Below are 210,430 nucleotides of genomic sequence, written 5' to 3' on the forward strand. Positions count from 1 at the left end.
AATAAGAGATAATTTAATCTTAAGATATTATTATAAATATTATTTAAGTGAAAGTATAATCTTTACCTTTTTATTTTTAAGCTTCTTTACTTAATTTTTAATTAAGTAAATCTTATCTTTAATTTTAATTATTTAATTACTTATATTATAAGTAAATTAACTTAAGTAAAGTCTCTTAATTTTCTTATTACTTTTTATAATATTTAAGTTTATCTCTTTTTATTCTCTTAATAATTAATTATTTATTATAAAGAATTATTAATTATTTTTATTAAGCGTAAACTTCTTTAAATAATTACTTAAGATTATTTTATTTAATATAACTTTATTTAACGTTTTAATTTAATAAGCTCTTAAAATAATAATATAATTAATAATTTTAAATAGGTTATTTTATTTTATAATAAGTTTTTTAATTATAAATATATTAATACTTCTTTAAACGTTATAAATAAGAATAAGATTATTTAAATTTAATTAATCTTTATTTCTTTTAATTAATTTAGCTTATAAGTAATTAATTTATTTAATTAACTTTCTCTTAAATTTATATATCTTTTTCTTAGCTTTTATAATATCTTTTACTTTTTATTATAATAAGTATACTTTTACTTTAAAGAGATCTTATTTTAATTTTATTTTATTTTATTTTTTTTAATTAGCCTTTAAGTAAAAAACTTAACTTTTAAAGGTAATATAAGCTTTTATTTATAAATAAAATAAAACGTAAATTTTCTATAAAATACTTAAATAATTATTTTATTTATTAATAATACTCTTATTAAATATTAGTATTATTTTTTAATTAATTCTTTTATTTTAAATATAATTAAAATTAAAGATTAATACTTAGCTTTTATAATTATATTAGCTTTTAAGTTATATTTAAATATTTAAATATTATAAGCTTTAATATTTTTAAGAGCTTCTCTTAAATTATCTTATATTCTTAAGCTATTATTATAAATAATATACTTATAAACTTTAAATAAATTTAATAAGTATTTTATTTAAAAACTTTCTTATTATTAATATATTTACTTTATAAATTAATTTTACTTTAATTTAGCTAATAAAATTATACTTAACTTTAAGTAGATAATTAAAACTATAATTAAATAATAAATATTAGGTATTAATATATATTTTACTTATAGAGGTTTTAAAGGCTATTAGTATTAATATCTCTTATAGCTATTATAATATAAATTACTAGTAAGTTTTATAATATACTATTATTTCTTTAATTATATTTTATATTATTTATTACTAATATTATTACTTAGCTACTTAATAAATTATCTTAGTGCTTTTATAACCTATAATTTTATAAATCTTTTTAATTATTAATTATTAATAGTTTACTTTATTAATTATTAATATTAATTCTTTTATTATTTTATTTAATCTCTTTTAAAGTTAATTATTTTTTATAAAGAATTACTTAGCTTCTTATATTTATTATTCTTAAGATTAATTAGTCTTTTTAAAGTTAAGAGAAATTTTATAATTTAAAGGTATTTTAATAAGTAAACTTTATACTTCTTTAACTTAAATATTAATACGTTTAAATAAAGTTTAATAAAATACTTTCTATTCCCTTTGACTTTTTAATTTATTTAATTTAATAAGCAAAGCTCTTTTCTTAAGAGTTTATTTATAATTTTATTAATAGCTTTAAAAATATATTTAATTATTTTATTAGCCTAAACGCAATATATATATATACTAGTAACTTTATACGCGGTATTACGATCTAGTTACTTTTCAATTCTTATAACTTACTTCTTAAAGCTAATAAGATCTTTAAATAAGTAGTAAATTAATTTAAATAGAGTAATTAAATGCTTTTAAAATACTTATAGTTTTAATTACACGTATTATAAGCTATAGCTTATTATAAGTGTAAATAAGTAATTAAATAACTTAAATAATTTAATTATATAATATAAGCTTATATAAGGTTAATTAAATAATTTAATAAAACATTAATAAAAGATCTTATAAACTTAATTATAAAGGCGAAACTTATTAAATTAAAGACTTATACGTATACCTATTCTCTTATACTAATAACATAGCTACAATTAAATACACTATCTAACTTCCTTTAACTTATAAGTATAAATACCACTACATATTGTAAAATTAAATAATAAAATATATATAATTTATCTAGTAATTAATAAGCTTAATATATTATTAATTACTCTATTAATTTAATAAACTAAAACTTAAAAGTTAATCTTTAAAATAAAGTAAATATTATATAAATAAATTTTAAGCTTTCTTAAAGTATAAATAATAGCTTTATACTTTTATTTTATAGTATTATACTTCTTTTTAGGTTTTATTTATATTTTACTTTTATATCTTATTAAATAATATTTCCCTTTAATAATTTATAATAAAGCGTATTTTTATTTTATATTATTAGTATTAACTATTAATATAATCTCTCTATAGTTCTTTAAGAGATTAAGTATTATAAGAATAAGAGCTTTTATTATTATATTTTTTAGGGTTTTTATTATTATTTATTAAGCTTTACTTTATTTTTATTTTATATTCTTTCTTAATAGTTTAATAATTAAGCTTATTATTTAAGCGTATCTTTTAATTTATATCTTATAATAGTTTATTAGCTCTTAAAAGAACCTTATATTCTTTTAATCTTTATATATCTTTTATTTTAAAATCTTAAGTATTCTTACTTTAATAGGCTTTTATTTATATATTTTATAAATAAATTCTATTATAATAGCTATTTAATAATAAAACTTTAATTTTAATACTAGTATAATATAATCTATTAGCTTAAAGTTTATAAGTACTTTATTAATATTAATTAAATATTTTAACATAAATTTTCTTACTTTCAATAGCGTCTTTTTATTATTATAGGTAATTATAGGTTCTCTTATTATTATATTATTTATAAAAGAGATATATATATTTAATATAAGATTATATAAAATTCTTTTTATAATTCTTAGAAATTAAGCTATTAAGTTTATAGCTTCTTATAATAATATATATAATTATAATAAATCTATTAATATAAAGATTATAATTATATTTTTACTTACTTTTATAAGAGCTATTTAATTATAACTTAAAAGTAAGTTTATAATAAAGAGAATCTTATATATATTAAATCTTTTATTAAATTTATTTACTTTTAATAAGATATAAGTATCTTATATTATAATCTTATTATAATTAATTATTAAGAGAATAAAGTATACTTCTTTATTCTTTTTTTTTATTAAAAAGTAAGGGTTTTAATATAACTTATAGTTTTCTTTTAAATACTTATACTTTATCTTTTTCTTTAATAATTTAATTAATTTAACTTAAAGTTTTAATAATATAAGAATTAGTTTTACTCTTTATATTTTATATTTAATTACCTTAATAACTTAAGAGAGCGTAATAATAGAATTTACTTTATTATAATAAAATAAGTTTTATATAAGAGCTAGCCTTTATAGCGTAGTAGTTAAACGCTATAAAGCTTTACCTTAGCCTAGTAGAGAGCTAGTTTAAACCTAGCTAAAGGTACCCTTAATTTTTCGGCTTAATTACTTAAAAAAGGGGTTAACTCGTACCTAAATACGTGAGTTTTAGGGGTGAAATTAAGCTAAGCTTACCTTAAAAATTAACTAATAAGCTTAAAGCTTTAAGGTAAAGAAAAATTAAGCTAGCACGTATTATAGCTATAATATAATATACTATAAAAAAATTAAGATAATAGGTTAAGAATAAGCGAAAGTAAATAATTAATACCTGTAACTTATACGAGAAGAAATATACCTTATATTATAACGTAGTATAAGGCGGGAAAGGCTTTATAAATACAAGTAGATTTTTCTTTCTTTAAGGGTTTTTCTACTTAAAATATAGGTTAATATACTAGAATAGCTTTAAAAGCTTTAGCGTACTTAAATAAATAAATATAAGAGCTAGTTTATAGTTTTTAAGAATAATCTTAAAAATATAAGCTTTCTTTAATTATAAGAAGTTTTTAACCTTTTTAAGCACTTAATTAAATATCTTTTAGCTTACTTTAAATTCTCTTAATTATTTAAAGAACCTTCTTATAATATATTTTAAGTACTTATTATCTTTTTTAATTTAGTTTTTAACTTATTTTAATTTCTTAGTTTTTTAATTATAATTACCTTTTAAGGTTAATTTATTTAATAGAATATTATCTTTTAATTATATTCTATTAGCTTTTCTCTTATATAGAATATTTACTTAAAAATTAATTACTTATACCTTTTAAAGCTTTTTTATTATTACTTTTATTTACTTACTTTATTTTTAATATACTTTTTTAATTATTAAGATTAATATTTTCTTTTCTTTTTTAATAAATAAAAAAATAAACTTTTCTTTAAGTTTTTCTTTTAATAGCTTATAGAATTTATTTTAAGTATTAACTTTTTTATTAAAGGTTAAAGACACGTAAATAACTCTCTTTTCTCTCTCTTTTAATATTTTTTTTAGTATTATTATATTATTTCTTTTATTATAAATTCTTACCTTTTTAGTCTTTTTAATTAAATTATTAATTAAGATTTTAATAACGTTAAATTTATAATTATAATAATTAACTTATATATTTATATATATAAAACTATAAGATATATTTAATAGTTTAACTTTACTTTTATAAAGTCTTAAATTTAAGAATAAGTTTACCTTATTATTTATAGTTTACGTAATAGTATTAATTACTTATAAATTAATTAATATAAACCCTTTTTCATATATCTTAAATTTATTTTAGCTATTAAAAGCTAAGTAATTTAACGTGTTTTTAATATATTTAACTACTATTAAGTTTATTTTAACTTATATTATAACTATTTAATTATTATTTAACACTTACTTTAACGTATTTAACTTACTTAAATTAAATAAAGCTAACGTTTTATTATATATTTCTTATATTTAATATAATATATATAACGTTTAATTACATTTAACTTTATTTAATACTTTAATATTAGATAAATAATAGTTTTTTACTTATATATTCTCTTATCTTTTTAACGTTTTTTAATTACTAGAATTAAATAATTTAAAAAATTTTAATATTTTTATTATAAGTAAGTAAGTTTTTAATTATATTTTATTAATTATATATAATACTTCTTATATAATTAATTTTATTACTTAAAATATAATACGTATAATATTAAATTTATATTAAATAAGTAACTTTTTACTCTCTTTATTATAATTAAATAATATTTAAATAAGTCTTATAAATAATATACTTAAAATTAATAAAATATAAATAATATTTAACGTAATATATAAATAAATTCAAGTTTATATATTTTTAAAAGAAAGATAAGTTCTTATCTTTTTATATATATATATAATTTTATTAAAGAATAAAATTATAAATATATTCTTTATAAGTATATATATCTTTAAATTTACTTAAAGAGTAAACTTTATATTAATAATATTTTCATATGAGCTATTATTTATTAAGGTATATATAAAAGATACTCTCTTATAATTAAGTTATACTTATAAGTATAATAACTTTTATATATACTTAAAAATCTCTTTAAGCTATAAAATTAAGTTTACTTAAAAGTTAATTTAATAATTAATTTAAGTATATCTTAAAGCCTTTTTATAAGTAATACTTAAAGTTTTACGTTTACGCTTATTAAAGGTATATTATTTTCTTTATTTAAAGTTCTTATTATATTTTCATTATTTTTAATATAAATCTTTATAATTAATATTATATTAAATATTAAAATTACTTAATTTTACTTTAAAGTATTTTTATTTATAAATTTAATAGGTTTCTTTAAAAGAGTTATTAATTTTCTATTATATTACTTAATATTATTAATACTATTAGTGTAATTATTATTTTTATATCTTATTAAAGTTATAAGGCTTAAAAGTAATTAATATAAGTCTTTTGATTAATATTAATCTTTTTAAAGAGTATTTCTTTATATAATTATATTATAATTCTTTTAATTAAATAGTTTTTCTTTAATTACGTTATTTATACTTATTTATTAGCTTTATCTTTAATAAGTTTAATTATTTTTAGCTTAATTTTATTATTTTAAGCTATAATTTTACTCTTTTTATTTTTATTTTGAATATTATTTTAATTATTTTTAAGCTTTATTTACTTATATATATTTACGTTTATTAAAAGATTAACTTTAAATTTAAAATTATAAGCTTAAGTGCTTTTTATTATATATATTTTAAATATTATAATTATTATAATAAATAAGAGTTTAATTAAAGGTAAATTATAAGAATTACTCTTTTTTAATACTTACTTAAATATATTAATTTACTTTAACTTTTTATATAATATTTTAATCTTTTCTTATAATATATTTTATTTCTTTAATAAAGTATCTTTAAAGCGTTTTACTTAATTTAAGTATATATAAACGTATACATTTAAAAATAATTTAACTTAAAGTATAATAAGCCTTTTTATATAGCTTTTAATAATAAGAAATTAAAATAAAAGTTATAATAGTATTATATATTCTTATACTTTAATATTAATTATAAGAATACACGCGTTTACGTTATATTAAGTAAAGTTAAGCATTTAATTATACTTTAAGTAAAGATATTTATTAAGAAAATACCTTATATTATTATAATTAAAGCTCTTACGAATATAGTAAATACAAGTGTATTATGTATTATATTTTGTATTATATTATATTTTCGTGTATTATATTTAAATATAATACATTACATTTAAAAAATACTTATAAATGTATTTTAAGTGAAAAAGACCCTTGTTTTTTAAACTTAGATTTATAAGGCTAATTATAAGGCTTATAAGTAATATTTTTATATAGTTAAGAAGAGCTAAATTAGCTCTTTAAAATAGTCTACTTTTTACTATTGTTAAGTTATTATATTAAAAAGTTATAAGTAATTGAAAACTCGCCCCACTTTACTTACTTTTTATTTTAAGACATAACTTTAAAGGCTAATATCTCGCTTAATATCCACATTTTCAAGTTAATTTTTAAAGATTTAAAATCATGTGATTTTTAGCTTTATTTTAATATATAATATGCTTATATAAGCATTTATTTATAATATTAGATATTTTTTAGCCTTATAATACATTTATAGGTATTCTTATCTTATAATATATTGTAATATATTACATTATAATATAATATAATATAGTATAGTAAAAACTATAAAAAATACAATACATTTAAAGGTCTAATTATAATAATAGTATTAAATCTCTTAACGTTCTTTTATATAAATATAATTAATTTTAAAGTTATTATTAATACTATTATTATTTAATTCTTTATTCTTAAATTAAATATAATTAAATTAAATTAATTTTAATTACTTTAATTAAGCTTATTACTTTTTTAAGATAAGTTTTTTTATTATTACTTAAGTTATTCTTTTAGGTTAATTTACCTTTTAATTTACTTAATTAACGTAATTTTTATTTTTTTAAGTTACTTTATAATTTTATTTATTTAATTAAAAGAAGAATTAATAATAAAGCTAGGTTCTTTACTTTTTCTTTAATTTTTATTTACTTTTTTAATTATAAATTTATTTTAATATAAGCTTTACTTCTTATAATTATTTAAGTTACTCTTAAAAGTACCTTTTATTAATTTATAAATAATTTTTAAGGTATACCTTTAATTTTAAAGTAAGTACTTTAATTTTAATATAATTAAGTTATAATTTATAAGTTTAAGCTTAACTTATATATACTTATTTAACTTACTTTAAAGTATAATATACTTCTTTAAGATAATTTTACTTTATAAATACTCTTTTTTATTTATAAAGCTTATAATTAAATAATTAAGTAAAGCTTTATATAAAATATTTAATTAAAAGATAGATTTTATTTATATAAAAGATTTAACTTTACTTTATAAGCTTTAATAAAGGTATAATTAATAAAAAGTCTTAAAAATCTCTCTTAAATATTAAATATTAAAACTTTTTAACTTATTTATTATAATCTTTATTTAATTTTAATTAATTATATTATATTATAAAAGAAGTTTCTTTTTAACTTTATTTTAATTATTAATAATTATAAGGGTTTTAACGTACGTTTTTTTAAGAGAAGTAATATTATATTTTAATATCTTTATTTACTTTTTCTTTAAAATAATTAAGGTAATTATTTTCTTCTTAAATTTCTTTAAAAAGTTAAAGATATTTTCTTTATTAAAGAGTTTAACTTTAAAGGCTTTTTAAAATATAATTAAAATTTCTTATTTATTTAAAGCTTCTTTAAGAATTTTAATAAATCTCTTAAAGTTAAAGCTTATATTAGTAAATAAAATAAGGTTTTATTAGCTTATAACTTTAAATAAGTTTTTATTATAAATTATAATAGAATTAATTAATCTTAAAACGTTTAACTTTTTAATTATAAGCTTTTTTTTTCTTAAGTTAAATTCTTAAAAAAAGTATTATTAATAAGAATATAAGTTTTTCTTAATAACTTCTTATTAATTAATAATAAATAAATTAATAAAATCTTTTCTTTTAAATTCTTTTTAATTATTTAATTAATTATATTTAAAAGATATTTATATTAGTTTACTTAACTTAAAAATAATCTTTTATATCTCTTTTAAAGATAATTTTATTATAAAAATAATTTTATAAACTAAGATAATAAATATTATAGCGTTATTTGTTATAATTAGCTATAAAATTATAATTATTTAAGATACTATAAGAAATATTATATTCTTTTAATTAATTAATTAATTCTTTCTCTTTTTAATTCTTTTTTAATTAATTTAAGTTTATTTATTTATTTATTTAGGTACCCTAGAGCTATTATAGCTATTCTAGTACTTTTACATGTAGTTTAAGTAGGAAAACCCTTTATATAGAAAGAAGAACCCCCTTACTTTTATTTTAAGTTATCTTTACCTTACTATAACCTATAATTATATAAAGCGTATTTTAGATTATATAGGTTAAAGGTACCTATTAGGTTAACTATTTTTATAGCGGTTTATTAGAGCGTGTATAATAGAGGTTTAAGTTAAGTTTAAGTTAGCCTTAGTATATTAATTAGGTAATTATTTTAGTATTTAAGTGTTTAAGGCTATTATATAGTTTTCTTTAAGCGTTATATTATACCGTATTATTTTAGGCCTAACGTAACGCTATATCTTAAATATTTCTAGTATAATTAATATATTATAGTAAACTTTACTTTATTCTTACTTTTAGAGCTATTTAGCTAGGCTTAATTAATTATTATTAGCTATTTAAGGCTTATTATAACCTTTATAAGAGCTTTAAATTAAGCTATTAATTTTTCTTTCTTTCTTTCTTCTTTAAACCTTTAATTTTTATACGTATAACCTTTTTTTATAGCCTTTAATATTAAGCTAGCTTTATAATAGCTTTTAGCTCTCTTTATAAGCTTATTAAAGCTATACTTATATTAGCTTATTTTTTAGGCGTTTTTTAGGTGAATTTAATTAACGCGCGTTATTTTTTTAGGCTTTTTCTTATCTTATATAACTCTAATAAGCTTTTTTTAATTTAAGGTAAGTTCTTACCTAATACTAGCCTAGTATTAAGCGTCTCTTTCTCTTATTTTATTTATTATTTTTAATTATATATTAGTTTATTTTACTTTATATATTTACTTAACTTTAACCTAGTTTTAATATCTTTTTATTAATATTTTATAAAAGCTTATTATTTTTAAAATAATTATATTTAACGTTACTCTTAAGATATACCTTAATTAATTAATTAACTTTAATTTAATAATAATATTAACTTAACTATAAAAGAATAGCTCTTTTAAGAGTAAAATACTTATATTTACTTAAGAGAAAAAGGCTATTAAGTAAAAGGTTATTATAAGTACCCTTATTTTACTTTAACTTAGCGTTATATTAATATTTATATAGGTTAATACTTAGCGTTAAATTTTATACTTACCTTATATAGCTTAAGTTATTATTAACGTAAAAAAGAGCTAAGCTTATCTTTATTATATTATTTTTAATAAGATTATTTTTATACTTTAACTTTAGCTTAGCTTTACTAACTCTTATAGAATTTAATACTATTACTTACTTTAATTATTAGGTTTATAATTATTCTTACTTAAAGGTAAGTTAAGTCTAATTTAACTTTAACCTATAATCTTATTATTCTTATACGTTAACCTATACTTTATAGGTTTTTATTAATACTAAAACCCATTTAATTTTACCTTAGCTTTAAGATAAGCTTACTAAGCTTATTAATACTTTTAAGCCTTAAGTATATACCTCTATTATACCTTTAACTTTAGCTTTAATTTAGTTTTAATTTTTAGCTTAATTAAAAGCTAATATAATTATTCTTTAAAAACTATATAATAAGCTTAAAGGTAAGGCTATTATTAGCCTAGCTTTAATTACTTATAGTAATAGTAATTAAAAGAAGTTATTAGTTATTATAAAGCGTATTATTAAGTTAATATTAGTTTTAGGTATTACTTAAGAGAAGATAAATAATTTATTATAATAATTACTTATTATTATAAAGAAAGCTATTATAGCTAATAATAGTACTAGCTTATCTTTAATATATCTTTCTTATTATTTTCTTATATTATTATTTATAGCTTTATTAAAGTTAATACTTACTTAAGAATTATAGTTTAAGCGTAAGTAATTTAATAAAGGTATTAAGTAATAAGTAAAGCACTATTAGCTTATCTTTAAGCTTAAATTTATCGTTTAAGAGGGAGAATACTTTAAAGAAGAATAATATAGCCTAGTATTATTAATTAAGTTCTTTTATTATTATACTATTAAGCTAGATTTAACTTTAAGTTATAGTTTATTATTATAATAAATTAGGTTTCTTTTATTTAATTATTTTTTATATATTAAAGTCTAGTATTACCTTAACTTAAATTTAACTTTAGCTTACTCTTAGTATTATTACTAGCTTATATAACCTATCTTTTTATAAGTAATATAATAAGGTAATAATAAAGAAGCTTACTTATATTTAATAGCTATTAAGTTAAGGTTTATACTAGATTAGCGTTTCTTAAGGCCTAGTAAAATTCCTTATAATTCTTAGGCTAGTCTTATAATTAGCTATTATTATATAATAGGTATTTAATAATAACGTAATATACGTTTTTTACGTTTATTTTATATTAATATAAGGGGGACTTTACTTTAAGAACGTGTTACTTATAAAGAAATTTATTAAGACTTATATAATTAATATATAGCTATATTAGGGTTATTATTTCGTGTTTTAATAGGTTTAAGTGTATTCCCTTACTTTACTTAATAGGTTTAAGTTAAGGTATATTCTTTATTCCCTTAACGTTTCTTTTTAAGTAGTAATTTCTAGCCTTATAATACTAATAGTAGAATTTATATTATTAGTTTACTTATAGTACCTTTTACGTGATATTACCTTAGCCTTAAGTTTATAGCTATTATGTAATTTCTTTATTAAGTTTTCTTTATAAGCTATACTTTTATTTAAGTACTCTTACTATAAATATATATATTATATAAATTTAACCTAATATCTTTAAGTCTTTAAGCTATTATTTAAAGCGCCTTTTTATATAATTTAAATAAAGGTCTAGTAATAGAATAGCTACTTTTACCTTAAGCTAGGGGATTAAGGTAGCTTTAAACGCTCTAGTAATAGCCTAAAGGTATTTTAATTATTTATTAGTAAGTTATTACGTAATACCTCTTAGCTTATTATATATTTTTATTAGTTTATAATATACGCTTACTTTATAAGCGATAATAAATTAAATTATTTAATTGTATAAGTGTTTAGCTTCTTTATAAAAGTATCTTTAAGTAAACGCTATAAGAGAGGTAAGAGTAAACTATTATTAGGTTAATTTATCCTTAATCTTTATTTAATATTTATTTTAAGTAAGCTTTTAATTAAGTTACACCCTTAAAAAACGTACTTTTATAATTATTAATAATATCTTTATATTATTAAGGTAAACGCGTATTATTATTAGCGTTTATATACAATTAAAGTATATAAGCTTACTTTTTATTAGGTTATAATGAACTCTAGTATTTATTATTTAATTTACGCACGTATTTTAGGTGGTTTTAAGATATTATTACGTTTAATTTAGTATTTTATTAAAGGCTAGAATATTTATATTATTAATAAAATCTATAATAAGAATACCTAATACTTTTTAAAGTTACTTATAAAGTAAGGTAATATAAAGTAAAAATAATATTAATAAAAGTAATAAATCTTATAAAATACCTATTAGTAATTAATAAACTTAAAATATTTATTTCTTAAAGTATAAGCGGCTTATTCTTAACTTAATTATAGCTTAAATAAACGCGATTATTTAATAGAAGAGCCTTACTTTTAAAAGTATTTAAATAAGTTTAAGGTAGCTAATTATATTAAAGGCGCTACTAATATTTAGTTAAAGGAGTAAGGTAATATTACGTTAGCTTTAAGTTATTTTAATTACTTTTATTATAATTTTAAGCGTAATTTTAATAGACTTATCTCTTTTATTTTCTATTTATAGGTTTAAAAGTATTACTTTTACTTTAATAACCCACGTAATTTATCTTATAATTATAGCTTTTATAACTTTACCTATTACATTTAAAAGTAATATTAGCCTTTAATTACCTATTTACTTATAGTTCTTTAACTTTTTTATTAGCTTTTATAATATAATTACTTTAGAAACTAGGCTAGAAAGTAAATATATTTAAGCGAGCTATTAAAAAGATAAGTAATTACTTTAATAAAAGGTCTTTTATAAGCCTTTAAAAGGCCTATTAGTATCTTATTATCTTTAAGAGCCTTTTAGCTTATTATAAATATTAAAGTTATTTTTATCTTAATAAAGTTAATATAATTTTCTTTTAAAATATAAATAATATTAAGTTAAGAGAAGATTAGGTTTAAAATAATATTAAGATTAGCTATAAACTTAAGAAAGAATTTCTTTATAAGAATATTAGCCTTTCTAGTATACTTTATAGTTAATTACTTTATAGAATTATTTAAGTTACCTTAATATAATAGTAAGAGGTTAGCTTACTTTAAAGGGGTATAGCTTTAAAGTCTCGCTTATCTTTTTAGTTTTTAAAGGCTTTCTTTAACTAATAATACCTTTCTTAAGGCGTTTTATTACGTGCTTCTCCTTTCTTTAACTATAATTTAAGTTTAAGTCTTCTTTATCTTATAGTAAAGTTACTAGTTTAGCTTTATATATCTTTTAATTTAAGCTCTCTTTACTTTACGCGTAGCTATTATTACCTTAATTATACGGTTAATTTACTAGGATTTCCCTTTAAGTTTACTCTTTCTCTTCTTTAAAGTTATTAATTAAGTAATTTCTTATAATTACTTAATAAGCTTATTTCATATATTTATTAATCTCTTAGTAATTTTAAATTAATATTAAAGCTATCTTTAAGTTAAAGTAATATTATAACTTTATAGCTATTAGATTATCTTTTATCTTCTTTTATATATACCTTAATAGTAAGGTATTTAATATAAGCTTTTTCTCTTTAAGGTTAATACTAATTAATTATAGAATATAATTAAATTTAATTATATTAAGCGCGCTTAAGTATATTACTTTAAGGCTTTTTATAGCTTATACTAGATTTATAATATTATTCTTATAGCTATAATATTATTAAATAAATTCCCTATATAGTATAATAAGTATAAGTTACTATTACTCTATTATTTATAAGAGTCTTTTTACTCTATTAAATATTCTATTATAAGCGTTTTATAATAGGTATTTTTAATTAAAATCGCTAATAAAGATACTCTAATTTAAGAGCTTTATTATTTCTAGTTTTATTAATAGTATTTACTAGTTAAGGCTTAATAGCTTTAAATAAAGTGAAAAAATATTAATGCCTTTAAGCGTTATATAGCTTTAATTCTTTTCTTCTTAGGCCTCTTATATATTAAAGCTATATCTTTTATTAATATATATAGTATTTCTTTCTTTATAATATACTAGGTAATATTTACTAAGCTTTAAGCTAAGAGGTTAGCTATACCTTATTATTTTTTATTTTTATATTACTACTAGGTTAATATTAAGGCTATATTATAATACTATATATATAAGTGTATTCTTCTTATTAATATTCTAATAAAGGATTTTTATTATTATTAGGTAAAGGGTTAAATAATTATAATTAATACTTTTATTAAGAGAGTTAAGAGAGTATTAGCTAAGAGATAGCTAATATACTATAGTATTTCGTTTAATTAAAAGTTAATAGTATTATAATAATTATAGCTTTCTAATAAACGCTCTCTCTTCTTTATAAAAGGTTAGTTTTCTATTAAGAATAAGTTACTCTTAGGTCTTAGTTTTAGGTAATATTTATTATTATAATATAACTTAACGAATCTTATTAAGCGTTTTATATATACTTCTTTAACTTTATTCTAATATTCCTTTAATATAAGATAAAGGTAAAACTAGGTTAAATATACTTTAAAGTAAAGAATACACTTTTCTTTAGTATTTAATATAATAATAAGATAGCTTTCTTCTTTATTTTTATATTAAATAATAGTATATTAGCTATACCTTAATATTACCTTATAGTATTTAATAATATAACTTATCTTATAATAATTATAATATTAATATAGGTTAAGGGTTTTATTATAAAGTTTAATATTAAATATCTTAGCCTTATATATAAGTTTAATTTAGTATAGCTTATTTATTTACTTTATCTCTTTAACTTCTAGAATTAAAATCATTTATATTATAATATTACTTTAAGAGTAGTATATTATAACGCGTATAATCTTCGCGTTATTTTCTCTATTAAGATTACCTATAAGGTCTTCTTTTTTAATGTATTAAATAAAGAAGGCCTTTATTATAATACTAAGAATTCTTATATAAATTATTACTTTTAGCTTAAAGGTAGCTTAAGTTTAATTTATATTTTCCTTAAAGAAAAAGGTATTATCTTAAAATATAATAATTATATCTCTACTAAGTAGCCTATATATAGCTATTATTATATCGCTTTTTAAGGCTTAATTTATAGCTTTTACCGTGTCTTTAATAGTTTAATTTTAAAGTGCTTTTATAATTATAATACCTTAAATAATAATTTTATAATACTAATAATTAGAGATAATTAAGGGGAGAGATTCTTAGGTTTACGCTTTAATTAAGCTAACTATAATACTTACCTAGATTCTTTATTAGGTAGTATTATAAAGTGCTTTTTATATTATAGCTATAATTATATTATAAAGTTACGCTTTTATAATTAAGGTATTATTAATAATAACTGTAGCTTTAACGTAATATTATACTACTTTCTAGGTAATATACTTCTTAAATAGTTTCTATATACACTTTAGTAAAGCTATTAAAATAAGACTAGCTAATTTATTATAAATAGCGCGTTTTTTATTATTAAGTCTATCTTAAATCGCGTTTAACTTAAGGTTATATAGTACTTATTTCGTAAACTATTCTTTATTTACGTTTAAGTAGTAGTAGCTTTATATAAGCTCCCTTTCTTCTTTATTTATTACTATTAGTATTATATTCTTTATATTACCCCTATTATAGCCTTAATATAATATTATAATAGGGGGTAATTAAGTGTAAGAAATTCGAATCTTAAGTTATTTTCCGTTTTAAAGGCGATTTTAAGCTAGCGTCGCGGTATAAGAGCGAGAGTAAAAGTTTTTTCAATTAATTTAAGTTATTTTAATAAAAGTCTTTTTTTTAATTATAAGTTTATTAATATTTAAAGGGTAAGTATATTTTTATTTTAATTAAAGACCTTTAAGATAACTCTTTCTTTTTAGCTTAATTATAATAATTTTTATCTTATTATAATTTCTCTTTACTTAATTAAATAATTTAAATTATTTTTATAATTTACTTATAATTTCTTTCTTAGTTTTAATTTATTTTATTATAATTATAGTTCTTTTATATTCTTTTAAACGTAAATATTATTAGACCTTTATATCTATTTAAATTTATTCTTATAATAGTTAAAAAGTACCTTTTATAATAGATTAAATAATTCTTTCTTAATAAAAATATTACCTAAGTAAAACTATTATTTTTATTAGCTTAAACGTAATATATATATATACTAATAACTTTATATATAATATTATAATTTAATTACTTTTTAATTCTTATAACTTACTTTTTAAGGCTAATAAGATTCTTAAATAAGTAATAAATTAATTTAAATAAAGTAATTAAATACTTTTAAAATACTTATAGTTTTAATTACACGTATTATAAGCTATAATTTATTATAAGTGTAAATAAGTAATTAAATAACTTAAATAATTTAGCTATATAGCGTAAGCTTATATAAGGTTAATTAAATAACTTAATAAAACATTAATAAAAGATCTTATAAACTTAATTATAAAGGTAAAACTTATTAAATTAAAGACTTATACGTATACTTATTCTCTTATATTAATAACGTAATTACAATTAAATGTATTATTTAACTTTCTTTAACTTATAAGTATAAATGCTACTATATAATATTTACCTTTTTAAAGAACCTTTAAGTATTCTCTTAAATAGCTTTAATTTAATATACTATTACCTTATTCTTACGTTAATTTTAATTCTATAAGCTTTAAAGGTAATAGTTATTAAATATCTTTATTTTTAGTAAAGAATTAATAGTTCTATTAGCCTTTTCTTTATTATTAGCAGTTAAAGTTAGGTTATTTAATAATATAAGTAATATATTTATTAGCTAAATAATACTATTAAAGTATAATAAAGAGATATTTTAATTCTAGTTTCTTTAAGAGAGTATATTAAGGTATTATACTTATATTTTAAGTTTATAATAAAGGTAAAAGTTAAATAAGAAAAGTATTTTTACTTAATACGCTTATCTTCTTAATATTTTCTTTAATAAGGTAAAGTATTTTAGGTTATTATAATTTATAAGAATAATAAATAATTATATAATACTTTAAAGTTTTATTAATTAAGCTTTTAAGTAAAAGATAATAGTTAAGAGTTTCTTATTATAAATAATATAATTTCTTTTTAAGGTTATAAGCCTTATAAAGTAATATACTATTAGGTAAAGAACCTTATTATTAAATTATAATAAGTATCTTTTAAGAGTATTAATTAAGTAATTTACCTTTATAATTATTTTCTTTATAAGATTTTATTACTTTAAGATTAAGTATAATATAAACGCTTTTTTTAAGAACTTAAAGGTAATATTATACTTCTTAAACCACTTAAATTAAACGTCTTTTTTTAATAACTTTAAGAGTAAGCTTATAAGAGATAAGAAATTTAATATAAAGTTCTAATAAAAGTTTATAAACCCTAAAAATTCTTAAACCTCTCTTTAACGTATAAGGGGTTTTTAATTATATATTACCTTTATCTTCTTTAAGTTAAAATAAATCTCTTTATTTACGCGAATAATAAACCTAAGATATTTTATCTTTTACACGTAAAAAGCGTATTTTTTAATATTTAAATATAGCTTTACTATATAAAGTCTTATTAATACCTTATATACTTTTTATATATAATCTTTTTATAAGTTATTTAAGTAAATTAAAATATTATTTAAATAAGCTATTATAAAATCCTTTAATATTTTTCTTAAGGCGCTATTAATATAATATTAGAACGTTATAAGGGTACCTATTAGCTTAAACGGGTATATTAGTATTAGGATAAACCTAGAATATAAGACAATTAGATAAGAAATTAAAAAAGAACTTTGTTCTTAGGTCTTTTAATAATATAAAATTAAAACTTATTTAAATTATTTAATATTTAAATTAATTCTTTTATACTTATTTACTAAGGGTTTTAGCTTTAATTTATACTTGCTTCTTACGTAATAATACTTATAGAATTTAAACTAAAATTAGTGGGGATTTATACCCTATTTTAAGATATAAGCGAACCTAATTTAGTCTCTCTTTATAGGTAACTTCGTGTACGCGTTATAATTATCCCTCTCTTTTAGTATAATTATCCCTAATTATTATTAATATAAGTAGGCTTTAAAGGTATATTATTCTTATTAAAACCTAATAAAAAAAAGAGTAATAATATTAATCTCTTTAAGTTCTTATAGTTTTATTTTTATTCTTATATTCTAAGACACTATTTTAAGGTCTTATACCTTTATTTTATTAAGTTATACTTATTACTTTTAGTTATTTAATCGTAACGTTTATTCTATTAATACGTGTTACTTTTACTTATTTTCGTTTTTAATAAAGCTTTTAATTAAGGTTTAATACTTTTTAAAGAAGAGTTTAATAGGTTCTTTTCTTTATTTTAATAAGCGTAATTACCTTAAAAGCTAACTAATAAATTTAAGGTAAGGGTAATTATAAGTTTACTTTAATATAAATTTTTAATCTTATCCTTTATTTTTTTATTTTAACCTTATCTCTCTTCTCTTTCTTTCTCTTAATAGCTTTATTTCTTATTATTTAAGTATAAATTCTTTTTCTAGTTTTCGTATATTTTATATTTCTATTATACTTAACTACCACTTAATATTACGTTTATAATTCGTATATATTACCTAACTTATAAACTATAATAATACTTATTAAGCTTAAATTTTAAATATATACTTAATATAATACTTTATTTACATTTTCTTTTAGTATAATAAAGCGCTAATATTATAAGTTATATTTTTAACTTAAAGTTATATTAACGTTATAATTAATTAATTATTTTACTATTAGATTAATAATAGTTTATTTAAGTATATTAAGCTAAAATATATTTTATTATAATTAATAAAACTTTAGCGTAAATTATAAGTATATATTTATTAATTTTAACCTATTTTTAGCTTAAATTTTATTATTATTATTATTATTAGGTTCTTTATATTAACTCTTATTACTTTTAATTACGTTTTGTTTTATCTTTTTAATTATTATATTTAAATATAATTATTTTAATTTATACAATATAGTATATTATTAAAGGCCTTTTTATAATATTTTATCTTAGCTTATAATTTTCGCGATTAAAAGGTAATAAAATATTATTTTTTATTATCTTTAAATTATAATAAAATTATTATAATTATAAAGATTAATATATTTATTTTAATTTAAGTTTATTAATTAAAATTAAAATATTATAATAATAAAGCTTTTATAAAGGTATTCTTTAAGGTATAAAACGCTTTTATTTTCTTTTAATTAAGTTTTATACTTTTTAATTTTCACCTATTTTTACTCTCTTTTAATAAAGCTATTAATAAAGCTATTATATAAGAGTATACTTTAATAAAGCGTTAATAAAAGTTATAAAACTTTAAGAATACTTATATATTATAATAGCTCTTAAGTTTTAACTAAAATATAATAGTTTTAATATAAGTAAAATTTATAAAGATTTCTTTTATTAATAAAATAAACTTTAAGAGTTTTACTTAAAGTTAAAAGAATTTACACTTAAATAATTTCATATATAATCTTACGTTTCTTATTTATTTTAATACTTATATTAAATATTCTTTATATTTCTTTTTTATCTTAAAGAATACTAAGATATTATTAAGATATATAATATAAATAATATTATTTAAGCCTTATAACGCTTAATTTATATAACTTTAAAATATAATAAATATATTAATTAACTTAAAAGATATTATTAAGTATTTAAAATACTTATATTATATTTAAAAAGTAGTTTTTTATTTATTCTTTTCCTTAATTTTAATTTAATAATAAGCTTTCTTAATATTTAATTTTAAGAATATCTTAGCTTCTTATATTTAATTTAATATCTTAATAATTAAAGGGAGTAAATATTAATTTTTAATATTAACTTTATTTAATTTTTAATAGTTTATATAAAGGTAAAGCGTTTTATTCTCTCTTAATATAAATAAAATTAATACTTTTATTAGGCTTTTAAATTATTAAATTTAGCTTATCTTTAGGTTTTTATTTAAATAATCTTATAATATTATTAGCTTCTTTAATAAAAGTAAGTATATAAATTTATATAAAGGTAATTCTTCTTTTATTAGATTAATTATATAATTAATAAAGTAATATAATAATAATTCTCTTACCTTCTTATCTTTAAAAACGTTAATATATTTCTATAAGATTAATAATGAAAGTATTACTTTTAAAAAGAGTTTAATATTATTTTCTTATAATAATATTATCTCTTTTACTTTAAATATAATAAAAACGTATATATAATTTTATACTTCTCTTTTAAACTTATATATTAAGATTATCTTATATTTACTTTTCTTTATATTATATTATTATTATAATAATCTTACGTTTATAATAATATTCTTATTTTTAAGAGCTAATATTTTAAGTAAAAGAAGATTTTTACTTATTTTTAATATTATATAATAAATTTAAGTAAACTCTCTTTATTTCTCTTATAAGTTTATAAGAGCTAAAAGTATCTTTTATACTTTTAGCTTTTATAAATAAATATTATTAAATACTTTAAAGCTTAATAGAATTTTATTTAAGTAACGTAATTTTATATATTATATTAAGGTAATATTAATTAAATTTACTTTAATCTTAGTATTTAAGATTACTTTAATAAGTATTAATTTCTATTCTTAAATTATAGCTTATATTATAAGGCTAGCTTTTACTTAAATATAATTTTTATTAGTTATAAACTAGGTATTATTTATAATTAATTCTCTTTTTTTATAGTATTCTTTTTATTTTCTCTTTTCTTATCTTAAGTTTTTATATTATTAATCTTCTCTCTTTTAAGGTATTTATTTTAAAGATATTTATTATTATTATACTTTTAATAAATAAAATTCTTTTTCTCTTTATTATTAGCTTTCTTTTTATCTTTATTTTAAAATAAGTTTTAACGTAAAAAATGCTTTTAATTAAATTCTAAAAACCTTTTTTAATTACTTTCTCTCTTAAGAAAAGAGTTCTTAAGGTTTCTTTAAAATACCTTAAAAAGCCTTTTATTTAAGTTCTTATTTTAAGGTTACTTATTATTTTACTTATCTTTTATATTATTTTAAAAATAAGTAATAAAAGCTATAATTTTCTTTTAAGTTTCTAGTATACTTAACGTATATATTTTAATATAATTTTAAAGGTAAGAGTAAAGTTTTATAAAGAAGTTAAGTGCTTATTATACCTTTAAAATATAAGAGAAGTACTTTTTTAATAAATTTAAGTATACGTAAAAGTCTTAAGAAAATTAATCTTCTCTTTAATATATACCTTTGAATTATTATATTATAATTATATTTTAATTAATAGAATCTTAAATAAGATTTAAGGTTTATACTTTACATTTTTTTTAATTAATATTTACGTTTAAATTATATATCTTTACTTTTTTAATATATTAATTTTATTAAAAATAATATTTATTTTTTATTTATATAATTATATATAAGATTTAAAAGTAATTCTTCTTAAATTTTCTTAAGATACTCTTAAAAGTATATAAAAGATTATTTAATTAATTATCTCTTTTTCTTTAATTTATATTAAGAGATAACTTAAAGAGATTTTTAATTTAAATCTTTAAACCTTAATTTTCTTTTAAAAAGAAAAAGTCTTATTATTTTAAGAATTTTCTCTTATTATTTAAGAATAAGTTTTAAAGTAACTTTTACTTTTAAGCTTTAAGTTCTTAAATTTATTTAAGTTTATATAAGTACTTCTTTAATTATACCTCTTATATAATTATAATAAAGTACTTAATAAAAGTTAAGAGAGTAAATAAGTTATATATAAGAGATATAATAAATATCTTTTCTTTTAATATATTATTATATAATATATAGCTTTATTTTTAAGTTCTTATTATTTTTTTAAAGGTAATTATATAAAGAAGTTTTAAGAATTATTAAAATAAACCTAAGATATAAAATAATTAAGTAAGAAATTAAAAAAGAACTTTATTCTTAAATCTCTTAATAATATAAGATTAAAACTTATTTAAATTATTTAATATTTAAATTAATTCTTTTATACTTATTTATTAAGGGTATTAGCTTTAATTTATACTCGCTTCTTATATAATAATACTTATAGAATTTAAACTAAAATTAATAGGGATTTATACCCTATTTTAGGATATAAGCAAACCCGATTTAATCCCTCTTTATAGGTAACTTTATATACGCGTTACAATTAGCTACTTAAATAGCTTAAATTTAATTTAAAACGCTATTAAATGCTTCTTCTTTAAGGTAACTTAAAGCCTATAAAATACTAAATATATATTTAACTTTATAAATTACTTAACCTTAAAAAGAAATTATAGTATTTTCTTAATTAATAAAAGTAGGTAATAGTTTTACTTTATAACTTTATTTAAGGTATAATAATTAATATAGAATTATTAGCTTTTACTAGGCTTCTTTATAAGTAAAACTAAGGCTACTATTAATAAGAAACTCGCGTAAATTTAACTCTTATTTATTAGATTTATAACTTATTTTTTAATCTTTAATAAGTGTTTACGTAATATATTATAAAGTAACGCTTATAATAACTTAAGGTTAAATTTATTTAAACGCTTTTTTAATCGTATATAATAGTTTAATTACTTTTAATATAAGGGAAGTTTATTTACTTTTTCTTAATTAAATAAATCCTAAAAATCTTATAGCTTATTAAGAAGCTATAGCGCTTATCTTTACTTTTAATTTACCTTAGCTTCTTATACACGTAAAATTATTATTATTTTATATAAGCTTATAGCTATAAAGTAATACTTTTTCTTCTTTCTTTAAGCCTATTAAATAAGTCTTATAAATATTAATCTTAATATTATTATTATAGGATTTTATATTACTTAATTATTAAATCCCTTAATTATTAGATTACTTATAACGCTTATTATAAGCTATTCTTTAGCTAATTACACGTATATATTATAATATATTATTTAAGGTATCCCTAATATTACGTTTTAAGTAAAACCTAGTATTATATAAGCTATTATTAGAGATTTTTTGCTATTTATATTTATTATAAATTATATTAAATAAAAGATTATAAAGTGTAACTTTTATTATATTACTTTATATTACTTAATTTTTATTATTATACGTATTTATTACTATTACTCTAATAGAATTTACTTAAAGCTTATACGTTATATAAACTTTTTACTTATTATTATATAATAATTATAACTTATATTTACTTAAGCGTTTATAAACTTTAAGAAGTTAATTAACGTAAGAATTAAGAGAGATAATATATTTATTTTTAACTTAATATTCTTTAACTTCTATTTCTTAAATAAAATACTTTTTATTTTATAATTATTATTATATTATAATACTTTTATTAAGAGACTTATTATAAAGGCATATTATTTTTTAATTACTTATTATTCTTATTTAAGCTATTAATTATATCTTTTATTATAACGCCTTTTATATTAAACGTTTATAGCTATTATATAAGTAAAAGAGTATATTTAATTATATAATACTTTATTAATTTATAATAAATACACTTTCTTTTCTTCTTTTATTAATTAATTATCTTCTTTAAAACTTAATAAGCTCTTTTATTTTATTTACTTTTAAGATAATTTTAACTCACGCTTTTTTTAAGTTTAATTTAAAACCTTATCTTTATTATATTTATTATTAACGTGTCTTTATTTATTAATTATTTTATTTTAAAGATAATCTCTTTATTTTACTTATTTTAAAACTTCTCTTTTAATTATAAGAATTTAATATTAATAGCTATATTATAAAGTTAAGCTATTATTATATTATACTTAAAGTATAATATTTTCTTACTTATAATTTCTTTTTATATATACTTATTTAAAGCTTATTATAATTTTATAAGCTTTATAAAATTAACTTATAATATCTCTTTAATAAGTGTAAGCTTATTTTTAAATTAAATAAAAAAGTCTATAAATAACTTATTTTAATACTATTATATTTAATTTAACTTAATAAGTGTAATTTTCTTTTAATAAGAGTTTAAATATATAAATAATAAATATTTTAAAAATTAAAATAAGTTATAGCTCTTTACTTTACTTAATTTAAAAAATAAAGTTATATAACTTTTAACTTTATTAAAGGGATTTTAATAAATAAAAACCTATTAATTATAAGAGCTATTAATAAATTATACGTTTTTAATTAGCTTATATATTATAAGCTTCTTTTAAGCCTTAAATACGTTTTTATTACTATTAAAAGAGGTTTTTATTAAAATTAGTTTTCGTTTTATTAGAGTATTATTATTAATAGGTATTCTTATAATAAGTATAACTTATATTACTTAATTTTATAAGTTATAATATTATTTAAAGAGTTAATAGAGTCTTTTAACTTAAATATTTATAATCTTTTATAATATTATAAAGTTAAATAAAATACTTTTACCTAATATAAAGGTATTAAGTATAAGTAAGTTTTATTTTATATTAAATATTACTTTATTAAGATTATTTATAATAAAGTTTATTTTTTATTAAGAATTAATTATATTATATTATTATAAGTATATATCTTTAAAAAGTAAGAATGAACTTAAGAAGAAAAAGAAAAAGAAAAAAAGGTTTCCCTCTTTTTACCTCTCTTTATATTTTTACTTAACTTATAAATTATTTAGGTTAAGTTTAAGCTACCTTTATATTAGGTTTAACCTAGGCCTAAGCTACTAGCTTAAGCCTATAATATATAAAATCTATTAAGTATAGCCTTCTTTATAAAAGACTTAATTATATTAGGTAAAAATAAATCTTAAAAGTATATAAAAAAGAGGGAATTTATATTAACTAAAACTCTTTACGTAACTTTTATTATAAAGCTTATAATCTTATAAAGGTAAATTAAATAATTAATTATTAACCTATTATTAAGGTAATTAGCTTTCTTTCTTATATTTACTAGGACTTTATTAAATATAAGCCTATATCTTTTAATGGAAAAAGATATATACTTTATATTACTAATATAAAAACACGCTTTTATTAGGTTATTATAACCAGAGCATTGGAAGTAGTGTAGTTTTGTAGTTTTGTAGTTTTTGTAGTTTCGAATATAAAAAATTATATTAAATCTAATAAAATACTTATAGAATTATAAGTTTTACGAATAACTAGCATAAATCTAAAATTATAAGCTTATAATAAAAAACGTGGGTCCTTATATACTATTATAAGCCTAAAACTTCAAAAACTACATTTTATAGTTTTTGTAGTGTAGTGTAGTGTAGTAAGTTTTTAGAAAACTATATAATCTAGTTTTTAAGCTTACAAAAAGCTAAAGGGACCCACTTTTTTAAATAAGCTGATTGGCTATAATATTAGCTATTTTATGTATTTATTATTATAATTCAAGTATTTTATTAGATTTATTATTAATTATTTAAGCTTTTTTAAAAAATGAAAATGTAGTTTTCTTGTCAATGCTCTGATTATAACTAGAGTATTAAAAGTAGTATAGTTTTATAGTTTTTAGTAAATTTTAATGTAATGTAATATAGTATAGTTTTACTATACTATATTACATTTTAAAAATTAGTGTAATATATAATATTAATTAATTTATAAGCTATTATTAGCTAATATAATTAATAAGCTAAAATAAAGCTAAATTTACTTACTAATACTAGTATTAGTAAGTAGGGATTAGCTAGCTTAAATAAGCTAAAAATAGGGATTAGAAAACTAATAAAAATATAAAAATAAGAGAAGGTATAAGGGAAATTTAAGGGATTTATATTAAGTAAGTAAGTATTATTTTATATTATAATTATAATTAAAATTTACTTAATTTAATAAAGGAAAAAAAACCTATTACTTATATATAAATATTTTATAAAAAAAGAGATTTAACTTATTACCCTATAACTTAAATGTAAAAATATTAAATATAAATTTATATAAAATATAAATTTAAATAACTTTTTATATAATTAACTTTAAATATTACTTTTTAAACTTTTATAAAGCTAAAATCTCACTCTTTTATATAAAATAAAAAATAATAATAAAAAAACCCTTTTAATATTAAATTAAGTATTAGAATTATAAATATTTTCCTTCTCTTTTTCTTTTCTTATATTCTTACTAATATTTATATAATTAAACTTAAAAATATTCTTATTTTTATTAGAATTAATTAAAACTTTATTTTAATCTTTTTCTTTCTCTTTTTCTTTCTCTTCTTCTTCTTTTTCTTTTAAATTTCCACTAGAATATAAAAATAAATTATAATATCTCTTATTTTTTACTCTTTTATTCTTATTTTTAACCTAGTTTTTTAATTATAAAATAATTCAAATATTTTTATGTAATAAAGTAGTTCTTCGCTTAGTAATAATATTAATTCCCTAGTTAAAATTCTCTTTTATAGCTCTTAAAGTAGCTAAAATAGCTAAATATTTTTAAGCTATTATGGAAAGAATTAAAAAAGATTTAATGAAATTAACCTACTAAATAAATATATCTTACTATTAAAAGTTAGCTTATAATTATAAATGTATAAATAATATTATAAAAGCTTATAAAAGATTAAAAATATTATATCTTCTTTAAAATTAAGCTTTAAATAACTAGAAATCTTATTTTTTCTAGTTTTTTTAATAGCTTTAATTTTTTACTTGAAAATTAGTTATTAAATAAGCTAGGCTTTTTTAAAGCCTAATATTATTATAAGAAGCTATATTAATTAATTATTATAAATTAACTTTAATTTAAGTATTATTCGTATTTTTAGTTAATTTTTTAGAATTAAAAGAAATTTCTTTTAATTTTATATAAGAAATTACTTTATTTTTAGGGTCTTTTATATATTTATAATAGGTTTTATTATATAATTAATTATTAAGAAATTTAAAATATATATTATATATAATAAATTATAACTTACTCTTTATATTTAGCTTTTAAGTCTTTTAATAGTTAATTAATAGTATTAGAATTAATACTTAATTAATTTTTAATTAATTATAAATTAAGCTTAAAGTTTAATATAATAGTAAACAAATAAAGCTTTTAAAAATTACAATTACTATTAATATTCTTAGAAAAATAGTAATTTAATTTATGTAAGCCTTTTTTTAAAGCTAAAATAAAGACCTTAATTAATAGATTATAAGTATTTAATTATAAAATAGTTAATAATTTAAAATAAAATTATAAATATTATAAATATTATAAAACTTATATTTTTAAGCTAACTTTTTTAATCTTTTAATATATCTTAAAGTAAAGTATAAATTCTTATTAAAAAAAAATATATTAAACTTATAGTATTATAAGATTAGCTTTATAATTATATTATAAGTTAATTAAAAATCTTTAAAATACTTATTAAAGTATTTAAATTAGCCTATTCTTACGTAGTTAAGCTAGTATCTTTAAAAGCTATTAAATTCGTTTTTTTCTATAATATTTTAATAGATTCTACTAATAAAATAGCTGTGTAAAGTATTTTATAGGTTAAATTCTATTTTATTATATTTACTAATATAAGTAAAGTTAATTATTAATACTTATTATAACTTATTAATATTAATAATAATATTTATAAGCTTTTAAAGCTTTAAATAATATTTATAATATAGAATCAATAACTTTCCTAATAGTATTTTTATAAGATTATTATTTTTAGTAATAAATTCTTTATCTTTAGCTTCTTTTAAAGCTTTTAATTATTATAAATAAAGTTATTAGTTATTTTTAATAAGAATAGCTATTCTTTTAACTTTTCTAATAATTTCTATTTATAATTAGCTTAAATTATATAAAATAACTTAAAATAATTAATATAATAAATACCTAGAATTAGATTATTAAATTTTATTCTTTTTTTAGCAGATAAATCGTTAAATTCTTTAGTAGAATAATGTAAAAGTTTACTATTTATATAATCTTTAATATTTTTAGTATTTATTATTTTATTAATAAATGTAAATATTATATCTTTAGCTATTATATTTAAAATATAGGTTATATAATAAATATTTAAAGGCTTTTTATACCTTTTAGAATATAAGTTTAAAAAAGAAGATAAAAAGGTATTATTATTAGAACTATTATCTCTAGTAAAGCTATAATTGAAAAGTTAATAAATTAATATTATTTTATATATAAACTACTAACCTTATAATGTTTTTAGGGTTTATATTATATTCAGTTAATAATTCATTGAAAATTAAATTCATTAAATAGCTGGTATAGCTAGTAGGTAGATGTTTAAATCCTAAATATATAATTAGCTTTTAAATTATAATAATAATAATAATAATATAAATATAAGAATACTTATTAATTAAATAATATTCTAAGTTAAATTAAGGGTTTAACTAATTAGCTATAACCCCTAAATATAATTTAAAATTAATAAAAGTTTAAATATTAAGTTAAATAAATATAAAACCTATTTTATTAACTTAATTTTAAATTTTATTTATTATATTCTTTTTTATATTAGAATGTAATATTTTCATATAAGATATAAGGCCTTTATAGTGAAAAAAGCTAATATTATAATTAAAATAACTTAATATTAGTATAATATATAAGTTATATTATATATATTAATATAACTTACTTATAATAATAACTTAAAAGCTTTTTAAAGCTTTCACTAGTTATAATAATAAAAGATAGGTTATTTTAAAGCATAAATTTAAGAGCTAATATAAGAGTAGTATCCTTAGAAAATCTATTACTACTATTAGTAATAGTATTATTTCTAGGTCTTTTATTACTTCTTAAAAAGCTAGAAAAGCTAGATTCAATTAAAAAGTTAAAAATTAAAGGTAATTCTATAATAATAGAGACTATTTATAAGTATATTAGTAAATTATAAATTTATAATATTATAAATATATAAATTAATAATATAATAAGATATAAAATAATAAAAGAAGTAACTTACTAGTTATTTTATTATTTTCTTTAGCTTTTAATACTATAATAATAGAATATTTTTTCCTATAATATGCTAAACTATTAAAGGACTAAAAACGGCTAGCTAAGCAGGTAAAAGTAAAGTTATAAGCTTATAGCTTAGCTAGCTATAAAAAAAGGTAATTTCTCGTGGTTTTTCTAAATTAAGTACTAAAACCTTGTAAGAAAAAAGGTTATATTAAATAATATATGATTTTATGTAAAATTAATAGCTTTTATTATTTATATAGTCTTTTTTAGTTAAAGTTTACTAAGAAAAGCTTAAATTATTTATAATAATAAAAGGTGTAATTCTAAGAGAGTTTTAATCTATTATAAAGGTAAGTTTTAAATAATAAAAAGTTCTTATAAGATAGCTTAAACTTAAGGCTATTTAATAATAAAGAAGGTTTAAATAAAAGTTAAGTATTTATAGAGTTATAAGAGTAAGAAGATTAATGTAAAAAAGAAAGGTTTTAAAGTTTAAAGTAAAAGCATATAATTAATATATAAAATAAATTTATAATATGAACGGTTTTAAAAACCTTAAAATTTAAGTATTCTTTTAATACTTAAATTACCTCTTAAATATATATATTCGTGTGGAAAATAATAGAATAGTTTTACGAGAAAATATAATTATAATAAAACAGTTAAAAAAGCTAGTATACTTATAATGTATTAAAGGTAATATATTATATAATAATATGCTATTTTACTACTTAAAACATGTATATATAGCTTATAGGAAATCTTTATATCTTAAAACTTTAATTAAATATAACTTCTAGAATACTAGACTTATAATTATATAACTAATACTAAATTAAAGGGCTTTTTAAGGGCTATTAATTAGTTATAAGCTTATAAATTTAATTAAGTATTCGTAAAGATATTAGGAAATAGAAATTATAGCGTTTTTTATTAAAGTAGGGTAAAATGCTATAGCGTTTTACCCTAGTTAACTTACTTTATTAAATACTATAATTATTATCTTTATAATTAATAGGTGAAATTAAGTAGGGTTAATATTTTTAAATAATTAAGATTATAAGCTTTAAAATAATGTTACTCTTATTTTTAAACCTCTTTTTTTTATAACGTTATAATAGTTTTAATATATAAAATAAAAAAAACTTAAGAATAAAGTTTTTAATATTTATATTAATCTTTATATATATAGAATTAATTATATTAAATATATATTTAAGCTTATAAAATACTTTATAATATATAAATTAATAATATATATAATTTTACTTTAATATAAATAATATATATTAATTAAATTAAAAAACATATATAATTATATATAAAATAATTTATATAAATTTTATTAAATATATATTAAATAAAGTTATACGTTTTATATTAATAAGCTATTAAGAAAACTTATATAAAATATAAAAATACTTATTACTTATTTTTATAGATTTATTTTAATTAAATAAATTATAAATAAAAACTAAAAATATTTTAAAATATTATTTACATATAAGTAAGGTAAAAAAAAATATTTTTTAAATTTTTATATTAGTTATATATATTATATATATATAAGTAACATTTAAAAAGCATTTATTTCTTATTAAATACTTAAAATAAATTAAGTTAATATCTTTATTTTTAGAATTCTTTAAACTTTAATATCTTACTTATTTATAAAGGATATTTTTATAGTATTATAATAAGCTAAAATTATAGTATCTTTTGGTTATTTTTATAAGCTTATAAGTCTACTTTTAAAGCCCTTATAATTACACATTACACTACAAATGTAGTTGTAGTGTAGTTAAACTACACTAAAACTACAAAAACTATACTACACTAAAAACTACACTAAAAAACTACATGTAGTGTAGTTTTTTTGTCAATGCTCTGGTATTAATTAAATAAATTATTAACTATAAGTAAAATATTCTAAAAACTTAATTTAAGGCTATTAAACGCTTAATTATAATTTCTTTTAGAAATTAATTAAATAAAAAGAAGTTAATAATTAAAATATATATAAGCTTATTAAAGCTTTAAAAGAAGTAAAAGTACTTTTAAGGTAATAGATTTATTAGGTAAAGTATTTAATTAAAGGAGAATCTTACACGAAAGCTTACTAGGTTATTTAAGGTAATAAAGTAAGTAATATCTTTAATAACTAAAATCTATATACTATTATAGTATATTTAATGTTTATATAAGTGTTTTACACTATTATAGCTATATTAAACCTTAAATAGCGTTAAAATAATACTATTATAGCGTTTCTTAACTTAAAAGTAAGGTAAAAAATCTATGTTAAATAACTTTAAGGCTATAATAATTAAAGCTCTTACAAATATAGTGTGTAGCGGCATTTACGCTTATAAGTTAAAGGAAGTTAAATAGTACATTTAATCCTAGCTATATTATTAATATAAGAGAATAGACTTACGTATAAGTCTTTAATTTAATAAGTTTTGCCTTTATAATTAAGTTTATAAGATCTTTTATTAATATTTTATTAAGTTATTTAATTAGCCTTATATAAGCTTATATTATATAGTTAAATTATTTAAGTTATTTAATTACTTATTTACACTTATAATAGGTTATAGCTTATAATACGTGTAATTAGACTTATAAGTATTTTAAAAGCATTTAATTACTCTATTTAAATAAATTTATTACTTATTTAAGAACCTTATTAGCTTTAAGAAGTAAGTTATAAGAATTAAAAAGTAACTAGATCGCGATACTATATATAGAGTTACTAGTGTATATATGTATTACGTTTAGGCTAATAAAATAGTAAATACAAGTGTATTATATATTGTATCTTATATTGTATTGTATTTTTGTGTATTGTATTTAAATACATTACATTATATAACTAAAATACCTATAAACATATTATAAGTTTAAAAAACCCTTATTTTTTAAACTTAAGATTATAAGGCTAATAATAAGAGTTATAAGGGAAAATTTTATATTATTTAAAAGAGCTAAATTAGGTCTTTAAAATGCTCTACTTCTTATTACTATAAGCTATTATCTTAAAAAGTTATAAGCAATTGAAAATTCGCCCCACTTTACTTACTTTATATTTTAAGATATAACTTTAAAGCTTAATATCTCGCTTAATATCCACATTTAAAGGTTAATATTTGAAGATTTAAAATCACGTGATTTTTAGCTTTATTTTCATATATAATATGCTTATATAAGCATTTATTTCTATTATTAGATATTTTATAGCCTTATAATACATTTATAGGTATTTCTATCTTGTAATGTATTATAATATATTACAATATAATATAATATAATATAGTATAGTAAAAACTACAAAAAATATAATACATTTAGAGGTCTAATAATAATAGTATAGGTAAAGTTTACCTATTATATTAAGCTCTTTATAGTTTTCTTATAGCTTTAATATAATAGTTTAAGAATATTAAAAATAAATTTAAGAAGTTAAGCTTTAAATAACTTTAAGAGAAACTTTATATTTTTCTTTAAAATAATAGAATACTTATTTTACTTTACGTTAATAATATTATTATTATAAAATTAACCCTTTACATTATTAATAAAGTTCTTATAGCTTTAAAAAGATATTTTAAAATTAAACGATTAAGTAATATTAAATAATTTCTTAGCTTAAAATTTAAATATAATAAAGGTAATTATATTATTAAATTTTATTAAATCTTTTACGTTAAAGAATTACTTTAAAAGTTTAATATTAATATAATAGCTATAATAAAGTTATTATAGCTTTTAAACGCGAATATTCCCTTTAATTAAAAGAATCTAAAACTATTATAAATATTACTAACTAGCTTAAACGTATTAAAAGTCTTAATTAGCTTATTATAAATATAAGACTAAGTATTATATATATAATTAATAAGCTTAGTATTATAAACTATAATTTAAAATAAATTTATCTTAGCATTTTAAAGTATCTTTAATAATATCTTTAAGATATATAATTAAACGAAATTATTATAAGTAGCTATAAATATAATATTAATAATTTAAAGCTTTAAGTGTATATAAACGCTTTCTTTATAAACGATAATTATAATTATTATTTTACGGTTAATTACGTTATATTTTTAGCTAAAGGTTCTATTATATAAAAATTAAAAAAGTAAACTATTATTATATTAAGCTTTATAAAGGCTAAATTTATTAATTTAACACTTATAGGTAAAGTTACCCTTAAATTAATAACCTTATTATTAACCTTAATTATTTATAATTATAACCTTTTATTAAGGACTAGCTATACTATACTACTATAAGTATACGTCTTTAAAAAGTAAGAATAAACTTAAGAAGAAAGAGAAAGAGAAAGAAAGGTTTCCCTCTTTTTATCTCTCTTTATATTCTTACTTAACTTATAAATTATTTAAGTTAAGTTTAAGTTACCTTTATATTAGGTTTAACTTAAGCTTAAACTATTAACTTAAGCTTATAATATACCCTCTTACTTACTTAAGCCCTTTTAGTATTTAGTTAATAATTATATAAAGTGTATTATACTCTCTTTTTACCTCTTATATTTATTTATTTTTATTTCTTTATAAGAGTAAGATAAGTTAAGTATAAAATAAATCTTTTATAATATCTTCTTTTTATTCTTTATAACCTTTTATTCTTACCTTTCTCTTAGAATAATTTTAAACTTTATTATACGCGTTTCTTTATAGAATTTATTTATTAAGCTTTAAAATTAATCTCTTTATATTTATATTAATTTAAAAAAAGAAAAATAATAATATAACTAATACTATTAATACTCTTTTACCCTCTTTTACCTTACACTTTAAGCGTTATTTAAGTAACTTTATTATAAAAGGTAACTTTAATAAAAACGAGATTTTTAATAGTAAAAAGCTTATTATCCCTTATACGTAATATTAAAATTAACTTTTAAATACTAGCTATTATAAATACGCCTTTAATTCTAATATAATATATTAACCTTATTATAATACTTATTAATAGTATAATTAAGAGTTATATATTTACGCGGTAAATTCTAAGCTTTACTATTAATAAAAGAAAGTTAAGTGTATTATTATTTATAATAATTATATTACTATTAAAGCTATTAAAAAGAGTATTAACGTTAAGGCTTTTTAGGTTAAGTTCTTACGTAAGTTCTTTTTTATAATAAAAAAATTCTAGTTTATACTTACTTATACTGACGTTAATTTTAATTTAATTTAAATAATTAACTTTCTTATTAAGTTTAATTAAAACTTATTATTTATAGCCTAATAGGCTATTATTCTTAGTATATCTCTTATACTTATTATTTATTATAAAAGTATTATTATTTATTAGAATTCTAGCTATTAAGTAATAATTATAGATTTTTATTATAATTAAGCTAATATTACTTAGGCTTTTAATTAGCTTATTAATAATTAGCGTATTAACTATAAAGAATATATTACGTAAATAGCTTATTTTAAAAGAGTAATTAAATCTATTAACTTATTCTTTATTAGCTATAATTAGTATTTTATTTATACCTTTAATATTACTTTATTAGAATTTTCTTTTATTCTTTTTAACCTTATTACTTACTATTAGCTTCTTAAGTAATTCTTTAATAATTTTAATAAGCTTATTTTAATTAAAAATCTTTCTTTTATTAATTCTATTATACTATTAGCTACCTTTATCTCTTATTTAATTATACTTTTACCTCTTATAACTTAATAGCTAGCTACCTTTACTTCTCGCTTAAATATATCTTTACCTCTTATAATTAAGTAGCTAATTACGCTTATCTTAGAGCTAAAATATCTCTTTAAGGGGAAAGAGTTTAATATTAATTAAAACTAGTATTTTAATAATTCTTTATTAATAAATAAAAGTAAAAATAAGTATAAGAGAAAGGCCTTTAATTATTTTTAAAATACCTTTAATTAAGCTTTATTTTATAGTTTTTTCTCTTATAAAACTAGCTCTTATACTTATAGTATATTATTCTATTAGAGTTTCTTATCACGCGTTAATAGTATTAATATTAATAGTTTTACTTTTATTAATACTACTTTAAGCTTTTAATTTAGTTTTAATTTATACGCTTCTTATTAAAGGTTTACTTACCTATTAAGTATATTAATTCTATTAACTTATTTAATTTAAGCTCTTTCTTATTTACTTAATTTAAGGCTAAGAACTCTAATAGCTTTCTCTTAGTATTACTCTTTTTTACTCTAATAAAAGTTTTTATTACCTCTTATTAATAGTTTATTTTATCTTATATCTTAGCTAATAAGAATTATTTCCCTTTATTATTATTAATTTTTAGTAATTTAAACGCTATATTATATAAACGTCTTATATTTAAGCTAGCTATATATTAGCTCTTTTAATTACGTTAATTACTCGTTAAATAAAGTGTTTTTTTTTTTATATTCTTTAATTATAATATTTATAATTAATTAATTTAAAAAAATTTATTAGCTTCTTATAGTCTCTTTACTTATATAATTTAAGGCTCTTAAACTATATTATTATTTTTATTACTCTTATTTTAACCTATTATAGGCTTTTATTATTCTTTTTTTTTTTTTTTATATAAGTATTACTATAATTATAATAGTTTAAGCGTAATGTAAAGATAATATAAGGCTATTATTTTACCTTACGTTTTTCTATTAGTTTTTAAAACACTTTAATATTATTATCTCTTATACGTTTTTTAATAACTTTTAGATTAATTATATATAATTTATTTATTTTACGTAGGCTTTTTATTTCTTACCTCTTTTTAATATATTCTTTACTATAAGAATTTCCTTTACCTTAAATTCTTTTACTAATTAATTACTTATCTTATTATTCGTTTATATTAACTTAAAGCCTAGTTTAAAGTTTTATAGCTCTTAAAATAAAAGTAAATTATAAGCTATACGTTCTAGAAAATTAACGTAGAATACTAGGTAAATACTACCTAGAATATTTAGCCTTATTATAAGTAGAGTATTAACAAGAAAACTACATTTTTAATTTTCAAAAAAGCTTAAATAATTAATAATAAATCTAATAAAATACTTAAATTATAATAATAAATACATAAATTAGCTAATATTATAACTAATCAGCTAACATAAAAAAGTGGGTCCTTCTAGCTTATTATAAGCTTAAAAACTAGATTATGTAATTTTCTAAAAACACACTATACTATACTACACTATAAAAACTACATTTTGTAGTTTTTGAAGTTTTAAGCTTATAATATTATATAAGGACCCACTTTTTTTATATAAGCTTATAATATAGAATTTATACTAGTTATCCGTAAAACTTATAATTCTATAAGTATTTTATTAGATTTAATATAATTTTTTATATTCGAAACTATAAAAACTATAAAACTATAAAACTACACTACTTCTAATACTCTAATTATAAGTAATATTAGCACGTTTATAACCTTATATTTCGCTATAACCTAATTTAGCTTTTTACTTAGCTAATTTATTTTAATATTTTATAGGTTTAATTAAATATTATTCTTAATCTTAAACTTCTTTATTAAGTACTATTATTTACTTATTAAGTTTTAAACACGTTATTAAGTAAATATAATTATAGCTTAAGCTAAGTTTATTTCTTTTTATAAGTAATTAATAAATATTATTACCCTTCTCTTTATTAAGATCTTTAATTTTTATATATAAAATAGCTTTTAAATTATAGCTATATTAAATTTATATAAGGCTTTATTTAAGCTTATTTTAATTATAGTTAAGTTTTAATTATTTAAAGCTAATTAATAAGCTATAAGATATTTTATTTAATTTAATTACTTAAATAAGATTATAACTTAAAGAATTACTTATACCTTTTAATTTATATATTTTATACTATTATTTATTTATAAGTAATATATTATAAAAAGAAGCTAGGTTATTTTTATAAGTTTATAAAGTATTATTTAAAATTTATTAAGCTAATTTAACCTATAATTCGTAATAATTTATTTTAAAAAGCTATAAAACTATTACTAATATTACCTAAAACGTTTCGCGTATACCTTAGCCTTTATTAATATTATAGCCTTTAATTACACGTATTTAAATAATTAATTTATAATAACTATTAGGTATTTAACGTTTCTCTTCTTATAAGTAAAAAGGTTTATTATAAAGTTAATTAAGATTTATAATTAATACCTATTTATAATTAGAATTAATTATAAAAGTTCTTATTAAAGCTACTTACTCTTATATCCCCTATAATAATAATAGTTATATATAAATTATATAACGTTTTAAAATATCTCTTTTTAGTAATAGTTCTATTAAAGTAACTTAAAGGTACCGTTTTTTTAGGGTAGCTTATTATTAAGAAGTTATATACGCGTTATATAAGTGTTATTATAAGTAGCTTTTACTTTAAGGCTTAAGTATAGCTTTAAAATAATAGTATTTTATATATAAAAAGAGTATAATTTATAATTTATTCTCGTATATTTATCTTTTTAAGAAACTTATGGGTATTCTCTTAAATAGCTTTAATTTAATATATTATTACCTTATTCTTATATTAACTTTAATTTTATAAGCTTTAAAGGTAATAATTATTAAATATCTTTATTCTTAGTAAAAGATTAATAGTTTTATTAGCCTTTTCTTTATTATTAATAATTAAAGTTAAGTTATTTAATAATATAAGTAATATATTTATTAGCTAAATAATACTATTAAAGTATAATAAAAAGGTATTTTAATTTTAATCTCTTTAAGAGAGTACGTTAAAGCGTTACACTTATATCTTAGGTTTATAATAAAGGTAAAAGTTAAATAAGAAAAGTATTTTTACTTAACACGCTTATCTCTTTAATATTTTCTTTAATAAAATAAAGTATTTTAGGTTTTTATAATTTATAAAAATAATAAATAATTATATAATACTTTAAAGTTTTATTAATTAAGCTTTTAAGTAAAAGATAATAGTTAAAAGTTTCTTATTATAAATAATATAATTTCTTTTTAAAGTTATAAGCCTTATAAAGTAATATACTATTAAGTAAAGAACTTTATTATTAAATTATAATAAATATTTTTTAAGAGTATTAATTAAGTAATTTACCTTTATAATTATTTTCTTTATAAAATTCTATTACTTTAAAATTAAGTATAATATAAACGCTTTTTTTAAAGACTTAAAGGTAATATTATACTTCTTTAATTACTTAAATTAAACGCCTTTTTTTAATAACTTTAAGAGTAAACTTATAAGAGATAAGAAATTTAATATAAAGTTTTAATAAAAGTTTATAAACCTTAAAAATTCTTAAATCTCTCTTTAACGTATAAGAGGTTTTTAGTTACGTATTACCTTTATCTTCTTTAAGTTAAGTGTAACGGTGGCTTAGGTTCTAAGGCATAGTAGGTCTGTTTCTTAGGAAGTAAGTTAGGTTAAATGCTATAAAGTAGCTTTTTAAGCAGTATTATAATAAGGCTATTAAGAGTATAACTCTTAATAGTAAAACTATTACTTAGATTAATTAATAGAGAACTAGACTATCTAGCTACGAGAATACCTTCTCCTTAAGTATTTATTTATCTCTTTATTATAAACCCGAATTATTTAGATCGCCTATTAATCCTAATAATCCTGTTTTATTAGATTATTTATATAATTTAATAAGCTATTACGTGATTTAATGTTCTTATTAGTTAATAGCTATACCTACCCTTACTAGTACGGCCTAGCTTCCCGCGTCTCGTGTAGTAACGTTTATAATATAATACCCCTTCTTTATTAGTCTTATTCTTAAGGCTATTAAAATAGGCTAGCTAGAGGCTTAGGTAATTTTCCCTTCTTTATTCTTCTCGTGTATTATTATATCGGTTAATCGTGTCTTAAAACCTTTTATTTAATCCCGTAAACCTTCTTGTAAGATAAATAAGCGAAACGCTCTTCTTAAGTTAATAATTAGAAATTTAATTAATATACTCGCTTATTCCTTTTACCGAGATTAAGGCCTCTAGAATTATAAGGTATTTAACGTAAACTCGTCTCGTTATTATAAGTGTATTCGTTTAAATAGGTCTTACTATAATATAAATTCTCTTAATCTATAGTAATTACGTTATATTAGTACCTAATACTAGAAAGCTAAGTTTAAGTTAAAAGCTATTAAAAAAGAACTTAAAAAGGTAAGCGTTAAGATACGTTACTTATAAAAATAAAAGAAATTATAATTTAAGAAAATAATACGTGTAATTACGCGTAATATTAATAACGTTAAAGAGTTAAAACGTGTGAAACGTAAGAAAGCGAAATAGCTTTAAAAGACTATAGGGGTTCTTTTTACTTCTTTTAAGGATTTAAATTCTATTTTAGTTCGTTTCTTAGATATTAAATTTAATATTAAGTTATTAAACGGTGCTTAGAAGATTAATTGGAATACGTTTCTTAGAAATAAAACTATTTAAGTAACGTTAAGTAATTCGTAAGATTTTTAGCTGGTTTCCAGGTGTTTTTAAAGTTTAAATATCCCTTTTATTTAACGAGATAATAATAATTCTTTATATCTTCCTATACTTTAAGTATCCATTTAACTTTATATTTATTAGTATCTTCTATTATAATATTTATAGTAATTATAGATTTATTTAGTGCTTTCTTTAATAGTAATATATAAAATATAAGATAGATTCTTATTTTATTTAGTAATAATAGTTTATAGTTAGTATTTAAGATTTTTCGTTTAATAAGAAATAGTTTAATCTTCTTTTAGTTAAGTTTATTATTAGGTTACTTAGTTTTAATATTTTTATAAATAAGGTATACTTTATATCTCTCCTTTAGGATTAGCGCTAATAATCTCTTTTTATTCGCGTAATATTTTATTTAGTTCTATAAAAATATCTATTTTTATTATAAGTGTTTTTATATTTCTATTATAATTATTATATACGTTATAGCTACTAGCGCGTTTACATTCTATATCGTATATATCTTAATAATAGGGTTAAATCTATAATTTACCCTAAATAATAATATCTTTATATTATTAATCTTAGAGCTATTATAAGCCTATTATACTAGTAGTAGCTATTTTACTTAATTATTTTATTAGTAGTTAATATAGCTTCGTAAATATTATTCAAGTATTTAGTTTAAGATTTCTATTTGTTTATTTAATTATAAGTAAAATGCTATTAATAAGCTTTATTTAATCTTTATAGTTTTTATAAGGTATTTCTAGAAGTTTAAGGTAAATAATTTATTGCGATTTAATATAAGCTTTATTAGTAATTCGTGCTATATAATAACTATTTTAAAGAATATATACGTTAAGTTCTTAGTATTACTTAATTTCTTATATAGAATATAATAAGCGTATTTTATAAGTTTATTTATAATAACTAAAATACTATTATAAGCTACTTTTATTATAGGCTCTTTTAACTTTAATAGTTTAATAATAAAGTCTATTATAATAGTTTACTATACTCTTTTAGGTAGTAATATTAGTTATAATTCTTCGTATAATACGTGTTACGCTAATTTTACTTTATTACACGTGTTATATTTCTTAATAACTTCTTATATTATTTTTTTGCTTTTTAAGAAGTTATATAATCTTCTTAGCCTATTAATCGTTTTCCTTATACCTTAATATTCGTGTAATAGGTACTTATATATTTTCTTAATAAGCTATTCTTAAAGTATATTAGGAATATACTACTATTTATTATATAAGAAGGTCTTACCTTCCTTAAATAAATACGTTTTTATTTTCTAATTATCTAGGTAATTATTATTCTTAATGTATAATATAATCTATTATATTTATGTTTTATTTAGCTTAACTTATTAGGTTATATTAATTTCTTAGGTGCCTAGTATAAGGTTTTTATTCTTAATAGCGCGTAGTAAGGGTATATTACTTACTTACTTATTTAATTTTAAGTTCTCTCTTTAATTAAGCGTATTTACTCTTTCGTTTTTAGATTCTTTATAATATATAATCTTAAAGTTATAATCTATAAGGGTTTTATACTATTTAATCTATTATTTATTTAAATTCTTTATACTTAAGAATAATATGAGATTCTTATAGTTAATATAGACCTTAATTTAATGCTTTACTCTTATAAGATAGTATCTTTATTCTTTAAAGCACTTAATAATAGCTATAAGTTCTTTATTATAAATCCTATAATTAAGTTTAGGTTTATAGAGTTTCTTTAAGAAGAATATAACTAGGTGTAATTTTCCTTAATTATCTTATTATTTAAGCTATTCGCCTAGTGTAAAGTTTAAGGCGTTTATTTTAAGCTTATAAGGTTTATCTTAATTAAGTGCTTTTAATATAGGTTTTAACGTAACTAAATCTTTTATTTTTTAGAATACTATAGCTTTTAGTTTATTCTATTAAAAGCTAACTTTTTTCTTTATTAGGTTTATAAGAGGTTATAAGATATCTTTATATTCGCTTAAGAATTTATAGTAAAAGTTTATAAATACTATAAATCCTTTAACTTTCTTTAAATTCTTTAATATAAGCTATTTCTTAATAGTTTTAATCTTATTTAAGCTTATTTATATTTCTTTATATATAAGTACGTACCCTAAAAAGTGTATAGTATTTTAGTGGAATTAGTATTTTAAGGCTTTAACTAAGAGTTTATTATCTTATAAAGTTTATAGTACCTTATATATATATTATTTATATTTCTTAAGAGTATTTAAATAAATAAGAATATTATTAAGATATATAACTATAAACACTTTTAGTTATTTCCGTAAGATTATATTAATTATTCTTTAAAAGGTTACTAGTACGTTAATAAGCCTAAAAGGTATTACTAAATATTTGTAGTATTCTTTACTAGTTTAAAATACTATTATTTACTTATAACCTTCTTTTATTCGTATAAGGTTATAGGCTTCTTTTAAGTTAAGTATAATAAACTATTTAGCTTTTTTAACTTTATCTTTAATTTCTATTATAAGCGGTAATAGGTATTAATTCTTAATTATAATCTTATTTAAGTATTAGTAATTAATATATAATTATAGTTTCCCGTTCTTCTTTAATACTTATAGGATTAAGTATTCTATTAGAGACTTTAATAGTCTTATATATTCCTTCTATAATATATTCTTTAAATACTCCTTAAGCGCCTTATTTTACTTAAGGTTTTAAGAATAAATCTTATTAAACGTTAATTTAATACTAGGCTAAAGTTTAATCTTATAGTCCTAGCATAAATACTCTAGTAGTTTTATTTTTAACTCTCTATTAAATAGCTTACTATACTTTAAGTATTTCTTAAGAATCTTTATTATCTTAGCTTTTAGCTCTCTAGCAATTACATATATTCCTAAAGGCCTATTATAGTTTAATTAAGGTGCTCTTTATAAGCTACTCTTAGCTTTATAACTATATTCTAGTAAATTCTATTAAAGTTAACTAATTCTTTAATTAACTTATAGATTACTTACTTATAATTAGGGTATTCTTAATATAATATTATGTTTTAAGATTATTATAATATTTAATATAACCTAGTATTTTATACCTTATATATTAACGAGAAGTTACACTACTTTTATATTAATTACTTCTTAGCTATACTTTACTATAGTTTCTTCTATAATTATAAGTTAATAAAGCTTATCCTTAAGTGTTTAAGGTAATTATAATCTATTAATGAGATTTAATAAGATAAAATTTCCTTATACTCCGCTATTAATTATTACCTAGATTCTTTATTCTATTATAGTTATATTAATTATAAGGTATACTATACTACTAATATTTATAGTATATAAAGACCTATTAGATCTTTATTAAGGAATTAGTTTTAATTGTAATAATAGCTATTATTTTCTAATTTATTAATTCTATTCTTATATCGTTCTCTAGCGTATTATTCTAGGCGCTATTATTAGCGATTATCTTTTAACGTATTATTAGAGCTTTCTTAGTAATTGCTTAACCTATTATTTATGTTAATTAAACTTAAGCTAAGTAAGTTACTTATAGTTATATAGTTCCCTTTATCCCTATATTATAAGGTTATAGTTTAAGTAGTATATACGTTATTCTTAGTATAATATAATTTTTCGTTTAATATCTTAGAATTAGTTTATTGTAATTTTAATTATATTATAAGAGTTATTTTTCTTCCCTTTTATTCTTATAGAAACTATCCGCTATCTTACTTACTATTAAGGTGCGTATAGTAATTATTATTATAATAAAAGGTTTAATTAAGAAGTTTATATTTAATTTTAGGTTTATTTTTCTTAATTAAATAATTCTCTTCTTCTTAGATTTATTCTAGTAAAGATTTACTTTTTAGTAAGGGTATTTAGTATTCCTAAAAGTTATTAGGTATTAATTAGGTTTTAAATTCCTAATCTTTATTTAAACTAATATTATTTATTAATGTAAGGCTTCCTTTATTACTTATTATACTAAGATTTCGCGTAAGTAAGTTTTTTTAGTTTACGGTATAAAGCTTCTTACCTTTAGGAATTAGCTTTTATAGCTTTTTTAAGGCTTTACATTTATTTATAAAGTATTTAGCCTTACTATAATTATAATAAGTCTTCCCCTTTTTCTTATTCGTAGCGTTAAGTTCTATAGGTCTAGCGTAGTACCTATATACTATTAATATTTAACGTGGCTTACTATTATTTAGTTTATTAAACCTAGTATATAATTTAAATTTCCTGTAACTTTTTTTATAATGTTACTTATATAAACGATTATTTACCTTAATAATTATTTTAATAAAGTTATTAAATAACTTAAGATAATCTTCTTAATAAATATTATCCTTTACTTCTTCTTTAAGTTCTTAATAAAAGACTTTTATTTTAGGTTTAGTATTTTAATTAAGTTTTACTATAATACATTTAAATTCCCTAGTATAATAAGCTATAAATTTAGTTTAATTAAGTTAAGTAAGCTATTATATAGCTTCTTTATACTTATTAGGGTTTTTAAATATAGCGAGAAGTTATTCTTTAAAGGTTTTATAATTAAAGAAGATATAAATAACTTTTACTTTAGCTTTAGCGCTATACTTAAGATATACGTGAAGGGTTAGCTTTTATTATTCTATTACTTTTCTAGTTAAGAGATTATTAATATAAAGAATTTATAACTTAAGTGTCGTATAGATTTTTTTATTAACTTATAGGTAAGCTTAAGCTTATATAAGAAAGTTCCTTATATTACTCTTATAACTATTATATAATTTAAGCTTAAGGAATTTTAGTATATTATTATTATTAATAGAGAATATAAGTGTAAGATTTTAAACTATTATAAGTTTCTCTTCTTATACCTTAAGTTTTTCGTAGAGATTATTCTATTAATTAAGAAGCTATTAATTTTACTTCTTAAGCTTAATAATCTTATTATAAAGGTACTTTATTATCTCCTTAGGGTTAATAGTCTTTCCGCTTAAAGTAAATATCTTAAAAGTTATTATTACTTAAAGTTTTAAGGTAACTTATTAAATAGAATTAATTAAAATGTAATAGTAGCTTAGGTTCTAAGGTATAATAGGTTTATTTCTTAGAAAGTAAGTTAAGTTAAATATTATAGAGTAGCTTTTTAAGTAGTATTATAATAAGGCTATTAAGAGTATAACTCTTAATAGTAAAACTATTACTTAAATTAATTAATAAAGAACTAGATTATCTAGCTATAGAAATACCTTCTTCTTAAGTATCCGTTTATCTCTCTATTATAGACCCGAATTATTTGGATCGCCTAATAATTCTAATAATCCCGTCTCGTTAAATCATTTATATAATCTAATAAGCTATCACGTGATCTAATATCCTTGTTAGTTAGCAGCTGTGCCTACCCTTACCAGTGCGGCCCAGCTTCCCGCGTCTCGTGTAGTGACGTTCGTAACATTAAGATAAATCTCTTTACTTATACGAATAATAAATCTAAGATATTTTACCTTTTACACGTAAAAAGTATATTTCTTAATATTTAAGTATAGCTTTACCACGTAAAGTTTTATTAATACCTTATATACTTTTTATATATAATCTTTTTATAAGCTACTTAAGTAAATTAAAATATTATTTAAATAGGCTATTATAAAATTCTTTAATATTTTTCTTAAGGTACTATTAATATAACGTTAAAATATTATAAGGGTACTTATTAGCTTAAATAAGTATATTAGCTATTTAAATAGCTTAAACTTAATTTAAAACGCTATTAAATACTTCTCTTTTAAGATAACTTAAAGCCTATAAAATACTAAACGTATATTTAACTTTATAAATTACCTAGCCTTAAAAAGAGACTATAATATTTTCTGAATTAATAAAAGTAAATAATAGTTTTACTTTATAACTTTATTTAAGGTATAATAATTAATATAAAATTACTAGCTTTTATTAGGCTTTTTTATAAGTAAAATTAAAGCTATTATTAATAAAAAACTCACGTGAATTTAACTTTTATTTATTAGGTTTATAACTTATTTCTTAATCTTTAATAAATATTTACGTAATATATTATAAAGTAATACTTATAATAACTTAAGGTTAAACTCGTTTAAACGCTTCTTTAATTATATATAATAGTTTAATTACCTTTAATATAAGAGAAGTTTATTTGCTTTTTTTTAATTAAATAAATTCTTAAAATTCTATAGCTTATTAAGGAGCTATAGCGCTTATTTTTACTCTTAATTTACCTTAACTTTTTATACACGTAAAACTATTATTATTTTACGTAAGCTTATAGTTATAAGATAATACTTTTTCTTTTTCCTTTAAGCTTATTAAATAAGTTTTATAAATATTAACCTTAATATTATTATTATAGGGTTTTATATCGCTTAATTATTAAATCCCTTAATTATTAGATCGCTTATAACGCTTATTATAAGCTCTCTTTTAACTAATTACACGTATATATTATAACGTATTATTTAAGGTATCTCTAATATTACGTTTTAGGTAAAACCTAGTATTATATAAGCTATTACTAGGAATTTTTAATCGTTTATATTTATTATAAATTATATTAAATAAAAGATTATAAAGTATAACTTTTATTATATTACTTTACGTTACTTAGTTTTTATTATTATACGTATTTATTACTATTACTTTAATAGAATTTACTTAAAGCTTATATATTATATAAACTTTTCGCTTATTATTATATAATAATTATAGCTTATATTTACTTGAGCGTTTATAAACTTTAAGAAGTTAATTAATATAAGAATTAAAAGAGGTAATATATTTATCTTTAACTTAATTTTCTTTAACTTTTATTTCTTGAATAAAATACTTCTTATTTTATAACTATTATTATACTATAATACCTTTATTAAGAAACTTATTATAAAGGCGTATTATTTTTTAATTACTTATTATTCTCGTTTAAGCTATTAATTATATTTTTTATTATAATACCTTTTATATTAAACGTTTATAGCTATTATACGAGTAAAAAGATATATTTAATTATATAATACCCTATTAATTTATAATAAATATACTTTCTTTTCTTCTTTTATTAATTAATTATTTTCTTTAAAATCTAATAAGCTCTTTTCTTTTAATTACCCTTAAGGTAATCTTAACTTATACTCTTTTTAAGTTTAATTTAAAACCTTATTTTTATTACGTTTATTATTAATGTATTTTTATTTATTAGTTATTTTATTTTAAAGGTAATCTCTTTATTTTACTTATTTTAAAACTTCTCTTTTAATTATAAGAATTTAATATTAATAATTATATTATAAAGCTAAGCTATTATTATATTATACTTAAAGCGTAATATTTTTTTTACCTATAATTTCTTTTTATATACGCTTATTTAAGGCTTATTATAATTTTATAAGCTTTATAAAATTAACTTATAATATTTCTTTAATAAGTGTAAGCTTATTCTTAAATTAAATAAAAAAGTCTATAAATAACTTATTTTAATACTATTATATTTAATTTAACTTAATAAGTATAATTTTCTTTTAATAAGAGTTTAAATATATAAATAATAGGTATTTTAAAAACTAAAATAAGTTATAGCTCTTTACCTTATTTAATTTAAAAAATAAAGCTATATAGCTCTTAACTTTATTAAAGAGATTCTAGTGAATAAAGACCTATTAATTATAAGAGCTATTAATAAATTATACGTTTTTAATTAGCTTATATATTATAAGCTTCTTTTAAGCCTTAAATACGTTTTTATTACTATTAAAAGGGGTTTTTATTAGAATTAATTTTTATTTTATTAGAGTATTATTATTAATAGATATTCTTATAGTAAATATAACTTATATTACCTAATTTTATAAGTTATAGTATTATTTAAAGAGTTAATAAAGTCTTTTAACCTAAATATTTATAATCTTTTATAATACTATAAAGTTAAATAAAGTACTTTTACTTAGTATAAAAACGCTAAGTATAAGTAAGTTTTATTTTATATTAAATATTACTTTATTAAGGTTATTTATAATAAAGTTTATTCTTTATTAAGAATTAATTATATTATATTATTATAAGTATATATCTTTAAAAAGTAAAAATAAACTTAAGAAAAAAGAGAAAGAGAAAGAAAGGTTTCTCTCTTTTTACTTCTCTTTATATCTTTACTTAACTCGTAAATTACTTAAGTTAGGTTTAAGCTACCTTTATATTAAGCTTAGCCTAAGCCTAAGCTATTAGCTTAAGCTTATAACACCTTTAATATTATTTACTAATAATTAAAATATAAAGATTATAGCGCTTAATAAAAATAATATAATAAGAACTTATTACATTAATTTATAATATAAATAGATTATTTAAAGAGTTAAAGAAAAATACTTTAATATTATATAAGTAAGTATAAGAGATATATACGCTAATAAACTTATAAAGCTACTTAGCTTAATTAAATACGATTAATGCTACTAATAATTATAGCTTTAATATATTTAAACGAATAATATATTTTATATATAAAACTATAAGTAATAACTATAAAAGAAATAAATAAATTAAAGGAAATAATAACGCGAATACTAGATTTTCATATATATTAAATATTATAGCTTAGCTGAGAGAAGGTATTAAGGGTAGTCACGTAATAAGGGTTTAGCCTCGTATAATGCCTATAGCATTTAGAGTATTAGAAGTAGTGTAGTTTTATAGTTTTTAGTGAATTTTAGTGTAGTATAATATAGTGTAGTTTTACTATACTATATTATATTTTAAAAATTAGTGTAATATATAATATTAATTAATTTATAAGCTATTATTAGCTAATATAATGAATAAGCTAAAATAAAGCTAAATTTACTTATTGATATTAGTATTAATAAGTAAGAATTAGCTAGCTTAAATAAGCTAAAAATAGGGATTAAAAGACTAATAAAAATATAAAAATAAGAGAAAGTATAAGGGAGATTTAAGGGATTTATATTAAATAAGTAAGTATTATTTTATATTATAATTATAATTATAATTTACTTAATTTAATAAAGGAAAAAAATCCTATTATTTATATATAAATATTTTATATAAAAAGAGATTTAACTTATTACCCTATAACTTAAATATAAAAATATTAAATATAAATTTATATAAAATATAAATTTAAATAACTCTTTATATGATAACTTTAAATATTACTTTTTAAACTTTTATAAAGTTAAAATTTCACTCTTTTATATAAAATAAAAAATAATAATAAAAAAACCCTTTTAATATTAAATTAAGTATTAGAATTATAAATATTTTTCTTCTCTTCTTCTTCTTTTATATTCTTATTAATATTTATATAATTAGACTTAAAAATATTCTTATTTTTATTAGAATAAATTAAAACTTTATTCTAATCTTCTTCTTTCTCTTCTTCTTCTTTTTCTTTTAAATCTATTAGAATATAAAAATAAATTATAATATCTCTTATTTTCCACTCTTTTATTCTTATTTTTAACCTAGTTTTTTAATAATAAAATAATTCAAATATTTTTATGTAATAAAGTAGTTCTTCGCTTAGTAATAATATTAATTCCCTAGTTAAAATTCCCTTTTATAACTCTTAAAGTAGCTAAAATAGCTAAATATTTTTAAGCTATTATAAAAAGAATTAGGAAAGATTTAATGGAATTAACCTATTAAATAAATATATCTTACTATTAAAAGTTAGCTTATAAATGTATAAATAATATTATAAAGATAAAAAATACTATATCTTCTTTAAAATTAAGCTTTAAATAACTAGAAATCTTATTTTTTCTAGTTTTTTTAATAGCTTTAGTTTTTTATTTAAAAAATAAGTTATTAAATAAGCTAGGCTTTTTTTAAAGCCTAATATTATTATAAGAAGTTAAATTAATTAATTATTATAAATTAACTTTAATTTAAGTATTATTTATATTTTTAATTGATTTTTTAGAATTAAAAGAAATTTCTTTTAATTTTATATAAGAAATTATTTTATTTTTAAGGTCTTTTATATATTTATAATAGGTTCTATTCTATAATTAATTATTAAGAAATTTAAAATTTATATTATATATAATAAATTATAACTTACTCTTTATATTTAGCTTTTAAGTCTTTTAATAGTTAATTAATAGTATTAAAATTAATACTTAATTGATTTTTAATTTATTATAAATTAAGCTTAAAGTTTAATATAATAGTAAATAAATAAGGCTTTTAAAAATTATAATTACTATTAATATTCTTAGGAAAATAATAATTTAATTTATATAAGCCTTTTTTTAAAGCTAAAATAAAGACTTTAATTAATAGATTATAAGTATTTAATTATAAAATAATTAATAATTTAAAATAAAATTATAAAATTATAAAACTTATATTTTTAAGCTAACTTTTTTAATCTTTTAATATATTTTAAAGTAAAGTATAAATTCTTATTAGAAAAAAATATATTAAACTTATAATATTATAAGATTAGCTTTATAATTATATTATAGGCTAATTAAAAATCTCTAAAATACTTATTAAAGTATTTAAATTAGCCTATTCTTACGTAATTAAGCTAGTATCTTTAAAAGCTATTAAATTCGTTTGTTTTATAATATTTTAATAGGTTCTACTAATAAAATAGCTATGTAAAGCATTTTATAGGTTAAATTCCATCTTATTACGTTTACTAATATAAGTAAAGTTAGTTATTAATACTTATTATAACTTATTAATGTTAATAATAATATTTATAATATAGAATTAATAACTTACCTAATAGTATTTTTCTGAGATTACTATTTCTAGTAATAAATCCTTTATCTTTAGCTTCTTTTAAAGCTTCTAACTATTATAAATAAAGTTATTAGTTATTTTTAATAAGAATAGCTATTCTTTTAACTTTTCTAATAATTCCTATTTTATAATTAGCTTAAATTATATAAAATAACTTAAAATAAGTAATATAAGTTATAATAAATACCTAGAATTAAATTATTAAATTTTATTCTTTTTTTAGCAAATAAATCGTTAAATTCTTTAGTAGAATAATGTACAAATTCGCTATTTATATAATCTTTAATATTTTTAGTATTTATTATTTTATTAATAAATATAAATATTATATCTTTAGTTATTATATTTAAAATATAAGCTATATATTAAATATTTAAAGGCTTTTTATACCTTTTAAAATATAAGTTTAAAAAAGAAGATAAAAAGATATTATTATTAGAACTATTATCTCTAGTAAAGCTATAATTAAAAAGTTAGTAAATTAATATTATTTTATATATAATTATAAACTACTAACCTTATAATTTTTTTAGGGTTTATATTATATTTAGTTAATAATTTATTGAAAATTAAATTAATTAAATAGCTAGTATAGCTATTAGGTAAATATTTAAATCCTTAATATATAATTAGCTTTTAAATTATAATAATAATAATAATAATATAAATATAAGAATACTTATTAATTAAATAATATTCTAAGTTAAATTAACGGTTTAACTAATTAGCTATAACCCCTAAATATAATTTAAAATTAATAAAAGTTTAAATATTAAGTTAAATAAATATAAAACCTATTTTATTAACTTGATTTTAAATTTTATTTATTATATTCTTTTTTATATTAAAATATAATATTTTCATGTGAGATATAAGGCCTTTATAATAAAAAAAGCTAATATTATAACTAAAATAACTTAATATTAGTATAATATATTATATTTAAGTTATATATTAATATAATAATATAAACTTACTTATAATAATAACTTAAAAGCTTTTTAAAGCTTTTACTAGTTATAATAGTAGAAGATAGGTTATTTTAAAGCATAAATTTAAGAGCTAATATAAGAGTAGTATTCTTAGAAAATCTATTATTACTACTAGTAATAGTATTATTTTTAGGTCTTTTATTACTTCTTAAAAAGCTAGAAAAGCTAGATTTAGTTGAAAAGTTAAAAATTAAAGGTAATTCTATAATAGTAGGGACTATTTATTAGTATATTAGTAAATTATAAATTTATAATATTATAAACATATAAATTAATAATATAATAAATATATAAATTAATAATATAATAAGATATAAAATAATAAAAGAAGTAACTTACTAGTTATTTTATTATTTTCTTTAGCTTTTAATACTATAATAGTAGAATGTTTTTTCCTATAATATATTAAACTATTAAAGGATTAAAAACGGCTAGCTAGGCAGGTAAAAGTAAAGTTATAGCTTAATTAGCTGTAAAAAAAGGTGATTTCTCGTGGTTTTTTTAAATTAACTACTAAAACCTTATAAGAAAAAAGGTTATATTAAATAATATATAATTTTATGTGAAATTAATAGCTCTTATTATTTATATAGTCTTTTTTAGTTAAAGTTTACTAAGAAAAGCTTAAATTATTTGTAATAATAAGAGGTGTAATTCTAAGAGAATTTTAATCTATTATAAAGGTAGGTTTTAAATAATAAAAAGTTTTTATAAGATAGCTTAAATTTAATACTATTTAATAATAAAAAAAGTTTAAATAAAAGTTAAGTATTTATAGAGTTATAAGAGTAAGAAGATTAATATAAAAAAGAAAGGTTTTAAACTTTAAAGTAAAAGAATGTAATTAATATATAAAATAAATTTATAATATAAACGGTTTTAAAAAACCTTAAAATTTAGGCATTTTTTAATGCTTAGCTTACCCCTTAAACATATATATTCGTGTGGAAAATAATAGAATAGTTTTACGAGAAATTATAATTATAGTAAAATAATTAAAAAAGCTAGTATACTTATAATGTATTAAAGGCGTTATATTATATAATAATAAATTATTTTATCACCTAAAACATGTATATATAGCTTATAGGAAATCTTTATATTTTAAAAATTTAACCGAATATAACTTCTAGAATACTAGACTTATAATTATATAACTAATATTAAATTAAAGGGCTTTTTAAGAGCTATTAATTGGTTATAAGCTTATAAATTTTAGTTTAGTATTTATAGAGATATTAAGAAATAAAAATTATAGCGTTTTCTATTAAAGTAAGGTAAAATGCTATAGCGTTTTACCTTAATTAACTTACCCTATTAAATACTACGGCTATTATCTTTATAATTAATAGGTGAAATTAAGTGGGGCTAATATTTTTAGATAGCTAAGATTATAAGCTTTAAAATATTACTAGTCTTATTTTTAAACTTCTTTTTTTTATAAAGTTATAATAGTTTTAATATATGCTATAAAAAAAACTTAAGAATAAAGTTTTTAATATTTATATTAATCTTTATATATATAAAATTAATTATATTAAATATATATTTAATCTTATAGAATACTTTATAATACATAAATTAATAATATATATAATTTTACTTTAATATAAATAATATATATTAATTAAATTAAAAAATATATATAATTATATATAAAATAATTTATATAAATTTTATTAAATATATATTAAATAAAGGTATACGTTTTATATTAATAAGCTATTAAAATAACGTATATAAAATATAAAAATACTTATTACTTATTTTTATATATTTATTTTAATTAAATAAAATATAAATAAAAACTAAAAATATTTTAAAATATTATTTACATATAAGTAAGGTAAAAAAAAATATTTTTTAAATTTTTATATTAATTAAATATATTATATATATATAAATAACATTTAAAAAGCATTTATTTCTTATTAAATACTTAAAATAAATTAAGTTAATATCTTTATTTTTTAAACTTTAATATCTTACTTATTAATTAACTTATAAAGGATATTTTTATAGCATTATAATAAGCTAAAATTATAGTATTTTTTAGTTATTTTTATAAGCTTATAAGTCTACTTTTAAAGCCCTTATAATTACATATTACACTATAAATGTAGTTATAGTATAGTTAAACTACACTAAAACTATAAAAACTACACTAAAAAACTACATGTAGTGTAGTTTTTTTGTTAATGCTCTAATAGCATCGTATATTCCCGGCTTATTAGCCTTATTACTAGTAGAAATAAGACAGTTTAATGTAATTACTATTTCGTTAGCTTTACCTTCCTTCACATATTATAACTTAAAATTATACTTTGATTAAATTAAAAGAAAGGAATATAGTAAACTTAAGCTTATAACTTAAGTTTATAAGCTTATTTTAATTTCATTTAAGTGAAAATTAAATGTATTTTAGGTAAAAAGAAATATTTATTAAGAAAAAAGAGAGGGGTTTACTTTTATATTCTTTTAAGCTTATTATTACCTTTTAAAATGCTTATATATAAGAGTAAATAAAGCTAGTTTATAATAACGTAATAAATTATAGTTTTTTAGCTTAAGTATAGTTAAAATATAATATTATTACTATTATTATTAGTTACCCTAGAGCCATTATAAGCTATTCTAGTACTTCTATATATAGTTCGAGTGGGAAAGCCCTTTCTATAGTAAAATATAATATTATTAATTACCCTTTACTAGCTTTTTTTTAGATTTAATTTTTTTAAATAAATTAATATATTATAAATTATTAATTAATTAATATCTTTAACGTATTATAGTATATTTATAATATCTTACGTATTTAATTATAATTCTTTAATTTAAGTATAGCTAGCATATAATATTATTAAATATCTTTTATTTAGTCTCTTCTTTATTTTTTTAATAAGTTAATAATAACTTTAAATACAATTTAATGAAAAGATATATTATATAATATAAAAATTAAATAATATATATAATACATATAATAATTATAAAGCTAAGTATTTTTCTAAGAGCGGTATATACTTCTCTCTTTTATAACTTAATTACAGCTTTTATAATTATTATTTATATATTAATTTGCTATAATACTCGTATTCGTGTAATAACCTACTCTTAAGAAGAAGAACGTGTAGTTAACGCTATATTTAAATGCAGCTACGTTAGCTTAAAGATAATAACGCAAGTACAAAGAGAAAACTAGAAAATAATCACAATCTGCAAGCAAGAAATTTTCATTCGCATTTAGTACGTACAAACGCAACGCGGGAGGCGCTGGTCTTCCCCGGTTGCTCGGCCCCACGCTAGCACGTGAGCACTTACATTTACATTCCTATGTACCGAAATTACTTTACCAGCACATCAATCAGCACGATGCAAGTTGAGCTTAAAGATGGTGGCCATTTCCAAAACGAACCCACGAGCACTGTGGCAGCAAAGGCCACGGATATTGTTTTCTCTGTGGCCTTGCCAATTCATAACTCGCCATTCGAGATGGTCAAGTCACATGATTAATGAACTCATTGACGAGGAGCTGTTGCCAGGCGACCGATTGAGGTCCTTCCATCCTACCCGACCTGGTGAGGTGCTGGATGGCAGATTCAGGACAATCGCAAAACTTGGTTATGGGGGCGGCTCTACCGTTTGGTTAGCAGATAATATTGCGTTGTGAGTCTTGATATTACGCGCACTTGGTTGTTTCTCCTAATCTCTCATCTCAGCAAGGACTCGGCAGATACATCGGCTCCCCGCTATGTCGCTGTCAAGATCGCGGCTCTGGACATAGATGCAGCCTGGGAGGCCGGGATCTCAAAGCTCATAGCCAAAGCTGACCCGTCACACGAAGGACTAAAATTTATTCGAACACACATCGACGAGTTCCAATTAACGGGCGAAAGTGGAACACACTCTTGTCTCGTGTACACTCCTATGAGAGAAACTCTATTCCAGCTCCAACACAGACTACGGGGTCAGAGACTTGCACCGCCTCTCTTCAAGTTTTTCATGTACTGTCTCCTTGAAGCTGTTGACTACCTGCATACTAAATGTCGCCTCATTCATACAGGTAACTGAAGCTCGAAGCTCAGTCCCTCCAGATACCGTGAAGCTAACCACGGCCTGCCAGACATCAAGGACGACAACATTCTTGTGACGATTGAAAGCGAAGCTGTCTTAAAGAAATTTGTCAAACGTCAAATGAAGAACCCGCAGCCGAAGCACGTTCGAATCCAGGATGGCCGTGAAATTTACCTTTCGCAAGGTAACTTTGGGCCCTTGCAAGGCTCTAGACTGCTGCCAAAGCTCGCCGACTTCAATCTCGCCTTTCCCGGACTAGCTGATGGTAACGGCCACCTTTCCGCCATCCAATCCCATCGTTTCCGCGCCCCCGAGGTCATCCTAGGCTGTCCGTGGTCCTATAGTGTCGATATCTGGAACCTTGGCCTCCTTGTAAGATGACATGCACCGAGCCCTCAAGCAGGTACTGACATTTGCAGATGTGGAACCTCATGCAAGATGTTAGTCTGTTCGACCGGCCTGCGGGTGAAGATGGCGAGTACGACGCTCATGTCCACCTGGCCCAAATGGTATCCCTCTTAGGAGAACCAGACGAGGAATTGATCAAGAGGGAGCGCTTCTTTCGTAATTGCCAGCTCGAGAAACCTGTCATTAACTCGCGTGGAAAGGAGTGCAAGACCATGAACGAGTTCTGGGGTGGCCCATTCTTCAATGATGAGAGTAGGTTGGACATCATTCATGAGTTATGACACAGAGACTAACTGCCATTGTCCGTAGATAATATTCTCCGTACAGATCTTGTGGAAAGGAAGATGCTAGCAGATACGATAACAGAACTAGCTGGGGACGAGAAAGATGTATTCCTTGACTTTGCGTCTGGGATGCTCCAATGGTTACCGGAAAAACGCAAGACTGCTAGGGAACTGCTGCAACATCCTGTCTTTAACTCTTTGAACGAAAGTCGTGCCTGGTGGCGAGAGTGATCCGTCACAGCGTATGGAATCTTAACGAAGGAATCGTGACAGGCCCGTCGGAAAACCGTTCTGCTCACGCCACGACTAGAATTCAGGCTGTTTCACCCATGGGGCGTCTATTCATTTCTGGCCGCAACCAGCACTATTTTCCGCCCACCGAAGAAGTATTCAAAAAAACCTTCTTGCCCATTCATAGCTGCAACAGTGTCATCATATTATCGGATAGTGTTTGCCAGGTGTGAGAGCTATGGAAACTGTTTTTTTTCTCTTTTTCTGTATCTCAGAGCTTATGTCTGAGCGTCATCTCACAGACTAGCAGAGTGGCAAAGAACTGTATTGCGAAGATGAACCCTAGGCCCAACGAGAGTCGCTTGGGCAACTATGGGAATCATTACAGGCAATGATTTTGGCAGCCTATTTGTCTCCTCTCCCGGGTTATCGGCACAACATTGACAGCACCTGGATCACAAATCGAGAGCTGATATGCTGGCATAGCGCATCGAGTGTTTGGGCTTGAAAAGACTTCGTGCGTAGAGGGTTCAGTATATGAGGACTTGGAACTGTGTTCACATTCAATCTAATCACTTGCTTTGATGTCGAAGGTCCTTGGTTTCTTCCAAGACCCTTGTGTGTTGCTCGGAAGTCACGCCTCAAGGCGACACGGACCGGCTTGAACGATGCCTAGTTGAGGCCTCAGGCTTCCGGGCCATGGCTCACAGCTGATTGGGATAAATCAGGGTCTTCTGTCTCTAGCCTTGTGTGCAATAACTATCGTCGGGTTCAAGGGTCGGCCCGTGCCGCAATGTTACGTGACTTCTGTGTTACACTTCGGAAGTGAGTGACGAATGATTGAGTGCAAATACGCGCCCGAAGCCTGTTAGGGGGCTTAATTATTGGTCTCAGCACGCAACATATGGTCTCCTTAACGGAATAATGGTCCTTCACTATCTTCTCCTCTTGTTTCATTCCCCCGGCCCCTCCAGAGATTTGCGACATGAAGTCAACTTTGTCAAAGCTGAAGAATATCAAGATTAGGGGAAAAGTGAGAATCCCTTGGGCAGAACGGGATCTCAACGAAAATGTCGACTATCTAGAGGGGGAACATCCTCAACTTGCGAGACAATTAGAAAAGACCCTCTTTGTGAAGTTCCAGTAAGTTCTCCGAAAGACCGTGGCACATGACCCTTGCACCTTGAGTCCAGACACTGGCATATGATATCGCTACACAGAAACGGCGCGGTTGTGTACTTGGATGCAGACAGTCAGCGTGAATACTATTATGATGAGAATGGGCAGGCAGCGTGGCTTGACTAGTCGGGCTGAGTGTATGACTGTTGTAACCCTGGGAGCAAGGCGGCTAGATCAAATTGAATAAGATTTCATTCCTGTTACTATAGTAACCTCTGCCCCTGCTCATGCCGTTCTCTTATAATACAAGGCACATATGTTTATTCACCTTCACCTAGGAATCCGTCAGGATACTTGGCGCGATTACCGACTCCCGATGCAAGTACAAGCGAACCTTGCAAGCATGACAGTGGAAAACGCGCTCTGCAGTTCCATAGTTGGGATAATTTCGCCCACTCTTCTGATCTAAATCCAACAGGATGTCGAGCGGTATGGGTATCTCGGATAGGTCGTCGTAAAAGGATGGGGAAAACTTGGGAGCGATGAGACGGGCACGTGTCTATTTAGGCTTTTTAAAGAGGTGATCGTTACGAGCTGTCTTTTCTCCATGTGTCTATCGAGAAAGAAAAGATAATAATAGAGGCCCCAGGCTAAGAAGAAGGAGAATGAAGTCAAAATAGTGCCAACCTGTGTGGCAAACCAGTCGTAGGGTTGATTGTTTCAGATAGAAGTGAATGGATGGAAACTAAGTTACAAAATCTCTCAAGATAGAAAAGCTCTGCTCTCCATTTCAACTTGGCTTCCGTTTTCATTCCCATCTGTGGAGAATAGGGATTCGGTAACCGCGACTTCCTCCATGAATCGCCTGTGCCTCCAAATTTTGCCAAGTCCCACCGTTTAATCCGTCGTTTTCGAACTTGTTCGGGCTCCTTAGGTGACGGCGACGAGAAAGAGCGACTGATGGGAGGCATAACCACGGCTAAGGTCGTGGTCATAGAAGGCACGCAGTCAGCTAGCCCTTAGCTGCCTGGGGTGAACTGGCTGTGGCAGATGTGGGAGCCCGAATGCGAGCTGCCCCTTTGAAGCGCCAATGGAGTTGACGGAATAGATGGCGTGACACCTAGCGAAATGGTCACAACCAAGGCTGGCCTCAGCTCTCGCAGATACTGCGCCAATTTACATCTGGCAACCATCCATATCTGAGAGCTGGCCCAGCTTTGATTCTCGTCCAGTCATACTCCATTATGTATTTCTGTTACTATGGCATTATTATGCCGTGATAAAGGCACAAAGTTTGTTATGTAAATCGGGAATGCCATCTGATATGAGTTAAGGAAGAGACTGGCGTCAAGAGCACAAGTCTTGGTGGTGCTGGAAGGCTTGACATGTTGACATCATTGATTTCTGTCCTTGGATAATGAGGCACCGGCGTGGGGCGAGCGAAGGGCGGCGAGGGCGCATTACCCGATGGCGGTACTGTCTAACCCTCCCAGACATATGTTGATACAATTTGACAATGCAGTTATTTGGCCATGTGCGCATGAACTAGCAAGTTCAACACATTTGAAACACAAATACCAGCAACGCCATATCAATAGACGCAAAATACGCCGTCAGCACAAGAACAAGTAATTTACTAGCACTACGGGGCCAAATATGTTCTATTCTGTCTTCATTTACTTGAGAATCCTCTCATAAATAGCCTCAAGGTCTTTCGCAGGGTCTTCATTCTCCACCATTCCCAACCAACTACCTTCTGGTTTCTTGAACCCAAGCAACGTCTGCATCTTGGGACTCATCTTTAACACCTTGCTCCGGGGAACACACAAGAACTGGTTCTCCTCTGTACGCAGAGTTCCTCGGCAAAAGACGAGATTTGTAATCTTGCGAATCTCGCCAGGGATGGTATTATATCCCGCGCCGTGGGCCAGGGTGCTGAGAAAAATGAAAGCAGAGCCACGTTCCATCTCTAAACAAACGCACAGTTAGCCCTGAGAGAACAAGCCAGTCGCACAACACACGGCCTTACCAAGGAAGGAAACTTCATCGGGCCTGCCACGCCTATCATGCTCCCACTTGTGGGAACCAAGAATGACCATGGTGCCGCCGTTTGCGCGCGTGATCCTGGTTCCAGCAAGGAAGCAGCTAAAGCCATCTACTTCATTAATCTTCATATCGGGGCGATGTTTGCTTGAGAAAATCATGTCGTCTCTGTGTAGGGCTTGGCGTGGAGAGCCATGGCCGACGTGAAAACCCATGCAAATACTCAGCAACGGGTCAACGACCAGCTCCTCGGTGTGCTGCTCGAAAACGGCAGGGTACCTCTCTTCTAGAATTACCTTGAGCAGCTTGTCTATAGTTTCATTCGTATCGAGAATATTGGCGATGGTGTCCGACTTCCCTACGAGACCCGGAATAACAAGAGTCTTTTTTCCTATAAAGTTGTTGTAGGAATCATCGTCGGCAATAGAAGACTTTGTGTAGGGCTCCAGCTCTTCATCAATCTTGTCCAACTCTTCTAGGGAAACAAAATCAGTCAAGATAACACCACCATCTCGCTCAAGAATGGCGAGAATGTCTTCCAGCGACGACGTTGCCGGAAGCTTGGTGATGGCCTTGGCGGGCTGATACGACTCCGGAATGGGAGGCAACAGGCGTGGAGCAGAGTATTTCTCGTCGGCTTTGTCCACTTCCCTCTGCGCCAACTTTGCGTCCGAGTTGATCATGGCTAGGGAGATGAAAAAGAAGCGTGATGTTTCGAAATAGGCTGACGCAACAAAATGGGGGGGAAGTAGTGCCGTGACACTGAAAATAATTGACGTCTATATGGTGTCAAACGAGCTTGTGAGACAAAACGTTCAACAATAGAGCTTAGACGCCAGGTGTGTTTTAAAAGCGACAACTTATCCCGGCTCTTGATTGAATGGGCCTCAATGATCAAGACGTGGCAGTTCTGAAAGTGGAAAACCATCGGATGAGCAGTACATCTACACATGTGATGGGCTGCACCGTTTGGGTCAGCGCGGCTCCCCATTCGATCAGGGAATGCTAAGATATCATTATCAATAATATAAAAAGAATGCATGCTAAATATTATGACCAACGCTAATGCATGCACATCAGAACGGGTCGAGTTCGACCGACTTCGTCGGCAGATGTAACATCGAGACCTGCTGAGCCCGAGTGGGTGCCTCCGATCTTTGCCGTGATGCCAGGGGCAGGGCTTCAGTAGTAGATTCGGTAGACCTGGTTTGGCATTTATCTTTGCAATGGTCCCCGGCAAAGTTATGAACACCACCCCCTGTGTGCTGTGCGGGAAAGGCTTTCTCGAACACCCTAGGGTGTGACAAGATAACATACTAGTTCCGTAGGCACTCACCGGTTGCACCCCGATACCTCCAATACCACTGTCAACAAATAAACTTTAGGCGCTGAGATTAAACAAAGGGACCAGACTCTTTCTCGGGTCCCCTTCCCAGTATGGTGGGATGCATGCCGCGGGGAGCCGGCACGGCTGGGGGAAGGAGAGTCACGTCCAACGTGTGGGACATGCCCCGTATGGCTGATATAGGTTGCGGGCATATAAGGGGTCTGGAACAGGTGATGAATGACATTTGCAGCCGTGCGCCTTGTGACGTGTCATGTATGACACATAACTGCATGCATCAACGCCGCCATTGCGGCACGGGACGGCAGGGGACTATGCACGATATTTTAGTGTTGCATCGTGTATGATTAGCTTTTAGGAGCGCTCTATATACCAGGATACCTCGACTTTTGCTGTTCCTGAACGATATAATAAGATTTCTTGGCATACATAGCATATATGTCGATCAAGCTTAGCATCAACTTGTATGGTAGTATGCTTGTGACGCATTCCAGGATTACCAGTCTGGGGAGGAGTGAACAGACCTAAAATGGTAAAGATATCCGTATCTCCGAGACAAATGGAGATGCTAAAATCACGCAAAGCTATCCGGCTTGTTGATGCCGCGTTTGCCGTATCGGTGGCTTCATGCGTGGCCGTAAAGTGATCCAGCCGAGCACGGTGCCATCGCGCTCAAGTCCGTGTCCCATTTTCCACTTTCTGCAACTCAGATGCCTAGTGGACTATTTGACGGTACATCAAGTATACTTGGTTTCCCCGTTATGAATCCTAGCTGGTTCCTGTATCCCTATATTAACAAATGCATCATGCTAGATGCCGTGATGCCTTGTCAAGTATAGAGTTCCAAATTATTAATGATACTTCCATTCTGCATATAGATAGTCAGCTAAGCCGGGTTTGCAAGGAACGGCATCTCCTTCCGCATGTAGCAAAGCCGTCGATGGAGTAGCCCCTTTTCAACTACTGCATGTGTGCCATGGTGGTAGTTGGATATGTAGTGTAGGAAAAATTGTTCCGTTTCTGTTTATACTCGTTGCACCGACTGTCGTCGTACAATGCGTGGTAGAAAGCCGAAACCTTGCCGTCAACCCCTATCGTACGAGTGCTCGTCTTTTCCCTTATCACTGAGCTCGTTTTACAGGTCAAGATGAGTGGCATCTCAGATCACGACTACCAGGTTCTGGTCAACGAGTTCAACGCCACGGATGACATCTCGTTGCTGGGTAGTCGGTTGGATCAACTGTTTGAGAAAGTGGTGGATCGCTTTCCAGACAACATAGCCGTTATCCACAACGAGAACGAGGTGACCTTCACAGAACTCAATACCTCTGCAAACACTCTTTCTCGAGGCCTCGCAAGGCGAGGCTTACAACAGGGCGACGTAGTTGGCCTAGCCGTGTCACGCTCCATCGACCTTATTGTTGTCATGCTGGCTGTGCTCAAGCTGGGCGCCGCTTATGTTCCGATCGATCCGTCATTCCCCGCCGAACGCATCAACCAAATGGTTGAAGATGCCGGGCTTAAACTTATTTTGCTCAGCGACAGGCCAACCAAGGGCCTTGCGTGTTGGACAGATCTATGCTTGAGCGTTGCTGACGCGAGAGATGGCTCAATTACCGATGCTACCAACCTCGGGACTGAAATCCAATCTCGGGATCTGGCATATGTAATTTATACATCTGGCTCGACTGGGCGCCCCAAAGGCGTCGAGATTAGCCATGGAGCCGCCGCCAACTTCCTGAGCTCGCTGCGGAAGCATGAGCCAGGTTGCAACGAGCATGATCGACTTCTTGCCATCACAACTATATCCTTCGACATGTCAGCTCTAGAGCTGTTATTGCCACTTGTGTCTGGTTCTGCAATGATCATTGCGAATACAAGTGCGGTCAAGGATCCGCGAGAGCTCATTAGCTTAATGGTGCGCCACAAAGTGACGATTTTGCAAGCGACACCCGCGACGTGGACGATGCTTCTAGAGTCTGGCTGGAAAGGAAATCCGCGGCTCTCCAAAGTCATTTGTGGCGGGGAACCACTGTCTCGCCAACTTGCAGATCGCCTGCTCGCCGTTGCTGATTCCGTATGGAATGTGTACGGACCCTCTGAGACGACCTACGGAAGCGTTGGGAGAGTCGGGGAAGGCGATATTGTCGTCGGAAATCCCGTCGCCAACGGTAGGATATATGTCCTCGACGACAACATGCTACCCGTGCCTATAGGATGCGAGGGCGAAGTGTACATCGGCGGCGGCAGTGTATCCAATGGATACCGGAATAAAACTGGGCTCACATGCTCTCGCTTTCTAACAAATCCTTTTCATGGCGGTGTATTCTTCCGCACCGGCGACCTGGCTCGGTTTATAGGGCCGGGAAAGCTGCAAGTCATAGGCCGCATAGATGGGGTGGTCAAGATCCGCGGCCACCGCATCGACGTAGGCGATATCGAAGCGGTCCTGGTCCAGCATGTCAATGTGTCCGAGGCGGTGGTTATTAGTCGAGATGATCGTCTGGTGGCGTATTGTGTGCTTCATGCGCCCTGTCACGACGCAACTTCCCTCGGCAGCATTCTACGCCCGTGGGTTGCTGAACGCCTCCCAGCCTACATGCTGCCAACGTTTTTTGTACAAATGGATGCGTTGCCGTTATCTCCCAGCGAAAAAGTCAACAGAAAGGCGCTTCCCGATCCAATAGAGGCGATGCAAAATCAAACCATGACACAGCCAACCTCTGAGTTGGAGCAGCAAATACAGGCTATTTGGTCGGACATTCTTGGCCACGATCGCGTTGGGATAGAAGATAACTTCTTCAATATCGGTGGGGATTCCGTACGCATAATCCGCATGCAAGCAGCATTGGAGAACCAGCTGCACCGACCGGTACCAACACCGAAATTATTTGAGCACTACACAATTAAGGCCTTGGCCGCATACCTTACTGGTACGAGTAAAGACAACAAGCAGGACCTCCAAACAGTGAGCCGGACCTTTGCTGGTAGTCATGAGGATATTGCTATAGTTTCCATGGCTTGCCGATTACCTGGTGGTGTGGCTACGCCAGAGGCTCTCTGGCAGCTATTACAAAGCGGTGGCGAGACGATTATCGATGTGCCCAAAGACCGTTGGGATGCAGATAAACTATATAGCGCAGATCCCAATATTGACGGCACTTCATATTGCCGCCGGGGTGGCTTCCTCGACTCAATTTACTCATACGATGCCTCCTTCTTCGGCATATCACCACGCGAGGCACAGGCAATGGACCCGACGCACAACCTGATGTTGGAGCTGTGCTGGGAAGGTTTCGAACGAGCTGGCTATACGAGAGATCAGCTGAGTGGTAGCCCAACAGGAGTTTTCCTCGGAGTTAGCAACAACGGGACAACAAATAGCACACCACCAGACCTCAAGGGATACTCTATTACGGGAAGCGCCAGCGCCACCATGTGTGGCCGTCTGTCCTACACCCTTGGCCTTCAGGGACCATCTCTAGTTGTCGATACCGCGTGTTCATCGTCACTAGTAGCCACGCACCTGGCTTGCAACGCTTTGCGGCAAGGCGAGTGCAGCATGGCTTTGGCTGGCGGTGTGAGCCTTCTAACCACCCCAGGCATTCACATTGAATTTAGCAAGCTCCGCGGGCTTTCCGCAGACGGCCGCTGCCGGGCCTTTTCGGATGACACGGACGGCACAGGATTCAGCGAGGGTGCGGCTATCATAGTTCTGAAGCGCCTGTCCGATGCCCGGCGGGATGGCGACGATATCCACGCCGTGCTTCGTGGTACTGCCGTGATGCACGGAGGCTCCAGCGCGGGTCTGACGGCACCCAGTGGCCCTGGCCAGGTAGCTCTTATTCGCAACGCTTTGGCCCGGGCTGCAATGGAGCCGGGGGACATCGATTACATCGAAGCTCACGGCACTGCTACCAAGCTGGGTGACCCCATTGAAGCTACCGCCCTGGCTGAAGTCTTTGGTACGGAGCGTTCCGGCTTGGATCCTCTAAGAATAGGCTCGGCCAAATCCAACCTTGGGCACACCCAAGCTGCGGCTGGCGTAGTCGGCTTGTTAAAGGTGGTCTTGTCTATGAAACATAATACCCTCCCCAGAACATTACACGTCAGCGAGCCCATGACAGCAGTTGACTGGAAGCGCGCCAACATGGAGTTGGTGCTGGAAAATCGACCGTGGCTGCCGAATAGCAACCGGGCACGCCGGGCTGGTGTGAGCGCGTTCGGTATTGGTGGTACAAACGCCCACGTTATTCTTGAAGAGTCACCTACTCCTGCCATTGAGGAGACTGGCGATGCCACATTGCCGTCGCTGCCGGCTACTCTCCCGTTTGTGCTGTCAGGACAAAATGATTCTGCTCTCAGGGCACAGGCGGAGAAGCTTCGATTGCATATCAAGAGTGGAGATGGGAAGGACAGCCGTCTGAGTGATGTGGCCTACTCACTTGCAACATCTCGTTCACACCTCCACCGGCGACTGGTAGTGACGGCTGCAGACCAGGCAGAGACGCTGGAAAGGCTTGCATCTGTCAGCTCAGGCTCTATCAACTCCTTGAACATGAACGAGGTCGGAAGTCCAACATTGGCAATGCTCTTCACAGGGCAAGGAAGTCAACTGCCAGGAATGGGCAAGGATCTGTATGCCGTCTATCCCGTTTTCCGCGATGCACTAGACGAAATTGCTGCGAGATTCACAGACCTGGAGCTGCCCCTTCTTGATATCATGTGGGCCGAGTCAGGAAGCCAGAGTGCTGCCTTGCTAAGCCGTACCGACTTTGCCCAGCCTGCCCTGTTTGCTCTGGAAGTATCCCTCTGGAAACTGTGGCAGAGTTGGGGCGTGAAGCCTGATTTCCTACTTGGCCACAGCGTGGGGGAGCTTGCCGCAGCTCATGTAGCAGGAGTTTTGGACTTGTCCGATGCTTGCCGACTTGTCATGACGCGCGGTCGCTTGATGCAGGCTATTCCTCGTCATGGGAAGATGGCATCGTTGGAAGCTAGCAGCGCCGAGGTCACAGCCGCAATTCAAGAACTGAAACAGCATGACAGGGTTGAAATCGCTGGCTACAACACGCCCTCTCAGACTGTTATATCAGGAGACGTCGAGGCTGTTGAGGCCATTTTAGTTCACATGGCAGGCTTAGGCCGCAAGACCAAGTTGCTTGATACCAGCCATGCCTTCCACTCATTCCACATGAACGGTATGCTGGATGACTTTAAGACTGTGGCCCAAAATATCCGGTTCAGCTCACCGAAAACCCGGATAATCAGCAGCATGACTGGGAGATTAGCCGAGGCGGGTGAGCTTGAACGACCCGAGTATTGGGTTCAGCAGGCTCGCAATCCTGTTCGGTTTAGCGACGCCTTCCAAAAGCTGGCCAGCCAAGGCGCAAATGTCTTTCTCGAACTTGGACCCAGTTCAATGCTTTGCGGCCTGGGTGCGGCGTGTCTCGCCGATCCTTCTCAAGTGAGCGCTGCTCTCTGGCTGCCCTCTTTGAAGCCAAACATGGATGGACCGTCGGTTATCCAAAATAGCCTTGGCGAGCTACACGTCCGCCATGTGCCGGTGAATTGGGCTGCATACTTTGAGCCTTTTGATTGCAAAAGAGTGATACTCCCCACCTATGCCTTCCAGCGGGAGAATTTCCGGCCCACAAACAAAGCCGGTTGGTTTGGTGTCATCTCACCCAGCACTGGGGTTGATGATGCCGTGCCGAGAGTGGAAGACATGATGTTTGAAATCAACTGGCGTCGAGTTGAAACGAAAAATATCCAGCCCCGCGGTACGTGGGGTCTTTTCTGCCCGTCCGGAGAGACTCTGTGGACGAAAGAGGCACAAAGGGCCTTATCAGCCGCAGGTATTCAGTTGGTGCCAGTTAGCAGGCTTCAGGAGGCCGACCAGCTTGACGGCTTGCTCTCTCTGTGGGACTCTGACGCCGACACTGTCCAGATGGCACACAACTTCACCGCATTAGCACTGGCTCAGCTGCACGAGGCAATCCGAACTGGCTTTGCCGTGCCAATGGTATGGGTCACCCGTCATGCCGTGGGTGCCGGAGCCGATGACCGGCCCGTTAGCATCGGAGCCGGACCGTTGTGGGGCCTCATGCGCGCCGCTCGGAGCGAGCATCCGGAGCTGCGTCTGCGCTTGATCGACGACGATGAAGAGACGAAGTGCGCCACCCTCAGCCTAGCGCTTATGCTGGCTGATCTGACAGAACTTGCTGTCCGCAGAGAACAGCTGCTCATGCCACATATGGAGCGCGCTAGCCGGGCCGCACCGCCGCCAGTCGGACAACCATTCGTTCGAGCCGGCGGCGCTGTGTTGGTTACGGGCGGCCTGGGTGATCTTGGAAGCCTCGTAGCCCGTAGACTGGCCACCGCCCACGGTGTTTGTGACCTTGTTCTGGTGTCGCGGCAGGGCACAAATTCTCCCGGTGCTGACGGACTCGTGGCCGAGCTTGCCGAACTGGGTGCCAAAGCCACCATAGTTGGCTGCGACTTGGCAGATCTTGATAGTCTCGGATCAGTCATGCAGTTATTTACGCCGGATCGACCCTTGCGCGGCGTGATTCATGCTGCTGGGGTTGTCGATTCGGGTACTCTATCGTCCTTGACGCCTCACAAGTGTGCGACGGTTTTCGCGCCAAAAGTGGACGGCCTATGGAATCTGCACCAACTCACCAAGGACATGGATTTAGATCTGTTCATGATGTTTTCCTCTATATCCGGTGTCATAGGCCTGCCGGGTCTAGCAAACTACGCCGCCGCCAACTCCTTTATTGACTCGCTCGCATACCTGCGACGTGCCCAGGGCCTGCCAGCCAGCTCGGTGGCCTACGGTACGTGGGCTGGAGACGGCATGGCGACCACTCTCGTCCCAACCACCCGTGCCCATCTCTCGCAGCTTGGACTAGGCTTCCTCCCACCGGAAGCTGGATTGGAGATTTTCGAGCAAGCTGTTCGTCAAGGCCGCGCCCTGACTGTAGCTGCGGTCCTTGATTTACAGCGCCTCAAGGCCTATTATGAAGAACAAGGCGGTGTTTCTCCATTGTTGCACTCGATGCTGGGCGAAACAAAGGTCCGGAAGCCGGTCAATGAGGCCGTCAACTTGCGCGAAATGTTGGCGGACGCTGCTCCTGAACAGCATGACAGCATCGTCTTGCACATGGTCCAAGCAACGATAGCCAAGGCATTAGGGTACACCAAGACTGAGGATGTCGATGCCAGTCGACCTCTGCAGGAATTAGGAATTGACTCCCTGACAGCAATCCTGACTCGCAACCATCTAGCGACGTTAACAGGAATGGCATTACCACCCAATATTGCCCTGCTTTACCCCAATCTGAAGTCGCTGAGCGAGTTCCTGTTGTGCCGGCTGCTTGGCGAGGTCGAGAGCAGCGCATCCAGTCCATCAGAGACCGATGGTGCGACATCAAGCACGCCGACGTCGGCTGCTTCTTATGTCGACATGGCCGACATCCGGAGGGGCGTTCTTGATTCCACATTCCAGTTCGACAACGCTGCTTCTTCTGGTGTCCCCGAGGCTGTTTTCGTGACTGGCGCAACCGGCTTTGTTGGCGCATTCATGGCCCACGAGTTTCTCAAAAGAGGCATTTCGGCGTACTGTCTCGTGCGTGCCAGCGGCTTCCAAGAGGCGCAGGAACGCATGATCAAGACGCTGAAACAATACAGCCTCTGGCGGCCCGAGTACGAGCCACTGCTTGTAGCGGTGGCCGGTGATCTCTCCCAGCCCCTACTCGGCCTTGACGAGGTTGTCTTCGACGACTTGGCGAACCGTGCTGACGCCATTCTTCACTCTGGAGCTCTTGTCGACTGGATGCGCCCGTTGGAAGACTACATCGGCCCCAACGTCCTCGGCACCCACGAGGTCCTCCGTCTCGCATCTTGCGGCCGCGGCAAGGCAGTCCATTTCATCTCCACCATTTCCACGCTGCCGATCCATGCTGGCTACGGCCTTGCCGAGCACGACAGAGAGCACGGCTACGGCACCTCCAAGTACCTCGCTGAAAGAATGATTGTGGCGGCCCGTTTCCGCGGCGCCAAAGCATCGTCCTATCGCTTGCCCTTTGTCGCTGCGTCGGCTGCCAGTGGCCATTTCAGACTTGATCGTGGTGACTTTTTGAACAACCTCGTTACTGGAAGTCTGGAGCTGGGTGCTTTTCCCGTGATAAATGCCGACCTGTCCTCCGTGCTGCCGGTTGATTATCTGTGCGGGACTATTGCCGCCATCATGACCGAGGACCAGGGGCGCGTTGGCGAGGACTATGACTTTGCAAACCCACAGGCACCCACGTTTAAGCACTTCTTTGCATTGATGTGCGCCGTTGGTGGTAGCAAAGAGATGCTCCCTTTCGGTGAGTGGCACCGCCGCGCACTCGAGTATGCGGCCGCCCACCCAAAGAGTCCGCTGGCCCGTATTACCACCGTTATTGACGGCTACACCGATGAAACTGCAGGTAGCTTGATGAGTGGGAGTCCAGTCGGCAAGCATGTATTAGGGCTGGATGCCTATCAGGCCCCGCCGTTGGATGAGGAATACGTCCGCAGGTATGTGTATTGCATTGAGGCTGCGAGGGCGAAAACGCGTACATGAAATGTTGGAATGTACATTTACACGATGGAGCACGGTAGACTCTATAGGTCGCTCATGTAAAGCTCGCGTAACAGACTCGCTGCGTGCCGGTTGGTCCTCTCATTCTGTTCCTAAGCCCGGTCCGGGCTGACCTCTTGAGTCTATGCTATAATACGTTCTAGGCGGGTACTAGGTTGCCGTACGGTTGTCCTTTTCTTTACAATTTACCAGTCATACCTAAAAGTATTATTTCTCATTCATGCTGCACCTTGTGATATTCAAGCAATCACTTAGCTCATCTTACGATTGGGCGGAATTATATATTATTTGGGCAAATTACCGAAATTAAAATGATTTCCGTCACCGCATGTTACATTAGGAGAACAAGGGCTGTGAACTGAACGGGAAATAGCAACTCTGCCGTAATAGCTTCTGGTGATTTATTAACCCTGATAGCATGTCTCCATGTACATCAAAGTATCGAGCCCGGATGCTCGTCAAGCTGACAAAGTCCGTCTCGCAAACTTCGGAAGTGAACACCAGGGAAGTACTTCTTTCTATGAGCTCCAACCTTATCCGGGGGCATCGCGCATGCCCTGCTGATAGACAGCAGGTAATAGTCCGCCAGGACCTCCGCGTCCTCATCTTTCGCCGTCTTGATCATCCCTGCAACAGTATGCAACGAAACGTGTTGTGTCGGGATCCCAGGTCTGTACTTTTGCACAAAGAGCTTGGCAGCGTCATTCCAGCAGCTGCGCTCTCCTGACATGAAGGTATAAGGCTCCCATGAACCGCGTGGTGCCTCGATTAGGGATGCCAGCCCTCGCGCAACGTCGCGCGCCCATGTGAAATCCACAGGCTCATTCCCTGTGCCCGGGATTACGATCTTGTTCTCAGCCCAGTTCATGGGATGGAACGCGCCAATATCTTTACTGTATCTGTTCTTGGACGGCACAAAGTAGTCACTTAGCCAGCCGATACAAACCAACGTCCACTCGAGATCCGTCTGCGTCCGGAGCATCTCGCGTATCGGCTCGTGTGGTGCGTAGTAGAAGCCAGGTTCATCTGGATACGCCTCAATATTTGCTGCAAACTCGGCGGGAATGAAGCGCTTGCACCGGGGGCTCTCTTGGCAGGCCAGGATGAGGTTTCTGTGGACATTGGTATAGGCCGGGGAAGTGTCTGAGATTGTCGATATCAATACCTCGCAGTCGGCCAGCGGAGCTTTCAGAGACGATGGGAAATAGTCCGTGATGGCCTGAGCGACACCTTGGCTCTCGAGCTGGGGCTTGTAGCTTCGCGTCAGGATAACGAGTACATGGCCGGCTTTGACAAACTCTTCACACATGTAGCGAGTCAGGTCGCCGTAGCCAGCGATTGCCACACGCATTTTTGGGTAGCAGAGCAAAGTTACGCCTGCGAGACAGCCATGATGGGTCAGGTAGAGGTGTGATATGACTTCCAAACTGCAATTTCTCTCGGCGTACGGCAAAGCGAGTGAGACGAGTGCCACCGGTAAGGTATGTCAGACTTGGTCAAACATCTTTGACCCCTTTTCCGGTGCAAATGCCCTCGGCTTAGTTGCTTGAGCACAGCGCTCGATTCTCTCGGCTATGCGGCGCTTGAATAACCCGTATCAAAGCGCGGCTGATGGTCCATTGAAGCACCCAGTGCATTAACTACTCCTTCTGGCCGCAGGCATCCCGTATGGACCCGTCGCCGGCATACACGAGTGTAGTATCTCGTCTTCAAAGATGCTGGAGACGCGGGAAGCACGACATGGTTGCTTGCAGCAACGGCATCCTGGCCGCGGGCAGTCTCCATCACCAGCATCCTGCATTATCGACATTGCGGCTCACCATCCGCGTTCCACTATGCATTGCTTGCTCCTGCAGAAGTGGGTTGGCCAACAGACACTTACCAAATTGTAAAGTGGCTGCATGACGTCGGATTTGTAACTGTTGGCCAGTGACAGACGTGTACCTGCAGCCAAAATTCCCCGTAGGTAACGGATCCAGACTCTTGCTTATCGCGCCCCTTGGTGGGCACATGCAGAAGGTCTTGACTATGCAGCATAGCATTTACTGTTTGGTAACTGGTTACTCCAAGAAATACTCGGCAACTGGGTCGGCTTATATCGGGCAACTAGCTCGAGTGTCACCAAGACTTGGGTAACTTTCGCGCTTCCAAAACCTTCCACCATTACGCAAGTATTCGTTGCTTGTCGTCGTCGCCTCTGCAATGGTCGTCGTCGCCGTTGCTGGCGGCACCGGCGGTGTCGGTCGCACCGTGCTGGATGCTATTGCAAAATCGGGCCAACACCAAGCCATCGTGCTTTCAAGGACGGTAAGCTGCCGGCAAGTCCTGTTGATGCAATCATCAAACTTACACTGTTCAGACATCAGCTGCCACCGCGGTAAACAAACCCAAACATTTTGCGGTGGATTATGAAAGTGTGGAGCAGATGAAGCAGGTTTTGCAAGACAACAATGTTGAAGTCGTTGTATCAGCCTTGCTTCTCGTTGATGAAGACGTTGCGCAGTCGCAGATCAACCTGATCCGGGCCGCCGCTCAATCAGGAACTGTAACCAAGTTTATTCCTAGCGAGTACTATATCGATTTCCACGCTCCAATACCGTAAGTTTCACGCCAGTCAGTTCCGTCAGGGCAGCAGTGCTCACCTTGCTCCAACAGCGGTGCGGATCTATTTACCAACTTTCAACTCGAGGCTGAAGCAGAGCTCTCGCGCCATCCGCAGTTGACCTTGGACGCTCATCAGAGTCGGCATCTTCCTGGACCACCTGACTATGCCACATAACCCCAAGACAACCTACATTAGCCCATTCTGGGTCTTTGTCGACATGGACCATGAGCAATGCGTCTTTCCGGGTGACGGGTCACAACCACTTGTACTCACGCACTCACAAGATCTCGCAGCATACATTGAGCGCCTAGTAGGCTTGCCGGCTGAGAATTGGCCGCGCGAGTCTCTGGTTGCGTCAAACAAGCTCCTGGTAAAAGACCTCGAATCGCTTGTGAAGAAGGTCACAGGTATATAGCCGAATACCTACAAACAACATGTCCACGCCGCTAACATGTGTAACAGGGCGAAACTTCAAAGTCACGTATGACTCGGTGGAAGAAATTCACAAGGGTCACATCACGCCACTGCCTTCTAACACGGCCGTATTTCAGGATCCAGCCAAGGGTGAATTGTTTCACGACGTTGAACGCCAGGTCATGCTTTCCATGTTGAGCGGAGCGCATAACTTGCCCGGCAGGAATCTCGCTGAGCTTTTTCCCGAGGTTCAAACGACCAATATTGAAGACTTTTTCAGGGCGGGCTGGACACTGAAGGAAAGCACGGCATCATAGCAGATGTCACCGGTAGTAGGGGAGTCTGTATGGAGATATCTGGCAACCGAGGAGTCGATATTGCTCCAAGTTGCTGGACTCGGAAAAAATAAATATATTTAATGGGGTGATGCAAGAATTGACATCAGCCACCCAGTTGCTATGTACCCCATTGAGCCGAGCGTGCATGGTTGCAAACGCCCTCTTTACACAAAGCAGTTTCGAATGATTTGTTTGCGAAGCCGCTGCAACATTCAATCCGACGTGATGATTGAATACCATTTTGACCGGCAGTGCTATAGCGTCTTGTCTCTCTAAATCTCCATGACCCTATAGTTCTTCTTGGCATAGAGAAACCAAAGCGCAGCAATAAACATGGCAATGGCGACAAGAACTCCCGAAACATAATTCATCTGGCTTGGACGTACTTGTGCAGTAGCAGGAAAGCAATAGAAAATAAAAGCCACCACCGTCCATGCAAGCATTACGAGATTTGCAACGAGCCCCAGCTTGGGATACCAAAACTGGCCATGCCGAAAGTTGGATCGGCCTTGCCACAAAACTAGGACAGTAGGGATGCTGTAGCTGACGTACTGGAGTAGAATGCCAGTTGCAATGAGCGAGTTGAAGGCCAGTTCAGAGGCGAGATAGAGACAACCAAACAGGGCCGTGCCGACGGCAGAGCCCACCAGGGACCAGATGGGGGTGTAGAAGGGCGCTGGGAAAATCTTGCTAAAGTGACGGTGCAGCGGAAAGCCAGACTCTCGACTGATTGTCCACGCAAGCCGAGACTGCCAGGTCTGGATGGACCAGACGGATGCCAGGACAAGAATGAGAACAGGGACCCAAAGGCCAATGGCAGCAGCCTTGTTGCCCGTGATGCGGTTGAAGATGCCAATCCCCGAGTAGTCACCGACATCCACGGGGCCGAGGTTGACTAGAACCGCCAAGACGACCAAAAGGCCGCTGGTGGATGCTATGAAGATGGTCCATATCAACGCTTTGGGGATATTCGTGCCGGGAGAGGGCATCTCCTCGGCCAGGTGTGTCACAACATCCAGGCACGAGAAGCACCAGTTTGGTCCATTCAGGCCGATGATGAAGGCCACACCGTCAGGCCACCCGGAGGTGTTCACAGTTGTAAAGAAGTCTTTGGCGCTCGTGCGGGTGTTGGCCATGGCGAACAAGGTCATGATGATGACACCCACGGAGACGACATTGAAGAGCAAAAAGGCCTTGGACAGCCGCGGCAGCACGTGCTCGAAGCAGGCGCCAAAGCAGGTTACTATGTTGATGACCTGAAAGGCCACGAACCCCATCCATCGCTGGTAGATGAATCCGGGCTGGAGAAACGCAACGATAGAAAAGGCGTTCAGGGGAACGGAGAGGTTGCCGGAGGAGCCGGTGGCAATGGCGGCAATCCAACTAATCATTGCCGCAGTATAGGACAGGCCCCGGCGATGCCTCTTTGGTGCCAGCTTGTTGACCCATACGTACTGGCCGCCGGGATGAGGCATCGCGGACACCAGCTCGGCGAGAGTCGTTGCTGTAGCCAGCCCGACTCCCGCCATGACCAGGAAACCCCAGAAGACCTGGGGCGAGCCCCCCATGGGCATGGCTGTGCTCAGAATGAGTGGGATACCGACGGCCGTGTTGGTGACTCCATATCCGATGCCAATGGCTGATAGGGTGGTGAATGGCTTTTGCGTCTGGATGACGACATTGTCCTCGGGGACTAAGCGAGCAGCGTGCTCATCGACTTCCTTGACAGCATGTTTTGGTGGCATTCTGCCCAATTTGGCGGTGCCCGGCTGTGGTGACGGTTCGCGGGTCACGCCAAGGGGCATGCGAAGGCAATGGTGGAATTGTCTCTGGTTGCCGGATCCATGGGTAGATTTGGGTCTTGGGTTTGATGACGGAAGAGTAAGACACGTTTCTGGGGAAGTGACTGTGCGACCGAACAATCACGGAGTGAGACATGCGTTGTATAACCGTTTAAATCTTATTCTATGGTACATGCCAGCTCAACTATATAGACTTTCTAGAATCCGCCACTCAGCCTCCCCCGCACCGCCATGTTTTGCAAAGATCGGGTTAGGAGAGACTAGTAGCTCTGTCAGCTTCAATGTCTGGATCTTGATCAAGAGGATAGAAGCCAACTGGCCGATCGGCCATGATTCCACCCAGTGCTGTATCTGTTACACGGAAACGGCCCAATGTCAAAGGTTACACAAGGGCTACGGTCACGAGACCTAGGCAAAGTCCCTCACCGACTTCTTGTATTTAAAGAGGTCTTTGGTCAACGAGGCCTTGAGGAAAACCAAGGACCTTTGATATCAAAGACTGTTATTAGATGAATTGAGCTAATTTGCTCCAAGCCCTCTATTGAGCCCTTGTCACAGTATCCGAGGGACAATACTTCATAGCTACGTTCCTCTATGCTTTGCGGACCTTTTTCAAGGCGTATAAATCACATGCATACCGGTATTCCGTGTAACTCGAGGCCTTTGGCTGGACGTTTGCAACGTTCACTAAAGAAAGCACTCTGCCCCTCCTCCCCCACCAGGCAAGCTTGCAGAATATCGATGGGGGCTAATAGATCCTTATCTCGGGGGACAGTAACATCCTGATGTGACCTTTCTCCCCCTCTCGCCAGTCTCCATCAAGACTGTATCGGACTGCGGTGGCACCTACTGAGGCTGGACAGGGTTTGCAATGCAACTGTCGGATTCCAGGGGTCACAGACATGGACCAGCGAGCAAAGGGGTCAAAAAAGAAAAGTCCAAGGCCAGAACCTGCACCTGCGGCTAATACAACCTCGGATGCAGCAAGCCCACCCGTGACGCGGCAGCAGGCGGCAGCAGCGGCACGGCTTGAACGCTCCGAGAAGGGGCCAACTTCCAAGGGTCCTCTTGTGAGGGTCGAGAACAGGTAGAAAAAGCACCTTTGAATGCGTTGAATGTTGTCTTGTATACGGGACGGGAGTGAGTGGCACAGCTACCAAACACATCCATCCTGCGTCACCATCACACGGCGCACCTGGCTCGCACAACACGCCCTCCCACAGCATAATCCAGAGATCTCACTCGCCTTGATCCGCCAGAATGGGTGCGTTTCCTCCCCCCATTGACTCGTCCTATGTACCCTCGGCCTCTCTCACAAGACTCCCCGCGACGGCGCCAACCGCAGACATCGTCGCCACCCTTGAGCGCGATGGGGCGCTCATCTTGGTTGATCTCGTGTCTCCCCGGGACGTAGCGGCCATCAATGACGAAATCGAGCCGTACATTCAAAAGGCCAAGGCCGAAACCCACGAGGCATACGATCTGGTTCCCAAGCAGACCATCATGGTCCCCGGGGTCGTGGGCAAGTCGCCAACAATGGCGAGAATGGCCGAGCTGGAGGTGATTGACACGCTGCGCACGCTGGTCCTGCAAAAGAAGTGCACGGCGACGTGGGAGGACCGCACAGAAGAGTTCTCCATCGACCCTCTGTTGAACAGCAGTTTGACATACCACATCAGCTACGGCGGTCCGCGGCAAAGGCTGCACAGAGACGACATGATCCACGGCATCTACCACAGCGGCGGCGAGTACAGCCTGTCCAACGAGACGATGCTGGGCTTCATGATTGCCGGGTCCAAAACCACGCGGGAGAACGGAGCGACCATGGCTATCCCCGGCTCTCATAAATGGGACCACGCGCGGGTTCCCAGGGTCGATGAGGTTTGCTTTGCGGGTGAGTCTAGCTTTGATATCCCTTTTAGGAACTGTGCCATATGTCCTAATACACGATTATTATAGAGATGGAGCCGGGCTCTGCGTTGGTTTTCCTGGGCACGGTCTACCATGGCGCTGGGCACAACTCGGTGCCTGACCAAGTGCGCAAGATATACGGCCTGTTTTTTATCCCGGGAACGCTCCGTCCCGAGGAGAATCAGTTCTTGGCAATTCCTAGAAGCAAAGTCCTCGGAATGAGCGATAAAATGCTCTCTCTCCTGGGGTATAAGAAGCCAGAGACCTGGCTTGGCATTGTGAATAATGGCGATCCGGCCGAAAACCTCGCAGAGGTTCTCCGCATGGCCAACTCATAATGTCGACTATGGCTGTCGAGTGTTTGTTCCTGCATAGTGTGTGAGCACACGGATGTTACTATTTACAATGCTCATGATAGCTTCAGAGTTCAACACTTGTCTTTTCATGACAATAAAATCACCTTCTTATAATCGTCCATTATATTCGCAACACATTGGTTTCAGAGTTCCTCTCTGCTATTCCGTAGAGTGAGGCGCCCTCAACAAGTCTAGAGCTGCAATGCAGTACAGAACGCTGGGAAGAGGCAACCTGCCGCTGTTGTACATCTACCAGCTTATTCACACCGGCATCGTACATCAAAACGATATTGGAACCATCGTTTACATCAAAGCTACCCCGTCCTACCTAGCGATGCTCTATATTGTATAGATTCCTCCCTCAAGCTGCCCTCACTCAGCTTCCCCCGTCAGCTTAAACTCCTCCCTCACCGCTCTCCCCAACTTCTCAACCCCGAGCTTCAGATCCCCCGCCGAAGCCGTGGCGACAAACGTCATCCTGAAAAACACCCTGTCCTCACACCCCCCAACATCGCACCAACTCCCCCTCGCAACAAGAACACCATTGCTCTCGGCCCGCTCGTAGATCCCGTCCTCCACTTCTCGACACAGCTGGCTCCTCCTCTCGGCACAATAGTCAGGATGCCTCTCCAGCGCGGCGCTTATCCACAGGAACATGCCGTGCGTCGGCGCCGTCCACGCACACACCTCCCGCGGCAGGTACTCGTCGCACGCGGCCACCATGACATCTCTTCTCAGTTTGTACTCCCCCGACAGGTGGTTCAGCCAGCCGGCGAAGCCCTCGGGCCCCCAGCTCTCAACAAGCAGCTTGTACAGCATGACCTGCGAGGGCCCGCTGGGCGACGAGGGCCCTACCTCGGCAAAGTTGGCAAACATGTCGACTACCTGTCTGCTGGCCGTCAGCCAGCCGCAGCGGAGGCCGGGCGCGAGAATCTTGGACGTGGATTCCACGCGGATGACGCGCCCGGACTTATCAAGAGACAGGTACGACGTGGGCAGCGACTTTTGGAAGTTTCCAAGAGGGCAAGATGGGCGATCCGGCGAGGGGAGCTCGTTGAGCCGTAGGAAAAAGTACGGGTCGTCCTCGAGGATCAACAGGTCGTGCCGCTCGGCAACTTGGTAGACGGCCCTCTTGCGCGCCGTGGACTGCGTTATGCCCGTCGGATTGTGGCCCGACGGAATGGTATACAGCACAAAGGGCTTGCGTCCCCGCGACGTATCCCAGTTCCGAAGCCTGGCGTCCAACTCGTCTGGCATCAGGCCGTCGCCGTCCATGCCGATGCCCAGCGTCCCGAGTCCCTGGGCTCTCGACGCCATAAGCGTGCCCGGGTACGTGAAGGCCTCGGTCAGGATCCAGTCGCCGCGGTTGCAAAACATGCGCAGCACCATTTCAATGGCAGACGTCGACCCGCACGTAAGGGTCGTGTCCCAGTCTTGGTAAGGCGGGCTGTGAACCAGGCTGGTGTTGTCCCGGAAGAAAGCCACCAGTTGACTCCAGCCCGAGGGCGCCGCGTAGTTCAAGGCCGAGGAGAGATCAAACGCAGCCTCCCCCTTTGTACATGTCATGGAGCTAGTTGGGTTCTTGAGCGCCCGAGACTGGCGGCTCTCTTTGGTTCCAGTCATGGTCATGGATTGCCATGGGTAGTAGAGCGAGGTTGGTCTGCCTGTGCCCAGTGGAATCGTGGTGGATGGATTGACCGTCTTGGACGAGTCTTTCAGGGGCGATGCCCCTTGGGTCAGGCTCTCGTCGCTCCATCGATGGTTCCATCGCTTCGCGAGCCTCTTGGAAGTGCCATTGTATGTCGACGCGGGCTTCACGGTGCTCCAAACCTCACCCTCGGGGGCATCATATATCTTGTCGCGTTCCAGGTGCATAACGACGAATGTCGGATGTCCTCTGGGGTCATAAGAGTACTAAATAAATGAAAGAGGCAAAGTCATTAAGCAAGGTTCATAGAAATTGCCCGCGGCACAAACAATGGCAGCGTCATTTACATACATCCTTTTGCCAAGCGAAAGCACAACCCCCCAGTACGCCAATTGTCCCAGTTCTGGAGGCGATGATGAATTTTCGTTCAAAAGTAGTCAATGGCTACAAGAAGATGAAGGAGATGATGGAAACCAGTGGGATCAAATGCTCGTAATGATCCGTATAGTCACAAGGGGGCAACCATGACGTATTTCAAGGCCCCAGTGGCACCACGTCAAACCGGAACCTCGATGCAAAAAAAAAAAAAAAAAAAAGACTAGACACATCTCCGCTAGACTACTCAGTCAAACACAATGATGGGAGGCATTTACCGCTGCAAGACGGCATGGAAATGGACTACTAGGACTAGTATTCCGCGAATGAGTGGATCACGATTTAAGCTAACCATGCATATATCAATGGATACGCGGCAGCAGGCACTACAAGTCACCGGATGGTAATATGCGTGAACAATTATGCCTTCATGCTACGCTGTGCCACTTCCAACTTCCGTGTGTCGCCGTGGTTGCATGGAATCCCCTGCATGGTGGGAGCAGGTGCCGAAAGCAGGACACACAGCTAGCCACCGTCGACGAGCCAGACAGGCGACGTCTCGAAATGCAATGGCTGCATGTGGTAATTTGTGAATGACGCCAGCACATGTCTTTCCACAATTGGGGGACGTGCCGACCGACCGCAGGGACGAACGCATGGACTCGGTCGCAAACCCCAAGCACACTCGAGCAGCAAAATGAGCACTTCATATACAGCCCTAGCATTACTAGATAGCCCATCTGTAGCCACAGATGACATATACGAAAGGTCAATATACATCATTCCAGTCATCAAGTATGGTCGCGTGAAAGTGACGAAACCAAGCCAATCACCCTCCCGAAATAAATCCCTTCAAAACAGAAAGCAACCTCGATGATTATGGAGAAACAAAGGGGGAAATAAAAGAAACACAAAAGCAGCCCTTCACTTTCCTCTCTTGGTATAAGCCAAGGCAAAACAAAAAACGCGTCGGGGAATAGATTGCGGGCTAAAAAGTTGCCGCTGAAACACGCAACGAATCCCTCCTTACTCCGCCATGTCCGTCCGGATCGGTACAAGAATGTGCAAAATAACATCACGTCTCCCTGACAAAGGTGCTTGTTGTAGCATGTTCTAGTTTTGGGAACGATCCAACGTCTGCAGAATGTGCTCCGAGGATCCCACAATCCATTCCAGCCTTCGTCGCTCCAAAGGATAACTTGTTTCGTACTTTTCCATTACTGCGTTCAGTTTCCCAATGAACCAACAGATGGTGTCATACGCCTGTTTCACCACTTCGCGCCCTAGTTCCTTCCAATCCTGTGCCGAAATGTTAGAATATCACCTCGCCAAACACCACGTGTTCAAAGGGGCAACTTACGCGTTCTGCGGCTCTCCTGTCAATAGATCGCACAGCCATCTCAATCCAATCGATTCGCTGTTTGAGGAAATTATTGACATCAAGGTCTTTCGAAATGGCACCAATGGCAGCCAAGAGCAACACTGGCGGGAGATGCTCGAATCGGCTGGGTGACTGCAAACTGAGGCAGCGCTGGAAAACTTCCTTTTGATGGCCGCCTTTGATCCATTTCAGCAACGCTTCCTGCAGCTTATCGTCCTGTATCAGCACCTCAACATCGTGGACCTCCCTGTCCGCCTCAGAGTCGACATTGCTGCCCTGGTTGGCAAAGGGGCCGCCTACAGAGGCAACCTTGCTTGCCGAAGTCACGTCCGTCTGAGAAGTGGAATCTCGAGGGCTTCCCATATGTTGACCACTGCGCAAATAGTCGGGCCCGGCCATGTACTGTTGCTGCTGCTGGTAGGTGGGAGGCTGGGTTGTCTGGTAGCCGGCGAAACTCGGGTGTGGGTTCGGTCCTGTCATGAAGCCATTGTTGGGGTAGCCAGCTTGAGGACCAAAGCCCCGGAATCCAGGGCCGCCATCTCGGGCTTGACTTTGGAGCCCGGAAGCCCCAGGCAGCTCATGGACGGGCTGCTGTTTCAACTTCAAAAACTCGGCCTGAAGCGAGGACTGGGACGCAGCCATTGTGGACACCATGTCCGTCAGGGTGGTGACGTATGAAAGTAGCTGATCGATTTTGTTGCTATCGGCGGCATGTTGGGACTGCATCTGCTCGAACTTGTCGTTGTACTGCTGATGAACTTCGGCCGCGGCTTGCTGAGCTGACTGGGTCGCGATGTTTCGGAACGTGGGAGTTAGGCGTTGGCTGAGCGTAGCAACAATCTCTTGCTGCACAGTCGAGTTGACACCTGTACCAACACGCTCGGCAATGGCCGTCACAAAATCCACAGATCGTAGTGACCTGTTCAGAGCCTGAGGCAGGGCACTTTGAATCTCCTTCTGCACGGCCGACGCGACATTGGGTTGAAGCTTGTGCTGAAGCACGTCAGAAACAGCTTTCGTGGCCTTTTCACCAATAGCAGGGACCAGCAATTCGGTAAACTGGTGATGAATCAAGGATTCGAGGACCTTTTGCGTGTTCTCGTTCAGCACCTCGGACACCATATCCAGCAGCTTAAGCTGATGCTGGTTGAAATTCTCGTCCCGCAGTCGAGCACCTTCATCGATCTTACCCTGGAGATTCTTGAGAGAGGATTTGAGAGTGTCGGATACGGCGGCAGTTAAGCGTGTTTGCATGGCGTTGATGGTCGAGTCGAGGACTTCAAAGGTCACACCAGAAGCAACAGCAGCGGTACTGTTCGATTTTGCGGCGGTTTCGGCTCTGCCTGTTTGCGTCCCGCGAGGTGGGTTGGTAGCTCCATTGGCAGCGGCTTCTGCTTCCCTGGCGGCAGCATTGCCCTTCTTCTTTCGAGATTTGCGCTCCGGCTTTTCGGCCTGGCCTTCCTTAGAGGACTGAGCGGGAGTCTCGGCTTCTTTTGCTTCACTACTCGGTTTTGCGGGAGTGGCTACATCAGATCCACGTTGGGCGGCATCGCTCTGTGCAGCTGGGGTGGACTGTTGGCTCGGCGATTGCTTGGTTGCGGCACGATGAGCAGTGTTCTTAGCATGCTGGTTTCCGCCGTGACTCGGATCAACTGCCTGGGGCTTATTAAAGTCGGAGACGGTAACAAGACCCTCCTTCACAGCATCGAGCACAAGAGTGTTGTCAGACCCTCCCAGGTCACTCTTCTTGACCAGCACGCAAGCCACACCCTTGGAATGCATGGCATATAGTTCAAACCGGAGACGGTCTTTGTCTCTGGGATCCTGGCCCGCCATGTGTCCCATTGCTTGCTTCGTGATCGGGGTGTAGAGAATGTCCAGGCTGCGTAGCACCCCTCGATTAGCGAACGAATACTCGCGGAAGCCACTAATGATAGCTGTACTACTCGGCTTTCGAATTGAGCAAGCTTCGTTGGGTTCAAGAGGCAGGAGGAGTTTCTCGATATAGTCGACCTGGGACACGTTCTCGAGGCTATATTTAGGGGCCGAAAAGTGCGCAAAGTAGACCGAATTACGGGTGGGATGGCCAATAACAATCATGCCACTGGCAGGGTGGTACATGACGCTACAGACGGCATCAGATTCCTTGCTGTGTGGGAGGTTGAACTCTTGAACGGCCTTGCCGAGAGCCAGATCCCAGACTTGGAGAGTGTGGTTTTGCTTCATACCAACCAGCATGTAGCGAAGGGGGCCTCTCTGCTCGTATGCTTTCTTCCTATCCAGCAACAAGACCGAGGTGGGCCACGCTTTCTCGCCTTCAGGGGTGGTTGCCAGAGTCATCAGAGGCTCCTTTACTTCCAATGATGATTCGGCAGGCAGAGGGTAACGATAGTCAGAGTCTTGCTTGACTTTGGTGAGTGCACGAACATCCCAGAACTTGACTCGGCCTGATTTGTCAAGAGATACGACAACTGAATCGTCCTGGCTGAATGTGAAATCTTTGCCAGCCTTGCCAGTGTTGATCTTGAGAGAGCACTGGGCGAGAAGAGCTTCGGTATCAACAACACGGTCGTGGCCCGCCTTGAAAAGCTTACGCTGGAGAATGTAAGCGGGCCAGATGAAGTTGATGGATTTGCCACGCCCGACGGCGAAAAATTCGGGGTGAGCAGTGGAAGCGCGTGCTCGAGTCTTCAAGAGGCCACCCGGGGCATCACCGTCATGCGAAGAGATGGGAGGAAGGGCGAACCCATACTGCTCCAAGTGCGGGTCCTCAATGTGATCCTTCTCACCGTCCTTGATCTGCACCCAGTAGACAGCACCGCCGACGCCAGTACCAATGATGGCTTCCCGGTGAACGTCTCCGCTCTCGGGAGGGGTGACAGACATGGCAACATTGAAAATGCGGTCCTTGGTGTCAGTAAAAACCTTGGCATCCTTGCCATCATCTTGGCGAATAACACGTAGACCGCCCTGTTTGGACATGCCATAGGTCATGTAAGTCTGAGAAGCGGTGAAGAGGTTGCGGTCGATTTGGTCAAATTCCTTCTTGAGACGGGCAATGTCCATGATGGACTCGTCACGGAACTCGGGTCGGATCTCGTCTGTTTCTTCCTTGAGGGAAATCGAATTCCACGGCTCTTGGGGGAACTTGTAGACTCGAACTTGAGGTAGCTCCTTTTCTTCTTCCACCTCAATGGTCTCCTCCAGATCAGCACTCTCCCAGCTATCAGCAACGCCGCGCACATTCTCGCCCGTAGCATTGCCAGAGTCAGATGCATCGTTCATGTACGACATTTCAGTAGCGCGGTAGACCTCGTTCTTTTCAAGGCCATTTTTGATATTTTGAACAATCTGCTCCTCAACTGACTTGACCATCTCGGTGTGGGCAATCTTGCTTGGCCATTCCTGACCAGGAGTCTCCTTGGATCCCTCGCCTTCGACCAAGCCAGCAGGGGCAATGTCGTACTCGGCTCTGTCAAGAGCCTCCTGGGCATCTTTGTCAGCCTGGTCAGCCAGGTCATTCACGGCCTCAGCAACAGTCTCCTTGCATTTCTCTGCGGAGATTGAGCTCTCAAACTCGGCCGGAAGGGCCTGCTTGGGCGACTGGGCGGTGGACTTGTGCGCATGGAGAGACGATTTGCGATTGGTGGCGTGGCGATTCTGATCTGGGGGGCTTGCAAGAGGGCTGCGTTCACTTCCAGCGCGGCGTTGGGAACCAGCGGGCGAGGACTGTTCTTTTTTGAGGATTTGAAAAGGAGGTTGCGACGTGTGTGACTGCGGCGACGACTGAGTGAGGCTACCCATCAGCTGCTGAAATAGAGCAGACATGTCAGCAGGGTCAGCAGGGTCAGCAGGAGGATCCTGTGATGGGAGCTGAAGCTGCTGATAAACATATGGCGGATCGTTGGACACTTGATGGTAGGCTTCTCTAACAGGGTTGGGCTGCTGGTGCTGATGAAACTGCGGTTGAGCATGCTGGTGGTGAGGCTGTTGCTGATAGGCATTAAGCTGCGGCTGTTGATGTTGGTACTGGTTGAAAAAACGGTTCGAATCAGTGGTGATCTCGGGCGACTGAGACGCTGCACCTTTGGATCTTGAGGTTTCGGTCAACATGGGCTGGTCAGTCTGACTGGGCTTGGGGCGGTTCAGCAATGCCAGCAAATATGACCTGGTATCGTTCGGTGGTGAGCCGTTTGCAAACGGATTTGTAATGGCAGGCTGAGTCTGCTGTGCAGTCTCATGAGCCCCCGCTGGAGCAGGAACAGGAGCAGGAGCAGCAGAAGCAGGTTTTTGAGACTCATCGTCAGTATCATGGGTGTCATGGGCGCCTCGCATCAGGGCGGCAAGCAGACCTGTCGGATCAGCCCCAGCAGGCGCCGGCTGGAGGATACGAGTGGGAGGCGACGAGTACTCAGGCTGCGAGTAGCTGGGTTCGCGAGACTGGTGTTGATGTTGCTGCTGCTGCTGGTGATGCGACGGTTGCGCATGCTGATGCTGACGTTGGGTGTTGAAGCTGCCCGACCCGCTGCTAAACTTTAGCAGATTCAACAGACTCGCCGTTCGGTCCGTGTTGGAGGGCATCCCGCCACTATTGACGGGAGGTGTCGGGGCCGGAGGGAGATCCATCGTGCGCTGAATATTGTCTGCGGTCGGAGGGAGGGATGAGGCGAGGGTGTAGAAATACTCCAAGGCCGCAAATGCGTGTGCCACGGCAGGGTCGAGGAAAACCCAACGGACGTGGCGCAATTGAGAGCCACGGCCAGCTGCAAGTTTCCGTGTCGATTCAGACGGAAACAGAATTAACAAAGGTGCGCAAAGACAAAAACGAAAATGATGAAATACAGAGCGTCTCTCGGCCTTGCAACTCAGAATGCTTTCGTCAAAAGGATAACGGACGGGCAAAAAAAAAAAGAGAGATCTGGGTCAAAAAGGCGGGAGAGGCTGCGAGGAATTGGGTTCGGCCAGAAATTGGAGAGCAAAGAAAAGCTCGACTAAAGCCGAAGTCGCCTTAATAAGCAAATGAGTGGCTGTGAAGCGCCCGTGGAGCTGGCCAGACTCAGACAGGCTTTGGACATTGAAGCCCAAGACCTGCAGCGGTGCAGCGCTGATGCCCAGCCACCTCACTGTGCTTTGGCGCAACATTGTCGACCAGTCAAAGCCCGTGAGCACTTGAGACCATGGACGATACGAGGAAGGGCATCTAGCACGGTGTAGACTTGGCCCTGACATTGACCCAGGCTCAACCTGGCCGCTGATAAGTTCCGAGTACCTAGGTACTTGGTATTCCAACAAATCGCCACGCCAAGTATCAGCTGCGAAAACGGCCGGCACTCGCAAAGCGGTGACCAGCCTCTTTGCGAGCAGGCGTTGCCGGGATGTGAGCATGTCACGCCCATCAACTGATGGTTCTTTTTTCCTCTTCTGCTGTCTCTACCAAGTGCTGTCTGATGTCTCTGGCGTCCAAGTACGGAGGCCTCCATACAGCGTGAACAATTCATCCAGTGACTTTGAACATCCAAAGCCAACAACGCGCATCTGCTGCACATGTTAAAATAGCCAATAAACAATCATTGAACGCATACGGAGTGCGGAGTAAATAACAAGCATATTAAACCCCAGCAGCCGCAACAATTGCCCACAGTCAACGCAAGCAGATCGCCCACCGCCCTCCAAAACGGCGCTAAGCCAAAACGGCCAAGTCCGGCTCTACGCCCGCCCGCCACGCCTTCAACACTCCACGAGGCTCTTACTCAGCCATACTCGTCCAAACTTAACCTCAACCTAAACACTTTGCCGCGCCTCGCATCACGACGCCTTCGCACCGCACTCCTCCAGCGCGCATCACATGCCTCCCGCCTCGTAAACCACCATGTTCTGCCTCAGAAGGTAAAGAAACCTCCTCGGCGCCACTCCTGTCTCCCGCTAACGGCCGCGGCAGCTGGCTCCCCCTCCTCTTCATCCCTACCAACGCCTCGCCGGCCTTCATCTTCCTCTTCTTCGTATGCACCTACTTCCTCAACCGGCCCTGCGTGTACTGCTCCATCCTCCTGCTCATCCTGTTCCTCACGTCATGCAACTGGTCCGACCGATGCTTCTTCGACTTCCAGAGCAACTGGTTCCTCCCGCGGCCGAGCACCACGGCCGAGCACGCCGACCCGTCGTTCAACGCTACCGTGGTGGAAATGGCAAACTCGACGGCCAAGGCGCTGGCCGGCGCGGCAGCCGACGCCGTCTCTACCAAGGGCACCGAGTGGACCGGTCTCGGGGTGGAGTGGCTGCGGACGTTGTTGGGCAAGAGAGAGTGGAAGGTGGACTGCATGGACATCTACATCCAGTTGTGATGCGGGGGCCCTGGTATTGGGGTTGTGATAGGGGTTTCAGGCTGTACGAATATGTCATGATAGTGTATATGAAGAATGAATTTTTGTCTGATCACAAGCAGAAAGGAACAACCCAGCTAGATAGCGAAGATACCAATCAATAGCGCTGTTACGAATTGAACCTAACCTCCTCCATATAGCCAAAGCATGTATTTGGTTCCAAATGAGACTCTGTCCACGCTGACCATAATACCCTGCATCCAACATGTCACTGCAACTTTCAATCACACCAACCCAGGCATCAGCGAGCACATATCCTACAAATATCGTGTATTTAGCCTATATTTAGCGCGTAATCATACTAAATCAATCTTGAATCGCCCGCTTGCAATCATGCCATCGTCATCACACAAGAAATGTCATCTCCTATAGTTCTTCACCCATCCCATCACCGCCCTCATCCCCCACAGATACCTGCTCCGGGATAGTTTCTTCCCCGACAGCCTCGGACTTCTCAATATTCGGAACATCTTTTGCCGTCTCCGTAGGCAAGGCTTCAACCGTAACCGTCTCAACCATGGTTTCCGTAATGGTCTCAGCCATCGTCTCTGTAATCGTCTGAGGCACCATTTCCGTAATCGTCTCAAACTTGGTTGCTGTAACCGTCTCAATCATCGTTTCCGTACGAGTCTCCGTCATTGCCTTTGTAACAGTCCTAGTAATCTCAATCGTACTCGTAGGTGCAGCATTCAATAACGTCTCAGATACCTGTGTCGTGCTAGACGCCTGGGCAGACTCCATTATTTCAACCTTTGGCTCGTTTTCAACATTAATTGTCTCCCGCGCTGGTTGTTGTTCAGCGTCAACCGTTGAAGGATCCACCATCCCAGAAGCAGTTTCAGCAGGCTTTTCGACTACGACTGGTATAACTGGTTCTGGAACAACAGCCTTTACGCCAACGTCAGTCGGTGTCGATCCACTCCTGGCAGCAAGCACCAGTACCACAAGACTCAACAGTCCTATCAAGACGTTCTTTTGATCCTTCATGAGCACCTTGACAGCTTCAAGGATGAGCTCAGGCAGCGAAGAGCTCTTATAAGCTTGCTGCCGGCTTTCGCGTCGTTCCTCTCGTCTCTCGAGAGCCTCCACAGACGGGGAAGCTGGTGTTTCCTGCGACACGAGATCCGAGCGTCGGGGCTGTGGAATGGATGAACTTTCTGGCCGAGGTGGTGGACTAGAGCCATAAACCTCTCTCAACCTTTTCTCATCTCCCATTTCGCAGTCATTCTCATATGGTGGGCTGGATTTGGCGTGGATCTCAGGCTGAGGGGGCTCCTCCATATGGACGGACATATCCATGTGCTCGGGCATATACGACCGTTCAGCAGCCTCCTCCTCTTCGTGTTGCTGAATCTCCTCGTCAACAGCTGCAGCCGCAGCCGCAGCAGCTTGTTCTTCCATTTCCAGAGCCCTCTCCTGCTCAGCAGCCAAACAGGTGAGTTCCTCTTGGAGCTTCGAGTCAATTATGGGCTCCAGCTCGACATCGACTCGTTCCATATCTTTCCAACAGGCTTCCCAGGCACCAGCTCGCATCAGGCCATTACTTGCATACACCTTGACTCGGTACACCTTGCCGTCACCGAGCGAATCATATCTGATCTGTGAGCTGCAGGTCTTGCACCAATGAGTTTGCTCCGCCATGCTCTGTCGAGGCGAGCGGTGTTCATCATAATAATCCTCGTCTTCACTTTCCATCTCCTCCGACAAGGACATTTCATTTGATGGCCCCAAATAATGCCCACACTCCAAGATTCGGGCTCTCCGTCGAAGAGGGAGGTCCAGAGTCTCAAGCAGTCGCTCCTCCAAGACTTCATAGTCATTCTGCGGGTGGGGCAAAAGAATGCCGCGATCTGAAATTGTATCGGCTGTACGATCTTGCAGCTGGTTCCAGGACTCCCAAAGGGTTTTCCCCTCGGGACTCAATTCACTTGGCTGAGCATTATCCAAAACATGACCCCAGACCCAGCGTGATGGGAGCACAGTGACATGCAGCAGTACTAGTGGCGGTGTATTTCTCTTAAATCGAGGAGGAGTCTTAGTCTTCCTTGGTGAGTACTGTGCGGAGACACTCGGTGACCCAAGCCTCGAAACAGTCGATCTTGGTGTACGGCGACTGGATCTGGGAGTTCCAGTGGCTGACGCAGGCGGAGAAGACATCTGCATTGCCATGACAGAGGAGGGAGATCTGAATGTTGGCCTTCGCGTGCCCCGTATAGTGGGAACAAATTCCTCGTCCGCGTCAGACTGGGGTATATCCGAGATGCGGGCAGTCCTCGTCTTTGGCGGTGAAATCTGCTTGGCACCGTCGCGCTCGGCCTCAGACATGGACCCCATTGAGCTTCGAGGACTATTGTCGCTGAAGACATCATCCTCATGCTCGTGATGGGAGCTACTATCCCCACCCTCGTCTGCATGAGCGGTGTGTGCGGCATGGTCCTCCGAGGCTTGGCTATGACCAGCCTCCGATTCTGCTCCAAGGGATTGTCGATGACTCTCAGTGTAAGACTCGGTAGCGAAGCTTGTTTCTTCCTCTTCGGGTGCTGAGGCGGCGCTTTGAATAGAATCACGAGGGGCATCGGCAACGGCTTCTACAATGTTTTTAGCCGCTGCGTGAATCAGCGCCTCGGTTCGCATGGAGTGCCGCCTCCCAATATCGCCATCAAAATCCTCCATGTTCGACGAGGCGGATTCCCTCCGTGAGTCGGGGCCATCCTCTTCGGCCCAGACATTGCTATCAAGTACCGAATCGTCCTCAGGGTTGTCGGCGACCTCCTCCACCGTCGGCTGCAAATCTTCATTGCTCAGTAGCGAATCTTCAGCAGGTGTGTCGTCTGCGTCTGTTTCTTCCACACTCTGCTTGATTTCTCCATTGTTTGTTATCGTATCGTCTTCACTAGCACTAGCATGCGAGCCCTGCTCAGCAGGAGTCGCCTCCTCGGCACCAGCTACATCCTCATGCTCCATTGTAGGCAGTTTCTCATCCATAGGCTCGCTTGCAGAGGATGGGTCGACGTGTATCTCAAAATCGAGGTCCTGATGGCGACTTCGTTGTGGCATCAGAGGATGAGAATCGAGACGGCGTGCAAGTACAGGATGCAGGAGGGAAGAAAGCGAAAAAGACGGGAAAATGCGCCACGCAATATGGTTCAAATAAAACGAGATGTACAATGCACAAAACTATCCGTTAGGCTGGTAACGGCAGAATTGGGGGTTTCCAGTTCGGAGCTTGCATTTGGGACATGTGTGGCTCGGTGTGGTTGGCTGGTTGGGCTCCTGCGGTTGCTTGACTTTGTTTACGCCCGTTGCCACGTCGACGGGTTTGTCAACTGGTTTGTTGTGGGGCGATGCGACAGGCCTTTTTGACCAGCAGGTGTTGGTGACGCTCTTTGACTCTTTGACGCCGCACAATTGTAAATTTGGCCCGCTCATTGAATCTTTACAGAAATCGAAATTCTCTCAGCGAATATATCAACTTGTGGTTCTGCATTCCATACGTCCACATTATCGGGGTTTTTGCGGGGTTGGAATGCGGCTGCACCCCTTTCATACTGCCCATTCTTCGATTGTGGCCCTGCTGGAATGCTGGTATCCTCTTGCTGGCTATAGAGCAACTAGAATATTTAACGAACTTCTATTAATAGAACTGGTTGATTTTCTGCTACCCAATTGGTTTGGCGTGAATATCTTGGCTCTTTGAAGCCCCAAGCACTATACGAATATTTCATCGGACAGCGCTACCCATCACTGCAAATTATCATTCACTCACTTCAGGTCGAAAATATACTTGGAGGTATTTATGAACTTCAAAGACCTTGTGAGCGCGTCTGGCAATATTCTGGCTTACTTGATTCTACAAATGCGTGTACTATTTGCACTATTCGGTCCATCGAGACACAACAGACGACCCACGTGCAGACGCATACAACACTGAATTTCTTCGGGGTGAAAGCCGCTGGTTTCTGCTGACAAGTCATCGTACCGGAACGAAGCTACAGAGATGTCGCTTTGTGATGGCTTGTTTGTTCACGCCAGGTCAGTGTGAGCCATCGTTAGGTCGACGCCATGTACACAATCCAGTATAAAACGACCTTTCCAATTCGAGTCAGAAGACGGACCTAAAACATGGGATTTTCTCCCAGTCTGCGTGCGATCAGTCTTAGTCCCAAAACAGTACATTAATGTAGCGAGTTGTTGCTTTAAGCAACTCGGTTCGTGACTCTAGGCGTTGGGCTTGTGGTGGCATGTGCCCTACCAGTGAGATGAATGCCATCGGGCTGTTCTTTCTGGCGAAGACGAAAGCCAGAGGGGGCGTACGTCAATGCACCCATGTCCATGGGGCCCGGAACATGTATTAAATTAGATGCTAGATGCAGTCAATAAAATTAATCTCTACAGGCTTCGAAGCAAAACAGAGGAATCGGAGACAATGTATCTACCCGCGTCAGAGCAGGAAGGTATTCAATAGAACTGGAAGACATATTGACGCTAGGTTGTGATACATGGACTCCATACTGTCAATAAACCATACAAGGTTAACTTTGATACTCCCGCAGCAGCTTCAGAACCACCAATTGGCCGTTTCGAGAGGCTTCCACGAGCGGCGTCGCTCCGGTATGGTCTCTTGACTCATTAGCTGTCACCTAAAGAAGGAGCTTAACAACCGCTATATGCGACCTGGCCAGTATCGCCCTTTTTGATGAGACTGGAGCAACTTGTCAAGACCTCCCTCACGGGCGACAATTTTTTCAGTCGATAAGACTAGTATTGAGATCGATCGTAAGTACCTGTGTTAATTGGTTGATTGTAAATGGTTTTCTTGCTGCACAAACCCAGCGTAGAATTTTGCATAAGGCGACTTTGTACACAGTTTATCCTCGTCAAGCAGCGGAGCCGCTTAATCTCATATACCACATCATGAGGGCGCGCCAATCCGGCTCTGTCCAAGAAACCGATAAGTTGCTTGACGTAGCTTCTAAAAGGATGACTGCATGCGCCGTGATTACTGTGATTTGTTTGAGTGATCATGGAAGAACTGGGCTATAAAACTATCGTTACACTCGGATGTCTCTATGAGATGCCGAATAACGACAGTCCTTGGTTACATTAGTCATCTGATGATCTGAATACCTAGGACAACTGCTAGTTTGTGCCCGCAACGTACGTAAGTCCCAGACGCAGCTGGAGTAAATGAACACGCAAGCTAATATAGAAAAGAATCGTCTTCTAGCAGTCCTTTACATATTCTGTTACAAACTTTCTTGTTAGGTTTCGAATATCACCCCTAAAATCACCGCTTAGCATCTCTCCAAGCCCTAGGATGCCTTATCCGCCGGGTGTTGTGTAGCCGCTCTTTAAACTCGTTAGCTATAGTCGATACGATTGGGTACTACACCTTACTTTACTACCGATTCATTATACGGACCAACCCCCGTCGCCTTCTGGATGAAAAAAACAAAGGGGCTTCGGCAACTGTATTGTTTCCACAGACTAACAAGACCAGCATCACTGAACGTGACCACAGCTACCTCGTGGAACGGGTCAAGAATTTGGCCGTGAACAGTGTATTTGTTTTCCATCTCTGAAAATATATGATTTTCGTCTTGATTGGTCGCTTGTGAAACAATGCGCCTCTCTTCCAGTATTTGGTCTTTGAGAATATCTCTCAGGTGCTCAATGATGGCTGCACGGCCCTGGGCGGGGTCTGCATGTTCACGCATGCTGCGAAGATACACGGTGCTATCCTCAGCAAAGAACGACGCGAACTTGAGGAATTCTTCGGGGGGCGAGTCTGGTCTCAAACGTGCCAGTTGGTCGTAGATGTCTCCCAGGCGCTTCTGAAGCATCTCGGTTGGCTGCATGACGGCGGACCCGGTTTTGGTATCTTGATACAAAAAGTGCTCTAAAGTAGTGACTGTCCTAGATGATTTCAGTACCTGGATTTACAGAATTGAAGGTCGGAGGTCATGACGTCTTATATCCCATATCGCAAGGCAGCCGGGGAGGCGTGTCTTATTAGAACTGCTTATTCCGGTAGTAATTACACGGAACCTGTTTATTATGCATTGCTATTCATGCTTAGGTAACAAAAAGTACGTTTATCAGGAACTTCTTGAGACATGCATAATGTAGTATCAATGTCCGTAAGAAGGCACGCCTCTATTCCGCGGGTTGCACCCAACTGCGTGGTATGTGGGGCCGGCCATCCGGAGGCCTTCCGGAGTTGATGATGACTACCGTCCATATCCCATCTGCCACGAGCTGTATGCGGGGCAGCCGCGCGGTTAGTTGGTATTCCTGGATTATAAGTAATTTAGTTGAAAGCCGCCTCTGCACTAATCTGGTACGTGTTTCTTCCCAGAGTACGGGTTGAGTCGATTGTTTTCATCGAATCTCGGGCCTCGGCTAGGGACATGGGCAATATATAGGCAAAAAATAATTCAACCAAATAAGACTCGTGTGGATGCAACGCCGAAAAAACTTCAATTAGTACAGGTTCCAAGCTTCAGACCGGTCCACTAACTAGGGTCAATGGCGACGGTCAACTACAGTTCCAAGAGCAGAGAGCTGGCTACAGCATCCGAATATAGCAATATTCAACTGTCAGGAATGCAACAAATTATCATGATATTCTACAACTAAACGCTCAATTCCTTGATATATGGTTCTATTCAAGACATTTATCAGCTGTAAATCCAACACATAGCTAGCCGCTCAGTAAGAACCCGTCTATTCTATCGCAAAACAGGACCCTTCGTAACCGCCGTCCAAAGCGCTCTAACCCTTCCATCCTGTACTATAATCACGTCCGTCCCCTTGACGAGATCGGGTTCCACTGGAGGTCCAAACGTCCAATTTTGAACGCCCAGATTTTGGGCCACGATGGTTTCCCCTTCTAGCCTAAACGCAAAAGCAGGATTTTCGCCCAAGACCTCCCCAACGCGCCTATTCAGAGCGGCATAACCTGTAAATACATCCTTGTCTGCTTCGTACCAGACAATGTCCTCCCCGTAGATGCTCTGGATACACGCTTTACGCGCAGTCTCGTCTCGCTCGTTGAAGACGGACAGGAGGTTTGCTTGGATAAGCGCCCGGATTGTGGCTTGGTTTTCGTTGGGGCTGATGGATATACGCAAAGACATGATGGGTTTGGTGGTCATCTTGGGGGTTTTAGAGTAGCTGAGACTATTTTTGCAGTTGAAATTACGGGTGCTCGAGGCGAATACTAATACCCGCCGCTCTCGTGAGCCATGTCATCAGTGGCGTTTGGGGCGCGCGCGTAAGCACGCCGCATTCAGAGGCGTTAATCAGCACGTACTTCCACCCAAACTCTATGAGTACCTATTAGCCAGGGCAGCCGGCTGCAGCGGATGACCGGATTGATCGGAGCTCTTGCGATGCAGGGCTCGTTGGTCGATGCATATCCAACCGAGCTTGGCTGTCCGTCAATCGTGGCCATAACGGAGGAGGAATCCGCACTAGTAGATCGTTCCACTACGGATATTCCCGAGGAGATGTAGCTTATTTTGGACACGGATTCTTTGGCCCTTTATTTCTGAACTTGGCATTGGGGAGATGAAAACTGCCACCATATGCATGTGGTTTAATATCTAGATAGTTCCAAGACTGAATCTGTACGCAAATCGATTAGATTGTATCAGGGTTGGTAGGCACAATGAAGGATTATATAGCAGCGGGGCAGTATCAAGAGACGTCGTAGATGGAACTAGATGGAACCGTTTTCAGCTATCTGGCATTGTAAAAATAACTTTACCAAATGTTGACGTACTTTGAAACCGCGGTACTTTGGAATCAGCGGTTTTCATTACGCGACGCCGCGATTACAATGGCAGACCGTACATTACAACAACATGCTGGTGCTTCAGCCCAACTTGCTGACACTTATGCAGAGCATTTTCCCGAATTGGCAACTTTTCAGTGTCCGCAGGGACCCCCGGGTAAGCCACCGGTATTTTCGGCACTTGGAGGCTTGCGAAGCATCCGAGTGAGAAAGTTGTACCACGTGGTGTGCTGTGAGCGTGAGGCAGCTCGACATACTTGGGCTTCCAGAGCACAAATTATTGACACATGGACACTTTTGTTCCGTCTTGTGTCGGTCATCTGAGCTCGCTTTGGCAGCGGGTTCCCCGGAAATCTGACGCCAGGATTTGACCGCCAGAAATGTCCGGTGATGGAGAGGGACACTACTTGGCGTTTCTGTTGCCCATCGTACTGGTCAACAAAAAGCTTCACACGACGACCTTGCAAGAGTCATAGTTCCAGCATACAAGTCACCGTCATGACATGTCCAAGAGCTCAAGATGCACCACACCGGGAAATCCAAACAAGACGGGCGATTTTATTTGCCAACCCCGTACATGTAGGTAACTGAATGGATGCTCAACTACGTCAACTAGGCATGGCTTGCTCCTTTACTGCTGTCCCGACCCCATTCGCCCAGCCCTTGATTGCAGGCCAGTCGCGCGAGTCGCCAAACCGCGTCTTGTCTTTGGGGATACAACACGTAAAGATGAGGCGTATAATCCACGGCAGATCCGCCTTGTCGAATGCACCGCGAAACAGGCGATGCCCCTGTAGATGTAGGCGCTCGCGCAGCCACTTGTCCATGGACGCCTCCTCTTTGGCGAGGTCGTCGTCGGCCGGCGGCATGCCGACGCTGAAAGCCCACACGCGCGGCACATCCGGACCTGCCGACGAGAGATACGGTCCGTTTTGCCGGACGAAGCGCCGACCCGGCGCAATCCACCGGCCGAGGTGGATCGCGCTACCGATCACAACCGCCTTGTACTTCTTCCCTTTGGGACTGGAGAGAAGGGGGGTGGCGGCTGCAGGGATGCAGTCCACCTGGATGGGTTCGAGCTTTTGAGACAGCTCTCGGGCCATTGTCTCTGCCATTTCTCTAGTTGAGCCGTGGGAGGTGGCGTACGATACTAGGACGGCCATTGTGGTAAGTCTGTTTTGAGCCTCGGGAATACGATTTGCGGTGTCGAATGACCCCTGGGAAGAAGGTTGTATTCTGGCATTATATAGAAATCATTTTCGGAACAGTAAAATTTGGCATTGGTTATCGAAAGCGAAGATATAGTGAGCGGCGGGGGATCAGGGGACAAGATGGAACTACGGAGGCCTCGTGCCGCCGTCTCGGGAGAGACTGATAATGACACCATGTCATATCACGCCACGAATGCTAATTCGCAGCTGACGCGAAAGTGGCTTTGCCACGTACACCTGGGAGGCTTGACGCCACGTTAACTTTCATCTATCCAACATGTTAAACACTAGGTACAGATGCAAATGCTAAGCCGTGGAATGCAAGAGGCTACATGTAGACCATATCTATCTACCTACACCTACTTATCTTGAGGGTATGTTCAGCTACACTTCCATTCATTATCATTGTTCAATTTACCTTTTCTAGCCTTCCGCTACAAGTACTTGGGGACATTACAAGAGATCCCAAGGTTTTTGGTCAACTAGACCGCCACTGTACTTTCCTGCGAACAATAGACGCAAGCTACAAGGCGTTGGTTGAGCGGAGGATGTTGATCAGAAGCTTCCTTGCGTTCAGAATGCGTCTCCCTCCACCCGGAAACCTGTAGACCCGTGTCCAGACCATCGTGATAGTTTGTTACTATGGGCAACATGTTTTCTTCTCTGAGCGTGCATTAGCCATGGCACCTCAAGGATGTCTTTCGTTTTCTTTAGGATGACCATGTGTAGTAAAGATGACCTAATCCTTTCATGTTCCCGTGTAAGCAAGCCCGTGCATGTAAATGCAGACTGCCCTCGTTTTTTCCACCATTTGCAAGACCAGCTATCCATCAACTATTCTCAAGCCCACGTCAGTGCAACCCTTCACCTCCCAGCTTCGTACGGACAACAACTCGACATACAAGACAGCCCAATCCCACCGTCGATGATATTCCCACCATCTCATCTCATCATCCATAATAGCGCTCTTGTACTTGCCAGCAACACAATCCCATCTTTATAAACCTCCGCCTTCATACACCATGATCGTCCTTGCAGGCATCCAGCCCACTCCACTCAATCGACAGCAAACCGACCAAGTTCGGGCTCAACCGGCGGAGTAGTCCGTGTGGCCCTCCAAACACTCCTGGACAAGAAGCTCGTCCCCGTCTCGCAGCTACGCATCTCATCCTACAACACGGCCGGCAACCCGCCGTCGATTCGAAACACAGACAACGACATTCGCAAGGCCAACCTCTACGAGCCCGCTACTTTAAATGACTCGTATTCCGGCGCCGAGGTCCTGTTCCTCGTGTCATTCGTGGAAGAGGAGCCTGGCGCTTCACGCCGCACCGCAATGTCATCGACGCCGCAAGGGCCGTCGGCGTACAAGACATCATTTACACATCGCTTTCGCTCTGCGAACGCGCCGAGGGAACTACCAGCGTTGCGCAAGTAGTGCAGACCCATCTTAAAACAGAGGCGTACCTGAAGGAAAGCGGTCTCAGCTACACGACTCCAAGAATGGCGTCGTACGCGCACCTCTGGAACAGCTACGCCAGGTTCCTGGACGGAAATCAAGTAGATGTCTACCATGGCCCATGCCAAATCACGTTGCGTCATAATTCTAATATCACTTGTCATGTCACGTTGGCTGACACACAAATTTCTCACGTCACCACATATCAACAAGAGGTACATGAATATTGATCATGAATGCTGTCAACTACGCGTCAAAGTCACGTCAACAGTTGATGGCGCAAAAATAACATGTAATTAGATGTATGATTGTACCTCTTGTCCAATTGGCCTATCTATGTACAAAGCGTCTGCTCAACGTCGACTGAATGAAACCCCTTCTTCGTTATCAGGCTTTTTGACTTGTGCCATTGTTTAATGTCCTAGCCCTTCTATATGCAAAGCTCGATGAGCCAAACCCCCAAGCAGTACGAGAATAAAGAGAAAAAGAGAAAAGCTGTAAAATCGACAGTCCCATCATAACCTAGTTACTCCGCGAGAATGAATAAAAATCAATTGATGCTGATGCCATGCCCATGCCATTGTTCGCCGGACAGTCGATGCCGCATGAGTGCTGTTCGCCAAAAGAGATCAATGCCACAGTGAGCGCAAGCACACAGCAGGAGTTACGCACGGAAGCATCCGACCAGCATGTCGACGCAATCGAGCTACTTGTCTGGGCTCTTGGATCTGCAGGCCATGTTTCAAGCATTTCCCCAAAGGGATCAAGGCCGCATGCCCCATTGAGGTTTGAGCGTGCCCTCCAAAGCGGCAGACGTAAAAACGGTGTCGCCTGGTAGTCGGCTTACACGTCCAGCTCCGCCGCGAATAGCATGTAACTGAGCAGCAGAAATGCCACTGGTATTGCTTCTGATGCTACCTGCGTCACTCATGGTATCTGCATCCTTGAACTTCTTGGGGGGTGCGAAATCCAGACCCGTGAATGTTGATGACTTGCGAAGCATGTGAGGGCTTGGCAGGACCGACAGCTCGTCAAAGGAAGTGACCAGAGGGGAAGCAACTGGCACCTTAGGCGAGTATGCACGTCTTTCACCGAGAGGGCTTTGACTACGGCCCGCGACATGTTCTCTAAACGAGTCGGGAGGCGCGAAATCAGTTGCATTGAAGATTGCAAAGCTGTCGTCCTTGAGTTTGGAAGGTGTTGGCAGAGTATGGAGCGCGGATGGGGGGGGCAGGTTCTTCTTCGGGGGGCGTCCTCGCATCTGGGCAGAAGCAGACGAGCCGGGCCTTGGGCCAAAGGCAGAGCCAGCACGAGGCCGCCTTTGTCCTCCTGGGAGACTCATACCACCAATAGAGCCATGAGGACCTCGCACTGGACCACGAGGATCACCGCGGGGGCCAGGTCCTCCAGGTCCGCCTCGGAAACGTCCAGCGGGTGGCGGCGTCATGGCACGACGAGTCACCGGCTGTGCGTATGGCATGACGAAGGCATTCGTCTCTGCATCGTAATAGGCAGCGTCTCCAAGATAACCAGCATCGTAGTCTTCGTAGTATTCAGCAGCTTCTGTTCCAGGCAGCGGGGGTGCAGGTTCCCTATCGTCAAAGTATTCCTTATAAAACGATCGGATACGGTTGGCTCTGTACTCCGGGTCCTCAGATTCCATGACCTCATCCGGTGGCAGAGGACGGAATCCAACCGAGAGTCGTTTCATCTGCTGCTGTGGAACACCCAAGGCATCATTAGACTGTTCCGGAGCATCTGCTGGTGCGGGGGCCCCAAGAGATTCACCGTCATAGTACTGTGAGGTACGGATCTCGGGATGACCATGGTCGTCGCGAGACAATGCTTGGCCAGGGATATTGTCAACAGCGTGAGGCGCGTCTGGTGAGTGAACGTTTTGCAAGCCCATGTCCAGACCCAGTCCAGGTGGATGAGACTCTCGGGATTGGAAGTCGAAACCATCGACGCCTGAATGGGCCGTTCCAATCGGGTCACGTTCCGAACGCGCTGGTAGCTCTGCCAAGATAGGCTTGTCTTGTTCCAAGGAAGAATTCGGCGGCTCATAGCGCGAGTCTCTTGACACCGCTAACGGCGGCGGCTGAATGTCCGACATCTGCGGCTCACCAGTCTTTTCATCAGGATAGGAAACAGTGCCGATCTCGGGAACAACGGGTTCCATGGGGCGGACAACATCTCTGGCATCATCTGGTAGGGGGAACTGATGAATAGATTGCGGAGCGGTAGGTGTGGCAAAAGGATCAGACCTGGCCGCGGGAGATGCAGGTGTCTTTGGCATAGAATCGGAACGAGATGGGGGCATTCTTCCAGCTGTGCCAACGGAGGGACTGTAAGCCAGGGAGGTATGCCTGCTTCCCTTGGGATTGAAAGATTTGATAGAACCAGCATCGCTATTTGCATACTGACTAACAGTACGATATGGGTCCTGGTCGCTCGGGAAGGTTCGTGCCAATGAATGGACTGAGTCGTGGGATTGGTGAATATTGGGAGGCAAAAGGTACGGCGATGAAAGATTCATATCCATAGACAATTGGCTGCCCTTGTGACTTGTCTTTTCTCCCCCTATTCCGAATAAACTCTTTCGCTTGCCGGTTTTGGCAGGGCCGTCGCCCATGCCGAAATCGAGTCCTTTGGTGGGATCTTGAGCATCCTCCTGCCTCAAACGGCGAACATTTCGGCGATGCAGAAAAATGAGTACAATAGTGGCAACAACCACGGGGATTCTGTTTTTTATTGTGGATTAGCACTGACTGCCGACTTGACGATTACATAATTTGTTTCCACTTACACAATGCCAAGAATAATAGCAAGATTCGTGACACTGGTGTTGACTCCCTTCTCGCAGGTGTTATAATCCGAGCCGTCATGGCAGGATGTGTCACGCCTGGAAATAGTCCACACTGGACGTGCAATGGGAGTCTCCACAGGGATCAAATCCCTTCGCAAGTTGATACGAGGCTGCATATGGTACACATTATTGTTCGAATCGCCTTGCCCGAAGGCGGTCGTGGCCCGCTTAATAGCAGGTAGGTTTGCCATGTCGAATTATAAAACGTCCTAGGAACTGATGACGAGAAAGGGGAGGGTTTGGTCGTGGGCTCTATATTAGAAAGAAAGGTATAACTCGATAGCCATTAGAAAGAACCCAAAATCTCTCGCCTTGAAATAACAGGATGTTTATTTTTCTTCGGATTTCAGGCCCTCAGATGCAATGTGAGCTGCGGCAAACAGTCGGGATCGACAAATCGAATCGGTCGTCCAGCGGTACAGGCTGAGAAAACGAAATAAACCAGGCCAGGGAAACTAGAAATCCGGGACAGCTCGAAGAAAATAAGTCAGTCTCGCCAACGTTCCTAAAGACGCATTCCTGGATGACTAGGGAGTAATGAATGGCTCGACGCTACAAGAGCGAAAACGAAAATGAATGACCGGTTTCTGTAAAAACGAATGACTAAATGAATGACGAGCCCGTTGGCAGGGCGAATTGCACGACGTCGTCGGTCGACAGTTAAAGGCAACACTGACGATGGAGGGAAAGAGGAAGGAAGAAGGCTTGGCTGCTCGACGGGACGAAGCACTGAGAGCCTGGACCCAGCAGGACAAGCCAGCGGACCACTAGAACCAGCTCATTACCCTGCTTGGGGAAAGTCTGAGGAGAAATCAATTGGGATTGGGACAATGACCAGGGGGCGTGGACAGGGCGATGAACAAAGGGGGTGTGGAACTTGGGATAAACACAAAGAAGGCGGTCGACGGGCCCGGTCTGGTCTGGGGGCAGAAACGAGGAAAAACACAGCACGTCCAAGGTGGTGACGAGTCCTCTAATTTCGGCACATCACACGCTGAAGGTTTCTTTGCGACGTCTTGGCGTAGAAGCATGTACCGCGGTAATGAAGGGGAGTGAAAGAGAGGCCTCTGGCCCAACAGTCGTCGATGGCGATGCCAGAATTGACAACATTTGAAGCTTTATGAAAACCGGTTTTTCTTCTGAACGGCGGGAGTCCCAGTACTGGGATTACAATGCAAGAGGCTGACAATGGAGACCCGGCGCTACACACATACCTAGGTACGTACCTGGCACATTACATTAAAGGGCTATTTGGCTCCCTGTGGCACTGCGTCTAGGCCAATCTGAGACTAGCGTCAGGGGCAGATGTCCAGCCTTGGGAAAGCACGATCCCGCGCTATGAATGCGCAGCTTGCCCTCCCGCCTCCCTTCCCTGGCGCAACAAACTAAATACATATTACTTACGGGGCAGCGTGGCGCTCTATGCAAGCGCAATTTCGTGCAAGAAGTGACGAAAGCGCAAAATGATATAATGACGCCTTTCCAACGCGTTGACATTGTTTGCTTCAGCTGCCTTTCACGAGCACACAGGTTGTTGATTAACCAAACTAACCGACGATGCGGACGGGGAAATGAAACTTTGTTTGGTATCGGCCTCTGCGGCTAGTGTTGCATCACCGTGGAGCGGCTCTTTGATGCTAAACAGAAGATTTGCCTCTATTTGCAACTTTGTTTCCCATATCCCCGCGGGGGTCATCCAAGGTCTCAACAGTCTCAACGCATCTTTTGAGCCAAGCAATTCTTCGAGGTGGGCCGCCGATAGACGATGGTATTAGCTGCAATGCTAGCTGCAACATGTTGCCTCAAGTCTGTCTGACGGGCGCATTGTAGATGGCAGCGTTTGCGGCTGGGTGCTGTGCAGTACTACTCCGTGCTTGATCAATGAACAATATTGTGCATCCTGTGCATGATAACCTGCCTAGTACTAGGCAGTAGTCTGTTGTGCCGATATGACTCTGTTCTCAGTACTCCGTACCATCAGTAACAACTATTACAGCTTTGTGCAACCACGGAAGCACTTTGGAAGAGGCACTAAAATAAGGCACGAGACTCTTATCAAAACAAACCAGTCATTATTGTCGTTGATTGTCCCAGGAGCTAAAGACTATGCCACTGGACTGCTTCTGTCTTCGAGTGGTTCGTTGGGGCGGCGCTCAAATTAAAGCATTGCCCCTGTATGGGCGATCACGCGGGTTGCAAAAAAGGCCGAACACCCCGCACCCACAACTACATACAAAGGTGTGCGGCCTTTTTTGCAACCCGCGTGGCGATGAACACTAAATCCTGGTCGGCCGCACGTCTGCCCCGTAAATCCAGCCTGATCCACGCGCCAGGCCCATGTCCGACTTTCAATGTTGCCAGGGCCGCTCCCGCCGCCGTCTCATTTGCTGCCATGCCCTGGGTCAATGGTCCTCCTGGCACAACCTTGGAAGTTGCTGCAAGGTACTCCGTACCGAGTAGTATTGCAGACACCTCTTCAACTAGAGCCAAAGAGTACTTACTCCGTATGTACATGCGAATACAGTATTTCTCTCGAGAGAGCAAAGAATCACATAGAACGACTCTATTCTGTGCCACTGCATAGTCCACCACATTGTCGATTTTTTTCCGTGGCTTTACAAAGCATTCTGAGCCGACAGCTATTAATGTCGACTGGTTGCAATAGAATTCACCTCAATCGACTATACAATCATTCCTATTCGCCTGTGACATGGTTGCACTGACGCATCGACGCTTACCGGCCGCCATGTACGGAGTATTACACATCCAACATGGACATGGACCACAACACGCCCCGTGTTGGTTGTAGTTATGTACTACAACATCGGACGGTCGGAATGCCCAAGTGCATGGTCACACATGGCGTCGGATGCCCCCAGCTTGCTTTGCTTACTGCACTGTGTTATCGCAGGCCAGGCCATGAGGTTTTCCAGCGCAATTGCCTGCTCTGCTTCTATTCTTGTCGGATGATACTCATTTCAATCACTACTGTATCCGTGTTTTACTCATTCGCGTCAACCGTCCGCAAGACGCTCATGATAATGCTCGATCTTCGGTGACCTCCGCTTGCCAATCATGTGTTTGGACTGGCATGCATTCCTCGCCAGATGCTAGTAGGGGGCAGATATGAGCACCATGTCGCAACTCGAGTGCTCGATAATACCAAAAATAATTGAAGCATGACTGCAACAATATTGTTCACGTTGGCGCGTACATACTGCAACTCACTATTCGCGCGTTAATTACTACAGGCACGACTGTTTTGTTCGCAAAGCTGTTCAGACCCTTGCTTGCGCTTGACAATCAAGCATCTTTTCTCCCTTGGCTGCTCCGTGAACTAAGAGCGGTTGACCGCTTCCACCGCGTATCAAGCTTCGAATAATAACCTGCTGCTGCTGCTGCTGCTACTACTACTACTACTTCTTACTCTTCTTCTTCTTCTTCTTCTTCTAGCATTACGCTTTTCAAACTGCGGTTACATTCGCGCCGTCATAAAGGCCCATTCCACACCCAAGTTCTGACCCCTCCCTGTCAAAATTTTTGCAGGATTTTGTGCATCGCGTGTAATGCTGGCACTGGATCCTCCATTGGTTTAAGCGTATTAGTTCCGGTCATTTCGGAGATGCTTCGTAGCCAAGCAGCCAGCCTTTCACCTTGGTCGCAGTGGGCCGGGTCTCAGATACACGTTGGACTGATCGCGTGTTTGGGTGGAGACTGTTCCCTTTTGTGTGTATTTAGCCGGCTGCACGTTTTGGTCCCAAATAGCAACCCGTACAGACACCGCCGAGTCGATTGAGCATGCAAGGCTCTCTTGGCTATGGATCGTCCGAGTGCCGGCCTGAGCTTGGCGTGCGATCACCTGGAACTTTTTGATGCTTTGTATGGTACCTCTGATACTAAGGGGGCCCTTCTCGAATAGTGCGTATAATTCACTGCATTCATAGAGTCTATTCATACGAATAAGCATGAAGTGTTCTCATACACTCCGTCCCGTCTGGAGTATATTCCTAGGCCTCCCGAAATAAATCCTACTCGGCAGATCCATCTATTCGCCCATCCTAGTATTCGTCACTGTATAGAACCCGGGTGCGTACTCCAACAGCCACCCCTTCTCAATCTTGGTAATGTCACGAATAAATGTCTTCTCGCCCGTTTCCGTAATCTCGTGAAAGATAACCCAGTCCGCCTTTCTATTAAACAGCAACGAACTCGGGTGCGCGTGCATGACGGTCCCGCCCTCGACGTTGCGAAATGTCCCATCGGGTTGCATTCGAGCCGCGTGCGCAAAATATCCCGACGTTAGGCAGCGGCGAATCTGCTCCGCCTTGCCCTTCAGATCTGCCTCCGAGGGTCGATTGGAAGCCAGCGACTCGCTGACTTGGATGTTGAAGCGCTCTAGGTATCGTTTCAATTGTGCCCGGATGCTCACTGCGCGCGTCATGGACTTGTAGTTGAGGTGGTTTTCGTGACAGAACCGTGCTTCCTTCTTGCCCTTCGTGACGAATGCCGTGTAGGCGTTGAGAAGAGTGAGATGGTCGCCTTCCTCGGCGGCAAATTTGCGTCGTGAACTTTCCATGGCTCTTTGCTCGCCGTCGTGGTAGAACCAGACACTCGTGCCGAGGCTGGTCATTGCTGCGATGGTAAGCATTTCGCTGAGGCAGTTGAACGATTGGGCTGTTAGTAGTGTCTTGGCCATCATGGGTTCGACGCCTAGCTCGGCCATGCGGAAACCCAGTGGTCTTGTTAGCTTTGCATATTCATCTAGTGCTCCGAGGGAGTATAGCAGCTCCAGAGCCTTGGACATGAGTTCCGATGGAGGTGGTGACAAGTAGTCGAATCGGACGACGTTGTCGATCCCAAGCGCCTTGAGCTGCAAAACAATCGGTGCCAGGTTGGATCTCTGGATTTCAGGGGGGTTGGCCTCCGGTAAGCTTTGGTAGCTTTGTTCGGTGTAGAGGCGGAAACATTTCCCTGGCTTTGTCCGCCCAGCACGGCCAGCCCGTTGTGAAGCAGATGCCTTGGATGTCGGCGTTGCAGTGAGCGTCTCTATGCCGGTCTTTGGGTTGTATGCTCGCAATTTGACGAATCCGCTGTCAATTACGTAGACTATGCCGTCGATGGTGACGGAGGCTTCCGCAATATTTGTCGAGAATACAACTTTGCGCTTGCCTTCAGGCGGTTTGTCGAAGACGTACATTTGCTCCTCTGATGACAGCCCTGCGTATAGAGGCAGTGGTTGTAAATCGCCATATCGATCTCCTGTTTGGCCAATTCTTTCGGTCACGGTCTGGATCGCATTGTCAATTTCTTCGCGCCCAGTCAGGAAGACGAGGATGTCCCCATCCCCTTCCTGCGTGTGGATATCAAACACCGTTTCGATGGCCTTTTCGACGTAGTTCTCCGCCGGTGATTCCAGGTACAGCATATCAACAGGATACGTCCTGCCCTCCAGGTTCACGATTTTTGCAATCTCAGACGACTTGTCATCATTACTCGTAGAGCTTTGATCCTCGCTGGTAGCAGCAAAAAACTTGAGAAAATCCTCGGCTTGCAGAGTCGCGCTGCTGACAATGATCCTCAGATCCGGTCTTCTCCTTCGGATCTTCTTCAATAGCCCCAGTAAAACGTCCGTACTGATTGAGCGCTCGTGAGCCTCGTCAACCATTATAACAGAGTACCGACTCAGTAGAGGGTCAACCAGTGCTTCTCGAATGAGTAAACCATCGGTGAGGAACTTGATTCGTGTCGCTGACGACGTGACGTCTTCGAATCGAATAGAGTACCCAACCTCTTTGCCTACTTCACACCCAATCTCATCAGCAACACGGAGCGCGACTGTCGTTGCTGCGACCCGTCTAGGCTATTGATGCACGTGAGAATATATTCAACTAGTGGGTGAGCATGGGGATGGATCTCACCTGAGTTACACCGATGACTTTGCCATTTTCACACCATCCTGCCTTTTCCAGGAACTGAGGTATCTGTGTAGTTTTCCCGGACCCGGTTTGACCGATCACTATGGTGACTGGGTACGTTTCGATCACGTACAGTAGGCTGTCGCGATATTTGGCAATAGGCAGCAATGCTGGTGGTTTGTGCAGGGCCGGAATAAAGGTGGCATCGAGACTGAAATCTGCCATTACGACTGCAACAAGACAGAAAGCTGCCGTACCACTCTAGATATTGTGTTATCTGCCGATTCACCGCGCATATACCTTATCCATAATCGCAGAGTGTCTTAAAGAGAGAGAAACAACCGGGGCTCACTCGAGATCGCAGCAAAGAATGCTCGACGTCAATGTGTTGCTACCCTAGAGACAAAATGAAGTACTGAAGCGTTCAAGGTGGCGCCACATTTGCCTGGCTCTTACGTGTGGCGAGGCGTCATCAGGACTGTGGCTCAGTCAGTCCCCTGTGCTGTAGCCTGTGGGGAACGTCATCGGCGGCGTGGCCAGCTGCAACCCCTCGTCTCAATATTTCAAGATGAACTAGACAAAGGTTTCAGGCGACAGCACTGTGCATCTGTATCCTTATCGCGTACTTGGGACGAATCCACAACTGTTCGATTATATTTCACACATTGGTAGTTTTTTTTACATCCAGAGAAACAGTAGAGTCGAAGCTTGCGATTGCTGTCAGCCAAGGTCGTAACCATGTCGACTCCGACAGAAACGGTTTGTACCCATAGGCTATTGATGTTACACCTGATGTTGCTAACAAGCACGGGCTTCACCAGAACAAAATCACGACAGAGTCCGGCGCCGAATCACCTACGACTGCCAGACCGCTGGAGATGGACGACGACGATGTGCAAGACACCAGCGTGATCGCTGACGATGGCGCAGGCGCCAAAACCGGTACTGCTACCAGACCGGCCACTTCTGCAACACCCGCAACCACAACCTCTGGTGGCGAGCGGAAGGCACAAGACTCATCAACGGAGGCCGCTCCTCCAAAGCCCCCTCGACCCGTGACTGAAGGTCAGAAGAACGAGATGATCTTGAAAGAAGCGTTCCCAACAGTAGATGGCAGCGTCATCAAAGCCGTCCTGAGAGCCAGTGGAGGCAAGGTTGAGCCAGCGTTCAATGCGCTCCTGGGTGAGCTACTACGCCCGGGTGAACCGTACTAATCGGACGACCATATGTTAACATTAATCAATCACAGAAATGACCGACCCCGATGCCGTCAAGAACGAGCCCGAAGAAGTACCACCACCCCAACCCCCTCGTCCTCAGGGTCGGGCTCAGATGTCCCAAGTTGAGGCGGATGAGCTCTACGCCCGTCAGTTAGCCGAGCACTATGACAATGTGGGTGCATACGAAGCTCGTGTCTCGAACCGTAGCCGAAACGCTGGACAACGTCAGGGCTGGGATGGCGATGAAAGAGAGCACAGCTTTATTGACGACGATTTGCCTGTGATTCGGGAGAACCTGCGCAAGGGGTTTCTGGACACGCAAACCAAGGTCAATGGCTGGATCACAGGCCTGCGAAAGAAGATTGAAGATAGTTTCGATGAGAGCGAGGAGAGCAACCAAGGACACGGCCAGCCTTTCCGTCGTCAGGGCGAGGCGAGTCGCCGAAGTGGTGATTACGATCGCTATGACGCGGATCCTCAAGTGCTCAGCGACGACTTTGCAGGAATCCGATTGTCCGCTGATGGATGTACGTCTTCCCCTGAGCAACTATCCCAAGACATAACTGTAATCTAATGTTTCATAGCCGCTGCACCAGGTAGACCACTGGTCGACTCTGGTATTCACCGACCCCCTCCGCCATCGAGCTCCCCGAGACCTTGTAATGAACGAAGGGTAGGGTTCAAGGAGGAAACTGAGGAGATCAACATGTACGATGTTTCGCCTGTAGTTCCCCCAAAGGACGCACCTCAAAGCTCAAGCACTAAGGCTAGCAAATGGCAACCTCTGTCTACGGTCGAGCCGAGCCCAATCACGGACAATGATCCGTTCAGCCTCGGTGACAGCGAAGATGAAAAGGAGCCAAGTAAGGACAAACCTAAGGATTCCAAGCCGGATGATAACGAACGTCTCAAGAAGGCTGCAGCCGAAGCTATGGCTGACAACTTGGTGGAGTCCAAGGACGGGACATCGGCAGACAAAAAGGCATAGGCTGGGAAGCCCCGATGATCCGCTCTCTGCATTGCGTTGTTTATCTGGGAGTTCAATGGAGCGTAGGCTGCGTTCAATCTTTGGTTGGATACCTTGTAATTTCTCCTGCAGTCAAGCAGTGCGTACAGTCGAGCTTGTTTTGTCCCGCTGTAGCATCAGAATGCAGAAAATATCGGGTTTCGTTGAGCTTATTTCCGAAATATGGTCCATTATCCGGTCGCGTGAATTGTATCCATTTTGCTCGGTCCAAAGAACAGGAGTAAAATAATGCTCCGTAGCATGTGTGGAGACTGGACTTGGCCGACTCTGTGGCCTTCTGATCTACATATTATTGACTGGTGGCTGCATACGGAGTACGCAGGTAGCCAAACGCGCCAACGTTGAAGCGAACCTCTACAAGGTATGCGTTGCCGACGAGCACATATACGAAGTCATGGCCAGACAAGAGGGGTAGCAGGTAATACAATGAGGGGGGGATTTGGAACTATAACAAAGTATTGAGCTATCATTCACGGGCTTTGGGTTCCTGGCCACTGTTAAACCTTGCCAGGTGCCATGCGTGAACTGGTGTTGCAGATGGAACTCTGGAAAACAGGGGACCCAGCGAGGGCAAATTACCCCAATTTGGCTTGATGTACCGAGTACTTATTGAGCACAAAGATCTCGTGAATATTTGTTGAACTGTGTCGCAAAGGCGAAAGCATGACAAGTCGCTTGAGCACGGGGTTGATTGTGAGACGACGATTGGCCAAGAGATTGGATTGCTAGCGCGAGATCTCTCCGCATGGGAGGAGGACCAACAGGATGAATTGAGAGGTATGGATAGGCGTAGGCAATGGTAGAATATCAGCCGTTCCTCCATCTCTGACGAGAATGGTGCTATGCGGTTAAAGCGCGGTTCTTTCCTGGTTTGGAATTGTGCATGGTGTGGAGACGCACAGGACGACGACGGGCAAGCATGGCTGGTCAAGGGTACTCCATACCAGATATTGACTCGCAGGTTAAAGAGGTCCCTGTGAGTTGATGAAGCGTCGATGAAAGCGTCCCTAATAACCAGTACGGGTGAACGACATAGGCTATTTTCAAAACCCAAAGCTCGTAAAGTAGTCGAAATGCGGACCGTGGTTCACTAGTAGATGGAGCAGTTGACCGTTGGAGAGACCCAAGAGATCACGAGAGGCCGCACCACCCCGCTTCTGAGGCAAACATTGTACACACACTCCATTGCGGCCTCTTTCGACTGACAAGAAGTGCCTCTTCGCCCTCACGACATTGGTTAGGGTGGAGTTCTTTCAATTTTGAAGGAGAGTGGAAGACGAACCAAGGCCATCCACAAGCCGGACCGGTGCCAAAATCTGTTAACTTTCAATCACGCACGGTTTTGTCTTTGCAACATTGCCCCCTAGCACAGCTTTCAACATACGGCAAATTTGTGTCGCTCGGGACGTCGTTACCATTTCCCTTAGCGCGGCTACGGTCACAGGACCATTCAAGGAACAGGCATTGGGTAGGCTTGTCTGCTTAAGCGTTGTTGTACGACCTTGGCCCTCTGCAGCCGCCATCACGTTGACACTGGATGCAAAGGAATCTACTTGGACCTATCTGCATGAGGGATTGGGACTGCGAAGGCCAACTACCTAGGTACTTAAGGTACCATTCATGACTCTTCCCCTTGCCTGGGTTGACTAAGAAAAAGGTGAGTAACTGGAGCGCTCATCTCTGTCCACCACGCCTTGCTTTCTTTTGCACTCGTTTCCAGCTTTCCAGTATGACTTATGAGGCTGGAACATCTTCACCCGCACCGTCAACCAAGTCTCGGATGTCACTTGCGCCACATAGGATTGAGAGAGGGATGGATGGAGATACCCAAGTTGACCCAAGCTGACCTAACCACCCTCAGGGACCCCGGTGGCTGTCAAGGACTCTAATCCATATTCTGTGACCGGCCTCACACCTGCTTGAACCATTTGGTGAAGAAGCAAGCAGCAGCAAGCAGCAGCAAGCGGTAGCAACAAGCAGCTCCAGTCTGTCTTGCACCTGCCGGCTCGCATCCAGCTCACATCTCACATTGCTGGCTCTCTGCCGGTCGAACGCATCCCCGCAACTTACCATCTCCTGTTGTCATGTCTTGAATGGGCGCGTCTGGCCTTGCAACCTACAGTGTCACTCTTTACATGACGGGTTCGATTGATTGACAGCCCTGCTCCAAACCCCAACCACACAAAATACAACGTGGCGGTATATTCGTCTACGAGTACTCCTCCGTACACGGAAGCTTCACGCAAGCTTTTAATTCTCCCCCGACTCTCAGCCCTGCTAGGCCCCGAGCAGCAACATGTAAGAGGCTTCCACATCCTTGCCACCGGCTGTGCTGGGAAAGATCCGTCTACTCCGTGGCTCAGGGTTGCTGACAATACATTTCCTCTTGTGTAGGAAGTTCGGCAAACAAATACAGAAGCGCCAGCTCGAGGTTCCAGAGTATGCGGCAAGCTTCGTCAATTACAAAGCTTTGAAAAAGGTCGGTGCCCCATGGACTGTGACTTCTCTAGCCTGTTTCCAGATGGCCAGTCGTCCGCTCTTGTCTGAAGCCACACCGGTTGGTCGGTCATGTTGCTTTGACCAATCTTCCTCCCCGACTGTCATTACCCATAGTTACACATGGTAGTAGCAACTAAGAGCTTGTCAACTAACATTGCCCTTTCCAACAGCTTATCAAGAAGCTCTCCGCCACCCCGACGTTGGCGGCGCAAAATGATATACTTCGGCAGGCTGGCTCCGTTGACTCCCAAGCCGCTCTTCAGGCAAACAAGGCCACTTTCTTCTTTCAACTGGTAAGGAGACCCGCGATACACAAGACACCGTCACACAGACCCCGCAACATCCCTAACAAGCGGGTTTCTGCATAGGAACGTGAACTCGACAAGGTGAATGCCTTCTACTTGCAAAAAGAGGCCGAGCTCAAGATTCGGTTGAAAACTCTTCTGGATAAGAAAAAGGTCCTACAGACAAGAGACGGCATCTCAAGACGCTCTTCCAAGTTTACGACTCTCGAGGAGGGCTTTCAACAGTTTGCTACTGACTTGAACAAGCTCCAGCAGTTTGTTGAAATTAACGGCACTGCATTCTCCAAGATTCTCAAGAAGTGGGACAAGACGTCCAAGTCCAAAACCAAGGAGCTTTATCTGTCCAGGGCCGTCGAAGTCCAGCCATTTTTCAACGCCACCGTTATAAGTGAACTTTCGGACCAGGCCACGACTAGTCTTCAGGAGCTGGGCGCCTGGTCCGATGGCATACAGGTCAACTTTCAGACTCCAGGCCATGTCGTCACGAGCCAACACTTTATGGGGACTGATGAAGGAGATGCCGACACACTATTGCTGGACACAGTCATTACTGGGAACCTAGAGACGCTTAGAGAACTCTTGACGAAAATGCAGTCCGCGAGCAGCTCAACAGACGGAGGAAGCTCATTACCTGATCGTGTCACCAGGACCTTCCTGACGGCAATCCATGATGCTCCCGAAGAGTCCCTGCGTGTTCTTTTAGATACTGGGCTCGTCGACTTGCAGTCATATGACGATATAAACGAGAGAAATTGTCTTCACCAGGCCACCATATACGGCAAGCAGTATGTGTTGGAATGGGGGCTACAAGCGGGGGTCTCTGTCGATAGGACAGATGTATATGGACGAGTGCCGTTGCACTACGCCAGTCTACATGGCCGTCTGGATATGCTCGAGGCTCTATTAAATGGTATGAAGGCCCAGAAGCTGATGACGTGATGCTTTATACTGATTCGACCTCGGAAGTTAATTCCTCAACGATTAATCTCATTGACCACGACAACTTCACTCCGCTTATCCACTCCATCATTCATGGTCATATTGATTGTATACAGCGTTTGCTCGCTAGATCAGCAAGGATCGACCCGGTGTCAGACGCAGACCATGTTCCGTTGAATTTGGCTTGTGAGCATGGCTCCGAGGCAGTTGTCGAGCTGCTCCTAAGGCACGGAGCGAAGATTTTGCCCGACGCAGAAGGCTTATATCCCCAGCATCTGGTGGCGAGGTCGGGGAAGACATCGGAGTTGCTGCTCCTGCTCAAACAATTTGGAGCCGATTTGGACCAAGTTGACAAGCTGTATGGGTGGACTCCGCTTGTCCATGCGGCGAGCGAAGGCAACGTTGACTGCCTGCAGGCGCTGCTCAAGGTTGGAGTTGACGTGAATATTGTGGATGAGAAAGGTCTCCCGGCCATGTACTACGCCGCGTGGGAAGGCCATCTTGAATGCATGAAACTACTTACCCCATTCAACACTCACAGTCGCGCCAGCCCGCTCGTCTTACAGTCGTCACCTGGCCCTACTGACGGCAGCAACGCCCCCGGTCCCATGTCCTTGGATCCCGACGCAATCCCCATACTCGAGCTGCCCCCTCCAATTATTCCCCTCCGCCGCTACGGTCATAACTTCCTCGACACTAAAACCGTCGTACAAATCAGCTTCGATGACCTTCACGAGCAGCCTTTGATATTCTTTCAAGATGGAAAATATCCGGCGGCGCGACTGACAATCTCCTCCAAGCTATCAGATCTCATCCCAAAGAACATTATTCTCCCCTTTCAAGAAGATACCCGCATGGTTTCATTCCAAGTTGACAACCTCGATACATTTTCTCTCGATTTTGATGTTTTCCCTACGTATGGTGCCAAGATTATCGCCAAGACTGTGGTATTACCTAGCGCTTTCAAGACGCAGCAAGGCGGAATTTCCAAGTGCTGCCTACCTCTGTTTGATCCACGACTCAGGGCAATTGGCCAGATTACTTTTAGCACCCAGGTGATCAAGCCGTTCAAGGGTCAGCCATTGGAAATCACGGACTTTGAGACATACTGGAAAGCCACGAGCCAGTTTAACCAACCCACTAGTGCTGTGGTAACTGGATCAAGTTTATCCGGTGACTACGTCCGGCTGTTTGTGCAATATACGGCCGACGGGGTCCCAGTGATTTGGCCTCAACGGACGATCAGCTGTGGAGGACTAGATCTGCCACTGTGTCGACTGTCCCTACAGCAGTTCCTGACGATTACCGCTGAAAACACCTGTCGAGCTGCGTTGCCTAGCTTGTCTTCCAAGACTATTGATAACATTGCAGAGGTATATCACATCCTTGCTACAGCAGGCATCACCCTCAAGGATGCTCTGGCCATTCTCCCTCGTGGCATCAACGTGAACCTACAGGTCCTATACCCGACGCAGGAGGAAGAAAAGGCGCTTGCGCTCGGTCCTGCGTTGGACGTCAACGTCTTTGTTGATGCTATTCTTACTGTCGTGTTTGATCATGCTCGCGCGCAGAGAGCCCAATACCAGTCTCCAGAGGCAGCCCGCTCCATGGTCTTTAGCAGTTACAATGCTCGGTTGTGCACAGCCTTGAACTGGAAGCAGCCGAACTTTCCTGTGTTCTTGTGCAACGATCTCGGCCGTGAGGACAATATCTTGGAGGAGAATATGCTTCGACCGAGCGGAAGACGAGGTACATCCATCAAAGAAGTGGTTCGAATTGCCCAGAGCAATAACTTCATGGGATTGATTTGCTATTCTAAATTACTGGTAAGCGTATACCTGCCACCCGGAGTGTGGAATTGTTTTGCTGATTTGGGACATCAGGACATGGTGCCTGCTCTTGTGGACGCTATAAAATCTCATGGATTAGCACTCGTCATGGACAAGTCGACAGATTCCCCCGGAACAAGTCCAATGACGGACCCGTTTCCCCGACCACCCAAAGGTGTAGATGGCGTTTTGAAAAATCACGGCATTTTGCGATTCAATGACTCGATAGACATGTAGAGAGAATCATGAGGAGTATGCAAGCTATGGCTAGGCGGGAGGCGTTCTAATTAGAGAAATATTTTTTTTAAGAAGAGGAGGGCTGGTTGTATTGCATACTTTGCATGATTATGGCATGATGTATGTGCAGGTAGAAATCAAAGAGCCGTTGCGTTGCATCCAATCTTGGACTCATCCGCAGGAGTGTGGTGAATCAGGAACTGCGAGGAAGGGTTGTCATGATGTCATTTATTCATTTCTTCGCTTATTCATTATAAAATCAAGCCAGGGCAGGTCTCAAGCGCCTTTAAACCCGTACTTCAAACCACCCAACTCCCTCTCAGGGTCGACGCTCCCCATGACAACCTTTGCCAGCAAAACAATTCCGTACACAATGGCCGGTAGATTTCCCATGCCGATCCACGCAAAGCTCCCCTCCCCTCTGCCCAGCACCAAGCCCAGCACCACCAGCACGCCGGCCAGCACGCAGTTCAGGTACGGCAAGTACATCTCCAGCGGGCTCTTGTCCGGCCCGGCGCCCCTCCTCAGCCGACGGATCGTCTCGCTCCCGGCGGGAACGTCGCCCCCTTGGATCCATGCGTCCAGCGGTGCGATGCCCGTCTCTGGCGGCGGGAGCTTGTACAGGACGTAGGCCGTGGAGAGGAGGGAGGTGAGCGACAGGATGGCGATGACGGGGTTTGGCGGCGCGCGGAAGAGGAGTGGCATGTAGGGGATTGTCGAGAGCGCGGGCAGGGCGAGCAGGACGGCGGCGAAGGAGGTGTTTGTCTGGTGGTTCTGCGCGGCGAGGTCTGCGATGAGGGTTTCCTGCTCTGATGGTGGCGGCGCGTTAGCTGCGGTCTCTGCGGATGGTAGGGCTGGGGCGGAGAGGGGAGGACCTTGTTCGTCGAGGGCGGACGGCGTGTCCGAGTCGTCGGGGTAGCGGAATGTGCGGCGGAGGCGCGCGCGGGAGGACCTTGTTTCCATTTTGTGCTGGGGGTTGCGGTTGTGAGTTGATGGATGGAGAAGGTTTAGGTTGGACAGCTTGTGTGGAGGCAGAGCTGTGTTTGCGAAAATGACGTCTTGGGGTCGCGGTTGACTTTTTGCCCCACTCTTGGACTGTGAAGCTTGGGCTGGGCCCGGTAGCCTACGGCCCGCTCGTCTACTCGCTGCTTGAGCTTTATGTCTATTGGCTTCTTGGACGGAGAACACGGCGCGGCAGTGGCGTGCCTTTTACGATTGACGTCTGCTAGTAGGAACATGGAGACGATAATTGGGGAGGCACCGAGGACAAACCGACTTCGTTCGGGCTCTAGGCGCAACTGGCAAATGACGACGGCCACGTCCGTAAAGATGTGGTTCTAGGAGGCTTGCTCCGTACATGCAATAGGGAGCTGATTCTATTCTCGTGACACTTGGCAGCAAGTAAGCCGCGTCTCTCCGTCGCCGTGAAAAATAATCACACCAGTAGTAAACTAAGTATATCAAGGGCGAAGGACGATGTTTGAATGAGTTTCGAGGTCCAGCCTCAGCAGTCATCCAGCATGCTCCCCAAGGCCTCCTTCTCGCTTTCAGAAATGGTTAGATTGTAATAGCCCTTGACCTCGACCCAAGACTCGGCGTAGGTGCAGAAGAAGCTCGTCAGAGGAGGCTTCCACCCGTCCGGGCCCTTGTCTCCCTTTTGCCGATTGGCATGAGCAGAGACGGCCCAAAGCTGCGGGCGAGCCAAGTCGTTGGCAAAGGCCTCTCGCTGCTCGTCGGTCCACTCGGATGCTCCAGACTGTAACCGACACGTTAGCCAGGCAAAGATGCGAACAATACCGGCGGGGAAAGGGCCTTGGTTTTTCCTCACCATCCACGCATTCTTCAGTGGCACAAAGTGGTCAATGTCAAGCTTGTGGGCTTCAGTGAAGACTAGGCCGTCGTATGGACTGGTCCATATGCCTGACTGAGGGACACAGTTGCGATTCGTCTCGACACCCTCGCCGTCCCGGATTAGTACCACGTCTCTTTTGCCCGTGGTTAGCAAGAAGAGCCCCCTTCAAGTGGAATAACTGTGTAATTGGGTTTCAACATGCCGAGTATTGCATTTTCCGTGTATGATGTCCCAGCTGTGAAAGAGAGATCGGTTGTATGTGCCGTCATCCACGGGAGGTGCTACTTGAAGGCTAGCCAGTGTCGTCCTGGCACTGGATGCACTCGGGATGCCAGGCTGACGGGAGTTAATGGTCGATACAGCCACACCTCTTTTTCCCCTTCCACTTTTTGGGCTAAAAGTTCAACCTACTGGAGTCGGTTCAGGGATCGGAACCGCGAGGACCACGACGGCGGTGGATAAAATGCTGAGAGTGACGATCTTCATGTGGAACAACGTAGCGAGTTGCAGGAGATGGCGAGGAGACGGATAAACAAAGGAAACAAGAAACACTCAGGATGCAAGACTAGCCATGTTTATAACATATTCGATTTTGTTCCGCGGCTGTACATATGCCCGACTGAATAAGCCAGCTCGCTTCTGTGTCGGGCAGACTCCGAACTCCTCTTGCTCGAACCTGACTCTATGAGGTGCAACTGCTTAGGTGCCAGGTCGGTTTGTATTGTCCCTCGTGACCAATATCAATGAAGATGGCGTGTCGGACAAGTGATTAGTATGCGTGAACTGCATGTTCCTCCGGCATTTACTATCCGTGTTGACAGCCATGAGAAAGAAGTATCGCCGACCACGACAATTTCTTTGCCCGTGCAACCTGCCTATTCGGGTATTCGCATGGCTGAGAGATCGCACCATCCAGATATCTGACCACGTGTATTGTCCGACTTGGGGTAATGGGAGGGGTTTCTTTTTCGAATGACTAACAGAGAGACCCCGATACGACCTTTGTTCTACTCCTTCTACATTTGTATCATGAGCGGCGTAGACGAACAATGCCCTTGCTGTCTAGTCAACCCAAAATTCGTACTGTTCCATTTTCGTCCGTTCGTCGGAGTATGAACCATGGTTAACTAGTGTTCCACGGACTGGTTCTGTGAGGAGTGAAGGACGCGCGGTTGTTGGATGAGGTCGTGATATGACTTGTAGTGCACTGTAGATGACATATATGTCCGCCTGTGGCTGTCCATAGATACCATAGCGAAGATGAAGCACTTCGCACCGGTTGGACCGTAGGAAAAGCTGCATATGTTCTAAATCGCCCCGTGTTGATAATCTCATACCCGGAAGGTCCCTCAACCTTGACAGCCGATTCAACGGCCAGCCTCCTCTCCTTCTGTCATCTCATCGACCCATGCATTCTCTCCCCCCTTCTCGCTCCGGGGATCCGGGTGGGAAGGCCGACAGCCTTACGAACATGTCCGGTATGGTGCCATGGAAGCACACTGGTCGAGACGACGGCTGAGAAATACCACTCCCGTCTTGAATATAGCAGTCCCCGTTATCCATTGCATCACTCACAGCCTTTGTAAATTCGAGCACTTGGGTCCCTCTTTAGGCATTGATATTTGATCGGCAACAATGAGAACATTGTTCCAGTTGCTGGTAAACTCTTCTCACTCGGGCCCAAGACGGGTGAGACAAAATGTTCAGGCATCCTGAACTCCCCTCTCTACATACTCGCATAGTGTCGCAGTTTGTCTGAGCTTGAATGCAAAATATTGCACACTATTACAGTCTTTGAGTGTTGTAACAACAAGGGCGTCTTCGAACGAGCCGTATGCTTGAAGAAAACTCGGCCGGTGGCGATGCTTTAAGTATTCGATGACCTTGTGTAAGATATAGTGTTTATTCAGCCTCAGAAAGCTGTTGCATGATTTCGCCGTGGATACTTTCACCGACGGTCAGCAAGGCATATCTAGAGGCCACGGTCTGGCTTTCCTGCCACATTAAGAATACATACTGCGACGAGTCTTATCGTTTGCAGTGTAGAAAGGCCGATATTTGTTCCTGCGTGATAAAGGGCCACACCTCATGCGTTTGAGCTGCTTGAGCGGTTCGTCTTTTGACTGGGCAGGCCTTTAGGCGAAGTGAGCTCGGGTACCGCTTTCAGGCTGGCGTGGTTGAGCGATGATCTGAGATACTTGGCGGCCATGCGGGCGATTAGATCGTGGGAGCTGGAATAGAAACGAGTTTATTGAGAGCAACAGTATGTGGCATTTCAACAGCAATTCGTAATGCTCGGCTGCCGCATCTCAAGTGACAGAGTGGGAGTGGACCTTGCACGACCAACATTGCTGCTTTCCACACAACTCTGAGCAGGTTTATGAAGCTGTACCGAGTGTGATTGATGTAAATGCATTCCCAGAGATAAGAAGGTAGCCAGTCGGAGTATCCTCTGGCACGGGTTTCGACGACAATATGCCCTTCTGTAGGTACAAATTGTGCAGAGTGCGGTCAGTAGAAAATGGCCTCGGTAAAGTTTGGAGAGGTCAAGTTGAATGGGCGTTTGGTGACGCTCTTGTGATGATGGTATTGAGTTTATGACGTACAAGTACGTGGACGTTGCCAGCCACGATTCCAGTTCCAGACTCTTCTGACCTTGTCGATGCTGCTGCTAAGTTTGGTGGCAGCTCAGTTGAAAATAGGGGAGGTTACGGTTCGTCCAGTCACAGCTGCTCCAACAGAGAAGGAACACCCCATCAGCCACCTGCCTGTCAGCTCAACCCACCAGGCTAATTCCCATCTGAGTGCTGGCTTGTCTGTCGGATGCACTCGTCCCCGCCTACTACTAGTACGTAGATATACTTGGTCGCAACCTGCACCACGCCCACCTGTTAATGATAGATTGTCTCTTCGAATTTGGTGCAATACAGGAATCAAGTTAAAGAACTGTGGCGGTTCAAACACACAACTACGTCACGGGAACGGCAAATGATCGGTCGATACTTGAAATATCGACGTCTGCCCAAGGCCAGCCCCGCGGCAAGCTCGCCTAAACACCACCTCTTGAGACACCATCAGGCCATCCTACCAACCGGCCACCCGCCCATCTGGATCCCAATCCCAACCACTTCTTAATGCCACATCTCCCCAGGTCTAGTCCTTGGTTTTTCGGGACGCCGTACTATCGAGCAGCTTTGCGTTTGCCACGAAAAGCGCTGCCGACTAGCACAATGTTCAACCCCGGCATCGCCTACATGCTTGTAAGTCACCACTCGTCTCCATCATCATCACTCCCTCCAAGAAGCCAGTTAGCTGACCACCACAAGGCTTGTGTCGTCCTCTTTGCCATCGCAGTGTAAAGATCCAAGGCCCCTCCCCCCCGGCCCATCCCCACGAAGCACCAGCTAATAATCACTATCCAGTGTCATCCACTACCACACCATTCACCTCTCCCTTCCCATATCGTCCGCCATCACCATCCTCAGTACCATCCTCCCCATCACTGCCTTCCTCAACGCCTACGTATACCCCAACCTCCTCCGCTCCTCGCACACTTTCACATCCGGCGATATCTTTACACGCCTCGCCCCCATCGTCCTTCAGGGCTTCCAGGCAATCATAACCGCCATCCTCGCCACCCTGCTCCTCGAAGGCGTCGTGCCGTCCCCCGCGCTCGAATTCCTCATCGACTACGAATGGGATAAGCTCTACCAAGCCAAGAATGCAGACTACATTGAGTTCATACAGGATACTTATAGCTGCTGCGGCTTGAATTCTGTAGATGACAGGGCCTACCCGTTTTCCGACGCACCGGTCGGTACGTGTGCCGAGATTCATGGTCGAACGAGAGCGTGCAGGGGTCCGTGGAAGTTGGCGTTGCAGGCCGCATCGGGTGTTGACTTTGGGGTTGTGGTTATAGTAGGATTGATGCAGGTGAGTTTTGTTCCCCTCGGATGACCCCAGGTGCGGCAACGAGAATTCCATCGCTGATGTGTCTAGATAATTGGCCTCTTAATCATGAGAGAACGAACAGCCTGGTGGACCGCCCTCCGAACAGAAGACTGGAAACCATTCAGCGAGACCGACGACGAAAGCTCCAGACGTCTAGCCACTGTCGCCGAAGAGTCTGAAGAATCTTCCGAACAAGGCGAGACCACCCAGCGAGGATACGGCGCTATTGAGACACCCACTACTGGTCCCTCTGCTTCACATGAGGAGGCCCAACGCCCCAATAACGAATGATTACGACCCCTTCCTGTGACCAAAACATACATATAACGTAGTAGCGAAGGATTTTTTACTTTATTTCATTATTTTTTTTTTTCAATTGGGCACGGAATAAGCATTCGCCTGGAGTTTGTTATCCATTTACTCATGTATTTGTAAAAATTGTCGCAATGGCCAGCTTATTTACTTCTCCTTAATTCTAACGCTTCCTTACCAAGAATAGCCAATGCAGCCTCATACGCCTGCACTCTCTCCTCAGTCATTTCTTCTACTCTCGTTCTCTCCACCTTCTGTGTCCGTCTTATGGCTTGGTTCTTCGCAATTTTACCCCAGAACCAACCGCTTTCGTCATCGCCAATCAAAGTCCATGCACATCCAGACCGTCCTGCGCGAGCCGTTCGACCTACGCGGTGAACGTAGCCAGCTACACTGGCGGGTAAGTCGTAGTTGATGACATGGCCGAGCTTAGGGATGTCGATACCTCGGGCGACTAAGTCGGAGGCGATAATGAGACGCACCGGGGATGAGGGAGTTGTGAATGCGCGGAGTACCTTGCGACGAATGTGTGTGGGCGTGGTGGATGTCAGGGTGCTGATTTGACCGGTGAGTGAGGCGTCGAGGAGCGTGAGGAGCCGCGAGAGCCGGAGGGCAGATTCGTTGGACTTGGTAAAGATGAGGGAGATGGGGATTTGCGTCTTGGACGCCGGAGTTGTGCTTTCCTCGTCTGAAGTATCCGAGTCGGAGGTTGTATCCGAATCCGAATCTGAATCCGAATCCGAACTATCCGAGTCTGAAGAGGTGTCAGAGCTGTCGGAGGCATCCTCATCTGCCTTCAACGTGGACGAGGAGTCTCCATTTCCAAGATGGCTCGTCATGTGGGACTGCCTCAAGAGATCCAAAAGATACAGCGGCTTAAGATTTGCCTCATGAACCCGCACTGCAAACTCCCGCAAGCCCACAGGCAGAGTATGCTCCGCTACCTGCACGGCGCCGTCATTCTCCAGCACAATCAGCCGCGGTCTCCGCAGCGCCAACTGATTCAAGAGACTGAGGTCTCTGGTCAATGTCGCGCTGAGAATCACCTTGCGAACGCCTGAATATGCCATGTCGGGAAAGTCGCGAGCACTGAATTTGTTGACCCGAAACTTTTCCAGTACCAGGTCCAGCCAGCCCTGGAAACTTTGCGCGAGCAGCTTGTCCGCCTCGTCGACGACGAGCCAGCGGATGTAGTCGAGGCTGAAGCCGGGGGTCTGCTCAATGTGTTCTACTAGACGGCCGGGCGTGCAAATCAGGACATCTACTCTGGAAGAGAAGTCTACAACTTCACCTTTCCAAGGTCCGAGGCGGACATCGGTGTTGGGGGAATCCAAGTCGTGCGTATCGTCGACGTCGGCGGAAAAAGTATTTGCACGCTGCTGCCTTTGTTCTTCCTGTATTTTACTGTAGGCATCCGGGTCATAGCGCGACTCTCGTTCGATAATGGCCTCTTGTTCCGATTTGATAGACTGACTTCCAATGGCCACGCCGATTCGGACTCGCTTCCGGTCTTCCCCCTCGTAGGCCTTGGCACATACCTCAAAGACGTCCTGTGCCTGCTTGACGAGTTCTCGTGTGGGGAGGACCACAAGAGCCCGTAGCCTTGTGACCACGCCGTTGCTGATATCACGGACGATGGGCAGTGCGTAAGCGAGCGTTTTGCCAGATCCCGTGGCTGCTGACACTAGCAAATCTCCTGGTCGGTGTTTACTTGTTGGTAGAAGTAGAGGGATGGCCGCAGTCTGAACGGCAAAGGCCTCGTTGTAGCCCTTGTCTGCTAATATCCGCGATGGTCGTGGTAGGATGCCCAGGTCTGTGAATGGCGCCTTTGTGTCTTGCGCAACCCGTATGGGGTTGGACAGCCACAGGGGAAGTGTGTCGTATGTTGGCTTGGACTCGTCCTCTGGTACGGGAGCTGGCTGAGGTAGCGGCTCTAGACCGTGCAATTCTGCAGATTCCTCGTCGGACTCGTCGTGTTTCGTTTGTGCAACTTTGGTGGCCAGTTTTATGGACTTTACCTTGCGCTCTAAAACTGCCTTGTGCCGAGCCATATCCTTTTCGTCGTCTTTGTCTTCTTCTTCTGTTGCCCCCTTGGCTTGTTTCTTCTTCTTCTTCTTCTTCTCCCGTTTGGGCTTCTTTTCCTTGGTTTGTTCCCCCACCTCGAGGGCAGCCGCCTCCGCCATCTCCACATCACTGTCTCTGTCTCTTGAGTCGGCTCCGTTTTCAACATTTTCAACATTTTCGAGGGGAGGAGCTTCTTGAGTAGTCTTGTTTTTGTCTTGCAGAAATTCAGGCTCCTCGACATTGTCTTGTATTTTCACGCTCGACATAGCAGTCGTGTGTTTCGGCTCGTCGTCGGAATCGTCAGAAGAATCGTTAGCCTGGGTTCGTTGCTTTCGCTTTCTGCGATTTTTCTTTTTTGCACTCGGTTTGGAATCAACCGCTGCAGTGCCGTCCCGAGGAGCAATAGCATCTTTGACTCTTTTGATCTTTTTGCTCTCCGACCCCTGCTGCTCCTCGGTTGCCGGTTCTCGTTTCCGCTTCGGCGTGGAACCGGCCTCCTCGTCGAAGTATTGTATTGTTTTTGGGGCAGACACGGACGGAGCAGAGGATTTCGTCACGGCCCTGGCTCCTGGCACGTAGCGCGTGTAGCTGAATTCCTCGACAAGCTTTGACGCTATCGCATCCGACTTGGGAGCTGGTGATGACTTTGGGGCTGAAGGCTCAGCGGGCGCTGTGACCTTTGCGCCTTTTGACGGAGGCACATACCTCGCGTACATTGTTCCAGATCCCCAATGCCCCAAGCCGGGAAGCAAATATGCGGTGGGATTGGATTTCTGCGAAACAAGCCCATGCTGCCATTTCCAAAAAATTGGGCGGGCCGTATTCTTATCGCAATTCTGCCAGTCCTCACCGCCAACCTATCGCCCAAAGCCCACCCTGCTACGGAGTACCCCTGCCTCCTAGGCGGGGAGCTTTCGACAAGCTCCCGATGTCACGTCTCACCAAGAGGCCCGTCCAATTTCTAATAAGTGAAGAAGTGTCGACAGTACGGTATTGTGAGGGCCACGATCACATCCTCCCTCAGGACATCAAACAATCAGCGGGGCCATGTCGCAACACAATCAACCCTCTCTCATACCTGCTTCACAATCGCTCGCCAATTCGTCAAAATGACGCGCCGGCGGTACAACATCGCCATGGTCAGCGACTTCTTCTTCCCGCAACCAGGAGGCATCGAGTCTCACATCTACCAGCTCTCAAGCAAGCTCATAGACCGAGGACACAAGGTCATCATTATTACGCATTCTCACGACGACAGAAAGGGCGTTCGATATCTCACCAACGGGCTCAAGGTGTACCACGTGCCGTTTCTTGTAATTTATCGCCAGGCTACCTTCCCTACCGTCTTTTCCTTCTTCCCTATTCTTAGGTACATTTTCATCCGGGAGCGCATCGAAATTGTGCATGGACATGGCAGCCTGAGTTGCTTGTGCCACGAGGGCATTCTTCACGCAAGGACCATGGGCCTGAGGACGGTGTTTACGGACCATTCGCTGTTTGGCTTCGCGGATGCGGCGAGCATTCTCACCAATAAGCTGCTCAAGTTCATTCTCAGCGATGTTGACCACAGCATATGTGTGAGCCACACATGGTAAGAAGACACAGAACCAGTCCGCCGCGTCTCACCGTGTCTAACGCACTCCCAATAGCAAGGAAAACACCGTCCTGCGGGCCTCGCTGGATCCGTTAATGGTCTCCGTCATCCCCAACGCCGTCGTGGCAGAAAACTTCCGCCCAAGAGACTCCCCATCCTCTCCCGGCGCAGCCTTCGCGGCGGACCCTTCGCCCCAACGCCTCGGGCCAAACGACATGATCACCATTGTCGTCATCTCCCGTCTCTTCTACAACAAGGGCACAGATCTGCTGACAGCCGCCATCCCCCGCATCCTAGAAACCCACCCCAACACGCGCTTCATCATTGCGGGCTCCGGCCCCAAAGCCATTGACTTGGAGCAGATGATTGAGCAAAACGTGCTTCAGGACCGCGTCGAGATGCTCGGCCCCGTGCGCCATGAAGATGTCCGCGACGTCATGATCCGCGGCCATATCTATCTCCACCCTTCGCTCACCGAGGCCTTTGGCACCGTCATTGTCGAAGCCGCCAGCTGCGGACTGTACGTGGTCTGCACCCAAGTCGGCGGCATCCCTGAGGTGCTGCCTTCTCACATGACGACGTTTGCGAAGCCGGAGGAGGACGATCTCGTCGTGGCCACGTGTAAGGCCATCACCGCCGTGCGGGCAGGCAAGGTCCGCACAGAAAAGTTCCACGAGCAGGTGAAGAAGATGTACAGCTGGTCCAATGTGGCTATGCGCACCGAGAGGGTGTACGACGGCATCACGGGCACCATTAGCGAGGAGGAATTCTATGGCTTCGACACGGGCGGCTATAATGGCAGCAGGGTTCGCAACTTTGCGCTTATTGACAGGTTGAAGCGCTACTATGGGTGCGGCATCTGGGCGGGCAAGCTCTTTTGCTTGTGTGTCGTAATTGACTACCTGTTCTTTTTGTTCTTGGAGTGGTGGTTTCCGAGGGAGAATATAGACATTTGTCCCGACTGGCCGCGGAAGATGTTGGAGGATAACGGGAAGAAGGAAGGCCGGAGTAATCGGTCGAGTACGTCACAGGGCAGGGTTGGTCATGATTAAAGGGCGTCCTTTAATATGACGTTATATGGGGTGTACATTATTCCCAGGCTGGTCAACCGGTTGTTGATTTTCGTCATGGAACATTATGGCAGCGGTTCGGCGTTTAAGGGCGCGGCATATAATACCTGGGCAGATATCTTGTTGTTCATCATATCTTTTCATAGTATCGTAACGCATGTCATACTCGTATCGTTTAAACCAAACCTCTTTCCAGTAGCTCAACCAGTCTATCTACACTCTTGCATCCCCATCACAAAACCACTCAAGCCAAACCTCGACTCATTCATGCAACTCATCTTGGCCAGCAACACCATCAACGCATATCACTCTCGGCAGCCCAAAGAGGCCTATACCCAACCAACGTCCACAATGCCCTCCACCACCCCAGATCCTCCGTCTCGTCAGCCCTCACCACATCCTCCCCAAACCCGGGCCAGACCGGCCTCGGCCCCAATCTCCAAGGCATCGGCGTCCCCGTCGCCGCCCGCAATCGTCCCGGCTCACCACCACCACGGCCGCCGTCCTGTCCACCACGCGCACTCTCCCCCGACACGGAGCTCGTGTCCGTCGACGTCGTCGAACCGCTGTCCCTCCTCCTCCTGCCAAACAGCCAGCCCAGCCGCGAAGGCTGCTTCCGGCCCCTGCGCACCCTGCGGACCTTTTTCGTCCGCAGCGAGTCCGCGTACACCAGCACCGTGGCCACCAGCACACCCGGCACAGCAAGCACCCAGTACACAAAGAACAGGCCCCCGCCGGCCGCGAACCGGCCCGCCATGGAAAACATGCCCGCCACGATGGAAAACGGCAGCAGGATCCCCCCCATGTACGAGAGCCGGTCCAGCGCCCTCCGGTCCTCGCGCACCTCCCGCGCCAGGGCGTCCACCCTGGAGGCCGACGGCGGCGAGGGCAGCTTCCGCTCCAGCCGCTGCAACTTGTCGTGGAAGCCCGTCACCATCTGCAGAAATGCCGAGTCCCTCCTCTGCGGGAGCAGCCTGCCCAGGTCCCCCCAGGCGTTGGCCGCCTCGCCTGCCCCGCGCGTGTAGCGGCGGCAGTCGAGCGCGTTGTTCTCGATGCGCTGCGAAATGATCTCTAGCAGGTAGTTTGCCTGGTTGGGCCCCCTGTCGACCTGCACCGCGGCGAGGAGCAGATTCCACTGCTGCAGCGCCACGTCGGTCGCAACCTCGTACACGCTGGCCGCGCCGCCCTGCCCGAGGAACCTCTCCAGAAACGTCTGCGGGCGCCGGCGCTCCCTCCACCGCGCGTACAGGCTGTCCAGGGCCTCGACGGCGTTGGCGTCCTTGCGCCTGATGCTGTTCCTGAACGGCTGCGTCGCGAGCTGCGCGGGCGACACGTGTGGCGGGAGAATCGCCTCCAGCGGCCCGTCTATAACCATGACGGCTGGTGTCCGTGGCGATTAGCATCCATTTGTCTGTCTTGGAAATTTGCAAAAAAAAGGAAAAAAAGAAAAAGAGGACATACACGTCTTCTCCCGCTCGCAACTCCACCACGACATCCTCCTCCAGTACCCAAATACGCCCACAAGCACGCCGTCCCAGCGGTACAGCGTCCCGTCCAAGAGGTACGCCTTCCTCGCGTCCGGCGCCAGGCTGAGCACGTTCTCCTCGAGCATCCACCGCGTCTCCAGGAGCGGAATCTCTGAGCTCCGCGACGTCTGGATCGCCGCGGGGACCGAGAGCTCTTCCACCTGCGGGAAGTCGAGCTGGAAGAAGTGGACGCCGGCGTCTGTGGCTGCTTTGCTTTGGTTCTGCTCCTTGGCCCCTTCTTTTCGCGTGGCCTCCCGCCGCGGAGGGATGTACCTCGTTCTGTAGACGTGGCTGTCGAAAAACCCGGGGTCGATATCCAGCCGCACGGCCAGCTCGGACGCCAGCTTTGTATGCAGGCCGTTTAGGATAAACATCTTCCACTGGCCGGGGTGCTCGTCATGATCGCGGGTGAGGAAGTCGTCTATCTGGTCCCAATTTGATAGTTCGACGTGGACGGGCTGCTCACCGTCAGGCAGGATGAGGACGTTGGCGATGAGTGCTGTAGGACAGGCGGTTTTGGTGCTGGATGCGTCGTCTTCTGCAACCATTTTGTTCTTCTCCCTTTATTGTATTTTTCTTCCCTTTGAGAGATGGGCCTCGGTGAGGGTGGATATTGGAATTAAAGGGTGTCGTGGAACCTAATGAGGTTGGGTTCTGGGGGCAGTCACTTTTGTGTGAGTGAGTGAGTTGGTGAGCGTTGCAATTCATCACGTGTGACATGCATCAGCCGCATGCAAGTGGTTGGACGTGCATTGGACTGAACACAATTGCGTGAGAATGCGGTGAAAGAAAAATGAAGGGGAAGGCGAGAGAAAATTATTTTGAACGTCAAGTATGCCATCCTACACGCTATCCACATCCCAAATTCCAAAGACCCAAAAGGCACCAATATAACCGGCCCATGCAAACGCTCTACAATAATCAAACAGTCCACTCTCGGTCGTCAAACTGGCCCGCATTTGATGTGGGATTCATTCTCACCAAGAAGAGGCGTCTTGCAAACTCTTCAGGAGCCCTAGTTCCTCGTCGTAATCCGTCTTCTTTTCACGACGCTGGTCGCAGTGTTCCCATCTCCGGCTAGTTCATCCTCATCCTCGGCGGTGTCATCTGCGGGCGTCGCAACACTTGTTTGACGAGTGGCAGAAGGCGGTGGTACACCGCGGTCCTTCTCCGCGCTACGAAGATCGCCAAGGAGTTTCTCGACTTCCACAAACATGCTCCGTGTATTCTTGACGACGCCGTTCTCGTCAACGCGATAGCCTACAACTTCCTCCTCCTCGTCTTGGGAACGTTTCAGGAATGCAGGACCAGGACCTCGGTCAGGGTCGGGGTTATACATGATGGCATTGCAGAACATGTGCACCAGCTCGCGTTCGAGCTGGGCAGAGTTGATGATACCCTTGGGGGGGATGAGATCTTCAGATATCGGAAGCCAGACACTTGCCGTGCCAGGATCGCCACCAGGAAGGCTGCTTGCTGCCTGCAAGGCAGCCTTGTTCCCCTGCTTAATGGCAGACCGTATTGATGTGATATCCTGGGGCTGCAGTACAATTTGCCGGTAGTTTGGGGCGTCCCTCTCGCGGACACCGGTAGCGAACATGTTGGCGTCGCGGTGGCTTGAGATCTGGTCGAGAGCCGAGGAAGATACCTTGGTGAAACCGCGAGTCCACAAAACCTGTGTCGGAGGTGCAGCAGGCACAGATGGTGAGTCTTGTCTTTTCCGTTTGGCAAGTCTCGACGAGACACTGCCAGGAGTTGCCATGTTCGTTCGACCATGGACACTTTCGTCTGCCGTGGTATCGCCCGTTTCCTCAATGTGCCGCGGGGTGAGAACTTCATGCTTAACCTTTGTGGAGCTGATTGGATGGTCCATGGCAAGCTCATCGGCTTGCGAAGCAACGGACTGGCTTCTCCTGGTCCCACTAACTGATGGAGTGGTGCTCATTCCACGCCCTCCATGCGAGGCTCTGGGTGGCCGGCTCCTCGCCTTGGCAGCATCTGCTTTCAAGCCGCCCTTGGTGAAGTCTCTCTTTGAACTAGACCTTGGCGTATCAGACAGTATCGAGGTATCACGAGGTGGCGGGCTGACTGGCTCATATGCCGGGCTCTCCGGTTCAGCTGTAATAGGTCGTGGTGTAGAAGGAGTAGAATGAGATGCCCATTTGGTGCCAAACCCGCGGGTGAGCGCAGCTATTGGAGTGGTGGCACCAGGCGTACTTGGAGCAGCCGTGACCGGGCTGATCTTCTTGGCGTTTGGCGTGGCAGCGGCAGCGGCAGCCTGTGCTACAGCTGCTTGTCGAATAATGTGTTCCGGAATGGCTGGTCGTGGCGGTTGGGTATTATAAGGAGAGGCATACGCCTTGTCCTTCTGCGCCAACGGGGCGGGGGACGCCGAGGGTGACGGCCGTTGTGTTTGCTGCTGTTGTGCAGCTTGGGCTGGCGTCCACTTTTGAGAAGCTGCGATGGGCCCAGTGACACCCTTTTGCGGTGTTTGTGAGGCTGCTGCAATCGGTCTCGGTGCTTGTTGAGCTTGTTGTGCCTGCTGAGGTGGGAGAGGTCGGCTAGGTGGAATGACGGGTGTTGTCGAGATCGGTCGAGGATGTTGTTGTGGTAGTTGACCTTGTGATGCAGAAACTCCACCTGGCCGAGGGGGGGCTGGCTGTAACGGAGTGGAGAGTTGCCCGGCATTCTGGGGGGCCACGAGGACCTGTTTTCCTGGAATAGGTCGACCCTGGGCAACCACAGCCGGAGGTGGCACTTGGCCAGCATACTGTCCTTGTTGTTGTGGAGGCCGCGGCTGCTGCTGCGGTTCCTTTGAAGCCCCGGCCGTCGCATTGGCGGGAGCCAAAGGCTGAGTCTGTCCCGCTGTTCCAGGAGTTTGAGGTATCGGGGGTTGATATGGTTTCTCCCATTTCAAAGTCCCCGTGGTTGTCGCTTGCCCTCCCGCCGCAGGTGTGGCCTCCTTCGGCTTGAGAGCGACAGCAGCGTCTGGACGTGGTGAGAGTGTCGGCTTCGGAGGCTGGCCAGGCGGTTGCAGAACTCTGGACCCAGGCTGGGGCATTCCGGCCGGTGCCTGGAGTCCTGATCCGGTGGTGGTCGGAGGTTTTGGCGAAGGCTGCGGCGGCCGGACTGGTGTCGTGCCCCCCGTCTGCAAGTGACTCGGCGCTGCAATTGTTGGTTGCGTAGTCGAGGTTGAAGGAGGTCTCGGTGGATAAACTGGTGTGGTAGACACGGGTCTCTTAACGCCGCCAGCTTGCCCAGGGGTGGGAGTTGGCGATGGACCAGGAATCGGACGTCCGTCCCGAGGAGCCAACATCGATGGGCCATTCTGGCTCGCCGCAGCTTTTGCTAATCTCTCCTTCTCGTTCTTTTCAAGAAACTGAATATGTTTCTGAACGGTTGCAAACTTTTCTTCATCTTCCCTGATTTCCTTTACGATGGTATCCCGATATCTAGCATATAGTCGATCCACCAAGGCCGGGACCTTTTCGATGTGCTCATAGGCGTCTTTTAGCGACGGCAACGGCGGACTGCCCAGTTTTCTCTTCCGTGACGCCGGTGAAGTCGATGTATCTGCTGTATTTGTACCCGGACCCGCCGTTGCTGTCGTAGCATTTGTCGTTGTCGTCGAACCGGTCCCGCTCTTCACCTCCTCTCGCAACAGCAGCAAGAACAACTGCTGCAGCGCATCAGGAGCTAACCGCGCCGCATCAAACGACTTGTCGCTCTTGACGAGCGCATTGTTCCTAAGTAGCTCTGAAATCCGAACAAACGCTCCCGTGTCGGCCCCGTGTGTTAGTAGCGACTGGAAAAGGAAGAGCGACTCGAGGGGCGTATAAGCGGTCGGATGATTCATGCCCCGCGGTCCACCTCGCCAGTGACCGAGAGGACCTTCGCGCTTTGCAGCAAGATGAATCGGCGCCAGGATCTGTAAAGAGTTTGCATCCAAAGGTTAGCTCTTGCCAGCGCCTCGACTACTTGCCATCTGGAAGAAGCGTGCTCAGGGGACGCACATACGTCATGCACTCAGTGGTCGGATTCGTAGAAATACACGTGTTGACGACCGTGTTGAGCGACAACAAAGCTTTAACAGCGTCCAATCGGCAATTGCATGGAGTTTTCACGCGCTTTGAGGCTTTTTCTTGCGATGGCGTTTTTCTCTGCTTGCCGTAGTGTGCTTTTTTTTCCTAGTTGCGACCGGCAGTCCAAAAATCACGTGATACTGCTGACCTCGAATTTCTCTGGTGTTGTACGAGCGTTTGTACGGAGTAGGGAGGAGATGGAATCAACGGCCCAAGCGGAAAACAAGACAAAACGGCCAAGGTCACGTGACACCCCTGACCGCTTACACCAACCGTGGTTAAGGGATCAATGGCCTCTAGACGGGTTTAATGCACATTGCGTGCAGAATTGGCCGCGACATTGGGAAAGAACAGTACATTGTCACAAATCTTCACCAACTGCCAACTAAATGTGTCATGTCAGAAAATCGTAGTAATTGCCTCCGAAGAGTACTATTCCCTAATCTTCGGGTTGAGCCTATCCCGAGTGTTTATGCTAAAACCCGTATAACGCCAATCCCAGTGGTATCATATCACTATAAAAAAAGTGATGTCAAGAGCATCGGTTCTGATTTCCTTCAGCTAGCTCTGCTCCCCTCCATATAATAAATTTGCAACCTAAAACGCCGTTGTCCCATGTCGAGGCAAACGGACAGTAGTGCGATACCTCCCTCAAACGCTCAATATAGGAGAAGCAAGTATTTCGTTGATAACACATGAAACGAAATGAATGTTATGGAGACGAGGAGCTTGACGAGCCATCCGCACTGCGAGGTCGATCGTCACTGCTGGTGGTCTCAATTTCCCGATCCTTGGGGAGCTGGTTGGTAAGCCGCAATTTTTCATCCAATAAAGTAACCAGCCTCTCCGAGTACTGGTCTAAAAGGCCGCTGAGTACTGTCTCGTTCATAGCTTTGCTTCTGATGGCGCGATCACCAAGCGCAGCAGCTGTGAGACGCAATTCTTGATCCAGTTCCGTCAAGCCTTCAGCAGTAATAGGCTCAGCAGACGACAGCTTCTTTCTGTATGCACGCAGAGTGCGGCAAGCCTGCTCTGTTGCCATATTCAAAGAGCCGCCCCCGCGAAGATTTGACGAAGACTTCCTCTTGGCAACAGCGGACAAAACTGGCATGGAGGGCCTTCTACTAACCCTCGACTTTGGGCTGGCAGGAGGACTGTCACCCCTGTTAATCTCCGATGACCTTCTCCTTGATGGGGTGTCTTCACTGATGGCGCTGTCACTTGGGCTGGTTGCCAGGTTTCCAACCGGTGTTCGATTTACTGAGGGGGCGGTTCCAAGATTGAGTCGAGATGTTCGGCGGCGCAATGATCGTGGAGGTGACCGACGTCCCGCTGGCGACGGTGACGGACGTTGAAATTCGGCCAGCTCCGCCTTAGATAAAACCTTTCGCAACGTCGGTCGACTACTATTGTTGTTTCCCTCCTTCACCGGCGATGGATCCCTACTCATCGACCTCGGTGAAGGATCGTTTAGATCCAGCGTCCAAACCATAATCGTTCCATCCGAACCCACGCTGACAACTTTCCTCGTGCCGTCGTCATCTTCGACTAGAGAGACGCCGTTGATTGCTTCTGTGTGACCCCATTCTCTGTCCAAAAATGAGCCTGAATTGGCGTCATAGAGTCGTATGGATTTATCAGTATTTGATGACCCCAGCAAAAAGTCAAGGTCCTTAGTGGGCCACTGGCCTACAAACAAGGAATCCAAAACGGCGGCTTCTACACCGCCCTCATCCATGCATTTAAAATAGAAAATTTGTCTACCACTTGCCAAGTCGTATTGGTAAATGGACCGATCCAAAGAAGAAACAAAAACAGTCCTGTTGTCTGAACCCATGGTTATTGAAGTAGGTGATGATTTTAAAGAAATAACCTTGGAGGGAATGGCTGCAATAATATCAGGCTCTCCCTCTCGGGAGACGATGTCGTGTACCTGCAACGTACGGTCAAGTGAACACGTGATGACTTTGTCATCTGCCGGGATGAGCACCTGGATAACCTTTGCAGCAAACTCAAGAGTCTGGAAATGCTCAATCCGACCGGTGGAGAGTCGGTGAAATAACTGGGCAGTCCGGTCTCTGCCGCAGCAGGCCATAAGAAACTTCGACTCCTCGTCATATATACTGATGCAAAGACAGTCTGATGAATGTGCCTTGATATCCAAAAGGTAGTCCTTGGAATCTACGTCGACGACTTTCACGATTCCCTGACGATCCGCTGTAACTAGTAGCTTTCCACTCTTTGTGGTGCGGGCGCTCGTGAGCTGGTTTGGCAAAGCGAGCTCATTGTCTGAATCTGAATTGTCGACAGGGACATCGAGAGTCAGCTTGACCTGTCCATCTACATCCCAAAACGTTACGTTGCCTGACGCAGACCAGGTGACAAAGGCAGCGTTTGCCTTGTTCGGTCGATACAACGAATGAACGCCGATGATGGGTTCTCCATGCCCAGGAATCGGGATATGAGCGACAGCTTCAACAGGTTGTCCGGGTAAATAGTCGGGATTCCAAATATCAATTGACTGCTTTGAATCAATGGTCACCAACTTATCCGGAAGAAAACCGAGAGCGACAACACCAGCCGATGTTTGGCTGGTCGTCAAAACACTCGCTGCGCAGCCATCCATGACGCCTTCAACATCAAGTGTTGCAAAATGGCCATCTTTGCCGCCAACATATGCAACGTTGTTACGAATTGTGATTGTTGTGATGTTGAACTCCAGGTTCAAGACTTTTGTCAATTTCATCTGCCTATCGTCATCATCGAGGATGCAGACATCACCAGCCTCTGTGCAGAGAATAAGACTCTTGCCGTCAACGGCAGCACAACTAAAAGTGGCGTCCAACAAGCTGCCCAAAAGCATATTTCGGCCAGGCAAGGTCTTTTGTGATGTTGGGGTGGATGGCGTCGCATCACCCGAAAACTTGGACTTGGTCGGCGAGACAGAGGTTCCATCCTCAATTTTCCACGCCTTGACGTGGCGCACACCCAAGGTAATGAGACTATTACCAATCCAAACCATGTCTTTGACAAATGAGGTGCATCTGTTTTGCCGAAAGAGCTTGGCAGCTCCAGTTCGTGGGTCAATCTTCCAGACGAAGAGGAAGCCATCGTTGGCGGCGCCGAGCGACGCAAGGTATTTAGAATCTTCAGACCAAGCGACCGCCGTGACCCCAAACGCATGCTCGCTGATAGAGACTAGCGGCGTGTCCGACGACGCGTCCAGAAGGCTGAAAATCAAGACTCGGGGGGCATATCCAGTCTCACCCACTGCCAGATACTTGCCATCGGGACTCAAAGCTAGGCACGTAGCAGCTTTGATCCTCTCCCGGCTTGTCCACGTTCTGGAACCGCTCGGCGGATCAGTCGCCCAGTCCACCGGGCTGCATCCCGAATCCCTGCAGTTTAGAGCCACTCGATTGCGGCTGTCATTGGCTTTAGGCGTCGTTACAATCGGAGTTGAAGGAGCATTCTGCGAACTTGATACTGAATACATGGGCACAGCTGTAGGACGAGCTCTGTAGAAACGCTGTGAATAAAGCTGGCCGTCGACATCGACGACCACAACGGCACCCCCAGCAATGTAGGCAAAGGAGGAATTGAGAGTATCAAAGCCCGTCGGGGAGCGACAAGTGGTGCCGACGACCCTCCTAAGAGAGAGCCGCGGCTCGTGCATCGAACGGCCACGCATCAGGGATCTGGACGGCCTCGATAGAAATGGTGAGTTAGACGGAGTCAGCTTCAACCGGTTGTTGGAGGGAGTAACAGTCGCAGCCATCTCTTCGCCATTGACTCTTTCAAGAGTCACCCGCGCAGCTGCTGTTTAGGAATACAGGAGGACCAAGGGTCTCGTCAAACAAAAGGGACCTGATGGGTTAGCTGAGCAGCAGCAGGCACTCAAGCAAAGCCACCGGGGACAGGCGAGACAAGGCCCAGGGAGCGTTCTTTGGTGATGTCGCAGAAAAGCAGCGTACAAGATGCTATTCTAGGCAATTCTCGGTGTAACTGGGGTATGCTTCTTTTGTTCGATAGAAAATCGACCGGTGGTAAAAATTGGCAGTGGTGCGCATGTATGTGTACTTTTTACCATAGACGAAGGCGAGCGAGGAGAGCGGCGGTGTAAGTCAATGTCTAGCAATCTCCGCTCCAGTCACACGAAAAGAAGCGAAAGCTGGGGGGGCGGCGGTCCAGGTCGACGAGCAGCACTCATAGGAGCGGTAGGAGTATCAGGCTTGAGGGCACCTGCGCACTCGAATTGGCAACAAGACTTGCCGAGGAGGAGAAAATTGCCGAGCGAGTGTACAGAATACCTAAGTCGGTCTTTCCTGTCAGCCAATGTTGGGCATATTGCAGCTCGCGCCAAAGTCTAGTCTTGCTCTGTCGACTGGACAACGGCAACGGCTTGACCATTGAAATGAAGCTCAAAACTCACAACGATTGTGGTGTGGGCGCCTAACGCCGAAAAATTAGAAATTAAAAAAAAAAAACTGAATAAAAGAGAGGACGATGAAGACGTGGCACTAATTGCCACTTCTCAAGCTTACCAGACCAGATGTAAATAATGAAGGGAGAGAAGAGAGAGAAAAAGCCGAGCCAAGTCACGTTTAAGCGGACTGGGCAATTGCCTGACCTGCAGCTGCAGCTGCAGCTGCAACGCCTGCCCGATTTGTTTTGGTCACGGCACTGCACAGCAAGGTCGAATGGTCAGAGCTCATAGGATATCTGAGCTGCACGTACCTGGAGGCCAGGGACCCGCATTGGGCCAGGGCTGATGGGAGGAAGAGAGGACCCCAGAACACCAGCTAAAAAGATGGATTTGATTGTCGTCACGGACAGGGACAAGCTGTTGGTCTGACGAGCGAGATGTCAATATTGTACAATCTTCCACACCCAATGGCCCAAAGTGGACTGCTGTTCCCCGCTTCTGCGAGCCGAGGGCCAATCAAGCATCATAACCGCCGAGTTAGCCTGGGTCGCCATTGCCCCTGTTGCCGGGCCACCGCACCGAGATTGATGTCGTGAGCATCGTCATTGGAGAATTGGACAATGGGCACACGTTGGCTCCATGGTGCCATGGGCTGTGTATGTAACAAACTTCTTCGCTGCTGGATAATTTTAGACATCATGTTGTCCCACCAGCATCTGCTTACAAGCTACTCGGATTCGTAGTCCATCAATTCTCCGTACGGCGTACTGACTGAGCAACCACGGGCGTACTATACCAACTGTTCATCATCTCGATGCAACAATCATGCAAAATGCTTCCACCTTTCTCCCGCTTTCTCAAAAGGATACACAATTGGCGATCCAACGTGTCCAACCCACACCCCTTGCATGTTTAAACGCCCTCACGAATCGAAAACACAAAACCGCCCACCTCCTGAATCGGCGCCCGCCAAACCTCCACGAAAGCAACAGCCCAAAATATCTCCAGCGCCCAAACTCCACGCGCAAATCTAAATTAGCTCTGCCGCCGCCGCCGCCCGTGCACACAAGAGCACATGAGGATGCGCAGCCAGGTCATACCGAAGACACCCCGGCCCTGTCACATCTCCTTTTGGTGAACCGCTCATCAACGGACCGGGGTCGCAAAAGGCAATGTCAATGTCGTTAATTTAAATCAGCACTACTACCTTTCCTGTTTCTGTAACAGAATGATTGGTTGAGATTCCTGGGAAAAAGGGGGGGTTTCGCGTCTCTGTGGGCGGGCGTCGTGCGAGATTTGAACGATGCTATTGATAGTTGAGAATATTGAAGCGACCAACTATTGGTGTTACCAAAAAAGCCCAGCGTTACAGTGGCTTTGTCGCCGACATGGCTTGCCTAGAATGCCGTGATGAGGTGAGATTTGCGCATCTGGATGAGAGAGCGTAATCATTTCTGTGCAGCCAGCGTCCCCAAGACACGTCAGATGTCGCGAATGACATCTATCTAGCATGTAGGGATGGCTGTAGCACAAGTCGTGGTAGCTTGGCGCGTATAAGGCAACGGATACAACCTCGTAATGTAGTTTTGCAGGTTACTCTGTACTCCATGGTCCATATCACTGCGCTGCAATGCTCATGTTCTAATTTCATTTATCCGGATGTCGACGCAATCCTGCTTGCTTCGACGGAGTACAAGCACGCATCTTCGGGGTTCATTTCATTCAACGTGTCCTTATGGTGAAGCTCCGTCTTTCATCACCAAAGCATCGCAAATCAAGACTCAACATCACGCACCGATATATATATGTGTGTATATACCTATTAGCCATGTACTCGCTATCCAGAACTTATAATACCTCCCATCATTTACACCACCAACCCCTCCTCAGAAGCTTCATCCCTCTCCAGCCTTTCCAACCCACTCCCCACAGCCCCATACACTCTCAATGGCACCGAAATATCAAAGCTCTCACATGCCAGATTCTCTATTGCCACAAGCACGAGCCCACCCTTTTCATCCCGCGAAATCTGCTCCAGCAGCGGGTGAGGAACCTGCAGCTCCCCAAGCTGAGTTGTATCCGACCCCTGGTAGGGGACCACGAATTCCACGCGGATCTTCCACTCGAGATTGACACCTGTGGTGACGAATTCTGGGGTAGCGGAGATGGGAATTGTTGGCGTGAAGACGACGCGGCGCGAGTACATGGCTGCTTCAGAAGAGGCAACGTACACTTTTCGCGTAACTCGTTGTAGACTTGACTCGGAGCGGATGGCCAGTGAGGAGTCTACCTTTTCTGATGTTTCAAGTGTTGCGTGAACTGCGTAGCATGGTATATCGGCGTCGGTGAAGTCGATGGCCATGGTAACAACTTCGCCTAGGCGGTACGCCGGCCGGGTGAGCATTACTACGCCAACTCGCTGGCCATTGCGTGCGATTTCGAAACGATTGGCGCTTTGTTGGCCGTCTCCGGCCATGTTACTTCTCATGATGGCAAGATGGATGGCTTCTTTGGCCATACCGACTTCCTCGTATGTCGATGGACGTCTTTGGGCAGTCGACTCTGTTGGGGACAGCAATGCATTTCCCGTTGACTCTCGCCGCCTAGAAGCCAAGTCATCCACGTAGTTGAGAAATTCGTTCATTGTTGCTGGAGGACCAAATGAGGCCCTTGATTTATGCATTCTAGTATGCTTGCCGAGGCTCTTGACCTCCGCCCCATCTCGAAGCAGTATATACGGGCTCATGAGATCGTGACCAAGAATTTCACCATGGCTGTTGACACTGCCCAATACTCGAAATGGAATCTCGACAGACCTGACTTGTTGCTCCTTGGCACCTCCGGCTCTCTGCGTGCCAATGACCAGGCTGTATGATATCTTTATTGTTTTGCCTTTGTGACTTGGGGGTAAACCCTTTGGCAGCCGGAAGGTATACTCGTATGACCGGCTCTCTCCCGGGGCCAGTTGTAAGTCGACGAACAGGATAGACTGAGGCGTGCTAAGCAAGGGGATAGATTTAGAATTGACAGCTCCGCGAATCTCTTTGATTGTGCTCAATTCTTCCCCGCCGAGGAAACCCAGGGAAGTGCTAATATTGCCCCAGCCAAAACTTCCTAAAAAGCCGGTGTCCCGTTTCGTTTGCTCGAGGCCGACAACACCGCCACCTCGTCCGCCTACTGCACCCTTCTTCTTGACTTGCTCAAAAGGACCAAGACTAATCAGGGAACCATCCAAAATGAAGGACCCTTGGATTTGGGCATAACCCATCATTAATGACTCTGGCATTTTCTGCTGCTGCGGCGACATGCCAGAGCTCCGTCTGGCGTGTGGTGAACGGCCATTACCCCGTGCTAGCGGCTGCGTCACATATTCAGATACCAGAGTTTCTGAAGAGTTGTTGCTCATGGAATAAAACTCTCCACTGCTCCGCGGTGTGCCCCCGGGAACCGTATTGCTCGCCAGAATCCTTGCCGCTGGTCGGTCCACAGCGCTTGGCGGTTGCGGTTGCTCCTTTAACCGCACGGCCAAGCTGTTATTGTCGTGAGGACCAACTTGCCTCGGACTAAGAAGTCCATCAGGAGTTTTGAGATTCGGACTAGAAGCCTCTGCATTTCCGGTTGAAGGAGCTGCAGGGAATCGAAAGTTTGGCATTTCTCGTCTCGCTGGTGATTTTGGCGCTCTTCTTTGGCCACCCAGCCCGGGCGTATTCGGCGCAGTAGAAGCCCCAGATAGCCTCCCAAATCGATCAGGAGGATACGATGCATTGAAAAGCGGGGAGCTCATATGTCGATGGAAGAACGGCGCTAGCCACACGATCAGTCCAACTTGTATTCACGCAGCATACCTGAACGTAACAGCTTACCTGATTGTGGTCCCGGCCCCGGCGAGGTCGCGCCTTGTGCTGAAATTTGTAAACTCGCCGCACGACTGTGACCTCGATGCGGCCGATGGGGCCTTGACGGGGTTTCATTCCGCTGAGCATGCTCCTCTGCATTATTCGCCGACCCAATCGATACAATAGACAGTGATCGCTTGTGTGCGTGGCCCGGCCGCCAATCCCCGCCGCTACCGGTAGCCTGTGACCATTGTACTGAACCCGATCGACTATGAGAATTTGTTGAAGAAACGCCAAGGGACAAAGCAGACCTCCGATGCCCTCTTGTCGCGTTAGTCGGCGGCGGCGCTGCCAGGCCGACATTGGCCTTCGCCCGAGCCTGCAGCGGCACGGCCAATCGTTGTCTTTCTCCGTGTGGCTTCTGCTGCTGTTGTGATTGCTGCTGTTGCCGTTGCTGGCTCTGTGTCGGGGCGACGTTCTTGAATGTGACGGTGCATTTGACGTCCTCGCCGGCGAAGACGGTCTGGTCGCGCCAGCGGACGAAGACGCGGATGTTGCTGGATATGTCGGGAGGCATTGCGTCGGACAAAGCAGAAGAGGAATAAAGGACAATACAGAGAGCCTCTCGGCGAGGGAAGGAAGCATGCAATCAACCAGGCAATGGCAAACGCGGCATCTCGGCCGTCGATATCTAAATGGAGAGACGTCGTCCAGAGGTGATGGCCAGGGTGCTGGGATCAAAATGACGGCTTCCGCCAAAACGTCATGCATGAGCTGACATCGACATTTGCAGGGTCAGGTGGAGGTGGAGGTCAGCCATCCGAGCAGCGACCAACCAGGGGGGCCGGGGGACCGCACAGTCGACGTCCAAACTTCCAACACCACCAATGCTGTTGGACTGTGTCGTTTCTCAAGCCACTTTAGAAATATTTATTTGAAGAAACTTGAAGCTGTATCTGCTGACCGTGAGATTCATGTATGAAAAGTCAAACATGCTGGATGTTTTCTATTATGGATGAAAAAAGAAGAAAAGACAGACTGCCACATTTCAATATCTGATACAACCCTAATTCATTCCCAGCAGATACTGACTGTCGATATTGGCGCCCTGGCAGATTACACTGAGTCGGAGTATTTTTGCTTTGAAACCAACCCCATCCCCTCTGAGAAATTGCTTAAAACATTTCATTGACCTGGACCGAACCCGAACAGGTATTATCGGAAGCATATTCCCACAGCATTTAACTTTTCAGTCCTAAGTCACCGGTGGCCACCCATCTCGTACGATTAGTCTGACAGCTCAATCACATCAATGTCACCCTCTCGCTTAAGCGCCTTAAATGAGTGACGTCCGGTCACGTCAACCACGTCGTCGTCGGTAAGGTCAATAGTCCGCTTGAAGCTCAACGCTGGTGTTTCCTTGGACCAGAATTAGCCAACCGGTGGACTATTGCAGATGCCACGTCATGACGGACACGAGATCTAGTGGCCATCTAACATACCTGTTTTACTTCCCTCTCCCGCTTAACGCGGAGAAACTCCTTCGCTAAGAATCGAACATTTTCGTCGGACATGGAGCCTAGTTCCGAGGTAATAAATGACTCGTCTGGTGGAGGCGGTGTTTGGGGGATTATCAGTTCCCGCTGTAGTGCAGCTGGACGACCTTAGTAAAGTCCAAAAATGCAGGCATATTTGAGCAAACATTGCGGAGACGTACCCCGAGACCGGTATCGAAAAATGTACTTGGCGAGAGGTGTAATGTTATGTGCGTCCGCACAGCTGGGGGTCGGAGCGAGGATCTCCTCAGTGTAGCTGGGCTACTCAGTCAAGCTTCAAGTTGTATTTTACCTACTGATAACTGACCTCGTCCCATGGGATAGTTCCTTGCCCTTCATTGCTTTTTCGGCCAAGACAAAGTCAGAATTCCTGCTTGGTACCATAGGCTGCAAGGGCCTTGTTGCTCCGCGCCTGCAGGTCGCAAGGTTGACTACAATGCAGCCTAGAGATTTGGCTCTTCTGGAGTCGCGTTCCACCGTCGCTTGAGTTGTCTCTTCCACTGTAAAAGCAAAGAACCGTGTTAGCATCAGATATCAAAGCCCAAAGGCGCAAAATGGAAGATTATGAAGGCACAGCAGGCACAAACCCAGAGAAACGGGCGAGAAGGAGAATGATCGTCGGATACAATGCCCGGCCACATGAGACTGAATAATTTGGTCTTTGATATCAACATTGATGGGAGAGCTCAGCTGACAAGTTGGGCGACTGTATAGAATGCGCCCTCCAGCGAGCATGCCATCAATAAATACGGTGAACAGAATTGCATTCGCTTCGGAAATTTGCCTCTCTTGGGAGAGAGTGAGCCTAACTAAGAAGCTCTGGTTCGATTTGGACTCTATGTAGCAGATATGCGATGGAGGGCTCGACGGACATTCGCCGGTCGGATCATGTGGAGGATACTCTTGCGCGACTTCTCCGTTGACATGGACAGTGATGCTAATACCGGGAACATTGGTGATGACAGCCATTGTGCTGGCCACACACGACGACGGCGCTGGCGATTGGCGATGATGTTGCGAGGGCGGGTTGATGCACAACTGCTCCAAATGGTTTGCTCGGTGGGAGTTTGTCTGCAAGTTATCAAGCCTCGAGTCTGACATCTGCAAGTTGAACGGCCCTGGGCAAAATGGGTGCGAGTTAAAGACTAGGGGACTCACAGCGGTACCTGGTTTCGACTCACCAACCGATCTGACGCCTGGCTCTATCCGTCCGATCAAGTGATTCCCCCAGTGACTGCTCAAGTGTCGGTCCGAAGCACTGGAGCGCTTAAGGAAGCACTGAGTGCTGAAGCAGTCTTGTCGTACTGCCAGCTGCAAGCAACTGCCCGAGCGACTGCGCATGTGTCTTGGCCCTAACCAGCAGTTGGCAGCGCGTTGGCTGATGCAACTTTGGAGTAAGAGAGGTACATTAATTTTTCCTATATGGTTGGTTTTTTCTCAATACAGATAATAATTAAAGCATGATGTAAGCATCGTGCAAGCATTACACCTAGAAACACCGTGTTTAGCCGTAAGATACCACGTAATGCACTATAAACGCGTCGCGATGCGTCAGACATGCTAGCAAGATTGGGTGATTCGTCGCGGCGCGCCGTCCAAAGCTATCTCGCGATAGCGTGAGAGAGGTACATGGTTCAAAGATTGAGCTGACGCTGCCGGGGCCTCGGGGGAGTCGAATGGTCGCTGCTTCGGAGCCGACGTTGAAGTTGTAGAATATTCAAACAAACAAGGAACAGCATCTTACTCAGAGCCTAGGTACCCGGTATATATCAAGTTCCCGTACATGTAGCACATGTGCTCAAAGGCAAGTAACGAGTGCCTGCCGAGTGCCGAGCGCCGAGTGTCACAACACCAGACCAGCTTTTGCCATCTGCATTCTCACTTCCTCACCAACTCATTCCCGGGCTCTTGAGTCTTCATGCTCCAACCCCAACCCAGGTGCCGTCACTTACACGCAGCCAATGAACTTGTCTGTTGTCAAAGCTAAGCTACCGGTGCGGAGAAATCGTGGAGCTATCTTGTCATTATTCAGGATAAGCTTAGGTCATCTTCGCTCCCATGAACGACTTTGTGCAAGAACTTTTGACCCACAGCCTCCAAGTCCTTTACATTACTTGCGAGTCGCTTCTGTCAGCGGGTGGCTTGTGTAGACTGTCAGGCATCTCTCGCAGTACGTGAAACCAGTTTCATGAACATCTTCCGAACCTACTTGTACCCCAGTGGACAAAGTTGTCCCCGACCGCTACGGAGTAATTTTGGGACGCTGCGTGTATAACTTAGCCCGACCTCGAACTGGATACTCCATATGAATTCTGCTAGCTCGGATGTGGTCTAAGTTGGCCGGCAAGGCCATGTACTACACTATTCGCCAACAAAGAACATCATTACCAGGAATGGCAAACATCCCTATGGCCGTCTCGGCTCAGTTCCCCTCCTTTTCAGATTCGACCCACGCACAGATGGGAGCCAGAACTATTGCCAGCGAGAGGCAACCATGGACAAATGAGCGTGGCGTCTTTGCAAGCCTCGCAGTTGCCACATGGCTTTGATCATCCAAGCGCCGGAAAGATGGAAGATGTAGATCTGGGACATGCCGTCCATATCCAAGAGCCCAGAGCCAGGCAAGCAGGATCCCAGCCCGCAAAAGAATTCCGGTGCAGAAACCTTCGAAGCCACACGGTCGGGACATGTCGTGGAATTGCGTCTGGAGTTCAGTTCCAAGCAGGCAGAGTAAGAAACAATCCAGTATGAAGTCTAACACTCCCAAGAGAGAACGCAGAGCATCCGGGGTAGGGTGCTTGGTGTCTGTGGCCAGTCCTTCTGGCATTCCGATCCCATTCCGAGTGTTTCCAGTCGCCAGACTTTCTCTGAACCCTCGCTAACCGCTATTCCGAGAAGACGAGACGAGGGGGTGGCTTGGACGCCTGGACCCAGCTCCACAATGTTTCCAGAATGGGCATCCCCAACGCCTAGTTAGTTAATTTGCAAGAGATCAGCTATCGTGTATTGTATGAATGGGACGGGATGAAGGGCGTGCCAGGATATTTTGCTTCCAGATCGTGGCTCCCATCATTGACCGGATGGGAGGGGGCCAGCATGGCGTCTGCATGGCATCTCGAATTGTCTCTTCGTTTCAATTTACTCCGTAGAGATAATTGCTTCATTGGCGTAGCAAGTGCTTCACCAGTTTATTGAAGGACTGACTCCATTGTTCCTCCGCTCGTTGGAATTGCTTGTACATACCGTCGTGTGGGGGCCTCCGCCATGTCCCCATGGCATATTAAAGGCGTCCCGTTGGGTGAATATCAATGGGCCACGATAAGCAACGAAAGATGAGTGACCGAAACAGCGTTCATGGAGCTACCAACTTGGCGAAGACTGCGGGTCCCTTGGTTTCCATCCATGCGAAGGCTCGAAGATTGGTCTCGTGCAAGCCGACAGGTGCACGCCAACGGAATAGGATGTTTTTTTGAGAACCTGAGGACAGGCAGCGGGAGAAACAGGAGCTAGGGAACGATGGCATCAAAGTGGCGTAAAACGACGGTGTCTCCTCGAGGAAAGGGATAGTATACCTTTCTTTGTCATCTGTCCCAAAGAGGGCTGCGTGTGCACCTCGTCAAGCTCTAGGATTGAACTGCTGTGAGCAATCAGCGACTTGTCATGCAGTAATTAGTGCCAAACATGTCTGGTCGCAGTAGCGTTCATAATGTGGCTCTCCCAAACCCATTGACGGGATTTGTCAGGCAGATGTTTCAAAGGCCGAAGGACAAGCGACAAGCTTCAATTATTGGCCAGCTGGCTGCGGGGAAGACATGTTCGGGCTTTGAAAAGGAAGGAGGGGCGAAGGCCCGAAGGGTGTATGTGTCTGCCGCGTGCAGCGTGACGCGTGCCAGTTGCTCAGCAATCTGTGGTTAACGACATTCCTCAACTCCGGCCGCTCGACGGCGCTCGACGGCCGATCGGAAGTACAAGTACGTGGTAGCGTCGCAGCTCGTCCTGGCAAAGGCCGGGGTAGCTGTTGAGGGTACGGAGAAGAGTTGTGTGATTCGTCGGTGGGCCAGCACTTCAGCTGCACCTTTCTACCTAGCGCGGCTCCGACGCGGGAACATTGAAGGGAACAATTTTTGAATGTATATATTGAGTGAGGAGTGCGCTCGAGGACATAGCCGGGAAATATGACGATGAACTTTCTGATGCCGTGAGGCAGCTGTTGCTGGACCCTCTGCAGCTTGCCCTCGCTCTTCATTGGGCTACGTATTCACTCCGGTTCGGCTTGCTCCAAGCTGAGGTTCCAGCATTGGAGGCGGATTGCGGGGTGGCGGGGTGTGGCGACATCGCCCACTGGTGCGGGGCACACACCAGACCAGATTGACACTTTGTAACTTGCAATCCATCACGGTAAAACGCCACCACCGCACAGCTTACCTCCCAACTTCCTCTCCGTAACAGGAAGCCTATTAGTCAAGCTTGGCTGCGCTGTCTACAGAGTATATCCTCGGTGTCGACGTCTGCCGTTGCTACGTAGATGCTCCACGGCCCCGGATTCCCCCTCCCTTACCTACCTACTTAAAGTACAGAGACCCGCTGGTTCCTGATTCCTGAATACACTCCAAGTGTCTTTTTCTTCTCTTGAACCTTTTTTCCTTTTCCCCTGTACCCGCCAGAATCACCCTGGTTGTGTCTTTCAAGATACCCCTTCGAGCACACTGTTTAATACAGCCCAACTCAAGCACACGAACCGTCATCATGACTCTGACAGTCGAGCTCAAGACCCCGATCACGGGCCCTTACCAGCAGCCCATTGGTCTGTGAGTGCACAGCGCTCCCAATCCGCATCGTTCCAGTCACGAGGAGTCCGAGAAGCTAACCGCCATATCTCCCCCAGTTTCATCAACAACGAGTGGGTTGAGGGTGTTGACAAGAAGAGGTTTGAGGTCATCAACCCCGCCACTGAAGAGGTCATTACTTCTGTCTGTGAAGCCACCGAGAAAGACGTGGACATTGCCGTCGCCGCCGCCCGCAAGGCTTTCGAAACCACATGGAAGCAGGTTACTCCCCAACAGCGATCCGTTTTGATGATCAAGCTTGCCGATCTCGTTGAGAAGAACATCGATCTCCTCGCCTCTGTAGAGTCTCTTGACAATGGCAAGTCCATTACCATGGCGAGGGGTGACGTTGGTGCTGTTGCTGGCTGCATCCGATACTACGGTGGATGGGCCGACAAGATCGAGGGCAGGACTATTGATATTGCCCCCGATATGTTTCACTTTACCAGACCAGAGCCCGTAAGTGGACACATACCTTTGAAAGCGCTTCTGGGTGCCAAATGGAAACAAACAAGGCCAAGAGGAAAACTGACCCCTTGTCATAGCTCGGTGTTTGCGGCCAAATTATTCCCTGGAACTTCCCTCTTCTCATGCTCTCCTGGAAGATTGGTCCCGCACTTGCCACTGGCAACACTATTGTCATGAAGTCCGCTGAGCAAACTCCATTGTCGGCGCTCGTTTTCGCCAACCTGGTCAAGGAGGCTGGTTTCCCTCCCGGTGTCTTCAATCTTCTTTCTGGTTTCGGCAAGGTTGCCGGTGCCGCCATCTCCTCCCACATGGACATCGACAAGGTTGCCTTCACTGGTTCCACCGTCGTTGGGCGCACCATTATGAAGGCTGCTGCTTCATCTAACCTGAAAAAAGTCACCTTGGAGCTTGGTGGCAAGTCTCCCAACATTATTTTCAACGATGCCGATATTGAACAAGCCATTTCATGGGTCAACTTTGGCATATACTTCAACCACGGACAGTGCTGCTGCGCCGGTAGTCGAATTTTCGTCCAAGAGGGCATCTATGATAAGTTCCTTGAGGCCTTCAAGAAGCGAACTCAGCAGAACAAGGTCGGCGACCCCTTCGCCCAGGACACTTTCCAGGGTCCTCAGGTCAGCCAGCTCCAGTACGACCGCATCATGAGCTACATCAAATCTGGCAAGGACGAGGGCGCCACCGTTGAGATCGGTGGTGAGCGCCACGGTGACAAGGGTTACTTCATCCAGCCCACCATCTTTAGCAATGTCCACGCCGACATGAAGATCATGCAGGAGGAAATTTTCGGCCCTGTCTGCTCCATCTCCAAATTTAAGGATGAGGAGGAAGTCATCAAGTTGGGCAACCAGACCGCCTATGGTCTTGCTGCTGCCATCCACACCAAGGATCTCAACACCAGCATCCGTGTCAGCAATGCCCTGAAGGCTGGAACCGTCTGGGTCAACTGTAAGTCAATAAAACTCAGGTACTCGAGAGACGGCATTGAAACTAACGCGCCAACTCTGCCACAGGCTACAACATGCTCTCACACCAACTGTAAGTGCCTCCCTTCCATCGTTGAAGTGGGCTAGAATAGTAAATGCTAACACACCGCACACAGGCCGTTTGGTGGTTTCAAGGAGTCTGGTATTGGTCGCGAACTTGGTGAGGCTGCCCTAGCCAACTACACCCAGAACAAGAGCGTTGCTGTCAGACTTGGTGGTGCCATCTTCTAAATGCGACTGGTTGGGGAGGAATGCTTGTTTGAAGATTTATGGATGACGGGATGGGCAATGACAAAATGTAGGAGAGAAGCCTCTTGTGCGTGATGAAATTGAACGAATCGACCAAGCTAATGTGCTTGAAATACGCGCGCCTGTTGTGACGTTGTGTATACCGGAGTGGGGTCGGTCGACACTCGGAGTTTGAAGACTTGCATGGAGTAACCTGCTGGCAAGTGGCACCGTTGACGTCTTAGCCGGCACCTTCCTGGCAACCTGGGTAAGTCCTTGGGTGTGACATGATGAGGTTGCCCCCCCGCCGCCGACAAGCTGCCGCCATGGCGGGATACTACACGCAGATAATGTCATGTTTGTTTCTCCTGACCCCTTTCTCCTGACCCCGAACAACAGCCCTTTCATTCATGATGTCAGCTGTGCGAAAATACACCCTTCTTTCCCCCAATGAAAGTCTCTCCTAACCATCTACTACCTACTAGGTAGGTCTATCTTTACCTCCTGCGGCATCCCAGCTACCCCCAGCCACATTACAGACATACATACCATCACCGCCGTCTTTTTGCTAGTACTTCTTTAGTCCTAAGCCACAGGGTCTGTGTATACCTGTCCATGCAGAAAGCGTAGCAGTGCAGCAACATACATATACATTAGATATGTACTTGGCTGCATGTGTGGCCGGGATATGAGTGCAAGCTGGATCCACGGACGTGGGCCGAAATTACAGGCCTCCCATCACGCCTTACACTGCGTGGGTAGGACGGCCGATTGCTCTGGGCATGATTTGTTTTACTTTTTACTCATTTAATTTATTTTTGGACTCAGGGTCTCGATTCGATTTTCTGCTAGGGGTGATGCGTTTGTAGCGTGTTGCCAATGCACAATGGGCGCTCATGGGAAAATAAGTGTTGTAAGGAGTTAAGTCACGTAATCCAGCATCACCCGGCCAACGCAGCCGAGATTTGAAGCCCGTCATGAGCGGGCCACGAAGACAGAGGCGTATGATTGACTTGAATAATCGTCAATCCCCTCTCAATAATAGATATGTGGAGCGGCTTGGGCACATCATGGGTTCCCAAGGGCTGCACTGGCATTTTCTCGGGACCCCATGATGCATATACCCAGGCCAGAGCGGCGCAGGTGATGATCGTGATAAGACTTTGGCCGGGAGGGGGAAATCTGTCAGATTCAAAAGGTAAGGCTGTCTGCTGATAAATATATATGCAATATTGGAAACACGAATAATGCGGCAAGATGCTCGTGTGAAAATGTGAATGCCATTCTAGGCTTCCAAAACTAAACAACCGCCGTTTGTCACTTGAAAAACATCAGGTCGTTTCCTATGCAAACCCTGCTCTAGAAACTCGTGGCCCAATGCCCATTCCAACGTCCGTGGAGTATCTGCCGCGCGCGACAAGCGCATAAAGATGCCCGTGTAAGCCAGCGGCAGGTCATGAGAAAGAACCCAGTATTTTGGTGCTCCGAGCTTTCGGTAGAGTTCCAGGCCGCTTTTGGCACCGAAGCTAGTTTTCTTGCCGCCGATGTGGCTCTCCTTGTTGCCGTGGAGCATGGCGAGCTTGCGGGTCTTTGGCTCTGAGTCGACGAAGGCTTGAAACGGGCCTTGGTCCAACAAGGTGCCGTGTGGCGAGGTCAAGATAGTTTCGTGCACCTCGGCGCCGTTGTCTTCCACGTGTGTCCAGACAATGGCAGTTGAGAAGTTCATCTCGCGGTGTCCTGGGAGGCGTAGCACCGCGAGCCACGGGGGGAGACATGGCCCAGGATGCAACTCTGACACGCGCCACGAGGTAGCTGCAGGTTTGAGATCATGGATGATGGCTATGGTACTAAAGTGGTTCCAAGGCCTGATGATGCGAGCTACCTGGGGAGTTGCAATCACTGGCACGTTTCCATGGAACTCTCGGAGAGTGGCCTCATGTACATGATCATAGTAGTGAAAAGAAAGCAGGATGGCGTCAATGTGTCCGGCGGGATTGAAGACTTCATTAGACGTGCGTCTATTTAGGACGTGTTCTGAGGCTAACTCTTCAATCTGGCGAGCAGCTGCCTCTACGGCATCCGCTGTGGGAAACGCAGGAGCTGAGGGCAAGTCGATGTGGATGAACCAAGATCCGACAAGTTCAGCTGGTCCTACAAGCCATGGCTCTAGGACGATGTGGAAGTAGGCCCTCCCCGATTGCTTTTGGTCAACCCATGGTCGTGGCATGGACAACAGCCAGGAGTTGTGCCCGTTCAGGGACACAAGGAGCGGCCGCAGGCAATCGGGGGATGAGGTGAAATGTTGTTCAAGACATTTGGTGTGAGCTTCTTCCATTGAAATGGGGAGGACGTATGGAGGTCTAGGTAATGGAGGTCAAATGGTGTGAATTTCAAGTAGCCCGCTGGTTGGATGAGTAAAATCGAGAAGATTCGCTTCGAGCCGAGCTTTGTCCAACGGGGTGGGCTAACAGTATTGTTATATCCCCATCTTCACTCACTTTTCGGCCGGGGTCTAGGGTCTCCCTAATGCAATGTGCCCGATAAGCGAGCATGGTCCGTAGTGATGCAGTTGACCTGGTGTCGCAGCCATTGGTCAGTAATAAGATTTAATCCGTCGTCGATAGTTAGGATTGCTTCGGACTATGTTGGGTCACTTGCTGTTCCCTAGTCCGAAAGCGGCACATTTCTGCCAAAGAGGCTCGATGCTGGTTCGCCATTACATTGTGGAAGAGCGTGAGAATCAGGATTCACACCATGAGTTTTTCAGACACGTAACTTTTGGCATGGCTCTGGCGAATGCCATTGGGCAACTTCAGACCGGTGTCAACGCCATCATTTGCAACAATGCAGGAGGCATCAGTCCGCATCCCGATGGAGGCAGGAAATAACTATGAATTTCGGTCACACCTATGCCGCGAACTAAGGTATCACATCGCTCAACGTGTAAAATGACCTGCAGGTTCGTTTGGTGTTCGTATCCGTCAAGTCCGTTTTTAATCTCGGTCCCAGCCGAGGGTAGCTCCGAGTCGCCCATGGACTGCCGCTGGCCTTTGCCCCTGACTTTTGCTCTTGGACTATTCCTTGCTCCATATAATTTTGTCGGCGGCGAATGGCTCTTATCTCACTTGTCTCCCAGGCGGGGAGAATGAGCAAATGGCCGTCAGACTAGAGCAGAGAGAGGCGTTTCACAACATGATGCTCAAATTCCGACTTGGCGGGGTAGTCCAGGGAAACAAATGCTTTTATTTCGACCAATGGAAAGAGTGTCTCATGGATAATGCCATGCTGGGATCCTGGGGCCTGGCCTTCCACTGCAACAGGAGGCAGGCCGAGCAACAATGTTCGCGAGGGAGGGGAAGGGGGTTCATCGAGACTGGCATCTCTTTGACTTCAAAGTCCCAGTTCGCCCCGTCCCCATGTTGCAGAGCGCTCTCGAACAGGCGAGTCGTTGGATAGGTACGGAGTGCCGCGTATATGGTATTGAGTCTGGGCTGCTCGGCGCATAGCATCTAGCATGGTGGTTGGTTGACTTGATGGATTTGACAATTTGACACCCGCCGTTCGAATCGCGTCGCCTTGCTGCCCGGCCATATCGACTGATCCACCTCCCCGCAGGCACCCCACCGGTCATTACTCCGTAATGAGGCCCGAAATGGATTGTAGATCAGCCTGCTTGAAGGGTCCAGCGAAGCTTGCCCACGCTGGTCAGGCCCATGGCTTGGGGGATGAACCCCCGAGCCTGTCGGTGTCGATGCAAATGGGCCGAATGGAGGACAGAGTACGAAGTAGGCGAAGATGACTAACCCTGCTTATAGTGCATCACGTGGCTCCATACTCTCATGTTGCTGCATCGCCGGCACGACGCTGTCGACCCAATTGATAGCACAAGAACCCATCGAGCCATGTAGCTGACAGCAAGCAATAGCCCTCGGCCAATCTCTACCTGCAGACAGCAAGCAGGCTCCGCACTTGACATGCCAGGAGGCCCATCGGGAAGAGGCTGTCAAGGCTGCCGGAAACGCAAGAAGAAGGTAGGACAGACAGAATCCATGTTCAATGTTCGACCGCCGTCTTTGATGGGTTGATTTTTACATTGCAGGACTGACAAATTCTGTCAACAGTGTGATCTTGCGCAGCCATCATGCTCTAGGTGCCTTCGCTATGGCATCCGCTGCGTTGGATCTGGAGAGCGAGTGTACCGGTTCAAAAATGCAACGGTCACGGAAAGCGTCCCGGTGGCCCGGACAGCACGGGGCAGAGATGGAATACTAGCTGAGGATCAGATGAACTCGTCACCGCCACGGCCACTCGGAAATGAATTAACATCAACAACCGGAGCCTTCATCTCAACCTTGCGGATTTCCGACCCCAAGTTCTCGGTTCTTGGCTTCGGTCCTTTTCTTGAAGATGTGCCATGCCGCTTGGGAAGAAGTCAAATTCTTCGCACTGCAGCCATGGCCTTTTCGAGTGCCGTCACAGCAGTTCATTCGCGACAAGCAACCCTGCAAGCTCTCAAGGACTACGGCACAGCACTCGCCTGCATGAGAAGCAGCTTTATTAACGATCCATCCCAAGTCAGCAAGACGGAGACGCTCTGTGGCGTGTATCTTCTTCTGTTGTCTCAGGTATGCTTGACTAGTAACGAGTTTTCTTACCCATGTAACTAAAAGACTCCTTCATTTTCTGCAGAATTTCCTCGGCGGGCACAACGATGAGTGCTTGGTCCATCTTCAGGGGCTGCTGTACATTTTAAACAATCAAGCAGCCCGAGATTACCAAGACCCCTTCAGCTCACAAATGGTTGACCTGGCATCCATCATAGCCGTAAGATCACCCTTCCCGTCAGCATGTAAACTACTTGTGCATTCGTTTTGCTGACTCCCCGCACAGATCACCGAGTGCGTCATTGACCCCAGGGTGCAATTACAAGGATGGCATGCGGATCTGAGGAAAACATCATACTATGGACCGCTGAATAACTATTCTGTGGTCGATATTAGATCAACAAATTTGACAGTGGCAAACCTCATAGACCTACCTATGTTTCTCCGGGAACCCGAATACCACCTTGTTCAACTACGTTCGTCCTATGAGTTGATGAGAGTGGAAGTGAAGAAAATAATTCCAATTACCAAGCAGCTGCATGAGGCTTGTTGCACAAGCCTTGACATGAATTACTACAAAGGCTATACCATTTGCGAGTCCTCCATCTGTGTCTTACACACATTAATGGCCATTATTCGGAGGACGCTTCAGGTCTTCCACCCGTACGACAGCACTCTGAAAGAACACGAGGAGACTGCGGCAAATGTTGTTCTTGCTTCAGCAACACGGGCTTGGAATTTCCGTCCTTTAGGCGCAACATACATGCCCAAGACGTTATGTCTGATATGGGCAACTACGGATGATCCCAATATGAAGGCCAACGTGGAAGATATGATTGACAACTATCGGGAAGATTTCAGAGGAGACAGCTGGACCAAGATTGCCCTCTTCTTCGAGCAGCGGTTCGAAAGACTGCGCAAGAGAGTGCAGACAACCATGCCTTACCACCTTCGGCAAGATACAACGAGTCCCGGGTCAACCAATGCTGAAACTGAAAGCTTCGTCAAAGTCTAGAAGAGTGTCGAACGCCTCACATGTAAAATCTACTTTGCCTTGCCAATCACATAGTCATTGGCAGACAGCCAAAAGGCCGAGCATGGTAGAAACTTGTGGCTGTTGTCCATCGGCGATCTACTATAGTATCCCATGGCGCTGATTTCACGACGAACCCGGCTGGGCGGCTAGTTTGCTGACACTGTGAACAGGTTGGACTTGCCCTTTAACGGGGATCCACCTTCAACCGCACTTGTAACGGGTTGCTCACCTATACATTACATGATGTCAGAGATGAAGAAAGAAAACTGTGTTCATTACCGGACGTTCCTGCACGTTTGGCAGTATGACACATCGTGCCAGTCCGCTAATTTCTGGAAACAGCCAATAGTCGGCATTCCGAGGACTGGCGCCTCCATATCCTTTGGCCAAAAGCCCTGTTGGTCTCCATAGCAGCTGCTATGACACATAGATGTGTCCGATAGGTTGACTTCATTCTTTGCATGAACGCCGAGAGCTACAACTGGCCAAACTCCGAATTCTCATGAATAAGATCATCTCTTGGGAGCAGAAATGCGGGCTAAGAACCGCTGGCTTAATTTTAGCTTCTACCTGTACCCCCTTAAGTAGGCAAATTTGGAACGTCCATAGTAGGAATTTGACTAGTAGTGTTAATCACAACACCACTATAAGTGCCCATGTATTGTTCATCAAAAATGGCCAAGAAATGATCCTAAGGGAACCATGTAACCAGATCACTTGAAGTTAGTCTTATTATCTGAAACTTTCAATAGATGAAAAATGGGTGGGTATATTAGATAACTTCTAAATAAAACTGCACATACGCAGGCTGGTCCAAGCATAACAATTTTTTCTTCAAGGGAGAATTTAGCCCTTTCCATAATAAATCTTTGTGTTAATTGGAACGGGGATTCCGGACCTGACTCTACATCTGTTCTGAGCATCTAGGTTAGTTCAGTTCACCTCGTGCCTGGTGTTTTCCAGGGTATGCTTATCGATAGCGAACTGTGGGTCGTGGTAATTGTCCACGATGTCTTGAGCTGCAAACTCCAATCCACCACGGCACAACTCCGCGTCAGTAGAAGCGCCGCCCTCGGCCGCTCGCTCCAGGTCGTCTTTACAACTGAGAAACCGAAGCTGGATCAAATCACGGCGAATCATGTCAGCGATTTACAATCTCGAGCCGCAGCCAACGGCGTCGGCAATCATCCACACGACCCTGGGAGAGATCCTCGTTGAACTTTTTGCCAAACAAGCGCCCTTAACCTGTCGCAACTTTCTGCAACATAGTCTGGACGGGTACTACGATGGCACAATTTTCCACAGATTGGTCCCCAACTTCATTTTACAGGGTGGTGATCCTACAGGGACCGGAAATGGCGGCGAGTCCATCTACGACGGCGGCGCGTTCGGCGGCGACTTGGATCCATGGCCAATGGACGAGCGAAGGGGCAAGAATGCAGGCCCTACAGGCATAAACTTCAAAGATGAGTTTCACTCACGCCTAAAATTCAACCGAAGAGGTCTGTTAGGTATGGCCAACGAGGGTCGTGCAGATACAAACGGCAGCCAGTTTTTTTTCACGTTGGATAAAACCGAGGAGTTGAATGGGAAGAATACTTTGTTTGGAAGGGTCGCCGGGGATACGATATATAATTTGGCCAAGATTGGAGAGTCCGAGGTGGATGAAGCGAGTGAAAGACCGCTATATCCGGTGAAGATTGAGAGGGTGGAAATATTGGTGAATCCGTTTGAGGACATGAAGAAGAGATCGAGGGTTGCGACACAAGCTGTGGAACAACCAGTGACTGCGGATAAAACGAAGAAGAAGAAGAGGAAAGGGGGGAAACAGCTGCTTAGCTTTGGGGATGAGGAGGCGGGAGGGGAGGAAGAGCCGGTGTTTAAAAAGGCCAAGTTTGACACGAGATTGATTGCACAAGAAGAGGAGCCAGCTGAGGAGCCAAAGAAAGACAAGGCCGCCAAAAAGAAATCTTCCAAGGAAGACAAGAAGAAGCAGCCTACGCTGCAGGAACACTCTGACGAACAACCACCTACTTCAAATTCAAATGCAGAGAATATCAAGCAAACCGGCCGACTAAAAGAGGATGCCCGAGAAGAGGCAGAGGAGCTACCAGACGCGCCAGAATTGCCAAAGAAGACGGCTCTCCAGAAAGCCAACGAAGAGCTGGCAGCATTAAAGGCCTCGATGCGTCGAACCATTCACTCAGAACAGCCGGTAGAAGACACAAAGAAGAAGTCTGCTCTCGAGTCCATGATACCCGAATCATCAATGCGAGCGAGAAAGCGACGACCAGGAGGCAACAATACTAGCGCGAGCGATGACCAAGCGGCCATGCGTCTGTTGCGTGCTTTTCAGTCGAGGCTGGAGAAGGCTCCACCAGAGAAGGAAATACATGAATCCGCAGAAAGGGGAGACGAGGGCAGCAGGGACGCAGCAGGCGCAGATGATGAAGCAGAGCTCTGCGATTTGCACTTTATTGCCAACTGCCAGAGCTGCACGGCTTGGGACAAGCAGGACAAGGAGGAGAGCGACGACGAGGGCTGGATGTCACACTCGCTGTCCTTTGCAGCAGACAGGCTGGGTAAAGACTTGAGTAACCGGAAGAAGGCGGAGGAAGAGCTAGTGGTCATTGATCCTCGGGAGAAGGCCCGTACGCTTAAGGAGGACAAACGGGCAGACCGGGAGGCGAAGATGGGCGGATCGCGGGCTTGGGATCAAGCGAGGGACCAGGCTCGCAACGCAAAGTTGGCGAGGATTAGTTCGCTTGCAGGGAGGGGGGCCAAGTAGTGCGCGAGGAGGGTGGTGTATTATTATCATGTATCCGGGCTGAATATAAGCGATACCCAAGAAGATGATGTCGAGTGATGTTGAGTAAAAATAAATGACAGTGCTGGTGCTGTGTTGCATGGGATGGCAAGTATTAGGAGAAGTTGGTTGGTGACTGGTACTATCCGTCTACAGAAACCATCATATGAATCTCAGGGTATAGAGTTGATGAGTACCTAGGTAGGTAGGCTTGATGTAAGCGTTGTGCTTGGCATTCGGGATTGAGAGAAGACTAGGGTCAAGTGGTGGACCAACGAAAGGAAGGAAGACGGCGGTTGAAAAGTGAAGTGGGTGCTTAGGTACGTACTCGACTTGAGCCGGGTACACAGTACTCAAGTGCTCCCTGCCCATTGTATGTGAGGAGCCGTACGGAGTAAGTACTCCGAGGCCGCCCAGGTTTGCGGCACGGCAATGCTTGTCCTGGCCCGCCCGTCAGTGGACAGATCGAACGGATTGGACGGATTGGAAGGAAAGGTGGAAACAAAGCAGGGCGGATTGGTAGGACGCGGCCCCTTGTCCGAACCTAAAGTGGTTCGAAATGATCTAATCGATACGTTAATCCTTTGACAACCGACTCGGGAGGAGCGTTGGAAAGTCGTCATCTGTTATCATTTGATATTTTCCTGCCTCCCACATAGCGGCTGCTCTGGCAAACACGGCGCGGCGCAACGCCTTCAATCGCAAAAAGGACATCTGGACCGTCGAGAAAATAGGACTCCCACTGCCGCCACCGTTACAGCCGATACAAGGGTGGGGGAAAAGAAAACTGACTGCCGCCGTGCAACGCCTCGCTGTGGTGGTGTTTTGCTCTGTATCGACAGACCCGCAGAAAACGAAGAGAAAAGCGACATTCTCCAACCGAACCCAGACCGCCTCGTCGGCGGAACGGCATTCGAGAAGGGGTGCTCATTGTAGTGCCGGCCTCGCTGCCTATCCTAAAAGTATTTGTTGCGCACCCTCAAAATTTCTGCATTGTGCAGACCGTGTCAGCCTCCCGCCCGTCGCCGTCTAATCGACGAGATTGAGTGGCCCTTTGCCTGCCTTGTGCTACTCGAGTGGACCAACAACCTGCGAGGGAGACAGAGCGACAACGACGAGGAAAGAAAAACAAAGTCAAAAAGAAGGAGATTCAATATACGAAAATATAAAGCATTTTGTTTGCTTGGCCATTCAAAAAAGATCAAAGTCGACAACGACGTCTCACAACGCGTCACCGCTTGGGCCAAACAGCCCGTCATTTTCGTCACAAGCAACCGACCGACTCCGTCACAGCCTGATCTCCAGGCGCATCTTCTTCACACACCCCCATGTCAACGCCGAATTCGAGGAAGCGAGCGGCGCCGGGCGCATCGCCAATTATGAACTATCCGCAGCGCATGCAGCAGCCGTTTCCAGCAGACAATGCCGTTCCAGACAATATGCTTAGATGGAACGGCGACAGTGCCGACTTTGTCGATGGATCTGCGCATGCTGCTAGTCCGTACGGCTTGATGCCCACGCAGCCTCAGTACACCCAGGTCCCCGCGCCGTCCAACACCCTTACGCGACGCGATTTGAACCAGGCGCTGATTCCGACGCATACTCGAAACTTTGACGGTTCCGTGGAGCCGTGGGCCGGCTTTGGCGACGGTAACAACCTTTTGCCGCAGAACGATGAGGAGGGCTTGATTGAGCAGGACAACGTCGAGGCCTTGGAGGAGATGGCGCAGAAGGCTAAGCGGGAGGCTCAGGGCAAGCGGAAAGGGATCCCGCCGTTTGTGCAAAAGCTCAGCAGGTAAGTGGTTTGAATTTTGAATTGGGGCTTGTCCATGACGGTGCATTGGTATTGATGCTAACTCAGTCTGTCCTTTTCGCTAGCTTTTTGGAGGAACGAAAAAACGAAGATCTCATTCGCTGGTCGGAAAAGGGAGACTCGTTTATTGTTCTTGACGAGGACGAGTTTGCCAAAACCCTGATTCCAGAGCTGTTCAAGCACAACAACTACGCCTCCTTTGTTCGGCAACTCAACATGTATGGCTTCCACAAACGTGTTGGCCTGTCGGACAACTCGATGCGAGCGAGCGAGCGCAAAAATAAGAGCCCCAGCGAGTACCACAATCCATTCTTCCGCCGTGGCCACCCCAACCTACTGTGGCTCATCAACAAACCCAAGAGCAGGGCCACGTCCAAGAAGTCGTCCAATAAGAACGAGACCGGCGAGGTGGACAGTGACGAGGATCAGATTCAGGATGAGGTGACTGCGCAGAACACCGCAGCCGGGTCCAACGTCCCTACGGGTCGGTCGCTGCCGCCGGCCTCTACATCATCATCAACAACAACAGAGCCGCAGACCCTGCCCAAGAAAGAAATGACCTTGATCCGAGAGGAGCTGAACAAGGTCCGAGAACAGCAGAAATTGATTCACAAAGCAATCAATCGGCTGCAACACAACAACAACGATTTGTACAACCAAGCACTCATGTTCCAGTCGCAACACGACCGGCACCAAAGTTCCATCAATGCCATCCTCAACTTCTTAGCCAATGTCTTTAGGAAGACTCTGGAGGACCAAGGCAACACGCAGAGTGTCGGCGACATCCTTTCAAGCATGATCACCAACCAGGGTCAGCCATCCCACCAAGGCAACGTGGTCGACCTGGGCGACTTTTTCCAAACAGAAATGGATCCTGCCTCCAATATGGGCGGTGCTCAAAAGCGAACCCGCGGCCTGCTGCCGCCCATTCCCGACCACCAAGCGGATGCCCCAGCGGCGACTCGGTCAGCATCGACAATTTCAACACCATGCTATCCCGTTGGCAACCACAACCCCGAAATGGGCCACGTCACCGAGTTGCTCGACAGCTCAGACACGCCTCCAAGTCTCCGGCAGGAACTAGAGTCCAACCCGCACGAACGGATGATGAAGATCATCAACGACCACAATGCCACGAATAAGTCCGGCATGGACCTCCACGAAGCCACGGAGCTCGTCACCAACGCCCCCAACACTCTGAATAAGGACCAGAGAAGCAAGTTTGTCGACTTCATGGCCGGACAAACTACGTCACCCCCGTCACAACCACCCTCCGCATCCACAACCGCAAAACCCACGCCCGTCCCTCCACCCTCCGCCAGAGCCAGCGTCTCCCCATCACCAACCCCAGCAGACTCCGCCCTCCCCTCTCTATCCCCCATCATGCGCTCACCACAAATGGTACCCCCGTCTTTGAATCAAATCAGCACCAATCAAATCGACCTCGACCAGCTCCAACGCCTGCAATCCGACCAGGACGTTAAAATCCACGAACTCAGTGAATTGCTCGGTCCGCTAAGTCCGTCGGGCCGTATACCGGGCTTAGAAGACGGCACCGAGGGGTACTTTGATCAGCCGAATGTCGACCTGGATCAATTCTTTGACAGCAACGCGTTTTTGAACGATGCTAGTTTCGGCGACGGCAACGATTTCAACTTCAACCTTGACGGGGCAGCGGATGATGTTAAGAACGGGGAACCCAGTCCCACTGACACCGAGGAGATTCAGAGAGACGATTTTGATACCACGAAAGAGGACGGAATCAAGAGGCGAAGGGTAGCTTAGGCGTTTTGTACTGGGAGGGCAAAGGGGCCGTGGTCCTGTGCCTTTAATTTTTTTTTTTTTTTTTTTTTAAAAAAAGAAAAGAGCCAAGAGAAGCTTTTGGTGTTGAACGGGTTTATGAGCCACGGCAGCTGCCGGATGGATGGGTGCGGCGGGTGGTGTTTTGGTAGTTTGTAGATGTAGGCACATGGCCGTATCGTTTTATATAAAGCTATATCCCACGTGTTACACGCCGTCTATTGCTTTTATCAAGTGCCAGTTCCCCCCTCCCACCCTCCATCCACCTGGGTATCATGTCAAGGTTGTACACGCTATCAACTTCCAAAAAAGAAAATACATCAATGCCTCATCCCTATATCCGACTTCACCCTTTCCTCCCCCCCCCCAAAAGAGGAACAACATCAGCCCGCCAGGGGGTTCGCATGCACCGTCACACGATCGATCCTCACGTCCCCCCTGGCAAGCGGCCTCGCCTTGCGGTCCACCTCTTCGGCCTCGAGCCGGGCCAGCGTCGCCATGGCCTCGTCGCCAATGACCCTCCCAAAGACGGTATTCAGGCCATCCAGGTGCGGGGCCTTGTCGAGCGTCACGAAGAACTGCGACCCGTTGGTGCCGGGCCCCTTGTTGGCCATGCTCACCGTGCCGCGCTGCGCGTGCCGCAGCGACGGCCGGATCTCGTCCTCGAACCCCGCGTTCCAGATCGACCGCCCGCCCTTGGGGTTGTCGGGCGTCGGGTGCGCCGGCGCGCCCGTCTGCAGGATGAACTTGGGGATGAGGCGGTGGAAGGGCGACCCGTCGTAGTAGCCCGATGCGCAGAGGGCCAGGAAGTTCTGTCGCCGAGTCAGCATGTGCCCTTGTTTTGCCCCCGGGAAGGGAAAAGGGGGGGAGGGGAACGGGGACGGGACGTACTTCTGCGGTTTTGGGGACGCTCTCGCAAAAGACTTCGATTTTGATGTCGCCGTGGCTGGTGTGTAGTGTGACGGACATGGCTGCGACACAGAGGCTTGAGCGAGAGAGGTGGAATGGAGAGAAGGAGGTGGGACGTGGTGATGATTTGAAGGTTATTTTCTACGGTGGGGGAATTTTTTGATTTTTTTTTTCAAAACTTGGTTGTCAGGTCTGACGTATCCGGCACCACTGGAGGCGCCGCCTGTTATAGTAAAAATCATCCTCCTCTAAAATTCTTGGTATATAATCAAGTATAAAAAATACACTACTTTACTACACTCTCTAAGCATATTTTACTTCAATATACTCCAAACATTACCTAGGTGTATGCTCGACGCGGTATGCTGTATCAAGTACCTAGGTACTTAAGTAGTTAGGTATTAATCACTTTAAGGAACTAGTGGCATATGACTTGATCAGAGCTTAAGCAATGGCCAATAATAATGTATGCTGAACCTGCCAAACAAACCTCAATGAGATCTGGCTTAGCTCCACCCCGCCACCCCACCACATTCAGCACGGGCGTCACATTCCATCCATGTTCTAGACATTGGGTAATCCTAGAATACCGATGCATGAATGGGCTTACATGGCATGATAATTCTCAAACAAAAATAAGTCCAGTTTTAGTATTCTGGCTCATCGCTTAAATGAATCATATGTATACATGAAACAAGCATATGAAATGCTTTTTAAAAATAGCATCACATCCTTATGACTGCCCCATGTCGCCAAACGCCATTTCCATGTCTTTGTCATTAAAGGAGACCTGAAGCTCACTCCTATTCGCCATACCAGTCATTCATTTGTAAAACAAACGCCTAATTCAGGGTATACCTTTGTCCTCGAAATGCCCAAGAACAATGCCCGACCATCCACCCACAGCGTCGTTGCCATGTCCACCCGATGTGCACCTCGAATCTCGCAGATCGCCGCGGCGCATGCTGCATTTTCACGCATTCGTATGTGCCTCTATTCAGTACTGTTGATGGCTGTTACACATAAACCGCCCAGTACTGGCATCGAGGTTGCGAGACAAAGATGTTTGGGCAGTGGCCAATCATGATCGGAACAGGCAGTCGATATGCCTGTCTGGTTGCAAAGACGCTTGCTTCACAGGTCCTAGGTCCTGCCCAAGACGCTTAATCGATAAACGGCTTCTTCTGTCCTCCAACAAGACACAAACCCAGAGCCCGCAATGAGTCCCGGTCATTAGCCAAAATAATAGTTCGAGCAGGCAACATCGGGTTATTGGGATCGACATGAGCCGCGTCCTTTGCTGCTTGTTCTATTGCGTCCAGTCCTTCCTGGCAGGCTTGCTGGTCAAGCGGGCATATAACGATGGGTTGTCTGAGGTTGACGTCGCGAGCACCACTCAACTGGACCTATTCGATAGTCAGCGGAAGCTACTCTACAAGTGTGCAATGCAAATCTCCACAAACCTTGATGCTCAAATAAAACTCAATCTTGTAGAGTGATGCCGTAGTGGTAAAGGATGAAACCTCGTACAAGGGGAATGCTGGCTTGCCTCTCCTCACAATACCATCGGGATCTCTCAAGTCTTTGCGCGGGAACACGAGTCCGATATTGGTGGCGTATCCGGCCTCGGGGACCTTCATCTTGACCGTTTGCGGCTGCTTGGACAATTTGTTGACCTTCTTTACTGGCTCATCTCCTTCGTGGTTATATGTAACTTCCTCCTCGATTGCAAGGGTAATCTTTTCTATGCTAACCCTTTTTGCTTTGGTCAACCAGTCCGGGTTGGGCGACAGCTTGATGTACACGGTGATGGGGTCGCCGGGGCCGTAACTCCATCGCGGTAGGTTGATGCCCAGATGAACCACATTATCTGATGTGACGAGCTTTGTTTCTGGCTTATTGTACATGCCAAATGTAGAAAGGGTGTCGAATCGCTGTAACGGTACCGGAAAGTTGTATTTGTATTGGTTGCTATGGCCTTGCTGTACGGTGACAACAAGCTCGTAATATGTCTCGGCCGTCCTGCTTGGGAGCTGCAGAGACGCGGGGGGGATTCTCCGGTTTGTTTCTTCTCCGCCACGTCCAAAAGGAATAAACAGCACAAACGGTAAGTCCATGGCGATGACGCTTTCGGCCTCCTTTCCAGTTGCGCAACGGAATAGCAGGACTTCCTTGCCAACAACATCCGTCGTCTCTTTTCGCGGGGTGCCGAGATGGCGTTTCGTCAAACTATCGGCATCGGGGTGGATTGTTTCCCGTCGTTGTAAGCATATTCGGACTAACGATACGGGTACGGGCATAGAATAGCCCTGCCCCGGTCGAATCTCGACTTTGCCTTCTATTCGGGGCTGCGACACAGGTTAGTAAGCAGATGAGGAGACAGTCGGGACGGCTTGTAGCAAGACAGAGAGCAGCTGGGCATGATTTTGTGTTTTGATATACCACGGGGCGAGGCGGAGGCATTCGTAGCTGGCGTAAAGGGAGAACAAGAAAAGGTCCCAGGACGGTAACTCACCAAGGTGGCTGAGATGCCAGGGTAGCCGATGAGAAAGCTGCTATTTGGGGGCCCGGAGACCCTGACGCTGGCTGGCGCCGAGGCCATGATGTCGCTGATGCTCCCGCCACCAGCGAGCTATCGGTGGCGGCGAACGAGGATAGCGACGATGTTGGCGACTGTGACAGGGGGATGTGGGCGTCAACAATGATTGAAGCTGTCATGAAGAACACGATGTCGGATTCGGGCGTAGGTTGAACGCGGTGTGCGGCGACGAGGACGAGGCCCCGGATCTGAATACACAACAAGGTGCCAGGATGCTGGCGTTTCTGACATGGAGGCTGCGGAAGGCGGCTCTGCGTCGCGGTCAGCTCGAGAATGGGCAAGTGGGGTAGCAGCACTTGAGCAGCACCACAGCGCCGGTGCAGCGCCAACCTTTGTGTTTTCAAATGTTGTCGAGGTACGGAGTACCAGGTACCAACCAGCACCTGCCGATGCAGTGACGGAACATGGAGGACACAGACTGAGGACGCAGTCTTTGTCGGTCAACCTTAAAGAGTGGTCGAGTGCAGGTGCGATGCCCAAGTGGGCACCCTAAAACAAAAGGGGCAGGACCAGGCAGCGGGAAGGACCGACCGATGCTGCTTGATGGCTCGTGTGCTCGTATGCTCGTGTGCTCGTGTGCTCCATCGTGAGGGCGACGAGACAATTCAAGTGTGCGGCCACGCGAATTCGCAAGCGAATGACAGATGTCAGCCAGGGTATATGCCCCGTGCTTTCTGCAGACAAGTCTGGGGAACATGACAACTCGCCGCCAGTGATACTGTCCCATGCATGTTCTTGCAAGCTGATTCGGAAGGACTTGGGACCATCAGCCAGAATCTGCATTGTTTTCTCGCTTGATTGGTGGGTGATGATGAAGCATTGTTACAGACTACTACCAAGGTGGTTCTTCATGGTCAATGCCAAACAAAACACGATTGTTTTTGGTTTGTTTGTTTTATATTTTGCAGACTCCTGGGCGTAGGTAGTACTTCGCACGCCATGATAGCCAAGAACAGCATTAGTTGATGAAAAAATAAGTGGCTCTATACAGGGCAGCAACCCGACCAACAAACAAACACGTTGGGTCGGTCCGAATGTCATTCAGTTGTAGTCGTGACATCCGCTCGCTTGGTCAGTCTCGACGGAGGCAGCGCATTGCATCATATATCTACCCATGCACCTTCGCGCGCGGTCCCTGGTTCTAGTGACAACCAGCTATCGCAAGGCGGGTCCTAGATTATCACAGGCTGTTAAAAGTCTAATATATTGAAGAAAAATTCTGATGAGCTATCTCGTCGTAGCGGATGAGGTGAGTGATGGTCACTAAAACACCACTTGCGCCTCCCAGGTAGCTACGGAGTACCGTGTACTCAATTCACATAACCCTCAAAAAAATAAAGAAGGAAAAAGGCAAAGAGATCACATGCACACAAAATATCTGAGCAATTCAGAAAAAAATTATTATAGTGCGAGCCGTAGGGATCGAACCTACGCGGGCAATGCCCATTGCGGTTCAAGCGTATGCCATTGTAGGCATGTCCTAAACACAACGCCTTAACCACTCGGCCAGACTCGCAAGCGTCAGGTGACTGATTTCTCGATAGTTGACATTATACAGTTTCTGCATTGAAATGCCATACGACATCTCGGGCTGGACCCACCAAACTTCGTGCAATATCAGTCAAGTTTGACTTCACATCAATGGCAGCGAGTTGTCTACTCGACTTAATCCTGCTGCCCGTGTGAACCTATTATTGTTGTTTCTTTGAGATATTCCCCTTAATTTATCTTGCATCATACCCTACTATTACTTTGTCTACAATCAGGACCCCACAGGGAAAGACCGAACCGTCAAACCCTATTTTATTTTGCTTATTGTGTTCAACCCATTCACTCACCGTCTTCATCGCTTCACAGTGAACTGGACCCTCACATCGCAAACACCACTCAACCCCATTAGAAATCACATCACACCCAAAATACCGCCGTGCCCAAATTTTCACAACCATGGCCTTTGACGACGACGACAATCCTGCCGCTGAGCCATCCGCGCAAACTCCAGATGGGGGCCCAACCGCCGAAGACGCCCTTGAAGACGGCATTCCGGATTACAAGCTCTTCTCGGCCATGTTTAGCAAAAAAAAAGTCTCCAGTAAAGTCATACGCAAGGGGGAAAAGGACTTTGAATCCCACGGCACCCAAGCGCAGGACAATACCCTCGAGGCAAGCAGGCAGGCACTCGAAGAAGTCCTAAGCTACACCCGCATCCACCGCCCCGAAAACTGGATCCGAGCCTGGTATTTCCCAGACTGGTGGACTCAACAGCGGCCAGAAGGCAGTCGGGACGATGCCCTGCTGCACGAGCGCGTGGTGGCCGTGGAACAGGAGCGCGGGAGCTGGATGAGAGACATTGGACGGGTTGTTTCCGGAAGCAAAGACCAGCCCGGGGTCGGCCGGCTCTGGCTGCTCCCTGAGGAGGCGTTGTACTTGATCGAGCGGGGGAACGTGGACATCTGGTGGCCCGACAAGGAATTCGGAGAGCTTCTCCCACCCGGCGTTGGCAACGGGCCCGGCAGGAACCAGTTTGGCCCAGATGACTACGACGCCGGGGTGCCGCTGACCGTGGAAGCAGCGTATGCAATGATGGTGGGCTATGAAAGCGAGCGCGGCAAGACGACGTTGCCCAAATACCAAGTATATACGCACCTCAAACGAGCCGGATTCAACGTCATGCGCGCACCGATGCATGCTCCTCCCCCCGAACCACCCGCGCCGTCGTCATCATTGCAGTCACTATGGCAGTGGCTCTTCTCCTTCGTCAGCCGAGAAGGCAAATCGCAGCGTGGACCCTACGGCCCCCTCGTGTCGCCAGGGCTATACAGAGCATACCGCCCCATCTATCAACAACTTGCCGTCATCCCACGGCACAAGCCCTCCGCACACCCGGAAGAACACCACCCCGTCCAGGAGCCCTTCCGGGTTCATTTTCACGTCTGGAAACCCGCGGGCGTCCCCTTCTCCAAGAAAAACCCGCCGCCGCCTGATTTCCGCATTGCGGTTGCAGATACAGCAGACTCCAAACTACCTACCCTAGAGCAGATTGAGGCGCTGCTGGAATCGACACCGCTGGATTTGCCAAACCCGGAGTGGCAAGGGCCGGGAAAGCTATATCAACGACTAAAACACGGTCACCGAAATGTTCTCGTGGCAGTGGTGGATAGGGGATTGGTGAATTTTATAAGATTCGGAGAGGCGGCTTTTGGGGCAGAACGGCTCTTTGAGAGGTTCGATTCACGAGGCAGCGGCGCAAGAGGCGGGAAGAAGGGCGGCCGCGGCCGTGGACGTGGCAGAGGCAGAGGCAGAGGCGGGGGACGGGCGACAAGGTAACGGTGGCGTGAGGTTGAGAGACTACAGAAATTGTAGGATGTAGTTGAGCGATCCAACAGGGTAAATGCATTACGAAGCGACGTGTTGAGTTTCCTCCAATGAACCCATGTTGTGGCAGCGATTACGCCAGTGCCAGGCTCAACCGACCAACCGTCATATCGAAAGATGTATCCTAAAACAGTCATACTTGGGCGCCTTGGCAGGATGCTTGACATCATGGAAGTTGGTAGTTGCGTGTTGGTTCCGGCATCCTTACTGCGTTGACCCTCCCTGTTTCATGGGAAGCAAACGCCCTGGGCGTTGTTCAGTGAAAGGGAGTTGATGGTGCCCAGGGTTCCTGCTGGTTTGGCTACCACTCTGCCTCGAAATCAGAGATGCTCTCCTCCCATGTTCGTCGTCGTCGGTTGGGCTTATGGTGACGAGTTTTTTTTAATGCATGCAGCTATGAGGCGCTGTTGATTTGTCCGCGGTGCGAAAGACTTTTGAAATGTGCATGGCGGTTGGAAAGTACTATGAGGGCAATGGCATATCAGATAGGGGAGTTCATATTGCCGAGGTCAAAACTGGCTTGTTAGTTTCATTGTCCCACGGTTGGGCACCAGAGTATGGAATGGCAACTCGGTCTACCCAGACAAAGGTATTTTGGAAACTAGCTATTCTAAGATTGACATTGGTGTTTTGAAATGCCGCATTGTAGATGTGCAAGATTGTATGATGTGCGGCATGGTTGGAATAATGCCCTGTTCAACTTTCCTACCAGGAGGACAAAGGCTTTCCCGTCAGGATCGTGGTGTTAAGGGAGCCATCGGCAACACATTCTATTAGTGGGAGTGATAATCAGTCCTCCGTACGGGTGAAGCCAGTGAGCGCCGGTCTGGGATGAGCCAGCCAGCCCAATTATGACATGGGCTTCGGTAGTTGCTGCGATATTACGCGCAAACGCGACAGCTAGAACAAAGGCAGCACCCTTGCAGTAGAGCCTATTCGCGCCAGTACCGATCTTGACTTGACACTTGATTAAATGATGGTCTGGTGGCGTTGGTCGACCCTTGCACAGTGTAAGATGCCAGGAGAGTGTGGAAGTTGATAAGAACGAAACACAAAGAAACGCGCTCAAGAACCCAAGTTGTTAAAAACATGACTCTGAAGCAGAGGCTTTTGGATATCATCTTTACGACATCGCTTTATTACGCTCCCGTTTTGTGCATCCCTGTAAATTATTGCTCGTCGAGAGACCAACATGTCAGCGTACAAAGTGCAATCCAGTGCATCAAAGAGGATCCAATAAAGTCAAGTTTCCGCTCAGCTTCAAAGTCTTGACGTCTCGACGCGCAACGGAGGGAATGAAACCACGAATTGTGTCATTCGAAGTGCAATTGTCTCGTGGTGTGTCCTCATTCCAAGATGGGTTTATTTCAAATGAGTTTTGGTACACTATTCAATGTGTCTTTTTTTCCCCTTCTCCTTACGCACACGAATGTAATGCCTAACCACTCGGCCAAAGCGTCTCGGTGGTCCATTGCGTCGTTACCGTGCCTTGTCGGTGACGACGTGAACCTGACGATTTGAGTCATAGTGCTCTGTACCCGGTTCTTCGTGTACGATATGCAGCTTGTCAAAACTTTGAGGATGGGCTATAGACCAGCGGTGGACGCGCACCAATAGTCATCAGAAATGTGGCGCCACAGATTCAAAATGGTCAAGACAAGCTTACATCGTGTGCGTATCGGGCACTCATGCACTAGCGCCTGGTCATGGAAATGATATTCCTCATGTCATGTCGTGAGATCTAGTTGTTTTCCCAATATCGGCTTTAGCTGCGCCACGACGACGACGGCCCACGTAGCCAGTATTTGTAGCCAATGCATCTTGACGGGTGCAGGGATTAACTCGAGTTGAGCTGTCTTCACGGTCCGGACGTACATGTTTGTTGCTGACGTGGTTAGTAGTATCCCTCCCTTTATTAGGAACCGAGCTGGCGTCACTAGATGGCGTCGGCCTTCTTGTTGCTAGGCTGCATCATGTCAAACACTCTTCGCATACCATCGCGTAGCGGTGGCCTACCGACTTGTTATTACCCGTCGTAACTCTCGCAGTTGAACAACAACTCTAGCATGCATGATTCATCTCCAGCCCCGGGGGGAATAGTCATGTACACTGGGAGACAAGAAGGACTTCAGCCACCAAGTTAAAGTGGTGATGCAAGATGGTGCCAGAGCAAGTTTCGCCCATACACCCACAGGCTAGTTATTACCCAATAGCCCGGGGTGTTTGGTTAACCAATGCATTGCGTGAGGTGAGAAGACAGTCGAAAGGTTGATGAGGGTCGTGTCAAGGGTCGAGAGGTCTTCACACTTCACACTGTCCGGCGGTATACTCTAAGTGGGGCAACAGGAAGGCACTTGTTGAGCAATTGGGATTCAACGCCGGCCAATGAGGGCAAACGTGTCCCAAGACTGCAGGGAAGGAACGTTGGGCAAAGAGCTGTGGGCAAGGAGGAATATTACATGTACCGTATTGCGGAGTACCTTGACTTGGAAAATACTACGCCACCCCTTGCACGTTAGAGCTGTGGGTGCAAGGGGTACGATCATCCGAAGGCTGGGAGTCCTTGGGCCAAGCAACTATTAAGCCATTACATTTAGCTAGCTATCTAGTTATGCAGAGCCGTGGTCTGACCTATATGGATTCCGTGTAAGGACCTGTCGTCTTCTATGCCGCTCATCCCTCATCTTCATCTTCATACCCTCTGGTGGAGACTCGTAAAACAGGTGACCACGATCAAAGGGCGCATCCAGCATCAAGCCCTGGAGCGTTTTTACGCGAGAGACAGCTACGTAGCTTAAACCAGTCTGAAAGTCCCGACAGGAGAGATCTGTCACGATGACATCTTCAGTGATGCTCTGCGACTTGTGAACCGTAATGGCGTAGCATACGATCAGGGGAAACTGCGTGCGAGTGCAGAGAGTGCTTCCGATGAGGAAGTCCCTGTCTACTGGGAGAATCGGGACAATCTTTCTGCCATCAGCGGTGGTCAGGAACACAGGTCCACTGTACTTGTCAAACTCCATCATGATAACACAGGGAGGGTCTTGGACTGGGTCAGCCCCCGGTGCCCAGCCGATATCGTAAACGGTACCGCGAGCGCCGTTGCAGAGACCAACTGGCTGCCAAAGGTTAGATGTCAGCATCAGACGGGCGCCAATGCATATAGGGATCTGCTTCGCAAGGTTGCCCGCCTTGTCATCAGGCGCCGCAGCCGCGCCAAGGCCGACATTCTTAGCCTTGACCTGAATGACTGGCCGGCCGAGGCGGTCGAGGTGGTAGTGGTTATATTCGTTCACCCTATCTTTCGTGGCGTATACTCGCAAGGCGTTGGCGAACCTGGCGACCTCCAGATCATCTAGCTTCGCCTGTACTCGACCGGAAAGGAGTTTCCAGGACTCGACTGACAGTTGGAGGAGCCGCAATTCCTCGAGAGCTGTGCGAAACGCCTTCTGATCGTCGCCCCGTTGCCGTTGGACAACCTTCAAGAAGACTGATTTATCGAAGCGTCTATATGCGTTCCTGCCTTTGATCTCCACTCCCTGCACCTCTTTATCGTAATAGAGCGGCTTCTGTAGCACGGGTGGAAGCTGGAAGAAGTCGCCAACCAGAAGGATGTTAAGACTACCAAAGAACTCCTCATTCCTACTCGGGAACGCCTCGCGCAGGCGGTCATCGATCCAAGAAAGCTGTCGCAGTCCCAGCATGCTCTTCTCATCGATGATCAGGTAGTTGATGTCCTTCAGCTTCTTCTGGAGCTGGGCCATGTCAGTGGGCGAGAGGGGCTTGAAGTCCTTGTTGATTGGAAGGTGTAACAGGGAGTGCAAAGTAGTGCCCGATATCTGATTTCCCGCGACGCCAGTGGGCGCGGCACGCCAAACAGGTGTCCCTCTCCCGGCAGCAGCGGCTTGGAGGTGCGCGGAGAGCAAATTAATGAGGTATGACTTCCCGGTACCACCTCCACCATCCACATGGAGCAGCAACTGAGAGGGTTCCTGATTCAGGAAGTGGTCCATCACGGTATCGTATACTAAGCGCTGATCCCGGTTTAGGGAATCTCGAGCTTCCAAGGGCTGATGATCCACATCAAGGTCAAGGCGGTTTGCCGCCTTGCGTTGCTTCCAGTAGTCGCCCTTGAGAATACCGTCATCAGTATACCGTCCAACGTGAGGGGTCCAATCATAATTGATGTCGATGTCTCGGCGGCCGAGCATGTCGATATCCTCTTCCTCCAGCGGGCGGTCGGGAAGCATGCGGGCGAGTTCATGCCAGTCTTCATCCACAATGGGCTCTTCATGGACCTCAAGCTCAAATTCGTCGTCCTCAGCCCTCAATTCATTTGTATCTGGCTCCCCATAATGATCGTCCGCATGGGTGTCACGGTGCTGCTCTCTGCAAAACCTGTACGCAGCCGCGAAGGAATCGAACCGCTGCCCGCCCACGGTGAGCAACTCCTCTGGAGAGCGATGCGGATGAGCCATCATCAATTTAACACGGCAGAAGTCACCAAACTGGGGAGATGCCTCCACGGACCTGTATCGAGGAAAGTAAGACAGGACTCTCTTCTTCGCGTTGGCAGCGAGTCTCCTCCACGTCTTGAGATTATACGATTGCAGGTACTCGAGGTAAGTTGCATCCTCGTGCTGGTCATTTCTCTCGAGATACCTCCTGTAGCTGCCGACGGTCTCGTTGACATCTTCATCCACGCGATACGAACGTGCATGTTGCTCCAAAGGACGGCAGTCGACAGAGACCACCATCCGCGTGCCTTCCTGCAGAGGAATGTTAAGGAGAAGATGGGAAATCTCCTGCGCCGAGTAATCTCTCTCGGCAATCAGCTTATTCATCAGGCGAGAGGAGAAGGATAATAGCGGCTGAAGGTGTGCCGTGTGCGGCAAAACCTGGTCTGCAAGCTTACAGTAAGGCTCAGTCTTCTTCTCAGATTTGCTGCAATACTTGGCAGCGTACGTAATAACCGCCTGTAGGCTGGTGCAAGGAGATATGTCGATATTGGCTAGCCAGCCTAGTATAATGGCGGGATTGAAGTGATTCATGAGGTTGTCATTCCGCGCCGCCTCGAAGACATAGTACGACTTGCCTTCCTTCCTGATCACTGCGGCCAGCTCCCGCAAGGCACGAGGAAAGTCAAAACGACACTCCCGCTCTGGATTGGCCGCATTGGCCGCCTCGATATCTGCAGCAGCGCCTTCCATATCCCTCGCCAGATCAACGGTTCTCTTCCTTACGCGTAAGCAGTATGTGGTATTGCATCTGTGGCGCTGGCAGCGGTTGACGATTTGTGAGAGACGCAGGAATGTCAGTTCTGTACTCAGTGGATCTACGCTCAGGGGGTTACCCTCACCCTGGGGCATAGTCCTAGTCGGCTCAGGATTAATGGCAGTGATGTGGAATCCCCACGTGCGTGCAAAAACATCACGAGCGGCTTCATCCACCATGTCGACTCTTGGGCAATTCTCCATCCAGTACAGGCCATGGTTGTGCGGACTGCCACGCCCTTGCCATTCATACCGATCCCAGTAATCCGTAATGTTGAACTTCTTGCTTAACACGATATCTCGAAAGAAACAGTATCGGCGGTAGAAATGGAAAGCAGCAATGTGAGGATTCTGACGCAAAAGTTGGCGCGAGAGACCCATCCTCTCGGACTCGGACGCAGCCAGCCATTCATCATATCGGGGCATGTGCTGGTAGAGACTCCGCCAGTGTAAATCTGCCGGGCTGAATGTGATGAATGCACCAGGACATCCAAGGTTGTAGGCATAGGCCTCGAGGTCCTGCCTCTTCCTGTTCCAGAAGGGGCGCGTGCCGCGAATAGGTACCGCATGTCTTGTGATTGAGTTGATTAGCACCTGCGCCTCAGGGTCCTCGCTGTGCTCCAGTGCCTGAACAAGCTGCTCCCGTGTGAGCGGTTCATGACTACCATCGTGTTGCTTCACGAAGAATTTGGACCGTGCACGGGCCTGTGACCGCATCAGAGTATTGAAGGCGACGAAGCGGAAGGTCGGGTGGCGTGCAAAACGCCCGTCATGCCAGCGCATCGCGTGCTCGATGTAGTCCTTGTAGTCGATTGACCGTAGCCGAGGCTCAACAAAGTCGGCTCTCCCGTCAGGAAAGAGGCAGGGAAAAGCTAAGGAGAGTAGGGCATGAGAGCGATTGAACTCATTAATGGGTGTGCGCCGTATATTCGGAAGCTGCAGCTCGTGCTGCACCTGCTCCTGGAAGCTTGTGGAAAGCCTTGGTTCAGCTTCTGGTTCTCCGGCAAGAATAGACCGCAGAGCATCGAGCTCCGTGTCCTTGGCCAAAAGGTCCGGCACCGCAGCCTCGTCCTCCAGGTCCGGTTCTGCCTCCTCATCTTCCTCGGGTCCAACTTCGGCAGCCTCCACCTGGCTCTGGGGGATGTCGTCCAGGACATTGCCATCTTGAGGCAATTGACTCAGCCGCTCTTCGTCGATGACGATGCATCGATAGCCAGGATGATGGCGCCGGAGGTAGTTAAGCCATATGGCAACTGGCTGGCGGCGTACACGGAACTGGCGGGTGAATTGCCGGCTAAGGTTTGCATGGGACGACGTATTGGAAGGACGGAGTAATACAGTGTTCAACTCCCGCGGCAAAAGCGGGAGTTGGTTGTACACCAAGCCAACCTCGCGGAGAAAGTGAACAACATGTCCCCGATATTTGTACTGCTGGCCCCGCACAAGCATAATATTCACGTGGACGTGAACACGGCCTATTAAAGACTCTTCAGTAGGTGTAAGCTGAGGCAATTGAGTCGGTACGGAGCCAAAATCCAACTGGTTGTCCACAGAGAAGAAGTACGGCTCTTCAGGGCCGCGTTTATCATCCTTTCGACAGCAACGCGCACAAATGCCATCAGAATCGATCTTCATCTGGAACCAACGCTCTTGACATCGACCACAAAATTGCATTTGGTCATTGTCCAGCTTTGTCCAGAACTCACGGAGGATTGCTTTATCACGACAGGTCAAGGCGCAAGCGTCCAGGTCCCCATTCCACACCGGATCTTGTGCGTGAAATACGGCCGATTCTTCAGGTGGAATCATCACTGGACTCCGGTACCGTCGTGGCGGCCCCGACGATCGAGTTTGCCTTTGAGATTTTTTTGGCCGCCCTCCTGTACCAGGGGCAGGACCACGGCGAGCACGGCGACGAGGCCCTGACTTTCTGGAAGGCTGCCGCGAGCAATAGCGAAGAGGGCTTTCGTCCAAGGCATTGCTATTATCGTTCCCGTCTTCGTCCCCTAGATCGGAATCAGACTCTACCCCTAGGTGTTCGAGGTACTTCCGTGGTCGAGCAGGTGAAAGCAGCAAGTTGAAATAGTCCTCGACGTCAACATCAGATTCAGAGAACTGTCCCCTGTCATCCGCTTCCTTGGTCATTCCATCCCCATCTGGGAGCTCATTTGCCTGTAGTCGATCTTGACTCCCAGCTACGTTCCGTGGTTAGCTTGAACAAACTGCCGGGACCACAGCACAAGGATACCTTCTCCAGGACCATCAGAACCTTCAAAGACGCCGAGTTGAGAGATTGTGGGAGTTAGTGACACAGCCTCCCCTGCACGGCGTCGTGAACGATGGTCGCGCCGAATAGTGGCCTGCTTGGCCCTGGCGCCGGCCTTGGAGGCATCATCTTGCGAGTCCTTCCCGCCCTTGTGGAACCTAACAGCCAGGTAAGAGTAGTCCACACCAGTCGTGCTGCTTCGGACAGTAGATGGATCAGAATGTGAGGCGACAGGATCGGTCGAGGGCGGCACAGGCGGTGAGGGAGCTAGAGCCCGGAAGAGCCGCGAGCTCGCTTGGGTTGGTGGGATCGGCGTCCCCAGCACTATCTGCGGCTGGCTGCCTGGCTCTCCGAACAAACTCCTAGCTGTATGTTGTTGCCGTAGCTTCTCTGGCGATGTAGGTTGGGTTCCAGATCTCTGGTTAGGAGGCGATAGGCCAGCGTCTCTGTCGGTTCTTTTCGGGGCAGATCTCTCAGCTGAGGTAGGACGGACAGCCAGCTTTCTCAATGCAAGGACGGCACCTTTGGACCTGGCACGCTTGATCAGGTTAGGGAGGCATATATAGTATATCAATGGTGTCAGTTACCTCGGAATTGCGGTGGTCCCGGCATTCCAGACAGGTTGTAGTTGGATTGGCAGATTTCCTCCTGCTAACGAAATTACTTGGTGATTTTGTTCGGTCGCAAGACGGGCAATGGACTGCCAATTCAGATCTAGGACTAATATTACCCCTAGAATCATAATCCATACCCAACCATGCGGTACATCTGTTTCAATAATGGAAGAAAGGCTGCTGGCCAAGCAAACGAACAGATCGCTGGGCAAATTTAGCGATTGTAAACGATTGTAAACGATTGTAAACGATTGTAAACAGAGAAGTAAACAAAGAAGCACCGACAGACGGTGGCTGTCCTTTACCCACTTTTCTAGAGCCACCAACCAATCCAGCCTTCTTTCGCGATTTCCCATACAAAATTTGGACCAATAGAAACTTATTTGTCAAGCCTGCACCAAACCCTCATTATTCGGAAAACTTATGGATTAATGTAGAGTCAGCCTTCGGCTGAACAATCCAATCTATACAGTCTCCCCTTCTCTAGGAGCTCTTGAGGTAACATGGACTCCCTCCATGGTCTAACATGAGTTACATGACAACTCGACTTTACAAGTCCAACGTCATCATCCTCGTCCAAGGCGCACGGTCGGCATCGCCCTCCATGGAAACACGAGAAATGGCTAGTTGAGCACAGTCCATGTTGGCAAATACCTCGTCGCTACCGTGAGAAACTTACTCGCGCAAGATTAACCACCACCCTTGCTCAACCCCCCCTGTATGCAATCCATTCACACGGCAGCATCTGGTCAGCGATCCCCTCTTTCTCTCTCTTTTATTGCATCAACCGCCGCGGAGCCAAGCAAAAACAGGTGCTGCTTGCACTGTCGCATTATGCTAATGTCACGCTGCATTACGAGTTGCAACTGTAAAACACCGCACGCGGCGGTCCGAGGGGAAAGCCCTAGAGGGTTAAGGGAGAAGAAAACAGTCGGCGACCAGTTATTTACCACTTCCACGCACCTAAGGCCAGCAACGGAAACATCGGGACTGACGCGGAGTTGTTGGTGTGCAACACACATGCACCATGCACTCTTCATAATACGCCGTTGCTCATTCGTATGTTGGCTCGCCGTCTCTGTGCTCCTGGCAACACGGGGAGAAAATGGGGTGACCCCATACGCAACACAATATGGCTTTATTGTGTAGCTCATGTATGGTTTGGTGACGCCCCCTCGGCTTTGTTAGCCAGCTGGGCCCTACCGAGACGTTGTCATTGTGGTATTTTAGGTTCTGCGTCGACAAAATAAGGGGGAAAAAAAAGAAAAGAAGGAAAAAAAAAGGAGAGAAAGAAAGAGAGAGAGAGAGAGAGGGCAGGAATGGAGCTGGGTTTGGGTCTCGGCTGTGGAAAGCATCTTTCTCGCACGCTGAAGAGTTCAAAAAAATCCACCAGTTACGGAGTACTCCATACCACAAATAAACTAAACGCAGTACCAACACCAGTCGTATGGGCACTTTCGCCTACCCATACTGATTCGGATAATTAAAGCAGCCCATTATCGCAACAAGCGCAAGACGTTATGGGTCTGGTCACTAAAAAAGAACATTCCGAAGCATGCGGCTGCAGATGGAGCCACGCAAACTCTCTTGGCCGTGGAATAATTATTGACATTACGTACAATGCACTAAGCCAAGCCAGGCGAAGCATTACGCACCGTAGGAGAAATGCAGGACAGTGCAGACAGACAGACTGTTCTCGACGTGCGATAATTTGACCAAAAGCGCAGGCAACAGCTGTAAGGTCAAGGGTGTGAGTCCAACACGGTGACCCGGAATGGAAAAGGCAGCCCGTCCCCTCCGTTCATTCATCACCTTGAGCGTTGCGAAGGTGTTACAATATTCGTATAGGGTTATCGTCGTGTTGCGCATCATGCCAAAACGGGCTCTTCGCGTATCACAGCACTTTTGAAATCTCGCAGTATCGAGCATGCTGCATGACAGGAAACTGCAGTGTATTGGAGGGCTGTGCATCAGCGCATGTTACGTATTAGTTAACTCATTCATTAATTAATGAATTAATGAATTCGACATCAAAAACAGTCTTTTTTTTCTCATGTTGCAGCTAAACACCCACGAGCCTTCAATGTTGACATGTGCCCGTGCCAGGCTTCAGATTCAAGCACGAGCTGGTTGAACATGGCTAGAAGTAAACCTGGCCAATGTGGTTTTTCAATTCAAACACCCACGACTGGCAATTCCACGTGGGCCTTGCCGCATTGCAAACATGACCTTGGAGAATGTTCACGGAGGCCCAAGGAACGAGAGGACTTGCATCTTGCTTTCCGGCAAAAAGCCCATCATGCCATATGCATATACGCATGGCCTACGGAGTACATTGAGTGTCAAATATCCCGTATACGTGCTAACATTGGACCCAAGACAATCAATCACCATTGTGCGCCGTCAACCCCGAGGCTTTGCCTTTCCGAGTCATACAGCTGTGCAGAGACAGAGAGAGAGTGTGAGCTCAGTGTCTTTCACCCATCCCCCCATGCTAGGCTGAATGAAGGAATATCAACACGGAGCCATCAACTCGAAATAGCTGCCGGGGCCAGGCTGCAAGGCTGAATGGGTTGGTAGGCATGACGTCGCAGCCTTCTCTCCCGCCCTCCGTCACCTCACTACTACAAGTCATGATTGCGAGCCTCCATGGGCAATTGACTCTGCCCGCCTAGCCGACCACGCTGTGTGAAATCATTGTTTCAATCCATGACCAGGGGCCCTGAGGAAGCGGACGACTTTGATGGCATGCGCAGTTTGATGTTTGACCGGTTATCGCGCACCGGTGGCTGTGGCTGCAGTGCGAATTGCAAGGGCGGTGTGATTATGGCCTTTGGAAACGAAAAAAAGGGTTGAGTGCTGTCGTCTTTGCTATAGTTGCCATCACTCATTTGTCGGTTGAGTATTCGCTGCAACGGGAGGCAGTTGTGGCTGTGACAATTCAAAAGGTCCTTGACGGGAGTTGCACTGCAAAACACACAAAAAAACAAGGGACTCGAGTAACATTGGGCCGTATGGTAAATGGCTCCTGCAGTTTTTGGACGCGTCCACGGTTCTAGATGCCATCATCTGCATGAGCTCACTCAGGCAACGGGTTTTTTTATGGATCAACAGACAACCGGCGACGACAGCCGAGGTCAGCTGGGCTCCTTTACATGGGCCCTAGTTAACAAGCACCCTCTCTGAGTTATCAAGCACCCCCATTGTGGCTGGGCCCCTTCAGGTGCCGGTGTCGGAATTTACTAGTAATTAGTAAGGCAATTTGGACAGGCCGGCCTCACAGTCACCACTAACGCCGCTTGCAGCGCACCACACACCCACCACACCACCACAACACCAAAATAACAGCACTTGAGGCCACAAATAACGCACGATATCTGAAGAAGCCGCCGAGGCTCGAGCCGACCGTAAAAATCATTAAAATCGTCAACAACCGCCGCCTTCAACAGCACCCGCAGCTATTAAAGTATCACGATTAACTTTAACAGCTATTAGCCTTAGAGCTGTTGATCGAGACGATTCATACGAGCCGGGCACCGAGGGCCCTCGAGCTTACATGCGTTTTGCAGCCGCAATTGAGGACCGTGACGATATCAATGAAAATGACGGAATTACGGCCTTAACACCACAAAATTCATCGCTAAAAGCCTCACAGCGTCCTTTTACAGAGTCATAATTGGGTAGTCAGGATGCCTCCGTTTATTTGGGATGATGATATTACGCCTGAATTTGAAGGTAAAATGGATCAGGTCTTTGAAGAAATGACATAACAGGCAGCTACGATGGATGATATTATGCGACAGCCGGTGCCGACGATAGAAATCTCTGAATAGCTTCATTTAAATAAATTAATTCGAGTGATTTTTTACAAAGGCGCGACCGTACAGACAAGACAACCTTTACGTTATCCCCATACAAAAATCTATGGGGGCCCGGTATCGGGTGTCCCAGCCACAGCAAGCCACAATGGGGGTGCTTGATAACTCAGAGAGGGTGCTTGTTAATCGGACCCTTTACATGTGTGTGTCCATGTGTCCATGTACATTCTCGTATGCAAAACGTGGAATTCGAGATTGATATTGGGTGAGCGTTGTTTCCGTGTTGGCGGTGCCGAAACGTTTGGTTAACAACTTGCTACTAGTTACAATATTCCTCGCATGGACGTAATAAGCCCAGGAAATGTTATTGGCGGGTGGTGATTGGTGCTTGGTGATTGGCATGTCTTCACATCCCTTGCAAAGTAAAACTTGTCTCTCATTGTCATTTCTGCACCCCCCCTAGCGGGACTAGCCTTGGTCAGGACACTCGAGGATGGGTACTACTTTTATTACACCGCATGTACGGACGTGTGCCTGTCGTTTCGTCTTTGCTGGTATTTGAGTCGCGTGGAGAGCTCGAAACTGGAAGACTGGAAGACTGGAAGACTGGCAAGAGGGGATTTACAAAGAAAGAGAAAAAAAAATCTATGCCGCCAAGACCTTGTCGTCGACTATGGGGCTAGTTTCTACCGCTCTCATCTGCGCATATCGGATACATCTTCTAATAACGCAAGCTTGCATGTGTACAAACGTAGTCAGTCCATGAATCGGCACGCGGTAGGCCAGGTGTAATCTGGCATCATGAGTTGCTCTACTCGACAAAGTTGCATTCACTCATCAGTCATTTCACGCACTCCGTACGTGACACACACCCCGGCTTTGTGCGTTTTGGCTTGACAACAAACTCAATTGCGCGCAGCTCGGAACCCAACGCCGTGCAACCGGTTGCTCTGCAAAAGAAGGGGAGCTCGTCTCTCGTGCCTTCTCGTGCCTTTGTCGTCTTGTCGTCTCGTCGTCCCTTCATATCCGCTCCGGCGCTTACTCTTGGCCGAGTTCCACACTGGACGGTAGTTGCATGGTAGGATGGTGGTAGTATTGCAACTCGAGCGCCAAGAGAAGAGCACGAAAAGAGCACACAGTACGGCGTCGTACTATGTATTTGATTTCTTTGCATTCAACAACCAGGCTGGCGTTTCCCTCTCCCGCCGCCAGGGTTTGGAAAGGCTAGAATGATGAAACCCAGGCCAGTCAACCATCAGACGGTTCAAGCCACGCCCACCGCCCAAGGCAATCAATCGTACACATTTACACATTATACCAGACATGATACATAACTCGATACGGCGTCATTGGCCTGCACACACGCCCCCCCGTATTACGCACGCATCCCGCCCCCCTCCCCCCTTCGTCCATTTATTTATTCGCCTTGCAAGTTTCGCACTCTGTTGGCGCGCGCGCGGCGCCTTTTTGGCTCTCTTGTTTGGACCGAGTATCAAATCAGACGTCAAGTTGCCTTTGATTATAGCCCGCCCATAACCTCCCCAGTATAGTGTGTCTGTCAGTCCTTTTGATCAACACGCCCAACGGCGTACAGTACATACGCTCGAGTTGCATTCCAAGTATAGCCCAGTCCGATGGAGAACTCGTGAGTCTCTTGTCGCAGGCCCTGGCTCGCCTCAATTCGTTACACTCTGGTCTGGCCCAAGTGGTTGCGTGTCCATCGCGCCTCTCACACCAGTGCCTTCATACGCTCGTCTTTGCCTGCTTGGCTGGCTGGCAGTGAAGAGCTCTCTCGTCGTCCTTTGGCCTTATTTCCTATTAGCTGGGGCAACCCAGACATTTCGCACCCTTCCGGCCCCTAAGCATCTGGCCTCTGTCAAAACGACTCAACGTGGCCCTTGAGTTTCTCATCATTCCCAAACCCTCGGGCCCGCCTCCGAAACTACCGTTCTATCCTGTACCTTTTCTCTTCTCCCTTTTTTTTTGCCCGCACCACACTATTTCCCCCCATCCCCGTTGCTCTTCTCGTCAGATACTGCTATTGTCTATATCTTGAGTAATTCCATTTCTACCATAGGATCACAGGACCACAGGACCACAACAAAAAAAAAAAACAGCAACCCACGCCACCTGCCCGTCGTCAACCCACAAGCAATACAACCTTTGTTTTCTGTCTTCTTATTCCTCACCTGTCGCAGAAAGACAGACAGACCATCGGAACTCGGGCCCGGGTAAAAAACATTAAAAAAAATTCTGGGGCTTGCAAGGAGTTGCCGAACCTTTGCAAGATAACAACTACCAGCTACATCACATCTACGAGGCACTATTACAGTGTTAATTTGGTTGAGTTCCCACTTGGTCATCCTTGTCTTCCATTCTCTGCTGTCCTTGACTCACTTTGGACGTCTCATCGTCTGATTATCACTACCACTACTAGCACTCTATTTTTGTTTCTCCCTGCTTGGACCTTGTCTTCTTCATTTCTTCATCCTTCTTTTCTTCTTGCTGTCTCGTCGCATACCTTTCGATTTCCGCTTTCCTCCACACGCATTCGCATACGCACACCGACTACGCAACTTTTGCCTTTGCGCCCGCGTGTGTCATGGAGGATCCTGGTGTTAAGGACAACAACACCACGCCGACTGAGCGCAAGTCGCCGTCTCCAGCGTCAATACCGACACAGGCGCACACATCCTCTGAAGGAGCCGACACCACAGCCGCGCCATCAGCAAATCGAGCAACTCCTGCTGGAGCTTCCTCGGATGAACCGCCTGCATCCGATTCTGTTCCTCAACCCAAGCAAGAGAATGGTGTTTCGCACGAAACCGAGGGTGCATCCAGTCGAAGCGGCGGAGCTGAGCAGCCGGACAAAGGCGAACAAACGCCACCTAGGTGAGTTGTCAATTGTTTCCTTTCCTCATCCCAGTTCCCTCCAGTCTTGGGTCTCAGGTCTTGGCTCCATGATAGTCGTGGTCCACTGGCTCTACGCCTCTGTGCCGCATCAATTGATTTGGTGGCTTTGTGCACCCTTCAGCCCATTCGCAAACTAGTAGTTTGCTTTTGGTAGCCAATCTCCCCTCAAGTCTTGAAAGACGAGACTTGCATCTGGCTGGCCTGGCCTACAGCTTCACCGCGGCGGGAACCCCAAACAAAAAGCCTCGAGATGGGTTTGGTCGGCGGTTGCACCCGGCGGTCTGCGTTCGCTGCTCGCTGCTCATATTTCTGCCTGCCTTCTTCCGTGCTGCCTCGATGTTTTATAGCTTCGGCCCTGCAGCTACGCCCAGGCCCGGGTTGGGCAGTTGCCTCCATGTCGATCTATACTTGGACGCCAGCAATTCCGCAGTGCCGCCGAGCCGGACGAGTCTTTGTGTCTGGTTGCGCTTGACAAGCAGTGCTGGCTGTGGGAGGCCTTTGGAAGCCCAATGTTGAGAGAATTCTCGAGTGGTTCGAGCTGTTCCGAGCACTGAACTGGCTGCTCCCCCCCCCCCCCCCAACGACCGCCAAGTGCTGCGTCCACCAGCACCAAGGCTGGATTCGTCCATGCACTTTTCATTTGCTTTCATTTGCACATCGCTCTTTCCATTTTACCAACCGCAACGGCAATTTCATGCCGGGCACCAAAAGGAGGTCCACATGCATGACTGATCCAAAATGATCCAAAACGATACGCGAGTTTCTTTATCTTTACTCTTTCATCTCGTATGATCACCACCTCTTGCGCCCCGAAGCGACCCGATCCACACTCCTCAACATCAGTGCTCCTTCCACCGGCACCCTTTCTGTCAGTTCTCAACCCGGTTTGCTCTCGTATACTTGCAACGAGTCACAAAGTCAGAAAGTCGGGAGTGGAAAGAGTCCGAAAAGCAGCTTTCACCATAACCTTTGTCACCGAGCACGGCCGTGTGCCCTATTTTCGGAGCTGCAAAGTGCCCAGTGCCGGGCAGATGCTGCATTATCCACGTGGACAAGTTGTAAAACGCAACTTGACTTCGCTCTTGCTCACTGCTGCGCCAGTGTTGCGCGCCCAAAGGTCAGCGCTGGGCTGGAATCCGCTTCTTTAAACAAAAGCCTTGTTTCACGGACACACCCCAGCGCAGTTGGCACGGCATAGCTCAACTGACATATGGACCACTGGTGTCCGTTGAACTGATGTTGTGTTACACCAAAGGTTTATGCGCGCAGACATAATACGGCCACTTCTACTGGTTTTTATCCCGTGAAGTCGGGCTTGACTCGTGGTCTCTGTTCCAATCGGTGCAGACGGTTTGTTACACCGCCACTAGAACGCGCAGAATCAGAGACAAGTGTTATCGAGCGTCTGAGGTCTGGTGTGTTTCCTACCATCACTGGTTTCAGCCGAGTTGTAAGAGGATTCAAGTCGCACATCCTGCAACTGCGCTTTTCTGTGACTTTGTCCGTCTCTTGTACTTCACAGACACCATTCTCGTACATCACGTGTTCGTCGTGCAATAGTTCCCTGTGCGAAAGGAGTTTCACCCGGGTTCTTTTTCTTTTACCCATATACACACACACACACACACACACAAAAAAAAAAAGAGTATACATATATGTTTACTCTTGTCTCAAGATAGAAGCGGCCAGACATGCATGCTACAGAATCGCCCTCGGGGCCTATCACAAGAACGAAGATCATACCAGAAACGTCGACTAACATGATGCTTAGACGGTTGAATGGCAACAAAACTCGCCAGGAGGATAACGAGGGCGATAGTGAACTGAGCGATCCGGACAGCAATGTAGCATTCAACGAACTGGAGGACGAAATTGTTGTCAGCGGCCGGAGCAGCAGGGGAGCGCCAAAGTTGCCAAGCGGGCGCCAAGCTTCGGAGTGCAACGAGGACGAGGCGATGGAAGACGCTCCAGGGGTGTCTGCTGGTTCGCATTATCCTAAGCGAAAGCGAACTTCCATCTTTAATGATCTGAGCGAGAGCAAGCTAGAAAGCGCCCACACTGCGGCCCCTGAGAGGTCACCCACTTCGCCCACTAGTGCAAACAAATTCAAACCCAATCGTCAAAGTCTCGGTGGTCCAGGGGTTAAAGGTGTTCTTCTGGGGACTTGGAGGGATTCAAACGTGCCAGATGAGGACAGGAAGCACGCTGTTATCGGCTTCATCGATGTCCGAGATCGCCTACGCACTCGGATTCAACCCAACACGAAATATGGGGAGTCATTGGCTGAGGAATATCCCTTGCCTCCAGGACCTGGTGGAAGCTGGGTCACCTTTGAGCGCGTCGTCTTTTCTGACCATCTTGTTGGCTTGGACCACTTCCAAGTAAAGGAGTATACCCGACTTCGATCCGAGGTTGCACCTGAGGAAACTGAGGATGGCCGTATAGCCGCTGAGCACGCTGCCGTTAAAGAGGCAATCCGCCGCGTCAAGGAGAACCCAGCTTTGGAGAATCCGGTACAGCCTCCTGCTATCGCATACGGTATCGATATGCCAGAACATCTTCAGGGTCCCGTCCGCCCTGACCTCAAGCGCAGGCGTATCAGTGGTGGTTTTGCCGCTATTAACCCAGCGCCTCCTGACATTGCCCCCGAGCCGACTGTTCCAACTTCGCAGCTGGCTATTGCTGCTCATCAAAATCGATTTTCGGTTGATCCTCTTCCAGGGACTCGACCGACGCGCATCTTAATAGGATATTGGAAGCCGTCGAGTGAACTTGATCCAAAGGATCGTCACGCTGTGTATGGTATCTTGGGTCAGAATGACATGTTTCGTGTCAAGGTCGTTCGAGAGACTAGGGATGGCCGATTCGTGGATGGCAACTTTCCATCCGGAGCCGGTGCTTTATGGATTGCTTACGAGGAGGTTGAATTTGAGCCACATTTGAAAGCCCTTAACAGGCAAGAGGTTAAGGAATACTGCCGCGTTCGGCAATATCAATTAGATCATGGCGAATCCTCTGCCGATCGCATTGAGAATGAGACCAAGGCTGTGTACGAGGCACAGACCCGAGCCGGCACAATGCCATATAAGCAACCCCACAACGTCACAGTTCCCACGTTTACAGCCTCTCCACAAGGCGATGGCGATGAGCGCATGAATGGGCGGCATGGCTACGGTGGTCACGAGCTCCGTCAGTCGCGCCGAACTGAGCCGCGACCTATCCGGGCATCGCTCAGCGAGAGTGAACTACGCGCAAGCCGACTTCAGAGCGTAGAGGCTGTGGAGAGAACCAACGCGTTGGCGCGTCGCGAAATTGCGAGAGCTGAAGCTGCTCAAGGCCGCGCAGATCGTCATGCCATGCAGAGAGAGCGAGCGGCGGCTGCAGCTGCTGCAGATGCTGCCAATGCCGCCGCCGCCGCAGCCGCAGCAGCCTCCAACATGCCTCTCGAGCACCATCACAACACCAACGGCCGAATGCTCTTCCATGAATCTGACGATATGCAACGACTGAATAAGGTATGGGCTCGACAGGAGACCCTTCGCATGAAAAGCAGTTCGGACGAAGCCAAGATTTATGACGGAGTCAAGTATGAGCGCAAGGCAACCGGGCCTTTTATGGGAAAGCTTGTATCGCAAGGCACGATTATCAATATCGATGGTGAGGACTATGTCGAGTACCGCGTCCTCACGAAGCCCTCGTTCTTCTAAGCGTCATATTCGCGTTTTTTTTTTCTACTGGCAGGGAGTATAAGAACGATTGATACGATTCGGATACAATGGCGCTGCCTACATAAAGATGGCTATGCTGGTTTGGCCGGTATTGTTACCATCACCGATTAATATGCTGAGCAATTTGGCGCCCGGCTATTCGAGACAAAGGTTGGCTGGAGGGCAGAATGCTTGATTATTTTACTTTGCTGTGTCTTGAAAGGACGCTAGACACAGAAACTCTTGGCCGATTTTTATTTAATATTTGTTTTGCGAACGCAAGGATCGGGCAAGCCAGAATGCTATTATGGCTCGAGCCAAACCGGCCTTTGACAAGCGGTTTTTGATTTCGGTCTTTTTCCCCCTTGCCTTCTCAATTTGTCAAATCACCTTGATTTTTCTTCCTGCAACACTTCATAAAATCAGGGATCGACGTCTCAAAAAGGACGATGGCACATTCCCTCGGGCGTGGGCTTCCTTTTATTTAATTTTTTTCCTGCCGTTTTAGAGATGCGGATTCGTACAGATGGCACCGTTGGAGAACAAAGCTCAGATTGAGGACATGGTCACGGGTGTCCGTCCGGGATGAGGACGGATGAGTTTGCGATGGATTCAAAGTGGTAGCATTACGTGGACACGGAGCATGGAGTTTGTTTGGTCTGTTTTTTCATTTTGTGCTGTACAGAATCCATGTGCTTTACGTGTCAGTATACCCAATGTGGAAGACTTGCGTTGGTATCGTATGAGCAGTCAGTTGAAGTTCAAAAATGTTTCTCAAATCAATTTACGTGATATTACAAAGAAAAAGACGCGGTCAGGTTTCGTTATAATTCGAGTATATATACCCCCGGTTCAAACTCCGCTGCTGATTTTTCTCTATAACCCTCTTGAATCAAATTCACTTCATATGCGTCATTCCCCACTATATATTTTGCATTTTATTCATCGTGGCCGCCAGTCTTTTCAGGCTCCTCGTATCCCTCAACCTTCATATCTTTTAGCCCCAACTCCTCCTCCTCCTCTTCGGTCCGCTGATAATTCTCCCTTTTGATCTTGGGATCAGGAGCGGGCGGATCGACAAGTGGCTGCACAAAACTGCTCGCAAACGGATCCGTCAGGATGACGGTGAATTCCTTTTCGCCCTTGATGGCGGCATCCAGCCCCGCGAAGAAGGCATCCCACTGCGTCTTTTCAGAGGAGCTCAGCGAGTCGCCGCCTTGCCCCGCGCCGTTGGCTTCGAAGATTTGGCTGTGCAGGTCGTTGCGGACTTGTGTGAGGAGGCCTTCTACGGTGGTGAAGCGCCCGCCCAGCGTGCCGGGGTTGACCTGGAGCTGCAGCTCGGGACACTCGAGGCCGCATGTTTCGGATTTGAGGATGTCACGGGCAAGATCAGTGGCGTCTTGTACGGTGAGGGTGATTTTCTCGCCGAGCTCGGGGATTTCGCCGCCGGTTTTGACATCGTTGGAGCGGTAGCCGCAGTGGTCACAGACGGTGGACATGAGGACGACTTGTTTGAAATGCGGGATGTCCACCATCTTCATATGCGTTGTGCAGGGGTGCATGCAGCCAGGGCAGCTGGCTGGGAAGCTGTATACTTCGTTGGGGATGATTTCACCGTCTGCCGTGAGGCCCGGGTTGGTGAAGTCGGCAGGTGCTTCGGTGGTGTCGCTGATGCCGAGGAGGGCGTTTTGTTCCGGGGTGCGGACAAACTCGCGCTTCTCCCATTTTCCTACACCGTCTTTGAGGTCGGGTGCGATGAAGGAATTGCCGGCCGGGTCGTCGACATAGAAGCGGAAGGGAAATGCGTCGCCGGCGAGCATGGAGCGTCCTTTGGAGATGATCTCGGCAATCTTTTCGGCAACTTCGGGAGATTGTTGTTTGCGGGCTTCTTGGTTCATTTCGAGGTCATCCATGACGGTTGTGAGCAGACCCTCGACGTTCGTGAGTTGGCCGCGGCCCGGGGGGATCTCAAGATCCAGTTCGATGAACTTGACGGTGGCGGTGTCGGACTTGACGACTTGCCGCGAAAAGTCTTCAAGGCTGGTGAGACGAAGCTCGTAGTGTGTCCCTTTTGGCTGGACGGTTCCGGCGGCCTGGATCTCGTTGTTTTGCACGTTGCAGTGCTCGCAGGAGAAGGACATGATGACCACTTCGCGGAAGTAGGGGATCGCTGTGAGGAGGAGGCGGGTGACGCCCTATATTACTCATGTTAGTATTTTGAATTAGAACGTCTGAGTATTAAAATCGGCGGTAGAAGGACGCACATTCTCGCCGCAGTTCATGCAAAGCGATTCAATCTCCTCGACGGGTCGATACTCTTCGTCTTCCTGGGTGGCGCCATTACCGGTGGCCGAGAAGCCCGCAACCTTGTTACCGATAGACTCGAAGAACTCGGTCGGGTTCTGCGTCGTCTCTTCTTTCTTTTCTTCGGCAGACATGGCGCTGTGGTGCTCTTTATCACAGAGCGACGGCGTGTAGATGGAGTGTGTATGCTGGTCGCAGAATTAGAGGCATGGAGGTTTGTGACTCGGATGGAGGGGCATTGAAATTTTTGGAGGGGCAAATCTGGCGGTACCCCGTAGCCTTATGTCATTCCAGGTAGCTAGCGCGAGGCTGCTGGCTGGCCTGGGGGGCATTTTAGTGGTCTGGTGGCGCGGGGAGTCCCTTCAAGGGTGCGCTAGAAGGCAACTGAAGCTTCCAGTGGGTCATCCCAACATTGAAGGCCGAGTTTGGAACAGAAAAGGCTGTCCAATGGCGTTGCCGCATTTTATGCTGGGTTTTGATGTTGCGTAGCCACCTCGAGACTTGAGAGGAGGGCAGTTGCTGGCCGGGGGAGGCCGTGTTAGACGTTCCCTTGAACTCCGAAAAGGAGGCGTATTAGGTGCAGAGCTGTCGTGCGTGGTAGACCGTGTCGTCTCATCCCATAAAATCCGCAAGGGAGAGCGAGCTTGTTGATTTCTGCTGTTGTGCAGCAAGCAGGGCTTGCAGCCCGCCTTTGCGGTTCTTGGCCCTCTTCTTGCTGCTTGCATTTGCCGTCATCTTCTGATTTTCTGGCTCCGCCGGCACCGTCTTCCTGGCGGCAGACGCTCTCGATATCTTTCGACGTGTTGCTGCCTCGGGTGCTGGAAGGCTGATCGTAGTGGCTCGACTGCAATGCCCACATGATATTGATTTCGTTGGTCCTGAAGAGGCAGCGTTTGGCTTTTCCCGCTTCTTCTGTGAAGCAGCCCGTCTTCGCAACCTGTGTATTTCGCGACGCTCGAGCTTCAATAACGTCTTGTCTCCCGGAATCATGATATGTCCGCAGGCGCCGCAGACATGTTGCCGCTGTACTTCGTGTTGAGTCAGGTTGTTGTGCAACATCAAATCATCTCGTTGCCTCATCAGGTGCGCAGAAGTTTCCGGGGCCGTCTGTCGGAAAAGATGCGCCGCATCGGTGAGGTAATTGAGGCCGGCTGAAAGCTCGTCTGACGCCATTCTAGCGAGATGATTACAATACTGTCGATACTGATGTCCACCTTAGTCCGAAGTTGAATGCATTCAGCGAGTTTTGGCCAGGTCAGAGTCGTATCAAGGAAGAACGACCCTTGGCAGGCTGTGCATGCATGGGCTTACGGGTGGGGTATCGATAGCGTCCTGGATCCAAGAGGCGCTGCTACCCTACACTTTTTTCTCTTTTTTAACTAAGCTCCTTTTATTTCCTTCGACCTAAGCATCTAAGCTCTGCGAATCTCCCAGGTGATATCCTTGATGCTTACTTCCTCTCCAGCCTTTTCGTCGTAGTCAAACCATTCCCCATCTGCTAGGTCGATGGCTGTAAACTTGGTGCCCGAGTCAACACCCTCGGCGAGCCACTCTCCCTGTCAATGAGCATTAGAACTTTGTTCAAAGAATGAAAATCTGTCATCAAGCCATATTCCCACCTCTGGCTTAAACTCGGTGAACTCGAGTCCGCGGCAATCAAATTCAATAATCTTGTGCGTCTTGGGTGGTTCGGATTGCTCGTATGCCAATGGTGCAGCTTTGATGGAAGCCGATGATTCGCGCTGCCAGATTCTTTAGCGACCTCTTTCCTGCGAATGCCTGATTTCAAACGAAGAAAATACCTTGCAGTTTTTGCATCTCCATACAAAGTTGGCTTCACCCCGGCTGCCGCTCATCTCGTTGGTTTCCTGTGTGGGAGATGAGAACGACCTGACCATCAGGGTTCAAACTAAGATGTGCTTGGGCACTTACAAAACGGTTTACACCCACATAGTTATTGTGTGTCTCTCTGCATGACGTACATTGCACCTTGAACATATACCAGAATGGGTTGTCCTGGGTGTCGTCTGGTCGCAGGTTCGTTACTCTGGGGAGGGGGGGGGGCAAGGTTAGCGACTTGTATTCAAGCTGTTGTCATACAAGACACATACCCTGTCTGCTCAGCTTTGATGGCTAATGTAAACATCTTGAACGACAGACTAGCTCACACACTGGAAATTCTGTTTCCAATGCCAGACCTAATGGATCACTCGCGTATTCTCTAGTCACTGTGTCTCGGTGTCTCGAGTCCTTGTCTGTGAGCCAGATGCAGCGCTTGGCGGGGAATATGGAGCGTGGAGTGCACGCGCAAACCTGAGGCTATCACGTGATCAAAAAGTATCAGCCCATCTCACGAGCCGAGTAGCTCCCGAAGCAGTGTTTCGTAAACGAATTGATATCGTTCTCGTGGCCCCAATTAAGCCGCCTCGCCTCGAAACCGAGCCAGAGGCGTTTGCATTTCTTCGTATGAAGACGCGATGCAATCGCTCTGGACTAAAGCCGGTCAGGCTCATCGCTGCGGGTGCAGGGCCTGTAGCACCGCAATTGGTGCTGCTGGTAGACGAGCTACCGGAGCTACCGGACGACGCAAAGCGACCTTTGCAGAGATATTCACAGCATGTTACAGCTCAGTCTTTGCGACGGCTGCAACTGTGGATGCTGTACGAAAGGACGATCGCAGAAGGGAGCTGGACCGGCAGTTGGAGGAAGCTAGGAGGGAACTGGGCGAACTGCAGGAAAGGTCATCATCAACGTCGTCGCAGACGGAAGCCAATGCGCCAGACCTGTCAATACAGCAGATGGATACACTTTGGAAAAGTCTCAAAGCGATTTACCGAAATCGACCATTTATGAAGGAAATCGATAAACCGGCGGTGATCGACGCATCCGAGTTGATCGCTAATTTGAAGAAAGAATACTACAATGCCGTAGGAGAACCTTCGTTGCATTCCTCGAGGCAGATTAATTACGACCAATTGGAAAGAGCAATCAAGGCTGAAGAGCGAGATAGTCGAATTGGCTCTCGGGAGTCCCTTAATCAAGTCCACTTGCTTCGCGAATCTCACAGTGTCGAATACCTCGTTCAACAATTACTTCACCGCGCCGAGATGCTCGACAAAAGCTCAGCAGAATGCCCATCGTTCGATGAGGCTAGAGGACTGGCGGCGAAAGGATACCCAAACTTTTTATTTCGATCCGTAGATCCGGACAGAGCGGCGAAGAACACGGTAGCCTTGAATAACCAAATTCGATCTCTGGTCAAAACACATGGCCTTAGCTGGAAAGAGAAAATCGGCAGAGTTTGCTTTAACCTTCTTGTCTCCGCATATCCTCCCGATATGCATACATACAACACTCTCATCGTTGCCTTTGACAGATCGGGCCATCATGGGTTCTCCGACGCCTTGGTCTACTCATTCTTCCATAGACGGCTGTTGAAACCTACTCCGTCCACTTTTACAGCGATCCTTAACCATTACCGAGTAGCACGTAACCACGGGCAGTTTCTTCGCACCCTCGCTTGTCTTACCGGAATAGATCGCAAGTCGGGTGGGAAGATGGGTAGACGTCATATCAAAGACGTTGAAAGTTGGGGCATGGAGAAGTGGGCAGCCAATACTAAGCTCCGTACAAGCACAGGAAATTGGGTTTGGGAACATGTTCCTCTCAATGTATTGTTGGTGGAAACCATTCTAAACGGCCTCCTCCACTTTAAGCTTTTCGACGAGGCTGCTTCATTCTTCGTCTCCTGTATGCGTTCTGGAGTTGCCCTGAGTACCAGCGTCGTCAAACAGCTCTTTGACGAGTGTGTTGCTGCACTTGATTGGAGAGCAGCGGTGAGACTGATTCGAGGTCTGTCAGATAGTCAGAAGAGGTGGGAGATTCTCCTGTCGCAAGAAGATGCCGACACTACAGCACATCTTGTTGGCAGGGCCTTCGCCCTGATCGATATCTGCGGCCTCAGCACTCACAGAGAACGGGAGGGACGCCTAATCAACTTGGACATCTCCGGGCCCAGACTCAACAGACTCCTGGAATCACTATCAAAAGCAAATCTTTCACCGGATATACTTGTGCACCCTGGCAGCTTCGAAGTCGCCCGCACGAAGGAAGGTGCTGAGATGACTCTATCCAAGAGCCGACTGCTACAACTCGAGAGTATATGGAAGGAATACGAGTTTGTCCGAAAGACTACGAATTCGATCGAGAGCAAATTGTTGTACCCCGAGTTTTCGTCAACGTTTAGAACATCCATGGCTATACATATTAGCAAATCGGCTATCCAGAGATCTGTGATACTGGCACGGGAAGTTCAGGACGTTGTACCAGCCAGTGGATCACTGTCACTTCAGTCACAGCGAGCGGCCCACAATGAGCAACCCTCAGAGGAGGAACGCTTGTCGGAAGAGATGCAGGCAATGGCTGTAAATGATGGGTGGACGGAACAACAAGGAGGGCCGAAACTACGAGAAGCGCAAACAGCGGCAAGGGGCTGGAGTAGGACACAAGACGGGCTGGTTGCTGAACATGTTTGTTTTAAGCCAAGAGCACTGCTTACTTGGCAGCGACCTTCACACCGAGTCTACGCTGAGGGGAGGCAATGGGCTGTGGGAACTTGAATGTACTCGTGTTTGATACCGAAAATGTGGTGGTGGGATGTTGCCAGGGGCTAGAGAAAGATGGCATTAGACAGCGTCTTGCAGTTGTATGTACAATTTTAATTATCAATGTACAGTACGCTTATTACTGTACTCCTCCGTCCGTCACATTCCATCCTGGTGTCGTACAATCAGGGTGCTTGGCCTCGTAGCGATCATATGAGGTTCCACATCTGATTGGTGATTAGTAGAGGAAATAAAAAACTGAGACGTGATGAATCAAAATGTATCAAATGTCGGCTATCGCCAGGACGTGCGGCCACCGGCAGTGCGTCGGCCAGTCAGCTGGTCAAGCAGTCCGGTCAGTGTCGTCAGTGCAGGAGGGCCCTGTATGGCACGTTGGTGGAATCTGCAATTTGGATTGGTGCAGAGTCGAGTTACACAACGAGGGCGAGGGCACGGAATTCGGAGGCGTTCGAGGGCGAGACGGAGGCGTGCCCAAAACGATGATTGTCGATGGTGACTTTTGTAATGAGGATTTGGAGAGGCGTCAAGTGTCAGCCTTGGTCCAGTCAGATGCAGGTCTTGGTCCACGGTCGCCAATCAGCAGCAAGAAGTGGTTGGAACTGGCTGGAGCTTGAGCGAGTTACAAGACGGGTCGGATAGACCCACCCCCATGCTACAGGTGAAAATTCTTTGAGTCGCCCGTGAATACTCACTCCATTAAGCTCGTTCTTTGTTCTTGCTCCTCATGTCAACTCGAAGCATAAGTTATTATGGCTTCCCCACATCTCCATCCTGGATAAGGGCCAACGTTGATTTTTTCTTGAAATCCAGGTCAAGTCCCCACGAGGCACACAATTCCAATGGCCTTTTTGTTTCTCTTTCCCGTCCTGTGAAGGGTGCGCCGATCTGCTTTCCATGTCACACTACTGAATTCGTTGCTGGACGACAGACGCCAGACGCCAGACGCCGGACGCCGGACGCAAACGCAGGCGCAGACGACGAAAAGACTGGTAGCGAATCTCTACTCCTGTTGGCATTGTGGACGCTCCCCAGGATGGGGCGGTCTCACGATACCGTCAATTATTCGGGAAAAAAAAAAAAGCTAACAGCCGTCGTGACTTAATAGCTTGGGGGATCACGCGACCTGTTCGGGGTCCATCTTCTCTCCACAACTTCGCTCGGCACTCGGGGGTCGCGGTCCGTTGTTTTTGCCATTCGTTGAGGCGATTTTTGATTTCGACTGGTAATTTGGTTTCTCTTTCTTTGTTCTTGTACTTCTTTTTTTCCTTGCCTCTTGTCTCGCACTCGATTTTGTCTATCGTGGGACGTGTTCCGTCTGTCATTCACCACCGGTTCTGGTTCTGCTCTATCATCGAGTTGAAACTTGAGGGGCTGACTACGGAATACAAGGGGTCCAGTGCCAGGGGTAAACCTGAAAGTTCTTTTGCTCGCTAATTGAACTGGGCCTCCCAGGAGCGCGGCTAAATAGGGGAGTTGTGGAGAGCGACCAGAGAAAGAAGATTCTCTAGAGTTGCGAAGAAGCATCGTCGGTAGGATGAAGTTTGGCAGGAAGTGAGTTCCCCCAGGATTCCCGCCTTTTCTCAATAAACACCCCCCAAAAAAACCTTGGACGGGCAGAGTCACTGAGACGGCACCTTGCTCTTCGCAACTCGTAAAGCCTACCGCGCAATCAGGTCCCTGAATGGGCGGCCTCGTACATCAACTACAAGGGCCTCAAGAAACTCGTCAAAGCTCTGGCCCAGAAAGCAGGGAATGGAGGAACGGTAGATCCAGCAGGTGGGCTTCTTTTGCCATATATAACCTCACACTTCAAAGCGAGAAGAAAGCCTTGGGCGGGTTTTACTTACCCCCGGGTCCCCTAACTCATGACCTTTGCAGAGCTCTTCTTTGCCCTCGACCGTAATCTTGAAGATGTCGACTCTTTCTACAACAAGAAGTTCGCAGAGGCATGTCGGCGGTTGAACATCCTCCACAACCGCTATGGCCGCGTCCCCGACGTCGTGGCCACTCTTGACCAGGATGAGGTTGAAGAGGTCATGGGCGCCTTGCTCGAATTGCGAACACAGCTGAGAAATCTGCAATGGTTCGGCGAGATCAACCGCAGAGGCTTTGTCAAGATTACCAAGAAGCTTGATAAGAAAGTCCCACAGATTTCATATCAACACCGTTACATCTCTACCAAGGTTGACCCCAAGCAGTTTGCCAAGGATGGCAACATTAGTCGATTGCTTGCTGAGATCAACCGCTGGTTATCTGTTCTCAGTGATGCCCAGCAAATTGACGATTCCATGTCGGATCGCTCTACTCGCTCACTCGGTCGTGCCTCCGCCAAGGCCATGCTCAACTTGCCACAGTCACAGCTGGACATTTTGGATCATGCTGTTCGCAATGACGACATCTCGTCCCTCAAATGGGGACTCACCGACGCCAATGTAGGCTCAGACTCGTTTGCTCACACATTGCTGCTCAATCTTCTTCAGCGATCCATCTCTGCCCGTTCGAGGCAGTGCATCACTTACCTTCTTACCCAAGTCAATGGTTTGGACGAGCCCGATGACATCAATGGCCGAAACTGCATCCATCGGCTAGTCATTCACATCGGCCGTACAAAGTCTTCGACCCAGGATGATGAATCAAGCGCGTATCCCGTCCCTGTTGGAACACATTTCACCAATCGGCATCTGCAGCCGGCAGTGTCTGCGGCCGTTCCCGTCAAAGCTATCAATACTAAGGAATCCAACCTTCTTTCAAAGGACGATGAAGCAGTTCAGTTACTCATTTACCTCCTGGATCAGCTTAGTGAAAGTCAGCGTGTGGCTCTGAAGGGCCGTGATTCCTTTGGACGTCTTCCTTTGCATTATGCCGCCCAGTTTGGATTCGTTGTTGTCTGCCAAATCATTATGAAATATATGCAGGATTGGAACCAGTTTGACGCCAGGGACGGCATTGACGCTCCTGAATGGCATGACAATGATGGCTTTGCACCACTTCACTTGAGCGTTATTGGGGGCCATCCCTTGACCACGCAGGCATTGCTTCAAGGCGAGAACTGGCAGGGAAGTAGTGAGGCCAAGGTTCAGATTCGAAAGACCATTCCCAAATCTGGCGCCTCCCTGGCCTTGGCCACAAAGTCCAACTATGAACCAATTGTTCAAATGCTTGTTGACGCAGGCGTAGACATCAACTGGACTGACAAGACAGGCGAAACCGCCTTGCACATTGCAGCCAGATTCGGTCACGATGAGTGTGCTCGTATCATTCTCCGTGGGAGCGACTCCCAAAAGGCCAACATCGAGATTGCTGAAAACTCTTATTCTTGGACACCTCTTCATGTGGCAGCTGTTGACGGGTCGCTCTCTGTTGTACGGCTTCTTGTCGACGCTGGCGCCGACGTTTCCAAGCCCGACGCGTCAGGCTGGACAGCCAAGGAACACGCCGCGCTCCGTGGACACATGGATATAGCCCGGTTTCTCGCTGGGCATACCAACGAAGAGGAAGCCGCTGCGAGAATCGCACAGGGTATGCAACAGTCAAACCCACCAGAGAACTCATCCATTGACGGGAGGCGCTCCAATGTACCAAACAGCAATACTCCCCGCCCTGCTGAGCCTGTCAAGACCTTTGGACACCGGTACCTCACCGATGAAAGTCTGGTGCTTGTGAGTCTAGGAACGATGGACACTAGAAAAACCACGGAAGCTGTTCATCTTGACAGCGTTCCTCTCACCGAGGCGCACAGTACGCAGTTGGACACGGCACTTTCCGTGGTTGTGAGCGCCAATGGTGCCCATGGCGACCCGACCACCATTGATCTTCCAGTTCACGAGGGAATTTCTACCGAACCCATCGTTTTCAAGACAACAGACGCAACCAAGGTCAAACTGCTGTTTGACATTGTTCCAACCTACTCGGGAAGCGAGAAGAACAAGATTGGCCGTGCCGTTGCCCTGCTCAAAACAGTAAGGAAGACGATTGGCTCACGGCGCATGAATCTACAAGGCGATGTTTGCGTGCCCATCATGTCCAGTAACCTGGAAGTCATCGGCACTGTCAATTTCAACTTTCTGGTCATTACGCCCTTCTACCATCCCAACATTGAGATTACATCACGACAGACATACTGGAGGAAGCTCTCATCCACCATGCTAATTGGTCATCGCGGCCTGGGCAAGAATCTCACATCCAACAAGTCACTGCAGCTTGGAGAGAATACTCTGCCATCATTCATTGCCGCTGCCAATCTTGGCGCTCAGTACGTCGAATTCGATGTCCAGCTGACCAAAGACCACGTCCCTGTCATCTACCACGACTTCCTCGTCAGTGAGACGGGCATTGACGCTCCAGTCCACACGCTCACCTTGGAACAGTTCCTTCACATCAACCCTGCCAAGGCCAGCAGAGATCGGGCGCATAAGAATGGCGCCAACAGGGACAGCTTTGATGATGATCTTACTATCCGACCCCGGAGCAACAGCTTTTCGCCGCCGAAACGGTCCTTATCTATGGGCTATGCTGGCACCGGGAATGAGGAGATGGAGGAACGCATGAAGCATACTAGGGACTTCAAGGCGAAGGGATACAAGGCCAACTCTCGAGGAAATTTTATTCAAGCTCCCTTTGCCACGTTGGAAGACTTATTCCGCCAGTTGCCAGAGGAGATTGGTTTTAACATGGAACTCAAGTACCCCATGCTTCACGAGAGTGAGGAGCACGAGATGGACACGTATGCGGTCGAGCTCAACTCGTTCTGCGATACAGTCTTGTCCAAGGTGTACGATCTGGCGGAAAATCGTCACATCATCTTCAGCTCCTTCAACCCGGACATTTGCCTGTGTCTCAGCTTTAAGCAGCCTTCTATACCTATCCTGTTTCTTACGGATGCAGGATGTAGCCCTGTGGGCGACATTCGCGCATCCTCACTGCAGGAAGCTATTCGATTCGCCAGTCGATGGAATTTGCTGGGCATTGTGTCTGCTGCGGAGCCATTGATCAACAGCCCTCGTTTGGTCAAGGTGGTCAAGGAAATCGGTTTAGTCTGCGTCAGCTACGGTGTATTGAACAATGATCCCCTCATGGTTCAGGTATGCCCTCTTCCCCCGCTCTCACACCCCCGGGTCACCATGGGACTTTTATTGACTGCTCTACAGAGGCAAGTAAAGGAAGGCATCGACGCCGTCATCGTCGACAGCGTGCTAGCCATCCGAAAGGGTCTTACCAGTGGCGAATCGGCCGTGGACGGATCCAATGGCTCACCTACATCGGAGGACTCGTTGAAACTTGGCATTGAAGCGAAGTAAATCTTTACCCATGAGGCGCGGCCTGACCTGGGTTATTTAGAGGAGGGATATGCAAAGGGGTAAATAGCATTATTCGACAGGCATATGAGGAGGCTTCCTCCTTGAACACTTTTTACAATGGATTGCTTAGACCGTCTACGGACGATGACGACTAATGAACCTTTTGGACCCTCAGGTGTCCGCGTCCAGTCTCTCAACATACTGAAGAACAGTGGTGATGCTGAGAGCGACTGTTTGATGTGCATTGATGAGCAGGTTTGCGTTGACCTGTCGTGTTGCGAGGCAGATAAGACGTAGCACTGTAGCAGCTGTCATGTTGTCAATGCCCTACTGAAACAAAACTGAAGAGTAACTTCCGTCATCAGCACAACGGTAAAGGGGGATGGTTGAGCATGGTCAGAGTCTCAGCCAGCGTCATTCCTTATTCAACGCCAACACGTAGTTTCCGCTCGGCTAGATGGGGCAACATGGGCCGAGGAAGACATGTTGAGTACACGCCACGCCGTTCCCGCGAATGAGGGCATCAACCGTTCTTGGCAGCCAGCCGGTCCTGACGGGACGTGCGAATGCAGAAAGCCGCTTTTGGCACCGACGTACAGAGCGAACAACTAATTCGGAAGAAACAAGGAATCAAAAGAAACCATTCAGCTTGAGTTGTTACGTGGTCAATGTAAAAGGTATATTTCGGCAAGAAAACGGTGTGACGACGCGCCACGACCAACCTTCTGCATCTCCGCCGAGCGGCGTGGCAGCAGCATGAATCCAACGACCGACATATCGCGGGCCGGTGAGGGGGCATTCAGCGACCTTGACGATATTTGCCGTCGTGGCGTGCCGTGTAAAGTAAGTGTTGTTTTTATTTTTTACATTTTCGTTTTCGGTTCTCGCAGCGCATCAAGTGACAAATACGGCGTGCTGTTGGGCTGCATCACGCCAAGTTGTCTCGGGAGGGGGGGCGTGGGAGCATCCGGGCTCTGGCCATGCGGGTGTCTGTGCCTTTTTGAATCCCCCTGTGCCCTGTGGTTAACATGGCCACCTTTCTTTCTTTTTTTGCTTTCTTTTGCAAATCGACTTCCGGATGTGGTAGTGGCCGACTGTGAGGGCAGTTGTTCTGGTGTGACGTGATTGTGGTTGCGGAGTGTTTTCTCGGCTTGGGGGAAGGGGGGGGGGGGGGTTTCGTTTTTTTTTTTTTTGCTTGGGTCGTCTCCCCCATCTCCGGTTTTTCTTCTTTTCTTCACCGACGGCGTTTGGATCGTGGAGGAATCGGTAGCGTTGTTGGGTTGTGCATGTTGTAATGGAGCTTTTTTAATTTTCTTCCCCCCCTCGGCTCGATTGACTCTGGGCATTGCTGACATGAGACATAGTTCTACATTTTGTATTTCTCGATCCGCGTATTGGTATCGTGTTCCCGTGTACGTCATGGCAGTGTTGGCTGGTTGCGCCGCTTGGCTTCATTCTCTGCGTGTTGTCAGAGTTGAACCCTTGTGTAACCGATCTGGAGGCAAACACCATGGCAAAATGTCCCGATATCTCGGCGTCTTGGCGAAGGGGGGAAAAAAAAAAAAAGAGAAGCGTCATCTGACTACTTGCCTTACATGTAGTCCTTGATTGTCGTACAACCGCGAAACATGCTTAACCTATTGGTTCGAGGCGCCACCGTATGCGGGCGTCTATATCATTGTCCCAGGGCAAACAAACAAAACACATTACAAATAGCGGCAGGGCCATCGACTACGCAGCCTTGTTTCGTGGGCCCGTCCGCAACGTGCTTTACTAACGCCGCCGTCTCAACTAACACGGGCCCGGGTCTCCTTTCCCTTCCTCCACACCAGGAAAGGCTTTGATCTAAACTTCAAATACAACGGGCAAACAAGCTTGCCCAAAGCGCAGCCTCGTTCGTTGCCTCCCAAGTGAGCATCAATGACTCAAGCCAGCCGGATCCCCCACTTGACCGCCAATCATACGAAAGCGCAACTTGGCTCCAACGTCTTTGCCTCGGTGGCCACGTGATGGGGAATCCGGGAGCCATGCAGGAATATAATGCAGTCGTTCGGAGGTGTTAGTTCGGTGCGTATATGACGGTGAGAAAGATAGAGACGGGCACGTCGTGTCTCATGCCTATTTTCATTTCAAGTCTTGTTCTGACCGCTACTGGCGTGTTGCGTCACCCAAACTTTGTCATGGCTGAATAGTAATCACCCGTTTGCCCATATATGCGTCCTGTGATATACGGCGCATTGTCTTATCATGGCGTATGGCATGGAGCATGTATAGCAGCACATGGGGTGTACTTTGTCGCATATAGCATATAGCAGCTAAGTTATGTAGTTGAGTTCCTTTCCAACTAGTGAGAATCTTGACGAAACGACGCCTTCGTTTTCATCATCAATTAAACCGTCGTCTAAGCTTCAGTGTCCTCCCGCAGTCGGCATGATGCCGGCGCAGTTGCATGCAAAATGCAGTAGCGTAGTCTTCCAACCCAGAACTATGCATCAAAGGCTAACCATGAAGATGAGGGAGGGCGTGTGCCAATGTTCAGACCAGGTACATAGGGCTTCGGAAAAGATACAATGGTTGAAAGTATCCCACTTCCTCCCATAGTCTCTGCAGTAATGCGAGTGCATTGTACATATGCGCTGCAATTCAAATGCACGAGGAGACGCACGGGAAGACGCAAGGAAAAGAAAAAGAAAAAGAAATAAAAAAATGAATAACGAATTCAAAGAGAAGGGGTGTGCGTATTGCAGTGTTCGGATGTGACAGATGATGGCGGTGCTTGCCTTGATGTGGCGTCTCGTCTTATACTGCGTGCCACCAAGGACTGCAGGGCATGAAAATAAAACGAGGGCTCGTCTAGTTATCCCCCGAAACATATCCCGGTGTCACTGTGCTGTGTTTTCTTTGCGAGACCACAGGTTTTCGTTGATGGCACACGTGTTGCTTCATTCTGACCTCTCAAACGGCCCCTTTCCTAAACTTGGCTCATCGAGACGACTGGGGTGTCCAGGAGGCCGCAATAGGTGCTGAAATACACGGGTAAAGGGGACATGGAGACGTCTTACATATCGGATTGATTCGTCGGCGATGGTAGTCGCATCAGCCCGTCTGTCATGAGGCCTTGCCACACCCCCGGCCGCATGAACAAGCAAGCATGCTGGCGTGATAAACCTATGCTGTGCCCAAATAAGGAATATCAAACTTTATGCATTGGATGCCACGCCACGAAACAAGGAAGCAGACGTGTATCGAAAAAATGTGCAATTACTATCACGTACGCCAGGTGCCCCAACATCTTGGCCATGGCCATGGACACTGTCATCGGTCAATTTTCTGGCGTCTCTTTTGTGAATTCAGTGTGTTCTCAATCCACGCAGCTTTTGCTTCTGCCGGGCAAGTCCTTGGAGTCGGATTGGCTGCTTTTTTGCTTTTGCCAACCCTCAATGGGTTGGTTGCGTGAGGGGTTCGTTGCTATCACGGCTCCCTTGGCCAGGAACTAACAATATCATAACCAAGGGGAGGGTGTGAAGAGCAGAAAGTAGAAAGTGATAGTGGAAAGTGGAGAGAGCATCGTTGTTTCGGCAAAGCAATAATTTGCATGTAAAAGCAATGAAATGGCTGCGCCAAGGGATACGGGAATCGGCCCATAGTCGCATCGTCGTCCGTTGAGACATGGCGCATCTTGTTCTGCTACCATTTTGTGCATTCTCGTTTGCCCCCTCTTACTACACCTGCTCGCAGCATCTTGCAAAACGAATGCAAATGCGGATGCTACTGCAACTCCAACTTGCAGCGGAATCTGAACCCGGCCCCGGCCCCCCAGCCCATCACTTGTCAACTTTCCTGCGCCATCCAGGACCACGGCAGAATATCACTGGGCAATTAATAAGAGCAAGGCGCGGCTGTATATGCCATGCCCTCTCGACCAGCTTCGCCCAAGTGTGGTACGGACCAGGGTCAGAGACTCAGAACCAGCAATGCCATGAGAGTGGCACACTCGGAGACAGTTCCGCATATGCAGCTTTTCCGCCCAGTCCCAAACTTTTGGTCCCCCCTACAGGGCATAACCGGTCCGATGTTTGTGTCGAGTTGTTTTTTTATAGACTGCTCATATTATCTGGCCAACATATCCGGGGGGACAGGCAGGTAAAGAGTGGGCTATCACATTGGTGTCAGCTTTGAATACCAACAACCATGTCGCATGTTTCTTGCATCACGGTGATGAACCCCGCATGTGTCGCATAATTTTCATCTCTCGTGCTGCATATTGCCAAGTTGCCAAGTTGCCATGTCCTTTTCTTTTCTTTTCTCTTCTCTTCTCTACTTTTTTTTTCTTATTCTTTCTTTTTTTTTTGTTCGTCGTCGTATTTCTTTTGCCAGGTCAGGCTAAAATACCAAGCGATATCAGCAGCGAGAGTGTTGCGTAGCTACACACAACTCATAGTCCAAGTCACACCTTGTAGTAGTACCTATTCAGATATAACTTTCAAGGCACATTTGTCCCATCTTTGGCCGGGGAGTGAGTCACTAATAACTTTTCGACCCCAAGTTGAATAGGTGCCTATTCGCGTTCAGAGCGGAATTGTCGGTGCCTGAAAACAAGAACGTTGATGACGCAACTTGCGACAAATTCATACCAAGCAGGCTTGTAGGTCTTGTAGCTCTCGATTAGAGAGACGCGTTTCGGTTACAACGCTCACATTCTCAATCATGTGAGTGTCAAACCATGAGACCAGGACATCAGAACCAAACTGTGCCGCTTTGCGGCTCAATGCTAGTTGCATAACGTCACCACCATGGTCGCTAAGTGCAAGGGTTTGCCTTGAATCCTGCATAGGAACTGATTACAACTCTCAGCAGATAGAGCTTCTGCTTCACCCTAGGTGCAGTCTCGTAGCACGTCTTTGGAAAACCGGACTACACTGCCAGTTCCGACTTTGTCTCGGCTGCACTAATTTCTGTCATCAGAAGGTCCTAGCCGAGGTTAGAAACACGGACCTCCAGCCCAAGGACATGAGATTGACAGTTGATTTACTGACCTCTCAAGTCCATACCTTACGCCAACAAAACTGCAACACGCCCTCGTAGTGAGGATAATTCAGACATAACTGTGAGCACGACATATGCAAAGCACAATCCTCTCTTCAAGAAGACTGAGTCGTCTATGCCTCGGTAGTTTTCCTAAACCAGAGTTGTCCTCTCGCATCGTCCTGTGTCTTGTCTAGGACAAACAGTGAGAATACACATGCGGTTCAGCCTTGCAACGCTGGGCAGATTCGGTTGCACACGTATACTGACCGGTCAAGAAAATCGACAAAACCCATTCGAGTCTCCCGATCGTCTTCTGTGGTGTGACACGTCTGCCAACTGTATCATGCAGGCCAACTTGGGACGGTTGTGCAAAAGTGGTTCGCGGCCAGGTGCAGAGGACCGTACCATAACTGGAACTCTATGGTATCAAGGCCCCTGCGGTTGACCGATCAATTCTCTTTTGGACTTCGAACAGAAACTGCATATTTGAGTCCAGATGCAAGTAAAAGAGCCATCTTGACGCCCCTCCATCTAGTATAGTAGAGTACATGACATGTTGTCCCGCCGAGAGAAGACGCTGGCATAATTCAAATCATGCAGTCTGGCGAGGCAACAGAAACGACTAGCCATGTTTACTATCGCATTCAAAATTTCTGTAAAATTGTATTTATCAAGGAATCTTACCGTCTTACTGGCTTGTATCTGTTTTGTGAAACTAACCCAAGAATAGGCAAGGTTCTGCAGAGCTGCGGTGCGCATGTTCGGAATACCCTCATCTGCAACATCAAAGGAAACTCTTTGGAATACTTGGTGAGACGCAGCAGGCATAAATGTGGCTGAAATGATGCACAATTACCCGGTGCATTGCATGCAAGCCCCGGAAGCCTACTCGGTACATAGCCGTCAGAAGAGAGAAAGGCAGTCTCCAGCGTTCGATCGTCAACATATCCCAGGTGTAAGGCGTTTCACTAGAGATCCAATTAGCTAATACAATTAGTGAGCCTCATCCATCAGAACAAATTGGGCGTTACCAACAAGAGTAGTTGACTCCTGCGCGAGTTCTTCCCCCCCACAGCCGTCCACATAAATAAATAAAATAAAATAAAATCCTGCAAAATGAAACCCCCTCATGACAGTTGAGGCGTCTGTTGTGCATGATTGAAATCTCAACTCCGACCCCACACCGGTCTGAATTGGATCCGAACTGTATGCCATTGGGCCTATGGAAATAGGAGGCGAGATGGGGAGGTTGCCGATGACAAATGGGCTATGCAATGCAGCCCCCTTGTATGAGGTAGCAGTGTATGAGGTAGCAGTGCTCTCCTGTCACACCTTGCATAGATCTACTGCCGTGTAACGCGAGTGTTGAGCCAGCATGCCCAATGAGTTTGGTATATTGGTCTTGTCACACAGGCGGTGAAAGCTGAAGAGACAAATATAGCAGCGGTAATGGTGATTGCCGATGCACAATCTTGCCGCGCGACTCAGCCGCTACGTCATTATATTGCCAACGGCGTTGTCAATACCAATCACCGAAAGGCCGGACCATCCTCATCTCCGAGGTCTATGTAGCCCTACGAAAGAGTTCTTTTGTCGTTGTCGGCCTTTGGTAACAGCAGGAAAATGAGAAGTCGCCTCGACCCCGGGACTGTTCCAATCTCAATGCAGGTATCATGATGTGTCGATAAGTGGCCCGTCAGGAGGTATCACTGTAGTAACAGCCATTCTCTGGACCTCTGCTAAAAATCGAAAACATTTTGTTAGTAGATCATTTGCGAATTAGTGTATGGGAGCTTTAAAACTGATCACACACATAGTCATTGTGGATAAATGAGCACCACCCAACGTGCATGTACTCACGCAGTCGCAACAACGACAGGAACATCAGATCGCCGGTATGAGACCTTTAAATGAGGATTTAGTTGCAAGAAACTCAACCCGGACATTTGTAAATTGTTTCAATGGCCAGGAACTGTACTCGGCTCTGCGGTACTCTACTGCGACGGGTCAGCTCCTTCATTTTATTCTGAGCAGCACAAACTTTCAAAATGTATTTCCTGTGCCAATTCCATGTTGGGGGTTATCAGGAACCCCTCAAAAGTACACAGCAGTAGAAAGTAGTTCGCGTACCAGCGAAGACAACAACTGGCAACGTGCAAGTCAATATTCTTCGCAGCTTCGAGGAAAAAAAAAAAAAACAAGACAGCGGCAACCAACTGTAACATGGTTACCAGTAGGTCGTATAATACTCACTTAGGGCATTGTAGTAAGCAATCAACAACGCATAACAACGAGAGAGGCAGAAATACAGGGCGGCTCGGTCATTGCAAGTTTGTGTGCGGCCCGATCAAACAACATGCAACTAACAGTTAGACAACGATGAAAGACTCTTACCAAATCTCTAGCTTCATTCTACAACGCGTGGCAAGTAGCATCGCGGATAGCGTGCGATAGCTTCATTGGGAAACTAAGATTTGCACTCCATTCAGTTCTAGACTTCGTCATAGTGTAAACCAACGGAAAGTAACGATGGGGCTTTCACGGCAACCTGAGTTTGTTAGCAGGAAACGTCCCTTCCCACATCTCAGCTGGCCAAGACTCAGCCGCAGGGGAAAGTTCAGGGTTCCTTGTCTCTCTTCCCGGGTGCTCGTTCCTGTGGAGAGACACTAAAGGGATACCCACAGTTGATGCCACTGGTTCCTGGCATTGAACCTAAAGCCAATACCGGCGAACGGGTTTGAGGCTGAATCCATACCAAGAATTCGCCGATAGGGTGACAATACAAAGCCTCTCGCTTCAATGTCCTCCAAGTGGCGTCGCGAGACGCACAAGTTGTTCCCCCAAGGTAGGGCCGGGCGGTCAAATGATAGATAGGATATTGCTATTGAGAGATGACGTGACTCTTTGTGAAGCGGGACTACAAGCCATCGGGCAAAATTCCCATGGGCCGCGCTGCCATGTGACTCTCGATCGACTGAAGGAATTATTAGGATGTTTTTGTCCGGGTTGCGCTAACTCGCCTTAAGCCATTCCTAATTGGTCGCCAAAATATCCCAAAACCATACGAAGTCAAAAAAATCTGGCATATCAAGCAGCATCCATGGGTACCATGACCGGTAGTTACCGGTACCTTGTTGTCCCAACGCTTTGATACCTGTCAGCATGGTCGAAGCCAATCTCCAAATGCTCGGAAACTAGAAGCTATTTGCTGTTTCCGCATGGCCTCCTTGCTGGTCGCAAACTATCCACCATTGGCAGCAGCTGATATCCACACGCACGATGATGCTTCATGTTTGACAAGCAACTATTATTAATGTAAGAAGGTCGCATCAAGGATGAACAGTGGGGAGATGTTAGGGTGAGAAATCTGCTTGGCAAAGGGGCGCTTTGACGATGAGAGGTGCTGTCACTTCAGAAACAGCTGTTGGGTTGTATTTCGATATTAATTTGCCCGGGTCAAGATGTCGATCAGGAAACATTCCCCACTTCTCCAAGGTCTCGTGAAGGTGGGAAGCGGCCATCACCAATCACGTGATAGGCGGGGGACCCAAATCTCTGAGTTCACGTCCTGCCAGCCGGATCCCGAAGACATGGATGTGGTGGGATCTAGTGCGCAAGGTCGGGCGGGGCGTTTACATCTGTGCGTGATATGGTTCTGAATCTCCGATAAGGCAGTGCGGCGGCACCACCAAGACTACTAGCGGGAGCAACAGATTGCCATGTGCGTGCATCGATGCAGCAGAACTTCCAGCCAGAGACAGTACTTTTCCGTGGTTCCACGGATCCCATGGACAACAGAGTGGCCGCCTCCCATATTCTGTGTACCCCATTCGATAACGGAAACGCCTGCCTAGCTTACCGTAAGATGGCGCCTCCACGAAGCGAGGGCTTTGCGCCTAGTTGAAAGATCGACGCCGGTAAATATGAACTAGAGAGCTGTCAGAACATCTGTGGCGTGAGACTTGAAGTTCCCCGAACATTTGGCAAAGGTGATCGGCCGGTAAAGAGTCCCAATGGCAAGACGGCCAGACGGTGAAGATGCAGTACGCAGAGAGAGAGAGAGAACTAAAGCACTAAGCGACTTGGAGACACGCCCCGACCTGGGTTCCCCTTATCTGTTGACTTTGACTAGCATCGAACTAGTCGAGTGGTCCATCATGTAACACGGCGGCGTGCGTAGTGACCAGTTCGCTCTGGATCGAGGCCGTCTTGCGAATTTAAGAAGTGAGACAAATGCTAATTCAGCTGTACCTGTGTCCTGTGTTGGTAGCGTGCCTACTGGGCAGACGCACTTGACCGCGCCTCGGTAAGCGTCAGGTGAAACGCCCTGCAATACCATCACCTTTCCTGCATACGGTATGCAGGATTTCTTCCGTGGTTTACCCACCAAGAGAGACGGTGCCGCTAAAAAAGCATCCGCGAGGGTTTCAGCATACGGTAGGTCTTGATGTGCCTCTAGCAAAACTTGGCCGGGCCGCTTGGCAACACATCCGGAACTGGCGGCCGGGGATTTATCCACAGTCGATCTCGGACCATTCCGTACATGAATCTGTCTAGTTGTCAGCTCACATGTTGAGGAAAGTTTAGGGGAATGGAATTGCTAGAAACCAACGTTTAAAGGGGTAGCAATAGTAACATCACCACAATGGCCCAACACCTTCATGAGCCGAGTGCATGTACTCAACTCCAATCATGACATTCCCCAGGCCACGTGCTTTGTTACCCCAAAGTCCATCTGGCTTGCTAAGCGTGTAATTCGAATGGTCCGTCTTCTTTGCCTTGTGGCTGGCTCCCTTTGGTTAAGGTGGATGCGATTGGCTGTGAAATGCGATTGGACAGCCATCCCGAAGGACACGGAGAAGCCGTTGCGGGCTTGCGCCACTCTCACCGTTCCCGTGCCCTGAACCTTACATTGGCTCTGCAGAGCTTGTGGCTAGGCTTGCCTTTGAGTTGTCATGTTTTAACATTTCCCAGTAACCTGTTTCCTGCCATGATCCGCCCCAGCCGCTCTCGTAACGCCACAGAATACGGAAGCTTCTTGTATTGGATGCTGCGATCCGTAATGTAGCAAACGCAGAAAAACTTGGTCAAGCGTACCACGGTTTGGGGCTTGGTATGTATGTATGTACAACGCTTTAGGGTGTACATACCGTGTGCAAAGTACGTGGCTGCCGCGAATGTCGTAATATCGGTCACTTAGTTACTGCCTGATACACTTATCATACCGAGGACAGCACAGTACAGTACAGTCTGACGATGATGTTAATGATGGTGCTTTACCCATGTGGCTCGGGGTCTAGTCTTTGTTTCAAGAGCTCAAGCCCTCCGTCAACAGACCCTTTCAATTGAGATCGAAACAAACCCCGACGCGGATGAAGCTCCCGGTACTTGGTCGGTTGTCCATCAGAACGTATCTTTCAAGTATTTTTGTAGCCGCGTTTCATTCCCATCTCGAAATTGAATTCGAGTCACTTGAGACTTAAACTTGACACCATTGACATAACCATGCGGGTCCATTCTCCTCCCCCACATGTTAGAACCTCGGGTTTAACTACAACGGGGCAATGCTTTCCCCAACATTGAACCCAGAAGCTATGTCGAGCTTTGTCTGTAGTGGGTACTCCGTACAGTTTAGCATTTCAGTACATAGTAACTATAATGGCATGAATGATGTAGACGTCAGGTGACCGACCACCGTGGAGACATGTGGGATCCCGGTTTTCTGCAAACTTGATCAGCCCGCCCCTGATCAATTCCGTCGATTCCGGTGGTATGCGTCCATTGTCCATTGTCACACCGACTCGGGCCTAGCACTTATCCTGGTGTAACCCCACGGAACATTGACTTGACATCAACCTACCAAGACGTACGCTTGGCTAGGTAAGCTGCTGAGATGAACTGGCCACGGCACTCTCCGTTATAGCCACACTTCTCAAGGGCCTTGGCAAGTACTGTTATGTGTATTCTTGCGATGCGTACTAGCTAGTTTTGCCATGCATGTAGCACTTATATCGAGGCGTGAGCTAGTTGTAGGCATCATCCCAGCGTGCTGGACAAGGATGATAGCCGATACGAACTACCGTGGACCAACATTGAAGGCGGCCAATACCCGTTAGTCTCCCTGTGGGGTAAGATGGAGGAACATTGACCCCAACTCCAATCGCATAGCACCATGGATGAAATAATCGTCCGCGTGACGGATGCTTTACATCCGGCGTTGTGATGAATATGTATGTATGTATGCTATGCCTGGCCTCCTTGATGCCCCCTGGTGACAGTGGATTGTATGCAACAAGGCGGCTTAGGTCGTCAAAGAGAACCAAGCCACAGATGGCTTTGTCGATTTATTCACTCATTGCTTCACTAGAGCCTATGCAGCGTGCAAAGCCCTTGCATGCAACCCGCATGTGGCTCGAGGCAAATGCGACTGAGACCAATTGCAGCACGAGAAGAGAAGTGCGGATGACTGTGATCTCATTGAGCATCCAAATATCTTGGTGAACAGTGGTTAGCGTATTAAGTTTTAACAACCATGGCTTCCGCATGTAGAGCATAGGATGGACGTGTTTATGTAGCATGGCTCACGGCACGTGTAGGACCTTACCTTGTTAATAAAGAAATGAACAGTTGGACCGTGCTTATTGTACCTGCATTGCACATCGCCCATCATTTGTACCAAGTACCCGCTTGAAATAGTAGCGTGGCCGCGTAAGACTGATATCGTACGATTACCACTTGGTATATGATGGCTTGCATGGCAACCAGGGTCCGGTATAAGTTTTGGACGATGCAAAGGTGAAACATAGACCTCTATATCGAGTCCTTTTGCGTCCAAAGAGATGGCCGTGATGCGACTGACAGCAAATATGACAGCCCATGCAATATGTGCCTGGTTAAGAAATACTACTGCCAAGAGCCGGGTGAAAGGAGGCCTGAACAACGTCTCCAGATGCCACAGTTCATGCACACGCAGACTCCCAAAGCCAGGTTGTCCCCATTCTGGTGTCGTGCAACGCGCCTTGATTGAAGTGGCGTCTCAAAGTACCATCGCGCCGAATCTTGCCAGCCCCGGGGGGCTTGTGTCACGGCATATGGCGGCCATCGCACTTTCGAACCAGTGTTTCAAGTTTGGGCTTTCTGTATTGACCGTGAGTGAATTTGCTGCACATATTTACGTCTCCCGTAAATTGCGTGGTGTGCTCTTGAGGCCTTGTCTCTGAAAACTGGCAGGTTGGCTGACCAGCATGCTCATCCACAGGTCATGATGGCATCGAAAGGCGTGGCCATCCGGTCGTCGGCGTTCGTTAAGGGGAATAGGAACACCATGTAACAATGGTGCCCGTCGTTCATGCTACCTTAGAGACCCTCTTCTGGGCAATTGTCGAGAAGCGGCCATGTTTGATCCCCGACTGTTCTGTCAAGTCAATGGACGAAGCCGGGGCATGTTGGGTGGACGGCTGCTGTGTCGAACCCCAATTCGTCCTAAATATCGTACAATAATATTATGAATTAGTAGATTATTGATAGTGTGCGCATTTGCCTTGTCAGGTCCAGTGGGTCGTGTGGACACTTGAGAGGGCTGAGGGCAAAACGATGGTGGCTTCATAGACCCAACCATTTCAAGCCCACTATGACTCGTATAGGGCGCCGGGGAAAATAGCATACATGATTGTGTTGGGTGATGTTGGTAAGATGAAGAAGACCATGATGATGATGATGATGATGCGAGAAAGCTAGTCGTGGGGGTTCCTTTAGATCGGGGAGCCAGTTTTATTTCACCAGTCTTTCACCGATACGCAGGGAAGGAGCGAAGGAGGAGCCAAGACACTGCGCAAATGAGTTACTCGGTAATACAAGCTTTGATTTACTTGTACCGGGTAGCGGATGAAAGACAGCAAATTATGCAGGTACCTCTCCGACATGAAGTTTTCAGTGTTGTATACTAATTGACTGCCTGGTGCAGACCAGAAAGAAATGGCGTGATTCAGATAGGTACCTAACCATCCAGACCTATTAGATACCTGCCCACTACTGGGCAGGCCTGTTGTCTTCCGCCGTAAAGGCAGTGGCAGTAGAGGTCTTACTGGAAGTGGCTGGTGGCTGGATATGGCGCCTACTCCATGACCGTTCTATTGACCAATGACGGAATCAGCATTCCGGATGAGCGCTTTCCCATCCTTCAATGCAAGTGTGTGCCTGCTCCGTCGATTGAGCTCCATCCTCTTCATCTCCAGGCGGCGTAAGCCAGCACTATTACAAGCTCGGATTTCTTCAGCCAGTGTTGTACACATACAAATGGTGGCAGAGGCTTTGGAAAGGGGAGCGGCGTTATGCTTTCGGGGGGCATCAATTGCAAACTACGAGGCCTCCTCAAGTTGTATTCCGCAACAATGCCCTTGAGCCTACTGCGTGTATTATGTAAGTTTCTGTCTGTCCGCATGCACATGAAACTCACTTACACGTGCATGCATACCTAGGCATGTCCTATGTAAAAGTCTAAACCGTCAGTTTTGCAGGGTCCAGGTCTGCGCAGACTGCAAGGCCGTCCGGCTGCGAAATGCTCGGGTAGTTTGTAGTTTGTTCTGCCACTGCCTTCTGACGTCCTTTTCCCTTGCGACGACGTTTGCAGATAGGAAACTGGCTGCCGATGCGCGCTGAGCAACGCCTCGTCATTATGACCTTGTCATTATGAAAACGAAACGGCCGACCTGGCTTGTGATGTGTGAAGCTGGGCAAACAAAATTGCCAGGACCTGGCGTGAGACTACAAACGTACGTAGCTGGAACGCGAAACCGCATCCTATTTTAGTTGACTGCACCAAATTTAGACTTTTAGCAAGTAATCTCCCGGCCTCGTATTTGATGCTCCAGAAAACCATGGCGAGCAGAGAATATGGCGAGATAAAGGGAGAAAAC

At 43.0% G+C, this 210,430-nt stretch overlaps 47 protein-coding genes and 1 non-coding gene across 51 annotated transcripts; 20 read left to right on the top strand and 28 right to left on the bottom strand.

The window, feature by feature from the left end:
• The first annotated feature begins 54,659 nt into the window (after positions 1-54,659).
• Positions 54,660-57,781, top strand: J3458_000020 (uncharacterized protein). Its single transcript, XM_007817696.2, has 5 exons — positions 54,660-54,948; positions 55,002-55,345; positions 55,406-55,728; positions 55,776-56,016; positions 56,074-57,781. Exons 1-5 carry the CDS (start codon positions 54,674-54,676, stop codon positions 56,277-56,279), a joined length of 1,389 nt encoding a protein of 462 aa, XP_007815887.2. The 5' UTR covers positions 54,660-54,673; the 3' UTR covers positions 56,280-57,781.
• Positions 57,782-59,046: 1,265 nt separating this feature from the next.
• SWNH2_1 (Dioxygenase swnH2) lies at positions 59,047-60,340 on the bottom strand. The gene is made up of 2 exons (XM_007817697.2): positions 59,428-60,340; positions 59,047-59,367 (listed from the first exon to the last, which is right to left on the bottom strand). Exons 1-2 carry the CDS (start codon positions 60,122-60,124, stop codon positions 59,075-59,077), a joined length of 990 nt encoding a protein of 329 aa, XP_007815888.1. The 5' UTR covers positions 60,125-60,340; the 3' UTR covers positions 59,047-59,074.
• Positions 60,341-61,933: 1,593 nt separating this feature from the next.
• On the top strand, positions 61,934-69,468 carry J3458_000022 (putative PKS/NRPS-like protein biosynthetic cluster; the record flags this gene model as incomplete). Its single annotated transcript, XM_007817698.2, has 1 exon — positions 61,934-69,468. The coding sequence occupies one exon, from the start codon at positions 61,934-61,936 to the stop codon at positions 69,398-69,400; it is 7,467 nt and encodes a 2,488-aa protein (XP_007815889.2). The 3' UTR covers positions 69,401-69,468.
• Positions 69,469-69,851: 383 nt separating this feature from the next.
• Positions 69,852-70,769, bottom strand: J3458_000023 (uncharacterized protein; the record flags this gene model as incomplete). The annotated part of the gene is made up of 1 exon (XM_007817699.2): positions 69,852-70,769. The coding sequence occupies one exon, from the start codon at positions 70,767-70,769 to the stop codon at positions 69,852-69,854; it is 918 nt and encodes a 305-aa protein (XP_007815890.2).
• A 658-nt stretch (positions 70,770-71,427) lies between these two features.
• Positions 71,428-72,949, top strand: J3458_000024 (uncharacterized protein). The gene is made up of 4 exons (XM_066115903.1): positions 71,428-71,725; positions 71,778-72,016; positions 72,159-72,430; positions 72,486-72,949. The coding sequence occupies exons 1-4, from the start codon at positions 71,621-71,623 to the stop codon at positions 72,752-72,754; spliced, it is 885 nt and encodes a 294-aa protein (XP_065977783.1). The 5' UTR covers positions 71,428-71,620; the 3' UTR covers positions 72,755-72,949.
• A 98-nt stretch (positions 72,950-73,047) lies between these two features.
• Positions 73,048-74,580, bottom strand: J3458_000025 (uncharacterized protein; the record flags this gene model as incomplete). Its single annotated transcript, XM_007817701.2, has 1 exon — positions 73,048-74,580. One exon carries the CDS (start codon positions 74,578-74,580, stop codon positions 73,048-73,050), a length of 1,533 nt encoding a protein of 510 aa, XP_007815892.2.
• Positions 74,581-75,837: 1,257 nt separating this feature from the next.
• SWNH1 (Dioxygenase swnH1) lies at positions 75,838-76,826 on the top strand (the record flags this gene model as incomplete). The annotated part of the gene is made up of 2 exons (XM_007817702.2): positions 75,838-76,471; positions 76,537-76,826. 2 exons carry the CDS (start codon positions 75,838-75,840, stop codon positions 76,824-76,826), a joined length of 924 nt encoding a protein of 307 aa, XP_007815893.1.
• Positions 76,827-76,953: 127 nt separating this feature from the next.
• J3458_000027 (putative secondary metabolism biosynthetic enzyme) lies at positions 76,954-79,054 on the bottom strand. Its single transcript, XM_007817703.2, has 2 exons — positions 78,844-79,054; positions 76,954-78,758 (listed from the first exon to the last, which is right to left on the bottom strand). Exon 2 carries the CDS (start codon positions 78,717-78,719, stop codon positions 77,217-77,219), a length of 1,503 nt encoding a protein of 500 aa, XP_007815894.1. The 5' UTR covers positions 78,720-78,758; positions 78,844-79,054; the 3' UTR covers positions 76,954-77,216.
• An 88-nt stretch (positions 79,055-79,142) lies between these two features.
• Positions 79,143-85,265, bottom strand: J3458_000028 (uncharacterized protein). Its single transcript, XM_007817704.2, has 2 exons — positions 80,228-85,265; positions 79,143-80,166 (listed from the first exon to the last, which is right to left on the bottom strand). Exons 1-2 carry the CDS (start codon positions 84,872-84,874, stop codon positions 79,981-79,983), a joined length of 4,833 nt encoding a protein of 1,610 aa, XP_007815895.1. The 5' UTR covers positions 84,875-85,265; the 3' UTR covers positions 79,143-79,980.
• Positions 85,266-86,117: 852 nt separating this feature from the next.
• On the top strand, positions 86,118-86,589 carry J3458_000029 (uncharacterized protein; the record flags this gene model as incomplete). The annotated part of the gene is made up of 2 exons (XM_007817705.1): positions 86,118-86,134; positions 86,187-86,589. 2 exons carry the CDS (start codon positions 86,118-86,120, stop codon positions 86,587-86,589), a joined length of 420 nt encoding a protein of 139 aa, XP_007815896.1.
• Positions 86,590-86,907: 318 nt separating this feature from the next.
• J3458_000030 (uncharacterized protein) lies at positions 86,908-89,853 on the bottom strand. The gene has a single exon (XM_007817706.2). It carries the CDS (start codon positions 89,683-89,685, stop codon positions 86,995-86,997), a length of 2,691 nt encoding a protein of 896 aa, XP_007815897.2. The 5' UTR covers positions 89,686-89,853; the 3' UTR covers positions 86,908-86,994.
• Positions 89,854-92,021: 2,168 nt separating this feature from the next.
• J3458_000031 (uncharacterized protein) lies at positions 92,022-92,486 on the bottom strand (the record flags this gene model as incomplete). The annotated part of the gene is made up of 1 exon (XM_066115904.1): positions 92,022-92,486. One exon carries the CDS (start codon positions 92,484-92,486, stop codon positions 92,022-92,024), a length of 465 nt encoding a protein of 154 aa, XP_065977784.1.
• An 873-nt stretch (positions 92,487-93,359) lies between these two features.
• Positions 93,360-93,785, bottom strand: J3458_000032 (uncharacterized protein; the record flags this gene model as incomplete). The annotated part of the gene is made up of 1 exon (XM_007817707.2): positions 93,360-93,785. The coding sequence occupies one exon, from the start codon at positions 93,783-93,785 to the stop codon at positions 93,360-93,362; it is 426 nt and encodes a 141-aa protein (XP_007815898.2).
• A 1,249-nt stretch (positions 93,786-95,034) lies between these two features.
• J3458_000033 (uncharacterized protein) lies at positions 95,035-95,589 on the bottom strand (the record flags this gene model as incomplete). Its single annotated transcript, XM_007817708.1, has 1 exon — positions 95,035-95,589. One exon carries the CDS (start codon positions 95,587-95,589, stop codon positions 95,035-95,037), a length of 555 nt encoding a protein of 184 aa, XP_007815899.1.
• Positions 95,590-96,387: 798 nt separating this feature from the next.
• J3458_000034 (uncharacterized protein) lies at positions 96,388-97,075 on the top strand (the record flags this gene model as incomplete). Its single annotated transcript, XM_066115905.1, has 2 exons — positions 96,388-96,397; positions 96,705-97,075. 2 exons carry the CDS (start codon positions 96,388-96,390, stop codon positions 97,073-97,075), a joined length of 381 nt encoding a protein of 126 aa, XP_065977785.1.
• Positions 97,076-97,374: 299 nt separating this feature from the next.
• On the bottom strand, positions 97,375-100,994 carry J3458_000035 (uncharacterized protein). The gene is made up of 2 exons (XM_007817710.2): positions 99,903-100,994; positions 97,375-99,837 (listed from the first exon to the last, which is right to left on the bottom strand). Exons 1-2 carry the CDS (start codon positions 100,151-100,153, stop codon positions 97,860-97,862), a joined length of 2,229 nt encoding a protein of 742 aa, XP_007815901.2. The 5' UTR covers positions 100,154-100,994; the 3' UTR covers positions 97,375-97,859.
• Positions 100,995-103,863: 2,869 nt separating this feature from the next.
• On the bottom strand, positions 103,864-106,222 carry J3458_000036 (uncharacterized protein). The gene is made up of 2 exons (XM_007814257.2): positions 105,881-106,222; positions 103,864-105,822 (listed from the first exon to the last, which is right to left on the bottom strand). Exons 1-2 carry the CDS (start codon positions 106,100-106,102, stop codon positions 104,008-104,010), a joined length of 2,037 nt encoding a protein of 678 aa, XP_007812448.2. The 5' UTR covers positions 106,103-106,222; the 3' UTR covers positions 103,864-104,007.
• Positions 106,223-106,431: 209 nt separating this feature from the next.
• CUE5_1 (ubiquitin-binding protein cue5) lies at positions 106,432-108,959 on the top strand. Its single transcript, XM_066115906.1, has 4 exons — positions 106,432-106,636; positions 106,699-107,059; positions 107,127-107,624; positions 107,682-108,959. Exons 1-4 carry the CDS (start codon positions 106,616-106,618, stop codon positions 108,083-108,085), a joined length of 1,284 nt encoding a protein of 427 aa, XP_065977786.1. The 5' UTR covers positions 106,432-106,615; the 3' UTR covers positions 108,086-108,959.
• A 192-nt stretch (positions 108,960-109,151) lies between these two features.
• On the top strand, positions 109,152-116,376 carry PHO81_1 (phosphate system positive regulatory protein pho81). The gene is made up of 6 exons (XM_066115907.1): positions 109,152-110,422; positions 110,519-110,603; positions 110,794-110,916; positions 110,992-111,838; positions 111,895-113,693; positions 113,751-116,376. Coding segments are annotated over exons 1-6 (3,039 nt in total). The 5' UTR covers positions 109,152-110,420; the 3' UTR covers positions 113,934-116,376.
• J3458_000039 (uncharacterized protein) lies at positions 114,210-114,896 on the bottom strand (the record flags this gene model as incomplete). The annotated part of the gene is made up of 1 exon (XM_007814260.2): positions 114,210-114,896. The coding sequence occupies one exon, from the start codon at positions 114,894-114,896 to the stop codon at positions 114,210-114,212; it is 687 nt and encodes a 228-aa protein (XP_007812451.1).
• J3458_000040 (uncharacterized protein) lies at positions 115,438-116,271 on the bottom strand (the record flags this gene model as incomplete). The annotated part of the gene is made up of 4 exons (XM_066115908.1): positions 115,438-115,689; positions 115,762-115,918; positions 115,988-116,121; positions 116,197-116,271. The coding sequence occupies 4 exons, from the start codon at positions 116,269-116,271 to the stop codon at positions 115,438-115,440; spliced, it is 618 nt and encodes a 205-aa protein (XP_065977788.1).
• Positions 116,377-119,015: 2,639 nt separating the features above from the next.
• J3458_000041 (uncharacterized protein) lies at positions 119,016-120,027 on the top strand (the record flags this gene model as incomplete). The annotated part of the gene is made up of 4 exons (XM_007814262.2): positions 119,016-119,045; positions 119,112-119,140; positions 119,208-119,718; positions 119,785-120,027. 4 exons carry the CDS (start codon positions 119,016-119,018, stop codon positions 120,025-120,027), a joined length of 813 nt encoding a protein of 270 aa, XP_007812453.2.
• A 164-nt stretch (positions 120,028-120,191) lies between these two features.
• DBP6_1 (ATP-dependent RNA helicase dbp6) lies at positions 120,192-123,003 on the bottom strand (the record flags this gene model as incomplete). The annotated part of the gene is made up of 1 exon (XM_007814263.2): positions 120,192-123,003. The coding sequence occupies exon 1, from the start codon at positions 122,826-122,828 to the stop codon at positions 120,192-120,194; it is 2,637 nt and encodes an 878-aa protein (XP_007812454.2). The 5' UTR covers positions 122,829-123,003.
• Positions 123,004-123,221: 218 nt separating this feature from the next.
• SPT14 (Phosphatidylinositol N-acetylglucosaminyltransferase GPI3 subunit) lies at positions 123,222-124,758 on the top strand (the record flags this gene model as incomplete). The annotated part of the gene is made up of 2 exons (XM_007814264.2): positions 123,222-123,703; positions 123,762-124,758. 2 exons carry the CDS (start codon positions 123,222-123,224, stop codon positions 124,756-124,758), a joined length of 1,479 nt encoding a protein of 492 aa, XP_007812455.1.
• A 313-nt stretch (positions 124,759-125,071) lies between these two features.
• J3458_000044 (uncharacterized protein) lies at positions 125,072-126,151 on the bottom strand (the record flags this gene model as incomplete). Its single annotated transcript, XM_066115909.1, has 1 exon — positions 125,072-126,151. The coding sequence occupies one exon, from the start codon at positions 126,149-126,151 to the stop codon at positions 125,072-125,074; it is 1,080 nt and encodes a 359-aa protein (XP_065977789.1).
• A 21-nt stretch (positions 126,152-126,172) lies between these two features.
• J3458_000045 (uncharacterized protein) lies at positions 126,173-126,850 on the bottom strand (the record flags this gene model as incomplete). The annotated part of the gene is made up of 1 exon (XM_066115910.1): positions 126,173-126,850. The coding sequence occupies one exon, from the start codon at positions 126,848-126,850 to the stop codon at positions 126,173-126,175; it is 678 nt and encodes a 225-aa protein (XP_065977790.1).
• A 275-nt stretch (positions 126,851-127,125) lies between these two features.
• Positions 127,126-130,532, bottom strand: J3458_000046 (uncharacterized protein). The gene is made up of 2 exons (XM_066115911.1): positions 130,320-130,532; positions 127,126-130,230 (listed from the first exon to the last, which is right to left on the bottom strand). Exon 2 carries the CDS (start codon positions 130,156-130,158, stop codon positions 127,318-127,320), a length of 2,841 nt encoding a protein of 946 aa, XP_065977791.1. The 5' UTR covers positions 130,159-130,230; positions 130,320-130,532; the 3' UTR covers positions 127,126-127,317.
• Positions 130,533-130,777: 245 nt separating this feature from the next.
• Positions 130,778-134,928, bottom strand: J3458_000047 (uncharacterized protein). The gene is made up of 2 exons (XM_007814267.2): positions 134,817-134,928; positions 130,778-134,704 (listed from the first exon to the last, which is right to left on the bottom strand). The coding sequence occupies exon 2, from the start codon at positions 134,160-134,162 to the stop codon at positions 131,097-131,099; it is 3,066 nt and encodes a 1,021-aa protein (XP_007812458.2). The 5' UTR covers positions 134,163-134,704; positions 134,817-134,928; the 3' UTR covers positions 130,778-131,096.
• Positions 134,929-136,393: 1,465 nt separating this feature from the next.
• On the bottom strand, positions 136,394-139,428 carry RGP1 (Golgi membrane exchange factor (Ric1p-Rgp1p) subunit). The gene is made up of 2 exons (XM_066115912.1): positions 138,674-139,428; positions 136,394-138,614 (listed from the first exon to the last, which is right to left on the bottom strand). Exons 1-2 carry the CDS (start codon positions 139,221-139,223, stop codon positions 136,678-136,680), a joined length of 2,487 nt encoding a protein of 828 aa, XP_065977792.1. The 5' UTR covers positions 139,224-139,428; the 3' UTR covers positions 136,394-136,677.
• A 505-nt stretch (positions 139,429-139,933) lies between these two features.
• Positions 139,934-141,543, bottom strand: J3458_000049 (uncharacterized protein; the record flags this gene model as incomplete). Its single annotated transcript, XM_007814269.2, has 6 exons — positions 139,934-140,065; positions 140,149-140,300; positions 140,364-140,458; positions 140,510-140,702; positions 140,790-141,320; positions 141,384-141,543. 6 exons carry the CDS (start codon positions 141,541-141,543, stop codon positions 139,934-139,936), a joined length of 1,263 nt encoding a protein of 420 aa, XP_007812460.2.
• A 1,081-nt stretch (positions 141,544-142,624) lies between these two features.
• J3458_000050 (uncharacterized protein) lies at positions 142,625-143,029 on the bottom strand (the record flags this gene model as incomplete). Its single annotated transcript, XM_066115913.1, has 1 exon — positions 142,625-143,029. The coding sequence occupies one exon, from the start codon at positions 143,027-143,029 to the stop codon at positions 142,625-142,627; it is 405 nt and encodes a 134-aa protein (XP_065977793.1).
• Positions 143,030-144,451: 1,422 nt separating this feature from the next.
• On the top strand, positions 144,452-147,038 carry ALD5_1 (aldehyde dehydrogenase (NAD(P)(+)) ald5). The gene is made up of 5 exons (XM_007808243.2): positions 144,452-145,010; positions 145,088-145,487; positions 145,574-146,462; positions 146,528-146,552; positions 146,617-147,038. The coding sequence occupies exons 1-5, from the start codon at positions 144,949-144,951 to the stop codon at positions 146,729-146,731; spliced, it is 1,491 nt and encodes a 496-aa protein (XP_007806434.1). The 5' UTR covers positions 144,452-144,948; the 3' UTR covers positions 146,732-147,038.
• An 800-nt stretch (positions 147,039-147,838) lies between these two features.
• On the bottom strand, positions 147,839-149,277 carry J3458_000052 (uncharacterized protein). Its single transcript, XM_007808242.2, has one exon. It carries the CDS (start codon positions 149,061-149,063, stop codon positions 148,014-148,016), a length of 1,050 nt encoding a protein of 349 aa, XP_007806433.2. The 5' UTR covers positions 149,064-149,277; the 3' UTR covers positions 147,839-148,013.
• A 604-nt stretch (positions 149,278-149,881) lies between these two features.
• Positions 149,882-150,184, top strand: J3458_000053 (uncharacterized protein; the record flags this gene model as incomplete). Its single annotated transcript, XM_066115914.1, has 1 exon — positions 149,882-150,184. The coding sequence occupies one exon, from the start codon at positions 149,882-149,884 to the stop codon at positions 150,182-150,184; it is 303 nt and encodes a 100-aa protein (XP_065977794.1).
• A 277-nt stretch (positions 150,185-150,461) lies between these two features.
• On the top strand, positions 150,462-153,081 carry J3458_000054 (uncharacterized protein). Of its 2 annotated transcripts, XM_007808241.2 has the most exons (4): positions 150,462-150,759; positions 150,850-151,353; positions 151,418-151,552; positions 151,619-153,043. In XM_007808241.2, the coding sequence occupies exons 1-4, from the start codon at positions 150,703-150,705 to the stop codon at positions 152,345-152,347; spliced, it is 1,425 nt and encodes a 474-aa protein (XP_007806432.2). In that variant the 5' UTR covers positions 150,462-150,702; the 3' UTR covers positions 152,348-153,043. The 2 variants fall into 2 exon arrangements, with proteins under 2 accessions (XP_007806432.2, XP_065977795.1); XM_066115915.1 differs by having other exon boundaries at positions 150,741-151,353; positions 151,619-153,081.
• A 334-nt stretch (positions 153,082-153,415) lies between these two features.
• On the top strand, positions 153,416-155,654 carry CWC27_1 (Peptidyl-prolyl isomerase cwc27). Its single transcript, XM_007808240.2, has one exon. It carries the CDS (start codon positions 153,507-153,509, stop codon positions 155,154-155,156), a length of 1,650 nt encoding a protein of 549 aa, XP_007806431.2. The 5' UTR covers positions 153,416-153,506; the 3' UTR covers positions 155,157-155,654.
• A 168-nt stretch (positions 155,655-155,822) lies between these two features.
• Positions 155,823-159,917, top strand: CTA8_1 (Heat shock transcription factor). Its single transcript, XM_007808239.2, has 2 exons — positions 155,823-156,969; positions 157,053-159,917. Exons 1-2 carry the CDS (start codon positions 156,503-156,505, stop codon positions 158,770-158,772), a joined length of 2,187 nt encoding a protein of 728 aa, XP_007806430.2. The 5' UTR covers positions 155,823-156,502; the 3' UTR covers positions 158,773-159,917.
• CYP10_1 (Peptidyl-prolyl cis-trans isomerase cyp10) lies at positions 159,147-159,981 on the bottom strand. The gene is made up of 2 exons (XM_007808238.2): positions 159,679-159,981; positions 159,147-159,599 (listed from the first exon to the last, which is right to left on the bottom strand). Exons 1-2 carry the CDS (start codon positions 159,754-159,756, stop codon positions 159,171-159,173), a joined length of 507 nt encoding a protein of 168 aa, XP_007806429.1. The 5' UTR covers positions 159,757-159,981; the 3' UTR covers positions 159,147-159,170.
• Positions 159,982-160,196: 215 nt separating this feature from the next.
• Positions 160,197-162,684, bottom strand: J3458_000058 (uncharacterized protein). Of its 2 annotated transcripts, XM_007808237.2 has the most exons (3): positions 162,212-162,684; positions 161,160-162,044; positions 160,197-161,102 (listed from the first exon to the last, which is right to left on the bottom strand). In XM_007808237.2, exons 1-3 carry the CDS (start codon positions 162,296-162,298, stop codon positions 160,860-160,862), a joined length of 1,215 nt encoding a protein of 404 aa, XP_007806428.1. In that variant the 5' UTR covers positions 162,299-162,684; the 3' UTR covers positions 160,197-160,859. The 2 variants fall into 2 exon arrangements, with proteins under 2 accessions (XP_007806428.1, XP_065977796.1); XM_066115916.1 differs by lacking the exon at positions 162,212-162,684 and having other exon boundaries at positions 161,160-162,132.
• A 1,018-nt stretch (positions 162,685-163,702) lies between these two features.
• Positions 163,703-163,811, bottom strand: J3458_000059. Its single transcript has one exon. It is a non-coding gene; the product is annotated as a tRNA-Leu (tRNA).
• Positions 163,812-163,946: 135 nt separating this feature from the next.
• On the top strand, positions 163,947-166,691 carry SEN54_1 (tRNA-splicing endonuclease subunit sen54). Its single transcript, XM_007808236.2, has one exon. The coding sequence runs from the start codon at positions 164,243-164,245 to the stop codon at positions 165,620-165,622; it is 1,380 nt and encodes a 459-aa protein (XP_007806427.2). The 5' UTR covers positions 163,947-164,242; the 3' UTR covers positions 165,623-166,691.
• Positions 166,692-179,248: 12,557 nt separating this feature from the next.
• J3458_000061 (uncharacterized protein) lies at positions 179,249-187,388 on the top strand. Of its 2 annotated transcripts, XM_066115917.1 has the most exons (2): positions 179,249-180,533; positions 182,326-186,589. In XM_066115917.1, the coding sequence occupies exons 1-2, from the start codon at positions 180,244-180,246 to the stop codon at positions 184,259-184,261; spliced, it is 2,226 nt and encodes a 741-aa protein (XP_065977797.1). In that variant the 5' UTR covers positions 179,249-180,243; the 3' UTR covers positions 184,262-186,589. The 2 variants fall into 2 exon arrangements, with proteins under 2 accessions (XP_065977797.1, XP_007806425.2); XM_007808234.2 differs by lacking the exon at positions 179,249-180,533 and having other exon boundaries at positions 182,078-187,388.
• On the bottom strand, positions 185,200-186,699 carry ZPR1_1 (nucleolar zinc-finger protein; the record flags this gene model as incomplete). The annotated part of the gene is made up of 2 exons (XM_007808233.2): positions 185,200-186,456; positions 186,526-186,699. 2 exons carry the CDS (start codon positions 186,697-186,699, stop codon positions 185,200-185,202), a joined length of 1,431 nt encoding a protein of 476 aa, XP_007806424.1.
• Positions 187,178-187,738, bottom strand: J3458_000063 (uncharacterized protein; the record flags this gene model as incomplete). Its single annotated transcript, XM_066115918.1, has 1 exon — positions 187,178-187,738. One exon carries the CDS (start codon positions 187,736-187,738, stop codon positions 187,178-187,180), a length of 561 nt encoding a protein of 186 aa, XP_065977798.1.
• A 239-nt stretch (positions 187,739-187,977) lies between these two features.
• Positions 187,978-188,818, bottom strand: J3458_000064 (uncharacterized protein; the record flags this gene model as incomplete). Its single annotated transcript, XM_066115919.1, has 4 exons — positions 188,498-188,818; positions 188,368-188,433; positions 188,185-188,307; positions 187,978-188,121 (listed from the first exon to the last, which is right to left on the bottom strand). The coding sequence occupies exons 1-4, from the start codon at positions 188,561-188,563 to the stop codon at positions 187,978-187,980; spliced, it is 399 nt and encodes a 132-aa protein (XP_065977799.1). The 5' UTR covers positions 188,564-188,818.
• A 224-nt stretch (positions 188,819-189,042) lies between these two features.
• Positions 189,043-191,184, top strand: J3458_000065 (uncharacterized protein; the record flags this gene model as incomplete). The annotated part of the gene is made up of 1 exon (XM_007808231.2): positions 189,043-191,184. The coding sequence occupies one exon, from the start codon at positions 189,043-189,045 to the stop codon at positions 191,182-191,184; it is 2,142 nt and encodes a 713-aa protein (XP_007806422.2).
• Positions 191,185-191,447: 263 nt separating this feature from the next.
• J3458_000066 (uncharacterized protein) lies at positions 191,448-191,804 on the top strand (the record flags this gene model as incomplete). The annotated part of the gene is made up of 1 exon (XM_066115920.1): positions 191,448-191,804. One exon carries the CDS (start codon positions 191,448-191,450, stop codon positions 191,802-191,804), a length of 357 nt encoding a protein of 118 aa, XP_065977800.1.
• A 1,251-nt stretch (positions 191,805-193,055) lies between these two features.
• On the top strand, positions 193,056-196,487 carry GDE1_1 (Glycerophosphocholine phosphodiesterase; the record flags this gene model as incomplete). The annotated part of the gene is made up of 2 exons (XM_066115921.1): positions 193,056-196,271; positions 196,338-196,487. 2 exons carry the CDS (start codon positions 193,056-193,058, stop codon positions 196,485-196,487), a joined length of 3,366 nt encoding a protein of 1,121 aa, XP_065977801.1.
• Positions 196,488-210,430: the final 13,943 nt, after the last annotated feature.

This window comes from Metarhizium acridum (assembly GCF_019434415.1).
Source record: "Metarhizium acridum strain ARSEF 324 chromosome Unknown scaffold_1, whole genome shotgun sequence".
NCBI classification, from domain to species: Eukaryota; Fungi; Ascomycota; class Sordariomycetes; order Hypocreales; family Clavicipitaceae; genus Metarhizium; species Metarhizium acridum.

What these genes read in the sequence shown, in the direction of transcription:
- J3458_000020 (XM_007817696.2), top strand. Translation starts at nt 54,674, where the DNA reads ATGGTGGCCATTTCCAAAACGAACCCACGAGCACTGTGGCAGCAAAGG. An exon ending in ATGTCGCCTCATTCATACAG is followed by an intron (nt 55,346 to 55,405) that starts GTAACTGAAGCT and finishes ACGGCCTGCCAG; the next exon opens with ACATCAAGGACGACAACATT. An exon ending in CCCATTCTTCAATGATGAGA is followed by an intron (nt 56,017 to 56,073) that starts GTAGGTTGGACA and finishes CATTGTCCGTAG; the next exon opens with ATAATATTCTCCGTACAGAT.
- SWNH2_1 (XM_007817697.2), bottom strand. Translation starts at nt 60,124, where the DNA reads ATGATCAACTCGGACGCAAAGTTGGCGCAGAGGGAAGTGGACAAAGCC. An exon ending in CGATGAAGTTTCCTTCCTTG is followed by an intron (nt 59,368 to 59,427) that starts GTAAGGCCGTGT and finishes GCGTTTGTTTAG; the next exon opens with AGATGGAACGTGGCTCTGCT.
- J3458_000024 (XM_066115903.1), top strand. Translation starts at nt 71,621, where the DNA reads ATGGTCGTCGTCGCCGTTGCTGGCGGCACCGGCGGTGTCGGTCGCACC. An exon ending in CCATCGTGCTTTCAAGGACG is followed by an intron (nt 71,726 to 71,777) that starts GTAAGCTGCCGG and finishes TACACTGTTCAG; the next exon opens with ACATCAGCTGCCACCGCGGT. An exon ending in GATTTCCACGCTCCAATACC is followed by an intron (nt 72,017 to 72,158) that starts GTAAGTTTCACG and finishes GACGCTCATCAG; the next exon opens with AGTCGGCATCTTCCTGGACC.
- J3458_000027 (XM_007817703.2), bottom strand. Translation starts at nt 78,719, where the DNA reads ATGCACCTGGAACGCGACAAGATATATGATGCCCCCGAGGGTGAGGTT.
- J3458_000028 (XM_007817704.2), bottom strand. Translation starts at nt 84,874, where the DNA reads ATGGATCTCCCTCCGGCCCCGACACCTCCCGTCAATAGTGGCGGGATG. An exon ending in ACAGGAGAGCCGCAGAACGC is followed by an intron (nt 80,167 to 80,227) that starts GTAAGTTGCCCC and finishes ATTTCGGCACAG; the next exon opens with GATTGGAAGGAACTAGGGCG.
- J3458_000030 (XM_007817706.2), bottom strand. Translation starts at nt 89,685, where the DNA reads ATGCCACAACGAAGTCGCCATCAGGACCTCGATTTTGAGATACACGTC.
- J3458_000035 (XM_007817710.2), bottom strand. Translation starts at nt 100,153, where the DNA reads ATGGCAAACCTACCTGCTATTAAGCGGGCCACGACCGCCTTCGGGCAA. An exon ending in GCTATTATTCTTGGCATTGT is followed by an intron (nt 99,838 to 99,902) that starts GTAAGTGGAAAC and finishes AATAAAAAACAG; the next exon opens with AATCCCCGTGGTTGTTGCCA.
- J3458_000036 (XM_007814257.2), bottom strand. Translation starts at nt 106,102, where the DNA reads ATGGCAGATTTCAGTCTCGATGCCACCTTTATTCCGGCCCTGCACAAA. An exon ending in AAGTCATCGGTGTAACTCAG is followed by an intron (nt 105,823 to 105,880) that starts GTGAGATCCATC and finishes GTGCATCAATAG; the next exon opens with CCTAGACGGGTCGCAGCAAC.
- CUE5_1 (XM_066115906.1), top strand. Translation starts at nt 106,616, where the DNA reads ATGTCGACTCCGACAGAAACG. An exon ending in TGTCGACTCCGACAGAAACG is followed by an intron (nt 106,637 to 106,698) that starts GTTTGTACCCAT and finishes GGGCTTCACCAG; the next exon opens with AACAAAATCACGACAGAGTC. An exon ending in AGCGTTCAATGCGCTCCTGG is followed by an intron (nt 107,060 to 107,126) that starts GTGAGCTACTAC and finishes AATCAATCACAG; the next exon opens with AAATGACCGACCCCGATGCC.
- PHO81_1 (XM_066115907.1), top strand. An exon ending in GCTCGAGGCTCTATTAAATG is followed by an intron (nt 111,839 to 111,894) that starts GTATGAAGGCCC and finishes CGACCTCGGAAG; the next exon opens with TTAATTCCTCAACGATTAAT. An exon ending in TTTGCTATTCTAAATTACTG is followed by an intron (nt 113,694 to 113,750) that starts GTAAGCGTATAC and finishes TTGGGACATCAG; the next exon opens with GACATGGTGCCTGCTCTTGT.
- J3458_000046 (XM_066115911.1), bottom strand. Translation starts at nt 130,158, where the DNA reads ATGAATCATCCGACCGCTTATACGCCCCTCGAGTCGCTCTTCCTTTTC.
- J3458_000047 (XM_007814267.2), bottom strand. Translation starts at nt 134,162, where the DNA reads ATGGCTGCGACTGTTACTCCCTCCAACAACCGGTTGAAGCTGACTCCG.
- RGP1 (XM_066115912.1), bottom strand. Translation starts at nt 139,223, where the DNA reads ATGCCTCCCGACATATCCAGCAACATCCGCGTCTTCGTCCGCTGGCGC. An exon ending in GGGGCCGGGACCACAATCAG is followed by an intron (nt 138,615 to 138,673) that starts GTAAGCTGTTAC and finishes TCGTGTGGCTAG; the next exon opens with CGCCGTTCTTCCATCGACAT.
- ALD5_1 (XM_007808243.2), top strand. Translation starts at nt 144,949, where the DNA reads ATGACTCTGACAGTCGAGCTCAAGACCCCGATCACGGGCCCTTACCAG. An exon ending in TACCAGCAGCCCATTGGTCT is followed by an intron (nt 145,011 to 145,087) that starts GTGAGTGCACAG and finishes TATCTCCCCCAG; the next exon opens with TTTCATCAACAACGAGTGGG. An exon ending in TGGAACCGTCTGGGTCAACT is followed by an intron (nt 146,463 to 146,527) that starts GTAAGTCAATAA and finishes ACTCTGCCACAG; the next exon opens with GCTACAACATGCTCTCACAC.
- J3458_000052 (XM_007808242.2), bottom strand. Translation starts at nt 149,063, where the DNA reads ATGGAAGAAGCTCACACCAAATGTCTTGAACAACATTTCACCTCATCC.
- J3458_000054 (XM_007808241.2), top strand. Translation starts at nt 150,703, where the DNA reads ATGCCAGGAGGCCCATCGGGAAGAGGCTGTCAAGGCTGCCGGAAACGC. An exon ending in GCCGGAAACGCAAGAAGAAG is followed by an intron (nt 150,760 to 150,849) that starts GTAGGACAGACA and finishes TTCTGTCAACAG; the next exon opens with TGTGATCTTGCGCAGCCATC. An exon ending in ACCTGGCATCCATCATAGCC is followed by an intron (nt 151,553 to 151,618) that starts GTAAGATCACCC and finishes CTCCCCGCACAG; the next exon opens with ATCACCGAGTGCGTCATTGA.
- CWC27_1 (XM_007808240.2), top strand. Translation starts at nt 153,507, where the DNA reads ATGTCAGCGATTTACAATCTCGAGCCGCAGCCAACGGCGTCGGCAATC.
- CTA8_1 (XM_007808239.2), top strand. Translation starts at nt 156,503, where the DNA reads ATGTCAACGCCGAATTCGAGGAAGCGAGCGGCGCCGGGCGCATCGCCA. An exon ending in TTTGTGCAAAAGCTCAGCAG is followed by an intron (nt 156,970 to 157,052) that starts GTAAGTGGTTTG and finishes CCTTTTCGCTAG; the next exon opens with CTTTTTGGAGGAACGAAAAA.
- CYP10_1 (XM_007808238.2), bottom strand. Translation starts at nt 159,756, where the DNA reads ATGTCCGTCACACTACACACCAGCCACGGCGACATCAAAATCGAAGTC. An exon ending in GCGTCCCCAAAACCGCAGAA is followed by an intron (nt 159,600 to 159,678) that starts GTACGTCCCGTC and finishes ACTCGGCGACAG; the next exon opens with AACTTCCTGGCCCTCTGCGC.
- J3458_000058 (XM_007808237.2), bottom strand. Translation starts at nt 162,298, where the DNA reads ATGGCCTCGGCGCCAGCCAGCGTCAGGGTCTCCGGGCCCCCAAATAGC. An exon ending in CTGGCATCTCAGCCACCTTG is followed by an intron (nt 162,045 to 162,211) that starts GTGAGTTACCGT and finishes CCTGTGTCGCAG; the next exon opens with CCCCGAATAGAAGGCAAAGT. An exon ending in AGTTTTATTTGAGCATCAAG is followed by an intron (nt 161,103 to 161,159) that starts GTTTGTGGAGAT and finishes ACTATCGAATAG; the next exon opens with GTCCAGTTGAGTGGTGCTCG.
- SEN54_1 (XM_007808236.2), top strand. Translation starts at nt 164,243, where the DNA reads ATGGCCTTTGACGACGACGACAATCCTGCCGCTGAGCCATCCGCGCAA.
- J3458_000061 (XM_066115917.1), top strand. Translation starts at nt 180,244, where the DNA reads ATGGAGGATCCTGGTGTTAAGGACAACAACACCACGCCGACTGAGCGC. An exon ending in GGCGAACAAACGCCACCTAG is followed by an intron (nt 180,534 to 182,325) that starts GTGAGTTGTCAA and finishes CATGATGCTTAG; the next exon opens with ACGGTTGAATGGCAACAAAA.